This window comes from Thamnophis sirtalis, unplaced genomic scaffold, assembly GCF_051295495.1.
Source record: "Thamnophis sirtalis isolate CommonGarterSnake01/CBP01778 unplaced genomic scaffold, rThaSir2_p1.2 scaffold_5, whole genome shotgun sequence".
Classification (NCBI taxonomy): Eukaryota; Metazoa; Chordata; class Lepidosauria; order Squamata; family Natricidae; genus Thamnophis; species Thamnophis sirtalis.
This window is the reverse complement of record NW_028261385.1, coordinates 17,441,841-17,730,198: the sequence shown is the minus strand read 5'-3', so window position 1 is coordinate 17,730,198 and position 288,358 is coordinate 17,441,841. Positions and strand designations below refer to the sequence as shown.

The following is a 288,358-nucleotide window of genomic DNA, read 5'->3' as shown; positions in this document are numbered from 1 at the left end:
GCTCAGCGCGGCTTCGAGCAGCCAATTTTGAGCGGCAAACTCAAAACGCCCTCAGAACACAAAATGGCCATGCACGCCCCACCAACTCCGTACGACCCAGTCACCGAGCACTGGGACTCGTATATGCTGAGGTTCGACTGCTTCCTCAAAGCCAACGACCTCGTGGGCCTTTCTGAAGGCCGCAAGAAAAACATCTTCTTCGGTTATTGTGGACGGGAAGTGTTCGAAACAGCCAAAGATCTCTCTGAGCCAATGCCGCTACAATCGGTCGCTTGGTCAGTGCTCCAACAGACGCTAATGACACACTACACTCCCAAGCCATCTAAGCACGTCCGCTGGCACAAATTTAATATTTGTAATCAAAAGGAAGGCGAGTTGATCAACAAGTACGTTGCAGTGCTACGGAAGGCCTCAGTGTACTGCGAGTTCCAAGACCTAGATGAACTTATACTAGACCGCATCATATGCGGTGTGACGGACATTAATTTACAGAGGAGGTTACTTGCCAAATCTAACCTCACTCTACAAATTGCCTTGGGCAAAGCCAGGGCATCAGGATCGGCCATCAAATCTACAGAAACCCTGCAGCACCAAAGCACTCCACAAGACGCGTGAAAGAACATACGCATACATCGTGACGCTGCAGAGGCCGAGATCTCAGAAGGCGAAGAAGATGACAGCTGCCGCATGTTCAGTAGCTGTGTGCCAAGCTGGTGTGCAAATTTGAACCACATTTCCCGCCTTGCACTAGCTGTGGAGGAGACCATGCCAGATCATCTTGCCGTTTCCATGACACCATCTGCCAGCGCTGCAAGTGAAAGGGGCACATCGCCAAGGTTTACAGAAGCGAGCACCCCACAATGACCTGGCAGCCAAGAAGCTGACCTAACCACCAGCAGAGGCCCAACCAAGGGGCATCGCAGAAGCCACCACGACGCTCAGAGGGTGACACCAGAGTCATCTACCTTACCTCAATCGGCCAAGTCTGCACTAAGCTGCCAAAAAAGCTGAAGGTCGCAGTCCTCATCTAGGGCTCTCCATGCAAGATGGAGATTGACACGGGGTCATCACTGACCATCATTCTGTGGTCTACACTCAAGCGGGCTATCCCTAGCCTGAAGAAGCAGTATCTATGCGAACCTGACATCCGCCTTTACGATTACCAGGGGAACCGAGTCCCCATTCTGGGCCAGGGGACATTCCAGGTGCAATTAAAAAACTACAGCAGCCAGATCCCAGTGACAGTGGTCAGCAGTGACCTGCAGAGCCTCCTGGGGCTTGACTTGTTCAAAGCCCTGGGCCTAGAAGTGACCAGTATCAACGCCTTGAAAGACGAGAGTGCCAAAGCAATTTTTAAGGAGTTCGAGGGCATCTTTGGCACCAGTCTGGGTATGTGGGGAATCCAATCTCTTTTAATTTGGACCCCAACGTAGGCTAAAACCCAGGAAAGTACCTTTCGCTCTCCACCCCAAAATTGATCTGGAAATTGACAAGCTCTTAGGCCAGGGAATCCTAGAAACAGTTGATCATGCACGCTGGGAGACCCATATAGTGACACCTGTCAAATCTGACAGGTCTGTCCGCATCTGCGCGGACTACAAATGCACAATCAATAAAGCGTTACAACAAAGCGCTTACACTGTACTCCTTGTACAGCATTTATTACCTTCTTTAGGCCCCGGCAAAGTATTCGCTAAATTGGACATGGTGCAGGCATACCAAAAATTGCCTGTAGATGGTGCTATGGCGGAGGCTCAAACCATTGTGACACACAAGGGTCCATTCAAATGTCACCGCCTGCGATTTGGAGTTAGTATCGCCCCTGGACTGTTTCAAAGCGTCAAGGAATGGCTTTTGCAGGGATTCCAGGAGTTGTCCCCTATTTTGACGACATCTTGGTATTGGCTGCAAATGAGGTGCAACTTTTCAAACGTTTGCAAACTGTTTTGACCAGAATCTGAGACAAAGGCCTCCGTCTCAAAAAAAGAAAAATGCCAAATTAACGTGCCAAGGGTTGAATTCTTAGGGTACCTAATCGACGGCTCTGGGATTCACCTGACCACTAAAAAAATTCAAGCAATCCAGGATGCCCCTACACCTCACAATCAAACCGAGCTGCAGGCATTCCTTGGGCTTCTTAATTTCTATAGCATCTTTCTTAAACAGAAAGCCACCGTTGCTGAGCCCTTACATCGTCTCCTGGCAAAGAACACAAAGTGGTCCTGGGGCTGCTGCATTTGCTGTGGTAAAAAGATTTCTGTCAGCAGACACGTTGCTGGTGCAGTACAGTCAGACCCTGCCACTGGTGTTGACTTGTGATGCTTCCCCGTTTGGCATTGGAGCCGTCCTCAGCCACCACATGCCCAAAGGAACCGAGGCTCTCATAGCCTATTACTCAAGGACCTTGTCCACTGCCGAGCGGAACTACAGCCAGCTGGACCATGAGGCTTTGGCTGCAGTGGCCGCTGTAAAAAGGTTCCATGAGTACCTCTACAGCCGTGATTTCGAACTAATTACAGACCACAAACCGCTGCTGGGCTTGCTGGCTGGGGACCGATCTACTCCTGTGTCATTATCGCCGCAGATGACCAGATGGACTATTTTCCTGGCGGCATACACCTATTGTCTTGTCCACCGACCAGGCTCCACTTTGGGGCATGCCGATGCTTTAAGTTGCTGCCCGCTGTCAGAACCTCTTGCAGACCCTACCCCCGAGATGCCAGTCTTGCTTATTGACTGCTTAGAGACTGGTCCTTGGTTGTCTAGTGATGTTGCCTGCCACTCTGCAAAAAACTCCACCATCAAACAAATTTTGAACTGGGTGTGGAGAGGGTGTCCCAAGGGGCCCGTTTGGTCTGATTTCAAAATGTACTATTGTAAGAGAGATGAATTGCCAGTTGTTAATGGTTGTTTGCTGGGGGGGGGGGACATGCGGGTCATTGTTCCACCCAAACTGCGCATTGCAGTATTAGAGGCTTTACACGTAGGGCATCCTGGAATTGTCAGGATGAAGTCTTTGGCTAGGAGTTACGTGTGGTGGCCTAACATGGACAGGGAGATCGAAGAATGGGTGGCTACCTGCACACCGTGCCAGGAGTCCAGACCAGCTCCCCCTGAGGCGCCTGCTAAGGAGTGGGAGTGACCTCAAGCACCGTGGTCTAGGGTGCACATTGATTTTGCTGGCCCAGTTCATGGCCAGACTTTCCTCGTAGTTGTGGAGGCCTACTCAAAATGGCTAGGTCCTGATAACCTCCACTACGGCAGAAACAGTCATCAAGGTACTATGGAGACTTTTCTCCACACAGGGCCTGCCCGACGTCCTGGTCTCTGACAACGGGCCCCAATTCACGGCCATGCAATTCAAGACCCTCTTAGCAGCACAGGGATTCAGACATGCCCTGATCACACCATTCCATTCAACCTCCAATGGTCAGGCGGAGGGAATGGTGAGATCTGCAAAAGAGGCCCTATCTAGGATGGGCCTGGGAGATTGGCAAACATGGGTTGACCATTATCTGCTAATTCAACACATCACGCCAAGTGCCACTACAGGGAGAAGCCCCTCCGAGCTTCTCATGAGTCACCGGCTAAGGTCCCACTTAGACCGTCTACACCCCAATTATTCTGCCTTATCGCCCACATACTCCACAAGCAAGATTCGGACATTTAGCGTAGGGTATTCAGTTTATGCCCACAACTACGCCGGGGGAACTCTGTGGATTCCTGCCACAGTGATAGCCATCACCGGGCCTCGTTCTTATTTCGTAGAGCTTGAGGAAGGTTGGAATTGGAGAAGGCACATTGACCAACTTTGTGGCCGCCTCTCCAACTCCACTCTTAGGCAGCCACAGGTAACTCCTGCTCGAGTTAGCCAAAGCCCTACCCAAAAGGAGCACAAAGTCATTCCTTCCACAGCCAACTCAAACGCAAAGACACCGGGCTACTTAGCTACTTGAGTTGCAGGCCCGCAGCAAGCTCCGAGCAAACCGACTCTAGAAGCTCTAGCCGCAGCCTGTGAAAGGTTCCAGGAACTTCCACCAAGCGGAGCTGCAGAACCAACAGGTCCGTCTGACCTGTCCGAAGAATACCCTCTAACTGAACTGCGCAGGTCTGGCAGAGCTACCAAAAAGCCCGCCTACCTGCGTGACTATTTACCACTAGGATGATTCCATCTAAGAGGGGTGGGGTGTTAGATACTAGCTACAGTTATGATGGTTTCCACCAAGGTCCTCTGTTCCAGTGGGAACAGAGGTTTAATCTCATTGGTCAAAGGGTCTGACAGCTCCCTATGAAAGGGCTGCTGTCAGACTCAACCTTTGCTGGATTGTACATACTTGTTCTGTTATGATAAAGAGCTCTTGTTGCCTTTAGCCTGAGTGTGCCTTTCCATTACCCGATCTAACAATATGTATATCCATTACAATGTCAGAGCAGTTTTATTAAGGCAAATGTTGGAAATAGGCTGTTGTAACCTGCAAAAACATCTGTTTGAAACTACTGTATTTTAGGCACCTTAATAGCAGTGTCTGCAGAATATGATTAAAAGTGTCAGTATGGCAACCATACAGTTGTTTTTTTTATGTGCATGGCATCACCACAATAATCAGCATTTTCATATTTTTTGCTTTTATTTTGCATTCTTAATATATACAATTAATGTCTTTAAATTTTAAAAAAATATAAACCTAAACAAGAGAAACCCCCTTATTTAAAAAAGGAGAATAAAATTTCCTTATACATTATAGTTACAGCATATACAGATGAAAGTCGAAAAATTAGAATATCGTGCAAAAGTTCACTTATTTCAGTAATGCAACTTAAAAGGTTAAAATAATATATGAGATAAGACTCATTACATGCAAAGCAAAATAGTTCAAGCCATGATTTGTCATAATTGTGATGATTATGGCATACAGCTCATGAAAACCCCAAATCCACCATCTCAGAAAATTAGAATATTACATGCAATCAATAAAACAAGGATTGTACATAGAACAGTATCGGAACTCTGAAAAGTATAAGCATGCATATGTACTCAGTACTTGGTTTGGGCCCCTTTTGCAGCAATTACTGCCTCAATGCGGCGTGGCATGGAAGCTATCAGCCTATGGCACTGCTGAGGTGTTATGGAAGACCAGGATGCTTCAATAGCGGCCTTCAGCTCTTCTGTATTGTTCGGTCTCACGTCTCTCATCTTTCTCTTGGCAATGCCCCATAGATTCTCTATGGGTTTCAGGTCAGGCAAGTTTGATGGTCAATCAAGCACAGTAATCTAACAGTCATTGAACCAGGTTTTGGTCCTTTTGGCACTGTGGGCAGCTGGAAAATGAAGTCAGCATCCCTATAAATATCATCTGCAGAAGCAAGCATGAAGTGCTCCAAAATCTCCTGGTAGACGGTTGCGTTGACCCTGGTCTTAATGAAGCACAGTGGTCCAAAGCATCCTAACCTTTTTTTTTAACCATGCCCTGTGTACACCTTGCATCAAGTATAATGGTTTACTTGTTTAATAGGATTCGTCCATGTATAGATGGTGATTTTAATAATAATCTCGCAGAATATAATTATTTTACAAGTATAAATGTATAGACTGTATTGTGAAAGATTTAAGTCAGGACAAATCCCTGCATTTATCTTAACAAGATTTGGTTTGCCCTTACCTGCTTTCTAGGGCTGAGAGAGAAAGACTGGCCTAAGATCACACAGATGCAGAGTTGGGTTCCTACCAGTTTGCACCTATTCGGTAGAACCGGTTCATCAAATCTACCGAACGGGTTAGAAGAGGTTCCACCAGTGGACCCGGAAAGCAGGCCACACGTACAGAAGAGGTTTCAAAAATTTTTGAAACCCACCACTGGTCCTTGGATATGATTATTCTACACTATCATGCTCATATTTATAAAACTCAGTGCCTCTGTGAAAGGTAAGGATGACTACTGCGTTTGTGGTGCAATCAGAACATTGCGTGTGTTGAAGTTGTTTTAACGCAAACCAAAGGTGCCTTTTAAAAAACAAGTTTACATCATATTCTTATGCATGCCAGTGCTGTGTGTGAGGTAATTTAAGGTGGTTCTGACAAGTGTCGTCGGCATCTTCATATCCGGTCATATGGGTGGCAAGCCACTCCCATCCGGTCACATGGATGGCAAGCCACTCCCACAAAGGAGGCCACACCTACAGAGTAGGTTCAAACAATTTTTGAAACCCACCACTGCACAGATGGTTTTGTGCCCCAAGGCAGGATTAGAATCCACAATTTCCTGGTTTCTAGCCAATGCCTTAACTGCTAGACTAAATTGGCTTTCATACTGTATGTTATCATTTATTTATTGTTTGTTTGTTTCACCCATCTCAACGCCATGACTCATTGTTTCAATACAGTATAAAAAGTACAGCATTAACAGAGAACAAGAGCTGTCTCGGATCAGATTTCTCAGCTCAATTTAATATAATCTCCCACATTCTATTGATCCAAATTATAACAGCACGTTGTTAATTTTTTACCAATGACCTGAATCTGATAATCAAATAACTGTTAGTGCATGAAACAATCATGAGACTTCCTTGGAAGATAAGCACTATAGAAATAGAAACAAAATGGGCTACAATAGTAATACTACAATATAGTAAAGGAGCAATATTGGTGGATTTAGGGCTAAATTGTACATTTTCGTATTTTTTGTTTCATTTGAGATTTTTGTTTCAGTCCACAAATCACAGTTTTTAAGTGAGACCAGAAAAGAGGCATTTTTGCATGTTATTTGCTTCAGGAAAAAATCCGAAAAGTTAAATACTGCTTACAAATAATCCTTTAAAAGTTTTCTTTAAAAGTAGTCTTTGAATTACAACTACAACCGGGACAGAACCTCCGTTGCTAAAGCATGGTGGCCATTTGATTTGTGCCCAATTTTGCAACTTTTTGGGCTGCAATTTATTAAGCAAATCACCATGTTTAAGTGAATCCAGTGGCTGTTAAAGTGTATTCAGCTTTCTCTATTGACTTTGCATGTTGGAAGTCAGCGGGAGAGATCACAGATGGTGATCATGTGACCCCAGGATCCTGAAACTATGGTAAACAGATGCCAGTTGCCAAGCACGTGAATTTTGGTCATATGACCATGGGGATGCTTTGATATTCATAAATGCAAGGAATAGACTTTGAACGGTTACAAAACAAATAATCTTTTTTTTTGAGAATTTTTTTTATTGTTTTAGTTAAACAAAAACACACAAAAAAAGAATCATCTTTCGTTACATCTTGTAGAAAGCGTATCAATTGGTTACAAATATATTCCGTGCGTTTCTTCCACAATCCTTACATATACTTCATTCAAATCGAATTGTACATTTTAAGTCAAGAAAGAAAAATTATGTATTTTACTATCCCTGTACCACAATTCTCATTTGGTTAAACATGTTTTTATCTAAAATCATTTATCTTTAAAGACACAACCACCCACTGGCATTCATTTGCAGTTTCAATAGATCTCCAATAACATTGCACCTTTATGACATATTCTAAAACAAATTCAGTTAAGATAGATATCTAAGCATTCCGCCCCCCCATAACACACCTGTATGTATCATTAAATATTATCCATTAACATTTCCTTGTTATTATTGTCGTTGACTAAGTTATTTACTGTTTATCTCACCTCTCCTCTCCACAGGCCCACACAATATTTATACCTTTATAGCCATATTTAAACAATGATTTATTAATAAGATTTATTTATAGGACTTTTACAAAACAAATAATCTTAAATTAAGGACTACTTGTAATGCAGAGAATTACTTCAAGTCTGTGAGTCCAGATTCACTTGTACTTTATTAAAAGATATTTCTCTAAAGAAATACTCATTTCATATTTTGATCAGTTTTAATTTTTCTTTCATATGGCTAAATACCCTCTTTTGATCTGTTTAGACACTAAACAAGGCCTTAAATCCAAAATATCCACATCACACGCAGTGAGGCAATGTAATAATATAGTTTACTTTCAATATTCTCAAAAAAGGAAGTTGGGCTTACTATATTTCTTGCTTAATGTTGTGGTTAGATTGTGAGCTTTTCAAAGTCCCCTAATTTACATAAATCCAGTCTATTCCTAGACTCATATTTCTCTGTACAAATGTGTTTATCTGTTTCTTCTTCTTTATATTTCCTAGCAGGGGACTATAATACACCTGGATTTTTTTCGTTCTTCAAGAAACTACATTGCTAGGATGAAGTGAATATCACATTTTTTTATTGATCAATCCTGGGGTAGAGTGCATGTATATTACAGGCGAAGAGGACAATATTCAGAGGTCTGCTTTGCTTTCTAGTAGAATCAGAGGCAAAGTGGAAACATATATATTGACAGAACATGTTAGAATTAAGGATTAGAGTTAGTTCAGACCGTGGAAAGAAATAAACCTGTCCATATCATATTTTTTTCAATTTACAGCCTTAAATATGTTCCATCTTGTTTCTCACTGTACAGTTTAAAAGCCAAAATATATATGAATGTTCATGCACATTTTTCAAAGATACATATTGTTTAGGGATATAAGTGCATTTTTGGCAGCAGTTGTTTTTAACATAGTGTTCTGAACCTGTTTTTTCTCTATATGTATGCTTTTGTGAGGGATGTGGTGGCTCAGTGGCTAAGATGCTGAGCTTGTCAATCAGAAAGGTCAGTAGTTGGAATCCCTAGCACCACATAATGGAGTGAGCTCCCGTTACTTGCCCCAGCTTCTGCCAACCTAGCAGTTCAAAACCATGTAAAAATGCAAGTAGAAAAATAGGAGCCACCTTTGATGGGAAGGTAACAGCGCATGACCACAGAGACATCTTCAGACAGCGCTGGCTCTTTGGTTTTGAAACAGATAAGCACCACTCCCTGGAGTTGGGAATAACTGGCGCATATGTGCGAGTGGACCTTTTACCTTTAGGCATTTTTATATATGCATTTTTTCTAAATTTTAAGGAGTACGAATGGCAAGGGATAACTGCATTCTTTTTTACATACTGATTCCAGAAATGCAAATATAGTAAAAGCCTGATAGAATCCTGCCCACTCCATTCAACAGAAAATTCAAAGAATAACTTAGTTTTCTGTATCAGAGCTGGCACACTATTACAAATCTCATGGTAGTTTGGGAACTACCCCAGGACTGTAGAAAGACAATTGCAGAACTCACGTTCATCCAAAGCAATATTTTTTCAAACTTGATTACTTTAAGATATCTTGACTTCAACTTCCAGAACTCTTCAGCCAGCATGAGGAATTCCGGGAACATTTTAAAGTGGCCACATTTGGAAAAAGCTGCTCAAAAGATTTCAGACTGTTTCAGAAAATCTCAACAAACCTAATGGATTTCCAACATATTGTAAATGCTAATTGATGACATGCTTGCAATCTGTCTCACAAATATAAAGCTTATTCCGCTTAAGAGAATGACAGTCCCAAAAGTTGCTACCAAATTCTTCCTGGTGTTGGACTACCATACACTAACACATCTCTACAGACTTCCATTGACCCTACTGACATCATGTAAAATTTTGGTGGTCCAAAGTAGGACATTTGTTTAAACTACCTGGTGCCATTTAAGTGACAGTAGATGCTCTACCATTTATACTACCAATATTGAAGATCCAGACCCAAGGGCGGGTGGGAAAAAAAGTATCTACATTTTGAAATGTGAACATAATTTCTCTGATACAGGTTGTCCTCGGGGTTATGACTAAAACAGCCTTTTTCAGGATGGTTTTTAAAAGAACACAGTGATTATCAAGCAAGCTCATTAGTTGCTGTGGGATGTAAACATTGCTTTCTGGCAAAACTATTGTAAATCACATCTGATCACAATATGCTAAAAACTGCCATAAATGTGGGCCAGTTGCCAATTGCTCAAAATGCAGTTACATGACTGCAGGACGGGTGGGCTTCAAATATTTTAGCAACGGGTTCTCTGCCCGATTTCTGGGTGGGTGTGGGCATGGCCTAGTCGGCCTCCTGCGCCATGCCAGGGGGACCGTTTTCTCTCTCCCCAGGATCCAGAGGCTTTTTTCGAGCCTCTGGGAGGACGAAAATGGCCTCCCTGGGGCTCCAGGCCTGTTTCTGTTTCGGGAGGTTCGGTTTTTGCCCTGCCTGAGCATCCACAGCAATGGTGGGTTCCGGATCCCATTCCAACCAGTACGGTTGGAACGGGCCCGGCGGCATCCACATGGACGTGTGCAATGCGTGCGCACATGCGCAGCATGCATATGTGCAGCACGCACATGCCTCTTAGCACCTCCACGAGCCTCCGTGATACTCCAGCTGCTCAGTAGAGCATTGCGCAGTTGCTGTACGGCCGTGCGTGGAAGTACCGAAGACTTAAAAAACCGGTAAGGAGCTCAGGTGGTGGGTGGGCCTTCCGGAGCATTGTACCGGAACGGTATCCGGTGCTCTGGGCAGGCTCCGGTACACCCGTACCGGGGCGTACCACCTGCAACCCACCACTGATCCATGTGGACCCTCTACTTACTTGGTATCTCAAACGGGCCGCGTGGGGACTCCTGGGTGGGGAGAGGTGGGGCAGGGTGGGCAGGACCAGCCAAGGGTGGGATTTTCAGATTCTCTGAACTGGGCAAATTCTTAGCTAGAGGTTCTCCCGAACCCGTGCAAACCCGCAGCAGCCTTTCACTGCTGCAGGAGAACAATGACATTGGAACTTCAACACCAGCTTGCAATTAGCTTTGGGGGACAGGGGGTTCATTGTAACTTCAAACAATCGCTAAGGAACCGGTTGTATATCTTAACATCTCTGACCAACCACCTTTCATAAATATGCCCAATTCTCATTTTTTTTAAAAAAAAATAAATCAAAGGAAATAATGGCTCCTTAAAATGGAACGCACTCCTTATTGCTAGCTTTTGTGGAGAGCCATTCACTTCATTAAATTCATGGCATCTGCCTAGACCTGGGGGCAGAGGATTATGTATGCAGGACTCTCTCACATGCTGGTGAGAGAAAAGAAAGAAAATGATGAAAAAGGAGCCCATATCGCCTTGAGTGGCCATTAATATTAACATGTGCAGCAACACTGATTCTTGCAATGAATGGCTGACACATACAGGATAATAAGAAACACCATTCTCTGGTTATAGTCTTTAGAGAGACGGATGGATTCTTGTTCAACTCTTTTGCAATGTTTGTGTAATTCCTTTTCTCCAAGCAGGCCACCTTAAAATCAGTGGCAGAGAGTCTAAGGGAATTGAAATATCCCCTGGTTCGTTTGGTTTCATTTATTTATTTATCAAATGTATTTGCCAAACCATCTCATTATTCAGGCCAAGTGTGACTGTTTCCACTGCTCAAAGGAAATAAGAATTCTAAATTTTGCATGGCCCATGCCAATGGTGGGTTGCTAACTGGTTTACTACTGGTCCGCTCGCGCGCATGCGCAGAAGCATCCGGGCGGTTGGGCAGAGTCTCCTGCCGCCACCACTACCGGTTCAGCTAAACTGTGCCAACCCAGGAGCAACCCACCTCTGACCCACGCCCATTCAATTTCCCATAGCCCTCTAGAAGAGGATCAGATGGCATTTTCTGAAGAAAAATGAAATACTTCTGACTCTGTGGTCACAAATGCAGAAAAATTAACAGTCTCTCACACATGATGGCACCAGAATGATTGGCTGGTAGCTGCTTTAGCATCTCATTTATCACTGGTTTATTTTCTTGCAAAGTTTACATGCATAAATTCCCTTTTAGATGTTCTACTCAGGATAATGGATGGCTTTACAGTGCACTAACTATCAGCCTGGAGTTCACCTACATGATCCTGCTGATAACCACACGTGTGATTCATGAAAAGTCTCCAAGTTTCTTGGAAGGTGAATTAGATACCTTGTAATTAAAGTCTGTTAATTATTCATGCTTCTCCCAGTTAGAAATTAAAATAAAAACTTCAGTGGAGAATTTTCAATAATCAAACAGACGCACCAGTTATTACAGAGAATGTGAGTTAGACAAGAGTGAAAGCATAGAGTTTGCCTAGAAACAGCCAATGCTACACCTATAGCATCTTCTCTGCAAGGTGGATAAACAATTACCCCCTTCTCTCCACCTCTAGATGTATATAAGAGAGATTTGTAAATATCTTTACTTAATAAAGCAGATTGGCAGTTGTGAGCAGACGCTGAGTTAGTGCTATTCTGCTATTCAGTCTTATTAATAAAATAGGAGGGTATATAGGTTTTTAGTTGTGTGTCATTGGGACTATATCATGACGTGCATTGGTTTTATTGATTTGGTGAAATTTTCATTGACTTGGGGTTTGAGACTGATTTGTTAATCTTTGATTACAACCGAGCATTACTGGGGATGGGGTGCATCATATGTCAACCCTGAAGCCATTTTGGAGCGTCTTTAGGGCTGCCAGGATCGGTTGAGAATGGGAGGGGGGAGTAGAGATAGCTGGGGACTTGTAGCCAAAATAAAAGTTCTTCCTCCTGGGAAGTCGGCCTCCTGCACCATGGCCGGGGGGGAGGGGGGGATGACAGATGTTTTTGCCCCTCCCAGGCTCCGGAGGCTCTCTGAAGGCCAGAAACAGGCCCAGTGTTGTGGCCCAACAGCGGCCAGCTGAGCTGCTGGTGGAATCTGACAGCGATGAACATTATGGGACTGCCCTGGAGGCTGAGGAAGACTCTGGGGGTTGTTCGGAGTCAGATCAGGGACTAGAGAGGCCTGTTGGTCACCAGGCGATGTCTGAGTCAGGGAGCAGTGAGGAAGAACAGAGGGAGGCTGTCCCTGATGTACGTATGCGAGGAGGAGGGAGCAGCTTTGGAAAAAGGGTCACAGAAGAAAATAGGAACAGGTGGCTATTGATTGGCCCCTCCTGGAGAGCTTATAGGTGGGGCGACAGGAGGGGAATTTTGCAGGAAACAACAATTTACTGATCCATCTGTAGAGAAAAATTGGGAGAATTTCCTGAGTTCAACCCTTGTTTCATAGAGATAGCTTTCTGGGCTCCCAGCCAAGGGGTTGCTTATCTCCCTCCTTAGTTGTGGCAGACAGCCAAGTCTGCATCTGTATATATTGTAGAGGCTTGGGACAGAACACTCATTTCCAGCCTTCCCGAACTTCTGGTAGACCCATTTTTCACCCTCCTCGAGCCTCCATGCGCACCCTGCATTTGCCTACATCTAAAACAGGCCATGTAAGGACTCCTGAGAGAGGCAGGGTGGGGTGGGTGGGGCCAGCCAGGAGTGGGATTTGGGGGTTCTCTGAACTGCACAGAATCTTAGCTAGAGGGTCTCCAGCAGTGGTGGGTTTCAAAAATTGTTCGAACCTACTCTGTGGGTGTGGCCTCCTTTGTGGGAGTGGCTTGCTGCTCATGTGACCGGATATGAAGATGCCGACGACACTTGTCAGAACCACCTTAAATTACCTCACACACAGCACTGGCATGCATAAGAATATGATGTAAACTTGTTTTTTAAAAGGCATTTTTGGTTTGCGTTAAAGCAACTTCAACACACGCAATGTTCTGATTGCACCACAAACGCAGTAGTCATCCTTACCTTTCACAGAGGCACTGAGTTTTATGAATATGAGCTTGATAGTGTAGAATAATCCTATCCAAGGACCAGTGGTGGGTTTCAAAAAATTTTGGAACCTCTTCTGTAGGTGTGGCCTGCTTTCTGGGTCCATTGGTGGAACCTCTTCTAACCGGTTCAGTAGATTTGATGAACCGGTTCTACCAAATAGGTGCAAACTGGTAGGAACCCACCTCTGGTCTCCAGAACCCCTGCGAACCCCTAGCAGCCCACCCCTGGGAGTAACACAGCTGACACATAGTAATCTGCTTTGCTGTGCAAATCAGCTGAGAGGATATAGGTAAGTAAATTGCAGGGGTGGGTCCACTTGATCCTTGGAATGAACTGGCTTGCTCATAGCTGATCGTCGGAGCTACCTGTTTGTCCGAACCGACTCGAACCGGCTGAATCCCACCCCTGCTCAGAGCCATATTGTTTCAGGCTCCGACATTTAAATGGAGACTTACTCCACTGACAACACAAAGCGCAAGCAAATAGAAGGTTGTGCATAGTGGACTGGAGGAGGAGGGAAAACGGGAGCCGTAAACCCTGAACCTCTGCACGGCCAGAGATCCTGTAATCCCAAGAGGACAGTGGTGTTTTCTTTGTGAATTATGACATTCTCTTATGCCTGAAGAAGAAATGGTGGTGATTCATGCATCTTGATATTATGGCAAAGCGGTGAAAAGGGAATTCCTTCTTAGTCACAGCTGTGGCTCAGTTAGGACCTGAAGCACCAGCTACATAACAATTAAAAAAATCTGCAGTTGTTATTCCATTCACTAAGATGCCTAATCCACTCTTTCTTTTCTTTGTCCCAACGAAACAATCCATTGTATATCTTCAAGCTGTGGTGATTCCTCCCATGTTGCTGTATTGAGACCATTCTTTTGTCCAAGGAAAATTCACAGCTCCCATTGCACTATCCAATTCACTGCAAGGATATTATATATTTCAGCAGGCACTTCACCCCATAGGGCTGTAGGAAGAAGGTAGGGAGCGGCGTTATTACTTATCTAGTTATTTAAATTTGTTGCATCCACCCACTCGGTTAGACTGAGAGGCTCACAAAACACAAAGAAACCAATAGGTGATTGAAAACGATGCTTCACTGTGAAACAATAGCAACACACCAAGCAATGCAGTAATTGAGAAATGGGTGTGTTGCAATTGATTTGCTAATAGTTAGAGCACAAGTAAAAAATTCAGCCTCTGATTCATTGGTGAGCCAGGTCCATTCTCCTCATGGAGAATGCTTTAAACATGGTTAATTAAATAAATCAAACCTGGCTGGGTTTAGACCATCCAAATCAAGCAAACCATGATAATTTGGTAGAACACAAGAGCCTTGTTTAAAATATTAATGATGTATTGAGGTTTAGAAGGGCAAAACCCAGACAGTTTCAGCCTTCAAAGTCTAGTTCTACAAGGACATTCACTGTTTGGGTTTGTGAGTGTCAAAAGATGTTGTCTGCGATTGCACAATTGAAGTTCTGTCTCTTTTAGATTGTAGGAAGTTATAACCCAGCCCTCTCGCAACAAAATGAAATATCCTAGGAAATATTGAAAAGGCAGAATATTTCTCTGGATGTGAAAAGGAAAAAACATGTCTTAAAAGACAGAATAGCTGCCTGCAGCTTCCTGCCCATCCCCCTTTGTCAATGAACTATTAAAGCCTGAGCTAGTCCACTTTACATAATAAAGACTTCTCCCCTTCAGCTCCATGGAAATGGGATTAAGGCATGATAATATTGGCCCTTTACCCAACTCACCACATGGTATCTGAGAACTCAACCAAACCTGGATTCAAAACGCAGCCTAGAGAGTTGCCCCTGCATGGGCCCATGGGAGTCTGACAACCAATCAGAATACAAACTCAAGATCAAATGCCAAAAAGGGCATAAAACCAGGGACTCAGCTTCTCTTCTTCCCTTTTCCCTTCTCTTCTCCACCAACATTGAAGCATGTGATCACCTTTTCTGTTCAGGACTCAAGCCATGTGGTCCTGTCCACCATTAAAACCATCTTTCCAAGCAGCCTCCATGTCTCCAGTGTCTTTTTTCCCCACTTGGAGCCGAACCCAGAAGGACATTTCTTCCAACAATATGTAGAAAAGACTTTGATTGCAGGTATGCAGTCATCTTGCCTTTTTGTATCTCCTGGTGCCCATTGCTTGTATTTATTTGACTTATATAAAGGAGACTTATTTAGAATTAGGTGATACCTATATTGCTTCTGACTTGATTCCTATCGTATTTTGCTGAGGTCTAGGTGACTATTGGCCCACCCAATCTTTCCTTGAATGATCTAGTTTACGTTATGCTAAATTGTGGTTTCCCGGCTTGGCTAAACCACAGGTTGGGATTTACAAGCTGCAATTAGCTACGTTCACTTCAGCGGCTAGCCCAAATCAAACCAACTACAGGCTGTAGGAAGTTAGCACCCAACCCCTCTCTTAGAAAAGAATGAAATATCCTAGGAAATATTGAAAAGGCAAATTATATTTCCTTGGATAAAAAACGGAGAAACATGTTTTTAGGCAGGAAGCAGACTCACTCTTAATAGCCCCAACTTTGTCAATGGGTCATTAAAAAAAGCCTGAGCCAGTCTATTCTACATAACAAAGATCCTTCCCCATTCAGCTCCAAGGTGATGGGATTAAGGCATGACAGTATTAGCCCTTTACCCATCTCACCACAGAGCACCTGGGAAGAAGCAATGCTCAACCAAACTTGGACTCAAAACACAGCCTACAGAAATGCCCCTGCATGGTCACATGGGAGTCTGACAACCAATCAGAATACATTTCTTACACAGGAACAGGAAACAGAGAGGTGGGGCTGAACAGAGTGTATAACAAACTCAGGAACTCTCAGCAAGCCCCTTATTTCTCTTTGTCTTCTCCACCCAACATCTGGAAGCATTTGTTCAGGAGCTCAAACCATGGGATTCTGTCCACCATTAAACCATCTTTCCAAGCAGCCTCCATGTTTCCAGTGTCTTTTTCCCCACTTGGAACTGAACCCAGAAGGACATTTTTTTCCAATAAGGCTAAACACTACGGGAAAACCAGTTTGATATGCAAAGTTATGAACACGTTGGGGATTGTTTTATTTTGCTGAAGAACCTGTTATTAAAGGGGAAGGTGTTTAACCCTTTACTAAGCAATTAAATTTGGAAGGTCAGTGGTAATGCGTTCAACAGCTTCACTAAATTCATTAATTCATGAAAGAAGTTATATGTCATCGTTCACTAGCAATGACCCACTGCATTCAGTGCTTGATAAACAAAACAATGAAAAGACTCAGGTGCGACATCAGAACTTGAAGTAAGGATAAAGTAATATCAATTAGAGCATTTTTTCCCTTTCAAGATAGCCATTGCAGATCTCAAGGTAGCTAGTTTTTTCAGAATAACAAAATTACAACAGCATTACAGACCAAGGAGAGATTCAACCTAAAAATAAGGAACTTTCTGACAGTGAGAACAATCAACCAATGGAACAGCTTTCCCTTGGAAGTTGTGAGAGCTTCATCACTTGAGAATTTCAAGAAGAGATTGGACTGCCATTTGTCAGAAATGGTGTAGGGTCTCCTGCTTGAGCTGGGATGACCTATAAGGTCCCTTCCAACTCTGTTAATCTGTTAATCTGATTGGGTCTAGTCCTCTAAGGAGATACATCTGGTGGGACCCAACTTGCCTTCAGAAGTAGTCGGAGTTTCATCACTGGAGTCTTTCAAGAAGAGACTGGACTGCCATCTATTAGAAATGGTGTAGGGTCTCCTTACAGAGGGGTTGGACTAGATGACCTGCAAGATCATCTTCCAACTCCGTTACTCTATCTCTATCAAGAGGTTGTTGAACAGGTCAACATTTTCAGATTCTCTCAAGAAATCTCAACAAACACAATAGATATTGAATATGTTCCAACTGTTCATTGATAAATTGTTGACAACCTACAACACCATCCTGTTTTTGTGCTTCACTGATTGTCTCATCCCATTTGAAATCCTGCATCTGCCTTGTCCCAGATGCTTTTTTTCAAGAGGCAACTGGACTTTCTGGTTTTTCTTTGAAGACATTTTGCTTCTCATCCAAGAAGCTTCTTACATGAGAAGAAGCTTCTGGGATGAGAAGTGAAATGCCTTCAAAGAAAAACCAGAAAGTCCAGTTGCCTCTTGAAAAAAGCATCTTTGTCTGAGACTCTCCACAGACACCTGCATCACTCTAGCCCAATGTTTCTCAATCTTGCAATTTTAAGGTATGTGGACTTCGACTCCTAGAATTCCCTAGCCAGAACAGATTGGGGAATCCTGGGAGTTGAAGTCCACATATTTTAAAATTGCTGAAGTTCAGATACACCAGGCTAGCCTTTGATGTAGAGAGGTGCAGCTCATGAAAGCTGGTGTCAGTTCATACAATTTCTTAGAAAAGGTGTTACCAAACTCTTTCTGACTTTAGGCTTCCGTTAACTACCGGTAATATGGGTCTCTTCCGATAAGAGTAAGCAGTTAGGAAGTACAGTTGCCCTAAAGTGGTTAGGAAGGTCTAATAATCAGGAATGACTAGTTCAGCCCAGTAAGCATTTCATTCTGTGATAAGCAAGCTGATGCCATCCAGATATTTTTTTGAACTACAACTCTCGTCATTTCCCATGATGGTTGCCTTAATAGGATTTTTTTTTAAAAAAAAAATGTGGAGCAGATTAGCTTGTCTGTCCTTGAGTTCATTAATAGCTGGTTTAATTATAGCTTTTAAAAAATGCTTGTAAGATCATAGTTTCTGCAGCGTGCCTCACCATCCTTTTTGCAGGGACTCCGTCTGTTAAAACAATACATTCACAGTGCAGTACTGAGGTCTTCTGTAATTGTTTGGCTTTCTAATGGAGGAAATATATGGATATTACAAAGGAGCAATTGTGACTTGTTGCAACATGTTTCTCTAACCATGTCTTCAGGTGCAGACACCAAGCTAATCTGCACACATCAAGAAAACTCACAAGTCAGCTTTCTCCTGTTTCATTTTACACGTTGTGAGATAGAAGTGACAATATTTTTTCCACCCACGTACTTAATCAAGGGCTTAATTGAAGGCATGGGGGCAGATGAAGAGGCTCAGGAACATAAGAAAATGTCATGGGAGAGAGTTCTTATCATCTTGAAGGAATAGAGATTGCACAATTCAATGTGGAAATTCTGGTTTTTGCTCCATGTTTAATGTGGAAGTTGACATATCTTTATTTTTCTGGCATACATACTTGGATTTTGATAGGCTCTTTATTTCTTAAGATAATTTAAGGCAATTTAAGGAAAAGAAGTAAGGGTAAAAGAGAGGAAGTAAGGGAGGAGTAGTAAGAGTAGGAGAGAGGTTAAGAAGGAGGAGAAGAAGTGAGGAGGAGTGGGGGAGAGGGAGGGGAAGAATAAAAGAGGAAGGAGAGGAGGAAAGAAGGTAGAGAAGGGAGGTTGGGAAGAAAGAAGAAGTAAGATTGTTGCAAAATAAGATGGATGTATGGGGTGGAAAGAAAGCGACCCCGGACTTCCTGGGAGGAGCTTACTGGTGGGGGCAGCAAAAAATCAGCTGCCTCCGAATTCCTGGCTACGTACCTGTTTAGAGGATCTTCCATCTGACGTCTTATCAGGTTTTCTTATCCTTCAGGCAAGAGGGAAAGAAGAAACTGTTTTGCTGGCAAATGCTCTTCGATTTTTGCAGCTTTTGTGCTTGCAAGGAAAGGGGGGCTAGCCCAAGGCAGAACGGCTGTCCGTGCTGGGAACTTCAAACTGCCTTGTGCAGGACAAAGTAGGTCTCTCCCACTCTGCTCTAAGTTTTGTTTGATTTAATCTTATCACGAGCTGAATCCGTTTACTGCGAGGACAATAATTGCTTATCAACATTTTAGCTTCTTTTCTTTTTCTCCTCCGAAAAATTATTTACTCAGAGGCTTTTAAAATGGCGCCGAGCAGGCTGGTTTCTCCGGTAATAACAAACACTTTTTGCTAATTCTCACAAGACTTCAAAAGAATTCAAAACAAAAGAGATTGCTTATCAGATGTTTTGGTTTCACAATAGAAGAATTTTACTCCTTCATTAACCTTGCTTATTTGGAAGTTAAATGGTGATGAATCTGTTGAACGGTCTTGTTACAATGTTTACTCACTGAAAGTTTTGCCAAGCCTTAAACTTCAAAATAAAAGCCTCTTTACTTAAAGCTGCATATTTAGGCAATAGAGTTTTATTAACTGCAGGCAGACAAATTTTGAAATGGCCTCAAAACCAAATATTAACTTGAAGTCGTCACCCTCTATTTCCAGGGGCACATCCTCAGTGCCTGGCACAAAGCTGCAGCCTCCGCTTCCTACGCCCCCTGCTGGGGATGTGTTAACGAAAGAATTTTTTCTGAGTAATCTAAGCGAGGCTCTTAATGCACAGACAATTAAAATGGAAGATAAATTTAGAGATAATAGAGAGGAGAGAAAAGAGGAAATAAAAGAAATGAAAGAAGAAATTAAAAGTGAAATAAAAGGACTTAAACAGGAGTTGTATGAGAAATTTGAGGCTAAGGTTGATAAAATTAGAGACGACATGCTGAGTCTTGTAACTGTATTAACAGAACATATTTCTGGAGTGGAAGATACTCTAGAGGTTCTTAATGATGCCAATGCTAACTTGACATTGAAAACAGAGGTGGTGGAACAAAAAGTGGAAAATGCTGAAAAAGAAATTATTATGATACAGTACCGACAAATGGAGTTCGCATTAAGAGTAAGGGGACTGCGTGAGGAGAAACAGGAGAACCTGAAACAGATCCTATCGGAAGCCTTTGACCGCCTGATGGGAAGACCAGGGACCAACCAAGGCTGGCAAATTGACAAAGCTTACCGCGTTAACTCCTGGCTGGCAAAGCAGAAGCAGCTTCCTCGAGACATTGTTATATATTTTACTACAAGAGAGTTCAGAAATATGGTACTGCAAGCGTCTTATAACACTAAGCTTCAAATTGGCGGTCAAGACCTGGCTGTTTTGAAAGAGATACCACCTCAAATGTTAAGAGCCAGGAGAGACTACGCTTTTTTGGTCGAAGAACTCAGAAATCGTCAGATACAGTATAGATGGGATGCACCATTCGGCATCATATTTACATTTGATAAGCAAAGGTACCGCCTCAACTCTGTATGGAAAGCCCGAGATTTTTATTATAATATATTGAAGGCCGGACACCCTGCATCATCTGGACCTAGAGAAAGACCACAAGAAGGACAGGATAGACAGCAAACTACACAACCACCAGACAAGATGGAGCATCTCTCTTCTCTAGAAGTGCAGGGTGCTATGGAACCAAGACCTAGCCGCATGACTACTAGACGTACGGAGAAACAAGCTAAAAAGCAACAGCATCAACAATCATCGGCCATCGATCAAGGAACTACAACAACAAATCTGGAAGCAGTGGGAGGAGCTAGACCTAAGGTTAAACAGGCCGTGCAGGAAGCTCTAAAAATGCTTCAACCAACCAAAGATGACAACTAAGATTTTAACATGGAATGTCAACGGACTGAATTCTCCACAGAAGAGGAAGAAAATATTTCATTATCTCAAACAGTTTAAGAACGATGTAATTTGTTTGCAAGAAACTCATATCAAGTCAACTGATCAAAAATATTTGATCAACTCAAAACTTGGTCAACATTTTGCAGCTTCTGCTATGGAAAAGAAGAATGGTATAGTTGTATACTTAAGAAAAGATATGAAAGCTGAATTAATAGAAGCAGATCCCTTCGGAAGATATATTGCTTTAGACTTAATCTTAGAAGGGAAAAAGACATTACTTTTGGGAATTTATGCTCCCAATCAACAGCAAGATAGATTCTATAGAAATCTTCATGCTAAATTAGTACAGTGGGACTATAGTTCCTGTATACTATTGGGTGACTGGAATGGAGTGATAGACACTAAGAGAGATAAGAAGATTTCCCGCCTAAATACCAAGATGCGAGCAAAGTTACCCAAATCTTTCTTTGACATTATGGATGATTTTGAATTGAGAGATATTTGGCGAGAAAGAAATGCAGAGGAATATGACTTCACTTTCTTCTCGGACAGGCATCAATCCCTTTCAAGGATTGATTTTATTCTAACCACTAATGATTTGCTTTCTAGGGTCAAGAAAACAAAGATTGCAGCTAGGGTCCTTTCGGACCATAACCCAGTTTGGATGGAGTTGGGAAGGGTAGTGCAGGCAAGAAGGTCTTGGAGACTGAATGAAAATTTATTTAGATATGAAAACTATATTAATGATTGTAAAAAATTACTATCTGAATATTTTGTTTTGAATATGAATAAGGGTACATCTATGGAATTTGTATGGGATGCAAGCAAAGCGTATATGAGAGGAGTTTTGATGAATATAAATAAAACACATAGAAATAAGCAAGGGTTAAAACGAACAGAACTGGAAGAGGAAATTAAGAGAAAAGAGCTGGAGTTAACAAGGAAACCAGACGATACAAAGGTTAAGGAAGCTATTAACATATTAAAATCTCAATTTGACATGTTGATCTCTGACCAGGTAGCTACTAATTTATTATATGCAAAACACAATACTTTTTGTAATGCAAACAAACCTGGCAGATGGTTAGCTTATCAGATTAGGAAAAAAAGGAAAACTCGAAATATATCTAAACTGATTTACAGAGGGAAGGAGGTGTTCCAACAGGAAGAGATTCAAAAGGCTTTCTGGGAATTTTTTACAGAACTGTATAAAGGGGATAAAATTAATGGTTTAGACATAGACAAATATTTAGACAAAGAGAAAATACCTTCAGTTAGAGAAGAACACAGGCAAAAATTGAATCAACCAATAACCTCGGGGGAAATCCTGCAGGTAATTAAGCAATTAGAGTCAGGGAAAGCACCAGGTACAGATGGCTTGACAGCGGTTTACTATAAAAACTTACAGTTAGAAATGGTAGAACCTCTTAGAGAATTATTTAATATGATTCAAACGGAAGGTAAAGTCCCTCCATCTTGGAAGACAGCGTTTATATCTTTGATACCCAAAGAAGATCAAGATACTACTCAACCCAAAAATTATAGACCTATTTCATTACTGAATGTAGATTATAAAATTTTTACTAAAATATTAGCAAATAGGTTAATGTTGGTCATTCAACAATTGATACATACGGACCAAACAGGTTTTATACAAGGGAGACAGATGAAAAGTAATGTCAGATTAATTATTAATGCATTAGAATATTTGGGAAAGAACAACCAGATCCCTGCTGCGTTTATATTTTTGGATGCTGAGAAGGCCTTTGATCGAGTTAACTGGCAATTTCTGCTGAAGATATTGCAAAAAATGCAGATAGGAGATAATTTTTTACAGTCAATTAAAGCAATATACCAACAGCAAACAGCACAAATCATAGTCAATGGAAGTTTAACAGACTCTTCAAATTGGAAAAGGTACAAGACAGGGCTGTCCTTTGTCCCCATTATTGTTTATTATAATTTTGGAAGTATTGTTGAATAAAATACGGGGCTTGGATGGTTTAAAAGGGATCAAGATTAGGCAGCAAGAATATAGAGTCCGCGCTTTTGCGGATGATTTGGTCATAATATTGGAACAACCGCAGGAATCCAGTATGGTTTTAATGAATACGATTAATCAATATGGTCAAGTGTCTGGCTTTAAAATAAACTTAGGAAAAACCAAAATATTAGCTATAAATATGAATATTAAACAAAAGGAAGAATTAGGAGTGATGCTAGGATGTGAGGTAGTTAAAAAAGTTAAATATCTTGGAGTTAACATTTTAACTTCAAATGGGAAATTATATAAGCATAATTATGAACCACTTTGGCATAGCATACAGACAGAGATGAAAAAATGGGAGAAATTGCACTTATCTTTGCTGGGCAGGATAGCGGCAGTGAAAATGAACATTTTACCAAAATTTTTATTTCTTTTCCAAATGTTACCTATACTTAAAAAAGATGCGAACCTTTTAGAATGGCAGAAGGGTATCAACAAATTTGTGTGGGCAGGAAAGAAGCCGAGGGTAAAGATGAAAATAATGCAAGATGTACGTGAGAGAGGAGGATTGAAACTACCTAATTTAAAACTATATTATGATGCAGTGGCATTATCTGTAATTAGTGATTGGATTCATTTAACCAATGATAGAATATTGAACATTGAGGGACACGATCTGGTATTTGGTTGGCATGCTTACCTGTTATTCAACAAAAAATTGGATAAGAACTTTAAAAGTCATATTTTAAGAAATGCTTTATTGCGGGTTTGGAAGAAATACCAATATAAATTAAATGACAAGATACCCATGTGGGCAATTCCTAGACATGCAATTGAAAATATGAATACAGCACAAAAACAGGACAGAATTACTTACAGACAGCTTCTTACCTCGGAAAGGGGGGTATTACAATTAAAATCTTTAGAGGTATTAAAAGAGGAGAAGGTAGTTAAAACATGGTTCCAGTATGGGCAATTACAGGCTAGGTGGAAAATAGATCAAAAAATTGGCTTTATTCAAGTTGAGGATAATCTGTTTAAACAAATAAGAGATCAAAGCTTAATGCATATAAAGAGGATATATAATGTATTAATACAGATGGATTCGGAAACAGAATTAGTTAAAGATTGTATGATAAAATGGGCTCAAAATATTGAGGAACCAATAATGTTGGATACATGGGAAAGAATTTGGGTAAGAAATGTGAAATTTACACAAGCTCAAAATCTGAGAGAAAATTTTTACAAGATGTTCTATAGATGGCATTTAGATCCTAAAAAGTTGGCTTCTATGTATCCGAATGTACAGCCTAAATGTTGGAGGTGTGGTTCTCTCGATGCTACATATTATCATATATGGTGGACCTGCCAAAAGGTTAAGGCATTTTGGATAAAAATATGGTGGGTCATGCAAAATGTTTTTAAAAGAAGGATAAAGTTTATTCCTCAGTTATTTTTACTAGGTATATGTACTGACTTTACAGTGGTAGAGACCAATTTGATTCTGCACCTGATAACTGCAGCAAGACTGTTGGTGGCGCAATATTGGAAGAAGGAAGACTTGCCTACAATCCAAGAATGGACATTGAAAGTAACAAACTTACTGAGGTGGCGCAGTGGTTAAAGAGCAGCACTGCAGGCTACTGCTAGATCAGCAGGTCAGCGGTTCAAATCTCACCGGCTCAGGGTTGACTCAGCCTTCCATCCTTCCGAGGTGGGTAAAATGAGGACCCAGATTGTTGGGGGCAATATGCTGACTCTCTGTAAACCGCTTAGAGAGGCCTGATAGGCCTATGAAGCGGTATATAAGTCTACTGCTATTGCTATTGCTATTGCTAAACTTAGCTGAAATGGCTAAAATATCGGCATATCTCAAAGATCATTCAAATGAGAGATATAAACGAGACTGGAAAAAATGGATTGACTATATACAAAATAAATACGGGACTAAGAAATTCCAGTTAGCCTATGCTTAAGATCAGAAATGATTTAAACTGTTAAAAGTCAGTTCAGTAAGAAGAAGCTAAGGTCAATCTAGAATGTCATTAATTTCTTTATTTCTTTTTTCTCAATAGATTTTAGACTGTGTTAGTTAAAAATCCATACCGTGTACGGGTTCTGGGAAGTCGGGGGGGGGGGGGGAAGGAGGAGGGGGGGTGGGGGGGTGGAGGGAGGGAGGGGTACACACAACAAAAAAAATTGTACTTCAATGTCTTAATGATTGACAAATGATGACATATTTGTGTGTTTTTTTTTAAAGAAAAATAAAAAAGAAATTGTACTATAAAAAAAAAAAAAAAGAAAGAAAGAGACCCCGATTATGCTTTTTATATGTTTAAACAGATTGTGATAAATGCTAGAAGATAACAGATAAATATTAAGAATACTCATATTTGTGAATGTATATGGAAAGGAAAAAATAAAACTTTTTACAAAAAAAAGAGAGAGAGTTTAAAGCAGTGATGGGTTCCTACCAGTTCGCTGAGTGAAAGAAACTTACTGGGAAAGCAAGGAAATCAGTTGAGGAACAGCAATTCAGTCTGCTGCCCCTCATCAGTTGGGCTTCAAAAGCTGAAATAAAGGTAGGTATAACCCAGTGGTGGGTTTCAAATCTTTTTAGAAACTCTTCTGTAGGTGTGGCCTGCTTTGTGGGCCATGAGACTGGGTGGGAGTGACTTGCCAGCCATGTGACCGGGTGGGCATGGCCAACTTGTAAAATGTGCTGAAACTCTCTTGTTTAGCAACCAAAATGTTGGCTCAGAAACTCTGGCATTTGAAGCATGCAAGTCTTAAAGCTGTCAAGTTACAGACCCTTGCACCCCTAACCCTTTAGAGAAAAAAACCCAGGGGTGTTCAAACTTGACAGCTTTAAGACTTGTGGACTTCAACTCCCAGAATTCCTCCTCTCGCTCTTCATCTTGATGATGTGTGGACAGACGGGAGGAGGGAGCTGGAACCGGTTCTAAATGGTAAATTTGTGGAACCTCTTCTATAGAAGAGGTTAGAACTGGCAAGAACCCACCCCTGGTTTAACCCAAGGGTGGGCGGGTAGCCCACTTTCAAAACAACCGGTTCACTCTCTGCTTGACAGCAGAGCTACCGGTTGGGGAGAATTGGTGCAAACCAGTAGAAACCCACCACTGATTTATGGTAAAATAAATGTGGCTTCGCAATTTCGGGCCAGGAAATTCTGAGAGTTGAAATTGCTAAGGTTGATAAACATAGGTCTAATGTTTCAATCATGGTTTGCTGAACAAGCTATAACTTAGTTCCGTACAATACTAAACTATTGTGGGTTAAAATGTGTGAACCAAGCCCATTTTAGTTTTAAAATTGGTTTATGGGTTAGCATGTTGTGTGAACTCAGCCAATGATAGTTTATTCAACCAGCATGTTAAATAAATGATGGCTTAACAGGAAGTGTATAAATCTACTACCCTATGAGTTGTTTCTTGAGCCCCCTCTTTAAAAATGGCAGAGAACATTTGTGCCTGCTGGGCCCTTTGAAAGCATTAACTTTAAATAATAAGAGCCACGTCCTTTAGATTCAGACAACAAAGGAATCTGTGATTATGAAATTAGTAAAAGCTGTGAATAAACCAGACAAACCAGGTAAGAGCTACAAATAGCAGTGATTAACCAGAACAATAGCAACAACCTGAGGCAGGGATATGACTACAACAAATCATCTAAATATTTGCAATATTGTCACCGAACAGCATAATAGGCTGTGAAATCGGATTGCTGAAATAGATAATATTCTTACCAAAAATGTGAGGAAATCTGGCCTGCAGTCAAAAACATGATCATTTGCTATGGAGAGCAATATATTTTTAAGGGCACAGACCCCACTTGTGAGCAATGAGAGGGAGACATTATTTACCTAAAGATTTGGCTAGAAATAGATCACTGGAAGCTTCCAATGGTGCCTTCTAAACCTCTACAAATTACCCTAAATAATACAAGCTCGGAATAATTTGCATTATTAACTCCCCAAACAAATTGGTAGCAAGAAAGCATATTAGAAAACAACCCTAAAGTTATTTATATAACTTTATTACTTATTAAGTAATAAAGGCAGATAAAATTCTAATAAGTAACTCAAGGCAGCAAATATACCTAATACAGTGGTGGGTTTCAAAAATTGTTGGAACCTACTCTGTGGGTGTGGCCTCCTTTGTGGGAGTGGCTTGCCACCCATGTGACTGGATGGGAGTGGCTTGCTGCCCATGTGACTGGATGGGAGTGGCTTGCCGCCCATGTGACCAGATATGAAATTATGAACTAGTACTTAGGTTGGTCCAAGTAGCTATTCAGAAGTTAGTGGTTAGAAGCAATCATAAAGCAAGATATGGAATTAAAACCAGAAATATTTTGTTGGCTATTTGAAAGGGAGTATAATATATATTTAATTTTACACATGTTAGCAGCTGCTGGAATTGTGTTTGCACAACAGTGGAAAAACAGAGATATGTAAATGAATAAATATTACAATGTGCAGGAATAAATAAATTGACAATTAAAATCAAGAAGGCTTTGAATACTTTTTCACGTGGGATTGGTTTTAGCAATTGCCAACTAACGGAAACAGAAATTAGAAATCCAAAAGTATGAAAGAAAACACCAATTATGTAAGGAAAGGTCCCTAAAATGTATAAGGAAATATTACTAGATCATTATTAATACGTAGATAACTGCGGGACATTACACACCCACCAGTGGTGGTTTCAAAATTTTTTGGAACCTCTTCTGTAGGTGTGGCCTGCTTTCCGGGTCCACTGGTGGAACCTCTTCTAACTGGTTTGGTAGATTTGACGAACCGGTTCTACTGAATAGGTGTGAACTGGTAGGAACCCACCTCTGACCTAATATTCCCCTCCTTTTTCTCACCACAACCCTGTGAAGTGGGTTGGGTTGTGAGAGAGTGACTAGCCCAGAGTCACCCAGCTGGCTTTCATGCCTAAGGTAGAGTGTTGAACTCATGGTCTCCTGCTTTCTAGCCTGGTGCTTAACGATTAGATTAAACTGGCTCTCAGTATACATATAATATATATCTAGTACAGGACTGTATAGGTTGGGAAATGTGGAAGAGGCCATCCTGCAGTGGATTGACCGTAGCTATGATGTTGATGACATATCTAGTACAGTTGGTCAGAAGTTAAGACTTACAACTTCCAGGATTTCCTACTTTGGTAAAAAAAAATTATTCAGGCTAAGGAGATATGAAGTCCAAATATCTGGAGGGGCCCCCATAATGCTGATTTCTGCCATGGAAATTCCGGTGGATGGTGAAGTCAGCTCTCTTCCTGTTTTTCATAAACAGATTTAACTCAACTCTAATAAGAGAATGATATTAGCCCTTCCTGCCTATATCCTTTGTGTCCAAATTAGCATCTGTGGGCTTCAACAAGCCCACTGGCATACTTCTTTGCATGTGCCAAACTTCTTCTCTCACTTGATGTTTTTTTTAAAAAAATATTTTTAAAAATTAATGGAAGCTTGCATTGCAAAGAAAACAATCCGCCTCAAGCATAAACTGTACTACCAACAATTCCTCTAGGATTCTGCAAGCATTCTTGGAAAATAAAATCCTAGTTAGCTGCATTTGTCTACTAGACGAAATGTGTCATCTATCCGTCCTTAAAAATAATAATAATTACCTGTCTTAGCGACTTCAGGAATGTGCCTTGAGGCGATAGATGCGTTGTTATTGGACACATTCAATATTTATTTTTTGGTGTGTCCAAAATAGGCTCTTAAAAAGGTCCCTGTTCCTTCTACAAGCTCACTTGAAATATTTCACAACTTTTTTTACCCTTTATCAGACCTTGTTTGTCACATTGCTAATAACAATAGCAATAGCAATAGCAATAGCAGTTAGACTTATATACCGCTTCATAGGGCTTTCGGCCCTCTCTAAGCGGTTTTACAGAGTCAGCATATCGCCCCCACAGTCTGGGTCCTCATTTCACCTACCTCGGAAGGATGGAAGGCTGAGTCAACCTTGAGCCGGTGAGATTAGAACCGCTGAACTGCAGATAACAGTCAGCTAAAAGAAGGCCTCATCTTATGACCGTAGTTGTGCCTGCTTTGCTGGGAGTAGTGATGGCAGGAGGCTCCGCCCACCCACCACGGATGCTTCTGCGCATGTGCAGAAGTATTGCGTGCATGCACGAGCGTGCGCACAAGCACGAGCGAACAGGTAGTAACCCGGCTAGCAACCCACCACTGGTGTGCGCACAATTTTGCTGCCGGCATTACTGCTGATTCTGGCGACCCAGGCCAGCAAACCACTAGTGGTTCAGCCGAACCAGTCCGAATTGGTAGGAACCCACATCTGTTCTGGAGGCAAGTTGTTCCACTGATTAGTTGTTCTAACTGTCAGGAAATTTCTCCGTAGTTCTAGGCTGCTTCTCTCCTTGATTAGCTATGCTGGCTGGGCAATTCTGGGAATTGAAGTCCACACATTTTAAAGCTGCCAAGGTTGAGTAACCTTGACTTAGTAGATCATATAAAAGACAGCCTGGGCAAACAAATGATCAATGAGCTTAAAATATAGACTCTTTGGACTAATAAATTACTTAATAAGGAAATTCAGTATTTTCAATTCTCTGAAAAAAAAGGAAAGGTGGAGACAGCAGTGAAGCCAGAAAGCATGTAATACTAATTACCCAGAAAATGCACCAGGATAGCATGTTGCCTAATTTAGATACTGATCTAAGGCAAATGGAAGGAGGAAGTGCCCAGCTTAGGGAAAACATAGGGGAAGCTATAATTCAACTGTAGTTGAATGATGTCACTCCCAAAAATGTCTAAGCAAAGGTCAACAACTTGAGTTAAGCACGAGACTAGGAGATTGTCTTGCAGATTTGAGCTCAAGCCATCACATTTTTAGTTTGAACTCTCATAATCAAGAGGGGAAAATGTGCTGTTTTAAGGACTGCCAAGAGACTCCAAGATGTCTAGAAGGAGTGGACCTTTGTAAGAGGCTTGTACACCAAAGCTTTCTTTTTAGAGGTGCATTTTCATATATTGAACAGTATCTCCTTGGATATGAAAGGTAGTGTTTCTCAACCCCAACAACATTAAGAAGTCTGGACTTCAACTCCCAGAATTCCCCAGCCAGCATCCTTTTTTTCCTTTTCATGATTGAAAGCTTTTCATGTGGATCTGGTCAGCTACTATGCAACCCAGAATCTGAGATTGGTCTGTTTTTATGTTCCTTATGTAGGAAGTTAACCCCCACCCCCCTCCTAAAAAATGAAACATTCTAGGAAATATTAAAAGGGCAGAATATTATTCTTCCCTGGATGAGAAATAGAGAAACATGTGTTTTAGGAAGGAAGCAGACTGACTCTTAATAGCCCCCACCATCCTCAATAGCCCACAGAAGATGTCCCCACTTAAGAGATAAAGAGATAGCTAGGTCTATTCATAGGTGCTTGAGTGCTCTCACTCAAGATCCAACAAAGATAAGATTAGCCTTCTACCCATCTAGCAACAGAAGTCACCACATGGCACCTGGGAAGATTACATCATCCAGCAAGGGTCAACCAAGCCTGGGACTCAGGACAACCTACAGAGTTGCCCCTGCATGGCCCCATGGGAATCTGACAACCAATCAGAATACAAGCTCAAATTCAAAAGCCCAGAGAGGGCATAAAACCAGGGCACTCTCAGCATCTCTGCTCTTTCCCCCCAGGACCTCAAACCATGTGGGCCTGTCCACCATCAATAAACCTTCTTTCCAAGCAACTTCCGTGAATCCAGTGTCTTTTTCCTCAGTTGCAACTGAACCCAGATCTTCCAATAATTAGGAAAGGGAATTGTAAGGCTTGCTAGTAGACTTAGCTTTAAATACAAGTAGTCCTTGACTTACAACAACTAAGGCCAGAATTTCTGCTGCTAAGCAAGGTGGTTGTTAAGTAAGTTGTGCACTTTTTTTGCCATCGTTGAGTGAATGACAGTCATTAAGCAAACCCAGCTTCCCCCTTTGACTTTGTTTGTTGGAAGACAGCTGGAAGTCACAGTCATGAACACGGGACTCCTGGACACTAGAAAATAAGGGTGTGGGCCAGTCATAATTCAGTTTTTTCATTGCTGTTGAAACTTTGAATAATCACTAAATGGCTGTAAGCCAAAGACTGTGTCTATTCAGCCAAATTCTGACACAGCCTTGCCTTAGAAAGAGATTGCTATTTTTCCTGATGACCTAAACCTTCTTCCCTGTTCTTGTTGCTGATGTCAAGAGCAAATACTTGTTTTATACAATTTGTATAAAACTTGTATTTGTACAATTTGTACAGAATTGTACATGTGGGGAAAGGCCCAGCATGAAATAAAAACAAAGGCAGATGATCGGAGAGCAATGGGCACAGGCTTTTTGTCTACTCCAGGCAGGGTCTGCAACCTTAAACACTCAAAGAGCCACAAAGGTCCTAACCAGAAGCCCCCGATTCAACTCTGGAGCCGACTGGAAGTCCGGTTCTCCCACCATAGAGTCTCCTCCTAGCGCAGTATCCTTTTTTGTCCACCTGTCCTAACTGAAAACCCTATCAATTGTGGAGCCGACCGGTGACAGGGAACCGCAGCAGGGGGATGGAAGAGCCACATGCTACTCTGGAGCTGCAGGTTGCCGACCCCCTGGTCAACTCCAACCACATAGAACAGGGCTCTCTAAACTTAGCAACTTTAAGACTTGTGGGCTTCAACTCCCAGAATTCCCCAGACAGTTGGGTTGAGGAATTCTGGGAGTTGAAGTCCACAAGTCTAAAAGTTGCCACATTCTGAGACCCCTGATCTAGAGCTTTCTCAGACAGGTTGATTCCCATTTGCAGCTGATGCTATTCAAGAGAAAAGCACAAGAGATATTTTCAGAGTTGTGAGCTCACATTTCCAAGCTTCCTGTGCTAAATGGGCAGACTTTCCAGTAGTATAGAATAGAATTCTTTATTGGCCAAGTGTGATTGGACACACAAGGAATTTGTCTTTGGTGCATATGCTCTCAGCGTAAAAAAAGACAAGATATATTTGTCACGAATCATAAGGTACAACACCTAATGATAGTCATAGGGTACAAATAAGCAATCAAATCATACTACAAGGAACATAGTTACACTCATACAGTCATAAGTGGGAGAAGATGGGTGATAGGAATGATGAAAAGATTAATAGCAATGCAGACTTAGTAAATAGTTTGACAGTGTTGAGGGAATTATTTGTTTAACAGTTTGGCGGCGTTCGGGGAAAAACTGTCCTTGTGTCTAGTTGTTCTGGTGTGCTGTGTTCTAAAGCGTTGTTTTGAGGATAGGAGTTGAAACAATTTATGACCAAGATGTGAGGAGCCTGTAAATATTTTCACAGTCCTCTTTTTGACTCATGCAGTATAAAGGTAAAGGTAAATGTTCCCTTCGCACATATGTGCTAGTTGTTCCCGACTCCAGGGGGTGGTGCTCATCTCCGTTTCAAAGCCGAAGAGCCAACGCTGTCCAAAGATGTCTCCGTCGTCATGTGGCCGGCATGACTAAACGCAGAAGGGGCACAGAAAGCTGTTACCTTCCTACCAAAGGTGGTCCCTATTTTTCTACTTGCATTTTTACATGCTTTCGAACTGCTAGGTTGGCAGAATCTGCGACAACTAAGGGGAGCTCACTCCGTTACGCGGTGCTAGGGAATCGAACTGCTGAACTGCCGACCTTCCGATCGACAAGCTCAGCGTCTTAGCCACTGAGCATCCCTTTTCGTGCAGTATACAGGTCCTTGATGGAAGGCGGGCTGGTAGCAATTGTTTTTCTTTCTGCAGTTCTAATAATCCATTGAAATATGTGTCTGTCTTATTGGGTTGCAGAACCAAACTGGACAGTTATAGAGGTGCAGATGTCAGACTCAATAATTCCCCTTTAGAACTGTATCAGCAGCTCCTTGGGCAGTTTGAGTTTTCCTTCTACTAATCCACCTGTTGTCTGCCCCATCTGAATTTTGCAGGTGGCGGCAGGAGGAAAGGTGAATGTGTTCATCACCTGTGCATAATGAAGCTTCTTTCCTTGACTCACAAACCCGGCATTCACAAATAGAAGCAGCGAAAAAAAAATGTCATGCAGAGAACTGAAGAAGACAAAATTCTTTTTATTAAAAACATGGGTGGAAGAAACTATTCATAGTGAAGTGAAAATTACGCAACTATTGCTGGAGGGCCAAAACGCAGCTTGTGTTTCAATGGGGACATACTTCTTTAACCTTTTCTTTTAATTAAGCCTTCCCTGGGCTCTTATCGCACCACACTCAGCTTTGGAGTTTGCAGTCTTTGGAATTAAGAGGTGTTAAGTGGCTTTATTCTTGATAGCCTTCCGAGCATCCGCTGACGTCAGCACGTTCTCCCTTATTTACTTTGGTTCAGGGATCCTTTCATGCCCTGTGGACAACTTTCACTCATGGGAGACTGGCCTCAACATACACAGGTAGTCCTCGACTTATGACCGCCATTGGCATCAGAACTTCTGTCACCAAGTTATAAGTGAGGTGCACCTGATTTTATGGCCATTTTTGTTACAGTTGTTAAGCAAGTCATTTTAATTGTTAAGCAAATCATGCAGCTGTTAAATGAATCCGGCTTCCCTCAATGACTTTTCTTCTCAGAAGCCCTTTGGGAAGGTCACCTATACATACATACATACATACATACATACATACTAAGGAACTAAGGAAATGAATACAAATAAACAGGGACAGTAGGACAGGGATGGTAGGCATGCTGGTATGCTTCTGTACGCCTCTTTTACAGACCTGTTAGGAATGGGGTAAGATCCACGGTAGACAATTTGTGGTTGAAGCGGTGTTTGAGGTTGTAACAATGGAGTCAGGTAGAGCATTCCAGGCATTCACCACTCTGTTGCTGAAGTCGTATTTTCTGCAGTCGAGTTTGGAGCGGTTTACCTTGAGTTTCTATCGATTGTTTGCCTGTGTATTATTGAGGTTGAAGCTGAAGTAGTCATTGACAGGTAGGATGTTGTAGCAGACAATTTTGTGCACTATGCTTAGATCAGACCTCAGATGGCACAGTTCCAGATTGTCCAAACCCAAAATTTCAAGCCTGGTGGCATAAGGTATTTAATTGTGAGCAGAGGAGTGGCGGACTCTTTTCGTGACTCGCTCAATCTTATTAATGTCTGATATACAGTGTGGATTCCAGGCAGATGAACTGTATTCGAGAATTGGTCTGGCAAAGGTTTGTATTCCCTAGTTTGTAGTACAATGTTACCGGATACAAAAAATTCACAATACTGTGAAATCTTTGGAAAGGTAGATTTATGTACAAGATATGATATACAGCTAAAAGTTTCCTTACATCTCCTCTGGACTTGCGTCTGCACCTTCCCAAAGGGAGATTGAGAAACTGTGGTTTGAGAAACTGTGGTTTGTCTGGAAAGACCAGAACCAAATTCACAGTCCACCAAGAACCCCTCACAAGCTGAGGTCTCAATGAAACTTGAGGTCTCTTCCAAACATGAAACTAATCTGTGATTCTGAATCTGACTGAAAGGGGGGAAAAGGATTAAATGAATTAACTTTACTTAGTTCAGTTGAACTCAGTATATTGACATCAAATGGAGTCACTGTCCTTGTGCCTGCCACCCATTATTTTTCAAAGTTGCAACTCATTTGGCCCCACAAAATTGAATATTCCTACTTTCAATTTTCTACTATGCATCAATTTCTTGATTTTGGAGAGCATGTCCTCATCCTGATGCCCTCCAGATGTGAACTAGTTTATGTATTTACTTATTCATTGGTCCTTGTTACTTATTAATTACTCCTTAATTATCTAGCATCTGTTTCCCTAGACATATGGTAATGATTTCTTTCATTAATTTTGGGGACATAATATTTATAAAATAGTTACAATGGGAGGAAATCACCAAGAAATGCCCCATCTCCAATGAAAAAAAGGAGCCAATTAAGGAAAATTTAAGAATGCTGCAAAATATTTGGACAATTGGTACCACAGTAGAAGTTGGAAAAAAGAGAAAGCCACATTTCACAAGGTAGCGTCAGAAGTTAACTAGGGACAAACATGGCTAGTATTTTAAGGGAATACCACCAGGAAAAAACCAGTTTAGCCTAGTGTTAAGGAACCAAACTAGAAAGCCAGGTGACTGAGTTCTACTCCTGCCTTAAGCATGAAAGCTAACTGGATCAATGGTGGGATTCAATTTTTTTTACTACAATTTTTTTTTCCTGTGGGCATCACTTTCGGGGTGTGGCATGGCTTAGTGGGTATGGCTTGGTGGGCGTGGCAGGGGAAGGATACTGTAAAATCTCCATTCTCATCCCACTCCAGGGGAAGGTTACTGCAAAATTCCCATTTCCTCCCAACCAGCTGGACTCGGGAGGCAGAGAACACATGGGGTGGGGCCAATCAGAGGTGGTATTTACCGGTTCTCCGAATTATTCAAAATTTCTGCTACCAGTTCTCCAGAACTGGTCAGAACCTGCTGAATATCACCTCTGAACTGGATGACTTTGGGCCAGTCACCCTCTCTTAACCCTACTCGTCCTACAAGGATGTTGTTGTGGGGAAAATAGGCAGAGGAAGAATATTAGAACATAGAATCGTAGGGCTTGAAGGATCCTCGGCAGTCTTCTAGTCCAACCCCCTGCTCAAAGCTGGAGACTTTATGCCATCCTGGTCAAATGGTTGTCCAATCTATTTTTGAAAACCTCCAGTGATGGGATACAACAATTCCAGGAGGCGAGTTATTCCATTGATGAATTGTACTCACAATTCTTCTAGGTTAGACTTCTCTTTAACAAGTATCCATCCTTTACTTCTTGTCCTGCCCTCTGGTGCTTTGAAGAACATATCAATCCCTTCTTCCTTCAAATAATGAAAGACAGTTACGTCCTCCCAATCCTTCTCTCCAAGCCCTCATTTCAACCCTGAGCTACAAACATTTCCTTTATTGGTGTGAGAGTTGTGCCAGTGAGCTGAATTTCTGGTGACTATATGAACACAGATGATCCTTCTTGACTTCTTATAGCATTGTCTTACTTCCAAAGACATTCAAATAGCAAGTAATGTCTTTGATCTCATCTGTCACTTGATATATCTTCTTTTCTTAACATCATGGTTTTCAGTCCATTGCCTATTCACATCTAAGTCCAAAATATATGAATTTCTGCTTCCATACTGATGATGATCCTAACCCTAACCCATCATCTCAAGGGGGTGGCCACTCTTTAATTTTCTTCTACTCCATGAAATTACTGTCTTGGTAACCATCTCCGAATCCAGAATTCAAAGGAATTTTTCATTTTTCTCATACCATCTTTCAGAGTCCATCTTCCATAGCTGCACTGATATACACAATTGCTTCATTTATTCCGATCCTTGTCATATTGAAATGTGCTTCATTTGTCTTAATTTGTTGTTGCATTCCTTCCTACGTAGCTTTGGTTTAAAAAATTGTTTCCTAAAAGCGCAACAGAAACATTGAGTTCCTTCTGAGTGATTATGATGGAGGCTCTTCTTCAAATTCATCCGTTTCTACTACAGACACTTTGCAACAACTAGATCCCAGATTTTTTTCTTCCTATGATTTGTCGTCTTCTTCTTCTTTTCGCTCATCCATTCTTTAGATGCTAAACCAAGCATTCCTATGAATGGAATGATCCCTCTGGTTTTTCACAATCTGCCAGGGATTATTCAAGCAGCATGAGATTAATAGTTCTCAATGTCTGGAAAATTTTGTCCACTCTGGAATGTTAGAGCATTCAGCTAATAAGGGGAAAATTAGTGACAGCATCTGATTGAAATACTGGTGGTGAAATTGGAATTTTGCAATAGCTAGTTAGCTGGAAGTTCAGTATAGCTTGAGTCACTATGACTTGAGACAGTAATATTTCCAAGTTGGATCCCAATACTACAAAAGCTTCCAATACTACAAAATACAATGCGATTTATTAGTGCTTCTCCCTGGAATTTCCTATTGCTTGGAAACAGTAGGAAATTCTGTAACAATGCCATAGTGTTGTGGCTCACCAGCTGATTTGGACAGTGAGGAGGTTGTGGAGGAACATGGGCCAGTCCTGGAGTCTGGGGAAGGCTCTGATGAGGGCTCTGCATTGGAGGCAGAGAGGGTACCAGAGCCTTATGCTAGTTATTAACTGCCTTCAGAGTCAGACATCAGTGAGGCAGATGAACAGCTGAAGCGTGTTACAAGTGTGAGCATGCAACAGAGTTGTCAGACAAAGGGAACAGCTAAAGAACAGGGTCGACTTGGGAGTAAGGCCACTGGTGGACAATGAATGGCCCCTCCCAGAGGAAATAAAAGAGGAGCGAAGGGGAAGTGGAGTTTGCAGGAGACAATTAGTTCGCCCACTTGGTTTGTGACTCTCTGAGATTCCTTGCCAAGTTGTGCAGATATGGGTCTGGCAGCTCTCCAAGCCAGATAAGGTCTGTGACTGTAAATCTTCCATCGAAAGACTGCTGGATGTGAATGAGCAGAATTCATAGTAAATTAATAAAATGAGTTTTTGTCAGGACAAGGAGTTTGTTTCATGCTCTTGGGAAGCCTAGATCAGAACACATAGGGCATTGCCAATTTATAAAGCCCATATGAAAATAGAATGCTACATTCCTTTCAGTAGGCTGTTGTTTATCACAATGTTTTGTTAAGCTTTCCTGTGATTACAAGGTTTGTCCATACAGTGTCTTAATTTTTTTAAAAACCTCTTGCAACTTACATTTTTCTGATAAAACAATGTCATCTATCCTGCAATGGCCAAGCCTGAGCGGAGCAAATATGGTGCCAGTTGTCGAAATAATAACACCAGCAAGATCACTGCAATCTCAATATTAAAGGAAAGATCTTGAAACGGCAACTACAAAACATACGTTTAAAAGTTTCTAGAACAGTGCGCCACAGGAGGAAAAAAAAATATTTGCAGCTTGGAACTGAGGGCCATTTATCTTGCCTGGATTTGGCCTGTCCAATGCAATCTTGAAGAGGAAAAAATACTGAGGCTTCCTAGCCCATTGACGGCTGCAAGCTCAGCAAGGATTCCTATCAGGCACTGTCACTACCCTTGTCTAGTCGTGAGTTGAAAAATGTCAGGCAAATTTCTGGCTTTTTGTAAGACGTTAATATATATATATTTATTCTGCAGAGCCTTTGAGGGCTGGTGATCTTGGTCTGCCTTAGTGAGATTGTCAATGGTTTTAGTAATAAGACCAGAGATGGTGTTCAGCCAGTTCTGACAGGTTCTGGAGAATTTTGAGTAGTTTGAAGAACCTGCAAATATTTTGAGTAGTTTGGAGAACTGGCAAATAGGTTGGCCCTGCCCCGCAGCCTCCCAGCTGATCTTCCTTTGTTACCCTGAACAGGAGAACGGAGCTGGAAAGTAGGTTAGTGGGGTGGGGAGGGAATGGGGATTTTGTAGTATCCTTCCCTTGCCATGCCCATAAAGCCACACCACACCCATGAACTGGTAGTAAACCGGTAATAAACCGGTAGTAAAAAAATTTGAATCCCACCACTGAGTTTGAGTCCTTTGGGGAATTGGGTGTCTTATCGAAGTGGGTGGAATGGGGGAGGAGGAATAAGATCCCAGGGGAGGAAGAAGCAGCAAAATGGTCTCCTCGGTGTACAGATAGTACTTGTCTTATAACCATTCATTTGATGTTCGTCCATCGTGTTCGAAGAGGACCTTGACATCTAACAGGTTGTGGACTGTCCACGATGTGTCTGCAGGTGGCTGATAAGGCCTATACGGGCACGAAATGCTCTGCCACATGTCGGGCAGACATGTGTGGGCATCATTGTTGCAGCATTTGCAGCTCTGGCTTTGCTCGCTTCACTTGTACCGTGGTTGTTCTTCTGTCCTCAGATGTCTGGCAGATGTCTTGGTGGATCAGCATGCACCATGTTGATCAATCTTGTGCCAGGGTTTCCCAGGAGGTGGTGTCAATTTCCAGATACTTGAAGGAGGCTTTCAACGTGTCTTTGTATCGCTTCCTTTGTCCTTGTGTGATCGCTTCCCTTGAGACAGCTCCTCGTAGAGGAGCTGTTTGGGGATGTGATGGTCTGGCATCCTTGCAACATGGCCTGCCCAGCGTGTCTGGGCTTTCATCAGCAGGGTGTGAAGTGATGGTAGGCCTGCTCTAGAGAGGACTTCTGTGTCTATCACCTTGTCCGGCCACCGGATCCTCAGAATTCTACAGAGAATTACAGGTCATGTGGAAATTGTTCAATTGCCTAGCTTGCCTCCTGTATACAGTCCAAATCTCAGTGGCATACATCAGGGTATAGTTAGCACTACTACTCGGTAGACTTTGGGCTTTGTAGCAGGGCTTATTCATTTAGTGATCATCTGAAGTTATAACAGCACTGAAAAATGTGACTTATGACAGTTTTCATGACTATCACATTGATGGTCTTTTCAGTAGCAGCTCCGACCCTTTGGAACTATCTCCCCGTGGAGATTCGTACCCTCACCACCCTCCAGACCTTCCGCACAGCCCTCAAGACCTGGCTATCCCGTCAGGCCTGGGGTTAAAGATTATATTCCATCCCCGCCCGAATGCTGAATGAATGTTGCTTTACTCTTTTAATTATGTATTGTCCTATATGTCTTTGTATGTTTCCCCTTCCTATATAAGTTGTAAGCCGCCCTGAGTCCCCTCAGGGAAAAGGGCGGCCTATAAATAAACTTAACCTAACCTAACCTAACCTAACCTAACCTAACCTAACCTAACCTAACCTAACCATCACAGCATTCCTAGGGCCATATGATCAAAATTTAGATGCTTGGCAATTGGTATGTCTTTACCCTATTTCCCCAAAAATAAGACCTCCCCAGATAATAAGCCCAATTGGGCTTTTGAGTGCATGCACTAAAATAAGCCCTCCCCACAAAATAAGCCCTCCCTGAAAGTATTGCAACACAGCAGCAGCCATGAGGTGACCACGCTCGCCGCCTCCTACACCTCAAAAATAATAAGACCTCCCCCAAAATAAGGCCAAGTGCTTATTTCAGGGATCAAAAGAAAATAAGACCCTGTCTTATTTTGGGGAAAACATGGTATAACTGTTGCACTGTTCCAGGCGAGATAAATGCCCCTCAATTGATGACCATTTGTTATGCTCCCAGCCAGTTTTCAACAAGCAAAGTCAATGGGAAATCCAGATTCACTAAAGGACTGCATGATTGACTTAACAACTGTAATAACTGTGCCAAAGAAGATTTTAAAATTGGGAAAGTCACTTAACTATTTGTATTTGTATTTATTTGTCTTGTATGCCGCCCACTCCCGAAGGACTCCGGGCGGCTCACAATAGACAAGGGAAGGGGGAAAACTAGACAAAGACAACACTTTAAAAACAAAAACTGCAACATTCACAATTTCCGTGGAGCTGGATGTTTCACAGGCCCCACAGCCTGCTGGAGCAGCCAGGACTTGGTGGCTTTGCGGAAGGCCGGGAGGGTAGTAAGGGTCCGGATCTCGACAGGGAGATCATTCCAGAGGGCTGGAGCTGCAACAGAGAAGGCTCTCCCACGGGGGGTCGCCAGCTGACATTGGCTGGCAGATGGAATCCGGAGGAGACCTAATCTGTGAGATCTTGCTTACCAACAGAAACTTTACACTCAGTTGTAGTCATATGTTGACTACTACCTGAATTGCAGGTTTGTATCTATCAGATGGAGACATCCCATCTAGTTTTGGCTCCGGATTGGCCTTGAGCAAAATGGACCCATAAAAAGCAACAAATATAGAAATCTACAATAATGCAGTTCTCTTAAGTTTGGCCACTTGTGGACTTCAAGTCCCAGAATTCCTCAGCTGGCATGAGGAATCCATACATGTTAATGTTGCCAAGATTAAGAAACATTGATCTAACACAGGGGTGGACAACTATGGCAACTTTATTAGCTGTGACCTTCAACTCCCAGAATTGGCTGGCTCAGGAATTGTGGGAGCTGAAGTCCACTGATCACAAAGTTGTCATAGTTGCCCACCCCTGATCTAATGCAAGGGATAATTTCCCCTATTCAAGAGAAAATGTAATTTTAAAGCCCAGGCTAACAGTTGAGTTAACAAGGTTCAGAAATATCTTCTCCCTTAAGTGCTGATGAAAAATAATCAGGAAGAGGGATGAGAAATTAAGTGGAAGAGGAGGGGAATTTTTTTTTGATCAACCTATGGCCCTGAATAGCAATAAGATCTCTTTGCCCAGAGAACATCCAGCAGTTGGTAGTTTTATGATATTCCCAGATATACAAGCTCCTCCATAATTTGGGAATTTTATTCTGTTGGATTCTCACCTGATGTATACAGTATTTGTGTAATATTTGTGGTATAAATCTGTCACTGCATGATTGACGGTTCTTTTTATTGCTGGGTGTGTGTGTGATTTTAAGCAGAACAGTTTTTCCAGACAGTCTGAGAATATGGAAGATCCCCCCCCGCCCTATCTTTGATGTGTACAACTATATTTACAGGAATTATGGAAAAATAAAATTATTTACAACAGGGTGTCCAAATTTCCCAGTAGAAAGACTCTTTCCTCCTCTTGTCTCTCAAAGGACTCTAACTTTCTCTGCCTCTCTCTCAAAGCTACTGTACTTGCTACCACCCACCCATCCTTTGCTAGTGCTTAACTATCAACTCCCTCCTTTTCTCCTCCTTCCTCCCCTTCAGCTTTTCAAAAAAAGAGAAAGATAAGAATGGAACTGACTGGTTTAATTTGATGGTTGTGTGATGAATCTCACTCTGGGTTTTCTGTTCCACCCTTCCCCAAGGTCCTTCAGGCATCCCCCTGCAAGCTCCCATTGTCCTCATCTGTCTTGAGTTTGGGGTGAAGCCAACCCACTCCTCCCTTCCTAATGCTGGCTGGGGGATTCTGGGAATTAAAGTCCACACATCTTAAACTTGCTGAAGTTAAGAAACACTGCACTAAGAAAAATAATCTTTCTGGTATAATGCTACTTTGGTGGATTAAAACAGAGTGGGCAGAAGAACTGAAGTCTACCCATTGCGAAGAGGAAAGATCAAGTTAGCAATAGCAATAGCAGTGGACTTATATACCGCTTCATAGGCCTTTCATGCCTCTCTAAGCGGTTTACAGAGAGTCAGCATATTGCCCCCAACAATCTGGGTCCTCATTTTACCTACCTCGGAAGGATGGAAGGCTGAGTCAACCCTGAGCCGGTGAGATTAGAACCGCTGACCTGCTGATCTAGCAGTAGCCTGCAGTGCTGCATTTAACCACTGCGCCACCTTGGCGCAGTGGTTAAAGTTAGTGTGGCTTCAGCCTGGTCTACCCAATGCGAAGAGGAAACATGCAAGCAGTTTGGGAGTGTCATCAAGCTGTCCATGCCCACCCACCAGTGGTGGGTTTCAAAAAAATTTGGAACCTACTCTGTGGGTGTGGCCTCCTTTGTGGGAGTGGCTTGCCGGCCATGTGACCTGGTGGGAGTGGCTGGCCGGCCATGTGTTTTCTTTCTTTCTTTCTTTCTTTCTTTCTTTCTTTCTTTCTTTCTTTCTTTCTTTCTTTCTTTCTTTCTTTCTCTCTCTCTCTCTCTCTCTCTCTCTCCTTCCTTTTGTCTCTCTGTCCCTTTTTTCTTTTTTTCTTTCATCTCTCTCTCACTTTCTTTTTTCTTTTTTTATTTATTCATTTCTTCCTTTTTTTCTCTTTCTCTCTCTCTCTGTGTCAATCTGTCTGTCTGTCTTTCTGTGTGGGGGGGGCAGTGGGGGGTTTCAAAAATTTGTGGAACCTCTTCTGTAGGTGTGGCCTGCTTTCCAGGTCCACTGGTAGAACCTCTTCTAACCGGTTCGGTAGATTTGATGAACCGGTTCTACCGAATAGGTGCGAACTGGTAGGAACCCACCTCTGCCACCCACCCAAGGTAAACCACAGCCCTGATGTGGCCCTCAATGAAATTGAGTTTGACTTCCCTGCTATAAACTCTATTCCTACAACAAGCATAAGTTGGAGTTGACAGCTTGAACGGCTTTCTCCAAAATTGTCCCCTGCTGATCATTAATTGTTCTTATGCTACTTCCCCCCCCCCTCTCTTTTCTGTTATTTCAGGGCACACAATTGCTCTTAAGAAAATCCACCCACCTTGTAGCGCATAGCTATTCACCAGAAGCGAATCTTACTCAGCCTCTTTCTTTCGACTGGATTTAGAAAGTTGCTGCTATTCAATTCTTGCAGTACAAAACCTTAAAAGGATGTGAGTAGAATTCTTAATACAAACATCCCTGAAACTCCTGCGTTAAAAGCGGATGTTGGTTTTTAATGATCACCATTCTGATTTGATCCATAATCTACCCATCTTCTTCTGAGGGTGATTTATCTTGAAGATGCCATACACTGTAAACAGATTGAGAGATCGTGGTAGAACAATGGATACGAAGAACATGCATCTTTGAATTGATGGAAAATTGACTAACAAAATGGGCTGTGGGATAAACCAGGAAGTCCTCTGAGGTATTGCTTCCCTTTCTGAACTATATTTAGATAAATAATGATCGGATAAAATGACCAACCATTTCCTTCTGAACTAATAACAATACAAATTTTCTGATTATATCTGAGTATGTATTATTGGATGTGGATGCTTGCCTAAATGATCAAATCTCCATGTTATTCAGTTTACCAGTACTTTGAAGTAAAGATTAATATCCACTAGACTGTATATGCACAGAGTTTTACAGGAGAAAAAATTAAGATTGCATTTCTATCTTGAACAAAGCCTGGAGATAGATGAATGAATGAATGGATAAATAAATAGACAAGATATGACAAACACAAGGTTTGTCAAAGTATTTTACAGTAGTTTAGTTATTGTCTCAAATCTGAACTTCCATTGAGCATTTATAAATTGTTGGGCATAAATTTATGCTCAAATGAAGGAGCAGTGCCTGGTTGCCTTGGCTGATCTGCAAAAGTTAAGCAGAGTGTAATATTTCCAGGGAATCCCAGATTTTTAAGCTTAATTGAAAAGTCCTCCTAATGTCCCAGAAGATGTCAATGACAAACCTACCCCTAGATTACTCCTAATTCAGATGGTCCTCAATTTACGACAATTACGCCCAACATTCATGTTGCTAAGTGACACATGTCATGTCATGCCTGTGCTGCTGCGCACAGGAGGAGGCTGCATGGCACATTGTGCCATTGGGTGTGCGAGCAGTGGCACTGGCGTGACAAGCCATGCAGCCTGCATGCCACAAGCAACAGCACCGGCACAATGTGCCACATGGCATCCAGCTGCAAAAGGCCAGAAGTGACCTCAGAAGAAGTCAGGCTGCAGCGCCTGGGTGTGTCAGGATGTGGGAGGTGTGGCTGTGGATGTTGTAAGGTAAGTGGGTGCGAGGCGAGTGGGGCAGCTCCACTCCCCACCCTAGCTTGATTTTTATGCATGCACATCATCCCATCTTGTAGAAGCAGACGGTGGGACAGAGTGGGCAGAGTCTTAACTAGGGCTCATTTTGGGGGCAGGGTTTATTGTTCTGACCCCACTATGTACGATGAAGCATGCCAACACAAGATTACTGCTAGACAATTTATTCACAGTAAATTAACACACCAACAAGACTTTGGCAGCAATGCAGACTTTCAAGATAAGAAATACACACAAGAGCTTCTCCAGTGTTAGTATATTAGTTGAATCCTGCAAACAGCCTCCTCCCAAAGTCTCTCCTTATATACTCTCTTGGGAGGGGCCTAATCACAACCACCTGGGTCCAATTATCTCCTTTGCCTCCTTAATTGCTGCCGGCGTTTATTGGCGCACTTCTGCCGGGCGTCCGGGACCAATTTCCTCTGAACCTCATCACTGCTCAAAGGCCTGATGTCTTCACCACTGTTCCACCACTGACATCATAGACACACTCCCTTTGGCTTTCACTGCTGCTCCATGCCTCAGGCACCTCCTGGTGACCAACTAGCCTCTCTGGTCCCTGCTCAGAGTCTGAACCCTGTCCAGGGTTCTCCACATCTTCCAGAGCCGACTCATAGGGCCCCTCACTATTGGAGACTGTTTGCAGCTCCAACAGCTCCTGCTGGGCCACAACAGTTTATAATAGATGCACAAATAAAAATCAAGCTGGGGCTTATTTTTGGGATGGGGCTTATTTTCAGGGAAACACGGTACTTATTTCATAGGCTTAGTAGGAATTGGGGTTCTCATATCTAGGCTGCAAAATACAGAACACCATCCAATGGCAGAAAACAAATAGAGGGAACACCATTCGCTACCATCTTCTGGTGATCCATGACACCTGCTGTAGTGATCAAGGCACTGGATTAGAACTGGGAGACTGGGACAGGAGTGGGTTGCTCCCGGTTCAGCCCAGATCAGGCGAACCGGTAGTAGTGGCATTCGGATGCTCCGCCCACCCGTCTGGACGCTTCTGAGCATGCACAGAAGCGTCGTGCGTGTGTGTGTGAGCACACCCAAACTGGTAGTAAAACAATTGGAAACCCACCACTGGACTGTGAGCGTCTTGCCTTAGGCTTGAAACCAGCTGGGTTTCGGTCAGCAATTCTCTCTTATCCCTAGAAGGAGGCACTTCTGAAATCGTGCCAAGAAAGCTGCATAGATCAGTCCAGACTGTTGCCAGGAGTGATCATTTACTCAAAGGCACCGGAAAAACAACAACAACAATCCATCACTTGGTTTTCAGCTCATATACGATAGTCCTAATAGTTGCTGTCTTCTGTTTAAGTGTTGTCCTCTTTATTTTTGTGCCAGTAAACCTGGGCTGCGCCTCGTGGGTCTTCGCTGAGAGTAGAAGCAAATATACTTGACTATTGTCACTTGTGAAATGAAGACTATATCCAGAACCAATCAATGAGAAATAATACAAGATGACCAGAACAGTTTTTGGGTGATTTACTTTGAGACAAGTTGGTCATATGACACTGTGCCATTTTCTATTTAAACTTCATTTGAATATGCTGCCATTGGTTTTTACCATCTGTAAACCAAAAACGTAAAAACAAAAACTAGGGACGCGGTGGCTCAATGGCTAAGACGCTGAGCTTGTTGAACAGGAAGGTTGGCAGTTTGGTGGTTCGAATCCCTAGTGCTGCGTAATAAGATAAGCTGATTGAAGAAGCAAATGGAGGGTTTCGAGTTTACATAAGAAATGAAATGACTAATAACTTGTGAAGAGAAGTCTATATAAGACTTACCAAGAAATTAATCAGAATGCTAATGCTATAAATGGCAAGAGACATAAGACTGCACTATTACTGGAAAGACACAGGTTGATGTAATGAAAGCTGATAATAAAAATTAAGTAAAATTTAGTTAAATTTAGAGTATTATGTATAAAATGAAGTGATAATGGTTATAGTTAAATAAATGATTTATAATGATAATAATGCATATATGTATTGGTTTGTTAAGAGGAAATTCTATATAAATTGCAAATGGAGACTATGAAAGGAAGTTTAGAAATTAAACATAATCAATTTTTTTTATTTGGAACATGTTATAAAGATGCAATTTTATTGTAGGATGTTGGGAGGAGTTAATGGAATGCCATTATGTGGTTTTGCTCTAAATTGGAATATTTCATATAAAAGGGTATAAAAACAATTACAGTCAAATGAAGGCTGAGGTATGATGAAAGCAATGTTGAATGTTGATTTTGAATGTTGATTTTATTTATATGCTGCCCTTTTCCCCCGAAGGGGACTCAGGGTGGCTCACAACTCAATCAGGGAAGGGGGATACAAACAAGAATTTAAAACGACATAAAAACAATGCATGATTAAAACACAACAGTCATACCATTCGAGACGGGGGCAACAGTTCTTTAGCCCCAGGCCTGTCGGAACAGCCAGGTTTTAAGGGCTTTTCGGAAGGCCTGGAGGGTGGTGAGGGTTCGAATCTCCACGGGGAGTTCGTTCCAGAGGGTCGGAGCAGCCACAGAGAAGGCTCTCCTCCGAGTAGTCGCCGGTCGACACTGGCCGGCGGATGGAATTCGGAGGAGGCCTAATCTGTGGGATCTAATCGGTCTAGTGGAGGTAATTGCATACTTGATTTTAAAAATATGTGATTCGATATGAATTATAGGTGATGACTGTGGAAGGGACGCATGGAAGTTTTTGTAACCAACCGTCACACTTTCTACAATTTGTAATGGAAGATGGTTTTTTGTTTTTGTTTTTGTCTGTTTGTGTTCATTTAAATAATTTTAAAAAAAATTCTTCAAAAAAATGCAAGTAGAAAAAATAGGAACCACTTGTGGTGGGAAGGTAACAGCATTCCGTGCGCCTTCGCCGTTTTGTCATGCCGGCCAGTAATGGTATTCTATTCTCTTCTCTGCTGGTTCTGTAGTGGGAGCGTGCGCACCCATGTACTAGCTTCGCACACACGCAGCATGTCTGGGCATTCACAGAACCTCCTGAGCATGCACAGACATGCCTTGATGATGTCTGGGTGGGTAGGCGGAGCCTTGCTCTGCCACCACTACTGGTTTGGCTGAATCGTTGTGAACTGGCAGCATACCACCTCTCATTCTGGCCACAGGACCATGGAGACGTCTACGGACAGCGCTAGCTCTTCGGCTTTGAAATGGAGATGAGTACTGCCCCCTAGAGTCAGGAACAACTAGCACATATGTGCAAGGGGAACATTTACCTTAAGCCAAAAACTAGGCTTAAAAAATGACCATGGGCTGGATTTTCCAAACCAACTAAGCCAAAATAAAGTGAGCATTCTTCTTGGAATATAATTTATGGACCCCTCTAAATCTCGGTTGAAGCTTCTCTGGACCTCTCTGAAAGACAGACTGTATGTGACTGTATAAATAAAAAGGAAGACTTCATCCTTTTCTCTGTTTAGGCTTCTCTTTATCTGTTAGCAGCAGCATCTTAAACAAGCATTTCCTGGCATTCTCTAGAGGACTCAATGTAGAAAAGGAAGTTGAATCGCACAGAATGGAACATTTGCTCCTCAACCTGTAACATTCTTTTCAGACAAAAATAGCTAAAGGCAGAGAGGCAATTTATTTATTTAATTAAGCTATTTCATATGGCCACCCATCTCACGCGAAGCGATTCTGGGCAGTACACAACCGTTAAATTGTTCGCTGCCCAGTGATGAGTGTGTACGCTGTTTATGAGTCTGACATGTTCAATCAGCCTGTAAATGAACCACCTAGCCCGTGATAAAAAGAATGTTAATGTCCCTTTAATGATTGCAGATGAGATCTGAGAGCAATTTGCATCCAGGAGAAGCAATTTCCAAAGGCCCTCTGCAGAATCTATGCTTCTCAATAGAATTGCAATTCGCAGCTTTGCAGAAGGAGGCGAGAAAGAAGCAGAGAGCTTTGAAATAACAAGAAAGAGATGGACGACAATAGAATGAATTCCATATCAGATAAATTGACTATATTATGTGCAATTATATAAAGTTTAATTGGTGTCAACAGAAACAACTGAAGGGAAGGGAAGGGGGTCTTCCAATTACTGACAGGGGGAGATCATGTTTTGGTATTGCTAAATTGCAAACCAGTTCACAAATTGTATTTCACACGATAGTTCTCCACTTTAAAAAAAGAAGACTTAAAACTGGGAAAGTTAAATAGCAGTTGTTAATAATGGGAACTAAAAGTGAACGTGGGTATTGTAATAGATCCCTGAATTTTGTAACAAGAAGATGCTGGTTAGAGACTAAACAATGAGGAAGAAAAAAAATGTTGGGCTGTGAATGACTGTTGGGGGGAGGAGGGGGGGAGGGTTTGTATGTTTAAAGCTGTATTTGTATGTCTTATTAAAAATGTATAACCAATAAAGACTATTTAAAAAAAAGTCATGACATCTAAAACTGTAAAAGCTGCACTAAAACCTGTACCTGCATGAAAACAATGCACAGGAATGTTTATTACTCTAAAACATGTCTATGTTACTCTAAAACATGTCTATTGGGTTAACCCAGCAGGTGCCTATGTTTTTTGAAAAAGCAGGCATAAAAATACAAATGTTGTACAAGACTGCCTTTGAACTACAAAAATGGAGAAAAAAAGAATTTGAGAAGAAAACTCAAATTGACTAGTGTGAAATATTTTAAAAAATGAAAAGAAATCTAAACTGACAGATTGTGAGCATTGGGGAAAATGGACAGACTGCAAAAAATATAAAAATTGACATTGACAGATTCAGCAATTCTGTTGCTCTGTAGTTTTCTGCGAAGCTTCAAAAAGGACCTTTTCGTTTGATGAAAATTCACATGAAGCATCCCTTCGAACTGGTTTGGCAAGACAACAAATCTTTCTAAGACTTTTTTTTTCTGACAGGTCTAACAATAGGAGAGGCCTCTGGCTATGCTCTGCACATGCACAGAAGCCTTTTCTGATTCTCTCAGTTAGCTCTCTGAAGCACTGGAGAAAGCTGTATTTTGGTCCTTCAAGTGTGGGATGATAAGCACAAGGCTTGTTCATAATCTAGGATTCAGCCTATCCTGTTTCCCTGAAAATAAGACCTCCCCAGCAGAGGTGGGTTGCTAATTTTTTTTACTACTGGTTCAGGTGCAATTGCGCATGTGCAACGCTTCTGCGCATGCACAGAAGCTTTTGTGCATGTGCAAAAGCGTCTAGGTGGGTAGGTGGAGCCTCCCACCACTGCTACTACCGGTTCGCCCAATCTGGGCCAAACTGGCAGCAACCTACCTCTGCTCCCCAGATAATAAGCCCAATCGGGCTTTTGAGCGCATGCGCTAAAGTATAAGCTCTCCTCTGAAAATAAGCCCTCCCCAAAAATATTGCAATACAGCGGCAGCCATGAGGTGACCATGCTTGTTGCCTCCTACACCTCAATAATAATTAAAATCTCCCCAAAAATAAGACCAAGTGTTTATTTCGGGAGTCAAAAGAAAATAAGACAGGGTCTTATTTTCAGGGAAACATGGTAGATCACTGTCTCCCAACTTTAGCAAATTGAAGGTGAGTAGACTTCAACCCCCAGAATTCTCAGCAATGGGTATGCTGGCTGCAGTGACGTGCGGTCAGCTTTAGGGCTGGTGAGGCACTTTTTAGACTTGTGGACTTCAACTCCCAGAATTCCACAGCCAGGCATGCTCAATTCCGATTTAAAGCAACAGCATTTGTCCCCCTTGCAAAATAAGTTTTCCCATTTTTTTTCTGAGCCGAGATGGCACAGTGGTTAGGGTGAAGTACTGCAGGCCACTTCAGCTGACTGCTATCTGCAGTTCAGCGGTTCTAATCTCACCGGCTCAAGGTTGACTCAGCCTTCCATCCTTCCGAGGTGGGTGAAATGAGGACCCAGACTGTGGGGGCGATATGCTGACTCTGTAAACTGCTTAGAGAGGGCTGAAAGCCCTATGAAGCGGTATATAAGTCGAACTGCTATTGCTATTGCTATTGCTATTCTTCTCCCTCCCCTCCTTCCTCCCTCTCTCCCTCCCTCCCCCTCTCTCAAACAGACACACGCACACAGAGAAATTGGATCCCTCACTCACTCTCAAACAAACACAAACACAGAAGTTGGATTGGATATATTTTCCAAAGGCTTGAAAGCAGCTCCTCTGCCATACCCTCCCCCTTCCCCTGCTGCCTTCCGATCAAACTGTTTGAATTCCTCCCCCCTCCCCACAGACGCACCTTTTCCAGCTGTTTCAGAGATGATTTCAATTCTGCTTCTGCCTGCCTTGCCCTCCCCTCATGAAAGGCCAGAGCTCTGAGTCAGACTGAGCTAGTTGCTCCCAGAGAACTCTAAAAAGCCTCTAAAAATGCCCTCTACAGGAGGCGAGAGAACCACGTGCCTCCTTTGCATATGAAATTTTTTGCTTGTTAACCCTTGCTTAACTCTTAAAAGGCAAAAAATTCCTTATGCACAGGAGGCCCCTATTTCTCTGGCCTCCTGCTATGGTTAACACAAAGCACTGTTCCAAGTCACTGTGAATCTGGTAGCAACTACCTTGGCTTTAATTATTTTTTAAAAATTCTTTAAAATTCTTTCCTTTTCCTCATGACTGGTGAGGCCACGCCTCCCCTGCCTCTAGTGACTGCACGTCCCTGGCTGGTTGTGGAATTCTGGGAACTGGAGTCCATATAATTGGAAATTGCCAAGGTTAGGAAACCCTGGGCGTAGAGACTCTGGTCAGAAAACATATCATTGAAGGTTGAGATCTAGTTAGTTAGTTGACTAGCTTATCACCCTAGAACTTGATTTGGGTGAAGAGAATAGGTGAGTGGGTTACATGAAGCTGATTGTATGGGAAAGTAGACGAAATATTTTCTCCATTTTAAGATTTAAAGGATTGGGACATGTTTGGAAAGCTGTAGATTTTATCAGTAGGATCTCACTGGTTTCATCATCCTGGGGAAATCAAGTATCATGAGTCACAAGTTCAACTATGCATCACATGAAGAAAGGGGCAGGACTAGCATCATAACTCTGCATGACTATTTCATCAATCGGTCCCTCCGATTGCCTTTACTCTTACTGATTCTTTGATGAATTGTATAGGAATTGTTTTAACATCTTCTTATGCTTAACAGGATAGTAAACACAAATACCCATGTGGGACATAAATAAGATAGCAAAATAGCCTAAAGAATGGAAACGTTTCTCCGAGCAAGTGTCCTTTGACTGAGAAAACACAAGGAAGAAAAGCCTTTGAAGAAAATGAGGAAAGAATCAAAGCTGTAAATAGGCTTGACCTAAACAGTGCTACCCATTTGTCCTGCACTAATAGTTCAGTCGTTCTTGGAATGCCAATGATTTTGTAGCCAAAATGGCACCATCCATCTAGAACAGTGTTTCTCAACCTTGGCAACTTGAAGATGTCCGGACTTCAACTCCCAGAATTCCCCAGCCAGCGAATGCTGGCTGGGGAATTCTGGGAGTTGAAGTCCGGACATCTTCAAGTTGCCAAGGTTGAGAAACACTGATCTATAAGAAGATGCATTCTTCAGGCTTGGAAGAACTCCAGGTTTCCAGAAGGACAAAAAAAAATATCCCACCTCCATGGCCCCTGGGAAAAGCAAAATAAAGACGCCCTAAAGACTTGATATGCATGATAAGCACATGTGGCTCTGTTAAGCATGGTTTCTGAAGTCCCCTCCCCCAATTTTTCATAGCTGCTGACCAGGAGGTAGAAAGGAAGTGGCTTAGTAGGAAAGAATATCTGTAGCCCAGGTTGAACTGTGGGTCCTTCGGTGCCCTCTGAGCTTGGTTGTTTTCTTGCAGATGTTTTATTACCTAACTAGATACCCTGTTTCCCCAAAAATAAGACCTCCCCAGATAATAAGCCCAATCGGGGTTTTGCGCTAAAATAAGCCCTCCCCAAAACTATTGCAACACAGCAACAGCCATGAGGTGACTATGCTCGCTGCCTCCTACACCTCAAAAATAATAAGACCTCCCCAAAAATAAGGTCAAGTGCTTATTTCGGGGGTCAAAAAAAATAACACCCTGTCTTATTTTGGGGGAAACACAGTAATATCATCAGTGATAGAAAGGAGTGGAGTTTGCTCCAGTGGTGGGATTCCAAATCTTTTCCTACTGGTTCTATGGGAGAGAGCTATGTGCGTGCATACGCACTTTGCGTGCATGCAGCATTCAAAGAGCGCTCTCGGTGTCAGCACTGATGAGCTGAGGTGTGGTAATGCACTCTACTGCATGAATCAGCTGATTGATAAAACAAGGGAATATTGGACAGGGAACGAGGGGGGCAGGAGGGCGGGGCTAACCAGAGGGGGCATTTGCCAGTTCTCCAAACTACTCAAAATTTCCCACTATTGGTTCTCCACAATGGTCCGAACTGGCTGAATACCACCTCTGGTTTGCTCTCTGCTTATATACAAGTGATTTGCCTGTCAGTATTGATGGGAGGGGTCTTGGTGGTTCCGTTTACTATTGGATTGTTTGTCTGAGCTATTGTTTACTACTTGAGGTTTAGAATGGAGGCACCACCAACATTCCCATCCACTACTGCATTTGTCGTAAGGATGAATGGGGATATTATCACCAAATGCAGCAGTCCTTAATTTGACTGGCTCATTTTCCAATTCAATCTTTCTTTCCCAGGCTTCTTTCTCCATACCACATTATATTCAGTGTTCTGAGTCTTATTGTGATGATGGACAGACTGTCAGGCAGGGTGCTAAGGCTCTATTAATTTACTTCCAACACCCCACTGGGGTGAAAAGAATAAAGATGGAAAGCTACAGAGGAGAAAAACATACATGGCATCTATTTCTTTGGAAGACATAAGTTGGCTGGAGGTCTGAATGTTTTGTTGCAAGTCCAAATAATACACTGAATGAGTGAATGAAGGCACAGAAAAGGGGAAAAAAAGGACTGCAGTGAGTGACTGTAAGTAGGGGAAGAAAACTGCAGTGTGGGTGGAGGTGAAAATTGATACCAGATTAGAGGCAGAAAAATCAGGAGTGCCCCTCCAATGGCTACTGAATCATAAGACGTTTATGACTGTCAAACACTGTCCGTTTATACTTTTAAAATGTATCGGAATCACTTGCTTTCTAGAAGGATAATTTCTAGCCCAAGCCATGTTATAAAAATATTCGTGAATTCAGGAGTGGGTGATGAATCATCTCGCGGATATGTCGATGTATGAGAATAGTTGTTCAAATAAAAAGAGTTTGCTGACATTTTAAGTGTGAGCTAATAATAATAAAGGAACGACAGCTCACAGAAGCCCAAGTGAGAAGGAGCCCTAAAAGGATTTGCAATAATACCTTAGAAAAAGAAGGGTGAAAGACTGTGATCCGACTGATGCCCTAATTAAATCATGAGCCTCAAGCCAAGCTTCAAACAAAAAAAGTTATTTATTAGGAGCTTCATGTCGGCACGAACCAAGTGAAGCCAACTCTGACCTCACTTAATTCATGCCATGGCTCTGACCCTATTTCCCCCTACCCCCATGGTGTGTCATCAGTTACTTTCCCCAACGCAGCAATTTCGCGATTGTAGAAGTCACTCCTTCCGGGCACTGCGGGTCCCCCTGGAGATGACCTCGATGTTGCCACTGGAATGTGCTTTGACTGAAATGAAAATTCCTTGATGCAGCTGCAAGGCTCAGTTTTCCCATCCCCCTGCCTATGGCAACTTGAGAGCAGGTCAGGAATGCTTCACGAGTTGACACCCCAATTGTAAATCGAAATTGGTGTGACAATGCATTATCAGCAAGTTTGCTATGAGAAACAATTCCCAAGTCTAGTCTAATCAGGTGCCCACCCTGATGCATTAAAATCACAACTCCATAGCCATCCCCAATGAATTTTGGGAGTTACTGTACAACCTAGACGAGGGATGGCAAACCTTTTAGGCTCCAAGTGCCTAAAGTGTGTGCACGCCCAAACTGCAAGGCATGGGTGTATGTACGCATACCTTGTGCATGTGCATGCATCCTTAATATCATGTGCCTATGCCCCACCCAAACTGCAAGGCATGGGCCCATGTACACATGTGCCCTGCGCATGCATGGCAGGGACCCAAAGACCAGGTGGCTAGTGGGAAAGAGTGCATGCATGCGCAGCAGACCCAAAACAGAGCTGGAGTGACAGCATGCATGCCCACAGAGAGAGCTCTGCATGCCACCTCTGGCACGCGTGCTATAGGTTCGTCACCACTGACCTAGACACCTCTGGCTGATACCACTTTGGGAAGGATGTACAAATATTTATTTATGTATTCATTTTGAAGTCCAAACACTTACAATTCTGGGTAGCTTACAAAATGCATCAATAAAACATGATAACATTCAGAAATCATTTCAAATTCAATTATCAAATTTATATACCACCCATCTTAGGATCTAAGTGACTTTTAATAGTTTACAAATTTAAAAAGCCCATAAAACCATTCAAAAATAAACAAAGTTGAATAAATAAAGTTAAAACCACCATCATTTAAAAATCAGATCACCATACAAAAGTCTGGAGATAGAGCCAGCTCCTTGAAATAGGACAACTGGTTCATATTTATGACGGTTGCAATGTTCTGGGTCATGTGATCATATTTTGCAAGCAAAGTCAATGGGGAAAGCCAGATTCATTTAACGACCATGTTACTAATTTAACAGCTGCAGTGATTCACTTAACAAATGTGGCAAGAAAAGTCATAAAATGGGGTAAAACTCACCTAACAAAATTTCTCACTTAGCAACATAAATTATGGGCTCCATTGGGGTTGTAAGTCAAGAACTACCTGTAATTAAATTGAATTGTTAAATTGTCCCGAAGTTAGTTGGCTGCAGCAAGTTGGCTGTGGTCAGTTGTCCCATTCTGAGCTGGAATGGGTCAAGAAGTCCCTGTTGTATCCAACCTTCTGACTGAACAGGGTGCAAATTATGTTTGATGACATTTATAAACTCCAAAATATATGCGTAAGCTCAAAAACAGAAAATAAAAACATTTCTTGGAGGAGAAAAAAACAGCTATATTGGTATTTTACAAATATGTGGAGATACCAAAAAGGTCCTCTTTGGAGGAACTAAGTACATGGGCAGGACTATGCAGAAGAAGGCGGCTCTTCGTTTATCCAAGTTATTTTTGATTTCTCACATAAAACCAGAACTGCCCACAGATATCAGCAGGCGTCTAATTTAAGCGCATAGGCACACAGAACTGGAGAGAACCTTTTAGGCTCTTTAGCTCAGAGTAGGAATCCAAATTAAAGTTTTCTGGATGAAGGGTTGTCCAGTCTCTGTTAAAACACATTCAGTGAAGGGAATCATGACCTTCCTTGGTAATTGGTTCCATCATTGATTTGCTCTGACAGTTAGGACGTTTGACTTAATCATAGAGCTTCAACAGTGCAAGAGATGGAACAGATCTACAGAACTCCACAAATAATCATATTAGTGATGAATTGAGATAAAGTTACATTCCTCTGTCTCTGTCTCTGTCTCTGTCTGTCTCTGTCTCTCTCTCTGTCTCTCTCTCTCTCTCATTCTCTCCTTCAGTTTGTAAGAAGTTAGCACCCACCCTGCCCTCTGCTAGGAAAATGAAATATTTTAGGAAATATTAAAAAGGCAGAATATTATATTTCCCTGGATGAGAAAAGGAGAAATATATTTTTAAAGACAAAGAGCAGCTCCCTGCACCTTTCTAAACCACCCCGCTCACCTTTGTCAATGGGCCATTAAGGCCTGGGCCAGTCTATTCTACATAACAAAGGTGGGATTAACCCTCCACCCATCTCACCATATGGCACCTGGGAAGATTACATCAGTCAGCAAGGCAAACAAGCTTGGGTCTCAGGACAGCCTACCAAGTTATCTAAGGCACACACACCCTGCCCCTGGGCGTCTGACAACCAATCAGAATACATTTCTTATACAGGGACAGGAACAGGAAGTGGGGCCCAGAAGAGGGAATAAAACTCAGGGACTCTCAGCATCTCGGCCCTTTTTCTTCTTCATTCAACATTTTGAAGCATGTGATCCAGTAGTGGGTTCTGGATCCCGTCGTAACCGGTATACTGCGACAGGGCCAGGTATGCTTGTCAGGCACATGGGCTGCGCACGCATGCACATACCACCACCCAGCGAAACTCAGCTGCTTGGCGGAGGTCATACAGGCACGCACGCTGTGCGTACATGCGCAATTGGCCCGTTTTCATCAAAAAGCTGTAAGGAACGCAGGTTGGTGGGTGGGCCAAACGGGCCACCATTCTGGTACGGTGTCCGCTGCTCCCAGCTACCACCAGTACACCCATTACAGGCCGTGCCTCCCAGAACCCACCACTGATGTGATCCCCTTTTCATCTAGGAACTCCAAGGCATGTGTTCCTGTCCACTATTAAAACCATCTTTCCAAGCAGCCTCCATGTTTCCAGTGTCTTTTCCCCCACTTGGAACTGAACTCAGAAGGACATTTCTTCCAACAGGTTTTATAAAATAAAATTAAAAAACAAACAAACCAGAAACTCCTCCAAATTGACATTCTTTGCAAAGAAAAAAAACCCTTTCAGGAGAGAAATACTTTTGTTTAAAAAGCATAGGTTTTATTGAAGAGGATACTGAAGAGGATTGTAGATCATTTTAAGACGGAAATAACAAATGTCATTACTTCACATTAGGCGTATCACTTCACATTGTGGTGAAAAACCTTCAATTTTAATAGACTTTTCTAAAGGAGTTCTCTAAAAGGCACATTATCAGCCTTTCATCACGTTCTTCATGAAAGTATGAAAAAAAGTGTCTGAAATGAAAAGTAAATAGTTCTGGGGAATTTGGAGGTGCTTATGGTAGAACTTGTTGGGTCTTTAATTCATAACAGAGAAATTAAGAAGTCCATGGTCCTCAGAACAAACATTAAATACTGTATTGTGATAATTTCCATCTAGGAAACTAGGATAGGCCAAAGTCAAAAGATTCATCTGGAGCAGTGGTAGGATTCAATTTTTTTTTTACTACTGGTTCTAGGGGCATGACTTGGTGGGCGTGGCATGGTTTGGTGGGCATGTGGCAGAGGAAACAATATTGTAAAATCTCCATTCCCACCCCACTCCAGGGGAAGGTTACTGCAAAATCCCCATTCCCTCCTGATCAGCTGGGACTCGGGAGACAGAGAATAGATGGGCGGGGCCAGTCAGAGTTACCGGTTTTCCGTACTACTCAAAATTCCTGCTACCAGAACTGGTCAGAACCTGCTGAACACCACCTCTGGTGGCAAATGATTTTCAAAGGCTTTTGGAATGTCTAAATACCCATTATTGGACAAGAAACAGCTTCATAGGTCAAAGCATGCAAAATCTCCATGTATGATATAATGGGAGTTGTAATCCAACTATCTGTAGAGCAGGGGTGGGTTCCTGCCAGTTCTAACCTCTTCTATAGAAGAGGTTCCACGAATCTACAGTGCCGTTTAGAACCGGTTCCAGCTCCCTTCCCCTGCCTGTCTGCACATCATCAAGATGAAGAGCGAGAGGAGGAATTCTGGGAGTTGAAGTCCACAAGTCTTAAAGCTCTCAAGTTTGAACACCCCTGGGGTTTTTTTCCTAAAGGGTTAGGGATGCAAGGGTCTTGTAACTTGACAGCTTTAAGACTTGCGTGCTTCAAATGCCAGAGTTTCTGAGCCAACATTTTGGTTGCTAAGCAAGAGCGTTGTTAAGTGAGTTTCACCACATTTTACAAGTTGGCCATGCCCACCCAGTCACATGACTGCTAAGCCACTCCCACAAAGTAGGCCACACCTACAGAAGAGGTTCTAAAAAAGTTTGAAACCCACCACTGCTGTACAGTTTAAATACATTATAACAACAATAGACTACAGCAAAAGTCAAGCTAGAACATACATCTAAGGGAAAAAGGATGCTCTCAAACTGACTACTGTTTATAGCAATTTCCCCCAATGTGTGGTCAATGGCTTAGTAGTAGTAGTTGTAAATACATCAGTCCTTATAAAATATACAAATATTTGCTCTCTTTCCAGGTAAGAGAAGCAGGTAAAAGAAGCCCTAACCTTAACTTTTTTCTTTATTAAACGGTAGAAGCCAACTCGCCATTTTGCACAGAGATAAAGTAACAAAAATAGTCTGAAACAAAGATATTGACGAGAAGAATGCTAACACTGCTCTTCAAAGCTTGGGAAACCCTTGTTTATGAAAATATGGAATTACAGATCACCATTGATTTAAAGCCACAATTGGGACCAGTATTTCAATACTAAGCAATGCAGTTGTTGAGTGAGTTCTTAGGTTACAACTGCTGATTTTATGATCTTTTTTTGCCATGGTTCTTAAGTAAGTCACGGGGTTGTTAAATGAATACAGCTTCCCCCATTGACTTTGCTTGTTGGAAGTTGGCCACAAGGTTGATCACATGACCCTGGAATGTTGTAACCATCATAAATCCATGCTGGTGCTAAGTGCCCAAATTGCAATTAAGTGATCATAGGGATAAGTGATGGACATGAGTGCAAGGTCTGGTCATAGGTAATATTTTCAACACTTTCATAACTTCAAATGCTCACTAAATGATTGGTTGTAAATCAAGGACTACCCATACAGATGTGGAAAGAGCTGTGAAGTCCAACTTTCAAATTAGCACAGGAATACAACCAGTAGTGCGATTCAGCCAGTTCACACCACTTTGGAAGAACCTCTTGTTAGCTTTCTGAGCAGTTTGGTGAACTGATTGTTGGAAGAAATCATTAGGGCAGAGAACTGGTGGTTAAATTTGAATTCCACCACTGAATCCAACCAGAGAATTCAAGAGTTGATTTCTAAAGCTCATGGAAAGCCATCCCAGTGGCTGATAAAGATCTAAAGCAGGGCTGGGGAACTATGGCTCCTTTATGACTTGTGGACTTCAACTCCCAGAATTCCTGAGCCAGAATTCTGGGAATTAAACCCCACAAGTCATAAATCCCCACCCCTGGTCTAGAGAACACTGACTCGGGAATTATGGGAGTCGAAGTCCACACATCTTAAAGCTGTCAAGGTTGAAAAACACTGGTTTAGAGCAATGTGCAGGTTTTAGTAGTGGGGTGGAAGTACTTAGAAGAAACAGAATTCTTTGGAGAAGCCATTTCTGTTGAAACTCAGTGCTTTATATTGCTTGATGTCTCCCTATGACAGTCTGAGCAATTAGACTTTTTAACATTTTCACCAGGGGTGGGTTGCTGCTTGCGTTACTGCCGGTTTGCTGCATGTGTGCATGCAGTTGCCTGTTCTGCATGCGCAGAACATTAAAAAAGGACAAAAAAAACATACCGGCAATGGCAGTGACGACTGGGGAATTGATTCCAAGCAAGCCTGGGCCGCTGCTGGTTCTGCGACCCAGGCAGTGGTGGGATTTGAATAATTTAAGAACCGGTTCTCTGCCCTCATGATTTCCTCCAACAACCAGTTCACCAAACTGCTCAGAAACTTAACAACCGGTTCTCCCAAAGGGGTGCAAATTGGCTAAATCCCACCACTGGACCCAGGCCAACATACCACTACTGGTTCGCCTTAACCAGTACGAACCGGTAGCAACCCACTTCTGGTTTTCACCATAGTTAGCAGCACTTAGCATTACACTCCTACAATCCTGTTTTCCCCCACCCTGTGTTTAGAATATTTTCAACTTGCATACCATGACTAGACAAGGTTTTTCAATCTGGAGGATGAGCCCTTTTTTTCCCCTAAAGCTTCTTTTCCCAAACTTCAAAATGTAAGGGTGGAGCAGATCCAGTGATATCATCAGAGGGTGTGGAATCACCCTATTTTTTTTAGTTTTGAAATCTTTTTTTAAAAAAAAGATTAGTGCATTAAATAGGTCAGAGACTTAACATACTTATTTTATGGCTTTTTTTTTTTTTAGAAAATCTTCAAAAATCTGGATTTTGGCATCAGGATATGGTGAGAGAGAGAGGGTCTTACATTAAAGAGCTGAGTGGTGTGTGCAATTAAGCAATATAGAGTGTCCTCCTCTAAATGCAGAATTGAAATCTATTCACTGTGACTCATCCATTTTTTTTTCTCATAATCATGGGCATGTCCAACTCAAGTGTTATCTTTCCAACTTGACCTTGGGGCACGTACAAGTAAATGCACGTATAGAGGTGAACCGTGCACATATTACTATTTAGTAGTCACTGGGCAGGTCTAAACTCTTCTGAAACAAGGCAGTTAGAGAGGCCATTCATGTGATGGGCAGAGCTGTGAGTTTAAGAAAGGGAACGTGATTCACTGCTGTGGTATCTCTTACACTTGGAGTGGAACCTGCTGAAGTCATGCATCAGCTGATCTGACTAATCCTTCATTTCTTATATTGTTAGGTCATGGGGCCATTCCAGGCTGGATTATGCATAATTTGGATCTTTCTTGGAAATTTAAAGAAACATCACTTTAAAAAAAAACCCCACTGCAGTTAAGGGCTTCTGTTCGGGCTTTTAGGATGCTCCATTTGACTAGCAGCCCAGTTTTTCATTCTTAGTCATGCAAAAGTCAGCTGGAATTCTGCCCACACTCTTTCCTCCAAATCACGGGTGCCAAACTCACCGCATCACTTTGCCGCCACATGTTTTTTCAAGATGTTTTCCCCCTTTTTTCTAAATTGCCTCCAGGTTGATTCGATGGCTCTAGAATTTTGAAAAAAGAGAGAAAAACTTTCTTCTGTCCATTTCTTCAGGCCATTTGATCATGTCCCCTTTCTCCCAAAACCCCTTTTCCAGGCTATACAGATATAATTATTTTAGTATTTTCTTGTAGGGAAAACATATGAGTCCTCTGATATAAGCCTTACAGCTTAGTTTAAAATACTTTCAAAATATCTCACGGCTCAATGCAAGAAGTGCAACTTTTAACAATTGTTTATTGTAGCAATAGCAATAGTTAGACTTATATACCGCTTCATAGGGCTTTCAGCCCTCTCTAAGCGGTTTACAGAGTCAGCATATTGCCCCCAACAACAATCCGGGTCCTCATTTTACCCACCTCGGAAGGATGGAAGGCTGAGTCAACCCTGAGCCGGTGAGATGTGAACAGCCGAACTGCAGAACTGAGGTCAGCTGAAGTAGCCTACAGTGCTGCATTTAACCACTGCGCCACCTTGGCTCTTATTGTGATATTATATTGACCTTATCATGTGAACCAGGCTATTCACTACAGTATATTTTTTAATATTTACTTTCCCCTGTCTCTCCCTTTCTAGATCAGAAAAACACAGGATGATAATGGCTATAAATTATAGAAACGTATCAGGAAAACACCAGGATGTTGAAAGCTATGTTATGGTTTAGATATTGGCCAAAGCCAGGCTGACTATCTAAAAAAGCCCTTACTTGAAAATATTTTCTATTTGCTTTTACTCAGGCTATTATTTTGGTTCCCTTGAAGATTTCTGAGTCACTATTTTTGGGGGGTTGACTTTTGGAGTTATTATTGCTTTTGTTGGAGTCCCAAACCATTAGTGTAATTTATGGATTTGATTTTATTGCGTATATGTATATAAACAGACCTGCTGCTCTAAACTGCTTTGGGTTTCTTTTGTTTTAACTCAAGCAAATCATGTTTCTAAAATATAGCTAGATAAACAGAGCTGTGTGAAATGGACTTTTGGTGGAGTCAATGAGTTACAATCTTCCTTCTTTCTCACACCCACCCAGCATTTTAGGGATATGCGGTTATGGGCTGGAGGGAGAGGTTTTGCTTTTAAGATATCAGGTCTCGTATTTCCAAAACACAAGGCTCTAAGCAGAATAGGGGTGGTTGGCTGGAGAATTCTGGGAGCTGAAGTCCACAAGTCTTAAAGTTGCCAACATTGGACACTCCTGGCAAGAGAAAAGAGTTCAAATCCTCTCTAGATTGTATTTCAAACCTAGGTGACCTCAAAGATTCTTGGGATGATAACTTGGGGCTGAGGATGATGGATATGCAGTTGCAATAAATGTATGCATAAATCTCACCTCTGAGTCATAGGTTCCACATGGGTGACCCCCTTCTCTGCCATGTGATCTCGCCCTGCTGAGTCAAGGTTTTGGATTATGTGCTTGCGTCACTTTGAACAATGGTGTCTATTGTATCCTTCCCACCCAGTGGTGTGGGAACTACATGGAAAAATCAATACAGCCGAGTCTGGTCACGTCTATGGAGATTCTCAGTCATCCAGGTCACGGTTGTCTCAAAGATGCTTTTTCCAAAAGGCAACTGGACTTTGTTTTTCCTTGAAGATGTTTTGCTTCTCATCCAAGAAGCTTCTTCAGTTCTGACTCAGAATTCTCAGTTCTGACTCAGAATTGAAGAAGCTTCTTGGATGAGAAGCAAGACATCTTCAAGGAAAAACAAAGTCCAGTTGCCTTTTGGAAAAAACGTCTTTGGGACGAGTCTGGTGATGGATGTTTATGATTTACCTGACATGATTACCTGTGCATGTAGGCAAATCAGGGGTGGGTTTCAACCGGTTCGCGGCGGTCCCCGCGAACTGGTTGGTCGGCGAACCCGGAAGTAAGTAACTTCCGGGAAAGGTGAAGGGCCCACCCACCTGCCCGCGCTCCTTACCGGTCTTTGAAGGCTTCTGCGCTTCCATGCAGGCACATGGCACATATAGCGCCTGCGCGAGTCTCTGCAAGCAGCTGGAGCATTGCGCAGGCACTAAGACGCATGCGTGAACTGCGCGCGTGCACGAGGACGCCGCCGGCCCCATTCCAACCGAACCGGTTGGAACGGGATTAACAACCCACCCCTGAGGCAAATGCTAATGAACTCTGCACTGTTCTATTTTCCCCAGAGCTTTTAAAGAGTATAGGCCAGGGCTGGCAAATCTTTTCGGCACTTGAGTGCCGAAATGGAAGTGCGCGCCCGTGCATGCCGAAAACCAGAAAAGCAGCTGCCCGGTGCCCATGCGCACGCTGGGAAAATCATCTTCTGGTTTTTGATGCATGCAAACGCACTGCCCATCTGGTCTTCGTGCACACATGCATGCCAGAAACCAGAAGACCAGGTAGCCAGTGTGCATGCGCGCCCCGGAAAATGGAAGATCATCTTCCTGACACTCACATGCACACTGGGAGTCTGCTCTTCCAGTTTCCGGCGCTCTCATGCATGTGAAGACCAAATGGTCAGCTCGCTGGAACCTGGAAGAGTAACAGGCAATGGCTCGCATGCCTGGATGCCATAAGTTCACCATCACGGTTATAGGCAGTGAAAATAATTGCTTCAGGTCTCATACCCGAAGTCCCCTCAATCCAAATATCATTTAGTATTTTAAATGATCCAATGACCAATCTTTTTCACTCGCAGGAAGCAAAATGAACCAATATTTCAGCTTTCCCCAGATAGCACCAGTTGCTGAGCTGCTGAGTTCAGTGGATAAAAAAGCAATTTACAAATGGATTCTAATCGATGTAAGATGCCGGGAACAAAAAGTGGGGAAGAAGTAGCAATATTTAAAGATCTTTCTGAGGCTTAATAAGGCCCTGCCTGGTCAAGATGTCAATGCTAATTTCTTGCTAATTACATAGAACATAAATTAAGGTAATGCATCTGAAAAGTGAATTAATGATTTGCACCATTTAAGTTTCAGTCGCATTATAAATCAAATTTGTTGTTCATTGTTCCAGAAACTTGTTACTCCATCTCAGGCTTATTTTTAGGGCATTTATGGAGTTGTCCATTTTTTTTCTGTTTTTTATGAGGATTTTTTTTTCTGGACAGTCATGTTCCTTCTAAATATACATTGAAAACCATATATATATATTTAAAAATATTGTAAGCTATTCAGAAGGGGAGCGCTTGAAATCCAAGTAATAATAATTAGAAAATTAAGGCTGCATCTGGGTATCACACTAAGTTTGAAGTGTTTTTGTCTGGTTTATATTTTGTATGAACTGTGGTTTATGGCAGGGGCGTCAAACTCGATTTCATTGAGGGCCGCATCAGGGTTGTGTTTGACTATGGGGGCTGGAGTGGATGATGTTGGGGTGGGCATGGCCAGCTTGATGTCACTTGTGTCGGGGGCACCTGTGGTGGCCCGAGGGCTCTGCTAGAGAAAACGGGCTTCCGAGCTCCATTTTCGGTTACAACAGCCTTCTGCAACTCTCTGCCAGTAAAAACGGCTGTGTGTGGACCTCTCGAGCTCCGTTTTCCCTGGCAAAGACACCATGGGCCAGTCCTTCACTGTTTCCAGGGTGGCCCTGTGGGTGAGATCTAAGCACCCCGCAGGCCGGATCTGTCCCCCCCCCCCCCCCCGCCCGGGCCTTCAGTTTGACATCCCTGGTTTATGGTGTTACGTAAGTGCAAACTGGTTCATTTACTAAGCCACCATGGTTAAAAACTCCAAGAAAGTTTGCACATTCTGACTTAACAGAATGTGGAAACCAGGGGTAGGTTCTAGCAGCCACTAATGCCAGTTGTCTCATGGGCGCCCCGCATGCATGCGCAGTACAAAAAAATTGTTCTGCGCATGTGCAGAACCCCCAAACAATATGGCAGCACCTATGGCACCCCCTCCCCTGAGAACCGGTTCGGGGGCATGGCAGGCCTGGGTTGCTGCCGGTTCCATTGACCCAGGCCACCAAACCACTATTGGTTTGGCTGAACCAGTAGGAACCCACCACTGATGCAAACTTAATCTTGGCTTACAAATCACCCTGAATTATAAAAATTATAGGAATTGCCTGGAAGCTGAAAGGCGCCACATTAGACAATGTTGTCCTAAAATCTCATAGTCTTCAGTAGGGCTGCCAGATCTGGATTGCAAAAAGCAAGCAGCATTAGATGGCAGCGAACATGTTTTCTGTGCCTCCTTGCTGCTATCTATTGATTTTTCAAATGCAGATGCTGGACCTATGACCATAACTGGGACAAGAATGTGGTTGTTAAATGAATTATGCCTGATTTTATGACCCTTTTTTGCCACAGTTGTTAAGAAAATCACTGCAGTCATTAAATGAATCAGGTGGCCATTCGGCAAACCCAGCTTTCCTCCATTCTCTCCCCTTTGCTTGTCAGAAACCAGCTCAGTAGTTCTCCAATGGACTTCATAGGAAGATATAACTATTCATAAATATATAAAGGTAAAGGTTCCTGTCAGCCTCTGCTTTGCTGCTGCTTTGGCTGCCATTGAAACGGGGAGGGGGGGCATGGTATTTGGGAGGGGACTAACTATTGTGCTGGAGGAAGATTCTGGAGTTTGAACTGTCCACCTTACTGCGCATGCGGAGGAGGGTTCCCGCCAAGGCCAACGGCACCAGCATTCCATCCTGGTGATGCCTTTCGAAGTTATCTCACACCTGACACTTGGGAGAATTATGATTGGACATGGGACGCCAAGGGGAGGGGAATGAATTATACAATATATTATTCGCTTTCGTGCCTAAATAATCAGACTTCGCTTTGCTACGCTTCTGTTCATTTATAATTAATAAAAGTACACTTGATTTCTATCAATGGAGTCTTGTGGTTTTCTTTCCTGATTATCCAATGAAGAAGTGCTGACAATTAAGCGAAGTCTCACAATACACCCCACCAGGAGTTTCAACCTACCGTGGGGGGTGTACTTACAAGGGAAAAAAAAAGAATGTCATTGCATGCGAGCGATGAAGAGGAGACTGAAGGGGCAACTGCAGAACCATCTTTAACTGAAAGGCTGGCTGGCCTAAGAGTTGAAGAGCCTACTGTTCGCCCTCGATGGACTTTGGGTATTGGGCAAAAAGAGGAATCTGAAAAATTGGATGCAGGAGTCACCAGAAGGATACTGAAAAAGAAACCAGCTGAATGGGAGGAAGTTGGGGTCGAGAATTACAGATTGTCCCAGGCAAAACGGCTCCTTGAGAAAGCTATGTCCGAGCGGAAGACCCGTGGGAGAGCGATGGAAAGAGAGCAAATGGAGGAATTTGAACAAAGGTACTCCATGCATAGATTAAGGGAGGGTGAAGAGGCCGAGGGAGGTTGGGAGCAAGGAAACCCAGAACCAGCCTCTCCCCCCCAGCCAGGGCTGCTGCCAGAGTAGGGGGGGGCAGCAGACGCCGAATGGCAAAAGTCCCTCCCTTAACAGTAAAATATAATGGTGACCCCAATAGGTTGGGGTTATTCGTCATTCAAATTTGGAATTATATGGAAATTTATGGTCCGGATTTAGAAACGGATGAGATGAAAGTGAGGATGGTTTTACTTTCATTGGAAGAAAAAGCGGCCGATTGGATGGTGAGCTTACACCAATGCAATTCCCCTCTCCTGAGGAATTTTAATGACTTTATGGCTGCACTGAAGTGGAGGTTTGATGACCCGCTGATTGAGAAACGCGGGAAGGTAAAATTTATGGCCCTAAAGCAGGGAAATAGACCAGTGGCTGAATATGTTCAGGATTTTCAACAGCTGTCAGCTTATATGAGAGGATGGCCAGAAGAGGCTCTCTTGCATCAGTTTGCCTTGGGATTGAAGGAGTACAGTTACCAGCAATGCGTTAACAGACACCTTCCCAGACGAGTTGTTGCTTGGTACGAAAATGCAGCAGATGTTGAGTTAGATTTGACTAGACTTCAACGCACAAAAGAGAGAGAAGCGCAGAGGTTGCCCCCCCCCCAGCTCAAAAAGCCCCGGTTTGTGTCAGGAGTGAAGGGAGGGGAAGCTTTGCCGGCAAGACCAAGCCTTTCACGTGCTTCCGTTGTGGGAAGGAAGGCCATTGTGCCGTGAATTGCCACGTTAAACTGGCCCAGACCGCTCCACCCCCTACCAAGAGGGAGGGGAGGGCAGGCAAGGCCCCGGGGAAGAAGAGAGAGGCTGTGTGCGCTGCTGAGAATGTTCCCCAGCGTTTCCAGCCAGAGGAGGAGGAAGGGGATGTGACCACCAGTTCCCCTATGCGTCCATGTTAATCCTTTCCAGCTCTAGAGGGCAGTGCTCATCTCCGTTTCAAAACCAAAAAGCCAGTGCTGTCCGAAGACGTCTCTGTGGCTGCCATGACTAAATGCCAAAGGCGCACAGAACGCTGTTACCTTCCCACCAAAGGTGGTTCCTATTGTAACAATATAATAACTAAACTAAGGTTTGTAAGCCTGCATTTGCAACCCACACCTGTTAACCCTAGACTTTAAAGAACCATGGGTAAGTGTTGTGGCCCAGCAGGAACCGTTGGAGCTGCCACCAGACTCTGACAGCGAGGGGCCCTATGAGTCGGCTTTGGAGGATGTGGAGGACCCTGGACAGGGTTCCGACTCTGAGCAGGGCGCAGAGAGGCTGGTTGGCCACCAGAAGGCGCCTGAGCCTTGGACCAGTAGGGAGGAAACAAGGGAGTGTGAGCCTGAGGTCAGCAGTGAGTTGTTCCTGGATGCCCGGCACCGAAGAGCTAATAGGCGTCAGGAACAGTTGCGCAAGAACAGGAAGTAATTGCACTCAGCTGGTGGTCATTAGGCTCATCAGACTATAAAAGGACTGCTTGAGCACACACCCCTCTTGCAGAAGTCAACGCAGGAACTAATGTCGGAGAACATTATTGTGAGCTGGCAGGCTGGATTGCTGCCAAGTCTTATCTGTGCTGGATTGCTGCACAAGCTTGTCTGTGCTGGTTTGCTGCCAAGAACCTGTCTGTCTGTTAATTAAATGCCGTAACTTATCTTTGGCTCAGAGTGTGTGTTGGTGTGGGACGAGGGGGGTCAGAACAGTAGGTTACCATGAAAGAGTTTCCCAAAGGATGCTGGGATGATTACAACATGTCCACTAGCAAACCCCTAATATTTTATTACATATTAAACCCTTCACTTTAAAGAATCTAAGAAGTGAGTTCTTCTCCTCTTTGGTGAGTAAGTTCATTATGCAATCAGTGGGAAGCAGAATGCATTACTGTTACAAAGTCTTTTAACTGCTTCATGGCCTCGTTATACCTGCTTAACAAATTGAACCTGATATACTTCCCCTAAACTTCAGATAAGGTGAGCATTTAAGTTGCATTTTGAAATCAAATGGGGGGAAAAAAGGGGGGATGTTGGATTTGCTTAACGGCCTGCAATTTCTGTTTTAATGTTTTGCATATACTTTATTTAAATTTTTAAATCATTTTTGATAATTTGTGAAAGTGCTTTTTCTCAAAATGCAATTGGACTTTCTGTTTTTTCTTTGAAGACATTTCACTTCTTATCCAAGAAGTTTCTTCAGCTCTGACTAAATGGAAGGATTTAGGATTAAATCCTTCCATTCCCCACCATCCAGTCAGAGCTGAGAAGCTTTTTGAATAAGAAGTGAAACGTCTTAAAAAAAACAAACCAGAAAATTCAGTTGCCTCTTGAAAAAAAGCACCTTTGGGACAACCATGACCTGGATGACTGAGAATCTCCATAAACATAACTTGTGAAAGTGTCCTATGGGTGGGGACCCATTCAGACATTATTGGAGGAGAGCAGGGGTGGGTTCCTGCCAGTTCTAACCTCTTCTATAGAAGAGGTTCCACAAATCTACAGTATCGTTTAGAACCAGTTCCAGCTCCCTCCCCCTCACCATCCGCACATCATCAAGATGAAGAGCGAGAGGATGAATTCTGGGAGTTGAAGTCCACAAGTCTTAAAGCTGTCATGTTTGAACATCCCTGGGGGTTAGAGATGCAAGGGTCTTGTAACTTGACAGTTTTAAGACTTGCGTGTTTCAAATGCCAGAGTTTCTGAGCCAACATTTTGGTTGCTAAGCAAGAACGTTGTTAAGTGAGTTTCACCACATTTTACAAGTTGGCCCCACCCACCCAGTCATATGGCCGGCAAGCCACTCCCACCTGGTCACATGGCCGGCAAACCACTACCACACAGTCACATGGCTGGCAAGCCACTCCCACCCAGTAACATGGCCAGCAAGCCACTCCCACAAAGCAGGCCACACCTACAGAAGAGGTTCTAAAAAAATTTGAAACCCATCACTGGAGGAGAGGTACCATTTCAGCCCAAGGATGGATTGTTCATATGAAGATGTACAAAATCATGAGAATAAGTGAAGACTATTTCCTCTCTAATAACCATCTACCATATAAACTGTATGATTTACATAACTGTAAATCATACAGTATGATTTATAACTGTAGTTGTAAGAATTTCCATTGCTAAGCAAGACAAGTGATTTATGCCCGACTTTATGACTTGTTTTGCCAGGGTTGTGAAGCAAACACTTAACCATTTTTAAGTGAATCACATCATTGTTAAGCTAATCCAGCTTCCCCATCAACCTGCTTGTTGGAAACCAGCTGGGAAGATTGCAAATGGTGATCACATGACCCTGGGACACAGCAGCTATGGTAAATATGTATCTGTTGCCAATTGTTCAAATATTGACTGTGGAGATGCTGTGACAATTGTGAATAGGAGCACCATTCATAAGTCATTTTTTTCTAGTCAATTGTAACTATGAATGGTTACTAAATGAATGGTAGCTTGTTGAAGACTACTTGTATCTTCCTCTTTCTGACTAGTAATTTAACTTCTAGAAGCCATGATAGTCAGGAAAAAAAAACGTACATCTCATGCAGCATTTCTCCAATTTACATCTGGGCCTTGTCCTTCAACTCTCCATCCTTTTAATACTTTTCAGCAGTCTATCCCTACATGTGGATCTCCAAGCCAGATTTCTGCAGAGAAGAAAAAGAGGATTTATTTCTGGACCTGCCTCTCAGTTGACAATATATTCCTGCCAATTTAGCTGAATTGTCCTTTGAATAGTTAATGGCTTAATGACACTGAAGATGGTCTCTGCTCCAGCGGTTCAAGTCCTAGCACTGTGTGGCAGGTTGAGCTCCCATCATTCCCCTGAGCTTCTGCTCACTAAACAGTTTGAAAGCATGTTCTATGCAAGTAGATAAATAGGTAATATTTTAGTGGGGAGATGAGTTAGTACTCTGTGCAGGCAGTCAAATTCCTGTCAGCTCTGAACCTTCCTGATGGCGATGCTCTTTTGCAAGGCAGTTCCAGGGAGGCAGGGAGCCTTCGATGAGACTGCAAGAAAAACCACTCGTCTTACTCTGGTGTGAAGCTAGCTTGCCTTCTTGTGTGGCACCATGGAAAGTGTGCAATTATGTACCTGACAGTAGTAGTTTGGTTGCTTGTTTACCAGCTGACAGAGCAGGTAAACAAGCAACGAAACTACCTGGCTAATGTAACAATGCCATATGCTAACAATAATAGTTAGGAGGAGCCAAGGCAAACATGCAATCTGGATTGATTAAATCTCTGTTTCAAGTCAATTAATATTAAACATTGTTAATTTACTTTTCTCTCCACTTTTTAGTAATGTAGTTAGTAATGTTTTTCTTTTTTCCATTATGCCAAATTACAATTCAATAGCAACTTCTGGAATTCTTAGGAGCCACACCCAAAATTTTATTTATCAATCACACTTCTTTCCTGCTGTACTCAAAACAACACTTGTTGGCTTACAGGATTTTAGGAGGCTCACAAGGTTTTGTTGAAATAAGGTAAAGATAAAGGTTTCCCTCACACATACGTGCTAGTCATTCCCGATTTTAGGGGTCGGTGGTCATCTCTGTTTCAAAGCCGAAGAGCCAGCAGTGTCTGAAGACATCTCTGGGGTGATGTGGTTGGCATAACTAAATGCCTAAGGAGCATGGAGCACTGTTACCTTCCAACCAAAGGTGATTCCTATTTTTCTACTTGCATTTTCACATGCTTTCGAACTGCTAGGTTGGCAGAAGCTGGGACAAGTAACAGGAGCTCACTCCATTATGCGGTGCTAGGGATTCAAATCGCTGAACTGCCGACCTTCTGATCAACAAGCTCAGCATCTTAGTTTGGAGCTCAATGCATACTCCAAAACTCCCTGGTTAGTTTTGCTGAATGAGGTTAGGACCTTGGCTTACAAATCTTATCACAACAGAATTACTTCTGCTGGCTGTAGATAATATTTTCTGTGTTTGATTGAATGGACTCTCGTCCATGCTCTTCCCTTAATTCAGACAATAACAGAAGAAAAGTGAAGATGCAACAAGTGATCTCTGGAAGATTTTCAATCAATTTCAAGGATTCTGCACTCCCAATAATCACACGGCTTAATATTGATGATAAACCTCCTCTTCTGCAAAAGTGGATGGCTGTCAGGCAATTTGCTTTCTCTGCAAACTGGCACACAGACCTTCAAATGAAACTGAAGTAACTTGTCTGTAATTTCAAGACGTTAGCAGACTCTCTGCTGAAATATTGGTGATATTGCCCCAAAGCTGACAGTGTTTTTGGGAAAGGAGGGTGGGTTTTGATTTGATATTGCCTGGCTTGAAGGAAAAGTAGTAGATTTTTACACCCCCTCCAACCAGCCCTCTCCCCAATTTCTGGGCATAAGCATATGGCCACAATATGCTCTATGTAATCATTTTGTAGTTTAGCTCTATTTAAAGCTAGACAATTTGTGCTCCATTGGGACATCCTTTCAGAGATATTTCCTGAAATATATCTGGCAGGGAGGGAGCATAAAAAGCCTCCCTCCTTTCCCAGCAGGCAGTGGCTGTCCCTGGGTGGAAGAGGGAGGGAGGGAGGGATGCGAGAATGTCTGGGAAAGAGTCACAAAACATTGAAAATGAAGATCCTGTGACCACAGCAGCAGCTAGTAACACTGAAGCAACCACAACTTCCCCAAATGTAATTACTTTGGGAGATATGGGCCCCCAATTTTGGACACATTCTGTAAGTTAGCTCATTTGGGATAAGGTTCCCCCGCACATGCATGCTAGTCGTTTCTGGATCTAGTGGCAGTGCTGTTTCTAAGCCGAGGAGCTAGCGCTGTCTGAAGACATCTCCAGGGTCATATGAGAGGCATGACTAAATGCCGAAGGCGCACGGAATGCTGTTACCTTCCCACCAAAGATGGTTCCTATTTTTCTACTTCCATTTTTGTCATGCTTTAGAACTGCTAGGTTGGCAGAAGTTGGGACAAGTAACAGGAGTCCACTCTGTTACATGGCACTGGGGATTCAAACCGCCCAACTGCCGACCTTTCTAATCGACCAGCTCGGCATCTTAGCCGCTCAGCCACCCTTTTTTTCATTTGGGATACCTGGGTTCAAAAATTGTTGCCCTAAGAGGTAATGACAATGAGAGTTTGAGTAATATATAGATAAATGTTGATCCTATTTGCCCAAAAAACTACCGTATTCTTCAGAGTATAAGACACACCTTTTTCTCCTCAAAAAACAGGCTGAAAATATGGGTGCGTCTCATACACTGAATACAGCATCCTCCAGAAAGCCTGCCCCTTCACCAAAATGGCCCTCCATAGCCTTTAGAAGGCTTTCAGAGTGAGCCTGTGGGCTGGGGAGGGCAGAAAAGAGTGAAAAATGGACCGTTTGTTTGCTCGTTTTTGCCCCCCCCCCAGGAGCTCTCTACAAGCCTCCTAAAGGCTATTCATGCCCTTTAAAAAAAAGGAGCCATTTTTGGGAGGTCTGCAGAATGCAAAAACTTTTTTATTTTAATTTGCCTCTTCAAAATCTTGGTACATCTTATTCTCTGGTGCGTCTTATACTCTGAAAAATACGGTACTTCAGAAATCTCTTCCTATGGAAACATATTCACCCTTAAGATTTCAGAGTTCTTTTTGTTGCAAACTAATATAGGAGAGCTATCACATCTGGCTGAGGAATTCTGGGAGTTAAAGTCCAGATGTCTTAAAGTTGCCAAGGGTGAGAAATATGATCTAGATGGCAGCAAGGCAATATTGAAATTTCTGCCATTTAGCTGCCTTTCAATGGTTACATGGAATTTTGCTACTCTAGACCTCCTCTCCAGATTAATCAATATAGGGAAGGAGACTGAATTTATCCATCTACTGTTTTGGAGCAACAAGAAGAGTGGTGGGCATTTCATTATGGCATACATACATGCAGACATGCAATTTAGGTTTTCTGCATGTGATGACTAGTGGTTGGCTGTACAAACTCCCTTTGTAAATCGATGTGTGTCAAGCACAAGAAACCAGGAACCACAATAAAAATCAAAAGTACTATGTATTTATTTTATGCTACCTAGACATAAGAATCTTATCTACTAATGATCAAGGAAAATTGGTGCTAGATAAGAGCCAATGGAATTCACAGGGGGATGGATTTAGGTCTCTGGTGGAGCATAGCGACTCCAATCTACTAAGAATAGAATGGAATGGATTGGATTGGATCGGATGCGAATGGAATTCATATATATATATATATGTGTGTGTGTGTGTGTGTGTGTGTGTGTGTGTGTATGTATATGTATATGTATATATGTGTGTGTGTGTGTGTATATATATATATATATATATATATATATATATATATATATATATATATATATATATATAGTAGATAGATAGATGATAGATAGATAGATAGATAGATAGATAGATAGATAGATAGATAGATAGATAGATAGATATAGACAGACAGACAGACAGACAGACAGACAGAGAGATAGATAGATAGATAGATATAGACAGACAGACAGACAGACAGACAGACAGACAGACAGACAGACAGATAGATAGATAGATAGATAGATAGATGTAGGTAGGTAGGTAGAGGTAGAGAGAGATAAACATAGACATAGACAACATAGACATAGATAGAAATAGATAGAAATATAGATATATAGATATAGATATAGATATAGAGATATAGATATAGATATAGATATAGATATAGATATAGATATAGATAGATGATATAGATATAGATATAGATATAGATATAGATATAGATATAGATATAGATATAGATATAGATATAGATATAGATATAGATATAGATATAGATATAGATATAGATAGATATAGATATAGATATAGATATAGATATAGATATAGATATAGATATAGATATAGATATAGATATATAGAGATAGAGATATAGAGAGATAGAGATATAGAGAAATAGAGAAATAGAGATATAGAACATTTAAAACCGCGCAGCCCTGCAAAGTTGTAGTGACTATACAATCACATTATATACAGATAATCTCATCCAATAACTGGGAATGGAACAGAATTCTTTATTGGCCAAGTGTGATTGGACATACAAGGAAATTGTCCTTGGTGCATAAGCTCTCAGTGTACATAAAAGATATAAGTGATAAATCATGATTGGACCCCACCCTTGGGCTCAGCCTAGTCACCTACATGTTTCACATTATAGGGCAAGCTATGAGAATTGACACAACTGCAATGCATCGTTACTCACCTCTAGCAAGTTATGATTAGCATCTTTGAAGGCTAACCTGTTGTCAGCAGAACCTGGAAGCCATCCTTAATATGAAATGGCGTTCAATCAATTAAAGGGAGAGATACTTTTGGTTCATGAACAGCAAAGCCTGCAAATCAGGAAGACCCCTCCCCTCCCAACATATACCCATCCTTCCCTGGCTAGATTCAACCCTGGTATCCTAGAGCTGAAAAGGACCTTGGAGGTTTTCTTTTCTAACCCCCTACTCAAGCCAGCGTGCTTATACTGCATCAGATAAATGGTTGTATAATCTTTTCTTGACAACCACTATTGATGAAGCACCACAGCTCCAGACGTCAAGCTGTTCCCTTGCTTAATAATTCTTACAGTCATGAAAGAACTATTAAATTCCTGCCTTAACTTGTAATATGATTTGCTTGATAAGTTGGTCTGCAAAATATGGTGCATCATTTAATGTACCATACGAGCCTAACCAGTAATGATTTAGTCATATATCATAGCTGAGCCACCATTTACTGTGATGGGAGAAGTACACATAGTGTGCTAAGCTAAAACACAATTCACCCATTCAGTTTATCACTTAGTGTGCTGTGTGAACTGAGACAAATTTAGTAAAGTGCAGTTCTGCTGACCATAATGAGTGCAATCAAGCATAGCTCATGTTTTATTCAACAAATCATCATTGAAATAATCCATAATGTGATGCAAAAACCAAGCCAGAGAGGAGCAAATCAGAAGAGGCAGCTATTGCTGTGATGGTGCAGAAGGTTGACCAAACAATTATCTGTTCCTCAATTTTTTTAATTGAAAAACAACAGCAATTTCCACATGTTCAGAGGTTGTGTCTTTATAACCTCGTTGCATTGGGGGGGGGGGAATTCCAACATCAACACAGCAGAGGGCAGCACTTAGTTAAATTTGGCCAATCCTGAAACTGCTAAACCAGGAAAAGTCTGATATCTACTTGGGTGAGATCCACCAAGGAACCCCAGGGCTGTAAGCTAGATTGGAAAGGTGGCCCAGTGGTTAGGGTGCTGGGCTTGTCAACCAAGAGGTGGGCAGTTCAAGACCTAAGTACTGCATGATGGGGTGTGCTTATGTTCTTGTCTCAGCTCCTGCAAACCTAGCAGCTTGAAAAAAATGCAAATGTGAGTAGATAAATAGGAACCATTTCAGTAGGAAAGTAACAGTAGAAAGTAACTTTGAACTCTGGTCCTGGAGAAGATTCTTTGGATTGCAAGGCAATCAAACCGGTCAGTCCTAGAGGAGATCAACCCTGACTTCTTTTTAGAAGGACAGATCCTGAAGATGGAACTCAAATACTCTGGCCACCTAATGAGGAGGAAGGACTCACTGGAGAAGAGCCTCATGCTAGGAACAATTGAGGGCAAAAGAAGAAGGGGACGACAGAGAATGAGAGGGCTGGATGGAGTCACCGAAGCAGTAGGCGTGAACTTAAATGGACTCCAGAGGATGGTAGAGGACAGGAAGGCCTGGAGAAACGTTGTCCATGGGGTTGCGATGGCTCAGACACGACTTTGCAACTAACAACTGGAATCTGAGGTTACCTGCTTTCTATTCTAGATGGTACTTCATTCTGGGCAATGTTTCATTGTGACCTTAAATGGACTATGGAGGATAGTAGAGGACAGAAAGGCCTGGAGGAACATTGTCCATGAGGTCACGATGGACATGACTTCAAAACTAACGACGACAGCATTCTGTACATCTTGGCATATAGTCATGCTGGCCACATGACCACAGAAATATCTTCAGAGAACACTGGCTCCCTTGGCTAACAGACAGAGATGACCACTGCCCCATAGAGTTGGTTATGATTGGACAGGGGAAACCTTTACCTCTGTTTTTTTAATCTTAAAAGACAATAGGAAACTAGTTCCTAACTGACCAAGAAAAAAACATGTTCACGTGTTGGCCAAGAACTCAATTTAGTGAAATCTTTTATCTTTACTCATCACCTTAAACTAAGGCTAAAAATTAATACTGGTTAGAATCACATTGGCCAGCACAGAGAAATGATATACTGTATATCTCTCCATGAGTCAAAGGCAGATGAACAAGGATGCTCATCAAGGTGGCGCAGTGGTTAAATGCAGCACTGCAGGCTACTGCTAGATCAGCAGGTCAGCGGTTCAAATCCCACCGGCTCAGGGTTGACTCAGCCTTCCATCCTTCCGAGGTGGGTAAAATGAGGACCCAGATTGTTGGGGGCAATATGCTGACTCTCTGTAAACCGCTTAGAGAGGCCTGAAAGGCCTATGAAGCGGTATATAAGTCTACTGCTATTGCTAAAAACAGTGCTGACCATTTTTAATGGTAAAAAAATATATATCTTAAGCTCAGCTCATTTTCTCCTGCAAATCCCTGCAGTTTGCTCTTTTTAAAAACTAATTATATCAATTTTCTCCAAATGTCGAATAGGAACACAACAAAAAAAGACATGAAATGTATAAATGCCATTCATCCAGTTCAGATCTGACTAAGAGATTATCTGTGCGTCTAGAAGACTAAGACAATTAGGGAAAATAGAATGAAAAAGAAAAAAAAATACAAAAAGTACTGAAGCTTTATTTTTTGTATTATGAAAGAGAGAGACAATGACATCTTTATCAAAGTCATAGACTTCAGTTTTTAAGCAACAAACTGAGCCACATGGATGTACTTTCCTAACTCCAAGGCTGTACTTTCTGAACTTTCCTTTTGATTGATCAAGAGCCAATTGAAAAAACTGGGAACTGGTAAATTTCATTAAGCCAAACTTCAGAGTCTGTCATGCAGACATCGTTCCAAGAATATATCATCACTGTTCATCATATCACCAGTTTTGCTACAGCCCCAGAACAATACATCCAAAGCTCTTCATATGAAAATGAATGACGGATTTGGGGGATATAATTTAACAGGGCCTTAACGTCTTTAAACTTGAACTTCCTCCCAAGAAGCTAATTCAATTTTATTACATCTCCAAATGTCTTTCAAACATCTGTTGGGAAGTCCAATATACACGAATAATTCTTTGCTGTTGCAGTTGAATTAACCAGGAAACAAATTTATCATTTCTTAAATCTCCAAGCCATTGCCTTTGTCATATAAGATGTTCGTGTTCCTTATTCCAAACAGCGTGTATGTATGTATGTATGTATGTATGTATGTATGTATGTATGTATGTATTATGTATGTATGTATTCCAGTTTTTGTAAGGGTTTTGAATTTTTTGTTGGTTTAATTATTGTTAATTTAACCTCTGTGAAAAAATTCTCCAATATATTCAAAGTTAGTGAGATTTCAAAAGTTGGTCCCTGAAAGTTTTGTTACCAGCAATAACATTTCTTGCCAATGGTCCTCAAATTTCTCCCTCCCTCCCCGCTCTCTTCCCCTCCCTTCCTCCCTTCCTCTCTCTCTCTCTCCCTCCTTTCCTCCCTCCATGCCAGGGAGATTAAGGTTGGAGCATTAATAATTCTGAGAAATTCACTTGGGTCTTTTCTGGATTATGTGTGTGAAAAGTGTTTGAACTGAGAGGTTTCTTAGAACTATTTTCTTTGAGCCCACGGAAGTCTCCTCTTTGTGCTAACAGCAGAAAGAGAAGCCATCTATGTTTTTCTACATTTCAGATCATTTTACCACCAAGGAAAACTGCAACAGTCCCGCAATGCACATATTACTAAATGCACTTAATCACCTTCATGATTAATTCTGTGGCATCAAATCAGTGACCACCTATACAGATTTTCTCCATGATAATCTATCCACAATCTGGCCCTTCGGGTCTTCCCATGGGGCCCCCATCACTACTCTAACAGAGCTTTCTATCTTGCACCATTATCATGGATGCTTACACATATAAAATGTGTTTACCATAGGCAACAACATAGTTACAATTATGCCAATGTTACCAATGTAATAAAAATTCTTTATTAGTAAAATATTAGATACTTTATATCCATAACATAAAAATAAGTCCTACTTTATTGAGTAAAGTTGTGTGAAGTCAGTTCTCTTATTAATATTAAAAATTATCTACTTTTCACCAATATTATCAAGCATTTTAAGTTTCCTAGAGAATTCCATTCTGATTATTTATAAAAAATGCTAGCAACCAAATGATTTCCCCAATTTTCTTTAGGGAGTCATTGTAGTTCGATTTCCATCTTTCCTGTTGGGTCAAGTGTTGGGCAAAAGTTTGCACGTCTGAAAGAGAATTATGCTGTAACCATGCGTTAACAAATTTCATTTGGACAACAGAGAAAGGGCAGGCAACATGAAAAGTGGACACAATTGGTCAACTGTTGCTAAGTAGGTTAAGAGGCCCTATTGGTTAGATTCCCCCCCCCCCCACATTTTATCTTTTAGATCACTTGCATTACATGGTCTAGGTATCCCTCCATTTATAAATGGTAGAGGTCTGTATGCTAACTCTGCAACCAGTGGTCCTCAGGATATAACTACTAATTGTAAAATTACCATTACCAATAACAATCGGAAATTACTGATACTGAAGAATATTAGAATCCAGCATCTGGACAAAAGTAGGTTACCCAGCCCTGATATACAATTTCTATTTTCAGATGTGGAATTGAACAATGATTCTTTCTCTGGCTCTTGCTAGACTGTAGAAAAAAACAGATTGCCTCAAGTAAGAGTAGAAGAAGGGTCATGTTTGACTTTCTGGGTGGAAAAAGGACCATAATATAGATGGGATCTCATCACACACACAGAGCTCTAAGGTGTAAATGGAAGGTATTTTCATTGTTATTGTTTGACGCCTCAGCAGGTGGCAGTGCCTTACCAACTTTGACTGTCTTGGGATGCTAAGGAGGATCAACCTTGTTAGTTCTTGAACCTGCACTTCATCTCCACAGCTGTTCGAAAATAAAGAAGAATAGGAGCAATAGTAGACTGCTTTCATAACACAAAAGTCATAACTTGTCAAAGAAAAGGTATGAATGTAGTTACCAAGATCTCAACTCATTTTTACATTAATGCCTTATTCAAGAACCTTCACTGCAGTTTTTCTCTGTTTCCCTGGCTGGAACAATACTGTATATTCAACAGTCACGGGCAGAGATGGTTCTTAGAATCACAAATAGAGAAGTCATGGTTTGCACTGGACTCTGGAATCTATCTAATCTGTGACCCTGGAAAAGTCTTTGTGGAATTGGTGACCCTGGAAAAGTGTGTATAGTCGAGTCTATGGTTTTCCCAGTTGCAATGTATGGCTTTGAAAGTTGGGCCATAAGAAAAGCTGAGCGCCAAAGAATGGAAGCCTTTGAAATATGGTGCTAGAGAAGACTCCTGTGAGTCCCTTGGATTGCAAGGTGATCAAACCTGTCAGTGCTAGAGGAGATCAACCCTGACTGCTCTGGAAGCCTCCTAAAGGCTCTTCACGGCCATTTTAGTGAGGGGGCGGGGTTTGGGGAGGCAAAATAGGCTGTATTCAGTTTATAAGATGCACCTGGATTTTCACAAACCTATCCAGTATTTATCCAAAATAATTCTGTTGTCATAAACTGAGTACCGGCAATTCTCAACTGACATTTGTTTAATGACTGTTCCAAGTTACAACAGCACTGAAAAAGTGAATTGTGATCATTTTTCACACTTACAACCATTGCAACATGCCCCATGATCAGGTGATCAAAATTGGGAAGCTTAGCAATGTCTTCTGACGGTTGCATGTGATCATCTTTTGCAATCTTCTGACAAGCAAAGACAATGGGGAAGCTCGATTCATTTAACTATTATGTTACTAATTAACAACTGTGTTGATTTAAGAACTGTGGCAAGGAAGTTAGTAAAATGTGGCAAATTTCACTTAACAACTGTCTTACTTAGCAACAGAAATTTTGGGCTCAATTGTGGTCGCAAGTCAAGGACTATCTGTATACAAGCCCAATTTTCTGTTTTGCATCATGTTTATAATATGAATTATGCTGGGTGTTGTGCAATCGAGGTTACACAACTTTCTGGATGAAATTTGGCTCTCAAGGAGCCAGCACACCGCTTTTAAATCTGCAGTGGAAAACTCAAGCATGAGATCCAAATGTTTAAAAGCCAGAAGTTTTATTTAATATTGTATGGGATGGAGGTACTGTAATTGAGGCAGAGGGCAGAGATTGGCTAGAGTTCAGCATACTGGGGCCCAGAAGGGAGATGGGGATAAGCAACACGAAGGGAAAGCACTCACAAAGAGGAATTGCCATTCTGGATTGCATTAAAGGGACGCAAGAGAGACAATAGTTGGAAGGCCTTGGATACGCTCAACTTGGCTTTCAGATAAGTGGGAATTTCCAAGTGTGAGTTGTTGCCCTATCAGGACATTAAACAGAATGGAAATAATACATATAAAAGATTTAGGCGCCAGGAAAGGGGCTGTGTCAGTGGGCAGCAAACTGATGTTGGTTTTGTTCCTTTTTAAGGAAATGAAACAATGTCCTTTGGTTCATTCCAACACAGGGATTCCATCCATAAGTACAACGGTGGATGCAAATGTTAAGAGAATGATTGTCAAAAGTTTCATGGTGAATCATTCTACAGAAGAGAAAAGGAAATATCATTTATAGTAATTAAGGTGGCAGGCACTCCCTTACTACTTCCGAGGACAATTTTGTTTAATTTACCTCTCTTTATCCCCAACAGTGGTGTTGGAAGAAATGTCCTTCTGGGTTCGGCTCCAAGTGGGGAAAAAGACACTGGAGACATGGAGGCTGCTTGGAAAGATGGTTTTAATGGTGGACAGGACCACATGGCTTGAGCCCTGAACAGAAAAGGTGATCACATGCTTCAATGTTGGTGGAGAAGAAGAGAAGGAAGGAAGAGAAGCTGAGTCCCTGGTTTTATGCCCTCTCTGGCCTTTGATCTTGAGCTTGTATTCTGATTGGTTGTCATACTCCCATGGGCCCATGCAGGGGCAACTCTCTAGGCTGCGTTTTGAATCCAGGTTTGCTTGAGTTCTCAGATGCCATGTGGTGAGTTGGGAAAAGGGCCAATATTATCATGCTTTAATCCCATCACTCTGGAGCTGAAGGGGAGAAGTCTTTATTATGTAAAGTGGACTACCTCAGGCTTTAATGGCTCATTGACAAAGAGGGGTGGGCAGGAAGCTGCAGGAAGCTATTCTGTCTTTTAAAACATGTTTCTTCCTTTTCACATCCAGAGAAATATTCTGCCTTTTCAATATTTCCTAGGATATTTCATTTTTTTCTGGGAGAGGGCTGGGTGATAACTTCCTACAGTGGAAATTCACAAGCAGAGACATCAGAATACTGTTACACATTAACTGTTGTATAGTACGTAAAGGTATGCTAATTGGCCTCCCCACCCAATTTCTTTTAAAAAGCCATTAAATCTAACTTCTCTCACTGCATCTTATAATAGCAAAAATCCAATCTTTGGTTTTTGTTGTTGCTGATTTTGTGGTCAAAAGTCTTGGACTCCTGCAAGTCCCTGCAGTTTTCTAGACAACTTTTTCAGAAGTAGTTTCCCATTGCCATTCCTAGGGCTGAGAAAGTGGCTTGTGCTTAAGGCGTGGCTAGAAGACACAAGTTGTGTCCTGGGTTTGTGCTTTAACCACTGCCAAACTGACTGTTTGTTAGGCATTGGTTAATGAGTACTTTATTTTCCACCTTCCTAAATTAGGATGGCAGAGGTGCCAAAATAACTTAAATAGCCTAGGCTACTATAGAATTCATCTGAAGAATGGTAAATAGATTACCTTACCTCTTATAAAAGAAGAGACAGGCATTGCAATCTCTGGAACTGAAAATACATTACCCACTTAGCTTTCGTTAGCCTCTGCTAACATCGTCAGAGTGTAAATACTACCATTGAAGAGACATTTGCCTTTATACATCATTGATAAATTTGGCCATTGATGAGGACGATGTTAGCAGAGGCTAAGTGAATAATATATTTTCAGTTCTGGAGATTGCAATGTCTGTCTCTTCTTTTATACACCTGGAACTCGTATAGATACACCTGGAACTCGTATTTTTAGGCTAACCTCTTTTATAAGAATGGCCTCTGACTTATTCTCCAGCTCAATAACTATCTGCATTCGCCCTCTTACGGATTGCAGATGGAATTTTGACTTTAGACTCATATTCTACTTTGGAATCTCCAAAGGTAAAAGGGGAAGGAATTTAAACCCCAAGAAAAAACATGGAACAAGCTTTGTTTGGGTTTAATAAGTGGCACAGAATAGCTCTCTTCCAATACTTGTCTTATAGATGATCAATACCTGTTTGTTCTAGTTGCAGAATTAGGACACAAAATAATGGATTTAAGTAATGGAAAAGAAGATTTGACTGAAAAAATACTTCCCAATAGTAAGTCAAGTGTGGAGGGGGGGGGGCTGTCATTCAATGAATGCATTCAAGCTGAGGATGAACACAACCTCTGGTATTCAACTTCAGTTTGGATTTCTGCATTAAATAAGAAGTTAGAGTCAAAGGCCATATCCAATTCTACAAGTCAGAAAGAAATTGCAGCAGCTGATTAAATTAACCTGCCAAACGCAAAAGAGTTTTTAGCCTGGGTAGGAATCTTTCTGTGGTCTCTTCTGCCCTCTATGGGTTATCTTTAAAAAAACAACCCCTTTTTATATTGTATTAAGAAGTTTGAAGTTGCCTGAAAATGTATTAGTGACTATTTTAAGAGAAATAATTTTATATCCTTATGACTGTTGCCACATCTGCATTGTCACATGATTAAAATTAAGCCTGTACGTACAATGGTTGCAGCACCCTGGGGTCATCTGGTCACCATTTGTAAAATTGGGCTCAACTCACTTAACAGCCACCTTGCTAAGCCATGGAACACTGGTTCCAATTATCATTGTACATTGAGGGCTACCTGTAGGACGCTTTAGGCCACTGGTGTCAAAGTCAATCATGTCATGTGATGTATTGTTACTTTTTTGCTAGGGTGGGCGTGGCCTGTGCATGATGCATCCGGCCCACAGGCTGTCAGTTTGGCCCCCCTGCTTGGCTATACCCTCTCTTATCTGATAGGTAGCATCTTTTCTTCCCCTCTCTATCTCCTAAAGCATTCCCATATGCCAGTGATGGCTCACCTTTTTGTCACCATGTGCGCGATAGCGCATGCGCACATGCCCATACCCATAATGCAATGGGCTTGTGACACCCCCTATGTGCCCCACTCCTGGGCATTTATGCATGAGCCCCCGTGCTTCCCCTCCCCCCCACGCATGCAGGTGTGAACCCCTGTGCTTTATTTTGGACCTAGCAGAGCTCCCTGATGCCTCCTGGGACCAAAATTGCACTGCACCACCCCCATGCTTCCACCATTCCTCACACATGCACGCATGACCCTCCTGCCACCCCGTGTATGTGCACACATCTCCTGCTTGTGCCCCTCCCTCCCGCGCATGCGCAGCAGAGACCCAAAAATCAGCTGGCCAGCGGGAGGCGTGCATGCACGATGGAGCTGAGCTGGAGTGATGGATCACGTGCCTGCAGAGAGGGCTCCATGTGCCACCTGTGGTCTGCATGCCATAGGTTTGCCATTAGGGCCATTTACCATTATATCTACCCTGGTGTCTCCCTTGGAAAGGGCTACTGCAGAAGATGAGGAAAATGAACCAGGTTAAAAAGTTCAAAGGGGAGATGAATTTCTTTCTTTATTAAATTGCACCCAGCACTTCAGGATCTCAAGCCAGCTTACAGAGGCGTCCATCCTCCTTTAAGGTAAATCATTCAATTCTTCCCAAACTTTCATAGTCTTTCTTCCATTCCTTATCCACCTTGGAATTTTCAATTGCTATTTATTTACTCCACCAACTGATCACTGAGTAGGAGAATCAGTCTTCATTTCTGCATGACTGGCGTGGTTTGGTCTTCTTACAGATACTCCGGAGTTGAGAACAGATTTGCTTTTTCACTCAAGAAGCATTCTGAGAATCCAGCATAAGAAAAGGTTGGCCTTTTTTCTTTTTATAGCTGCATGAATTGCATTTTCAAAATGACCAAGACACTGTTACAATTGGGGAGGGGGGGATACTCTGCAAATAAACAGACATCAAATTGGAAGGCTGGGCCATTTCTTCCAGACATGGAAAAAATGTATTTATTCTTTTAGAAAACGTGTGCGCTCAGGCTGGATATGTTCTACCAGAATTCCTGCCTATTTATATTTGAATAACTTTGAAGAGAAGCAGAGATGTTATAATCTCTTATTTAAAGAAGAGCAAGCACTGAAGATTTATGGAACATTTGTCAACCCACATTCTTTGTGCATAAAATAGACAAGAGGCTGGCACAGAAACAAGGCTGAAGATACCTTAAAGATTATTCAATCTGACCCTACTGATGCACAAAATTTACTGCCATAGCACCTCTTGACCTGTGTCATCCAATCCTCCTGAGGATCTGTCTAAACACAGATCTAAACAAATAGCAGTGAATTACACAGCCAATGTTGGGGATGCATGGAATTCTTTCTTGCAAAGCATTTGACTCTAACCCTTTATGGTTACCTGTTGTGGCCCAGCAGGAGCCGTTGGAGCTGCTGACAGACTCTGACAGCGAAGGGCCCTATGAGTCCGCTCTGGAAGATGTGGAGGACCCTGGACAGAGTTCAGACTCTGAGCAGGGATCAGAGAGGCTGGTTGGCTACCAGGAGGTGCCTGAGGCGTGGAGCAGTGGTGAAAGCCAAAGGGAGTTGGTCCTGGATGCCAGGCAAAGGCGGGCAGATAAACGCAGAGAGCAACTACACAGATACAGAAGATAATTGGACCCAGGTGGTTGTAATTAGGCTCCTCCCAAGAGAGTATATAAGGAGACACTTTGGGAGGAGGCTGTTTGCAGGATTCAACAAATATACCAACGCTGGAGAAGCTCTCGTGTGTATTTCTTATCTTGGAAGTCTGGATTGCTGCCAAAGTCTTAATTTACTGTTAATAAATTGTCTAGCAGTAATCTTGTCTTGGAGTGCTTCGGCGTACGGAGGGGGTGGGGTCAGAACAGTTACCTATGAACATTAAACCATATTTTAAAATGCAGTTCTACACAGATCTTTCTGGAGAGACAGTTCCACTGAACTTTATTATTTCTAAGTTAGGGTTAGGTTAGAACTGCACTCTTAAGAACTAAACTCCAACCAAAGTTAATTACTTTTAACTTCAGTTGTTCCACTGAGAGAACTAAATAACTGCCTATATTTTTAAATGGTCTGAGTTACTCTTATCAGTCCTAATATATGGGTGTACCAATAAAGCAGAATATTTGTAGCTCAGGCTTGGAATGAGAGGTCCTCGGTATTCTCTGAACTTGGCTGTTTTCTTGCAGATATTTCTTTACCCAAACTAGTTGCACTGATGATGTTACCTAGTTTGGGTAATGAAACGTCCGCAAGAAAAACAACCAAGGCCACAAGGACCCTTCACCATTTAGGCGTATTGGATCAGATCTGTATATTTAATTTTGATTTACTTGATTTACTTTTACAAATAATTCAAGGTGGCACACATATGCAACACAACTTATTCTATTATCCCCACAACAACAGCCCTGTGAAGTTTAAGTTTAAGTTTTATTTTATTTATATGCCACCCTATTCCCAAAAAGGGACTTAGAGCGGCGAACAACTTAAACGGGCAAGGGAAACATACAAGTACAAAATAGACATTTAAAATGACCAACAACCACACCTGTCAAGAGGGGAAGGGAACTCATCAACCCCAGGCCTGCCGAGTGAGAGAGAGTGACTGACCAAGAGTCACCCAGCTGCTTTCATCACTAAGTCAGGACTTGAACTCACAGTCTCCCTCTTTCTAGTCCAGGGGTCAGCAACCTGCGTCTCTGGAGCTGCATGTGGCTTTTTCATCCCTCTGCTGTAACTTCCTGTCATGGGTCGGCTCCACAATTGATAGGGCTTTCGGTTAGGACAGGTAGAGAAAAAAGGATGCCATGCTAGGAGGAGACTCTATGATGGGGCAACCGGACTTCTGGTTGGCAGAGGAAAAAGGATACCACGCTAGGAGGAGACTCTATGGTGGGGGAACTGGACTTCCAGTCAGCTCCAGAATTGAACGGGGGGCTTCTGGTTAAGACCTTTGTGGCTCTTTGAGTGTTCAAAGTTGCTGACCCCTGAACTAGTCTGATGCCTTAACTACTAGAGTCTAGACCAGTGATGGCAAACCTTTTCGGCATCGAGTGCCCAAACTGGAACACGTGTGTGCACCAGAGCTCCAGAAACCCGAAGACCAGCTGGCCAGTGTACATGTGCGTGCAAGCCAACTGACCTTTGGATTTCCGGCATACATGAAGACCAGCTGACACACCAGAAACCAGAAGAGCAGCTGGCAATGGCCGGCGTGCCCACAGGTCTAGACCAAACTGGCTGTTGAACACTTTTTGCTAAGGTTATAACAAAGTTGGTATAAGCATGGAAGTCAGTTCTCACGCAGCCAAAGTACACTTTTTAAAATACTACATCAGGCTGGTACCCAAGAAAGGAACAGATGTCCAGTTTCTTCTGCTGAAATGAGATCCCCCTTCTAGTTCTTTAGAAAGCCAATCTGGTACAACTAAAAATAAGGAGAGCATGAGTTCTGATTTTACCTTAGGCATAAAAGCAGGCAAAGTGACATGGCAACCTGCTTAATGACAGCATGAATCTTATGATTGTAACTCAGGGCTTAAGCCGGGGACTGCCTGTATATATTAGGATGAGGGAATAAATGGGGAACTCATCAAATCTGCAGATGACACCAAGCTGGCAGGAATAGCCAACACTCCAGAAGATAGGCTAAAGATACAGAAGGATCTTGAAAACTTGAACATTGGGCATATCTAATAAAATGAAATTCAATGGTGAAAAGAGTAAGGTTCTATATTTAGGCAAGAAAAACGAAATGCACAGGTACAGTATAGGTGGTACCTTGCTCAACAGTAGTAACTGTGAAAGGGATCTTGGAGTCCTAGTGGACAACCATTTAAATATGAGCCAGCAGTGTGCAGCAGCTGCCAAAAAAGCGAACACAGTTCTAGGCTGCATAAACAGAGGGATAGAATCAAGATCACGTGAAGTGTTAATGTCACTTTATAATGCCTTGGTAAGGCCACATTTGGAATACTGCATTCAGTTTTGGTCACCACGATGTAGAAAAGATGTGGAGACTCTAGAAAGAGTGCAGAGAAGAGCAACAAAGATGATTAGAGGACTGGAGACTAAAACATATGAAGAACGGTTGCAGGAACTGAGCGTGTCTAGTTTAATGAAAAGAAGGACTAGGGGAGACATGATAGCAGTGTTCCAATATCTCAGGGGTTGCCACAAAGAAGAGGGAGTCAAGCTATTTTCCAAGGCACCTGAGGGTAGAACAAGAAGCAATGGGTGGAAACTAATCAAGGAGAGAAGCAACTTAGAACTGAGGAGAAATTTCCTGACAATTAATCAGTGGAACAGCTTGCCTCCAGAAGTTGTGAATGCCCCAACACTGGAAGTCTTTAAGAAGATGTTGTCTGAAATGGTATAGGTTTCCTGCCTAGGCAGGGGGTTGGACTAGAAGTCCTCCAAGGTCCCTTCCAACTCTGCTATTGTATTATTGTATTATTGTATATTAGGTTTTAGGCCTCACACAAGTACAGCATCATCCTGCTATTGGCCTTTTTCAGGCTTTATATGAGCTTGAAAAAAAAAAGCTGCTGCTTTAAGGAGCCAATTCATAATATAATATGTTCATAATATAACCCTTAAAGCAGCCAGCCTTTTTTTTTTTACAGAAGCCTAAAAAAGACCAGCTTCTTTAAAATGCACCAAAGACTTATTGTATCCCCACAGGAACTGTCTCAAGTACTTCTGAGTCATTTCCAAAGCATGTTCAGACTTAATTTAAATACATTAACCTGTGATATGCCTGCAAACAAACTAAGAAACTTCTACTGAACTGCCTTTTCTTGGTTTAGCCCAGGGGTGTCAAACTCAAGGCCTGGGGGCCACATTAGGCCCGCAGGGTGCTTAGATCTGACCAGTAAGACCGCCCTGAAAACAGTGAAGGACCAACCCATGGTGCCTCTTCCAGCAACAATGGAACTAGCAAGGGCTGCATGTGGGCCTCCCGAGCTGTTTTTGCTGACAGAGAGTTGCAGGGGGCCATCACAGCTGAAAACGGAGCTCATGAGGCTTGCATGCAGCCCTCCCAAGCTCCATTTTCACTGGCAGAGGATTGCGGGAGGCCATTGCAGTCAGAAACGGAGCTCGGGAGCCCCCAGCTGGCCACACACCCTCTGCCCCCCTTTCCCCCGAGGTCAAACACAACCCTGATGCGTATCCCAATGAAATCGAGTTTGACACCCCTGGTTTAGCCAAACTAATTTGGAACAAAGTATCAGGAAATGTTGAGCTGAAGTTGCTTTTCAATTCCAGCTGGCCATCAAGCTAACAGTCACATTTTCTTGGTTGTTACAGAAGTGGAAACTTAATGCAATGCTCTCCAATTGAATTGCAAAAGATGAAAAGGGAAGGGACTATGTGTGCTGAACAAGTAGTTGTGCTCACCATAAAGAGAATGGTCAAGCCTTCAGGATAGAAACTGGGAGATCATTCTATTCCTGCCTTAGGCATGAAGTCAGCGGGGTGATCCTGAGCCAATCACACTCTTCTCAGCCAGGGGGAGGAGGCAATAGAAAAACACTTTCGAAATCTTGCCCAGAAAACTGCAGTGACTTGTTCAGTCAGTTAACACTGACTCAAAGGCAAATCAAATAATAATCATGGTTTGTTATATTATGATTAACCATTGCCCAAAGCTATCAAGGTCTTAACACTAATGAAAGGAGTTTGAGTACAATAGGGGGAAGCTATTTAATTGAATGCTAATTTAATTAGCAATAGCAATAGTACTTAGGCTTATATACCGCTTCATAGTGCTTTTACAACCCTTTCTAAGATGTTTACAGAGTCAGCATATTGCCCTCAACAATCTGAATCCCCATTTTACCAACCTCTGAAGGATAGAATGCTGAGTCAACCTTGAGCCGGTGAGGATCGAACTCCTGGCAGTGGGCAGAGTTAGCTTGCAATACTGCATTCTAACCACTGTGCTATCATGGCTCCTTATATTATTGGACAATATTACATTCCACAGATGGGTTCTGGCAGTCACTACTGCCAGTTTGCTTGTGGCCACGCTGCGTGTGCGCATGTACAATGCAATAAAAATTGCTCTGGGCATGCGCAGAAGCAAAAAAACAAGATGGCGACACCTATGGCACTGCCCAGAGAACCACTTCGGAGGCATGGCAGGCCTGGGTTGCTGCCAGTTCCAGTGACCCAGGCTGCCAAACCATTACTAGTTCGGTCAAACCGGTCCAAATTGATAGGAATCCTATCCTATCCTATCCTTAAACATATGAAACAATAGCTTGTGTTCAGCAATATGGTTAACTTGGGTATTGATTGTGCACACTGATATAAATTAACAGAAAAATTGAGTTTATCCTATATGTTGAAATACAAAGAAATCATTCTTAGCTCAGAAAGCTAGAAGACACTGAGTCAACCCTGAGTTGGTAAGAATTGAACTGCTGGCAGTTGGCAGAATTAGCCTGCAATACTGCATTCTAACCACTGCACCACCATGCCTCCTCACTAATTGTCAGTGATTGCACCAAATATTTGATTTGGATAGTAAAGCTTTTTTTCTAGATTTATTGTATACCACTGTTATCAAGAAGGATGGTGATGGTACCAAAATGAATGAGATGATGGATTCAAAACTATGATGGAAACTCCAACACTTTTGTACACATTGGCAACCTACAAAAGGAACAGGATTTGCGTTGCTATATTCTTGCCTGCTTTGTTTCAAGCTACATTTACATGTGAGAAGACATTGCATTAATAATTTGAAGAATCCTGCACACTATTCTGGATCTAATATTTCATTAATGTTAACTATGGGAATAAACAATGACTAGCGAGCTTCACAGAGCATGCAAAACCAGAACCAAATAAATTATATTATGTCATAATATTTGAAACTAGCCTGTATTTTTTTAAAAAATCAAGCTTCCACTTCATGATTTAGCAGTAGGATGAAGGTATAAATTATGCCATAGTGTTAACCAGATGCTACAGAAAACGTTCACTGAGATGAAACAGACTAATACAGGAGTGTCAAACTGGCAGCCTGTGGCCCGGATGGCACAGGCCACGCCCATCCCAGCTCCACCAATCGGAAAAAACACTGTGAAACGTCATGTGACAGCAACATGCCACAGTGAGTTTGACACCCATGAAGTATTAGAACTGGGAGGATTTTTAAAAACTAAAATATGTGATACCAAAAAGAATTTATAACCTTATTTAGGCAAGTATTACTAGGGCTAAAAATTTCCATTAATGGATCTAGCAAGAATTCAGCCTGATCTTTGGATAGATGAGAATGAGATTTCTGTGGAGTAATTTAGGAGATCCTGACAAATATAAACATCTGACATCCATAAAACTGAAGATTTTCTTTCTGATAGTGCATGGATTTTTTTAAAAAAGGCATTTATAATTTTGCTCCTAGTTACGAACCTTGTTGCAAACAATATAAAAAAGATCAGAATGCCATTCCGATTCTGAAACCAAGTTTTCTAAAGACTTGGGGGTTTCACTTGATTCCTTCCTGTCCAGTGAAATGATTTATTTTTCTATTCTCTCAGAAGGTGCATTCTTAACAATATACAACATACAGAAGGAATCTGTGGCTATTAAGCTTTGAAACTTCATCACCGCAACTGTTTGGCCATAGTTTAATGGAATCTCAAAGCCAGCATCAAGCCGATTGTTCACATTGCCATCTTCTTGGTATCACATATTTTAGTTCTTAAAATCCTTGTCCAGTTCTACAAGTCTGTTTCATCTCAATGAAATGAGAGTTTTCTGTAGCATCTGCTTAACATTGTGGCATAATTTTTCCCTTGTAAAATTGCACAATGCAAAGGATGGAGGATATGACAGCTAAAACCCCAGGCGTGAGGTTGAAGAATTAAAACATGGTAGAGCTGGATTGGAAGAGAGACAAGTTTCATCTGTCATATATGTTTGAGCAATAGCTGCAGAACTCATAAAAAAACACCAGGTGAGAAGGAAAAGTTACACCAGGAAGTGATGTTCTCCTAAAAGCGTTTACAAGATTATTATGAGGAAATAGAGTAAACATTTCAAACAATTTCACATTGGAAGACCTAAAGTGATTTTCAAAACATGGTGAAGTTCATTTGAAACACTACAATGTCAGCTATCTAAGTATAGAATAGAAATCAGCAGTAAATGCTCTCTAGGTTTTGAAAGATTCTGGCTAACTTTCTAATGGACTCATTACCAAATCCATTTAAGCTTCCCAACTTGCACAAGACTTCTTTGAAAAATACTTGCTGGGACAGGATTAGATCATCCTGGGTGCCTTTGCTGCCAGTTGCTGACCTGAGGGATAATCTCTTAGCATTTGAGCAGCCAAAACAGGTTCTATGTGAGGAAACTTCGTAGATAGTACCACTACTATGATATTCCTTTTCTTTTTATGTTGTTACTCTTTACCCTTTAAAGACATTTTCTATCTTTTTCTCTGACAATGCATGCATTGTTTTTTATTTGTCATTATTTTAAAGCAATAAAATAAGAATAATAACATGGATAATTCACTATCAGTTGGAGCCAAGTCTCGCAGTCTTTCTCCACTGCTCAGTTAATCTGCTATCCACCTGGTCCTTGAGCAACCTAAAACTTACACAAGGGAAACATTTGTTGTTTCCACTGCCAGTTCCTTTCCTTTCCTTTCCTTATGGTGTTCCTTACCACTAGAACAAAATGGCGGTGTCCTTATTTTGGAGCATCAAGATTATGCTGTAAGAGACGCAGCCAGAGAAGAAAAGTAGTGAGGGTAAGAAGAGGCAGACCAGCCCACAGTTGAAGGACATGAAAAAAAACATTGCCTTGATTGCTTGCCCAGAAGCCCAGCTGGGAATTCTACAATTTTCAAGACAATTTCAAGTCCCATGTAATTGCCAACCTCCAAACAAGAACCAGAAAGAAATTTCAGAGTGGCACCTTTAATACTAGTAATGACAATCATTTTATAATCTTGATATAGTCAAAGGCTAAAAACATTTCCATGCGGAAACATATTTTTAGGAATTGTCTAATTAAGTAATTATGTAATCATCCAATCAGCCTTAGGCCCACTTCTATATCTTCAGATGCTACGTCATTCTTTAAACAAGGGCTTGGTAATCAAGATTATAGCAATAGCACTTAGGCCAGGGATCAGCAACCTGCAGCTCTGGAGGTACATGTGGCTCTTTCATCAATCTGCTGTGGCTCCCTGTCACCAGACAACTCCAAAATTGATAGAGAGGACAAGTAGAGGGAAAAGGACATCGCACTAGGAGGAGACTCTATGGTGGAACTGGACTTCCGGGCAGCTTCAGAATTGAATGGGGGGGGGGGCTTCCGGTTAAGACCATTGTGGCTCTTTGAATGTTTAAGGTTGCTGACCCCTGACTTAAACTTATATGTCTCACTCCATCGTGCTTTTATAGCACTCTCTGAGCAGTTTATGGTATCAGCATATTGCACCCAACAATCTGAATCTTCATTTTATTGACCTCAGAAGGATGGAAGTCTGAGTCAAACTTGAGCCACTGTCAAGATTGAACTCCAGGCTGTGGACATTGTTATCCTGGAATATTGCATTCTAATACATTTCACGGCTATACATATTGTTGCAACAACTTCCAAGTTAGCATGTCTTTGAATGAACCATTATGGCTATGATGCTGTAAAACTCCAAAGAGCCATTACAATACAGCAAAGAAATACAGAATATTCTATTTTTTTTGCAGTACTAGTTTCTATGTTGATGGAGGACCACAAGGGTCTGATAGGTCATAATGAAGGCCACAATCCTCTAAAACAGGTTTCCCTAAACTTGGCAACTTTAAAACACGTGCACTTCTCCCAGAATTCCCCAGACAGCATTACTAAGGATTTCTGGGAGTTGAAGTCCATGTGTCTTAATGTTGCTAAGGTTGGGAAACCCTGTTCTGAAACCAATATGTTGCACTATTGGATCTAAACCAGGGGTGGGTTCCAGCAGCTGCTAAAAAGAGCTGAGGTGGCGCAGTGGTTAGGGTGCAGTACTGCAGGCCACTTCAGCTGACTGTTATCTGCAGTTCAGCGGTTCTAATCTCACCGGCTCAAGGTTGACTCAGTCGTCCATCCTTCCAAGGTGGGTGAAATGAGGACCCAGACTGTGGGGGCGATATGCTGACTCTGTAAACCACTTAGAGAGGGCTGAAAGCCCTATGAAGCGGTATATAAGTCTAACTGCTATTGCTACTGCCAGTTCACTATGTGGCATGTGCAGTACTAAAAAAAAATGCTTCTGTGCATGAGCAGAAGCAAAAAAGAAGAGAGCGGCGCCTATGGCGCCACCAAGAGAACCAGGGCATGGCAGGCTGAGTTACTACTTACTCAGCCTAACCGGGCCGAACCGGTAGGAACCCACCTCTGATCTAAACCTAGAAATACCTGTGCAATCTTGAATATAGGCTATCTCCTATAATTATAACTGGAATACAAAAAGTATTGTTTCGATAGATGGCTGAAATATTTCAAACAGGTTTTCTAAAAATCCATGCAAAAGGTCACTTTCTTGCATGGATTGCAGCATTCAAACAGGTAAAACTATTACTAGGTGATCAGTGTATCAAAACCCGTTACTGTTTTGTCTACATACATAATAATAGTTCCCAGGAGATTTGGCAAGATTCGAAAGTTTTGGTTTTTTTAAACATTAATATTACTTAATCTGAGAAATTTTGGAAATATAGGGGGGCTTTTTAAATCAAAATCTCTTTTTCTGCAAAGTGAAAATGTTCATTTTAAGCACATCATGGAGAATAGTGTTTTATATATGTGGAAATATTTATCTATGTGCAGCACACCCTGAATTGTGCAAGGCAGCCATCAATGTTCCTTCACCTTATATCCCCTATAAAAACAAAACTAAAACTGCCACGACTTTCTGTCTGCTAGCTGCCTTTGATGAAAAGGTTTGTGCCTCACATCTGGCTAGGTCAACGTTAGAATGAATACCAGGTCCCACCTTTTGTCCTGACAACAGATGTATAAACATTTCTCAGATGAATGGGAGGTGAGGGAAAGACTATAATTCTTCAAAACACTTCAGGGAGTATTTGTAGCCATGCTTCTGAACTTGATTTATATTGCTTTTGTTTTGTTTTTCTATGTCTGCAACGCATACCATTGCTGACTCACATTTTAAATTCACCTCAAGAATTTTAAAAAAAAGCCTCGATAGTTTGGATGCAATGTACGATTCGTTCCAAGTTAGCTTGGTGAAACTGCCAAAAGTTTAACATATATATGTTACAATTACAATATCAAATTATGTTAACTAAGGGGCTGCCAGAAAGAAGAGGGGATCATCAACCTATTCTCCAGAGCACCTGAAGGTAGGACAAGAAACAATGGATGGAAACTAATCAAGGAAAAAAGCAACCTATAACTACGGAGAAATTAGTTCCTAATTAGTTCCTAGAACAATTAATCAGTGGAAGGATTTGCTTCCAGCAGTTATGGGTACTCCATCACTGGAGGTTTTTAAGAAAAGACTGGATAACCATTTGTTTAAAATGGTATAGGACCAAGATGGCAAACCTATGGCACGCATGCCACAGGTGGCATGTGGAGCCATTTGTCAGGGCACATGAGCGTTGATGTGTATGCTGGCCAGCTGACTTCAGCCTTTTTTTGAGGACATTTTTCACCCTCCCCAGGCTCCAGAGGCTTTATAGGACCCTTTGGAGGGTGAAAACAGCCTCCCCGCACCCCCGGAGCCCTCCGGAGGCTTCAAGAGCTTCCCTGAAGCTTCCGGAGCGCAAAAACCAGGCCCTATGGGCAAATCAGAAGTTCAGGAATGGAATTTTTCATCCTCCCGAGCCTTCATGGAAGTCTCCGGAAGGCCCCTGAAGGCTCCGGAGGGATAAAACCGGCCCTATGGACAAACCAGTTTGCTTGTAGGACTGGCTTTAGCCCTCCGGAGCCTTCAGGGGCCTTCCGGAGGCTTCGCTGAAGGCTCTGGAGGGCAAAAAATGACTCTACAAGCAAACCGAAACTTCTGGTTTATCCGTAGGGCTGTTTTTTGTCCTCCGGAGCCTTCAGGGAAGCCTCTGGACAGCTCCTGAAAGCTCCGGAGGGCTAAAACCGGCCCTATGGACAAACCAGACGTGACTTCCGGTTTGCCCACAGGGTTGGTTTTTTGCACTCCGGAGGCTTCAGCGCTCCCCCCACTTTTGGCACACGAGCCAAAAAAGGTTTGCCATCACTGATATAGGATTTTCTGCCTGAGTAGAGGGTTGGACTAGAAGATCTCCAAGGTCTCTTCCAACTCCGTTATTCTGTGATATTCCAGGTCCACTATAAACAATACTGGTACTCCTCAACTTACAACCATTTGTTTAGCCACTATTCACCTTGCAACAAAAAGTGTAACCTATGACTGGTCCTAAGTTGCAGCATCCCCAAGGTCATGTGTTCAAAATTCAGGCACTTGGCAACTGGCATGAATTTACAATGGTTATAGCATCCCAGGGTCATGTGATCATCACTCGTAACTTTCCCGACTGGCTTCTGACACGGTCAAGGGGCGGAAGCTGGATTGGCTTAATGACCAAATCATTCATTTAATAACTGTAGTGATTCACTTAATAATAGTAAAACAGATCATATAATTGGCCACAAATCACTTAACTGCCTTGCTTAACAATGGAAATTTTTGTCCAAATTGTGGTCATAAGCCAAGGACTACTTGTTATCCACTATCAGGCTCATTCATGCCTTGGGTTTTCTCCTCTCCCACCATCTCTATTCAGAACTAGAAGAAAGTGAAGTGATAGTACCCAGATCTACGGCAATGAAGACTTTTCAAGCAGAGAGAGAAGATCAATGTGGAATTAGGATCAAGCAATGACATTATTATCATGAATCATTTTGTATAGATAACACAATAAATGATTGTTTGGAAAAACCACTGACCTGAATTTATTCTGCCTGAGTAGCTTAACTTCTTCACATTGTACTAAGGCAAACTGTATCGTGGTTTGTCCACTTTTGACCTGTAGGATGTGAAAAGTGGCTACAACTTACTCCCTGAAGTTGTTGTTGTCAGTTATGAAGTCTTGTCCGACCCATTGCAACCCCATGGACAAGGTTCCTCCAGGCCTTCCTGTCCTCTACCATCCTCTGGAGTCCATTTAAGCTCATGCCGACTGCTTTGATAACTCCATCCAACCACCTCATTCTCTATCGTCTTTTGCCCTCAATCACTCCCAGCATGAGGCTCTTCTCCAGTGAGTCCTTCCTTCTCATTAGGTGGCCAAAGTACTTGAATTTCCTCTTCAACCCTAATCTCCTCTAGGACTGACCGGTTGGATCGCCTTGCAGTCCAAGGGACTCGCAGGAGTCTTCTCCAGCACCAGAGTTCAAAGGCCTCAATTCTTTGGCACTCAACCTTTCTTATAGTCCAACTTTCACAGCCATTCATTGCAACTGGGAAAACCATAGCCTTGACTCTACACACTTTTGTTGGCAGGGTGATGTCTCTGCTTTTTAGTATGCTTTCTAGACAATTCACTCCCTGAAGTGCTTCACCCTAAAGCTTCCATTAAGCAGAAGTTTCTACAGTCTGTTGGTTTCGTTGAAGATATTTTGCACAAGGAAACTATTTGGTAAACTGCTCTTTAAAAGCAGAGGGGCTGCCTGCATTGTTTCTGGAAGCAGCTTGTATGATTGCTTCCCTTAAGAGATGAAAGAGAAGCAATCTTCTAAAGTTTTCTAAAGCCCCAAATGATCTTGCCAGGTTACTTGAGTACATGGTTTAGGACTTGTAGCTTTGATTTATTCGTCAAGCCACGATAAGCAACTCCCACACTTTGTGGCAGTATTTTCTGAACCACAAAGACTAGGCTTGTAGATAACAGCAGCAGCAGCCATTCAAATTAGCCCATTAGTTCATCCTTAGACAGGGTTCACCCTTAGAAGACAGAGTGGAGAAAGTAGATAAAATCAGTTCATCAGTTTTCACAAATGGATCCCAAATCAGAAAAAAGGAACAGAGAGGAGGAAAAAGCAGCACAATGGCTTATATTCTTCTAGGCATCCCAGTTAATACTTTGCCACATTTTTCAAAAAGTTTCGGTCTTTTCATTTCTCACCTTCCCCATTAAAAGGTAAAGGTTCCCCCTTGCACAAATGTACTAGTCGTTCCCCTCTAGGGGACCGTGCTCCTCTCTGTTTCCAAACCAAAGAGCCAGCCAGCGCTGTCCGAAGATGTCCTCGTGGTCATGTGGCCGGCATGACTGTTACCTTCCCACCCATGGAGATTCGTACCCTCACCACCCTCCAGACCTTCCGCACAGCCCTCAAGACCTGGCTATCCCGTCAGGCCTGGGGGTAAAGATTATAATCCATCCCCGCCCGAATGTTGAATGAATGTTGCTTTACTCTTTTAATTATGTATTGTCCTATATGTCACTGTATGTTTCCCCTTCCTATATAAATTGTAAGCCGCCCTGAGTCCCCTCAGGGAAAAGGGCGGCCTATAAATAAACTTAACCTAACCTAACCTAACCTAACCAAAGATGGTCCCTATTTTTCTACTTGCATTTTACATGCTTTCTAACTGCTGAGAGCTCGCTCCGTTAGGGCGCTAGGAATTCGAACTGGCAAACTGCCAACCTTTCTGACTGACGAGTTCAGCATCTTAGCCACTGAGTCCCTTCCCCATTAGGATCCCGTTAAGTCGCTACTGGCGCGTGAAGAGCGCGCGGGAGAAAGAATAGGACACACCTGAGATTCTCCTCAGCGGCCCCAAATTAATAGGTTTCCTCTCCTCCCTCCTCCATCCCCAATCCCCCCCCCACCGCGCAAGCGCGCTCCTGAGAGTCCCCCGGCTCGCCAGGTGCGGGCGCGTGCCAGTGGCGCTTTTTCGCACCTGTTCCCTTGCGGCCCACCCCCCTCCCTCCTTCCTTCCTCACGGCGCGCGCGCCTGCCTCCCACGGCCGCTCTCCTCTCAGAGGCCAGAGCTGCTCTCTCGGGGCGAGGCGCGGCGAGACGAGGCGAGGCAAGGGGGCGGCGCACCCCGCTACCTGAGCGAGTCACGTGGGCGGTTCCTGGCAAGGGGTGGGCTTTTGCTTGTCACAGGTGCCGGGGAGGGACGTCGAGGGAGGGGTGTGCGCGCGTGTATGTGTGCTTGTGTGTTTCCTTCCTTCCTTCCTTCCTTCTCCCGGGGTGTCCAAAACCTGGACCTGTCTCCGCGCTCGCTTCGCCTCTACCCGCCTCCCGGGTTTCTCCTGCGGCGGCGAAGGCGAACCTCTTGCGCGAGGAAACGAAAGAACGAGGAGGAGGAGGAGGAGGAGGAGAGGAAAGTTGGGAAACTTGTTCGTCAACTCCGCCGGCTGTGCAGCCGCTGGTGGCCGGGGAGAGAGAGCGAGGGAGCGCGCATGAAATAAAGAGCATGAAAGCCAACTGAGCGACGGTCGCAGAGGGGGGTTCGGCTTGGAGGCGCCGGGGGTGGTAAGCGAAGGGACGCGGGCTGAGGGGTTGGGGCGGGAGGAAGGGTGCAGCGGATCGGGCGGGGAGGGAAGCCCTTGGAAGGCTTTGTTCTCCCCTGACAGTCCGCTAAACGCGCCGCTGCCCTGCGGTCGCGCTCCGTTTCTCCAGATGGACCTGTCGCCAGAGTAGACTACAAATCCCACCTTCCCCGCTGCCCTCAGTGTGATTGGCGTTATTAGGGAAGCGTCTGGCACCAAGTTACCGAGGGGGGCTTGGCAGCCAAAGGGGAATCAGAGACTGACTTGAGGGGGTTGCTGAATGTCCCCCCCCCTTCCTGCTTCCTTCTACCCGGATCTTTGGTACGGATAATGTTTTTGTCCCGTTTTGGGGTAGTTGGCTTGGATTTGTGCAGGCAAAATTGTGCCCCTTGTGCTGGCCATTGCAACAGGTGATAAAGAACTTGTCGTTTGGCCATGAACTAGTAGCTTTGTGGTAAGTGCAGATAAGTGTGCGTGTGTGAAAGGAATAAACCACATTATATTCTGGCTCTGATTTGCTCTCCTTCCCTTTAATATATAATCTAGTGATCAACTTGTTTTCTCGAAGTTTTGCCATTTGCAAATGTCAGATAGATAGATAGGTAGATAGCTAGGCAGATAGATAGATAGATAGATAGATAGATAGATAGATAGATAGATAGATAGATAGATAGATAGATAGATAGATAGATAGATAGATAGATAGAAATAGATAGATAGGTACCTCAAATAGACAGATAGCTAGACAGGCACACAGACACAGACACATACAGACACACACAATTTATAATTTCTCAGATGGATCTTTTCCGTCTTCAGGCTTGAGGATACCTCTGGCTGCTGTTTTCTTATTCCTGTCATTAGGTGGATTGACAGCTCACAGGCAGATGGGCTTCTAATGGTGAAAAGTGTCTTATGTTTCTGAATAAGATCCTTGTTGGTATTGGCTTAAAGGAGGCTTGTTAAAGATGGGGCAGAAACTGTTATTGCAGTTAGGAAATTATTTGCCTTTTTAAAAACAAAAGGCAGAAAAAGAAAAAAAGGTTGTCAAATAGTTGAAAGTGTAATGCGTAAATAATTTTGGGATAGAGCAGTGACGTCACCAACCTTTCAGACTTTGGGGATCACTAAATTGATAACTTTAAATTCCACGAATATGAATTTTTAAAAAAGATAAATAGTATTTAGTGCAATATAAAAAATGCAAATAATTTTTCTGTAGACCACCAAAATTTTCTCGCAGACCATCAGTGGTCCACGGACCAATGGTTGGTAACTACTGGGATAGAGTATCTTGGAAGGATTTTGACTTGGCACACCATCTTTGCTTGAATGTGTGGCAGTAAAACAATCTATATAACATAGTCCTCCACTTATGGCCACAATTGGGCCATCTGTTAAGTGAGTTTTATGACCTTTCTTGCCACAGTTTTTAAATGAATCACTGCAGTTGATAAGTTAGAAACCCAATTATTAAGTGAATTTGGCTTCATCATTGACTTAGCTTATGAGAAAGTTGCAAATGGTGATCTCCTAACCTTGGGACACTGCAATGCTCATAAATCTGAACCCATTGCCAAGCATCTGAACTTTGATCATATGACCATGGGGATGCTGCAAAGGTCATAACTGTGATAAACAGCCATAAGTCACATTTTTCAGTGTAATTTTGAATGATCAGTAAATGAACTGTTCTAAGTCAAGGACTACCTGTACTGAAGTATCCTGTGCTTCTCCAATACTTGACGAAATCAGAAATGAGCAAGAATGTTGTCCCTACTTTCTAATCCAGCAGTTGAACAAGGATCCGTGTTTCTTGAACTCCTCAAATATTGTAATTTTCATATCCTTTGTTTTTAGTGAGCAAAACTTTATTTTTATTATTTCAACTTATATGGCCACTCATCTTAAATTCATTACATTGGGAAGTTAACACAGTTATAAACAGCATAAAAACCCATAGGACAATAAAAACTATGTCACGCATATAATCCACCACCGCCAACGTAAAAAGCAGAACCAGCTTCAAGAAATCAACACACTCCTTCCATTCATCTAGATCTCCAGGCCCAGTTGGAAAACCTAAGTCTTTAAAGGCCTTGCAAACAATCCAGACTCTGGGAATTTGGGAGATTTGTTTCAGAGGTGGATTGCTCCTGGTTGAGCCCGGATCGGGTGAAGCAGTAGTGGCAATGGTGGGAGTCTCCGACCACCCACCCAGACGCATGTGTGAGAGTGCCTGAGCGCCCGAGCGAACCAGTAGTAAAGAAAATAGAAACCCACCACTGATTTGTTTATTCAGCATATGGCATATCAAAGAAATATCATGCATGGACTAGCAATATATATGGTACTAACATTTCACCTAGTGTAAAACCCAATAATATATAGACGCTAAAAAGATGAGGGTGAAGGTTCATTCTCTGAGTTTGTGGGTTGGTTTCCGAACATTACATTACCAGGTTGGGTAACAACTTCAGTGGAATTTAGAGGATGTCGCTGTTGTTGTTTATAAGGGTTTCAGGTGTGGGTATATCAAGTGAAATTCTTGTGATGGGTCAACTGTGAGTCATCAGTGAGGGTCTTGTGATGTGGATACATTAGGTCAGGTTCATTGGGAGATGGGCTGTGGGCTTGAATGGGTTGGTTGAGAGTCGGTCTGTCTCTGATTGGCTGTGTGGTTGATTTGGATTCTGAAGGTTCGTAGGCTGGTTGTAGGTCAATGTTTTGATGGAATTGCTTATGGAGTGTTAAAAAGATGTATGTTCAAATACCATTATCTAGGACTCTAGGCCATCTTTCCACTGAAGCACAGCAACTAGTTGGTATAATTAGTTTATGATTCACTGGGCTGTGGGGACCCAGTCAGATGAATATAATTTTAGGATTTAGCTAACAGTGGATTAGCATATTGGGCGATTTACATGTTGCTTTTCATTTTGGGGAGAAACCCCCTGCAGTCTATATGGAAAGAGTCAGTTCTTTCCAACAACTATCTGACTCTCTGCCTACCCAAATCTTCATTGTGACTGAACAAGTTACTCGTATGAGTAACAAAACAACTCAGTTTTAATAAACTTTGGTCCAGTTTCCATGATTCAAACCTTTTAAGATATTGAAATGCAGTATTATTGATATTTTTTTAAAAAATCAGATGAAGATATATGCCTTCAGCCGGTTACATTGTGATCTACAGTTTGACGTGGGACCCCCCAGTTACACTGAGGGTGGAATACTATGCCCCACTTATACAGAGTCCTGGCAGACGCCGTGTGAGGTGCGAATCCTATTTGGGATTGTCTGTTGCTGACATGGTAGTTTAAAGCCTAGCACCTTTTTGTGGTTTCATTTATAGGTCTTCCTATGTTTGGGCGTTCAGTGAACAATTTGGCTTTCTGTTGGGAATCAATCTTAAAATTGTGCAGAGGTTGTGCAAGTGATTTTGGAGATATTCCAAAGAGATTTATTATTATTCAGTTGAATTAAGAGCACCAATACATTTTTGCCCATTGCTTTTGAGTTTTTCACACTTAGGTTGAATCCATATGACACTGTATGGTTGCATGGTTTGAGGTTCATTCATTATACTATTTGAAACTAATTGGTTAGTTTATGGCTCAGTAGGCTGTGGGGACCCAGTTAGGTGAATATAATAATAGGGTATAGCTAACAACAGTAAGTTAGCATATTTGGCAAACAAATCTTTGCTTTTAATAGTTTGTATTAAAATAGTTTGCGTATATAATATGAAATACATCAAAAGAAAAAATATAGCAAATGTTGAACAGAAAAAAAGGCACCAAGAAAAAAGAAGATAAGAAAAAGAAAAGATGAAAAAATATATAAACAATTGGCTTTTGAGCTTTCTCTTGAATTGTATCCTCACATACAATTCCAAAAAGAAATTGTTGGTTGTTAGTATGAAAAGTTTGAATTGTATACTTCTTCAAGATTTTATATTATTTTATATTATTATTTTATATTATTATTTTATATTATTATTTTATATTATTATTTTATATTATTATTTTATATTATTATTTTATATTATTATTTTATATTATTATTTTATATTATTATTTTATATTATTATTTTATATTATTATTTTATATTATTATTTTATATTATTATTTTATATTATTATTTTATATTATTATTTTATATTATTATTTTATATTATTATTTTATATTATTATATTTTACACATTTTACACATTTTACACATTTTACACATTTTACACATTTTACACATTTTACACATTTTACACATTTTACACATTTTACACATTTTACACATTTTACACATTTTACACATTTTACACATTTTACACATTTTACACATCTCGTTTTGAAGCAATTTCAAAGTTAAGACATAGAACAAAATTAAGGAGGATATGTTAAGATGGGAGAAATTAAAATTGTAATTGTTGTGGAAAATTTATGTGATAAAATGGTGCTTTTGTTTCAGATAATAACTGTTTTTTACAATTGAATCATTCAAGCAAGGGAAACACAATCTTAATAATATATACGGTACCTCTTAAAAATTTCAAGGATGCACAAAGCTCTGTTCTTGGGGCTCAATGAAAAATATCCTCTCATCTCTCCCCCCCCCCAGTCCTTTGTTTAATGAATTAATCCACAGTGGTTTTTTTAATTACTGGTTTTATTAGCTGAACCTTTTATGTTTTGATTGTGTTCAGTTAAAAATTTTGTGAGTAGAAGTCATGAAAGAATAGCATTAGAAACTTTCTAAGTAGCATATTGTTAAAAGTCATTTTTACCTTACTGCTGCATTCTAAAAAGTAAATTCTACATTCAAAACAATAGCTACAATATTATTCAAATTCAGTTGTTTTCCCCCTATTTTCAGATCGCATAGAGTTGGCCTCCTCCGTATTCCATCCGCCAGTCAGTGCCGACTGGCGACTACTCGGAGGAGAGCCTTCTCTGTTGCGGCTCCGACACTATGGAACAATCTCCCCGTGGAGATTCGTACCCTCACCACCGTCCAGGCCTTCCGCACAGCCCTCAAGAACTGGCTAGCCCGTCAGGCCTGGGGATAAGTCTACTTTCGCCCCTCCCGAATGCTGAGTGAATGTTGAGTTTTACTGTTTAATTTACTTTTGTTCACATTTCTTTTTGTATTGTCCTACACTCCCTTTCCTTTTTGATTGTAAGCCGCCCTGAGTCCCCTCAGGGAAAAGGGCGGCCTATAAATGTCCAATAAATAACAAAAAATAATAATAACAAAATAACAGTAGTCATGCACATTTGCACAATCAGTAGACCTGAGTGACCTTTCATTCCCTCCCACGGTGGCAATTTCCTGGGGAAAACAAAAACATTCATAAGGTAGAAGGGACCTCAGAGGTCTTCTAGTCCAAATCCCTGCTCAAGTCATCATGGGCCTTATATCATCCCACTCAAATGGATGTGCAGTCTGTTTTTGAAAACCTCCAGTGACCCATAACTCCAGGCAGCAAGCTCTTTGATTAATTGCTCTCATATCAGAAATTTTCTCCTTACTTCTAAGTTAGATTTCTCTTTAATTAGCTTCCACCATTATTCTCCTGTCCTCAAATGCTGTGCAGAATATGTCAGTCCTTTGTGACAGCCCCTCAAGCATTGGAAGATAGTTATCATGTCCCCCTAATCCAGAGGTCTTCAAACTTGGCAACTTTAAGACTTATGGACTTCAACTCCCAGAATTATGGAGAATTCTGGGAGTTGAAGTCTACAAGTCTTAAAAGTTGCTAGACTTTAACACATGCCTAGCTCCTTCAACCATTCATCATAAGATTTAGCCTCTATATCAAGAGTGTCAATCTCAAGGCCAGAAGGGCAGATTCGGCCCACAGGGCGCTTAGATTTGGCCTTTGGGGCCATCCTGGAAACAGCGAAGGGCTGGCCTGCAGTGCCTCTGCCAGCAAAACAGAGCTTGGGAGGCCGCGTTTTCGCTGGCAGACGGTTGCAGGCGGCCGTCACATCCAAAAACGGAGCTCAGGAGGCCATTTTCTCTGGCAGAGGGCTCGGGCCACTACAGGCACCCCCAACACGAGTGACGTCAAGCTGGCTACATCCATCCTGGCCATACCCACTCCGGCCCGCTGATGCAGCCCTTAATGAAATCGAGTTTGACATCCCTGCTCTAGATCCTTTGCTGGCTGGTTAAATTTTGCAAGGTGAGGAAGAATGGGTGGAGTTGCTGAAACCTCAGGCAGGATCGCTTGACACTTCAAATTTTTGCTGCAGGGCTGTTCTTGAGTGCGGAGGTGTGTATTCTACCTTTGCATTCACCCACGTTATACAATTATTTGTGAATAAGCACAATTAAGAAGAATGATTGCCTTCATTCTAAGACATAATATGATTTGTTCCATTTGCATACATTTAGCTACTTTGTGTGGCTTTGTATTGTAGGAACACAGCCAAAGATGCCTTATTCAGTAAACAATGATTTTTTTCATGGATGAATAATGGGAATTTAAGCTTTTTATTACAGGACTAAAATAGGTGTTCAGGAAGATTGGTTTAGAAATCCTTTCCTGGTCTATGTTGCTTAGCCCAAGAGATATCTGTTGGTGATTCACACCAGAGCAGGAATTTCAGCAAGTTCCAACTAGACTCGGAAAGTGAGGTTGGTCTGGATATACCACTGTTTCGTCCAGAATTCAGTATGACCTTCTTCAAATATGTACACTATTTACCCAGAGATTCAGATTTTTCCATGTTAGATATGGCAAGTAAATATAATTTTTTTAGAAGTAAGAGAAGGTTGTTTTCCATTAAACAACAATTAGACGTTATCTGGGTTGGTGAAATTGTGACTTTCAGCCCTGTCTCTCACAGTGTTGCTGTTGGCACCTTGGTGTTAAAACAAAGAAAATTTAATTTTTTTTTCTTTAGGAAAAATTACATAGTAAACATGTTGGGACTGGCACAGTTCATGTTTTGTTTCCATAAGTAAGCATAGCTTGTAGCAGTGTTTTTTTTTAAAGCACCCAGGCTAATTGACTTTAATTAAAGGCTACATTGGATAACAAATTAGATCAAAGTTTAACCACATCATGTCAATTTTTAGCATGTTACAGTTGAATTGAATTGAGGAACATTTTCTAAAAGCATTGGATGCTTAGAACCAGGCTGATTTCTTAGCAGCGATATAGAAACGGTCTGTCATTACCTTTAAGGGTCCCTCCCTTATCTTGAGATTTCCTAGTACTCTCCTATCCTAATACCCTGTTTCCCTGAAAATTAGACCTACCGGGATAATAAGCCCAATTGGGCTTTTGAGCGCATGCGCTAAAATAAGCCCTCCCCCCAAAATAAGCCCTCCTCGAAAATATTGCAACACAACAGTAGCCATGAGGTGACCATGCTCACCGCCTTCTGTACCTCAAAAATAATAAGATGTCCCCAAAAATAAGACCAAGTGCTCATTTTGGGGGTGAAAAGAAAATAAGACAGGGTCAGAGAAACATGGTATACTAACTAGCTCTGACTCTACTTAATGTTTTTCAAAATTAATCAGATTCTTCTCCATCTTTGGATAATATTTCTGCTAGAAAATTTACAGTAGTCATAACATCAAAGAGTATGAACAATTTACTGTCTCTGAATAGTCTGTACTGTGTTTCCAGCCTATTCTACATTAATTCCCTTGTGCTTATGGTCTCAGAACAAGCAGTAAGTTTTGCCTGTGTAACTAAAGGACATTGATATGAGTTTGTCCCTTGGCTCATTGTCCTGGTTTAAAAAACATCAATTTATCGCACAATTACTTATTTTGTGGCAATGGAAACAAAATAGAAGAAACTACAGTAGTGGAAGGATGACATGAATGTTTCTTCCACATTTAAGCACTTTATGTATATTCAGTCAGTAAAAGTGAAATCACAAATATGTACACCTGTAAGTATTTCAAATTAACACAGGACTTGTAATAAGCATGCAAAGGATTAAATTGGAAATTGGATCACCTAAGAAAACTGCAATAGACAAGAATTGTGTCCAACTACATTCAGTTTACCTTGAATGTAGAATTTGAGGTGTGTTTGAGCAGAAATCTGAGAGGTTTTGCCAACAATGGAAGTCAGATCTAGAATTCTTTACATGACTCATGATAATAAAGTAGATTTTCTACCAGACAGGGAATTTTGTTTTTGCAAAATAAACTGTTGTAAACTGTATGTAGGAGAAATAATCTGTTTACTAGGGGTGAAATAAATCAAGCGATGCTCTTTGAGTAGACCAATTTCAGCTTATAAAGTAATGTAAATATATTGAATCAAAACTGTGTCTTGGAAAAAGATAAATCACCAGTTTGTGTTTTGATCTAATCAACTTGTTTATAACATGAAAATAGGTTTCTAGTCTTTAATGGATTTTATATACAGTGTAGTTTTGAGGGGTAAGCTTGTACAGTATATATGTGTGTATGTGTAACTACAGCCTTAGTAGACCAGGAAGTAATGCCAATTGCATAAGTTTTCTTTTACACAGTGTAAAAGGAACACGATGGAACAAATAGTTCCTTGAAAGTTCAAATGGATAGGGTAAATGACATCATTTGGGGCATTGAACACAACTGAACCATTTCTACATGGAAGGAAATAATTACAGATAATCCTCAACTTACAACCATTCATTAGCAAACGTTATAACAGCGTTGAAAAAAGTGACTTAAGACCAATCCTCACACTTATGACTGCCGCAGAGTCCCTGTGGTCAAATGATCTTGATTCAGGTATCTGGCAATTGACATGTGTTAGCAATGGTTTCAGCATCCTGGGATCATGTGATCACCATTTGTGCTGGCCTCCAACAAGCAAAATCAAAATCAAAAATCAAAATCAAAGATCTCAAATCACGTTCCTCTGATCTCTGTCTTAATTACCATGGGGAAAAAGGTAATAATATTGGGAGCGGTCACGTGATGCCTCCTTTAGTGACTGCACTGATTAACAACAAATTTTCTGGTCCCAGTTGTGGTTGTAAGCCAAGGACTATTTCCATTTGCAAAACTCTTCAATTAGGTAGGTTAAGAGGAATCGCAACCCGGGAAAATGGCTTATTTTGCTACAGTATGGATTCTTACCATAAGACCAGGACTTTAAATGGCTTTACTCTAAAGCAGTGTTTCTCAACCTTGGCAACTTGAAGATGTCTGGACTTCAACTCCCAGAATTCCCCAGCCAGCATCCGCGTTGAAGTCCAGACATCTTCAAGTTGCCAAGGTTGAGAAACACTGCTCTAAAGAGTATGTTTTAATTAAGAGTATTTAAGGGCAACAATCCCTTGTTTTAAAAAAGTGCTAACTGTTAAAGACAGTTTTAAAAACTATTAACTTTTCCACTATATTTTGCTGCTCTCCGGTGTGAAATCAACAGCAACTGTAATTTTGCCCCACTGTAAAGGTGGAGAGTGAATGGCTTTCGCAGAAGTCAACTTTTACCGTTCCTTATTACATTACTTTGTGATCGGGGTCTAGAAATAACTAAGCAGATGTCTCTGAAGATTTAAGAATGGAATGAAACTGATGGTTTACTTATGTTTTTCATTTTTTTTCATCCTCAGTGACTGATTCAAACTTTGCGCTAAATGAATGGATTGATGAATCACACTAAGCCAAAAACAAATAAACTAACTTTGCATTACATGTAAATTAAGGTAGTTGGTTTAACAGTCTAAGATAATGGTTTGCTCATTAAGGTCTATTGAAACAAATCACCATCATGAACGTTCTGAGGCACAAACAAACAAGGAAACCGCTTAGCTTTAAGTGTAGTAAACTTGGAATCTAATATTCAGGGACTTTAACATATTTAAGCTCATATTTAGTGAGTCCTGGCTGCTCCAGCAAGTCCTGGCTGCTCCAGCAGGCCGGGGGGCTTGTGAAATATCCAGCCCCACGGTAATTGTGAATGTTGTGTATTTTAAAGTGTTGTTTTGTCTATTTATCCCCTTCCCTTGTTTATTGTAAGCCGCCCGGAATCCTTCGGGAGTGGGCGGCATACAAGACCAACTAAACTAAACTAAACTAAACTAAACTAAACTAAACTAAACTAAACTAAACTAAACTAAACTAAACTAAACTAAACTAAACTAAACTAACTGCATTTTAGTGAAATTTCTACACCCTAAAGAATTGGCCTTTTTCGTTTACTTCCTAGTGTTGGGATTGCATAATGATCTCTAGAAACAAGCCCCAACTCGGGTTAGTATTTGGAAGATCAGCCAAGCTCACCCCACTGTGATATGGCATGTTGTAGAGCAGTTACACTATGTTCACACATCACCATAACATAATGCATGTGAGCTCTTAGTTAAAACTATGAATGCAGTATTTTTAGACCAAATTAACCCATGATTAGAACCTTGTAGCAAATTTCAGATGGCCTGATAGTGAGAGGTAAAATTATGGTAGGTAGTTATGGTAGTTAGATGAGGGAAAAGGAGACAAATTAATTAAACTTCATATGGGATACATTGTAAAAAAGAAAGAAGAAATCCCTGGATTTGCAGTAGCAAATTTTCCACATGAAAACAGTAATTACTAATTAGTCATAGTTTATGCAATTCCTAAACAATGAATGAGGCCACGTTCATGGACCTGTAACGCCAGTCATTGGGGGAAAATGACACTTCTCATGTGCCGAAACATATGACATAAAAATATAGAAGCAAGGTAAGTGAGGAATGACTGATTCATGATTTGTTTTACTCTGATGTCTTAAGAGCAAGATTATAATGGGAAGTAGATCCGGTAGAGTGAATGTGTACAATTGGCCATCATTTTATATACAACATTTCAACCAAGTAGAGTCTATCCAATAAATCAGATAGAGAATCAAAACCCGTTTCATCATTTTTACCATATTAAGGAGCAGGGGTGAAATTCAGCAGGTTCTGACAGGTTCTGGAGAACTGGTAGCAGAAATTTTGAGTAGTTCGGAGAATCGGCAAATACCACCTCTGGCTGGCCCAAGAGTGGGGTGGGAATGGAGATTTTATAATATCCTTCCCCCTGGAGTGGGGAGGGAATGGAGACTTTACAGTATCCTTCCCGTGCCATGCCCACCAAGCCACGCCCACAGAACTGGTAGTAAAAAAAAAATGAATTTCACCACTGTTATGGAGACTTCTGAAGTTGTGATTGTGAGACTTTCAATTTCAAAGCGACTGTTTTCCAAGGCTTTATATTTCAGGGTCTTTGGAAAATGTAGGAGTTTTATTTATCTTTAGTTATTCATATGTCTATGGGATATTCTAGTAAAGAAAGTATATATAGTAAATAAAGTGCACACTCACACACACGCGCGCACGCACACACACAATCTCTAATGTTAGCAGTCTTTCCAATTCTCTGCACAGAGGCTTGTCATCTCTGTCATAAAATGTATTACTTTGGAGTTGATTTGCTTTCTAGATTCCAATGAACTTCGTATGCACTGAAAGAAAATCTTACAACATTCACTCAAGCAGACCAATATTATCATCCTCTCAAATGGAAAAATAACGGATGACATTTAAATGGGATTCTTGACAATCTCATCTCAGCATTTTTAAGCATACTTTACTTAGCTCTTCATTACTCTGCCTATTGTGGAGATTATGTTGCTTCTTGTTCTTTGGGTTCTGAGAGTGATAACTATAACTGATCATAGAGATCCGAAAATCTAAATGAATCTAGTAGCACCATTTCCAACTAACAAATTGTATTAAATGACATTAGCTTTTGTGAGCTGATTTAGATGCATTGAGTGACATGTGTGCTATGGCTCATGAAAGTTCTTGCCTTTTTATAAAATATATCATTTATAAAAAGTACTATTGAACTCCTTTGGATTTTTGGCTACTTTAAACTAACTTGGTTCTCCTCCTACAACAAATTCGTAGAAATCCAGTAACTTTTAGAAGATTTAGTGGCCTGTCGGCACATTTCCTTTCCAATTGCTGCTAATTTTCATTTCTTAAATTGTTTGGTTCGCTGTTGTCACCTGGGCTGCCTTCTACCATCACTAGTATTTGTACCAATGGCCTAATGGTGAAAATACTTGCCTCCCGCTTGGGAGGTTGAGAGTTCAATCCTAGATAATTCCAAAGGCCATCCAGCTAGTAAACACTCAGCTGTATCCAGTTGCCCCGGGTCTATCCCGAATTAAGGGATTACAGGGTCATAAAAAGGGAATTTTTATTTTGGTCCAAAGCTTGTATTGCGTGGTGGATACTTAAATCAGCTCAGTCTCTTGTTCTTGCTAGCTCAGCTGAATGATACAAACCCACCCCCCACCCCACCCCCGCTAAAGACTAGTTTGTCCATAAGATGACACTAAGGAATACCTGGTGTGATGGGAGAAGCTAAGAAAGGAAAGATTAAGTTTAAAATGGGCTGGATTTGATTAGGGGCTTCAAAGAACTAAAATCTAGAATTTTTTCTCCAAGAAATTCCGATGGAGAAGCAGATGGCAAAGAACTTGTCAGTTGTTCCATTCTAGATTCCCCCTTCCTGGATCTCCTGGTCATGTGAGCCAAAGGGACCTGCTATTAAGGGGTTGGAAAGAATTCCAGAAGCTACTGTCTGCATACTTTCCCTACCTTGTTTAATCTGGGATTTCTGGTGCCGCCTGAATTGTTTGTGAGGCCGCAATAGATATGAGTTTGAAAGCCATATTACTAGGGCTGCCTGTGTATTTAACTTAAAAATCTCCTGCAGCCATCTTCAGTTTATCTTTTGGAATGACTTCTAAGTTAAATCCTTTTATAGTGGGTTTTAAAAAGCAGCAAAATAATTCTGAAAAAAGCACGGATGAAAGGGAATAACATATGCACAATCATGCTTTGTTCTGTAGTTCAGGCTTGTGTAGAGACTATCTTTTAAAAAACCTCAAACCCTGAAATCTATGAGAGTTGAGATGCATTAATTGAATTTTGCTTCTAAATGTTTGTTCCAGTGCCATTGGTAAGCATTATGCCATCAACCAATTAATATGTTCCTTAATTCAAATTTATTGCATTAAGCAAGTTTCTGCATTCTGCAGTGTAATCTCATATTTTTGGATGCTAAAAATTAGGAGAGAGCATCTGGCATCACAAGAATCCATGCATAAAGACTGAAAATTCAGTCTCGAGATTTCTCAAGGTTTATTATTTTGATTTATTTAGGTGCACTGGGAATATAATGTAGATACATCATTAAGTTTCCATTTATTTTACTACTGGTTTGCTCATACGCTCATGCATTCCGGGCTGGTGGGCAGAGCCTCCCAGTGCTGCCACTACCAGTTCGCCCGATCCGGGGCGAACCGGCAGAAACCCACTTCTGCGCCATAAGCACTTTGGTGCTTTGATAGTTTATTGCCAAATCTTGTAGGTTAGCCATAATTTGCCCAACTGCAGTTTGCCGAATCGAAACATTTGATTGACTAAGCCAAATTCAAATAAATAATTCTGATGTGATGATGAACTTAGCACATGATTCTACCATCACATCCAGGCACACTCTCTAACTGAAATTTTTACTTGCGTATTGTATGTACTACTGTTGAGTAATACTCTTAGCTAACTTGTTAAAAGTCTTTTTTGTTTATTTTACTTTTGTGTATAAAGCAGATTCTTGCTATATTATATAATGCAATAAATCATCTTACAAGGACACTCTCTTCACACATGGGCACACATATTCTCCAAAATAGATGGCTTTTGTGAAGACATGTAAAGTTCAAAATGTTATGTGTTTCACTACATTTAGACTGAAAAACTTTTAAATGTTACTTGTGCATGCTTGCACACCTGTTTTCATTGTCCTTTATCTACCAACACCATAGCATTTTTAGACTATATCTGATGTCACATTAAAATGAGATAAGATATATTGATATACAGTGGTGGTATTCGGGTGAATTGGTAATGGGGATCTGGCTGTATGTCATCCTATTTAGCCACGTTTTCTAAGCTGAGCACATGCATGCAAGCCACACATGTGAGCAAAGAGCATGGTTGGAAGGCAGCGCGCATGTGCAGAAGGCACAAACGCTCAGAGTTTCGGTGCACAGCAAACCGGTGGTAAAATTATGTGAAACCCACCTGTGTTGATATATTGTTATCAGCTCAGTCCTGTTCATACCATCCAAGATATGTTGCTAGGTGACCCTTGTTGGTAAATGATTTATTGGCTTTCAGTTCCCTAATAATATTCTGTTCTTTTACAGTTTTTTTTAATAAATGTGATATGAGTTTAGTTTGGATCTGGTATTTATGAGACTGAATTATTTTTAATAGACCTTGGTCAGGAGTTTATCTATATTCATCGTGGAGCTTAGAAGACATTGTGTGGAACTATCACAAGTTAATCTTTATTCATACATTTTACTTATGTGAGTGACATCAAGTTAGCCACGCCTGCCCAGTCATATGACCACTTAGCCACACCCAGCCAGCCAGTCATTAGGCTGATCATATTAGTGGTCTGCAGGATTTAAAATTATGAATTTAGTGGTCCCTGAGGTCCAAAATGTTGGGGACTCCTGATTTACAGCATAGTGTATTTTTTATTCATCTCAAACCTTGACCTGGAAGTGACACTAGGTTTAGAAGTATTTTCTACTTGGCTATAAAAGATTTGCATGAGCTTTCTGAATATGAGCTTAAAGATATTAGTTCATTTTTTGGCCTTCTGCAGTGTTCACAAGTCAAAAATCTTAGACATCAATTTGTCAAACCAATTTGCCATGATTTACTCATGGAAAGTTTGTACCTGCCCAGATTTTTTTTTGAGGGGGGGGGAGGAAAAACATTGTGTACCGGAAGAGACTTTGTTGATTGCTGGTTTCATTTTGCTCTAGTGGGAAAAAAATCTCTTTACCATAAATTACTTTTAGGAACGTTCAGCTGAGTTAGGCATACTTAATCACCTGTATGAGAAATCTAAAGTATGGCCATTTCACATTGCATGTTGGTCTTGCTTAGCAGATTGTCAAAATTTGGATAAGGGCCAGATAGTAGTTAAGATGAAACACTTAGAAGAAGTAAACAAGGTTTGGGAAAGGTTTTTTTTTTTTACACTATGTATATGCGTGAGGATTTAAATACATGGTTTGCCTTGGCTTACTTAGCATAGCCATGATCCAGCATGTCATCTGAACCTAAGGAAGGAGTACGCTGCATGAAATGGATTAAAAATTGGTGGCTTTTCCCCCCGCAGTATAATTTCTGTGATTCTAATACTGTTTTTACCTTAGGCCTTTTCCAGCTTGGCGGCCCGAGGTGGGGCAGGGCAATCTGTGAGTGGCAGGCAAATGTGCGTACGAGTGCAAGCACCCTCCACTTGTGCAAGTGGAGCTTCACGTTCATGCATGCACTTGCCCACCGCTCGTGAGTGGCGTTTCACATATGCATGCTTGCCCATTTCTTCCCAGCCTGGTTTTGAACAGGCTTATGCCATAACAAAGCATGGAATGAGATGAACCAAATGGGATTTCATCCAATATAATTTTAAAGTATATTTCTCCTGTTTGCCAGAGTTTTATTTTAAAAAATAGCTCAATATTTTAGGAAACTACACACATGCACGCATGCAAGCACACATACACGTAAGTCCTCGACTTATGGCCACAACTGATCCCAACATTTCTGTTGCCAAGCAAGACATTTGTTAAGTGAATTTTGTCCCCTTTTTTACGCAGTTTCTTGGCGCTTTTGTTAAGTGAATCACTGCATTTGTTAAACGAGTGACACGGTTGTTAAGTGAATCTGGCTTCCCCATTGACTTCGCTTGTCTGATGGTTGCAAAAGGGAATCACATGACCCCAGGACACTGCAACTGTCATAAATGTGAGTCAGTTGCCAAGCATCTGAATTTTGATGCTGTAACGATTGTAAGTGTAAAAAAAAAAAATCATAAGACGCTTTTTTCAATGCCACTGTAACTTTAAATGTTCACTAAATGACCTGTTGTAAGTTGAGGACTACCTGCACCCCTTTCAGATTAACAGCAAAAAACTTTCCCAAACTTCGTTGCACCTCTCAAATGGCATGTTAAATTTATTATATAAAGATGTAGTCTTTTTTTCCTACTATATACGTATCTGCCTTGCTTTCCCTTCCCTCTTCATATTACATCTATCAGAGTGAAGTCCAAGCTGTATCTGTTTACTATCTTTTTAATTTTAAATGCTTCATAATAATGAGTAGGTTATAAAATCCCCCTCTTTTATTCTTTAAGAATTTACGAGGTTGGCAAATCTGGACCACAGCATGACTACATTCCGGTCATAAAGGAGATAGTTTCATTAACTGCGCCATCAAAAAATTTTATGTAGTTATTTTGATGCTATAAAGGATGGCTCAGTGACTAAGATGCTGAGCTTCTCAGTCATAAAGGTTAGCAGTTCGGTGGTTCGAATCCCTAGTGCTGTGTAACGGAGTGAGCTCCCGTTACTTGCCCCAGCTTCTGCCAACCTAGCAGTTCAAAAGCATGTAAAAATGCAAGTAGAAAAATAGGAACCACCTTTGGAAAGTAACATTGCTCCATGTGCCTTTGACATTTAGTTATGCCAGTCACATGACCATGGAGACATCTTCGGACAGCACTGGCTCCTCGGCTTAGAAACACAGATTAGCACACACACCCCCTAGAGTTGGGAACGACTAGCATGCATGTGCGGGGGAACTTTTACCTTTGATGCTATATTAAGTCCCCTCCCAGCAGGCACGATAGGTACTATTAGGACTGTTTCCCTTGGTGTTTAGTGACAAGGAAACTTATTATCATTAGGATTTAGGAAACTTCAGGTTTTATTTTAATTTTCCACCCTCCTTTACTTTTATATTCTAATAAGCTGGTCAGAACTCTGTTGGAGTGGCATTTAAGCTTGCATTAATAAAATAAATGCATAAACCCAGTGAATAATGCTGCTCCTTTGACTTACTGTGTGTTGCACAGTGTGAGCACAGCCCTAAAAACAAAACAGAATTCCAGTACTTCTGAAGTACTGGTGAAGGAGAGGAAAATTTGGTAGGTGAGACTTAAATTAAGTTTGAGAAAAGACATAGCTGGGAGTGCTGTTTCTCCAGCGGTCACAAGTCAAGAGCCCCGTTCTCATTTGCATGTCTTCACCTTGAAAGAGGGAAGGGCAAAAGTAGAAAGGAATGATACACATTTCATGGAAATTCCCATGTTGCAGTCTATTGTAATAAAGATCTGTAAATAATTATGACTGCTGAGGTCTTGAGGTTGCTTCTTTGAATGGTTTATTTTCAGTGTGTGTGTGTGTGTGTGTGTGTGTGTGTGTGTGTGTGTGCGCGTCTATATGTGTGTGTATGCATTCCTTCTGCCACTTTCTGCTCCTGAATTTCTGAACTTGCATCCTTGCTTCTTCTGAATGCAGTCTATGGGGAGTCATCCAGGTCATGGTTGGCCCTAAGGCTCTTTTTCAAAAGGAAACTGGGTTTTCTTTGTTTTTTTCCTTGAAGATGTTTCCCTTCTCATCCAAGAAGCTTCATCGGTTGTTCAGACAAGCAAAAACATCTTTTCAAAAGTCCAGTTGACGTTTGAAAAAAGCACCTTTGGGACATTCTGAATGTAGTGTTTTCAAAGGGCATGCTTTGATTTGAAGCATCTACTTCAGGGGTGGGCTTCAAAAATTTCAGGAATGGGTTTTCTGCCCGGTTGCTGGGTGGGCGTGGCCATGGTGGGTGTGGCTTACTCAGCCTCCTGCACCACAGCCGGGTGGGGTGGGGTGGCGTTTTCGCCTTCCCCAGACTCCGGACGCTTTCCTCAAGCCTTTGAGAGTGCAAAAACAGTTTCTCCCAGGATCCGGAGGCTCTCTGGGGCCCGTTTCTGTCCTCCCAGAACTTCTAAGAGGCCCATTTTCCTGCCTCCCTGAGCCTCTCTGCGGCCCTGCACTTACCTCGCATCCAAAATGGGCCACCTGGAGATTCCTGGGAGGGGTGGGGGTAGAATTTGGAGGTTCTCCAAACCGGCCATAATGTTATTTATTTTATAAATATATTTATTTATTATTAAATATTTATTATTATTAACCCCCCCTGTGAATCCAGGCGAACCCGTAGCAGCCCGCCCCTGATCTACTTCTTCCTCACTCCCACCCAGAAGTTCTGATGTATGGAAAAGTTTGCAACAATTTAATACATAGGGCATAAATGTACACTCAGTTCTAAGTTCTAAGGCCTTATATGTCAAATGATTTGGCTTTTACCCAAAAGCAAGCACATCTGTTTCCACGTGATACTTATGACAGTTCAAATTGCTCAGATTTCTTCTTTTTTAAAAAAATGTTCATTCTCTAGCAGTGAACAGCATTGACATTTTCTAGACACACTTTCCGTGACACATTTCAAACAATGAGCTATACTCTGCCTTTATTTAGCCTCCTCCCCCATGAATATCTGTACAGTGAGTCCTTTGAAGCGAAATATGATTGTTGAACATTATATAACAGAAGACGTATTTTGAGAAAAGTGTGCCATATAATTATAGGGACATACATGGAATGTATTCATTTGCATATGTGTGCATATGGCGAAGTGTTACACAGAAGGGAGGAATTTTGCACAAGAGTTGCTGCTGTTAGTACAGCAAGTTTTGCCTGCTGTTCTGTTCAACTGGTGGCTTTTATAGCTTGCCATAAAATTTTTGAATTCAACATAACCTTTTGTAATGTTTCTGCAATGACGTGTATACAATATTTGCATTGATTGTTGTATGTTTTTTATCCATTTCCTTGTCTTCTTGGGGCAAATCTCCCTCATCCCACTATTTTTCAGTGACTTAAATTCAGTGGAATCTGTTGCACCTTTTATATCTAAGAAATTTCATTAAAAGCCATACGTTTTCATGACCTACAGTTCACATTCTCAGATGCATGGACTGAATAAACTGATGTGGATTTGAATTGGGGATAAGGTGGAGAAAAGGGAAGCAGGTTAGATATGCAGATGTAAAAGAGATTACAAGTACTTTTATCAGTTAGCAATTGTAATGTGTTAAAAACCCATTGCTACAAATTAACAATTGTAATGTGTTAAATATCTGCTCTGTTTGTTGAGATCTTTTGATGTGTGTGAGCTCTTTCACGCTCTCATGCTGTTAAAGCTTCATTTTTACCAAAATGGCCCTTTTGAAATCTGCAGTACAGAGGCCAGGAAGATTGAAATGTTATAATACTAATTTGCTCCTGTTTTGAGGTCTGTTGTAAAATTAATTCTGAGTCCATTAATTCTTTGGTGCGAAGTTTGTCCCATATATCCTATGTAGAATCTACAAGGACATTGTTCGCAAATGATGGCATTTATCACATTGGAAGAACAATATGTGAAGGGACCTCAGATTTTCTCCTGGCTTTCTCATCTTTGCCTCATCCCGATTTAAATCCTACATTAGTTTAGTATTTCATAAACTTTCACGGATTTTTATGTGATGTTCAAAGTTACAGCGGCACTAAAAAAAGTGACTTATGACCGTTTTTCACACTTACGACCATTGCAACATCTCCTATGGTCACAAGATCAAAATCCAGAGTGCTTGGCAACTGAGTGATGATGGTTGCAGTGTCCCGAGGTCATGTGATCTCCTTTTGCAACCATCTGACCAGCAAAGTCATTGGGGAAGCCTTATTCACGTAACAGCCGTGTTACTAAGTTAACAACTGCAGTGATTCACTTAACAAATGTTCCAAGAAATTTCATAAAAGGGGGCAAAATTCACTTAACAAATGTCTCACTTGGCAGCAGAAATTTTGGGCTCAATTGTGGTCATAGGTCGAGGACTATCTGTACATGCGTATCTATCCGTGCATGTGTGTAGTTTCCTAAATATTTTTTAAAAATTTGGCAAACAGAAGGGGAAATATATTTTAAAATTATATTTTAATAATAACTGCAGTGATTTACTTAACAGTGGGAAGAAAGGTCGTAAAATGGGACAAAATTCACTTAACAAATGTTTCACTTAGCAACAGAAATTTGGGCTCAATTGCAGTCATATGTTGAGAACTACTTGTACTCAACATAGTCTTCTTTATGGTGTCCCAAGATTCTTTGTTGGTTCTGTTGAATTATGGGTCCCTAATGTACCAAGCTCACTCTTGCTCTGTATCTACCCTGTTAAAAGTAATTGAAGAATTCTAATAATGCAGAAGTCTATATGAAAATTTCAGCATTCCACTTGTAAGGAACATAAAAGGAGGAAGCACAATAGGGGGAAAAAAGTATTTCCCTATTAGAAATGTTGGAAAGCTGGCACTGGGTGTAAGGTTCAGTTTGCATGGCCTGCTATAAATTGCACAGCACCTTGAAATTTTTGAAACTGTTATGGTTGGGGTTTGGTTTTATTCTGTGTTGAAGTTCCTTATGCTGTATTTGCATATTATTTTTCTTATCTATTGGTATGAACTTAGAATTGGCGGTGACAAAATGAAAGGAGTAGATACTGTAATTTTGTTTCCTTGGGCTGAAGAATAAAAGACAAAAAGCATGTTGAAAAATAATAAAGAGATTAATCCTAGGATGAAAGAAAATGGCCAGTTTACACAAAATCATGAAAGAAAATTGGCAATACAGAAGCATTGGTTTTTCCAGCAGTTATCTTGTCACTATACTATACTATACTATAATATCAGTGGCAACTGTGACAGTTGAATTAACTAAAATGAGTACCAGAAAAAATAAGGAGGCTTTTACTGTTACAGATTTGCCGATGGTCTCCGAAAGTTCCATAGAATTGAGAAATGAATCAATACACAACAAAATAAAGACTTAACTATTCTCTTGAGTGATGATATAGATCAGGGGTATCAAACTCCTGGGGGCTGGATCCGGCCCATGGGGTGCTTAGATCTAGCCCACGGGATGCCCTGGAAACAGTGAAGGACTGGCCCATGTTGCCTCTGCCAGCGAAAACGGAGCTCGGGAGGGCCGTGCGCAGACCTCCTCATCTCCATTTTCGCTGGCAGAGGGTTGCAGGAGGCCATTGCAGCTGAAAATGGAGCTTGGGAGCTGTTTTTGCTGGCAGAGCACTCGGGCCACCAGAGGCGCCCCAACACGAGTGACATTGAGCTTGCCATGCACATCCTGGCGATGCCCACAGTGCCCCCCTGAGGTCAAACACAACCCTGATGTAGCCCTCAATGAAACATCCCTGATATGGATCTTTTAGTGGCAGATGATTTTGCTTCCTTGTGCAGTTGGCTGCCCACTGTGAGAACAACAGCTGGCCTAAATGAACCAGGAGGTCCAGTCCAGAAGGGAAGATTTTGTATTCACAGTAAATCTGTATAGTGATTCAGATTCAAAGAAGTTATTTTAAAAATATAGCACCTATAGAAAACTCTTAAAGAATCTATTATTCTTCTTGGGGTCATGCACCATTCTAGAAAAAAAATACTTTTTGTTTAACAAGATAATAAAGGCACGCTTGGGTGCCCTTTGCATCAGCCTTTTTTTTTTTATTTGAATCCAAATTGTTGTAAAGACAGACCGAAGGAAGAAGAAACTCAATATATTTTGCATGTGCTTGGAAACAGCAAAATAATTAAATAATGATTACATTTTTTTTAAAGACTGAGGGAAGCAGGGGAGGAAAATGGATAAATTGGATGGGTGGGATCAAAGAGATGGCTAGAATATCACTAAAAGATTTACAAGTTAATAGTAGAAACAGATCAATGTGCACCAGATCGATGTTCATGTAGTTATCCTAACTCCAACAATGGCATTTATGTGTTTTTTTCATTGTTTATAGTGAGGTTGCATTTATTTATTGCTCATTTATATAAAAGAAGTGAGCAGAATGAGTCCCACCATATTCATTCAGATATTCTCTGAAATGAAACTGGATATACAGTACTTGCTGTTGGATGTCTCACAATTTGGTTGCCGTTAACTTGGCTAAACGTCCATCTTGGAATGTTGTCTATGAATACATTTATTGCCCCTGTAGAGAAAGGTCTTAATTCTCAGCAACCAGTTACCTGAGATACTGGTGACATGGTCCATGTTTTAAAAACCATTATGTCAGGAGCTGTCTTAGAATCACAGAGACATTACTGTCTGTGATTTATAGGACACCGAACAGAATGAGTTGTTGTCACTTAACTTCTCCTACTCATGCCAGTACAAGAACAATAATAACATAAGATTTGTGTTTCGCTGACACATGAGTCCGAAAGCTTGTCCTTCTGACTGCTTTGGCACGTGGTGGGTATTAGAAAAAGACAAGTAGTGTGTGTAATTGGCAGCATTGTCTTAGTTGGTGGTTGGGCAGCTGCCCGGCCATACATTCTTCACGGAGGTAAAGCTTACTAGCTAAACTTTTATTACTTGGGCATCCGGTGCTGGAGATTTTATTTTCCTGGATTATGGCTTCAGCGACAGCATGAATTTCAGGCAAATGGAACAGGTAGGGGATTTGATGCTATTTCTCATCTATGGCATATTGTTACATAAATGCTTTGTTTTATGCTGCTACGTTTCAACTTCTCTCAAACATATTACAGTGGAAGGGCAGGTCCTAATTTATTTTAAATAAGTAAATATTAAATGAGTCTGGGGAAGAACATTTAGTATAGCATAGGAAAATAGGGGGATTAAACAGGTTTGAACTGGTTGCCTTCTCTTTTCTCTATCTGTGTCTTTTGTCAAGTTTTATATTCTGATTGAATAGAGTCAGTCTATAATCAACATTCCTTGTTGCCAAATGCAATCAAACGGTCGCAGGTTCCTATATGAGAGGCTAAATAAATAGCTATAAATTTAACTGACAGGATGTATGCTTGCCAAAGTTAAATTAGGTGTGTCTTGATTCCACGTAGAGTGAATATTATCAGGCATATACTTGGCAAAACCTCATATTGCTTTGTTAGTCAAGTTGCCTTGTTGAAGAGGTTGTCACTTTTAAATATTGTTGAGATGCTGCTGTGAGTGCCCATAGCAAAAAAATAGATGCTATAAAGCATACTCTCAAAACTGAAAATATTTAATCCACTTAACAGTAATAGAGAATAGTATGCTTCTTTAATGCCATCCTGTCACTCAACAGACTTCTTGGCCTCATCTTCTTGCTCTTCTGGCTAAATACTTTTTCAAGCAGTCAGCACCACTAAACTAAACTGAAAATGTGTTTATATGTCTCTTAAACAGTCACAGACTAGATTTTCAAGCTTTCTGCAGTCCTGGGCATGTGATCTTCTTCTGAAGGCACACTATGCTCCAATAGAAGAATCTAGAATGAGGAGTTTAGAAAACTTTAAAAACATATAAATCCAATAAACTAAAACCAACCAAACCAACCAACCAACCACTTTTCCCCTTCATTTTTGAGTATTGTATACGAACTGTTGTATGCTCATTGGGTTAACTCAATATCTCTGGGAAATTTTGTGGTAGATTCTTGGCTGAATTAAGAGAAAGGGTAATTATCTAGTTGCCTCCCGAAAGTATAGTTGTGTTATCTTAGGGTATTTCTGATGAGAATTCTGGTCGGACAAAGGATCACAATGAATCTCTTTTTGATCTGTTGATGTGTAGGTGGTGTGTTCTCACTGGGGTTTTTTTGTTGTTGTTTGGAGAAAAGCCAGTATAACAATAGCAGAAGTTATTCCTTCATTCTTGGGCAGTGTTTTCAACAATTAAGACAAGTAATCCAATGCACCCTGCTTCCCCACTTCTCTGCTTTCACCCTATTGGATGACATGGCAACTTGCAAAGAAATTGAAATGCAGCTTTGGGATTGCCAGGTGCACTCACGTATTGTAGCACACATGGAAAAATAGCAATAGCACTGACTTATATACCTCTTTACAGTGCTTTAAAGCCCTCTCTAAGCAGTTTATAGTCGGCCTATTGCCCTCAACAACCTGGGTCCTCATTTTACCCACCTCAGAAGGATGGAAACTTGTGTCAACCTTGAACCTGGTGGGATTCGAACTGCCAAATTGCAGGCAGCTGGCAGTCAGCAGAAGTAGCCTCCAGTACTGCACTCTAACCTCTGATCCACCATGGCTGTATGTTTTAAAATAGACCATAAAAACATGGAACATAGAATGTAAAACTCTGAATACCATAGTATTCCCAGTTTCTGAAATGAGCAGTCTAGCTCAAGTCAATGTTGTTTATACTTCACACTGAAATTACAAGGATTTATGAAGAGAAGAGTTCATTTTTGGAAGTTCTGAGCAGGTTTGAACCTTCTTCTCTGTTGCTGGTAAATAATTGGAGCTGTTACATTTATTTATCTGTAAGCTTTTAAAAATGAGATACCCTTTTCTCTTTGCTTCTGTATAAAAATATACAACAGAGTGTATGTTTGTGTGTATTTGTTTATATTTCTTGGTGTTGTGTAGAACTGCTCCATGTTGTATCAACAGAATGCAGGAATTGGTTTGCATGTGGGATAATGAAGATAAGAGGTTTATATGACATTTTAGAAGCTCGCTTGAACATAGCAGATAATAAACGTTAGGGTTTAAAGTCCTTTCCATTTTGCAGCACAATCAGTTATAAGAACTATCCTAATACCTCTCACAACTAAGAGATAAGGTAAAGATAAGAATCAAAGGGTATAAAAAGTCATGATACCATTCATGTTTTAAAAAAAACAACCAGTGAGAAATAGAGCAATCAATAGGCAAGATCTTCTCCAAAGTTCAAGACACGAGGTTCCGGTTTATCTAGCAAGATTGAGGGGTTAGGCAAGGACTGTTGTCAGAATTCAGATAGAGGTCAATTTATCCAGGGAGATAAAATGGCAGAGCTTGGTTTTTAAAGAACCCCATAGTCATAATGTTTTCAGTGCTTGAATGAACCCAGGCCAGGTATTTGAGTCTTAATATTTCCTGGATTTTGTTCAATCACAAGTAGTACATCCTTGATAATGGATGGATGGAGTTCTGAGTAGAGAAGAAGTAGATCAGTATTTCAGAATCTGAGATACAGGAGAGCAAATAGATCATATTTCTCAAGGGACCACTACTTCAGTCTGGAAATTATCTGGGGTCTGGTGCTCATCTCAAAAGCAGTACTGCTTCATTGTGATCTTGGTGGTTGGATCCTTGCTTCATAATCTGAGCCTAGGTTTGAGGTCAACTCCCTTAATGCAGCCAAGTCTTTTTTTTTCTAAATTCATAAAACTGGGCTGCTTTAAAGAGGGGCTATGCTCACTTTCCTAAATAATCGCATCTGTCTTCCCAATCATTTCTGAAGCATGCATAGTCTCGATCTCCATACAGTTTGCACAAATCTTCAGTTATATCTGTAGATTATATATTTTAAATAGAAATCTATCACACTGGGGAAGACTGACTAATTTGACTTCAACCTGTTTCAGGTGCTAAATCCTTGGAGGTGACTTCAGAGTTCTCCATATGGTGCTTTTATATATATAAAAAATCCTATTTGACATAGATTAAGTAGTCTTCCTTGATGGGGACTGGGCAGGCTTTTTGAAATTAGAGCACAATGACCAAATTTGTACGTGTTTAACCAGATCAGTTCAAATCAGATCAGATCAGAGAAGCTTAGTTGAAAACAGATCAGCCATTGATACATTAGACTGATTTTAACTTTGTGTATTTTTTTCTGCATGAGTGGGTTTAGTGACCTTGTGTATTGGGCTATCTCAGCCTGTTTAATTATTTTGGCATTTGGCCTATTGTGGGAAAATTAATTTATTCAGAAATCATATTAATCCAGGTTGGAATTTGCACTGATTTCTGGATACATTCAAAGAGTTGGATTAAATTTAACTACCAGAAGGGATCCAAAGGACTCAATTTGTTTCAGCTTTGGATGAAAAGGTGGCAATATTACAATGTTTTGGCGGAGGAATAACAATTCTATAGTTTAACTCCCCTCCCTCCGTCATTTTGTGTTTACCTGTTTTATGCATAAAATGACTTGTGGATTTCAAAGAGGCAATGGTAAACTTATTTATCAAATTTAGCTTTTCCCAATCTGATTATGATGTACTGAATGAACATCAATACATGTTATCCCCATGACTGTGTTAGTTCCATCCGAGGTTGAAAAAGATAGATTTAATGTAATACTTAGCTGGGCAAGACTTATCGTTTTGCAAAGTAATTACAGATCTTTTGTCCTGGGACTTAGCATACAATCAAAGCTAAATCAAAAAGTGTTGTTGTGATTGTGCCAAAAAAGTGCCAACACAGTTCTAGGCTACATAAACAGAGGGATAGAATCAAGATCACGTGAAGTGTTAATGTCACTTTATAATGCCTTGGTAAGGCTACACTTGGAATACTGCATTCAGTTTTGGTTGCCACGATGTAGAAAAGATGTGGAGACTCTAGAAAGAATGCAGAGAAGAGCAACAAAGATGATTAGGGGACTGGAGGCTAAAACATATGAAGAACGGTTGCAGGAACTGGGTATGTCTAGTTTAATGAAAAGAAGGACTTGGGGAGACATGATAGCAGTGCTCCAATATCTCAGGAGTTGCCACAAAGAAGAGGGAGTCGAACTATTCTCCAAGGCACCTGAGCGTAGAACAAGAAGCAATGGGTGGAAACTAATCAAGGAGAGAAGCAACTTAGAACTGAGGAGAAATTTCCTGACAGTTAGAAGAATTAATCAGTGGAACAGCTTGCCTCCAGAAGTTGTGAATGCCCCAACACTGAAAGTCTTTAACAAGATGTTGGATAACCATTTGTCTGAAACAGTATAGGGTTTCCTGCCTAGGCAGGGGGTTGGACTAGAAGATCTCCAAGGTCCCTTCCAACTCTGCTATTGTATTATTGCATTGTATATTTTTATTGATAAGGCTTTGCCAATGTATTAATCCATTACATTGAATTAATCAGGAATTCCTCCAATCTTTTTGGATGGGTGAACATGTTATTGGTTTCATAACCTCACAAATGACTGAATGTACTCAATTACAAAACAACTGTATATAAGAAAACAAATAATACCATCGTGTTTTCTAAGGCTATTTCTAAGCCCTTCGGAGCTTTGTTAGAAATAATGTTAAGCTGGAGGCTATTTTTTATTTTGCTACTTTTTCATATTTTTTATTTTCTCTTTAAAAAAAATCTAAAGAAACAGGTAGAGCAGGGATCTTGTTAGCTCCAAGCAACAAGTCAGAATATTGGTTTCTTCTCTGGTACAGGAACAACAAAAGTAACTTTTGAAAAAGAGTGGTCACATATAGGTGGTCCTTGACTTACAACCACAACTGAGCCCGAAATTTCTGTTGCTAAACAAGATCGTTGCGTTTAGCCTCATTTTACGACCTTTCTTGCCACAATTGTTAAGCAAATCAGTGCAATTATTAAGTTAGGAACACGGGTGTTGAGCGAATTTGGCTTCCCCGTTGACTTTGTCAGAGGGTCACAAAAGGTGATCATATGATTCTGGACACTGCATCCGTCATTATTGCATGCCAGTTGCCAAGCATCCAAATTTTGATCACATGACTGCACAGATGCTGCAATGACCATAAGTGTGAAAAATGATCATAAGTCACTTTTTTCCAGGGCTGTTGTAACTTTGAAAGGTCACTAAATGAATAGTTGTAAGCCAAGGACTGCCCGTAGTACATGGATTGGACAAGATGTACCAACTGTTGAGTGCATGCCAATGCATATATTTTCACATACATGCAGACCAGTGGTGGGTCCCGGATCCTGTTGCAACTGGTATGCTGCAACGGGGCCGGGCATCCACCATGTTCACACGCAGCGCACACATCCATATTTACCACCCGTGATGCTCCAGCTGCTTGGTGGAGCATTGCGCAGGTGCTGTGTGCTCCATGCGCTTGTGGGAAAGCCCGATCGGCTCAAATACAGGTAAGGAGGGCTGGCGGGCAGGTAGGTCTTCTGGAACACCGTACTGAATGATACCTGATGCTCCCAGCAGGCACCGGTACACCCATACTAGGGTGAACTGGTCATATCCCACCACTGATGCAGACCAAATTATCAATAGGAATCCAGTCTTTACCAAACCATTCACTGTCAGAGATTCACTTGTTTTATTTATTTGTTTGTTTGTTTGTTTGTTTGTTTGTTTATTTATTTGTCTTGTATGCCGCCCACTCCCGGAGGACTCCGGGCGGCTCACAAAAGACAAGGGACAGGGGGGAACGAGACAAAGACAACATATTAAAAACAAAACCAACATTCACAATTTCCATGGAGGTAGATGCTTCTCAGCTCCCCCCAGCCTGCTGGAACAGCCAGGACTTGGTGGCTTTGCGGAAGGCCGGGAGGGTAGTAAGGATCCGGATCTCAACAGGGAGCTCGTTCCAGAGGGCTGGAGCTGCAACAGAGAAGGCTCTCCCCCGGGGAGTCGCCAGCCGACATTGGCTGGCAGATGGAATCCAGAGGAGACCCAACCTGTGCGATCTAATTGGTCTAATTGGTTTCTTGCTATTATTACCGTGTTTCCCAGAAAATAAGACAGGGTCTTATATTCTTTTGACTCCCAAAATATGCGCTTGGCTTTATTTTCAGGGAGGTCTTATCATTTTTGAGGTGCAGGAGGCTCCTTAACCTCAGCCCACAGATGAGCTGATCCAGAGAAGGCCTGGAGTTCTGTCTCTGTTTCTGGCCTGCCACTCTTTTTGCGGCTGCCACTAAGAGAAGGAGTGTGGTAGTTGCGGTTTGCAGGAATGGCCTCCGTGAGGCAGTTCCACGTGGATGGCAGGTGCATGTGGGGTGTATGGGACACGTTTCCCCCTCCCCCAGGAAATGGCAGGAACCGGCTGCGAATGCATTTAAATATTTTAGGGAAGGGCTTATTTTCAGGGGAGGGCTTCTTTTAGTGCATGCACTCAAAAGCCTGATTGGTGGCGCAGTGGTTAAATGCAGCACTGCAGGCTACTGCTAGATCAGCAGGTCAGCGGTTCAAATCTCACCGGCTCAGGGTTGACTCAGCCTTCCATCCTTCCGAGGTGGGTAAAATGAGGACCCAGATTGTTGGGGGCAATATGCTGACTCTCTGTAAACCTCTTAGAGAGGCCTGAAAGGCCTATGAAGCGGTATATAAGTCTAACTGCTATTGCTATTGCTATTGCTATTACTTATTATCCCGGGAGGTCTTATTTCTGGGGGAACAGGGTAGTATTGTTATGCTAAATATTTCTCTAACTTGTTTTGGGGTAGAGCATTTTACTGGCTATATATGCAAAATTATTATACATATAGCTAACAATAATAAGATACTCTGATTTTTGCAGCTCTTCATTTCCAGTATTTTAATACTAATATTTAACAGCAACGTTTTGTACATGACAGTGCAATTTTCTATTTGTTTGTTTTTAAAAAAACAAGTTCAAAGCTAAAAATAAAAGATAAAAATGTCAGTCCTACTGTTCGGGGGCAGTCCAAGTTGGTTATGCTTTTTAGTATAAAACAAAAATGTTTTCCGTACCTCCACTAAACATTTTTTTTTGTTAATTTCCTTCGCTTGTTGGACAAGCCAGAGTAAATATTTACGCAGCCCCAGGCACACTGTGAAAGGCAGTGTGGTATGATGACCCAAGTATTATTAGTCCAGGGAAAACCAGATTCAAGATGAATCGTGGACAAACATCCCTTCAACTTGACCTGTCTTATAGGGTTACTGACAGAATCCGATCAGGAAGGGAAGGAATTTTGTGGATCTCATCAGTTAAAGAATTCTGAGTAGCAGGGTTTAGGAAAAGAGTACTCTCTGTTGTTACCCCTGCCCACTTCTCTCCACCCTGGAGGTGAGGTGGACACCCACTCTTTAAACCATCCTTAAAGGCATGCAAACATGGCTCTCCTCTGTAGCCTTGGTTGGGGTGCATAAAAATCTTTTTTTTTTAATATTCCTTGCCTCCTTTAAATTTTGTACACTGTTTTTAAGTTTTAATATTTTATCGTACCCTACCCAATGTCACTCTTTGAATGAGATGGGTGTTTCTTAAATAGGCAAAATATATAGATAAGAATAAAATTAAGGAAATACTATGGAGAGCATACTGAGCTTCTGGAGAAAAATTCAAATACCGTGTTTCTCTGAAAATAAGACAGGGTCTTATTATCTTTTGACCCCCAAAATAAGCGCTTGGCCTTATTTTCAGGGAGGTCTTATTATTTTTGAGGTGCAGGAGGCAGTGAATGTGGTCACCTCATGGCTGCTGTTGTGTTGCAATATTTTCAGGGAGGGCTTATTTTTGGGGAGGGCTTATTTTAGCACATGCGCTCAGAAGCCCGATTGGGCTTACTATCCAGAGAGATCTTATTTTCGGGGAAACAGGATATTAAACATTAATAGGTAAATAAAATAGGTCAATCCAATCCAGGACAGAATATAAGATAATAAATAATAGACATCATGGTATGCTTATATTAGGGACAATGGATTTTCTTTGCACTCTCTTAGTATGATATATCAGACCTTCAAGAGAAAAATCTATATGTTCACTAAGAGTTGACAATGATTTTATGCTACATAATTGATCAATCAATTGATCAATCAAACATTGGAATTAAGAATAACTTCCAATTCCATTTTCAATTCTTTCATATTAGTGTACAGTTTAGTTTTAAGGGTTTCTCTTTCCCTGAAGTACTGATGTTATGAAATAGTTGATAAGAAACAAAAGGATGTTAACTTTATGCCAGAGTGTCAGCAAGTCTATAAAGTACAAAGTCTAAAAACCAGAATATACTTTTCTGAAATTTCCTTAATAGCTTTGTGTGTCTCAGTATGACCTTTGCTCTTTTGTTTGAATTCTGTATTCAGATTTCCTTGTTTGCAATAAATACGTTCTATTACACCTAGTCTCATTATTTGCAAAACTTGAAATAATTATCAGTAAGGCATAGGAACTCAAAGGGATTTTCTTTTTGTGAACAGCTGAAGCATAAGCAAACTTAATGCAGCAAATTTATGCAGCTATTTGGATTTCTTGTTAGAAAAAAATGTGCTACTTATTAGTGACATATATCAGCCATATATATACAAGTTGCTATTTTTCCTAATTTTGTTGTGCAATCCTTTAATTAAAATATCCATGCCAAATGCCCACAGGTAAAAGTAATAGGACAGTGATATGATCCACAGCAGAAAATTAGAAAGTGGAGTGAAACGGTTGTCTATCACTAAATTGGTTAAATACGTAAGGTTGTAAGAACTCAAGCAATATTTAACAGACAATGCTAAAAAAATCAGATCACAATCTGAATGCAGAATCCAGTCTGGGTCGGTCACCCGGACCATGGATTCTGCAACATTATCCTGAGACATGTATATTTGCCTTCATTGGTCAATATCTGAATGATAAAAAAGCAGTAAAAATGTGTTTCACTTTGATGTCTTAAACTGTGTAGCTCCTAGATATTCACAGGTGTTAAAAGGGTGGGTAACAGCTACGTATTTATGTTTGAACTGTGGGAGGTGTGATTATGCAGTGCTGCTTTTCCTTCAGCAAACACTCTTTTGTGAAACTCTGAAGAAACTTTCGCTGCTTACCTTTTCACCTATTCCTCTGGTGTTTGATGTTCTAAACGGTTTAATCTCTACTATAGCTAGGCAGATTGAAGGGGGTGATCTGCAGGATATGGTGGAGGTGGGAATGAAGTATTCCCTTCCAACCAATTAATCCTGAAGAGGTTGCTTAGAGGAAGAGTCACTTGTAGGGAAAAAGTAGACAAAAGTGTTGTCTTCCGAAAGGCTATTAAGACCTGGCTATTCCGGCAGGCCCCGGGCTGTTGAACTCATGATTGAGTTCCAGCCCCGATTAGACTGGGTGTATGTTGTGGTCTTTTTTAATCTACGTTTCTGTGTTTTTAACTTTTTTTATTTTTTAAATGCATTGTTGTAAGCCGCCCAGAGTCCTTCGGGATTGGGCGGCCTATAAATTTATTAAACATCAACATTAAACATCAACTTCCTCTTTCACAAGGTTATAATTTCTTCTGTTGGAAGTAAATGCAGGGAGGTTCATGATAGATTAAAGGATGTTTCTCTGCAAAAGGATAATTTTGCATAATCAAACTGGGGAGTGGGCTACTGACTGCTGAGTTTAAGGGCATCATTTTTAAATTAAGTTTATAAAATAAGGCAAAGGTGCCCCTTGTACATACAGTATGTGCTAGTTGTTCCCGATTCTAGTTGTTCCCGACTCTAGTTGTTCCTGACTCTTTGAAATGGAGACTCTCATCTCCATTTCAAAGCCGAAGAGCCAGCACTGTCCGAAGATGTCTCCGTGGTCATGTGGCCGGCATGACTAAACTGTTTAGAATGGGAAGAAACATCATTGGGAATGATGGTGTACAGTTTGCTTTTCAGACACAGAAGGAATCCCCTTTTTTTTTTTTGCTACACCCCTTTAAAAAACAAAATAAAACTTCTTTTTTTAAAAGCTGCTTAACTTGTTCAGCGAGAAAACAAAATGCCTTTGATACAAAAACATCATGCCAATTAGACACATCTTATTCTTATACTGTAGGGTAACTTTCCGCATAATATTGAATGATTATAAAGATGAAGAAACCTTGATTCTGGATTATTACTATTCAGATTATGAGCCCCCTGCCTTGTGTTATCTAATATCATTGCTGGATACTACATATCTTGCAATAACTCCCTTAGATTTTGGTCTCTGCTAAACCTGCTGAGAGATACCAAGAATTTGAATCCAGAGTCACTGGCATACTATATGCAGGAGGCCCCCAATTTACAACCATTCATTTAGTGACCATTAGAAGTTACAATGGCACTGGAAAAAGTGACTCGAGACAGTTTTTCACTCTTATGATCATTGCAGCATCCTCGTGATTACTTGATCAAAATTGGAAGGCTTGGCAACTGTCATGTACTTATGATGGTTGTGGTCTCCTAGAATCATGTGATCAGCTTTCACGACCTTCTGACAAGCAAACTCAACAGGGAAGCCAGATTCACTTAACAAACTGTGTTGCTCACTTCATCACTGCAACAATTCACTTAACAACCATGGCAAGAAAGATCGCAAAATGAGGCAAAACTCATTTAACAATGGTCTTACTTAGCAATGGAAAATTTGCACTTAATTGTGGTTGTAAGTCAAGGGACTATCCGTACCCCACAAGCATTCCCCTGTTGAGGAAAGAAGGAAACAAGTTAACACAAACTTTTCTGGAGGCAATGTTTTTTTATATATAGTGTCTTAATTTGTTAAGTGAAACATTAGTGGGAGGAAAAAGAACACAATTCTTCTCATTCTAAAGGTATGCAGTTTTATCACAAGACATTTAAAAGGACTGCCGACTTGCATGTCGGATGCTTGTTCTTTTACAAAGGTGTCAAATTTTAATGGAAAAGGAGGATTTGGTTGTCTGTGGGTGTGTAAGACAGTTTGCAGAGTTGAATTAATTTTCTTTTCAGTATCTTTATGAGGAAGCCGTCAAGGTCAAAACTTTCTTTTCTTTGAGAACATCTAACACGCAGCATAAAGAATTGCAAAATAGTTGGTTCCCCCCCCCTTTTTTTTTTTACATAACCCTGTTAGGCATTAACTATGCCACTCCTTACAATCTAAGTCAACCAGTGTTTGCAGAAAATGTAGATACAGAAGTGCATCTATGGGTATTATTTGAGTTCAGATGGAAAGAAAGCTTCATAGGGTGGAGTTTATAAAATTGAGGCATGAATTAAAGTGCAGAAGAATAGAAAAAGAAGACCTGAATTATGATACATCTGTCTCTTTGAAGAATGGGACAAGGGTGTTTAATGCAAAATTGTTTTTGAACACATCTACTGTCTTGTCTTTTCTTTTGTGATACTTAGAATTAAAATAAATGTTTGCCAGCATTTCAGATAAAATTAAAAGTGCCAAGTATTATCCAGATATTCAACCAGCCTTTACCAACCTGGTGCTTTTTAGATATATTGTAGCTGTGTCTTGTAGAACTTACAGTAAGGATGTTGAGTTGGGAACTTTGACATATCTCTACTTGGTCCACCGGAATACGAAGGTAGAACGCTGAGGTTCCCAATTATGAAGGAAATTTGTCTGGTGGAACCTAGGAAAATGGCCCTCTCAAATACCAAATGGCAACCTGTGTGTGCCAGTACCCCATTACAGCCAGCCCACAGATATGAGCAATATTTCTATTTTAAACTATGGTAATTATTCCAAAAATATCTTTTTCTCTCTATGAGCAAATTCAGCTGATCAACAACAACAAAAATTAGCAAAAATCAGAACATAAATAAGTCTGATTACTCCTACAGTCTGAAATACTTGACTGTACATTGTAGACTGAAATTGAAAAACATCCTTGAGAAAGAAAATGGCAAAATCATTTCCATATTGTTGCCAATGGGGCCTATGAAGTTGGTAAGAGCTGAGCTCAAGATTTCAACTTTGTGGTGTTTCCTGGTTTTTATTTTTATACATACATACATACATACATACATACATACATACATACATACATACATACATACATACATACCGTATTTTTGGCGTATATAAGTTACACCTTTTTCCCCTCAAAAAAGAGGCTGAAAATCTGGGTGTGTCTTATACACTGAATACAGCATTTTTGGCTTCCTGAAACCCTGCCCTCTTCACCAAAATGGCCATGCAGAGCCTTTAGGAGGCTTCTAGAGTGCTCCTGGGGGCTGGGGAGGGCAGAAATGAGCGAAAAACAGGGCGTGTTTTGCTCAATTTTGCCCCCCCCCCAAGCCTTCAGGAGCACTCTGTAAGCCTCCTAAAGGCTATCCATGCCCTTTAAAAAAAAAAAAGGACCCGTTTTCATGAAAAACAGTCCGTTTTGGGGAGGTTTGCAGTACAAAAACTTTTTTTAAAAAATTGCCTCTTCAAAACCTTGGTGTGTCTTATATTCTGGTGCATCTTATACTCTGAAAAATATGTACATACATACATACATACATGCATAGATACCGTATATCATTCTGGACAAATGGCTGTCCAATATCTTCTTAAAAACCATCAGTGGCGGAGCACCTACAACATCTGGAGGAAAGTTGTTCCACTGATTAATTATTCTCACTGTCAAGAAATTTCTCCTTTTTTTAGGTTGGTTCTCCTCTTCATTAGTTTCCATCCATTGCTCCATGTCCTGCCTTCAGGTGCCTTGGAGAATAGTTCGACTCCCTCTTCTTTGTGGAAGCCCATTAGCCATTAGAAGACTGCTATCATGTCACCCCAGTCCTTCCTTTTGTTAAACTAGACATACCCAATTCTTGCACTCTTTTTCATATATTTTAGCCTCCCGTCCCCTAATCATCTTTGTTGCTCTTCTCTGCACTCTTTCTAGAGTCTCAACATCTCTTTTACATCGTGGCAACCAAAACTGGATGCGGTATTCCAAGTGTGGCCTTTCCAAGGCCTTATAAAGTGGCACTAACTCTTCACATGATCTTGATTCTATCCCTCTCTTACTACAGCCTGTACCTGAGCATGCAAAAAGCTCATTGGGTTAACAGGGGCGGTCACACTTGTGAGGGTTGTAAATTCAGCCCTGTGTTTGATGAGGGGTGAATCGTGGTTTTTCCTTGGAGTATACTTCATGGTTAAGTAAAATAAACCCAAGGTAGATTCTAAGCAAACACATTTTTATTGTAAAATAAGTAATAAACAAACTTACTGGCTAATAACTACATTCTGGTAAAGTTCCTAGCCTACTTCCTCGTGGCAGGCAAACAGAAAGAGAAAAAAGAAGGCAAAAGGGACATGTGTAGTAGGCTTACAAAGAAGATTCATCCTACCTTATGTCTTAGAATATAAGCACAGCTGGCAAAACAAAAGAACACCGTGATGACACTTACTCATCCAACTTATCATGATGTGAGAATCACATTGGAATAAAATTCTGCGTAGATCCTTTGAGTTCCGGGAGGGAGGGGAGTTCAAATACCAATATTAACTTTTATAATAGACATAATCAGGGGTCGGCTTCAAAAAGTTTAGCAAGGGGTTCTCTGCCTGGTTGCTGGGTGGCCATGGCCCTGGTGGGTGTGGGCTAGTAGGCTCCTACACCATGGCGTGGAGAGAACATTTTTGTCTCCCCTGGCTCTGGAGGCTTTGTTTGAGCCTACGGGAGGGCAAAAACGGCTTCCCCAGGCTCCAGAGGCCCTCTGGAGGCTGGAAATGGGCCCGTTTCCGCCCTTCCTGAATTTCCAGTAGGCCCATTTTTCGCCCTCCCTGAGCCTCTGTGCGCGTTCTCCACTTACCTGCATCCAAAACAGGCTGCGTGGGGACTCCAGGGAGGGGCGAGGTGGGCAGGGCCAGCCAGGAGTGGGATTTGGGCGTTTTCTGAACTGCACAGAATCTTAGCTAGAGGTTCTCCTGAACCCCTGCAAACCCCCAGCAGCTCACTCCTGGATATAATTATCATACGGAAACAAGAGCTCTGGCCTTGCAGACTTCTACCTTGCAGTATTTTGTGTACACACACACACATACAAACAGGCAGGTGCACACACACAAACACACAGGAATTATTTGCTTTCTTTTTCATTCTGTGTGCAAGTTTCTAAAGAGGTTCAGCTGGCCTTTTGTTTCTTTTTTTGTTTTGTTTTGATGATTGATGACTCCTCGTTCTCTCACAAACTCATGATGGCTGCCAGGTTCCAAAAACCAAGAAAGACATGTTGAGACACTCTAAGCAATTTCCTTTATTCTTTCTCACCTGTCAAACTAAAGCAGGCTGTTTGCACCATGAAAACGTAGTATCTTCTGGAAACTATTAGGGACAACTGTGCTGTCTCTTGTTATTCTGGAACGTGCTCCTGGGAATCCAGACCACATTCCATCACGGTGGCATATCGTGTGTAGTTTTTTTTCCTAAGTTTACAAGAACCACTTTGTGAACTAGCCAGTGCCTGAAGCACATTCATCCATTGACTTTCCATGGGGGGAAGTAAATTTGAATCTGGGCCTCCCCAGTCCTAGCCCTCTATAACATGCTGGTTTAATATTGCCTGCTTAAGTTAAAATACTTTGGTCTAATGATTAAAGTATTGTGTAAAGCAGTAGTTCTCAAACTTTTCTTCACCCCAAACTCCCTTTAAATATTTTACTGGCCACGGATCATGGCCCATGACCCCCAATACCTAACACGACATTTAAAATATAACATTTTTTATAAAGTTTTTAATTAGATAAACATTAAAAACATGGGACATAGTGCGACATTTCTGGCATAGACATTTCCATATAGTAATTAGATCTTATAACAATTACATAATATATCCATTACATAGGTGTAGGTAGTCAGTCAGATTACCTGTCTAGTGATCATGTCTTTTATATAATTACTAATCATACAAATACATATCCATTTTCTACATATCACACATTCTTAATACCGTATTTTTTAACTGTATTCTTAACTTGTCTTGTGTTTTTCTGTCCTGGCCTTTTCCCCCTCATTTCTCACCATTGTACTATTTGTCCCAGATTTCGTGATATTCCATCTCACCCTTGACTTTGAGCTCTAGAGTCAGTCTGTCCATCTCTGTGCATGTCAGTATCTTATTTCTTATTCTGCGGGAGTCTCTTTATTTTTCCATTTCTGTGCAAAAAACAGTCTTGCTGCCGTTAAAATATGCAGCATTAAATATAGTCCACCTTTGCCATGTTTTTCTTTTGTGATCCCTAGTAGAAATTATCCTGGCCTCAACTCCATCCTTTGATTTAGCATCTCTTCCAAATACTTTCGTATCTGGTGCCCAAAAGCCCTAGCTTTCGTGCACTCCCACCACATATGGTAGAAGGTCCCTAGTGCAGCATTACATTTCCAACATCGTGGTGATAAATTTTTGTTAATTTTAGCTAATCTTGTGGGTGGGATGTGTCACTTGTAGAACATCTTGTATAAGTTTTCTTTATATGAGATGGCTAAAGTTAACTTTCTGTTTCTTTCCCATAAGTCTTGCCAATTGTCCAAATCCATGCTGTAACCAAAGTTCCTACTCCATGCTAACATGGTTTCCTTTACCTGCTCTTCCGACATTGTATATAATCCAATACATATTGGATTTGCATTCCCCTCCGTGACAATATTGTGCCCCCCACACCCCAGGGGTCCATAGATCACAGGTTGAGAATCATTGGTGTAAAATGGTTACACAAAAGGAACCCCGTGCTCTGATTTGTTCTGAATGTTGAAGAAGATTCTTGGTTATGCATCTAAAGTTTCAATGATTCAAATGCCAAGCATTTGTCCTGAATGTTGATCAATATATCATGATCATATTTATCAATATAATGTTATTCAGGTGCTTCAAATTACAACTGCTATCAATTCCAGCCAACATAATCAGTCAGACTGATGGGAACTCTAGTCCCAAATAATTGTAGGGCCCATGTCTGAAGAAGGCATATTATAGAATAAGATTTAATTAAATAGAAAATAATAGAATAGAATAGAATAGAGTAGAATAGAATAGAATAGAATAGAATAGAATAGAATAGAATAAAATAGAATTCTTTATTGGCCAAGTGTGATTGGACACACAAGGAATTTTATCTTTGGTCCGTGTGCTCTCAGTGCACATGAAAAGACAATATACATTCATCAAGAATCATAAGGTACGATAAGCAAGTTTTACCAGTTTTTGTTATCCTAGACTAAATATGTGGACCTGGTCAGAGCTGACTTGGTCTTTGGGTGGCATGCCAAGAGGCCAAGACATGCCAAGTTTCAATCTTATTTAGCTCTAATTAATTGTCTATATTTTATAGGATGATTCAGACCATTGGACATAACATTAGTAGAGAGGGAGCAGAGAGGAAATGGTACAGCACAGCCACATTAATTGGATTTTTAAGATCCTTAAATTATTTATCTTGGGTTCTGCAACATCTTTTGTTATTCCCCACTTTTATTACTACAATTGATCATGTTTTATAAAGTGAGCATACATAATTAATATTTCAATCAATCAATTCAAGAGCATCCACACTTTTCTTTTTGCATATAGACATTTCCAAGGCTATCCTGTTAATTATTGATATGCAAATTGGTTTTGTCCCAGCATATCTGAGAGTCTGAACTTCTCTGTCTCTAATTATGATACATTTTGAGTCATTTGATGGAAGTTGACCTGTTGGTCAGTCCTGTCTCCCTAGTGGGATCCCTTGAGATCAGGGGTGGATTCCAGATCCCGTTGCAACTGGTATGGTGCAACAGGGCCGCACGTCCACCACATGCACGTGCGCAGCATGCACATGTGTACTTACTGCCCGCGGCAGCTCCGCAACACTCCAGCTGCTCGGCGGAGCTTTGCGCAGGCGCTGTATGCTCCGTACACGTGCATGAAAGCCCTGATCGGCTCAAATACAGGTAAGGAGTGCAGGTGGGCTCTCCGGAGCACCGTACTCCAACGGTACCTGGTGTTCCAAGCAGGCACCGGTACGCCCATACCGGGGCGTACTGGTTGTATCCCACCACTGCTTGAGATCCTCTTTGTAAGAAGGGAACCCACAGCCCAGGGGTGGGTTGCTGCCGGCGTTACTGCCAGTTTGGTGTGCAAAATTTTTTTGCTACCCACGTGTACACATTTGCACCTAAAAAAGGTCTGCGCATGCGCACAATGTTAGAAAAGGGAAAAAAATACATTTTTGAATACAACGAATACAATTAAAATTGTTCTGCACATGCAGAGAACCAAAAATCAAGATGGCGCCACCGGTTAGGGGATGTGGCAGGCTGAGTTACTACCTACTTGGCTGAACCAGTCCGAACTGGTAGGAACCCACCTCTGCTACAACCTGTTACAATTTCCCAGTGTCTAATTTCCTCTACGCCCAGAGCTATTTGCTAGCAACCATGTTCTCCATTGCCTAGCTAGAATAAGGCTAAATGTTAGAAAAACGGTGCCTGTCCTGAGAGAGGTCCCAGTTCTACAGTTTTGCCTCTTATCTGTAGGTTTTTTTAATTATGATTTTTGTTTATTTTCTATGCAGTGCACTAAAATTGTAGTGCTTCAATACTTAATTCCTTTATAAGACGTTTTCACAAGTGAATTTACTTTACTATCCCACTTAATTGATCCGTAGGATGATTCTCCATATAGAAATTGTTGATAGGTTTTGAAAGGGAAATGGCACCTAAAAAGCATGACTGGTTGGGGTTCAAGGTCAGATTTCCTTGTATTTTAGTTTAATTAAAATTAATGAAGTAACTCATACATTGACATGGAATTTGGCTGAGGAAGAAAAGCAATATATCTACCAAATAATAACATTTAAAATCATCATAACGATTGACTTATTGATTGATCGATTTGCTAGCTACAGAAGCTTTGCCCTGCAGAGGCCATGAATGATAAGGGAATACAATAGTATAGTATAGTATAGTATAGTATAGTATAGTATAGTATAGTATAGTATAGTATAGTATAGTATAGTATAGTATAGTATAGTATAGTATAGTATAGAATAGAATAGAATAGAATAGAATAGAATAACAGAGTTGGAAGGGACCTTGGAGGTCTTCTAGTCCAACCCCCTCTTTAGGCAGGAAATCCTACGCCACTTCAGACAAATGGTTATCCAACGTCTTCTTTAAAACTTCTAGCCTTGGAGCATTCACAAGTTCTGGAGGCAAGTTGTTCCACTGATTAATTGTTCTAACTGTCAGGGAGTTTCTCCTTAGTTCTAGGTTGCTTCCCTCCTTGATTAGTTTCCACCCATTGCTTCTTGTCCTGCTCGCAGGTGCTTTGGAGAATAGCTTGACTTCTTCTTCTTTTTGGCAGCCTCTGAGATAGGTTCTTTGTAAAGCATAGATTAAGTAAATGTGTTTTAGCTGGTCAAATTTGCTCTGATGAAAAAGTGGTAAGAAGGAATTGGCAGGTTGATACTGATCTCCTTTTATTTTTGGTTCTCAGCATCTTCTTGGCAGCATGAATTCAGAAAGAGACTCTGAAACGACCTTTGATGAAGACACTCAGCCCAATGATGAGGAGGTTCCCTATAGCGATGATGAGACAGAAGATGACTTGGAAACTCAACCTGATGTTGAGCCAGAACAAAACCGTTTTAACATAGAGGTGGAAGCAACTCGAGAGACACTTCGAAAAGGTGAGAATGCAAGAAATTATTACCTAAGGCTAGTGATTATTTTGAAGAATTATTTTTTTCTTTAGAGAAGAACAGAATAACAGAGTTGGAAGGGACCTTGGAGGTCTTCTAGTCCTACCCCTCCTATTTAGGTAGGAAACCCGCTACCATTTCAGACAAATGATTGTTCTATCTCTTCTTAAAAATGTCCAGTGTTGGAGCATTCACCACTTCTGGAGGCAATTGTTCCACTGATTAATGTTCTAACTGCTTCTCTCCTTGGTTAGTTTCCATCCATTGCTTCTTTTTCCTGCCTTCAGGACATTTGGAGAATAGCTTGTCTCCCACTTCTTTGTGGCAACCCCTTAGATATTGAAGCGTATAGGGTAATTATTTAAGTAGATCAATTAGTTGCCCAGTAACAAACTTAATAGGTGATCTAATTTAGATCTTGTTAGATTCCTGGGACCTTTAACTTTTCCATGCCTATTTTGATGAACAAATAAAAACTTCCATCGTCATAAATCAATAATTAATTCAGAACATTTGCAACAGAGAAGAAATAATCAAGGAGATTTTTATCCCATCAAAATTCAGTACATTAATTGAGATATATTTTGGGAACATTATTCATGAACAAGTAGTAACAAATACTTATGTGGATGAGGATTAAGGCGCAGAAAAACAATGGTTAGATTGTATCAGCTTTTCAATTGCATTTAGTAACTGCATAGCAAATAGATGTATCATTACAATAACTTTTCAGCAAGCTTTTCAGTAAAAAAAGACAAAACAAATGGATGACATACCTGTGGTTCTTTTTAGTAAGGTGTCCTTTCCCCTCCCTCCAGGTAAAATTAATTTTACCATTCAACAGTTATCCTGTTCTCCCACCTTTAGCATTTCTCTGTCAATATTACATATTTTGTACTGCAAATTTTACACATCAGTACTGCTAGTTTTGATTGATTAAAGCAAAATTGAACAGCATCTAGATATTTCTGAATGTATGCAAAGTCAAGGATATAATGCAAATTTTTTGCCTTTTGAGCTTTGCAAATGGTGCAGCTGCTTTGATATTTTTTTTTTTTAAAAAAAAGAGGGTGTGTGGTACACACTCCCACTTAATACGTATTGTGGGAAGAAATATCCACCTGGTTCAGTTCCAAGCTGGGAGAAAGGAAATGGAAGGCTGATTGGAAAGATGGTTTATTGATAGCAAAATGGAGTTGAGAATGGTTTTTTTAAAAAATACCTTCTCTTGGGCTTTGCACTTGAGTTTCCTGTTCCTGTGCAAGAACATGTATTCTATTGGTTGTTGTCAGATTCCTATGGGGTCATGTAGAGGTCATAGCTGGCTCTATAGGCAAAGGGGAAATGGAAATCCTAGGAGATTGTCTGAGCTAATCTGGTTTATTGTTTATCCAAGCTCCCAGGTGAAGTTTGGACTTTGGACTGCCCTGAGATGGTGCAATGAAGGGGCTTGTGTTCTGAAAGGATGTTAGGCAATTCCACTTGTGGCTTAATGGTTTCTTCTTCAAGATCCTTCTTTTGGATCTTGAGTGAGGGGGCTGCTTCTAATCCCACCATTCTGCCTTTGTCCAGACTTTGCTGCAGGGATTTTCAAAATATCCTGTCTTGAATGGATTTCTGCCTGCAGTATTTGCTTTGCCTATGAATAGAGCCATCTGGTTACTTGTCTTCCTCTTTCAATAAACTCTTTATCTCTTAAGTGCTGACATATGCTGTGGGCTTTTAAGGAAAGTGGGGGCTGCTTTCTGCCTCTAAAAAAACATGTTTCTCCAACTCTCCCTTTGGGGAAATATAATATTCTGCCTGTTTAATATTTCCCAAAATATTTCATTCTTCTAGGAGGGGTAGGCACTGACTTTCTATAATATATAGAAGGAAAACCCGTCCTCTACTTGCAAGTATTTACAAATTAAATATTTTGCTGTGTTTTCAGATTGCAGCTGGCAAGTTAAAGCAAATGACAGAGCTTTCTATGAGCAACCCCAATTTAAGAAAACAATATTCCTTTGTATTCAGAAAAGTAAATACGCGGTAAGTAAACATCTCTGTACGTAATAGTTTCCAATAGTTCTTAAGCCTCTCATCTAAGGAGAAAATCTTAATTGATTAATTGTTTTGTACAGTCATGGATTCATTAGTCCAGACTTTGCAAAAGGTACACTTTCCAGATGTATTTGAGTGCAGTTCTTACTGTAGTGTATTTAGCCAGCATGTTCTAAGGAGAACAAAGAGAGGAACTGGATGCCCTAATGTTCATTTTAATATAATACACATGCATTGCAGCTGGCATTTAACATAGTTGAAGAGCCTAGTGGTTGCTGCATTGGAGTTTTCATCAATCCTAAGAATGCTCTGGTTGTATTCATTCTCAAATAAGACTTCATCTAAAAATATATTTACCCTTTGCAGTTTTAATTAATTATTTTCTAAATGCCATTAACCCTTTTTTGTGCCAGAGAATTCAATTTGCATTTCAGTGGCCTTTTGGAAGCTACTCTTTCAAAAATGGTGGTTAGAGCTAAATTGGAGGTGATTTCCTTGTATTTTAGTTTAATTAAAATTAATGGAATAACTCATACGTTGACATGGAATTTAGCTGAGGAAGAAAAGCAATATACGTATCTACTGAATAATAAGATTTAACATCATGGTAAAAACAAGGTTCATTTATTTGAGAAAAAAACAATAGACTCCTATCTAAAAATAATTACTCAGGGATCTGGAAAAATATACAGGTTTTTGTTTTTTTTTAAGGTGGAGAAAGTTAAAATAGTCTTGATTAAGAAGAATTCTTCCAAGGTTTAATTTTCTGTTCCAAAGGCTTTAATTAAAAATGGAAAACAAGGTATTAAATGAATGTCAGACACAACTAATGTGATGTGGTCAAATAAAAGACCTTTTGAATCCCTATTGCCATGTAACGGAGTGAGCTCCCGTTACTTGTCCCAGCTTCTGCCAACCTAGCAGTTTGAAAAATGCAAGTAGAAAAATAGGAACCACCTTTGTTGGGAAGGTAACAGCGTTCTGTTCACCTTCGGCATTTAGTTATGCCAGCCACTCTGGACCATGGAGACATCTTCGGACAGCAATGGCTCTTTGGCTTTGAAATGGAGATGAGCACCGCCCCCTAGAGATGGGAACAACTAGGATATATTTGTGAGGGGAACATTTAACTTTACCTAATAAAAGACCCAAGGTTAAATTTAAGAAATTCAAGAACATTCAAGGACATTCTCAGGATTAAACAATCTGTTGCAGCCCCCTTTGGTCACACAATCAAAATTCATGTACTTGATAGCCTACTCACACTTATGATGGAAAAGATGCTCCAATTGTCCCCATCTGCCTATTACTTTGTTGTTTTGGTTGCTCTACACCAGGGGTGTCAAACTTGCAACATCACAGCGTCATAATGTGACATATTGGGACTCCCCCCCCTTTGCTAAACCGGGCGTGGGCGTGGCCAGCGTGTGACACATCCAGCCAGCAGGCTGTGAGTTTGACAGTCCTGCTCTACGCCAGGGGGGTCAAATCTTGTGGCTTGTCTCGGCCCACTGAGTGAGGAGCTGTATGTAAAACTTGAGAGACCGCCTGCTGCCAATTACCTCCCACAGACCCATTAGATCTCACAGGGTTGGCCTCCTCCGGGTGCCATCTACCAGCCAATGCCACCTGGCTATTACCCAGGGGAGGGCCTTCTCTGTGGCAGCTCCGGCCCTCTGGAATGAACTCCCCGCAGGGATTCGGACCCTCACCTCTCTCCAGGCCTTCCGAAAAGCCGTCAAAACCTGGCTTTGCCGGCAGGCCTGGGGGTGATGAGTTCCCTCCCCTCTCGACATGTATGGCTGTGTGACTGTTGTCTACTTTTATTATTTGTATTTTGTCTTTTATGTTCCCCTTTTTTTCCCCCTTGAATTGTTCACCGCCCTGAGTCCTCCCGGAGAAGGGCGGCATACAAATAATACAATACAATACAATACAATACAATACAATACAATACAATACAATACAATACAATACAATACAATACAATACAATACAATACAAAAAATATAATATTTGGTATGCCTGCTCTGCATAGTGATTGATCGATCATTCATTCATTCATTCATTCTTAACATTTATGAACCACCCATCTCCCTCAAAGAGGGACTCTGGACAGTGTACAATCAATCATTAAAATATAAAAATAGTATATAAAAATTAAAATGTTAGAATTAATATATTAGAATTAGAATTAAAATGTTTTAAGGAGGCAAGAATAATTAAACCTTGTTAAAAATTAATTGACAAAGGGAGGGTTCTCAGGGCACCAACCAATCCCACTGCTCACCGTACAAGGCTATAGGAGTTAAAAGGAGTTTAACTCCTTTTTGGAAGGCCAGGAGAGTGGGGGCCCACCACCTAAGAGCCGAGGTGGCGCACTGGTTAGAGTGCAGTACTGCAGCCACTTCAGCTGACTGTTAGCTGCAGTTCGGCTGTTCAAATCTCACCGGCTCAAGGTTGACTCAGCCTTCCATCCTTCCGAGGTGGGTAAAATGAGGACCCAGACTGTGGAGGCAATATGCTGACTCTGTAAACTGCCTAGAGAGGGCTGAAAGCCCTATGAAGCGGTATATAAATCTAACTGCTATTGCTAACTTCCTGAAAGAGAATATTCCATAGGCAATGGCAGAAAAGGCTCTCTTCCAAGACTCTGCCAGTTGGAGTTCTTTAATTGATGGGGGTCTTCAACATACAGCCCCTGCTTGACTGGATGAGTTAGACCAATGGGATGGGATGAAGCCAATTCCATATATGTTTAAGCTGTAAAATTTATAATCCTATTGGGTTAATCATGGTTTAGTTATGGAGCTACACCTTCACCCTAATTAATTATAGTTGCATACACTGTAGGTTTTGCATCATATATTCGTATTTTAAAACAATCCTTAAAGCATCAAACTCTTATATTCTAATTTTTCAAACAAAGCTGTTGATCACCAGCGTTGAGACTAGTTTGTTGGCTGAAACTGTTAGAGAATAACAATAATAATAGCAATGGAATTTAGACTTACTGTATATACTGCTTAACGGTGCTTTACAGCCCTCTCTAAGCAGGTTATAGAGTCAGCCTATTGCCCCCAACAATCTGGGTCCTCATTTTACCCACCTCGGAAAGCTGGAAGGCTGAATCAGTCTGAGTAAATTGAGCAACAGAGTTAGTGAAAATTCCTTTGTATACCTAAAAAAAACTCAACATTTCCAAAAATAATGATTGTAGAGAATATTTATGAAATCCATTTATGAGACAAGCTGGGAATGGGAGTTTCTTGGCTTCCTAAGGCAGCTTTTCAATACTTGGCCAAGTGGCGAATGCTTCTCTATTTCCCTTCAATGCTTTTTTAAATTGGGTTTTATTTTTTTTATGTGGAATAATATGTAGTGGCATAAGACTTTTTTTTTTTTGCAAAGCATTAAAATCCCAAAGGCTGTTTCAGAATAGTCTGGTTTGCATAGCAAATCACTTTGGTTAATAATGTTTTATTTAAAATACAAAAGGAATTTGTATGATTTCTATATTAATGCTTTAACTAAAGTGATTTTTTTTTTTGTCTTCAACAGGGGAATGCCATCAAAACCTACAAGTATAATCCAATTACCTTTTTGCCATTGAACTTGTATGAACAGTTTAAAAGAATTGCCAATTTCTATTTCCTTGTTCTACTTATTTTACAGGTATAATAAACGTTGACATTTATAATGGACTAACCCCCTCTATGGTCAAATTTAGAGCCCCAGATCAGTGGTGGGTTTTGGATCCCGTCGCAACCAGTACGCTGCACATGGGGCCGGGAATCCTCGTTGGGCACATGCACTGTGCACGCATGCGCACGCCACCACCCAGCTGCTCGGCAGAGGTGGTGCAGGCACCACATGCTGTGCACGCGTGCACAATTGGCCCATTTCCATCAAAAACCGGTAAGGAACGAGGGCAGGCAGGTGGACCAAATGAGCCACCGTTCCGGTATAGTGGCCGCTACTCCCAGCTATCACCGGTACGGCCATACTGGGCCATACCGCCCAGAACCCACTACTGCCGCAGATTGACTCAGTATACATCTATCAGCAATGTAAAATGGTTGACAATCTGCAACACTGGACTGTAGGCTCTTGATTTTATACACATACTTTGTGGTTTTAATCTCATGAGGGAAGTTCTTGACTAAAGAATGTGGGAAATGCTAATTTTCAGAAAACAAATTATGTATATGAGCAATCTGCTCATATGTATGTATGTATGTATGTATGTATGTATGTATGTATGTATGTATATACTTTACACAATCCAGTCTATGTTATATTGGTGTAGCAACATTGGAACCTGAGCTGATCCAAATTTCCTTGTTCAGCTTACTGTAATGTGGAGCCTATCGACAGAAATCTTAGCCTCAGAGGGCATGTGCAATAATGTAGCATTTTGGGGTCAATACCGAAAATCAGTACTTCCTTCTAGGGAACGGGGTTTTATTGCATCACCGCTGTTAACCTTTAACATCCTCCTTTTGGTAGAGTTCCTACCGCTCCTTGCTAGCTCTATCTAGTATTTACCATAGCTCGTATAAAAATGACTGTTGTAAGATTTTCAGATAGGGCAGACTAGAACAATACTGTGAAAATAAGATTATTTCTGACTCAAAACATAATGGATATGCTAAGTTTCGATGAAAGTATTTCTGTGCAGTACTTAAATTGGATCTATTTTGGATAATCATTCTTTTGTAATGCTTTTAAACTTACTAAATCTAAGAATTTTGAGTAAAGCGTCTGCTTCAGAGGCAGTATTCGCAACCTGATTTAGGACTCTGATTCATTACTGGTAGCCCTCGATTTATGACTACAATTGAGATCAAAATTTCCATTACTAAGCAAGGAGTTTTAAGTGAGTTGTGCCCAATTTTAAAGCCTTTTTTGCCAGGTTTTTAAGCAAATCACTGCAATTGTTAAGTGAATCACACAGTTGTTAAGCAAACCCAACTTTCCCCATTGATTTTGCTTGTCAAAAGCCATCTGGGAAAGTTGCAAATGGAAAACACATGATCCCAGGATTATGTAAACATCATAAATATACATATGTGGGTTGCCAAGTGCTCAAATTTTGATTATATGACTGTGGATTTATGACACTTGTAAGTGCAAGGACAGTCGTAATAGACTTTTTAGAGCACCATTGTAACTTCAAACATTCATTAAATGAGTGGTTGTAAGTTGAGCATTACCTATAATAGGAATAGCATAATCTGCCATCAGGAACCTCTCTAATATATAAGCCACCTGGGATATCTATGTGGTGTCTTACAAAAATAATTAATTGATGGGTTTGTTCTTTTCACTGCAGACAATTCCTCAGATAACGACTCTGTCTTGGTATACTACGTTGGTTCCGTTACTCCTCGTCTTGGGTATCACTGCAGTTAAAGATCTAGTGGACGATATTGTAAGAATTTTTCTCTTTTTGCTTTTCACTTTTTTTTAAAAAAACCTATTAAGTGTGATAGAAGATTTCCAAGAAGGCAACAGGCAAAGGAAAAACAGAACAGACTTCTGGGCTCCCTAAATTAAAGAAAGGAAAGGCATGACTTTGCTTCTCAAAAGAGCCAGTTTGGTTGTAGTGGTTAAACTGCTTGTCTTAGAAACCAGGAGACTGAGAGTTCTAGTCCCGCTTTAGAAATGCAAGCTGGCTAGGTGGCTTTGGGCCAGTCATTCTTCCACACCCCAACCCACTCAGAGAGTTTTTGTTGTCCGTGAGGAAAATAGGAGGAGCAAAGAGCATTAGATTTGTTCACTGTCTTGAGTTACTTATAAAGTAATAAAGGCAGGATAAAAATCTAACAAATACATAAATATCTTTTGCAATTATTATGCAGATGCCTTCCTGATAAGCAATTATTTACTTGCCTGAATTACTATTTTCTGCTTAAGGTCCTGAAATATTTGATACATTATCCCCATGCCCATCAAAAGTAGGAAGAGATCTTGTGGGAGAGATACTTTTAATATTATGATCGTTATTACAACTTCTTTATGTTAAATAATGAGAGTCTTTTTAATTTTGTTTAATTAATTTGCTCTTTTAGGCACGCCATCGGATGGACAGTGAAATTAACAATCGAACATGTGATGTAATCAAGGGCAAGAGGTACTACAATGAGATATCTATAATTTTCCAATTATATATAATTTTCTACCGTGACCTGTCAAATGCGCGCCCAACAAATGCGCGTTGACAAAACCGCGCCGACAAAACCGTGCCCGCCATCAACAAACAACATAGTGGGACGCGAAAATAACGTTATAAAGGGTTAGGGTTAGGGTTATAATGTTGTTTTCGCGTCCCATTATGTTGTTTGTTGATGGCGGGCGCGGTTTCATCAGCGTGGTTTTGTCGGCGCGCATTTGTCAGTGAACCATTTTCTACAGGTGCAATGGCTATTAACTTGGGGCGGGGGGGGGAGAGGCAGGAAAAATGAGGATGCCTTGGGCAGACACACTAACTTCCCACACTAACATTTCATTTCCGTCTATCATGCAAATATTTAATTCTCACATTCAGGCAAATTTCTGAACCCGATTTCTAAAATCTAAAGATTGCTTCACATTGGCTCCATTTAACCAACTGCACTGGTTTCCTACAAACACACAATTACTTTTAGCTTTCAATCTGGTTTGATTGAATTTGAATTGATTTGAATTGAAGCTCAGACTGGATCAGTCTTTCAAATCTGATCAGCTTAATTTGAATTGAACCGGTAATCTGATTGAATCCAGTTTGTGCAAGTCTAATGTTTATATAGTGGTGAATTGGTGTCAATCATTAGGTAATTTTCAGCTACGTGCATAACAAATAACTAAGTAAACGTTGTGAATGTTACATAGCTGAATGATTCTAACATCACATTTTGAAGTAATAAGATGAGGAGGAAAAAATGAAGATCCAATTTGGGTTGATCACTGGGACCAGAAGTTTACTCTTCCAAGTTTTCAGATTCGTGCTGGAGCCCGTCTTCAGGGAACTTCTCTCTACTGGAATATGTGCTTTGGGCTATTTCATTCTTTGTATTTATGTGATGCCTTCTTAATGGTTGATTGGTGTGTTGATGGCTGGTGATTGACTGTTGTTTCCTTATGCTGCCAAGCCCTCAGCTCCTAAGTTCTTGATAAATTGGTAGTCAGTCATTTCATTTCATTTATTGAATTTATAGGCCGCCCAATCCCGGGCAGCTTACAGTCATGAAGTCTGGGAAACAAACCAGAGGTGGTATTCAATCAGTTTGGACCGGTTCACCCAAACTAGTAGGGGAAATCACAGGTGGGTCTGCCCATCTGTCCCGGCTCTATGCTGTCCTATTTAGCCATGTTTTTGAGGCCGGCTGAATGTTTGGGAGGTGTGCGCGCATGCACGGAAAGCTGGACGCACATGCAGAAGAGGTGCACGCGGGGCGAATTGGTGGTAACAAAATGTGAAACCCACCGCTGAAACAGACCCCTTGTCAGTTAACAGAAGTGCTGATTTTACACCAGCTTATCAAGGAGGGACGAGGGCTTGTCAGCGCAAGGAAACAACAGTCAATCGCCAGCCATCAACACACCAATCAACCAATAGGAAGGCACCACATAAATATGGCTCACAGGATAGCCCAAAGCACATATTCCAGTAGAGAGAAGTTCCTGAAGATAGGCTCCAGCATGACTCTGGAAGAGTAAACCTCTGATTCTGATTCCTGACCCAGATTGGATCTTGCAACGTTACCCTGTGACACATCTATTTGCCTTCCTTCATAAGAAAAATCAAATTTACATATTTTAAACCAGTATCTATAATCCTGCAGATTTAGGGGTATGTAAGCCCAAATGTTTAAACTTTCTGTAATAAGAAGGACGTTAACATTTAGATGAGAAAGAGAATGTGAAATTTAGAAATAATAAACTAGATTTTTTTCTTTTCACACTTATATTGTGCAAAATGGCACAGTGATGCCTGCTGCTGAAAAATACTGTTGTCTTCTGAATCATAAATACAGTGTTCAGTATGCATGCGAAATATTTAAACGTTTTTTTAGGAAAGTTTGTATTACTGTTCTATATATTTTTGGAGCAAAATACTAGAGGCTTTACTTTAATAATTATTAAATTATATTTTCATTTCTGTGTATATAATGTACACATTTCTATGTGTAAATATCTTGCTACTTAGTTTTCAGAACACAAAATGGAAAGACATTGTAGTTGGCGATATCATCCGTTTGGGGAAAAATGCATTTGTTCCTGTAAGTACAAAAGCGCTGCATGTTTATATATTAACACTGAAAATTTAATGTCGTGATTATGTACATTTAATTTATTTTGTTTATTTAACTAGGCTGATATTTTGTTGTTGTCCAGTTCAGAGCCCAATAGCCTTTGTTATGTAGAAACAGCTGAATTAGATGGGTAAGTCTGTTTATTCTTACTTTCATTCTCCAAACATGCCCCAAATATTGATTGTGTGTTGTCTTAACAACAGATTTACATTCTTACAGAGGGAATTTTAGAGGACATATTTAAACATTAAAATATTATATTTTATATTTTATTCCACTTGCAGGAATAAAATGAAGAAAGTAAAGCTGGAGTATTGTTGTTAAAATATATTGTTTGTACCTTACAGTTTATTATTGGGAATATATACATAGATCTTGCTTTTAAGAACTACACAACTAATTCTGTTTGAAGGATACAAAATATAAGTGAAAGAAATATAGCATGACCAATCTGTTAAAATGTATAAATTGTGTGTTTGTGTGGGGGGGTTCCTTTAAATTACAATGAGGCTCTTGCTTATAACTTCTTATTTTAAAGAAAAAACCTATCACTCTTGTTGTTCAGTTTGTTTAGTTACCTGTTGCTCTCTAATCTGGTTCAACAGTATTTTAGTTCTCCTATATAATCACTGCACAAATAACACGAACAAGGTGATGCAAACAGCCATTTCCCATTGTGATACAATGACCAAAAAAAAAAAGGAAAATTGTATATGCTGGTTCTACATACAGTAGTTCCCATCTCATACAAAACCTATTTTCATCAAGTCTATCCAGAAAGTTTGATCTTTTAAAAAACTGATTTAGTTTTGTTTTCCTTAGCAAAATGATATGATTCCCCCCAAATGACCATGAACCACCATATTATATCTCTAAACATCCTATGCAACATCTCTACTTTGTTAACAAAATTCATTCTGTTAATTAGATTTAATGGAGAAGGAAGTAGAGCAGTTTTTAATCTATGTAATTACTTGGCCATGGATCTCATCTAGAAATTGGAATAGAATTCATTTTGAGATGTCATGCAGGGATGGTCTATAGATTTTGCCACTGTTGCTTTATTCATGTTTTAAATATAATAACCAGAAAAATAGGAAAAACAAAATGTAATCGAAAATAAATAACTGCAGAGTCTTAAGCAAACTTAAAAAAAAAGAAACTGAAATCCTTAATTTACTTTATTAAATTTCCACCATTGCAACTTATTTTTTTTTCTCTCTCTCTTTCTGCTAGGGAAACCAACTTAAAGTTCAAAATGTCACTGGAAGTAACAGACAGGTGCCTTCAGGAAGAAAGTGCACTTGCAGTATTTGATGGTTTGTTCAAGCATACTTTCCCTTTTTAATCTCTCAATTATCTTTAAAAATTTATCTTCCATCAAATCCAAAGACTTTTATCCAGTCTTTAAGACAACGAACTTTTTCACATGTATAAAAAAAAAACACACACACCACATTTTAACAATCTCAATGACCAAGAAACACCCATTAACATTAGGACCTGATGTTCCCTTTTACTTTTAGCAGAAGCCATTAAGTTTGAAACATTTTTCCGTCGCATGAAGCACATATTCTTTTCTGTGTAACTACTTAGCTTCTCCGTTCTGATTGTCTCAGTCCTTTGTGAACTTCCCTACAAATTGCTTTATGAGGTGAAATTCTGCAAGAGATGCTTCCATTGAAAGAAAAACTGAAGTGTGTTCCTATCGCACATCACAAAACGGAAAATATTAAATTTCTGTCAAATTCATTGAGTTGCATCTAATCGCGACCCATTGAATTTGGCAGAAATTTAACATTTTCCGTTGCAATTCACTAGAAATAGAGGTAGAAATAAGAATACGCATCTTTAAAAGGGCGATGTCTCAATTAAACATGTGTATTAATATTAGGATTAGTGACTTTATTAGAAGTCAGAATAGAGGTAGAAGTAAGAATTAGAGGGAATTTAAGCAGTTACAATATCTATATAAGTTGAACATGTTATAACTAGATGGAAAGATGAGAGATTGAAATATGGTATTACTATGCATGTTTAAGAAGATTATTGACATTAGAATGGAACATGGAAACTCTGAGTAACTAAAACAATCAAGTATGTTCATATTAGGATTATACAAGTTTGATTAATGTAACAATTGACTGTTGTTATTTGTATTAATATGAGTTATACACAGATGCCACACTGTTCATGTATTGATGTTGTTTTATGTTTAAAAATAAAAATCCAATAAAATATTAAAAAAATGTGTTGCATCTAACCACATAAGAATGCCATGGAACTCATTCCCTGCATTCTTCTCCCAATAACCTTCCAGCTCATCTATGTGGAGGAGAACGTTTAAAGGCTCCTCTAAATAGGACGGACATGAACTTAGAATGAGGGGCAATGGGCAATGGTTAGATTGCCCATTCATAGTTGGATTTACTATCTTCGAGAAGAACTCCCACTTTGTAGATGTCTCCATCTCATTTGGAGAGGGTGTCCCTCCCTCTTAATTCCCTATGCTACTGTTGTTTGTAGACACAGTTCCTGAAGCAGGGGTACTTTACACCTTTTATCCTATTGATCACTAGCTGTTAACCTGGCATTGCCTGGGTATTTGTTTATCCTAATCTGGTATTAGACATTCACAAATGTCCGGATCAAACGTAATTTCTAATGTTGGATTTTCCCTCTTACCAGAGGGAGCCCCATTGTGGAGTACTGTGAAGCGGTTACCATGGCAACTCCACTGTGCTGTACAGTAGAAGCCATTTTAAGGCAGTACAGTAGAAGCCATTTTAAGGCACTGCAGGTTGTATCTTAACAGAACACACACTCCTAGGGGTGTTAGTGGTGTCTTAGACCCACAGTATTTGTTTCCAGAGAGTAAGTCATCTGTGTACCAAGTTTGGTTGAAAATGCTTGAGGCGTTTCAGAGTTATGCTGGAACACACACACACAGAGAGAGCTATTTTATATACAGTATATAGATTAGGGGCATTAGAATAAAGATGACAAGGAAAGGTCCCCTGTTGGTTCCTCATTGCTCTGGCCTAAAAGATGCTTCCTTCCAGCTTGGCTCTTATATAAGAAAAATGCTTTAGTGTACTTCCTACTTTTTAATCCTTTTTACCTCTCCATGATAGAAAGCTTGGAGATGCAAACCTTTAGTAGCAGAAGGGAATTGCAGTAATAAACTTAATTGTCATTCTTAATTGTCATTCTGACCATGAATCTCTGTCTCCAAAGAGGTACCTAAGAACTTGGCTCTGTTCATACAAATAGGTCGTGCAAAATACATAATGTAACCAGATTCTTCAGATTTTGCATGCACAATCCACCCTTTTCCAGAGGAATTCTAAAGTTATAAGCAACATTTTCAAGAGGCTGTAAAATATGTCAAGAAAAGGAGTAGCAATAGCAATAGCACTTCGACTTATATACCGCTTCATAGTGCTTTGCAGCCTTCTGTAAGTGGTTTACAGAGTCAGCCTATTGCCCCCAGCAATCTGGCTCCTCATTTTACCATCCTCAGAAGGTTGGACGGCTGAGTCAACCTTGAGTCTGGTGAGATTTGAACTGCTGAACTGCAGCTAGCAGTCATCTGAAGTAGCCTGCAGTACTGCAGTCTAACCACTGCGCCACCTTGGCTCAGTAGCACCTATAATCCCATCCTATGTGGGAAGTACAGGCAGACTTCGATTAGTGACTGTCTTGTTTCGTGATGCAGTTTTGATGAAGTGATGAAAAAGTAACTTTGACCAATCCTCACATTTGTGGCCTTCTTGGAAAAGTTGAAATAAGATCATAAGTAGAGCCACAGTTTCACTCAGCAATAGCTTTGCATAATGACTAATTTGCCAGCCCCGACTGTGGTAGCTAAACAAGGATTACTTGCATTGCATGTCAACTACTGTTCACTTGCCAGATAGAGCAATTTGCCATGAAAATATTTAAGTACAATATTGTGATCCACAATCTTTTCTTTCCTCTTGCTGGTCTTTTTAATATCCCTCTAGGCCTGGTAGAGTGTGAAGAGCCCAACAATCGTCTAGATAAATTTACAGGCGCTTTGTTATGGAGAGGAAAGAGATATGCTTTGGACTCTGATAAAATTTTGTTACGTGGTTGTAAAATCCGGAACACGGAAGTATGTCATGGACTTGTCATATTTGCAGGTATCTATCCAATGAATGAAATATCACTTGCTGGCTTTTTGATGTAAAAAGAGACAGGGTTTCCCCCCCCCACCCCCCACAAATGTATATTCAGTTTTTGACACGTTAAGACTATGGTAAATAATACAACATAATAAATTGCCAAAATATTCTTATTATTCACCTATAAAAATAAATGTTTATTATTAATATGTGTCTGAAAATAATGACATTTACACTGTAGTTTTTATGTGATTTTAGGGGCCGACACGAAAATAATGAAGAACAGTGGGAAAACACGGTTTAAAAGGACCAAAATTGACTCTCTTATGAATTTTATGGTATACATGGTAAGATATTTCAGTTTACTTTTCCTCCTTGGTATTCAGTTAGAGTTAACAAAAGTTGTAGCACAAAATTGTTTACTAATCTGTTAAAGTCAAATATTTATCATGGTGTTGGGGAAGAAAGGTTCAAGCTTCCTTGCAACCAGTCCTGACAAATAGAATGCAGGATTCATATTTGTAAGGAAGCATCTTTAATGCATCAATACAGATAGTCCTCGACTTACAACCATAATTGGGCCTGGAATTATGGTTCTAAGTCCTGTCAGTCATTAAGCAAGTTGCCATATTATCCCACCTGATTTTATGACTTTTTTTAAGCAATAGTCATTACACAAATTCTGCAGTCAATTGTTCTGACCTGGGCTTCCCAAAAGAGTGAAGCAAACGCCTTGTCCCGACAAAACCCCCTTTTATTAATTTACTGTGAATTCTGCTCATTCACATCCAGCAAAGACTTTCAAGGGAGGATTTATAATCACAGACCTTATCTCACGTAGAGAGCTGCCAGGCCGATATCTGCAAAACCTGGCAAGGAGTCTCGGAAAGTGAAGAACTAATAAGGGAACTAATTGTCTCCTGCAAACATCTCTCCTTTTGCTCCTCTTTTATTTCCTCTGGGAGGGGCCATTCATCGCCCACCCGTGGCCTTACTCCCAAGTCGACCTCTGTTCTTTAGCTGTTCCCTTCGTCTGGCAACTCTGTGCATGCGCACACTGGGAACAGGCTCCAGATGTTTGTCTGCCTCACTGATGTCTGATTCTGAAGGCAGCTGATAACTGGCATATGGCTGTGGCCCCTTCTCTGCCTCCAACACAGAGCCCTCATCAGAGAGTTCCCCAGACTCCAGGACTGGCCCATGTTCCTCCCCAACCTCCTCACTGTCCGAATCTGCTGCCAGCTCTGCTGGCTGCTGGTGGGCCACAACAAGCCACACGAAAAAGTGCTGCTGAGTTTTGTCCAAACCAACCCCTTAGATTTTGAAGCCATGATGTTCTTCTCCTGCCTGGACCTTGTTTGCCTTCAATTTTTCCCTGGAGGATTCAGTGGTATGGCGTATTTTTCTGGGTATCGCATCACATGTCCAAAATATTCTAACTTTTGCTTTTTAATGGTTTTGATGATTTTCCTTTCCCGGGAAGCTTATCACCTCCTCATTTCTGATTTTGTCATCCCAGCTTATAACTAAGCCACCAGTAAATCTACATTTCAAATGCTTCTAGTCTCTTCAAGTGGCTTTCTGTCCAAGACCAACTCTGCACTCCGTAGAGCAGGATAGAAAAGATGTAACATCTGACAAGCCTGATTTTCAATCTTAGGCTTATGTTGTGACTGCAAAAGACCTTTAGAAACAGCCAGCTGCTCCTAAAAGAGGACAAACGGCTCTTGCTATTATGAAGTTCTTCTTAAAATCTGTTCAAGCCACTGATCCTTGTCTTGCCACCTGCAGCAACAGAAATTGGCTCTGCCCTTTGTGACAGCCTACCTTGCTTATTGAAAGATGATTACCAGATTATTATCACTTACCTTTAGACTTACCTCTTCAAGCTAAGCGTGACCAACTCTTTCGGTAGTTTCTCACAGAGTTTGGAAAGTGAGTCACCGGAAGCCACTGTGAAGATTATGGGGAAAAAAAATACATTAATTATTTATTTTGTGCATTGTGCTATGCAATTTCTGATCTTATTGATGGATTCATATCAATAGAGAATGTACAAGGTGGTGACATGTTTATTTTTGATATTAGTTCAGTCTTTGTGCTGCTGAGTGGCCCACATCATTACATGTGTGAAATCTCTTTTTAGGACAGAACATTCTAAACTCATTTGCAAGAGCAATGATCAGATCTGTTTTTCTCCCCTCTTCAAGCACCAGTGTGTGAACCTGAGATTCTTCATGATATCTAGGGCATAGAATATTATTTCATAAGCATGGTTTTGGTTGCATTTATATTTCAGATTTTTGTATTACTCATTCTGGAGTCTGCCGGACTGGCTATTGGACACACTTACTGGGAACAACAAATTGGGAATTCTTCTTGGTATCTCTATGATGGTGAAGATTATTCCCCTTCATACCGTGGCTTCCTTAACTTTTGGGGCTACATCATTGTGCTTAACACCATGGTTCCCATATCCCTCTATGTGAGGTAAGAAAGACATGAGGTTTCATTATGGTTTGAGTATAACCTTGAAGTTGTTCTAATAAGTCAGGGGTTCCAGTCATCATTTGAAGGCCAGTAAATATTTATGTTTGAACGGTATTCTATGACATTACTGGGCAATCATAAAATCCTTACTGTATTTTTCGGAGTATAAGACGCACTAGAGTATAAGACGCACCAAGGTTTTGAAGAGGCAACTTTTAAAAAAAGTGGGTAGGTAGATAGAGGGATAGAGAGGGAGAGAAAGAGAGAGAAATACAGTAGGTAGGTAGGGAGAGAGAGATAGTAGTTAGGTAGGTAGGTAGATAGATAAAGGGAGGCAGAGAGAGAGAGAGAGAAATAGATAGATGATAGATAGATAGATAGATAGATAGATAGATAGATGATAGATAGATAGATAGATAGATAGATAGATAGATAGATAGATAGATAGATAGATAGATAGATAGATGATAGATGGATGGATGGATGGATGGATGGATAGATAGATAGATAGATAGATAGATAGATAGAGAAATACAGTAGGAAGGTGGGGAGAGAGTGTGTGTAGGTAGATAGGTAGAGGGATAGAGAGAGAGAAATAGAGAGAGGGGGAGAAATATAGGGAGAGGGAGAGAGAGAGAGTAGATAGATTGGTAGGTAGAGGGATAGAGAGAGAGAAATACATTATATAGTGGGAGAGAGAGAGTAGGTAGGTAGATAGGTAGGTAGAGGGATAGAGAGAGAGAAAAATATATAGTAGGTAGGTAGTGGGAGAGAGAGAGTAGGTAGGTAGGTAGATGTTTCCAGGTGTATTTATATCTGTGCTTTAAAAAGGCATGAATAGCCTCGGGGGGGGGGGGGCTAGAGTGCTCCTGGGGGGAGGCACAAACGAGCAAAAAGCAGCTCGTTTTTTGCAAAAAACGGCCCCATTATTTGTCAAAAAAATTGCATGCATAGCTTTATGTAGGCTTATAGTGTGCTGCTGGGGGCTGGGGAGGCAAAAAACAGCCCAGGTTTTGCTCATTTCTGCCCTCCCAGCCCCCAGGAGCTGTCTGAAAGCCTCCATAAGGGTATGCACACCCATTTTGGAGAAGGGAGCGGGGTTTCAGGAGGCAAAAATGCTGTATTCAGTGTATAAGACACACCCAGATTTTTAGCCTCTTTTTTGAGGAAAAAAGTGTGTCTTATACTCCGAAAAATACAGTAATATCAGGGGTGGGCTGCTATGGGTTTGCCCGGGTTTGGGAGAACCCATAGCTAACATCACAGCTGGTTCGAAGAACCTCCAAATCTCACCCCTGGCTGGCTCTGCCCCTTCCACCCCTCCCCTCCCACCCTGCCCCTCCCCTCCCAAGAGTCTCCATGTGGCCTGTTTTGAATGCGAGGTAAGTGCAGGGCTCGGGGGAAGCAATTTTCACCCTCCCAGAGACTCGAGGAAAGCCTCCGCAGCCTGAGGAAAATGTCTGTCCCCTCCCCATCCTGGTGCATGAGGCAGACTATGCCACGCCCACCATGGCCATGCCCACCATGGCCACGCCCACCCAGCAACTGGGCAGAGAACCCATTGCTGAAATTTTTGAAGCCCACCCCTGCTTAATATTTATTAGAAAACAAACTGGTGAAATTGTTCTCCACCACATTTCTCATCATTGAGGATCTCCTCGGTCGTCTAGCTGACATCTATTTCTTCGGACAAGTGGCTAGACTTCAGACTATATAAAAATGCCTCTGGGCATTTGGACCTAAAAGTGTCCATGGAAATATGCTTGAGATATTTATTTGTTTAAAAGAATCTTTTTTTTCAAACAAAAAAATGTGAGGCATGGAGATTGCAAATTCCATCCCACAAAAATTCTTCGCAACTTGTTTCTCCCACAAAATTTGGAGGGGAGGAAACTGGTTGATGCAGACAAGTATTAAAACACTTTCCCAACCATATGACCTTTATCTCAAAGGAAGACAACTTTGAATTTAAGAACAATTAAGAACGGTTATAAGCACAAAGATGTCATTTCATTCTCCGCTTCAGTCCCCTTTTTTCCCCTGGAAGAGAGGAAAGGACAGAGTACATTAGCAATAGCAATAACACTTAGATTTATATACTGCTTCACAGTGCTTTACAGCCCTCTCTAAGCGGTTTACAGAGTCAGCCTATTGCCCCCAACAATCATTTTACTGACCTCGGAAGGATGAAAAACTGAGTCAACCTTGAGTCTGGTGAGATTTGATCTGCAAAACTGCTGGCAGCTGGTGATTAACCTGCAGTAATGCATTCTAACCACTGCACCACCATGGCTCATTGCAGTTGGTCCTGAATCTTAATACAATATTATAGAATTCAGATTTACTGGCTGGACAAGACTATCTCTGCATTGATACTTCAATCAATGGAGGTACCTCTTATCCTTTAAGCAGGCCTAAGGGATGGTCAACCATCTTGGCTGGGATTGTACCAGATGCTAAATTAAGGAAGATTTAACTTGGTGAATTTTATTTTCAAGAAACCTTTTTAATTAATTGAATGCAAAAAACCAAAGTGAAATATATATATATATATAAAATTATAAAGAAAAGAGGAAAAAGTAAAAAAAGAAAGAAACAAAGATATACAGGATATATATTCATAGGCAAACTTGTGTTAATTTTTTAAATCAAATCCAAATTGAGCATATTGTACAAATACAGTTAAAAGTTGCTGTCCTTATTCTCTTCTTTCTTTGCATATCCAAAATAGTTAAAGAGAAGCAGAAAAATGTATCCCTTCTCTGATTAGGATATGGTAATTGGCAGGTTTGTAATTAGCAATAGTACTTAGAATTATATACTGCTTTATAGTGCTTTACAGCCTTCCCTAAGCAGTTTACAGAGTCAGCTTATTGCCCCCAACAATCTGGATCCTACCCACCTTGGAAGGATGGGTCAACCTTGAGCCTGGTGAGAATCGAACGGCTGGCAGTTGGCAGAATTAGCCTGCAGTATTGCATTCTAACCACTGCGCCTCCACGGCTCACTAAATACTAATGTAAGAAATGGGTATTCTGATCTAAAAATTGCTTTGAATTTAGAATACATGACAGTATTTCTTAGCATTTATAGAATGATAAGAATTGGAAAGTTGATTGTTGGCACACATTCTTATTTACTCAGTGTGAGCCGAGGTGGCGCAGTGGTTAAATGCAACACTGCAGGCTACTTCAGCTGACTGCAGTTCTGCAGTTCGGCTGTTCAAATCTCACCGGCTCAAGGTTGACTCAGCCTTCCATCCTTCCGAGGTGGGTAAAATGAGGACCTGGATTGTTGGGGGCAATATGCCCGACTCTGTAAACCGCTTAGAGAGGGCTGAAAGCCCTATGAAGCGGTATATAAGTCTAACTGCTATTGCTATTGCTAGTGTGGGACTCCAGATGACAATGCATCTATAAAAACTTCACTTAATTTGATAGTTTTCTACAACCCCTTCAGAAATTGCTTGATTCATTGGTCATTCCTTAGTAATTCTGTAAAAATCCACAATTCTTATTAAATGTTTCTTGTGCACTGAAGATCTGAAAACTGGATAATCTTTGTGGTCTCTTGCTCATTAGTGTTGAAGTGATCCGTCTGGGCCAAAGTTATTTTATCAACTGGGACTTGCAGATGTATTATCCAGAGAAGGATACAGCTGCAAAAGCAAGGACTACCACTTTGAATGAACAACTGGGACAGATCCACTACATCTTCTCAGACAAGACAGGCACATTGACACAGAATATCATGACCTTCAAAAAATGTTGCATAAATGGACAAACCTACGGTAAATCTAGTTTTTATTATAAATGATTACCAGACGTTCATAGTACAGAGAAAAAAATACACCAAATAATTGATTGCTATGAAAATCATACTGAAAGTATGCTCTTCAAATTAAGAAGATCTGAGGATTAAGTGCTTTGCCACACGGAGAAGTCTCTCATTCTTCAATATTTTCATTAATGACTTAGTTGATGAGATGGAGGTGATGCTTATCAGATTTGTACATGATTAAAAAATTGAGGAGAACAGCTAATTTCCTGAAAGGTAAAAATTCCAAACTGGATTATCGATAAATTGGAGAAATAGGTTGAAAAATAGCTGCATGAAATTGGATAGACAAATGCAAAGTTCTTTACTTAGAAATCAAGCACACAGGTATGGGATATGAGATATCTAGTTAATTAATACTTGTGGGGGAAAATGTTGCTATAGTTGATTTCAAGTTAAGTGTGAGCCAAAAGTATGATTTGATTGCGAAAAAGGCAAATGTAGTTTTAGAATAAAATCCACAAAATTATAATTTCTAAATTATACATTTCCCTCTGCTTCGCTTCAGTCAAAACCCAGCTCAGTATAGACTGAGACTCTATACTGAGACTCTACTCTTCAAGCAGTATTCAGCAAATGAGAATGGTTTCTGAGAAGAACAAAAGAATTGTTCAGGGCTTAGAAAACAAGATCTACCCCCAAAATAAGACCTAACCAGAAAATAAACCCCAGCATGATTTTTCAGGATGCTCATAATATAAGCCCTACCCCAAAATAAGCCCCAGTTAAGATAGCCAGCCAGATGCATTTAGTACTATAAGGTAAAGGTTCCTCTCACACATATATGCTAGTTATTCCTGATTCTTAGGGGGTGGTGTTCATCTCCATTTCAAAGCTAAAGATCCAGTGCTGTCCAAAGATGTCTCCGTGGTCATGTGGCCGGTATGATTAGATGCCGAAGACGCACATGATGTTGTTACCTCCCCACCAAAGTGATCCCTATCTTTCTACTTGCATTTTTTATATGCTTTCGAAATGCTAGGTTGGCAGAAGCTGGGACAAGTAACAGGAACTCACTCCATTATGCGGCACTAGGGATTTGCCGAACTGCTGACCTTTCTGATCAACAAGCTTAGCCATTGAACCACTACAACCCACCGTTTAGTACTGTATTTTCTCCAAAATAAGACCTAACTGGAAAATAAGCCCTAGTGCATCTTTTGGAGCAAAAACTAATATAAGACCCAGTCTTATTTTCAGGGAAAAACGGTATGAAGAGAAATTGAAGGAGCTGTTTATGGTTAGCTGTGGTAAAAGAGTACAGTGGATAGATATAGCAGCACTGAAAGGATGTCACATAGAAGAGTTATCCCTTGTTCCAAAAAGCATAATATGGAATAGAAGGCAGATTCCAAATGAATGTTAGGGAAAAGGCAATGGGCTCCTGTTCATTGGATTGTTGAGTGTTCAAGTGGAAGCATCAGGGTGGGATACTTATATTTGGATTCCTACAGTAAGCAGAAAGGAAAATTCAAAGACTCTCCCACCCCCACCTCTATGATGCCATGAACTATTCCTTCACTGGTTGGTATAATTAACTTACAAGATTGACCTGCCACAAATATAAAATAGGCTTGATAAAACATTAGGCAAATGAATGTAATAATTTACATTATGGCAAGACCAGATGGTCACTGTGCAAACAAGAATTTCCCTTTCTCCTGGAAACCCTCAGCAAAAGATTAGGTTGATCTACCAGATATTTTTGGCTTTGTCCACATGGAAATGCAGCTGGAAGATGAAACTGCTGTTAATCGTGCCTCAGCTGTGCAAATTCCCATCAGGGTCAGTTTCTATGCATCTCTGACTTTCTATGGTATTCTTAGAAGCAGATGGTTGAAGGAGAGAGGTTCTTCTGATAAAACAAGACAGTGCTTGCACCAGAGTTGATATTTTCTTTTGCTTTTCAGGAGAGTGCAGGGACAAAACAGGGGAAGAGCACGATAATTTAGAAGTAAGTAATTTCAGTATGAAACAATTTATCTATTTTTTTAATTTTACTTTTATTTAGTTATTAAATTTATATGCTTCTCACTATCCAAAGTGACTCTCTGCAAATTTGGTAGAATTCCAGGAGAGAGTGTCTGTCTCCTGCATATGTCTCTTTACCCTGTTTCCCTGAAAATAAGACCTCCCCGGATAATAAGCCCGATTGGGCTTTTGAGCGCATGCACTAAAATAAGCCCTCCCCCAAAATATTGCAGCACAGGAGCAGGCATGAGGTGACCACGCTCATCGCCTCTTGCACCTCAAAAATAATAAGACCTCCCCCAAAATAAGACCAAGCGCGATGATTGGCATGTATTTGTGACCTTTTTGATCATCTGACAAGCAAAATCAATGGGGAAGCCAGATTTGCTTAGCAAATGTGTTATTCGCTTAAAAACTTCAGTGATTCACTTAACAACTATGGCAAGAAAGTTCGCAAAATGGAGCAGAGCTCGGATGCATGCCGTAAATGCTCTGTTAGGGAATTCGATCAAGGGATTAGCCATTATTTAAAATAATGCCTATAATTACTATGTTGTATTTTATTTTTTAGCAAGTTGATTTAAGCTGGAATATGCATGCAGATGGAAAACTTAATTTTTACGATCATTACCTGATTGAAAAAATTAAAACTGGGAAAGAAACTGAAATCCAGCAATTCTTCCTCCTTCTGGCAATTTGTCATACAGTGATGGTAGATGCTAGTGATGGTAAGTGCTACCTGGCATGATCTTATATACGCCCATCTCTCTTTCCCCCAAAATAAGACCTATCCTTTAAATAAGCCTTAGCATGTTTTTACACATGCATCTAATATAAGCCATACCCACAAATAAGCCCTGCTTAACAGCCTGTGTAGCTGCCTCTGGTTGCTCGTGGTGTCGCAGCCACAAGGTGAGGCAGGGGGTTGGAGCTTCCCCACATGCCTTGCACCAGCTTTCCTCAGGGCCCCCGCACCAGGCCATCCATGCCCTGACACCTGTCTCATGGTGGCAGCATCAACAGCTATGGGCAGCAGGAGCTCACATGGTCACTGGCCCACTTCTGCTCGTTTGCTTGCTGGTGCCGCGACCACGAAGCGAGGCAGGTGTTGGGGCATGGATGGCCTGGTTGCGGGGGCCCTGAGATAAGCCAAGGCGGAGCGCGTGGGGAAGCTTCACCCTCCCACCTTATGGCGGTGAGCCTCCTTCCGTGCTGCGAGCAAGCAGAAGTAGTGGGCCTCCCGTACATGGGAGGGGGATAAAAAATAAAACACCCCTGAAAATAAGCCCTAGTGCTTATTTTGGGCCCCAAAAGACAATAAGACGGTCATATTTTTGCAGAAACACAGTATTTAATGTGCACTGTACAATGCCAAAGAATCTTTTTCATTTATTCATTTTGAGCAGCCACCCACATCTTATTAGTGACTGTGTGCTTAATTTTCAAAGTCTCTTATATCTTTATTTTCCCAAAGGACACATTATTGTAAGGAACACCTGCCCTACTATTTCAGATATTACTATCACATGATCATTTGTTGGCCAATATTTGCAGTGGTGTGAAACCATTTTGCTGACATTGGTGCTCAAAGCCTTCTACTCCCTCTTATCTCATAATTCTCACCCTCCTAAACTCTAGTCCATATTAAACAAATTTATCTTGGTTATCACCTGAATCAGAAGCATGCTTGTTTGCATAAAATCCTTTATTTGCTTCTCAATCCTATGTGAGGTCTTTAATTAACTATGGTTTTGCAGTTCATTGCAAGAACGGAATGTTTCACCTAATCATTAATTAGGTTTGGAATAAATCAGATTATTGAAGCAACTTCAAGACTGGTTTAATGGTGACGATACAGGTGGGACTTACAACAGTCCATTTAGCGATCGTTCAAAGTTACAACGGCACTGAAAAAAGTTGACTTACGAACGTTTTTCACACTTCCAAGTTTTGCAGTATCCCCATGGTCACAGTTCATTTAGCGACCGTTCAAACTTAACAACAGCACTGAAAAAAAGTGGCTTTCACTTTTTTTTATCCTTTTCACTCTTACGACCGTTGCGGCATCCTCGTGGTCACGTGATCAAAATTTGGATGCTTGCCAACTGGTTCATATTTATGACCGTTGCAGTGTCCCAGGATCATGTAATCCCTTTTTGCGATCTTCTGACAAGGTCACAAGGTGAATCTGACAAGCCAGATTCACTTAACAGCTGCGTTACGACCTTAACAGTCGCAGTGATTCCTTCCAACAAATGTGGCGAGAAAGGTTTCAAAATGGGGCATAATCCCCTTAACAAATGTCTCACTTAGCAACATAAATTTTGTGTTGTGGTTGTAACTACCTGTGTCCTTTTTGCCACCATAGTTGTTCAAACCACATTCTGATGATAGGATATCCTGCCTGATAATCTGCTAAAATCTGGGGCTCAGAGGTGACTCTAGAACAGTGGTAGCGAATCTTTTCGGCACCAAGTGCCCAAACCGGAACATGCATATATGCATGTGCATATTTGCGCATGCATGCACCAGAGTGCCGGAAACCTTAAGACCAGCTGGCCGGTGCACATGCGCGCAGTGGCCAGATGCTCTTCTGGTTTCTGGTGTGTGCATGCAAGCTGCCCACTTGGCCTTCAGATTTCCGGTGCTCTGGCGCCCATGAAGCATGCCTGAAACCAGAAGAGCAGTTGGCGATGATGCCCGTGCCCACGGAGAGGACTCTGTGTGGCACTAGTTCGCCATCATAATTCTAGAAAGTCCTATATATCATTTCATGCCGTTTTGATCGCCACGATGTAGAAAAGATGTGGAGACTCTCAAAGAGTGCAGAGAAGAGCAACAAAGATTATTAGGGGACTGGAAGCTAAAACACATGAAGAACAGTTGAAGGAACTGAGTATATCTAGTCTGATGAAAAGAAGGACTACGGGAGACATGATAGCAGTGTTCCAAAATCTCAGGGGTTGCCACAAAGAAGGGGGAGTCAAACTATTCTCCAAAGCACCTGAGTGTAGAATGAGAAGCAATGGGTGGAAACTAATCTAGGAGAAAAGCAACTTAGATCTGAGGAGAAATTTTCTGACAGTTAGAACAATTAATCAGTGGAACAGCTTGTCTTCAGAAGTTGTGAATGCCCCAACACTGGAAGTCTTTAAGAAGATGTTGGATAGCCATTTGTCTGAAACAGTATAGGGTTTCCTGCCTAGGCAGGGGGTTGGACTAGAAGATCTCCAAGGTCCCTTCCAACTCTGCTATTGTATTGTATTGTATTGTATTGTATTGTATTGTATATTATTTTACCAATATGGAAAAGCCACATGTGCACAATGAGCCAATCCACATAAAGTTTGTGTAATACACTAATTAAGATACTGTTTTGGCCTGTGGAGAATCATGTACAAGTCCTAACTTGAGAGTTGTGACTCTCACTTAACTCATACTAGATTACAGAGGTTTTGCCACTTTGAGCTTCCAGGAACCAAGGTGGGTGATGATGAAAAAGTAAAAGAATGAATATATGCAATTAATTAATACTAGGAATGAGGTAAGTTTGTTAACTGCAGAATCAGTTTCCAAAGGATTTAAGGGTTTCTTATTCATTTTTTTTCCCATCAAGGTGAGCTCAACTATCATGCTGCTTCTCCAGACGAAGAGGCATTGGTAACTGCAGCCAGAAACTTGGGCTTTGCGTTCCTCTCACGGACGCAAAATACCATTACAATAAGTGAAATGGGAATTGTGAAAACATACGATGTGCTTGCCATTTTGGATTTCAACAGTGACAGAAAAAGGATGTCTGTTATCAGTAAGTCAACAGCTTTTTTCCAGTTCTAGAAAAAGGTAACCCCAGAGAGTTCTGTTTCAGGAAGAAAACGCCTCAGCTTGTCTGTCTAAAAAGGAAAATAATTAAAATAAATGATGTTCTGGTATAACTTCATACCAAACGGTCAGTGGTGGGTTTCAAAAATTGTTCGAACCTACTCTGTGGGTGTGGCGTCTTTTGTGGGCGTGGCTTGCCACCCATGTGACCGGATGGGAATGGCTTGCCGCCCATGTGACCGGATATGAAATTATGAATTAGCACTTAGGTCGGTCCAAGTAGCTATTCAGAAACTCTGGCATTGAAGCATGCAAGTCTTAAAGCTGTCAAATTACAAGATCCTTGCACCCCTAACCCTTTAGAAAAAAAAACTAGGGGTCTTCAAACCTGACAGCTTTAAGACTTGTGGACTTCAACTCCCAGAATTCCTCCTCTAGTCACGTTGACTCAGGAACTCTGGCATTGAAGCATGCAAGTCTTAAAGCTGTCGTCAAGTTACAAGATCCTTGCACCCCTAACCCTTTAGCAGTGGTGAGTTTCAAAAAATTTTGGAACCTCTTCTGTAGGTGTGGCCTGCTTTCCGGGTCCACTGGTGGAACCTCTTCTAACTGGTCCGGTAGATTTGACGAACCGGTTCTACCGAATAGGTGCAAACTGGTAGGAACCCACCTCTGCAAACGGTCATATTAGCTTTAAGCCTTACTTCTCCCATGCAGTCAAATTCCATGTTACCTAACTTTGGGATCATGAAGATGGTATCAGCTTAGCACGCAATGCCTTTTGCTCTTCATGTGCAAAGCAAAATAGATAGATAGTGTTTCCTAAGGGTAAATCACTATACCTATATAAAAAGGTAAAGGTTCCCTCTCGTACATAATGTGCTAGTCATTCCCAACTCTAGTGGGGTGGTGCTCATCTCCGTTTCAAAGCCGAAGAGCCAGCGCTGTCCGAAGACATCTCTGTGGTCTTGTGGCAGGCATGACTAAATGCCAAATGCCCATGGAAAAAATACCTCTCTTAACTGCCTTAATCAAATTGAGCTCTGTGAATCAGTTAAAGCAGAGGTGTCCAAACTTGGGAACGTTAAGACTTGTGGACTTCAACCCCCAGAATTCCCTAGCCAGCACGCCGGCTGGGGAATTCTGGGAATTGAAGTCCACAAGTCTTAAAGTTCCCAAGTTTGGACACCCCTGAGTTAAAGGGACTAAGAGCTATTTTTTAAAGAATTGGTGGTGACCCCAATTTCTGTATTTTCACTGTGGTCTTCTATTGTCTACATAGCAATAGCAATAGCAGTTAGACTTATATACCGCTTCATAGGGCTTTCAGCCCTCTCTAAGCGGTTTACAGAGTCAGCATATCGCCCCCACAGTCTGGGTCCTCATTTCACCCACCTCGGAAGGGTGAGTCAACCTTGAGCCGGTGAGATTTGAACCGCTGAACTGCAGATAACAGTCAGCTGAAGTGGCCTGCAGTACTGCACCCTAACCACTGCGCCAGGTAGTCTAGACAGGAAGCATGCCTAGTGAACCAATTTTACTTTATTATAAGGTTACATTAACAGAATCTTGCAAGTCTAAAATTAGATTTCACCCCATCACCTTTACAACCCAAGAACCTAGGGAGGTCTCTTCTTTTGCTATGCCCATACTCCTTTTGTGGGCTACGCTGCCTTTTATCCAACCATTCTCCTAACTGTGGCTCTTTCCCCTATTTTCTAAGGTCATTCCCACATACCGTTATGCGGCTTCCATATAATATCTTCTGGATACCTATAGAGAAATTAAAGGAAATGAATATAATTAACATTTTCTGCCCACAAATTGTTGGTGCCCTTTGCAGAGTTACTTTGCAAAGTAATTTTTTTGCTGATTGGTTCACCAATCTCTCCAAAGTTTTTGAAACGCACCATCTAATCAGTCACTTTCCAGAGTGAGAGGAATAGCATAAAAATTTAATGAATCTATCAATAAATCAGCTCTCCACTCCAGAATAACAATTGCCTCATCTCCAGCTGCAAACTATGCAAAAAGGAAATAAATTATCTTTTCTCCATTGGTCCTCTAATAAAAAAGGATCAACATGTACCTGATCAATATTATTCCAGCTCCCTTCACTTACAAGCTACTATGGAGAACAATTGCCATGATCTGAAAGAGTCAAAACAGCCCAGCTCAATCCAGCTTGCATTTTAAAGTGGACTCAGTGAGGTGGTGTACATTTGCACAATTTATGCAAAAATAAATCTGAGCATTATAAAGTGTTGTTGTTGGTCTCTGCAAAGCTGTCAAGCCACAATTCCCCTTAAAGGACCGGTAAACAGAATACCTGGAGCAGAATGAAGGAAAAATATCTGCCTATGGAAAAACAGCCTCTCAAACTCTGCAGGGCTTCATTATTTGGAAATTGAAAAGTCATTCTTCTTGCAGCTCAGCTAGAAAATAACTGGTTCACTTAATGATGATAATAAAGAAGTTCTGGAAATGATTCTGGAGTGTTGCAAAGATTACTGTGTGGCAATGCTTGAGTGGAAGACTTGCATGTATTTTCTGTAAAATATATCTGTTTTTTTAATAACTTAGCTTCAGTAAAGAAATGGTTCCTTTTTCAATTCTTTCTGTTTGCTTTTTTGTAGCAAGAGATCCCAATGGGACCATCAAACTTTATTGCAAAGGAGCTGATACAGTGATGTTTGAACGGCTGCGTCCAAGAAATCCTAACAAACAGGATACCGAAGATGCGTTGAATGTAAGTTGGAATATCTTACCAGGATAACTATTAAAACTAGCTATGAACTGAAAATTGTTTCAGTGTACAATAGCATTTTTCTGAGACAATATTAAAAGTCAGGCCCCTGAAGACAATGGATTTTTCTTCTACCAACATGAAATTGCAATGTTTTGATAAGTTTCTTGTTCTTACTTTTTTTTATTGTAGTTGTTGTTGTCGATTTTATACCATAGGTCCAGACTAAACATCATTAATATATTTTTTAATTTTTCATAGTTGTTTAGCCTGTACATGCCTCCATTGTTTTCCATTTAGAAAGTATCCAGTATTAATACAAATGAAAACGTCTGACTTTCTTACTTACCTCATGGCATGACTACTGTAATGCCTTCTATCTAGGAGCGCCCTTAACCTAGAAGCTTCATTTGGTCCACCAGGATGCAGTGGCACAAGCAGTAATAGATGTGCCTTGGTATGCCGTTCTAACAAACGGCATCACTATTTGGCAGCAGTGCCTCAGATAGAAAGTCCATACAGAGAATGGTAAAGACAGCCGAGAAGATTAAAGAAAAGCTCGCTTCCTGTTATTCAAGATACTGCTTATAAGCACTATGTGTTTAAAGCTCAAAGCATTGTTACAAACCCCACACACCCACTTTGTAGTCTGTTTCTGTTGCTTCCCTCTGGGGGGGGAGGTTTCAAAGTATTTCTAGCAGGACGACCAGATTCTGTAACAGCTTTGTTCCCTATGCTATCCGTCTGGTAAACTCTCAAGCTTTGTTTTTCTCTCCATGTACATGTATAGATCTGAACTAGACTGAGTTGTTCCTCTGTGTCATATAATATATGTGGATATATGGGTAAAGAGAGGGTCTTATTTTCTTTTGACCCCCAAAATAAGCACTTCGCCTTATTTTCGGGGAGGTCTTATTATTTGTAGGTACAGGAAGAGGCAAGTGTGGTCACCTCAGGGCTGCTGCTGTGTTGCAATGTTTTCGGGGAGAGCTTATTTTCAGGGGACGGCTTATTTTGGTGCATGCGCTCAAAAGCCCGATTGGCCTTATTATCCGGGGAAGTCTTATTTTTGGAGAAACAAGGAGTATGTGTGGGTGTGTGTAGGGGTGGTGTGTATGTGTATGTGTATATGTATGTGTATGTCTATGTGTATGTCTATGTGTATGTCTATCTTTTCTTCTGCGCATGTGTGAGGAACATGTCTGCCGAGTTCACCGCTTTCCCATCTGGGGAAACCCGAATCTGAAAGCTTCCTGGTTTCCCCCACCCAGTTGAAAGTTCAAGATCTTGCCCCCACACCCACAAGTCCATCACATGGTCCAATCTCCCACTGCCATGCTGGCAGCTTCCACCCATCCAGTTCCGGTCAGGTGCAAAGGTGCAGAGACAAAGGATGACCTTGGCTTTCTAGAAAGAATTTTGTTATGGCTACATATCATCTCACTCCTACACCCCCCCTCCCATTTTCCCACAATAGAAAATGCATAGTAGAATAATAGAAAGTGTGGCAGGCCAAAGATCCAAAAGAAAAGATGGCTGCAGGCCTGACAGAATGATTGCTAAGTGACCGGTCTTAAATCGAGGATTATCTGTCTATGCAGTTCTTCATTTTGATTATTGTTTGGTTTGCTTTGGTTTATTGGATTTATATGCCGCCCTTCTCCCAAGGACCTGACACAGTTCTTAAGAGTTGAACAGCGGATACAGTAAGTTTGATAAATAATAGTGATGATGATTAGGATGAGTGAAGATTCTTATATTTTATCCCCAAGGAGAATCTGTTCAGATCAGAAACAAATACATTCTTTCAACCACTGTTTTTCCCCTCTCTTTGACAGCTCTTTGCAAATGAATCCCTTCGGACATTGTGCCTTTGCTACAAGGAAATTACCCATTATGAATATGAATTATGGGAAAAGAAGTTCATGGCAGCTTCTCTGGCCTTAACAAATCGCGACGCGGCTCTTGACAAAGTGTATGAAGAAATTGAACAAAATCTAATTGTAAGTCTGATGGGGAACTGAGATAGGAGTTTTATTCTTTGACCTTCCATTTGATCTTGCAAGTGTTTCTTAGGAGGTCTATCCCTTTTATCACCTTGATTTTCCAGTCTGTACAATAGCTATAAAGGCACATATATTCTTTTTTTATTGTTTTATTATTATTTTGAAAGCATGTGAGTAAAGATAATATAAGTAAGAGATATAATAAAAGATGCATGAAAACAGGAAATAAGGTATGAATAATAAAACAGAGGTGTGTAAAACGATGGATCTGAGGCATTCATAAAAACTAATATATTCCAGCATATTACAGTATTAAGGATTATAACTGTCAGGCCCAACCCAAGAACAACATAGAACAATTCAGTCAAAGTTCAGTTCTTTATTTGCTCACAGCATATAGACAGAATCTTGCCAGGCAAAATCTTTGTTGCTTTTCCACAAGAGATTCTAGGGAGTGGCCATCCTAACTTTCTTCCTCTGCCTCCTATTCAACTCTGGGCTGGGATGACTATTTTCTCAACCCCTCCTTGAAATGTGCTTCTTCCTCCTTCCTGGGAAACTGCCACTTTACTTTAGTCCATCACACCACCACCTCCCCAGTGGTAGAATTCAGCAGGTTCTGATCAGTTCTGGAGAACCGGTAGCAGAAATTTTGAGTAGTTCAGAGAACTGATAAATACCACTTCTGACTGGCCCTGCCCCATCTATTCTCTACCTCCCGAGTCCTAGCTGATTGGGAGAGAATGGGGATTTTGCAGTAATCTTCCACTGGAGTGGGATGAGAATGGAGATTTTACATTATCCTTCCCCTGTCACACCCACCAAGCCCCTTTTTACAATCACTCCTGTACTGAAAACTTCTCTTCCCAAATACCATGCCTCCCCCTCCCCATTTCAATGGCAGCCGAAAGCAAGTAGTGAAGCAGAGGCTGACAGGTCATTTGATGATGCTAAGATAGCTGCTCTCTCTTTCTCTCAGGGTAACCTAACAAATAGGATGTTAATCAGATAGTGTTTGGTTGGGACATAAAAGAATAACGTAGTGTAGGAGGAAATAGGAATAGCACTTCGACTTATATACCGCTTCATAGTGCTTTGCAGCCCTCTGTAAGCGGTTTACAGAGTCAGCCTATCGCCCCCAGCAATCTGGCTCCTCATTTTACCATCCTCAGAAGGTTGGAAGGCTGAGTCAACCTTGAGCCTGGTGGTATTTGAAGTGCCGAATTGCAGCTAGCAGTCAGCTGAAGTAGCCTGCAGTACTGCACTCTAACCACTGCACCATCTTGGCTTAAAAATCCGTTCTGGTTCCAAGCCGGGAGAAGTGGGAAATAAAATGGAGGCTGGCTGTTTGGAAAGAAAGTTTCTGTTTATTTGGCTGTCAGAAACTTCAGAGACTAGATGGATCTTTATAGGGTTCTGATTGAGATGCTCCAGGAGGTTGTGCAATGTAGCGAGCCTTGTGTCTTTTGCTATTCTAATGATGGTGGGTTAATCCTATCATGTCCTAGACTCATGTCCTATCCTTAGAATTTGGGTGGAGAATGTAGATTTTAGGGGTCTTTGTTTTTCTACTTGTAATCCCTTCTGGGGCAGCTGGGCTGAAGTCATTTTGTTTATAAAGAGTTCAGGCATCTGTTGGAGGCTGGTTTACTATGCAGGAAGACTGGGACTGCTTTCTGCCTTTAATGGGGGAAATGTTCCCCCATTTCTCCTTTGAGTACATGTTCTATCCTGTCTCTTTTAATATTAAGAATAAAGAATATTTTAATCTGGGAAAAGGGGACTTCCTAGGATGGTGTAATAGTGAATATTATTTGGGTCCTGGATTAGGAGGCCTGATGGTACAGTGGTTAGAATGCAGTATTGCCCACAAACTCTGCCCACAGCCTGGAGTTCAATCAAGACAGGGTTCATCCTCCCATCCTTACGATATCAGTAAAATGAGGACACAGATTGCTGGGGCAATGTGCAAATAATGTTTGTACACTGTAAATTGCCCAGAGAGTCCTGTAAAACACTATGGGGAGGTATAACAGCCTAAATATTATTGCTATTGCTAAATTCCCATTCAGCTAGAGAACTCATTAGGGCCAATTACCTTCCTCCCAATCCATCCTATTTCTGGAGATAAAATTAGAGATACCGCCATGTAAAACCACTTGGGCATCAAAAGATACAGTGGGATATAAGTAATAACTAAATATTACCTAGGTACACCAATATCCATGGTCACATCTTTCCAACTTGTAGCTTTTCTCATGGAATGTCAGGATAGCCACTTTTAATATTTTTATAGTTTGTGTGAGTGATAAACCATTAATAGCTAAAATGTACCTACTGTATCCATCTATATAAATAAAAATGTAAATGTTCGTTTGTTCAAAATCTTAAATCTCTGTTCTTCACCGATTGCTTTGAAATTTTGACACAACATTGCATTCGAATACATGCATGTTTTTAGATACCTATATTATATAGATGTCACACCTGTGACAGGTGAAAACATGCTTTTTTGAAAACCAGCGCCATCTGTTGGACATAAAAGCAACACATCCTATACTAAATATTTCACGATTCCATTTCAATGTTTCCGATTGCATTGTTATATTGAATTTTCATAGATTTCAATTTATTTTCATTTTGATTTAATTATTTCGTGTGACATTGCATTGGAATTGAGCTGTGTCATTTACCATAGTGTTCATTTCGTGAGTATAGTATATTCAAAACAGTTCGGTCTCTCTCCAGCTTCGTCCCGACGGTCCCTTTATATGTGTTGCTGGGCTGCGGCCGCACCCCTTCCCCTTTCCACCTCTCCTCCGACGAGGTTCGGCCATTTTCACCAAGGGGAGCCAAAACCCTTCGGCCTCCCCCTGCCCTCTCTTCCCTCCCCTCCCACCGGGCCTTTTCTGTCTGCGGCGGGGCGGCGCCTGCGCCATCCCTCAGCTGCCTTCCCCTGCCCTTAAGCTGGTCTCCCCCCACCTAGCCCAGCTGAGCTCTAGAGGAGGCGAAGGCAGAGTGTCTCTTCAGCCCGGCCGGCCACGCATGCTCTCCACCCCCCTCACAGCGAGCCAGCTACGGCTCCCAAGGCGGCTCTGATGGGGCAGCGGTGTCAGCCTGAGGCGCAGCGAGGCTGGGGCAGCTGCTGGGTGCCCCATGAGGCGGTGTCTACAGAGACGTTGGCGTCTCTGGATGGGGCCACGGCCGGAGGGGGTTGGTTCGCACCACGTCGCCAGGGGCAGCTCCTTCCTCCTCCTCCTCCTCTTCCTGCTCCTCAGGGGATGCCGGCTGCCTCCTGTCACTGCTCAATAACTTCCACGAGGCCGAAAGCCCCAGTGCCATCTCCCCCCCAACCAGTCTCGCCCGGCCTAGCAGCCCCAAGGCCTGACCAATGGCAGCGCCCTCCCACTGCCCCACTACGCCCATGGGGGACACCCCCAGCCTCCCTCCCATGCTCGGGTCCCCCCGCCCATGTCCAGAGGGGCCCCATCCAGCCCATCCAGCTGCCTGTCATGGGGAGCTTGGAGGGCGCCAGGCTGGGGCCTGCGGAGCGTCATTCGTGGCAGCTCTTGCAGGGGCCACCATGGCTCACTTTCATGCAGGAGCCGCCTCTGCCGGGGGAGCCATTGTCGGTGCAGCGAATGGCAGGGCCCACCAGGTGGGCAAGACCCTCACAAACCTTACCACTGCTGTCAATGGCATGACCCTGCCCGGAGGGAACCACCCTGGAATGTTTCTTTCTTTGCATGATTTTGGTAAATGTGCCCAGTCCAACGTCTTTACAGCAATTGAAAATTGTTTCTCACATGGACAATTATATGTTGCGTTTTCTAGATCCGGCAAACCAGACAATCTCTATATCTGCACTGACAATGGAACAATAAAAAATATTGTATACCCACAAGCATTGTGAAATTAAACATATTAGAAACTTGCGCTTTCTCTTTTCTTTCTTTTCCATTTAACCAGACTGGGTCACAGCAACGCTAGTATTAAATAAACCTCATCTTTTCTTAATCTCCAGCTTTTAGGTGCCACGGCAATAGAAGACAAGTTACAAGATGGAGTGCCAGAAACCATCTCCAAATTGGCAAAAGCAGATATTAAGATCTGGGTTTTGACAGGTGACAAAAAAGGTAATTTATATAATCAGTTGCTGTTTATTTTCCCCAAGGTAAACTACCTATGGGCAGCAAATAATCCTAAAGTTTCTTTTTTTTAAATTGATGACTGAACATATTCACCTGCAATGCATGGGGGGGAAATGAGAAGATAAACTTGGCATTCTCCTCTTACAGAAACTGCTGAAAATATTGGTTTTTCCTGTGAACTCTTAACAGATGAAACTAATATCCACTATGGAGAAGACATCAGGTAAATTCTCTTTAATGCAAGAGATTACATTAAGAGTGGTCTGAATGATTTGATTCTAATAAGTGCTTTGGAGACCCCAGGACACAAACATAGAACCCCGGTGCATTTGCTGCAAATGTGCAGCAGCTTTGAGAAGTGGCAGATGCATGCTGTATCTTTGTATCTCTAAATATGCTCCCAGAATTAAAAGCCAAAATGGCCAGAGGCAGTTTAGATGAGACAAATAGCTGGTTGAACATTCTCAAAGTTGAAGGAAGCAGTCTGGGGCGGGGGTCTCCAACCTTGGTAACTTTAAGACTTGTGGACTTCAACTCCTAGAGTTCCTCAGCCAGCTGAATTGAATTGAATTGAATTTATTGCATTTATATGCCGCCCTTTTCCCCGAAGGCGGCTCACAATCCAAGTCAGGGAAGGGGGTACAGATAAGGGATAAAAAAGACGAACAGAACAATACACAATTTAAAAGCACACAACAACCATACCATTCGAGGGGGGGGGCAAAAGCTCTTTAGCCCCAGGCTTGTCGGAACAGCCAGGTTTTAAGGGCTTTGCGGAAGGCCTGGAGGGTGGTGAGGGTTCGAATCTCCACGGGGAGCTCGTTCCAGAGGGTCGGAGCAGCCACAGAGAAGGCTCTCCTCCGGGTAGTCGCCAGTCGGCATTGGCCGGCGGATGGAATTCGGAGGAGGCCTAATCTGTGGGATCTAATTGGTCTATTGGAGGTAATTGGCAGCAGGCGGTCTCTCAAGTACCCAGGTCCAATACCATGAAGGGCTGGGCGAATGGTAGCATTTTTTACTACTGATTCAGATGAACCAGCCCGAACCAGTAGCATTTCACCCCTGGTGCAGTACCAGAATAATATATGAGGTTGTGCTATTCTGATTTGTGTACTACAAATGGATCTTGAATGTGGAATTTTGCATTTTAGTCTTTCTTTTCCTACTTTCCATGGCAAATATACTTTTCAAAGTTTTAAAGAAGAAGTTGCTCATTCACTGTGGGATGAGAAAGAGGGTAGGTAGACTTATCACCTCCCCTCCTGCTGTTTCTCTGAATCAACTGAGTTGTTCATTGTTGTTATGAACCACAAGATGGTGTGCCGTCTCTGGAAGTTCTTGTTTGGGTGGATAACATTTTATGATGAAATCCAGCGATTACACAATTAAGGAATTTACTCACCTTGTAACTATCAAAATAGAGTAGGAAAACGGCAGTGCCCTCTGAAATATGTTGCATGCCTTAAACTGCAAAAAGCCATTTGCTAAATCCTCATGGTTAAGGATTTTAAAAAAACATACTTAATTCTGTTTTCAGTCACCATGACTTGATGGGTTTTTTTACACGATGAATTTCTAAAATCCTTCCCCACCCTTACCTCTCTTCCCTTAGTGCTCTTTTGCAAACAAGATTGGAGAACCAGAGGAACCAAATCGGGACATATGACAAATCTTCCAGCAGAGCCAATGAACCCTTTTTCGAGGAAGGCAAAAACCAAGCATTAATTATCACTGGATCATGGTTGGTAAGTGCTGGATTCTCACATCTGGGTCTGAGAGAATTGTCCCCAACCATTAATAATGGAAAAAGAAAAGGGTTTTCAACTTGGCACCATCAAGATGTGTTGAGTGCTGACCGTTTTGAGAAACGAGGGATTTTAAGATCTGAAATTCCTTAGAACTAAGGAGAAATTTCCTGACAGTTTGAACAATTAATCAGTGGAACAACTTGCCTCCAGAAGTTGTGAATGCTCCAACACTGGAAGTTTTCATGATGTTTTAGTTATCTTTGGATTGTCATCTCTCATAATGCTCATAACTGGTCTGTAGCTGGGTTTATAGAACACTTCTTTGACTAGGAAAGTTTTAAAAGAAAGAATTAATGTGATTATTGGGCCAATATTATTTTGTTCCAAACACACGTTCTCTTGAACTCAGTTTTGCTTATTTTTAAAGGGCATTTTTTTTACTAATAATAGATATCTGTCCTTTTGCCATGGTTAATTTTTCTCATGCCTTTGCATCATGTGTACCTCTGAGATGGGCAGATAAGAAATACATTTCCATATCCATCCATCCATCCATCCACCATCCATCCATCCATCCATCCATCCATCCATCCATCCATCCATCTACCATCCATCCATCCATCCATCCATCCATCCATCCATCCATCCATCCATCCATCCATCCATCCATCCATCCATCTATCTATCTATCTATCTATCTATCTATCTAAACATTTATAGAGATGATTATTTTTTTTTACAGAATGAAATCCTCCTGGAGAAGAAAACGAAGAAAAAGAAGCTCCTGAAACTGAAATTTCCCAAAACAGCAGAAGAGAAGGAAAAGCATAAGGAGACAAAGCGAAGAATAGACTTGTACAAGGAGCAACAGCAGCGAAACTTTGTTGATTTAGCTTGCGAGTGCAATGCTGTGATTTGCTGCCGAGTTACCCCCAAACAGAAAGCTATGGTGGTCGACCTGGTAAAGAGATACAAGAAAGCCATAACCTTGGCTATTGGGGATGGTGCTAATGATGTGAATATGATCAAAAGTAAGTCAGGCTTAACATTTCTTCTTGTTGTTGTGGGTTTACTGCATATAGTTGGGTTCTGTTTTCTGAAGAAGATAGAAAGATTTCAATCAATATATCTTCACACTGAATCAAGGAACACAGTGCTGGAGGAAACTTTGGAGGTCTTCTAGTTCAACCCCCTGTCAAACCAGTAGACCTTATACCCGTGATGGCGAACCTATGGCATGCGTGCCACAGGTGACATGTGAAGCCATCTCTGCCAGCACGCGAGCTGTCAGCTCCAGCATGCATGAACGTGTTGGCCAGCTGATTTTTGGCCTTCCGGGGGGGAGGGGGGCAGGGGAGACTGTTTTTGCCCTCCCCGGGTTTCAGAAAAGTCACCAATTTCCCCCAGTGAGGGCGAAAAAGAGGCCCAACTGGCCTATCGGAAGTTAGTTTCTGAAAACCGTTCCCCGGATGAAATATCAACCTCAGCTTGGAGGTGAGCAGTGTGGCACATATGGGTAGGTGAGTGGGGGGTTGTGCACATGCGCATGTGGTTTGCATTATGGGTGCCGGAACGTGCATGCGCTATCACGCACACGCTCTCAGATTTTTGGCATACAGCAACAAAAAGGTTCACCATCACTGCCTTATACCATTCCAGTCCAATGGTTGCCAAGTCTATTTTTGAAAACCTCCCATGATGGAGCAAGCTGTTCCATTGATTAATTCTTCTCACTGTCAGAAAACATCTCCTTACTTATAGTTGGAACTCTTAATGACTCTTCTAGCGCATCACTGTCTATTTCAGTCTGCACCCAAGGCTGGGCAACTAACATTGCTGGGCACAGCTATTAAATCCTACTTTAGGGGTGGGCTGGTGGGAGTTCACAGGGGTTCGGGAGAACCTCTAGCTAAGATTCTGTGTAGTTCGGAGAACCCCCAAATCCCACTCCTGGCTGGCCCCACCCACCCTTCCAAACCCCTCCCCACCCCTCCCAGGAGTCCCCACACAACCCATTTTGGATACAGGTAAGTGCAGGGTGTGTGCAGAGGCTCAGGGAGGGCGAAAAACAGACCTACTGGAAGTTTGGGAAGGCGCGAAGCGGGTCCATTTCCAGCCTCCAGAGCCTGGGGAGGGCGAACCCCCCCCCCAGGGTGCACGAGGCTGACTAGGCCACGCCCACCATGGCAACCCAACAACGAGCAGAGAACCCCTTGCTAAAAATTTTAGCTTATTTTGCCTTATTCATTGAACCTTCTGGAGGCCCTCAATTATGCTCCTGTGCTGCACAAGATTATGCAACAAAGCCCAGGCAAACTTTTCAGTATTCTTTTGAGTTTTCACCTTTTGAGTTTTCACCTCTGACCTGACTGTCAAGGTCTAGTCAAGACTGAGAAAGACAGGAAAGACAGAAACAGATTACCCTTAAGCAAAGCCTCCGAGTATCAGGTGAGGAGGACTTGCACGTCAGATCTAACTCAATACCTTCCTGTAGGAATTTTACTGGCACTTTCAGTTTCTCAGGGCAGGAATTCAGCAGCTAACAGTTCCTTGTTCCGAGGCTGGGAAATACAACACAATCTGTGAAATTGTTGGGGGTAACACTATAATTAGCCCACTGTGGGTATAAGAACATTCTCAACTTTGTCTTGACAAAGGGCACATTTAACATGGCTTTTTCCATAACATTTCTTGAAACATTTATTTATTATTTATTTTTCAAAAATGAATTACCCAATAACTGCAATAAATGAGCTAGCTGAAGGGTTTGTATTTTTTTTTTACTTTTATTCTAGCTGCCCACATTGGTGTTGGGATAAGTGGTCAAGAAGGGATGCAAGCTGTCATGTCCAGTGACTACTCTTTCGGCCAGTTCAGATATCTCCAGAGGCTGTTGCTGGTTCACGGTCGATGGTCTTACATTAGAATGTGCAAATTCCTTCGGTATTTCTTCTACAAAAACTTTGCTTTTACCTTAGTGCACTTCTGGTACTCCTTCTTCAATGGCTATTCTGCTCAGGTAAAGGATCAAGAAGACTTGTGAAACCTTGCAGCAATCAATATTTACTATTTTTATGAATTTATATATTTCTGTTGATTTGTGCGATGAAAAAGGATTGGAATGCTTTAGGATAGGTATTCAAGAAGAGTTAGTCTTTGCTTAACAATCACTGGTTCGGCGACTATTCAAAGTTATGATAGGGCTGAACAAAGGGTACTTATGACTGGTCCTTGAAGGTCTAGTTGCCATAACATTCGACTTGGTAATTTAGCACTCTCATCCCTTCCTCCAGAGGTGATATTCAACTGGTTCGCCCAAACTAGTGGCAGAAATTTTGCCCAGTTTGGCGAACCGGTAGCGATGGCCGGTTGGTCACGCCCCCAAACCAGGGTTCCACCACAAAACCGCGATGCCCTTATCCGCGCCGACATAAGTGCGGAGGCAAATCCGCGGCGTCCGAAGCGCTAATAAAAAAACGACCCTACCGCCGCGACAACAGCGCGGTGACAGAAGGGCGTTCTACATGCTTCGTTCTTTGCCTCCAAAGGTAGCCCTCCTCCTCCAGCTGACAGCGGCAGCGGGCACGGGGCAAAGCGGGCTGCCCAGCAGCAGCAGCCCGCGGGAAGGGTCCAGCACAGCCGCGGGGGGCATCAGGAAGCGGAGGAGGACGCGGCAGCGGCGGCGGCTGAGGCTCTCCCGGGCCGGCGAAGCGGGCTTGCCCGGCGGAGGCAGGCTGCCCTCTTCTTCCTCAACAACATCTCCTTGGACGGGCGGCCTCCGCCGCCGGCGCCTCCCACGGAGGAAGAGGCAGGGCGGGCGGCAGCGGCGGCTGAGGCTCTCCCGGGGCCGGCGAAGCGGGCTTGCCCGGTGGCGGCGGCCGCCCATCCAAGGAGATGTTGTTGAGGAAGAAGAGGGCGGCCTGCCTCTGCCGGGCAAGCCCGCTTCGCCGGCCCCGGGAGAGCCTCAGCCGCTGCCGCTGCTGCGTCCTCCTCCGCCGCCAGCGTCGGCGGCCCTGCTCGGCCCCCCCGCCGCTGTCAGCTGGAGGAGGAGGGCTACCTTTGGAGGCAAAGAACGAAGCATGTAGAACGCCCTTCTGTCACCGCGCTGTTGTCCCCGCGGTGATGACGCGCGATGATGACGTCGCGACTTTAGTGACGCGATTTAATCTCCGCTATTTTGCGTAGCGCGGTTTTGTCGTGCCACGCAAACCAGTCCCCCTCTCAGCGGTTGCTCACCCCACCTGCCCGGTTGCCATTACTTTTCACCACCTCTTTGCATACCAGCTCTCAAAGATGCAGGTGGCTGGCCGCAGAACCATTGAATAAGCCGAGGTGGTGCAGTGGTTAAATGCAGCACTTCAGGCTACTTCAGCTGACTGCAGTTCTGCAGTTCGGCTGTTCAAATCTCACCGGCTCAAGGTTGACTCAGCCTTCCATCCTTCCGAGGTGGGTAAAATGAGGACCCGGATTGTTGTTGGGGGCAATATGCTGACTCTGTAAACCGCTTAGAGAGGGCTGAAAGCCCTATGAAGCGGTATATAAGTCTAACTGCTATTGCTATTGCTATGCACATGCACAAAGAAGATGGCAGCGATGGCAGCTACTTGGAGGACTTTTCAGCCACCCGTGGGCCATTTGGCAGCCAGTATGCAAAGAGGTGGCAGCTGGGAGGCTTCTTTGCCTGCCAGTTGCTTCCCAGCAGTAGCTGGGGGCCGCCGAAAACTTTGGTCAGCTTGCCTTCCGAACTGGACCAGCTGCTGCGGAAGGTAGGCAACCAAAGAGGCGGTGATGGGGGAGGAAGCAGGGAACCGGGAATGACTAGCAAAGGGAGGGCGGAGGTAGATAGGGAAAAATCCTATAAATTTTCCTACCTTTTCCTATGGATGTGCCTTTGTAGGGGGGGTGGAGATGTGACTGAGTGGATGTGGGCATGAGTGATGTCATTGGCCCACTCAGTCACATGCCCCCTACCTACCCACGCCCACCGAACCAGTAGTGAAAATTTTTGAATCCCACCACTGCCTTCCTTCTTATGGAACATTCCTCCCCCTGAAATTAGCTCCACCCGTTTTGATATTCCGGAAGTCCCTCAACATCTGGTTATGTCATCAGGCCTGGGGCTTCCAGAGAAGACATGCTTAGATGCCTCATTGTTGAGCTGGCCATTGTTATTTATTTAAGAAAATTTACCGACTCAGGTGACAACAATTAATCAGACAAGCCACTTGATTGGCTCCATCTCATTCTGGGTTCCCATCTTGTATATCCGTATTGGTAACATTTACTTTTCAATGTGGATTTTTTACATTGTTTTAAATTTGTTGTTTTATTCGATTGTTGCTTGTTGTCAAAGGTTTTTTTTTCCTGATATGGATTGATTTAGTTTTATTTAAATACAATTTAAGCAAATATTTTTAAAGGTGTAATATATTTTCTTTGTAATTACAGACAGCATACGAGGATTGGTTTATCACGCTATACAATGTATTATATTCCAGTCTGCCAGTTCTACTTGTTGGATTACTTGACCAGGTTCGTCCAAATAATCAACTAAAAACTTATCCTTAAAAGTTGACCATTGCTTCTGTGTGCGATGCAAATTTCTGACATTTTTGTTGACTAAATTCACAGAGTACAATAAGTCATGATATGGTTTATTTTAGTTTTGGTTTAGTGCATTACAGCCACTATGTCAGGATTATCCTTGCCGTTGCAAAACCACTTCCCTGAGTTTGGAACTATATTGCATTAATATTGGACAAATAGTGCCATCATGTGGCTACTTTCTTTATTATGGTAATGCCACACCCTTGAAGCTGTCATTTGCCTATGAAGTATCATTAGAATGCTTCGTGGGAAATCTAGCAATTGCGGATGCTAATTCAGTAAAAAGGGCAGAGTAAAACATAAGCTTATTGCTCAACAAATATACTATGGAAATTAACAGTTTTCTTGTATTGGTTCAGTTTGAGAGTACAGGAAGTCTTCATTTAGCGACTGACTTGCTTATTAGAATAATAGAGTTGGAAAGGACTTTGGAGGTCTTCTAGTTCAACCTCCTGCACAAGTAGAGGACCCTGTACCATTCTGGACCAATGGTTGTCCAATCTCTTCTTAAAAACCTCCAGTGATGGAGCACGCACAACTTCTGGAGACAAGTTGTTCCACTGATTAATTGTTCTTACTGCCAGTAAATGTCTCCTTAGTTCTAGGTTGCTTCTCTCCTTCATTAGTTTCCATCCATCGGTTTTTTGTGGCAGCTCCTCAGATATTGAAACGCTGCTATCATGTCACTCCCGGTCCTTCTTTTCACTAGATTAGACATACCTTTATGCGTTATGAGCTTTTGTGATGACTCAGAGTGTGAGTGGCCCCATCCCAAGCATTGAGCATGTCACTGCTCCTCTCTGAACACTTTTGTGTTGATTTGGACATCCAAAGGGAGAAGGCCTGTGCATGAACATTGCAAGGTGGAAGTTGAGTTCTCTATTTTTGTATATATATAAGATGGGTAGGTGAAAAGATTCAGGAAGTCTTATCAGGGAGTTAATGTGTAACTTCTCAAACAACAGAAAGGTGAATCTAGCTTCTTTTTAAATTTTCTGCAGATAATTTGCATTGCCAACACATTTTTGCCCACTGATGCATTAGTTAAAAGGGTGGCTATTTTTCTGTTTTCTGTTTGATGTGGCACATCTGCTGTGGGGATGCGTAACGTGATGAACGATTTTCAAGCCAAACCACAACTGGATTGTCATTTGTCTTACTTCTTTCAATGCAGGATGTGAGTGATAAACTGAGCATACGGTTTCCTAGGCTGTACATCTTGGGACAAAAAGACTTGCTTTTCAACTACAAGAAGTTCTTCTTAAGCCTGCTGCATGGCGTTATAACATCCCTGATCATTTTCTTCATACCCTACGGTGCTTACCTACAAACCATGGGACAGGACGGAGAAGCGCCTTCTGACTACCAGTCATTTGCAGTCACTGCCTCCTCTTCTCTTGTAATTGCAGTTAATTTTCAGGCAAGTCAATCAGCCTTCTTTGTTCCAAAGAGACAGTCCATGACTTATGATCATTAATTTAACAAGCATTCAAAGTTATGGCAGTGCTGAGAAAAAAAAGTGACTTATGAGCAGTTCTTGCACCTACAATCATCACAGCGTCCCCATGCTCACCCTCGCCATGATCAAAATTTCATGTACAGTAGAGCCAGTGGTGGGTTCATACCAGTTTGGACTGGTTCCGTTGAACTGATGTTCAGTTGTTTAGTGGCCTAGGTCGCTGGAACCGGCAGTGACCAAGGCATGCCACGCCCCGAATTGGTTTCCCGGGTGGTGCCATTGGCAGCGCCATCTTGTTTTTCAGTTCTGTGCATGCGCAGAAAAATTTAAATTGCACTGTGCATGTGCAGCACGCACCTGAGTAGAACCTCTGGTCACAACCATAATTTGTTCCATAACTTTGGTCACAACCTGATTTTCTCGTGACCCGAACTTAATTTCCCCATTGGATTGTACGTAAATATGATCAATCCGTTCCAGACCCCTACGAACTATATATAAATATTGTTTTTTAAAAGATTTTTAAGCACAAAAATAGTTCATTATGCCATATAACACTATGAATATCACTTCTCTTACAAAACTTCAAACCATCCTCTACTGGCCTTAAATTCATCACTTTCTCCACTTGAAGAAGGGTATTTCTGACACAAATTTTCATGTATCTTCCTAGATTTCTCGCATAGGATTGCCTCGCTATCACCTGCAAGTTGCTTTTCGTTCAACCATACTAACAACAGTCTTTCCAACTCTTCCAGCAATTGAGGCCTCTGCTTGGTTAGCATTGCCACTCCCCTTGCAACATTAGCTGCTTTAATAACCTTTCTCTGCTTCAAAATAGTCGAGATCGTAGACTTTGGTTTCTTTATATTCTGCAGCAAGATCGGTAACACGCGCACCACGCTCATAATTTTCAATAATTCCCTTCTTCACTTCGATTTCAATTTTCATTAAAACCTTCTACTCACCAACATTACCACCCTTAAATTAATTTAAGTAGGCCATGATTAATTGCAAAATTAATGCAGCGGCCACACATGGGTCGCTATTGCTTGTAAACAAACAACAGGAAATTTGGCGCGTACAAAAAAAAAATGACACATACAAGGAAATCGGCCATGGATGTGTTTGATCGCCACCCAATTATGTGTTCATGACCAGACTCAAAAATTTTGTGAATGTTTTGGTTGGAACCCAATCAGGCGGTATGCCCTGGTATGGGCGTAACAGAGCCAGCCCGTAGCACCAGATACCGTTCCGGTACGGTGCTCCGGAGGGCTCACCCGCCCGCCCGAGCTCCTTACCTGTGTTTTAAAGCTTCTGCGCTGCTGTGCATGTGCATAGCGCATACAGCGCCTGCGTGATGCTCCGCAGAGCAGCTGGAGCATCATGGAGTATCGCGGAGGTGGTACGGTTGGAACGGGATTTGAAACCCACCACTGAACCCGATTTGGTCATGGTCAGAAGCGTTCATGACTAGAGGTTCTATTGTGCTTGGCAACCAGCATGTATTTACAATAGTTGAAACCTCCCAGTGAGCTTCCAAGTAACAAAGTTAATGGGGGACAATGGATTCTTTTAACAACTGCATAATTCATTTAATGACCACAATGGTTTGCTTAACAGCTGCAGCAAATAAAAGTTTGTAAAATTGGGCATGGCTCACTTAATAACTGACACACTTAGCAACGGTAGTTCTGTTCCCAATTGTGGTCATAACTCAAGGGCTACCTGTCACTCCTTTAAAATGCCAGCTTGACATCCACGGTTCACATTTGGTGACTTTGTAATTCTTGCTAATGTCTTTACCAAGATAAGTCTTCCCATCCCGTCAAACCGGACAGGGTTTTGGGTTTTGTTTATTGCCAAGAAAGGAAAAAAGCTGGTTGGAGGAACTCACTATTGTGGAGAAATGAACTAGAGGCAGTGAACCCAGTAGGAAGGAAAATTTGAGGATCTGTGTTTCTTCCTCCACATGCCGAAATGGAAATTGGACAATAGGTGATTCCATATTAAACGTCCATTTCCTACCATTCAATCAGAGCTGAAGAAGCTTCTTGGATGAGAAGCTAAATGTCTTTAAAAAAAACAAAAAACAGACAGTCCAGTTGCCTCTTGAAAAAAGCATCTTTGGCACAACCATGATCTGGATGACTGAAAACCTCCATAGATTGTCCATATTGAACATAAGGAGAATTGATTCTGCTCCAGAGGCTCCAGGAATTTATATGACTCCTTCTTCCCAAATAAAATTAAAATGATTTAATTGGATTCAGACAAGCAATAAATATACCATTCTCTTCTAAACATTAAAAGCTAATGTACATATCAAAAAGTGCTATCATGCATCAGGACTTACACAAGCAAAATCTGAAACTAGCTTTGATAGCTTTCCAAATTTGCTACCATTTTTTAAAATCACGTCATCTCCTTTCCTTCTAAATTTCTCATTTTAATCATGTCATCCCAACTTCCTAGGGAGCTGACTGATCCACAGTTTCAAAAATGCTGTTGTCTCCCGTTCTTCCTTCCCAGCATCCATCTACTTGTTTATGGCTCTCATATTTCTGTCTTGTTTCCTTGTTTGCTTGTAGATGGGAATGGATACATCTTACTGGACATTTGTTAATGCCTTCTCAATATTTGGGAGCATTGCACTTTATTTTGGCATCATGTTTGATCTGCACAGTGCTGGGATCCACATCCTCTTTCCTTCCGTGTTTCAGTTTACAGGTGGGTACTGATTTTTTTCTTCCTTCCTTCCTATCTGCAAACAAGTTACCCGTAAAATGTCAAAATTGTGTATCCCAGCTGATCTTTTCCCTTAAAAAAAAAAGCTTAGTCCGTCAGGTTGGGGTTCCCACCCTGTCCTGCCCCTCCCACACCACCTCACTCTGCCCCTCCCACACCACCCCGCCCCTCCCAGGAGTCTGAATATGGCATGTTTTGGATGCAAGGTAAGTGCAGGGCCCATGCGGAGGCTCTAGGAAGGGGAAAACGGGCCTCACAGAACAATGGTGGGTTTCAAAAATTGTTCGAAGAGTACAAAAATTGTACTCTTTGGGTGTGGCCTCCTTTGTGGGAGTGGCTTCCTGCCCATGTGACCGGATGGGAGTGGCTTGCCGCCCATGTGACCGGATATGAAGATGCCGACGACACTTGTCAGAACCACCTTAAAATACCTCACACACAGCCCTGGCATGCATAAGAATATGATGTAAAGTTGTTTTTTAAAGGGCATCTTTGGTTTGTGTTAAAACACACGCAATGTTCTAATTGCACCACAAACGCAGTAGTCATCCTTACCTTTCACAGAGGCACTGAGTTTTATAAATATGAGCATGATAGTGTAGAATAATCATATCCAAGGACCAGTGGTGGGTTTCAAAAATGTTTGGAACCCCTTCTGTAGGTGTGGCCTGCTTTCCGGGTCCACTGGTGGAACCTCTTCTAACCGGTTCAGTAGATTTGACGAACCGGTTCTACCGAATAGGGGTGAATTGGTAGGAACCCACCTCTGTCTCGGAACTTCCGGAAGGCCAGAAACAGAAATTTTTGAAGCCCACCCCTGCCTGGGTTGCTTCTGTCATTGCACCCTAAAGTTTGCTTTGAGGTTTGGTTGGTTTGAAGGAACTCCACATGCATCAGCCCCCTAACTGTAACTCTCATGTCTCCTTCCCAGGTACCGCTTCAAATGCCCTCCGACAGCCATATATCTGGTTGACCATAATACTATCTGTCGCTCTCTGTTTGTTGCCCATCATTGCCCTCCGATTCTTGATGATGACCATTTGGCCGACAAAAAGCGAAAAGGTACATAGGAGGTTCTGGTTATTAATCCAAGTTGCCCACAAGTTGAAGAAGAGCTGGTTAGGGTGTTTTTTGTTTTGGTATAATCATGAATCATGAGTTGTGTGTGGTCTAATGTCCTCGACTTGCGACCGGCCTTGAGTCCTTGACTAACGACCAGCCACAAGTCCTCGACATATGACTGACAGCCCAGCAACCAAAGGCTCGTGCCTATTGGCTAAGATGCGCCTGGCTGGAAGCAGGCTTTTTACTGTGTTACCATTGGCTGCTCTGCTGGACAGCTCCATCTAAATAGCTGTCAAGCAGAGCAAGGTGCTGAACTGTTCTGTAGTTGCCTTGAGCGTTGTTCTGTTGAAATAAAAGCTGTTCCGTTTACCTCAGCAAGTCTGACGCCTCTTCCTTGGGCTCAGGCTTCAATATGTGGTGCAGTTGTCAGGGTTCCAAGTAACACCCCCAACGAAAGAAGATTCCGAGGCTTGAAGTTCCTCAAAGATCCATTTTATTAGAGATGTCATATTGGCACATCTGAAAAAAACCCGAATCTGAAAGTTTCCTGGTTTCCTCCACCCAAATGAAAGTTTAAGTCCATGCCCAGCACCCACATGCCCATCACATGGTCCAATCAGGCACCATCCTAACTGGAGATACTCTCCAGTCACACCTCTCAAGGTGCAGGGCAGAGTGGCCTTGACTCTCTGGAGAAAGGAATGTTATTTTGACTACATATCTCCCCAGCTCCATGCAATCCCCCCCTCCCAGTTTCCCACAACGCTAAATGTGGCAGGCCTGAAGACCCAAGGCCCAAGATGGCTTCCAGGCCTGAAAGCAGTGGCCTAGAGGTGGAGGTCTCGCCTCACAATCAGGAGGCCTTGAGTTCGATCCTAGGTAGCAGCAGGTATTTTCTCTCTGGGCACAATGAGTAAATATCAACTGCAAACTCTGTGTTGGCGACAGGAAGAACATCCAGCCAATAAACACTCAGGTCCATTCAGTTGCCCTGACTCAGTGGTGGGTTTCAAAAATTTTTAGAACCTCTTCTGTAGGTGTGGCCTGCTTTGTGGGAGTGGCTTGCTGGCCATGTGACTGGGTGGGAGTGGCTTGCCAGCCATGTGACTGGGTGGGCATGGCCAACTTGTAAAATGTGGTAAAACTCACTTAACAACGCTCTTGCTTAGCAACCAAAATGTTGGCTCAGAAATTCTGGCATTTGAAGCACGCAAATCTTAAAGCTGTCAGGTTAAAAGACCCTCGCACCCCTACCCTTTAGGGAAAAAAACCCCAGGGGTGTTCAAACTTGACAGCTTTAAGACTTGTGGACTTCAACTCCCAGAATTCCTCCTCTCGCTCTTCATCTTGATAATGTGCGGACGGGCGGGGGGAGGGAGCTGGAATCGGTTCTAAACAGCACTGTAGATTTGTGGAACCTCTTCTATAGAAGAGATTAGAACTGGCAGGAACCCACCCCAGTGCAAGAGATTACGGGGTTATTAAAAGACAAAAATAATTCATGACTTGTGATAGTCTTGAAGTGGGCCACCCATGTGACTACCCAATTTTGCAACCTTTTTTTTTTTGCAATGGACATCAAGCCAACCTATTAATCACTATGTCCCAGTTTTGTCAAAAACTAGAAATAAATGCTGGTTTGGGGCAAAACCAATGTAAAATGCATTCACATGGCTCGAAGGGCCATCAAGGAGAACTGGTTACTGAGCTCCCAAAATGTGGTCAGCAAGCATTGGAGGGAGTGGCCATCAGAACCTCAGAACTGGCTTATAGGTTCCTTTTTGGGGGTGGCTCCATTTTAACTTTGAATGGTCACTAAGCAATTAGTGATAAGTTGAGGTCTACCTGTACTTAGAATAATGGGAACAAGACTGAACTGTGCGACCCTCGGTTTGTCCATCTGTGTCTCCTCCACCAGTTCAGCCATGGATGGTGTTCTGACCTAGGCTTCCCATGAGCATGAGATAAACTCCTTATCCCGGCAAAAAACCCTTTTATTAATTTGCGGTGAAATTTGCTCATTCACAGCTGGCAAAGTCTTTCAAGGGAGGATTTACGGTCACAGACCTTATCTGGCTTGGAGAGCTGCCAGGCCGATATCTGCAGAACTTGGCAAGGAGTCTCAGAGAGTCACGATCTGGCCTTACTCCCAAGTTGACCCCTATTCTTTAGTTGTTCCTTTCGTCTACTAACTCTGCGCATGCGCATACTGGGAACAGGCTCCAGCTGTTCCTCTGCCTCACTGCTCTGTAGGTACCTGATCACTGCCAGACAGCTTCGGCCCCATCTCTGCCTCCTACACAGAGCCCTCGTCTGAGTCTTCCCCAGCTTCCCGGACTGGCCCATGCTCCTCCCTATCCTTCTCACTGTCTGACTCTGTTGCCAGCTCTGCTGGCCGCTGGTGGGCCACAACACTAGGAATGTGGGAACTTCCACCCCCAAGTTTGATTGAGCATTTGTTTTATTGTCTATACCTGAAAATTTATGGTGCCAACAATCAGTCACAGAAAGAGATCTTTAAAAATTAATAAATTCTTCTTTAAAAAAATTACTGTAAGTGCTCCAAAAATCCTAGGAGGCTTAGAAGTTAAATCTTATATAATAGATGCTACTAAGCCTTCTTCTGCCTCTTAATCTGTTCTACAATTGTCTCCTTTAAAGATTCGGAAGAATCGCCAAAAGTACAAGGCCGAAGAGGTGAAGTGGAAGCGAAGGCAGAGTGTTATCCGTCGCGGGGTAACTGGTCGTCGTTCTGCGTATGCTTTCTCCCATCAGCGAGGTTACGCTGACCTCATCGCTTCTGGGCGGATCATGCGGCGAAGGCGAGCCTCCCTAACAGCAGTTTTGGGCAGCAATTTGGCTGAAATTAGACGAGCTGAAGAAAACAGTTGATGACTTCCCCAATCCCACAGAAAGGAGAGGAATGATAGCACCAAAAGTTTATTTTTCTTACCAAGGACGAAGGATTCTTTTTCTTTTTTGAAAAAATGTGTGCAGGATTATGAAGGGAGTCTTAATTATTTTTCTTTTTCAATTGCTTTGTTTGGGACTAAAATTGGACAGGCCGAATGGCTGAGTATTTTTAATTCTCCGTCCTTGCATAAACATTGCTTTTATTTGGAACTGAAGGATATCCTTATGCCTTGGACTTCAAGACCAACAATTTTAAGGTGTTTTTAAACAGGTTTTTTTTTAAAAAAGAAAAACAATTCCCACAGAGGTTTTACGTCTCAGCACCAAAGATGAACCACTCCACGACAACATAATTCTGAGTGCCATTTCTTTCCATTAATTTATTCTACCATCATATCATTCTTCTTTGGCAGCCTAAGAATGATGTTTCTCCAACTAGCTGTGCATTTTTATATTGTAAGCACTTAGAGCATAATGCACTATCCAACGAAGTTGTACTGGTTGATCAGAGCTGCATGCTCTTAGTAATGTTCAGACATTTGGGGAGAGAAAGCTCAGCAGCGTTCAAGTTTGTAATTCAAGATGTCTTCACCAGAGGTTCCTTCAGGAAAACAATAGCGTGTTATATATTTTCAGGAAAACAATAACTTGTTATATATTTTCACTTTGGGCATTGTGGGGGTCTCCCCTCTCTAAACGTGTAGCAGCTTTGTAGCAGCAAGAGTTAATGTGCCTTTCCACCTTTACTCCAAATCTTACTGTGTTATTTGTATTGGTTTGAGAAATGGGACAGACAGAGGCAATCAGTGAAGGGTTTCCTCTTGGATATGTTGGTTGATTTCATCCTTGGCTTGTTCTTGGTCAAGGGAAATGGCCGTCTAGTCACTAAACAACTGGAGGTGATTTTTATATAGCACTAACTTTTATGTTGGAATGATTTGTATGAAGGAGGAATATCTGAGCAGCATCATGCTTGAAGATGACAATGCCAATTTCACCACGCTTATGTGACAAAAGAGATGTGTGAAGGTTTATCCCACACCAAAAATTGCTCCCATGCTATAGACCTGTGAGATCTATGAAAGAAAGAGCATAATGCACTATTCATCAAAAGTTATACTGGTTGATCAGGGCTGCATGCTTTTAATCATGTTCAGATATTTGGGCACAGAAAGTTCATGTTCGTAATCAAATGCGTCTTCACCAGAGGGAGTCATACATCTGGTTTATGGGAATGAGAAGCACCGTTTGAAGCACTAGCTGAAGCAAGAGAATAATTTGCATTTATGATGAATCTATAACATGATGTTTTTAATAGTAAAAAAAGAGGACAATGTTCTTTTTAAAGATGTATTCATCTACACATTTCAATGTGTTGGGACTTAAAAATGGTTTACATTTCAATACTCTCAGCGTTCACCAAATGACCCTGTTTCAATATTCACGACTATTCCTCACATTTGTGTAGGTGGCTGAATGGATCTCTAAGGAACATGGATTTGGTACATTCCTTCATTATTACTATTGAATGTTGAAACGTTTACAGCTTTTGGGTAAATTATAGCAGTCATTACTTTGATTCAAAAATTGATTTTTCTATTCAGAAATGAGGACGAGGTTAGTCTTTATCTTTCAGACTTCTAATCTAAGTGCAATATTTGCAACTTTTAATACATTGATTGTACACTTGTATCTCAATTATAAAATGTAAATATTTTATTTCTTAAAGCATTGTGTGTGTATATATATATAAGTAAAGTGCCTTTTAATGTTTTTATCTGGAGTGAAAAAAAGTATTTTCATTGCTTTGAATGTTTTATTAAAGTGTCCTCGGTATTGTTAAGTGTGCACACATGTAACATTTGCTGAATCTTAAAAAATTGGGGACGGTAAAAGAGGAATCATCCATATCCCCTGTTCTCTTGGTTCAACTGGAAGAGGAAGAAAATTCTCTTCCAGTTGAACCAGCAATCAAGAAAATTCTCATACGCGCAAATGGCTATCTAATCTCTTTTTTAAAACTTTCATGGTGGAGTACCCACAACTTCTGGAGGGAAGCCATTGCACTGATTAATTGTTCTCACTATTAGGGAAATTCTTCTTAATTCTAGGTTAGATCTATCTTTGATAATTGCCATCCCTTACTTGTCTTGCCTCGGGTGCTTTGGAGAATAAGCTGACCTCCTGAACAACTTGCCTCCAGAAGTTGTGAATGCTCCAACACTGGAAGTTTTTAAGATGTTGGATAACCATTTGTCTGAAATGGTATAGGGTTTCCTGTCTAGGCAGGGGGTTGGACGAGAAGATCTCCAAGGTCCCTTCCAACTCTTCTCTTCTCTTCTCTTCTCTTCTATTCTATTCTATTCCTCTGTGACAGCCTCTCAAAAATTGGAAAACTACTATCATGCCACCCTAGTCCTCCTATTTTTTAGACTAGTTCCTGCAACCGTTCACTGTATATTTTAGGTTATGATGTGGTATATTACAAAACTGAAGACTAAATTTTCTCCAATGAGGTTTATCACACATATTTGATAGCCAGAACAAAACAAAGTAAACGTATCATTCCTCCTGTTAGTAGCCAAATTAATTATTGCTATAAAACACGAGAATATCTAAATATCTCAGTGGAATGAAGGTAAAATAAGATATGTTCCATAGTTGTTGTTTTTTTTTTTGCTAAATCCACTGCTTGACAATTGGCAAAATGATGGGGTTTTATTCTTTATCCAAGACAAAAACACTCTTGCAATTGTAATAAGACATTATGGTAAAGTTAAAACAACATGCCATTTTTAAATTTAAGAAATGTAATTTTTTCCCCCAAATATCCCTCGATGTAACTTGTTGGCTTGATCAGTTCTTGTGACCATCTCAACAAATTGATGGCACCGCCTAATTTCCACACTGTGGGCACACTTAAAACTATGAAACATGTTGCCAATCTGCCCCCTTTAAAGAGCCAACAAGACCGGGTTCGTGGAGAATGTGGCTACTAGTAAGGATGGTTGTATCCCTTGGATTCTGGTTTGTACAATTAGCTGGGAAGCAAAACGAAGCAGTGGTGCAGCCCTCAAATCCGGGTTTGTGCGTGTCCCTTATGATGCTTGGTCTCTACTATATGATACATGTAGAAAACCCAATAGGGACTCTCCTGACCTGGTTCCCAGTTTGGGCTGCACTGATTCTCACGACCATGGGAAGGTTCTGCATCTCGGAGATACCACCCAGGCCTGTCCAGATTCCTTCAGTTTTCCATCTGTTTGGTTTAAACTCCTAAAAGCCGTGGTGGCTTAGAGGTTAGAATGCAGTATTGCAAGCTAATTCTGCTGACTGCCAGTAGTTCGATTCTCACTGGCTCCAGGTTAACTCAGCCTTCCATCCTTCCGAGGTGGATAAAATGAGGACCCTAATTGTTTGGGGGCAATATGCTGACTCTGTAAACCTCTGTTGGAAGAAATGTCCTTCTGGGTTCAACTCCAAGTGGGAAAAAAGACACTGGAGACATGGAGGCTGCTTGGAAAGATGGTTGAATGGTGGACAGGACCACATGGCTTCAGTCCTGAACAGAAAAAGTGATCACATGCTTCAATGTTGGGTAAAGAAGAGGAGAAGAGGGGGAAGGGCTGGAAGTTCCTGGCTTTATACGCTCTGTTCAGCCCCACCTCTCTGTTTCCTGTTCCTGTGTAAGAAATGTATTCTGATTGGTTGTTAGACTCCCGTGGGGCCAAGTTTGAGTTTCCAGATGCCATGTGGTGAGTTTCTGTGGAAGGCTAATATTATCATGCCTTAATCCCATCACCCTGGAGCTGAAGGGGAGAACTCTTTATTATGTAGAATAGACTGGCTTGGGCATTTTAATGGGCTATTAAGGAAAGTGGGGGCTATTAAGAGTGAGTCTGTTTCCTGCCTAAAAACATGTTTCTCCATTTCTGATCCAGGGAAATATAATATTCTGCCTTTTCAATATTTCCCAGGATATTTCAGTTTTCTAGCAGAGGGATGGGTTTTAAGTTCCTACACCTCTTAGGGCCTACACCTCTTAGGGCCGTAAAGCACAATGAAATGTATATAATAGCAATAGCAGTTAGACTTATATACCGCTTCATAGGGCTTTCAGCCCTCTCTAAGCGGTTTACAGAGTCAGCATATCGCCCCCACAGTCTGGGTCCTCATTTCACCCACCTCGGAAGGATGGAAGGCTGAGTCAACCTTGAGCCGGTGAGATTAGAACCGCTGAACTGCAGATAACAGTCAGCTGAAGTGGCCTGCAGTACTGCACCCTAACCACTCCGCCACCTCGGGTCATATAAGTCTAGGTGCTTTCGCTATTGCTGTCCCACAGGTGCTTTTTCAGGAGGCAACTGGACAAGAGTTTTTTCTTTTCTTTCAAAGATGTTTTGCTTCTCATCCAAGAAGCTTCTTCAGCTCTGACAGGATGGTGGGGAATGGAAGGATTTATATTCCTTGCAGAGAGCTGGTGATTTGCATCCTTTTAGAGGGTTGTTGAAGCACTTGGAGGTTTATCTGTGTGCCCGGGGTCACTTGAGTGGTGCTCCTGGTTCCTGTAGTCTCCAGTTTTTCCTCTGGAAATCCATTCCTACTCCCACACCATTCAAAGGGTGCTCATCCCAAATTGTATGGATAAAAGTCTATGGAGATTCTCAGTCATCCAGGTCATGGTTGTCCCAAAGGTGCTTTTTTCAGGAGGCAAATGGACCTTCTTGTTTTTTCTTTGTTTCTCATCCAAGAAGCTTGTTTAGCAGGATAGAGATAGAATTCTTTATTGGCCAAGTGAGAATAGGAATAGGAATGGAATGGAATGGAATAGAATAGAATTCTTTATTGGCCAAGTCTAATTGGACACACAAGGAATTTGTCTTTGGTGCATATGTTCTCAGTGTACATAAAAAGACAAGATACTTTCATCAAGAATCATAAGATAAAACACTTAGTGATAGTCACAGATTACTAATAAGCAATCAAATCATACTAGGAAACAAATAAAACAACATAAATTATAAAGATACAAGCAACATGGTTATAGTCGTAAGTGGGAAGAGATCGATACTAGGAAGGAAGAGAAGAAGAATAGTAATACAGTCTTAGTAAATAATTTGACATTGTTGTGGTAATGATTTGATTTATTTGGCTTGTATGCCGCCCTATTCCCGGAAGACTCAGGGCGGCTAACAATAAGAAAGGGGAGGGGGTACAAAAATAAAAAATAGAAAACAGCAATTTAAAATACAACAACAGTCGAACCTCGGATGGGGCTGGATAATTCAACAGCCCCAGGCCTGCTGGAACAGCCAGGTCTTAGTTGCTTTGCGGAAGGCCGGAAGGGTCCGGATCTCAATGGGGAGATCGTTCCAGAGGGTCGGAGCAGCCACAGAGAAGGCCCTCCCCCGGGGAGTCGCCAGCCGACATTGGCCGGCGGATGGAATTCGGAGGAGGCCCAGTCTGTGGGATCTGATAGGTCTTTGGGAGGTGACTGGCAGGAGGCGGTCTCTCAGGTACCCAGGTCCGATACCATGTAGGGCTTTAAAAGTAACGACTAGAACCTTGAAGCGTGTCCGGAGACCAATGGGCAGCCAGTGCAGCTCGCGGAGGATAGGTGTAACGTGGGTGTACCAAGGTGCACCCACAATCGCATGCGCGGCTGCATTCTGGTCAAGCTGAAGTCTTCGAACACTCTTTATTAGTAATGAAGAGTGTTGTTTAGCGCAGTGTTTTTCAACCTTTTTTGTGCAAAGGCACACTTTTTTCATGAAAAAAATCACGAGGCACACCACCATTAGAAAATGTTAAAAATTTTTAACTCTGTGCCTATATTGACTATATATAAAGTAATCCTCCCACGGCACACCTTACACTATGTCACGGCACACTAGTGTGCCGCGGCACAGTGGTTGAAAAGCAATGGTTTAGCGGATGGCATTTTGGAAAAAGCTGTCCTTGTGTCTAGTTATTTATTTTTTTATTTCGTGAAGTACGTATTAGATAACATATAAGTCTAAACATGATTTTGAATACATAAAATGGATACGAATAAATGTGGACATTAGGACAAGAACGATAGGCATCTTGGTGCACTTATGCACACCCCTTACAAACCTCTTAGGAATGGGGTGAAGTCAACAGTAGACAGTTTAAGGTTAAAGTTTGGGGGATATGGGGAAGAAACCACAGAGTCAGATAGTGCATTCCAGGCCTTGACCACTCCAGTTGTTCTGGTGTGCAGGATTTATATTCCTTGCAGACAGCTGGTCATTTGCATCCTTTTAGAGGGTCGTTGACTGAGAATCTCTACAGACTTATAGCTTACTGCTAGTCAACACCCCCCCACCCCCTCCTCCACGGGAGCAACCTGCAAGCAGGGGCCGCAGAAGGCGCAATCTCGGCGAAGGCAGCCGGCTCCTGGGCCCAGCCTCCCTTCTGACGACGCTTCCTTTTTCCCAATGAGCGCCGGGGGCTGGCTTTGCGGCAGGACTGTCTACGACAGCCTGATGCAATCGGCTTGCCACTCGCCGTCAGAACCGCAGAGCTGAGCCGGGAACGAGCTGCCGGGTCAGCCGCGCCCAGCTTTCAGAGAGGACCCTTTCCCACCCAAAGCCACCATGTCGGAGATCATCCTGGAGAAAACGGACAGGCTGAGCCTGGGTGAGTTTGCAAGGAGGCGGCCGAAGAGGAAGAGGCCTGGCCGCCCCCTCGATACTTTAGGGCACCCGGAACCGAGGCAGGAGCGAAAGGCAAGGCGGGGAGAACCGGGAAGCGAAAGGAAAAGCTGGCCCGGGGATCGGGGCAGCCTTCCCGCCCCCGGATTCTTTGGGAATACAAGTCCCAGCGTTCCCAGCCAGCCCGGGCCTCCAGCTTGCAAAAAGCCGCCGCAGCCTCGTGGCGTGTTGGAAAAGGACACCCCGGGACACGATCGCGCCCCACGGCCGCTTCTCTTCCACGCGTTTTCGCCGGGGATAAACGCGGAAGGAAGGAGCGGGAGGCCTCCGTGGCTGCCACCTTGGTCCGCCCTCTTGCTCCCCCCCCGCGCTGGATTTCTTAATGGGAGAAAAACGGGGCATTGCAAAGGGCGATTTCGAGGAGAAATGTGGGGTGGGGGCGCGACTGGGTTTGCCGTCTTTTCGCTTCTGGTTCCCCAATTCGGGAAGCAGCGCAAAACAGGCCATTCATTCATTCGTTCATTCATTTATTCATTAGCTTTGTATTCCGTCTTCGGTAGAATTTCATAGATTCCCTATCATGGACTGGTCAAACCCATTTGCTTCCCAAAGGAAAGAAAACCACTTTTAATTTCTTGATTGTGGGAAAGGAAACTGAATCTGGAACCCATCTTGGCTGAGATAGGCTGGTGCTTTAGCAATACCTTTCCTTATTACCTGGTTCCTTGTGTTGATGATGGGTCATTGCTTTGGTAGACAAAATGGAAGGATCTTAGAAGTCATTTAGTCCAAATCCCCTTCTGGGTGCAGGTCCTCTACAGCATTTCTGGCGGTGGCTGAAGACTTTCAGTGAAGGACAATTGGCTGATGCAATCCTTAGAAAGTTTCTCCTGGCTGTTTTCCCTACATTATTGGCCCTCCCTCTTCTTCCCCCCTTTATGTGACATTTGAAGACAACTCTCATATCTCTCTTCAGTTATCTCTTCTCTAGGCCAGATGATGATGATGAGGCTTCAGCACTGACAGCTGTCTGCAAGGAGTATAAATCCTTCCATTCCCCATTATTCAGTCAGAGCTGAAGAAGCTTCTCGGATGAGAAGTGAAACACCTTCAAAGAAAAAGCAAGAAAGTCCAGTTGCCTCCTGAAAAAAGCACTTTGGGGGACAACCTTGCGTGACTGAGAATCATCGCTACAGCTGTCCAGTCCTTGGCAATTCTATGGGACAGGTCTCTAGGCCAAATATACCCAGATCTATTGACTATTTCTCAAAGGGCTTGAACAAAAGTTACTACTCCTAGGGTTTGAGGGCTTTTACTGCACGCCATCTTGGTAATCCTTCTCAGATCTTGCTTCAGTTTGTCACTGTCCTTTTAAATGGTGGTGCCCCAAACTGGATAGTGTTTTTAAAGCACTTAAGAGGAATGTCCATGGAAGAAGATCAAGAGATCTTGATCTCATAGAACAGTGATGGTGAACCTTCACCATGCACTCATCTGGGCCATGACCAAGAAGGGTTCACCCACAAAACCGCGCTCGACTAAACCGCGTCGCTGACGTCATCAACAGGGCGACAACAGCGCGGAGACAGAAGCACGCTGTAAACCCTAAACTTAAAATTAACACCTAAACCTAACCCCCTAAACCTAATCCTAAACCTAACCCCCTAAACCTAATCCTAAACCTAACCCTAAACCTAACCCTGAACCTAACCCTAAACCTAACCTTAAACCTAACCCTTACCTTAAGTTGAATCGGCTTGCTTTCAAAGCGCTATTTAAAGCACCCTTCTTTCTCCGCGCTGGCTGTTGTCGCCCTGTTGATGACGTCAGCGATGCGGTTTAATCGGGTGCGGTTTTGACGGGTCACGACCAAGAAGAGCTGCCTAGGAGGCATGCACGCACCAGAAAATGTACTTCCAGGTTCCAGCATGCGCATGTGCATCGTCCAGCAAGTCTTCGGGTTACTGCCTTGCATGCACACACGCCAAATAGCTGGCCGGCACACATAACCATGCCGGAAAATGGAAGACCAACTCTTCCGGTTTCCGGCACTGCCCCCCACACAAAGGCCAGCTGATCATCGCATGCACGGCAGAAACCTGGAAGAGGAACAGGCAACACCGCGAGTGCCAGGCAACATGACTTCGCGTGCCACTTTGGGCATGCGTGCCATAGGTTTGCCATCACGGTCATCGAAGACATTCTGACTCTCCGCAAAGAAAAAGGTTTTATAGTGCAGGGAATTATATTCCGGTTGCAGTTAGGAAAAGCAAGATGAGCAATTTGACATTGGAATAAGCTGCCCGGTGAGTTTGTGAAGTCCACTTGGTAGGAAGGTTTTGAATAGTGGCTGGACAGCTCTCCCCAGAGATGTCTTAAAGTGGATTCCCGCACTTAGGAGATTTTGGACCTGATGGCCTTCATGGATCCTTTCATTTTCTGAAGGTAACAAAGCTTTGAATCCATTGGTGTCAGATAGGCAGATTATTTAAGCCAGAACCTTCTCCCCCGAAATGCTGCTGGATCTTACAATAACCATTGAAAAGGCCTGCTGATACTATAGTTGATAAAGTTGAATTCCTTGATCTGGAGAGGTTTAGTAGATTGCTTGTTGCTTTGGCACACCTGAAATCCGGAAGATCAAATGAAGTCGTTCAAGTCGTGCAGGGGCTCAGCAATGTTGTCAAGGTGTATATGTGTACGTGTGTGTACTTTGTGCTTAGCCAAGACTAATTTTGTTTCTATCCGCAGGAGAGGTTTATGTATCTGATCGAGAAGGATGTGACAGCACTGGTGATGGGACACAGGAGAAACCTTTCAAAACAGCTTTGCAGGTATCTTTTGAGTATTTCTGAAGCATCTAGGTCCATGATGGCGAACCTGTGGCACACGGGGCCATTTCTGAGGGCACATGAGGCGTTGCCCTGTCAGCTCTACCACAGGTGCCAGCTGATTTTCAGCCTCCGGAGGGCAAAAAACCACCCAATGCGCAAACCGGAAGTTCAGGAACGGACTTCTGGTTTGCACATTGGGCTGTTTTTCACCCTCCAGAGACTTCAGTGATGTGCCATATGTGTGTGTGTGTGTGTGTGTGTGTGTGCGTGTGCATGTACGGGTGGGCCATTGTGTTATGGGAATGGGTACACGGGTGTGTGACCCCCCACGCTCCCCGTGCTTTTGGCACACCTCGACCAAAAAGAGTAGCCATCACTGATTTAGGTAATTTTTTAGGTACCAATTATTCATCTTTTAATCCAGAATTTAGGATTTTTTTTTAAAGTTACTAAAATGAAATACATTATATCTATTAACCAGGAAAATGGTTAATACTTTAGAAATATGCGTCTTTAAAAATTGTCCATTAATTTATTGTCTTTTTTTTATTATTTCAAAGGCTTTTATGTCTACTGGAAAGGAGCCATTTCCTACTATCTATGTGGACTCACAAAAAGAAAACCAGGTTGGTTAATCAACTCATTATCATTTCCTGACGCACCAAAAAATACTGGTGTGCAGTTCAGAAATTAGTGAGGATAAATATATATATCACTAGTTTCCACAATTCACCAGATGTACTGTATTTTTCGGAGGATAAGACACACCTTTTCCCCTCAAAAAACAGGCTGAAAGTGTGAGTGCGTCTTATACAGTGAATACAGTGTTTTTTGCCCCCCTCCCCCCCCCTTTCACCAAAATTGTTGTGCATAGCTTTTAGGAGGTTTTCAGAGTGCTCCTGGGGGCTGGGGAGAGCAGAAATGAGCGAAAAACAGACCATTTTTTGCTCAATTTTGCCCCCCCCACCCCCCAGGAACACTTTACAAGCCTCCTAAAGGCTATGCGTGTCCTTTTTTTGAAAAACAATTGGTCCTGTTTTCATGAAAAACAGGCATTTTTGGGAGGTCTGTAGAGTGCAAAAACCTTTTTTTAAAAATTCACCTCTTCAAAATTTTGGTGCGTCTTATACGCTGGTACGTCTTATAACTCTGAAAAATACGGTAATTGTGATCTCACTGCAACCATGAAATTAAAAAAAAAACACCTCTTGCTCTTGGATGAAAAGCTATGGCAAACCTAGGCAGCATAGTAAAAAGCAGAGATATCATCCTGGGAGTCCCTTGGACTTCAAGATCAAATCAGTCGATCCTAAAGGAAGTCAATCCTGATTGTTTTTTGGAAAGACAGATACAACCACAATTGAACCCAAGATTGCTAGGTGAGAAATTTGTTAAGTGAGTTTTGTCCCATTTTACAACTTTTCCTGCCACAGTTAAGTGAATCACTACAGTGGTTAAATTTAGTAACACAGTTGATGAGTGAATCTGGCTTCTCCATTGACTTTGTTTGTCAGAAAGTCGCAAAGGGGATCACATGACCCTGGGACATTGCAACTGTCATAAATATGAAGCAGTTGCCAAGCATCTGAATCCCATGACCATGATGGTCCTAAGTTTTTTCAGTGACGTTGTAATTTTGAACAGTCACTAAGCGAACTGTTGTAAGTCGAGGACTACCGGTACTGAAGCTGAAGCTCAAATACTTTGGTCACCAAAGGAGAAGAGAGGACTCATTGGAAAAGACCCTGATGTTGAGAAAGACTGAAGTCAAAAGGAAAAATAAAGGGCAAAGGATGAGACAGTTACCATATTTTTCAGACTATAATATGCACTTTTTTGTCTCCAAAAAGGGGGTGAAAATGTCTGGGTCTTATAGACCAAATATTGCCAAAGTCCCACCCATACGCCAACCATTTTCTGGCCTACATATGCCCCATTCTTGGGCCTATTTTTGGCCTTTTTCAGCCTGTTTTCTAGGCTTTTTTCGGCCTGTTTTTGAGGTTTTTTCCAGCCCGTTTTCGAGGCTTTGTTTGGCCTGCTTTTGAGGCTTTTTGGCCCATTTTTGAGGCTTTTCTTGGCCCATTTTCAAGACTTTTTTGGCCTTTTTAAATGGGTTTTCTTTGCCCATTTTTGAGGCTTTTCTTTGCCCATTGTTTTTGAAAAAATGGGCCAAAAAAGCCCTCAAAAATGGGCCCCAAAGCCCTCAAAAATGGGCCAAAAAAGCCTAAAAAAGGGCCGAAAAACCCCTCAAAAATGGGTAGAAAAAAGTCTGGAAAAGGGCAGAAAAAAGCCCCCCCCCAAGGTCCGAAAATGGGGCGCACGGAGGACAAAACCCTTTTTTGTTGTTGTTTTCCTCTTCTAAATGTAGGTGCGTCTTATAGTCAGGTGCGTCTTATAATCTGAAAAATTCAGTAAATAGTGCTATCAGTGCAATGAAGATGAATTTCAGCTAACTCCAGTAGACAGTGAAGGATAGGGGAGCCCGGGGTGCTATGGACCATAAGGTCACAAAGAGTCAACACGACTTAGCAACGGAATAGCAACAGCAAAATTTCTGAAATTCACCAGATGTAATTGTGATCTCAGCTTAGATGGTTTTATAATTGGGATCTTAGATGAACTCATGAAAAAAACTATTTTGATTATTAAAACTGAGTCTTACTACATCATGTTGAAGTGTGGTATGTGGCTATTATTGTTTTCTTGGGATAGGCAGGGGGTAACATATTTTTTCCTCTCTCTCTTGCAGTCTTCATTTTCTTATCTCTTCCCAAAGTTTTCCCCTGTTCTATTGAGCGTGCAGCTCATTAGCATTTCATTTTTAAGAGGGTCTGGGTTTGCGATCCTTCGTACGCTTGTAAATAATTAGATGCCACCAATAACCAAACTTTGGAAGTTGCACTGTGTCTTATATGCAAATGAGGAATGCATTCCTGGAGTGCAATCCTGATCCATTTTGACTTGGCTCCAGTTCTGCAAAACCATAACCGGAAAAGTTTGGCCTCTTCCAAGTTTCAGCCAAAAGAAAATTGAGTTGTTTGAGGAGGGCAAGTCTTGTCCTCATTGTTAATTAACATTTATTTTAGGAGTTTGCCCATAGCCAGGAATTTGGAATGATGATGGTTGTCTTCACGATGATGACTAGTTTACCTTTGATACTTCTCGGTTCATTAGTGACTATACAAGCCAGTATTTCTCATCCTTGGCAATTTAAAAATATATGGACTTCAACTCCCAGAATTCTCCAGCCATCCATGTTCTTGGGAATTGAAGTTTGCATGCCTTCAAGGTGCCACGGTTGAGAAACATGAATAGAATAGAGAACAACACTTAGTGATTGTTATAGGATACTAAAAAAGCAATCAATAAAAATCATACTAGGAAACTAAATAAAACAAATCATTAGGGTACTAGCAACACAGTTATAGCATAAGTAGAAAAGGAAATAGGTAATAGGAAAGATGAGAAGAATAACAGTAGTACAGTTTTAGTAAATAGTTTAACAGTGTTGTGGGAATTAGTTGTTTAGCAGAGTGATTGCATTTGGGGAAAAACTGTCCTTGTGTCTAGTTGTTCTGGTGTGCAGTGCTCTATAGCGTCATTTTGAGGGTAGAAGTTGAAACAAATTATGTCCAGGATGTGAGGGGTCTGTAGATATTTTCACACCCCTCTTTTTGATCCGTGCAGTGTACAGGTCCTCAATGGAAGGCAGGTTGGTAGCAATTGTTTTTTCTGCAGTTCTAATTATCCATCGAAGTCTGTGTCTGTCTTGTTTGCAGAGCCAAACCAGACAGTTATAGAGGTGCAGATGACAGATTCAATGCCTCCAAGGAATTATTATAATTCCTTATTATAATATGCATCATTCCTTATAATTCATCTAAGGAATTCTGGTTTTAGCTGATACCAGCTTTTCTGATGCAACAGCCAAAAGAGATTCCTTGTCAAAGTTAGAAATGGGATGGTGGCTTAAGATTTGTCTTGTCCGGCTCAAAAATCATCCACGTAATTCTAATTTCTCTTTTAATTTACCTAGAGATGGGAAACTATCTCCAAGAGCCAACTCAAGAATGTGAAAAAGCTGTGGCAGAGAGAGCAGCAGAAGACTGAAGCCAGAGAAAAGAAAGAGGTAAGTTGGCAACTATCTTCTACAATGCTCAAGGATGAAAGTGTTCTAGATGTTCTTTTAATTTGTTCTTTGAAACAAAGAGAGAAGAGAGAGATATTTAAATAAATTTGTACCTTCCATGGCATCAAATAATGTGGGAGTGAACCATTGTAGATGAGTATCCAAATTCCCAGATTTCCATATCACCTTACACGACAGGAGTTCTTGCAAAGCATCAGCTGGGTTGAAGCATTGCCTTAAGCCAGGGGTCTCCAAAACTGGCAACTTTGTGGACTTTAACTCCCAGAATTCCCTAGTCAGCATGGCTGGCTGAGGAATTCTGGGAGATGAAGTCCACAAGTCTTAAAGTTGCCAAGTTTAGAAATCTCTGATCTTGGCAGTTGTTTTCACTGAATGTTGTGTGAACCTTATCAAGCCCAGATAAGCAAACCATGATCTAATATGAAAGGGGAACCCAGTCATCTCCTGATCCTTACATAAACCAGCATTCCAGACCAGTAGACCTGAATCCAAGTGGATTCCAGACCAGTGGATCTGAATAATATATAAGTCCTTCTGGAGTGTCATCACCATTCAGATTGTTAGCCCAGTTTATCTTCTTATCTTGAACCTTCTCATGTATCTTCAAAAGCTCTTGGCAGATACCTCAGAGTTCTTGAGTGTAACCATACAAAAAGAAGCAATTGTCAAGAATCACCATGGTGTAATAAATAGTTACAATTGGGCCATTCAGTGTCAGGTTTAAATAATCACTTATTCATTAAACTTGTAGGGAAATATTTGGCAAGTTGTCACAACTTGTTCGGGCATAAAATGAAGCAATAATGTGATTTGTTTTGGCTCACAGTAAGGTGCAAACCATCCATTATGGGTTGTAATAAATATGAGAACCAACTTCATATGGCTAAGTTACATTTCATGCTAAGCATTCTTAAGAAGTCCCCAAAGGGGGCGTGCATAAGCGCACCGGTGTGCCCACCGTCCCTGTCTTACTGTCCCCATTTATTTGTATTTTTCTTTTGTTCGTGTTTATGTTCATACCTATTCTTGTTATCTTGTATATGTTTGACAAATAAATAAGCTATACTTCCCACACTTGACACTGTCAGCTCCCAGAATTCTCTGGTGAGCGTGACTATCAGAGAATCCTGGGAATTGAAGTCCAGAATTTGAATGGTACACATAAGGCCTACTTTGTTTGAGTAAAGTTACATTGGCTTTGTTCTCCCATTAGCATAAGTTACATATTATAGATGCTATCCCCCCGGTTTTTTAGGTCAACTTTTTTTAATCAGATCCCCAAACCTAATCTATAGGCAGAAGATTTGTTGCGACGTGAGAAGAACTTGGAGGAAGCAAAGAAAATTATCATTAAGAAAGACCTCAGCCTCCCGGAGCCCAAATGTGTGAGTAACAAAAACAATGCACGTTGTGAACTTGCAACATGTTGGGTGAAATGATATGTGACATATGTGGAAATTGGCTTGATGCCAGAAGGGTAAGCAACATGGTATCTGCATGCCTCGGTCTGTCTTCATGTTCTTCCCTATCATGCCAGACTCTCATTTATACTTTAAATCTTCCTTCCTTCCCTCCCTCCCTCCCTCCCTCCCTCCCTCCCTCCCTCCCTCCCTCCCTCAAAACGAAGCTATAAGGCATTGCACACCAGAACAACTAGACACAAGGACAGCTTTTTCCCAAATGCCATCACTCTGCTAAACAACTCATCCCCACCACACTGTCAAATTATTTACTAAAACTGTATTACTATTCTTCTTCTCTTCCTTCCTAGTATCGATCTCTTCCCACTTATGATTATAACCATGTTGCTTGTATCTTTAAAATTTATATTGTTTTAATTTGTTTCCTAGTATGATTTGATTGCTTATTAATAACCTATGAATTTCAATAAGTGTATCTTATGATTCTTGATGAAAGTATTCTATTTTATTTTTCTTTATATACACTGAGAGCATATGCACCAAAGGCAAATTCCTTGTGTGTCCAATCACACTTGGCCAATAAAGAATTCTATTCTATTTTCTTTCTTTCTTTCTTTCTTTCTTTCTTTCTTTCTTTCTTTCTTTCTTTCTTTCTTTCTTTCTTTCTTTCTTTCTTTCTCCGCCTCTCTCTCTGTCTCTCTCTTCTTTTTTTTCTCTCTCTTCCTTTCTCTCTCCCTCTTCTTCCTGTGTTTACACCTCAAATTCCAGATCTATCCTGGCCCCAGGTTTTCCCCAGCAAATGTTGGCATTACAACTTCCACAATTCCCAGCCAGGTAGTGGGATGTTGGGAGAATTTTGCAAGAAACTGAATATAAAACAGCCTCTGATCTACTGGCACTCTCCAGATGATTGAGGTATTGAGATTGCATCAGATTTGTGGGAACTCTGTACTAGAGTATATTTCTAGCTCTATAACCCTTTGAAAAGATGAAAACCCAGCTATGTTAAAAAGTATCCTTAAGGAGAAAGTCAGTGGTGGGATTCAGCCAGTTTGCACCTATTCGGGAGAACCGGTTGGTAGCTTTCTAAGTAGTTCAGAGAACTGATTGTTGGAAGAAATCTCCTTTTGTTTTTTTCCACTTTACAGGGCTAATCCTGTAAGGAAGGCAGGAAGGAAACATTCTAGTATTGTTTCTAGCCTGATCTTTATTGCCCTGCTTACAGAAACTGCCTCTCCAGTTAACCCTTATTACATTGTAACAGCTAAGGTGAAGCGCCCATCAACCTGAGTGATGTTGAGTTGGCCACGCCCACCCAATCACATGACCACCAAGCCCCACTTACCCAGATGGTCATTAGGACAGAGAACCAGTTGCTAAATTATTTGAGTCCCACCACTGGAGAAAGTAAATAGCCTTTCAGATCAAAGTGCCCACCATAGGGAGGACATTTAAAAAGTCAATTGCAATTGAAACTTCATCCTTTTTAAATGCAGCCGCCATCTTGTGCCTCTCTCTTTTTTTTACTTTTCCCCACATGGATGTCCTTGTTGACAGATTCTGAGCTGGCATGCGGGCAATTACTCAGTACGGATTAAAATCTACATTGTGTGTATGCCTTGGAAATGACATGATCTAACTTAGATGGCATGGCTGGATGATCAGGAGGGATCTTGTGTACATTTATTCAGAATACTGTAATTGGAAGGCAGTATCAAATTCCTGTTTTGTGCAGTATTAGCTGCATCGCCCTGCCACAGAAGTTGCCAAACTGATCTTGTGGAAGATTTAAGAAAATCCATTTAGTAGCTTAGCCATTTTTTCCTCTGTAACTGGAGTAAAGTGTGTGTATGTGTTTGTTTGTGTATAGGGGATGGCAACAGTTTTTTTTATGAAGGCCAATGATAGAGCAGTGATAGCTAACCTTTTCTGGACTAAGTGCCGAAAGTGCACAAACCCCCAAAATACAATACAGCCCCCCCCCATGTGTGTGCCCCATGTGCAATCACCCTGCACGCACCCCAAACCCCCTGCACGTGCCTGCCCCCCCCCCTGCGCACATGCCCTCCCCCCAGCGCATGCAGGGCAGAAATCCGAAAACCAGCTGGAGGCACACATGCATAGGCAGTGGAGCTGAACTGGGGCGATGGTTCACATACCATCAGAGAAGGCGCTGCGTGCCGCCTCTGGCACATGTGCCATAGGTTCTCCTTCGCGGTGATAGAGTGATAAATAGATAAAATAATAGTTTGATGGTTTGGTAGTATCCAGCTTTTTTCCCCCTGATGATTCTCTGTAACCAAGTGGGAGGGATACGCACACGTATGCGCTCTACATGGGGCTGCCCTTGAAAAGTGTTCAGAGACTACAGTTGGTCCAGAATGCAGCCGCGCGAGCGATATCGGGTGTACCTAGGTACACCCATGTTACACCTATCCTCCGCGAGCTGCACTGGCTTCCTATTGATCTCCGAACGCCCTTCAAGGCGCTAGTTATTACTTTTAAAGCTCTACATGGCTTAGGACCTGGATATCTGAGAGACCGCCTCCTGCCACATACCTCCCAACGACCAATTAGATCTCACAGGTTGGGTGCCGTCGACCGGACAATGCCGGCTGGCGGCTCCTCGGGGGAGGGCCTTCTCTGTAGCTGCTCTGGCCCTGTGGAACGATCTACCCGTAGAGATCAGGACCCTTCCCACTCTCTCGGCCTTCCGAAAAGCCACTAAAACCTGGCTGTTCCGGCAGGCCTGGGGCTGTTGAACAAGGTCCAGCCCCACTTAAATGGAATGTGTGGTGTGCTGTTTTTTAAATTATATCTCAAGTTATTTTTTTTAATTCTTATTTTTTATCTTACTGTAAGCCGCCCAGAGTCCTACGGGATTGGGCGGCATACAAATTTATTGAATTGAATTGAATTGAATTGTGTATCAGAAGATGTTCCAGTTCAACATCTTCATCATCATCTTTTAACAACCCCATAATCCCTTGCGGGGCAGAGTTGGGGCAACTGAATGGAGATAGCAGAGTGTTGCAATGGCCAGATGCCTTTCTTGTTGCCAATGTGGAGTTTTGTTCAGCAGACATATTCTCGGTGCGCCCAGAGAGAGAAATATCTGCCTCTATCTGGGATTGAACTCACAGCCTCCTGATTGTGAGGCGAGAGCTCCACCTCTAGGCCACCGCACCCACCACTCCAGAAGATGTTCCAGTTTTACTGTAGAAATTCCTGATGCCTATCAGATGCGCAGGAAAGCCCATATCTCTATTAATGATAAAGAAGACAGTTGAGGGTCATGTTCACATCCCCCTAACTATTGTGCACCTTTCTGAACTTTTTGTCACTTTGATTTTTCTCTGTGATTTCATGGAGGCCTAAACCCCAAATGGATTTCCATACCAATGGGATTTTTGCACACATGTCGCTAATGGCTGTTATTGTGCCTGCCTGTGTAGTTAGCCTGTGTAATGAATGAGAAAAATCGGCCGATTCTTGTTTAGGGCAAGTAGCAGTTGAAGCATCAGCGTGCTAAGCTTTGAACAGGAGTTGTTGAATAACCTCTGGCTGGGAAAACACTAGGAGCACCAGATCCTGAATGGATTTTAAGAAGATTCTGCTTTCTTCTGAATCAGCAGGTTGTCTCTTTAACTGTTAAATTACCTGTCTTTTTACAGGTGAAGATTCGTACCCTGGAAGCCTACAGAGGAGAGAGAGTAAAGGTGTTTGGTTGGGTCCATCGGTTGCGTAGGCAGGGTGAGTACCATATAGCCCAGTGGAAGGGTTCTTCCAGAACATGGGTGTCAAACTGGTGCCTGTGTGCAGGCCACACCCACCCCAGCTCCACGAATGGGAAAAATGCTGCGTGACAGCAACATGATGCAGCAAGTTTGACACCCATGTTCCAGAAGAGGTTTTGATGCTTGCAAGCATCACAGTCTCTCAACTAGGAAAGTGATGTTGGCTTGCCCCGTTAGCTTTCCTATGGGCTGCAGATGTGATGGAATATAAATTGGAGATACTAAAGGTAAAGGGTCCCCTCGTACATATGTGCTAGTCACTCCCAACTCTAGGGGGCAGTGCTCATCTCCGTTTCAAAGCCGAAGAGCCAGCGCTGTCCAAAGACATCTCCGTGGTCATGTGGCCGGCGTGACTAAATACCGAAGGCGCACGGAACGCTGTTATTTTCCCACCAAAGATGGTTCCTATTTTTCTACTTGCATTTTTTTTTACGTGCTTTCAAACTGCTAGGTTGGCAGAATTTAATTTAATTTAATTTATTAGATTTATAGGCCGCCCAATCCCGGAGGACTCCAGGCGGCTGAGACAAGTAACGGGAGCTCATTCTGTTGCACAGCGCTAGGGATTCGAACCGCCAAACTGCCGAGCTTTCTCATCAACAAGCTCAGCATATTAGCCACTGAGCCACCGCATCCCCATAAATTGGAGATAGTTATTAAATAGTCTACTCAGCCACATGGCAAGAAATACAACTTTTCTCAGAAAAACTAAACCTATCAGTACAATCATAAACATCTATCATGAAGTCCTCATTTACGGGTCATTTGTTCAGCAACCATTTGAAGTTATGATGGCACTGAAACCGGGGACTTTGACGTTCCGTCCGTTGTAGTGTCCCCACAATCATATAATTGTGATTAGGGCAAGTGGCAATCGGCACACGTTTATGACGGATGCAGCACCCCATGTTCACATGATCACCGCTTGTGACCTTCACAGCTGGCTTCCAACAAGCAGAGTGTCAGCGTTCCAAGTATCATGTAGAATTAAATCAGAGTCCAAGGCAAAACGATCCTTAAAGTTCCAATTCAATTCCTTTTTAAAAAATGGCAATGTGTTTGCCACCCATTAAAGCTTTTTACCCCCTACACTAGTTCTTAGGATGCCAGCAGATTTTCTTTCAGTTTCTACCAAAAGTATTTATCTACTTCTGAAGGCTTTCAGTAGAACAAGTTTTGAAATGATGGGTGGGAAGGGAAAGAGTTTTTCACTAACGCAGAAATTAAACGATTATACCATTTATATTCTTTCTCTTGTTATATGTAGGGAAAAACCTGATGTTTATTGTCTTAAGAGATGGCACAGGCTTCCTTCAGTGCGTCTTGTCGGATGAACTGGTAAGTTCTCTTTTCAGCCCCTTTTTGAAGTGCGGCAAAATGTTCATACTTCTGTTAATTTTATTCTAGCAGTCCTAAAATCAATTGAAAGTCAAACACATGGTGAAAGAAAGGTGGAAAAGTTTTCTGAAGGCGGAGTTGTCTTCTCAGGTCCCTGCTAAAAGAGCTGTGAAAAACCTCCAGGGTTATAGGGAGGATATCACGAAACAGCATGGTTGAAGTGACATTTTATTCGCCATTGTAGGGCATAGCCCAGAGATCAGATCTAAGCTATTTGGCTTACAATCCTTATGCCACAAAGGCCAACCAGATGTTCATCATGCAGCCCAGTGGTGGGTTTCAAATTTTTTTAGAACCTCTTCTGTGGGTGTGGCCTGCTTTGTGGGAGTGGCTTGCTGGCCATGTGACTGGGTAGGAGTAGCTTGCCAGCCATGTGACCGAGTGGGAGTGGCTTGGCAGTCATGTGACTAGGTGGGCGTGGCCAAATTGTAAAATGTGGTGAAACTCATTTAACAACGCTCTTGCTTAGCAACCAAAATGTTGGCTCAGAAACTCTGGCATTTGAAGCATGCAAGTCTTAAAGCTGTCAAGTTACAAGACCCTTGCACCCCTAACCCTTTAGGGGAAAAAAAACCCAGGGGTGTTCAAACTTGACAGCTTTAAGACTTGTGGACTTCAACTCCCAGAATACGTCCTCTCGCTCTTCATCTTGCTGATGTGCGGATGGGTGGGGGGAGGGAGCTGGAACCGGTTTTAAACGGCACTGTAGATTTGTGGAACCTCTTCTATAGAAGAGGTTAAAACTGGCAGGAACCCAACCCTGATGCAGCCAGATGTTTTTCATCATATAATCTTGCATTATCATCATGCAACCTTGCTGTCTTTTATTAGTGAAACCTGACCCAACTTTTTATCTTCTCACAGCTTGTATTTTCTCCCAGAAGGTAGATTCCGCAATGTCCCAGTTTTTTCTGCTAATGCTTTCAGCTTTAGTGTTTCTTCTCCTACATCAAATTACTTTGCATTCCAGTTTTCTGGGCAACATTTCATCCTTTTCTCAAGAGCTCTGTGTATAGACCCAGAACCCTTCCAAATTTTGTCCCAAAATTATACTTTTCAGTGTGACAGAACAGAAAAGATCCTAAACACGTGAGGAGCAATCACATTGCAATATTTTTAATATGATTGCTCCTTATATGATTAGAATCTTTTCTTTTCATTTTTATTTTGGTTTCATATTCTTTAGGCTTCAACCTACCATAAAAATATTCATCCATTCTGTATACATTTGTGTTCCTATATGAAGTTCTGTTTACTATTCCCTTCATTCCTAATTAGTGAACAGTGTGGCTGGCAAATATTGTTACAGTGTGATGTGACTGAATCCATGAAAATGACTAAGAAAAAATTAGATGGGGGAAACATAAAAACACAAATTGCTTATAGAATGAATAAAAATAACAGACTAGAAGTTTACCGTTGTTAGGTTTTTTTCTTTCAGTGTATATCTTAACAATGTAATGACTATATAATTTGATTAATGTGATAATCAAAAATGTTAATGTGAATGGGATTAACATGAATGATATCTAGATAATTTTGTTCCTACTTTTATTGTGAATTGGATTAAAATGGAAAAATGGATAAGAATTGAAGCACTAAAGAGGAGCTGTATAATATAATGAGGATTATATAAACTTAATACATGTGAGAGAGTTTATTAACAATGTTAACGTAAACTGGTGGTACCTTGCTCAATAGGTACTGTGAGAGGGATCTTGGAGTCCTAGTGGACAATCTTTTAAATATGAGCCAGCAGTGTTCAGCAGCTGCCAAAAAAGCCAACACAGTTCTAGGTTGCATCAACATAGGGATAGAATCAAGATCACGTGACGTGTTCATACCACTTTACAGGGCGGGGCATAACCTTTTCCTAGGGGGTCACAGCAACACTTGTAATAACAACACAAATAATTCATACACCATTCGAAAGCCCATCAAAAACTGAGTTTATTGACACGATTTAATAGTCAGTATGACCACCATTAGCCCTTCGAACAGCATTCAAACGAGGTGCCTCTCGAAAGGCAATGCATTTTATTCTGTCAATGATCCTTTGTTCTTCCGAATCGAATTTTCCAGCCATTCTTAAAGCAAATTTAACATTTAATAGCTCATTCAATTCAGTTTTTTATGGGCTTTAAAATGAGGTGTCGCGGAAGTTGTAAACTGCTGTCGATCTTGCTGTGACCCCCTAGGAAAAGATTAGCCCTTCGAACAGCATTCAAACGAGGTGCCTCTCGAAAGGCAATGCATTTTATTCTGTCAATGATCCTTTGTTCTTCCGAATCGAATTTTCCAGCCATTCTTAAAGCAAATTTAACATTTAATAGCTCATTCAATTCAGTTTTTTATGGGCTTTAAAATGAGGTGTCGCGGAAGTTGTAAACTGCTGTCGATCTTGCTGTGACCCCCTAGGAAAAGGTTATGCCCCGCCCTGTATAATGCCTTGGTAAGGCCACACTTGGAATACTGCATTCAGTTTTGGTCGCCACGATGTAGAAAAGATGTGGAGACTCTAGAAAAAGTGCAGAGAAGAGCACGAAAGATGATTAGGGGACTGGAGACTAAAACATGAAAAACGGTTGCAGGAACTGGGTATGTCTAGTTTAATGAACCTTAGACCTTAGGCCAGGGGTGTCAAACTCAATTTCATTGAGGGCCACATCAGGACTGTGGTTGATCTTGGGGGGGCCAGGTGTGAATGGCCGACTGGGTGGGTGTGACCAGATTGACTCCACTCACTGTGTGTGGCTGACTGGGTAGGTGTGGCTAGATTGAAGCCACTCTGCATTGGGTAGATCGGACTAAAGCAACACCAGTGGACCGGCCTAAGCAACGCGGGGTGGCCCCTTACGTTTTCCAGGATGGCCCTGTGGGCCAAATCCAACCACTGTTCTGACCTAGGCTTCCCCAAAAAGCACAAGGCAGAGTTCTGGTCCCAAGAAAACCCCTTTTATTAAATGAATGTGAATTCCTCACATTCAGCAAGGCCTGGCAAACAGTCTTTCAAAGGAATATTTATGACTACAGACCTTATCTATCTTGGAAAGCTGCCATGTAAATATTTTCCAAATGAGGCACTGTGCAAAGAAAGACTGGGCACAGAGTCTCTGAGATTCACGGACAGATCTTCATACCATTGAAACGAATCTAACGACCAAACGAATGAATTGTTTCCTGCAAAACCCCACTCCTGTTTCACTCCTCTTTTATTTCCTACGAGAGGGGCCAATCACCTTCCACCTGTGACTTTACTACCAAGTCTACCCTGATTTCTGAGTTGTTCTTTTCTTCTGGCAGCTCTGCGCATGCGCACACTGGGAACAGGCTCTAGCTGTTCCTCTATCTCACTGCTGTCTAGCTCCATAGGCACCCAATCACTGTCAGATGGCCTCGGCCCCATCTCTGCCTCCAATGCAGAGTCCTCGTCCGAGCCTTCCCCAGCCTCCAGGACCAGCCCGCGCTCCTCCCCAACCTCCTCACAGTCCAACTCTGCTGGTAGCTCTGCTGGCCACTGGCGGGCCACAACAAACACATGCTCGGCCTTGTGTTTGACACTCCTGCCTTAGGCCAGTCACTTTCTATCAGCCTTAGGAAGAAACAATGTCAAACAACTTCTGAAAACGTTGCCAAGAAAACTGAGAGGACTTGTCTTAGCAATTGCCAGGAGTCAAGACTGACTTGAAGGCACAAAGCTATTATTTTTTAAATCTCTGGTGACAGAGACTCAGTGGTGGATTCCGGGAGGTACGGCCCGGTCGGGCCATATTGGTGGTTACAGGGAGCAGCGGCCACCATACCGGTACGATAGCTCTTTTGCGCCCCCCCCCCTGTCTGCCGGCGTTCCTTACCTGTTTTTTAAGCAAATGGGCCAATTGAGCAGCTGGGTGTCGCAGGGCGGTGGCATGCGCATCGTGTGTGCCCGCCTAGGACGCTTGGCCCCATGTACAGTGTACTGGTTGCGAGTCGATTTGGAACCCACCACTGCAGAGACTAAATGTTCTTTTATTTCTCCCTATAGTGTCAATGTTACAATGGTGTAGTCCTTTCAACTGAGAGCAGTGTTGCTGTATACGGCACCCTCAGTCTGGTTCCTGATGGCAAGCAGGTAAGTGCATGTTATTTTTACATTTTTAAGGACTTTTATGTTTGCTCGCCATGCTTCTTTACTTCTTTATTCTGTATTCAATCAGTGAACAATAGAAATGTGCAGACTAGTGCGTAAGGTCAGAAATTGAGGATTTTAGACTTTCTGGCAGGTTGGCCTTTTGAGTGGAATTTTTTTAATGCCCAGGAAATATTCACTTTTGGAATTTTCTCTCGCTGACGGAATGACTTGCCGTATTTTTCGCAGTGTAAGACGCACCAAAAAATAGGGTGAACATTTGGGTGCATCTTACACACTGTGCGTCCCGAAACCCCACCCCCTTTGAAAAAATGGCTGTGCATAGCCTTTAGGAGGCTTCCAGAGTGCTCCTGGGGGCCAGGGAGGGCAAAAATGAGCGAAAAACGGACCGTTTTTAGCTCGTTCCCCCCCCAGCCCACAGGAGCACTCTATAAGCCTCCTAAAGGCTATGCATGCCCTTTTTTGGGGGGGGGGAAAGGGGGGGCATTTTCACAGAAAAGGGGCACACTTTTGCTTGTTTTTGCCCCCAGCCCCCAGGAGCACTCTACAAGCCTGCTAAAGGCTATTCGTGCCCTCTTTTTTTTTGATAAAAAAGGGCTGTTTTTGAGAGGTCTGCAGGATGCAAAAACTTTTTTAAAAATTGCCTCTTCAAAATCTTGGTGCGTCTTATACTCCAAAAAATATGGTAAGTCAAAATAAACCAAGCCGTGTTACAGCTTAACTCAAACCCTGATCTAGTGGGAAGGGGCTGTTTTAACTTTGAGTAAAAGTCAGTTTTAACTTATTAATGGTCTGGCTCATGTGACTGGCTCTCATTTATATTTTCTTGACAAAGAGTTTATTCAGCTTTCATTGGGCTGGTTTGATTTTCTGTTTACAGTTTTTCCCTTTAAAGTTACATTGATTGTACATGTAAAAACTTTAACTGTCTGTGAAATCCGCTGAAGGGAGAGATCAGTGACCGTCTCCTTTGGTTCAATGAAAAACAGGTAGTCCTTGACTTGTGACCACAACTGAGCCCAAAATTTGTGTTGCTAAGTGAAACATTTGTTAATTGAGTTTTGCCCATTTTACGACTCATTGCAATTGTTAAGTTAATAACATGGTTGCTAAGTGAACCTGGCTTCTGCATTGACTTTGCTTGTCAGAAGGTTGCAAAAGGGGATCCCATGACCCAGGGACACTGCAACCATCATAAATATGAGTCAGCTGCCAAGCATCTGAATTTTGATCATGTGACCATGGGGATACTGCAACTGTCATAAGTGTGCAAAAGATCACAAGTCTTCAGTGCTGTTGTAACTTTGAATGGTCACTGAATGAACTGTTTTATGTGGAGGACTACTGTAATTTTCAGAGTATAAGACGCATCTAGCTTTTGGGGAGGAAAACAAGAGAAAAAAAATCTGCCTCTCAGCAATTTGCCTCCTTGCAGCAAATAGCAAACAGTACAGAAGATATACACTGTGGTGTTACATTTCAGACTATACTTGCACAGATGCCGTTAAAATTGATGTGGCTTTCTGGAAGTATACCTTATTCTCTGCTATTTAAAAGAAGATACAGTAGCACTGGGCCTCTTCAGATCAAGTATTTATTTTTAAAAAGCTTCTTCATTTTGTTAAGTTGTCTAGAACAATAATAAATCAGTCTTTAAAAAATAAGTCTAATAATTTGAACATCCTATAAGCATTTATAGTTGTTGACTTGCCTCCTTGCAGCAAACAGCAAACAGCCAGTTACAGTTTCAGCACAGCCTGAGTTGCACAAGAAAATAAAAATCTGCCTCTGCCTCCCAGCAATTTGCCTCCTTGCAACAAACAGCAAACAGTACAGACAATATAGACTGTTTTGTAGTGTTACATTTCAGACTATACTTGCACAGATGCTGTTGAAATTGATGTGGCTTTCTGGAAGTATATGTTATTCTCTGCTTTTTAAAAGAAGATACAATAGCACTGGGCCTCTTCAGATCAAGCTTTTAATTTAAAAAAGCTTCTTCATTTTGTTAAGTTGTCTAGAACAATAATAAAGCAGTCTTTAAAAAATAAGTCCAATAATTTGAACATTCTATAGGCATGTATAGTTATTGACTTACCTCCTTGCGGCAAACAGCCAGTTTTCAGTTTAGCCTGATTAGAAGGGGGAAAAAATCTGCCTCCCAGCAATTTGCCTCCTTGCAGCAAACAGCAAGTTTCACTTTCCATTTCAATTTAAGCAGGGGCTCCTGATCATCAGCTTTCAGGCTGTAGGGATTGCCATAGCCTATTACTGCCTGCATAAGCCCCATTTTCTCTGTTTGCTGCAAGGAGGTAAATTGCTGGGGGGCAGAGGCCAAAGGGTGGAGGCCGGTGGGTGGGCGGAGCTACATTTGGTGTATAAGACACTCCCAAATTTTCACCCTCTTTTGGCGAGGGGAAAGGTGCGTCTTATACTCCGTAAAATACAGTACCTTTAATTGATACCACGCCTTTCTAATAGCAGTGAGTTTCAGATAGCAATAGCAATAGCAGTAGACTTATATACCGCTTCATAGGCCTTTCAGGCCTCTCTAAGCGGTTTACAGAGAGTCAGCATATTGCCCCCAACAATCTGGGTCCTCATTTTACCCACCTCGGAAGGATGGAAGGCTGAGTCAACCCTGAGCCGGTGAGATTTGAACCGCTGACCTGCTGATCTAGCAGTAGCCTGCAGTGCTGCATTTAACCACTGCGCCACCTTGGCTCTTAGATAGCGCTAAGTGAGGGCTATTGTGGTGGCGTCTTCTGTCTCTAAAAATCTGAAACTCCCACAGGCTCCAGGAGGTCACGAGCTGAGTTGTGACTACTGGGAACTCATTGGTCTGGCTCCAGCCGGAGGAGCCGATAACCTGGTCAATGAAGAGTCAGATGTGGATGTGCAGCTCAACAACCGGCACATGATGATCCGAGGGGAAACCTTGAGCAGAATCTTAAAGGTGCGCTCCACCGTCATCCAGTGCTTCCGAGACCACTTCTTTGACCGCGGATATTATGAGGTAAGTATCTGTTCATGGCAAACCCTCTGTAGTTAAATCAATGATTCCTTTATTAGGAGCGCCAGGAGCCCCAGCCAAAAGTTTCTCTCTCACCGCAGGCTAACAAGTCTGTCCGGCAGGGAGATGAATAGTTGTCTGTTCTGACCCCCCTCGTCCCACACCAACACACACTCCGAGCCAAAGATAAGTTACGGAATTTAATTAACAGACAGACAGGTCCTTGGCAGCAATCCGGCACAGATAAGCCGTGGCAGCAATCCAGCCTTCCAAGCTCACAATAATGTTCTCCGACATTAGTTCCTGCATTGACTTCTGCAAAAGGGCGTGTGCACAAGCAGTCTTTTTATAGTCTGGAGAGGAGCCTAATTACCACCAGCTGAGTGCAATTACCTCCTGTACTTGCGCAACTGTTCCTGACGCCTATTAGCTCTTCGGTGCCGGGCATCCAGGAACAACTCACTGCTGATGTCAGGAGCACACTCCCTTGTCTCCTCCCCACTGGTCCAAGGCTCAGGTGCCTCCTGGTGGCCAACCAGCCTCTCTGCGCCCTGCTCGGAGTCGGAACCCTGTCCAGGGTCCTCCACATCCTCCAGAGCCGATTCATAGGGCCCCTCGCTGTTGGAGTCTGGTGGCAGCTCCAACGGCTCCTGCTGGGCCACAACAGTTGTCTTATCACATCTATTCATCTCTGCCCCCTGCCTTTTATCCCCAGAGCTATGGTGGGGCTTCGCTAGCAGCAGTGGCTCTTCCTTCCCAAGGACCAGCCCATAGATTTCCACTGCTCTCCTCTTCTCTGCCTTCTGTGCATCCATGCGCCAGGCACTGGACCCAGCTGTTCCTCCTCTTCCTCCTCAGCCATATCCAGACCTGGGAGCTGTTGACTCTCCATCTGAGGGCTGACGGATGGCGCAGGCTCCGCCTGTGTCTCTCTCTTCCAGCTTCATTCCCTCTTCTTCCTTGTAGCTCTCAGGTTGCTTTGATGCTGACCCTGACTCCCACGCTGCCTCCTCCTCCTCCTCTGATTCGGCTGCTGGAGAGGCCGATGGCCCACAACAGTATGCCTCTTGCTTTGTGGCTCTTAAGCCCCAAATCCTTGCTGTCTCATATTATTCCGTGTAGTACAAGAAGCTTTTGCAAATTGATGAGAGCATGTTGCCAAAATACTCTAGAGCAGAGTTCCCCAACCTTTCCAGGTTGGGGGCCCGGAGGTGAGGGAGGGGATGCGCTCGTTGCTCGCCCTAGTGGGGCCAAGAGCACCCTGGGTAGGGCTGAGAGTGCCAATTATGCACACACATCTGATACCTTAAGCAGTTGTGATGGTTGCCCGAGTGGGGCCGAGAGCATCCACAACGCATGCGTGAGTGGGTCTGAAAGTGCTCGTGACACTCGCGAGCGGGTCAAGAGTGCCTGCAATGCTCACACAAGCTATGATGTAGCTATGATGCTCATGCGAATGGGGATGTGCACATACATGTGTATCTACCAGCCAACTCCTCACATGGCCCGCAGCTTGGGGACCCCTGCTGTCGTATTTCTCTCCTTCTTCCCTGCTGCCCTCCCCCTTTAAGAAAGTGTTCTCGCTATTTATCAGTCATCCAGGTCACGGTTGTCCCAAAGATGCTTTTTCAGGGGGCAACTGGACTTTTAGCTGTACAATTTGGGATGAGCACCCTTTGAATGGTGTGGGAGTAGGAACGGATTTCCAGAGGGGGGGAAATGCAGCTGAGGAAGCTTCTTGGGTGAGATGTGAAAGGTCTTCAAAAGAAAAAAAACACACAGAAAGTCCAGTTGCCTCCTGAAAAAGCACCTTTGGGGACAAGCTTGACCTGGATGACTGATAATCTCTAGACTTTTAGCTACACAATTTGGGATGAGCACCCTTTGAATGGTGTGGGAGTAGGAATGGATTTATAGAGGAAAAATTGGAGACTACAGGAACCAAGAGCATCACTCAAGTGACCCTGAGGACACAGATTAACCTCCAAGTACTTCAACGACCCTCTAAAAGGATGCAAATACAGGATATAGTCAAATAAAGGAGGGATAATGATGACAACCTATATACATATATATGAGTATAATATAAGGAAACTAGATGAAAATTGCTAGCAGTGATCTGGAAAGGAGGATTAGAAAAGTTTGTTACTAAATATTATGGATGTTTAGCTAGAATAGGACATAAGGATTCAGTGCTATTGGAGGACTTTAGAAATATTAAATGAAATGCCAGTATGTGGTTATGTATTATATCTTGGTATATTTTTATGATGAAGGCCATTTAAAGAATTATAGTCAAATAAAAATGGAGGTATAAGGGTAACATGTATAAATATCTGAGTTAAAATACTATGGCAGAAGATATAAGATTGTTTTCTTATTGGAAAGATACAGGTTGATAGATGGAAGAATATAACTTAAAACTAGTTAAACTTAGTGAAATTTAGTAATAATAGATATAATTAAATAAATAATTGATAATGATAATAATGTATACAATGTGTAGTGTTATGATAAGTAATAATTGGATATGAATATTGAATGGTACCCATGAAAGGAAGATTAGAAATCATTTTGGATTATATACAAAAGTTAATAAAAAATAATTAAGTTAGATACAATTAAGTTTTGATTATTAGGGGGAAAATGTTATGATACAGGATATAGTCAAATAAAGGAGTGATACTGATGGCAACATATGTGTGTGTGTGTGTGTGTGTGTGTGTGTGTGTGTGTGTGTGTAGATGTAGATGATGTATATGTACGTATGAGTATAATATAAGAAAACTAGATGAAAATTGCCAACAGTGATTTGGAAAGGAGGATTAGAAAAGTCTGTTATTAAATATCATGGATATTTGGCTAGAATAGGACATAAGGATTCAGTGCTATTGGAGGACTTTAGAAATATTAAATGAAATGCCAGTATGTGGTTATGTATTAAATTTGGGTAAATTTTATGATGTAAGGACATTTAAATAATTAGTCAAATAAAAATGGAGGTGTAAGGGTAACATGTATAAATATTTGAGTTAAAATACTTGAGTTAATATGAATTATGTTTGATGACTGTGGAAGAGATGCACAAAAACCTTTTATAACCAACTGATATAGTATGTAAAGAAGGAAGATTTTATGTGTTTTGTTTGTTTTGAAAAAAAATAATAAAAAAAATAAAAGGATGCAAACAACCAGCTGTCTGCAAGGAATATCAATCCTTCCATTCCCCACCATCCTATCAGAGCTGAAGAAGCTTCTTCCATGAGAAGTGAAACGTCTTTAAAAGAAAAGAAAAAAACCCCCAAGAAAGTCCAGTTGCCTCCTGAAGAAGCACCTGTGGGACGTTTCTGGCTATTTGGTTTTCTATTGGTAAAGTCCCCAACAGGTGTAGTTTTCCTATCTCAGCGTCCTGTCCAATGTCTTCTTTTCTCTTTAGATCACCCCACCAACCCTGGTTCAAACGCAGGTAGAAGGAGGATCAACCCTCTTCAAAATGGATTATTTTGGCGAGGAAGCGTATCTGACACAGTCGTCCCAGCTATATTTGGAGACCTGCATCCCAGCCTTGGGGGACACTTTCTGCATTGCCCAGTCCTACCGAGCAGAGCAGTCAAGGACACGCAGGCACCTCTCTGAGTAAGAGCCTATTTCACTTTTTTCTCGACCTTAGCAACTTTTAAAATGTGCGGACTTCAACTCACGGACTGTTTTGGAGTGGACAGTTTTCCATCTGAGTGAGTGCAAAACGTGCAGAAAAAGCAACCAAGATGATTAGGGGACTGGAGGCTAAAGCATACGATGAACGGTTTCTTTCCAGAGGGACTGTCCCCACTAGTGTTGACTGACAATTTCCCTTCCCCCTGGAAACAAGCAATTGATCACAAGCTGGGCTCTTATGGGCTTTCACCATTATTAATGTCCCTAGACTTTGAGCAAGCAAAGCAAGTAGTAATCAATAGAATGAGGGATATGGAGTTCCAAGAAGAACTAAATAGGTTGCCTCTCCACAGTAGGGACAGAATCAAACAGGGTGTGTGGGAATCAGCAAGATATCTAAATGACCTGATCTCTCCAAAACAAAGAATAGCTTTCTTCAGAGCCAGATTTAACATTCTTCCTTCAGCACTCCTCCAGGGCAGGTATAAGAGAACACCTATAGCAGAACGGGTTTGTATATGTGGTAAAGGAGAAGTGGAAGATAATTCACATGTTCAATTACACGGTGAGCTATACAGAGCTTGTAGGTCTGCACATATTCTCCCCTTAGAGAGATTGCCAGGGAAGGCAGACAATTTTTATCTAGGCTTTCTCCTCCAGGACACTAACCCGGTTACCACGTATGCAGTGGCAAAGTTCTGTGCTGCTGCAATGTCCATAAGAAAAAAATTGGCTACAGAAGTATAGTACCATCTTGTACCAATTATCTGGACATACCTCTAACAATCTTTGGACCATTATGTTATTATCCACTTTTAATGTAAATACTGTCCGGGACCAGGAGACAAACTTTTCCCACATTGGTCCCTGCTCTGTAGAACATCCTCCTTTCGGAGAGCAGAGTGGGCCCAATCCTGTTAGCTTTTCATAAGACCTTAAAAACCTGACTGTGTCTTAAGCTTGGGGGACTGAAAATGTCAAGGGCTCCATTCCCTGGCCATACTACTAATGGCCAAGCATCTTGCTCCTGTGTATATTTAATTTGGATTTTTAAAAACATTTATATTGTTTTTACTATTGTTTTAAAATGCTTTTATTATTTTTAATTGTGGTATGTTTTTTAAATTGCAAGCTGCCCAGAGTCATTGACTGAAATGGGTGGTGGTAGGTAGGTGGGTGTGTGGGTGGGTGGGTGGATGGATAGATGATAGATAGATAGATAGATAGATGATAGATAGATAGATAGATAGATAGATAGATAGATAGATAGATAGATAGATAGATAGATAAAGACAGGCTGGCAGGTGGACAGGCATAGAGGAATGGATGTGTAGGAAGGTGAGTGGCTGGGTAGATGGATAGAAATAGATAGACACAGAGATGAGATGGGTGGGTGGGTGGATGGATGGGTGGATGGAAATCTATCCTCCCTCCCATCCTTTCATTCTGCCACTCTTCTAAAAATGGTTAACTGATGTGTGCAGACACATAATCCAGTCCAAATCTAAGTGGAGTAATGGTTTCTCCGAATGTGTTTGTAAAGGTGCATTCAGTGGTCAGGGATATACCTGGAGGGGATGTTCCCAGCCTTCTTCTCATGGTCACTGGTTTCTTCTTCCAGATATACGCACATTGAAGCAGAATGCCCTTTCATGAGCTATGAAGACCTGCTGAACCGTCTGGAGGATCTTGTCTGTGATGTGGTGGATAGGGTCCTCAAATCCCAAGTGTCTGATTTAGTGTATGCCCTCAATCCGGTAAGTGGGTGAAACAAAAAATGCAAATTTTCCTGTTCCAGATCCAAACCTCTCTGTAAAAAAACAAACAAAAAAAACCCCAGCTTGCCTTCGGAATTTGTTGGAGCTTCATCACTGGAGGCTTTCAAGAAGGGACTGAACTGCCATTTGTCAGAAATGGTATAGGGCAGTGATGGGAAACCTTTTTTTGGCTCGCGTGCCAAAAGCTGGGGGAGCGCAGGGGGGTCGTGTACGGGAGTGCCACACCCATAATGCTATGTGCATGACCCCAGCATGATGCACACGCAACCAGTGTTTCCTCTTCCCTCCCCCTGTTTTTGGTGTGCTTTTTTTCGCTCTTCCCAGGCTCCAGAGGCTTTCTAGGAGCCTGGGGAGGATGAAAACAGCCTCCCCCCGTGCCCTTCGGGAAGCCTCAGTCAGAACAAGAAGGTGCAATTAGTCCTCGACTTATGACCACAACTGAATCCCAAATTTATGTTGCTATGCACTTAACTTTTGTTAAGTGAATTTGGCCCCGCTTTATGACTTTTCTTGCCACGGTTGTTAGGTGAATTACTGCAGTTGCTAACTTAGGAGCATGCTGGTTAAGTGAATCTGGCTTCCCCAGATTGATGTTGCTTATCAGAAGGTCGCAAAAGGGGATCATGTGGCCCTGTGGGCCCTCACTGCAACCGTCATAAATATGAATCAGTTGCCAAGCATCTGAATTTTGATCACATGATCTTGGGGATGCTGCAACGGTCACAAGTGTGAAAAACAATCTTAAGTCACTTTTTTCAGAGCTGTTTGTAACTTCAAATGAACTGTTGCAGGTCGAGGACTACCTGTAACAAAATTAAACCACCCAACTGGTGTAGTTGTTAAAGTCTTGCCATCTTTACCGTTGCATCTCCCACCTGTAATTGCAGAACTTTGAGCCTCCCAAGCGCCCCTTCAAACGGATGAACTACACAGAGGCCCTGATTTGGCTCAAGGAGCATGAGGTGAAAAAGGATGATGACACCTACTACGAGTTTGGAGAGGTAAGCTTCTGGTTTTGTTTTTGAGCAACTGTGCTTTTCCTAGTAGTAGTAGTAGTGGTAGTAGTAGTAGTGTACTTTTCCTTGTAGTAGTAGTAGAGGAGGAGGAGGAGGAAGAAGAAAAGAGGAGGAAAAGGTAGAAGGTAGCAGTAGTAGAAGAAAAAGGAGGAAGAAGTAGTAGTAGTAGAAGAGGAAGAAGAGGAGAAGGTAGAAGGTAGCAGTAGTAGAAGAAAAAGGAGGAAGAAATAGTAGTAGCAGTAGTAGTAGTAGAAGAGGAGGAGGAGGAAGAGGAAGAAGAAAAGAGGAGGAGGAGAAGGTAGAAGGTAGCAATAGTAGAAGAAAAAGGAGGAAGTAGTAGTAGTGGTGGTGATAGTAGTAGTAGAAGAAGAAGAAGAGGAGGAAGAAGAAGAAGAGGAGGAGAAGGTAGAAGGTAGTAGTAGTAGAAGAAAAAGGAGGAAGAAAGAAAAAGTAGTAGAAGAAGAGGAGGAAGAAGAAAAAGAAGAAGAGGAGGGAGGAGGTGGTAGAAGGTAGTAGTAGTAGAAGAAAAGGAGGAAGAACGAAGTAGTACTGGTAGTACCACCCTGTTTCCCTGAAAATGAGACCTCCCCAGATAATAAGCCCAATCGGGCTTTTGAATGCATGCCCTAAAATACCTCCTCCCTGAAAATATTGCAACACAGCAGCAGCATCGGCAGGTTACAATTTATTTTATTACCGTTTCGCTCGTGTGCATGCACAGAAGGCGGAGGGTAGCTGGAGCCTCCCGCCGCCGCCACTACTGGTTCGCTCAATCGGCAGAAACCCACCCCTGAGCAGCAGCCCTGATGTGACTACGCTCACCTCCTCCTGCACCTCAAAAATAATAAAACCTCCCCCAAAATAAGGCTGAACGCTTATTTCAGGGGTCAAAAGAAAATAAGACCCTGTCTTATTTTCTGAAAAACACAGAAGTAGTAGCAGTAGTAGTAGTAATATTAGTAAATCCTCTGGCCCAACTGGGCAGCAGCATTTAGCTAATCTTGGATGGTTTGGGTTAGCTTGGATGGGAAACCACCAGATGATCCCAGGATAGACTGGAAAGCAGTAAAAAAAATTCCGCTTCTGTAAAACCACATGAAGTGTTAGTACCGCTTTATAAAGTCTTAGTAAGGCCACACCTGGAATACTGCAACCAATTTTGGTCACCATGTTACAAAAAAAAGATGTTGAGACTCTGGAAAAAGTGCAGAGAAGAGCAACTAAGATGATTAAAGGCCTGGGGAGAAAAACATATGAATATAGCAATAGCAGTAGACTTATATACCGCTTCATAGGCCTTTCAGGCCTCTCTAAGCGGTTTACAGAGAGTCAGCATATTGCCCCCAACAATCTGGGTCCTCATTTTACCCACCTCGGAAGGATGGAAGGCTGAGTCAACCCTGAGCCGGTGAGATTTGAACCGCTGACCTGCTGATCTAGCAGTAGCCTGCAGTGCTGCATTTAACCACTGCGCCACCTTGGCTCAGAACGGTTGCAGGAATTTGGTATGGCTAGTTTGGTCCAAGTTTGGTCCAGCTCTTTGAAGGATTTGCTCAGATTGTCTACATGGACAAGCAACACTTCCTCTGTGACGGCTGTTTTGGTCAGCCTAAGCTTTGATCTGACCATTGGCTGATTCCCCAAATTTAGCTGCTAAAATGCCAGTAAACTAACTAAGGCTTTAGACTACTGTATTTTTCAGAGTATAAGACACACCTTTTTCCCTCAAAAAAGAGGCTGAAAATCTGGGTGCATCTTATACACTGAATACAGCATTTTTGGCCTCCCGAAGCCCCGCCCCTTCACCAAAATGGCCGTTCAGAGCCTGTAGAAGGCTTTCAGAGACCTAATGGGGGCTGGGGAGGGCAGAAATGAGTGAAAAACGGGCCATGTTTTGCTCAATCCCTCCCCAGCCCCCAGGGGTATTCTATAAGCCTCCTAAAGGCTATGCATGCAATTCTTGTGACAAAAAAGGGCCCGTTTTCACAAAAAATGGGTCGTTTGGGGGGGGCACCCCCCAGGAGCACTTGCAAGCCCCCTAGAGGCTATTCATGCCTTTTTTTGTAATTAAAAAAATGTGCTCGTTTTTGCAAAAAATGGGCCGTTTTGGGGAGGTTTGCAGAGTGCAAAAACCTTTTTTTTTAATTTGCCTCTTCAAAAACCTTGGTGCCTCTAATACTCCGGCGCGTCTAATACTCCGAAAAATACGGTAATTAAAAAAAAATGTGACTGCAGAGATAGAAGGTAGCTTAATCAGTAGAAGTGGAAGCCGTTCTAGGCAGGAAGAGAAATTAATCGCTGCTTTTGTTTAACCACAGGATATCCCAGAAGCTCCAGAGAGACAGATGACCGATGCTATTAATGAACCAATCTTGCTGTGTCGATTTCCTGCTGAGATTAAATCCTTCTACATGCAGCGCTGCCCCGAGGACGCCCGTCTTACGGAATCTGTCAGTTTGTGTTCCCTCCGTGTATCGCATGCAAGATACGGTGGGGTGGGGATGGGCTTACTCATCTTCCTAATGTGGAGTCTAAATTCCCCCACCTGATTAGCAGGGTCTTGAAACCTATTCAAAAACAGGATTTTTAGAAAGCAACACTTGATTCCTGAATATTTGCACGGTATTGCTGCTCTCAACAAAACACTGAATACTGAGGCAGGATTAATGGTACGATGCTGCGCTGTCATTTTGCACTTCTTCCTCTTGGAAACGTTTTGCTTCTCATCCGAGACGCTTCTTTAGTTCTTGGATGAGAAGCAAAATGTTTTCAAGGACAAAAAAAAAACCCTAAGAAAGTCCTGTTGCCTTTTGAAAAGTATCGTTTGGGACAATCATGATCTGGATGATTGAGAATCTCCATAGATCCTCCTGGGCTGTGTAACTTCAGATTGTAGGTACTGTATTTATTTGACTTCCTATGCTTTAAAGAATTAAGAGCCAAGGTGGCGCAGTGGTTAAATGCAGCACTGCAGGCTACTTCAGCTGACTGTTATCTGCAGTTCGGCGGTTCAAATCTCACCGGCTCAAGGTTGACTCAGCCTTCCATCCTTCCAAGGTGGGTGAAATGAGGACCCAGACTGTGGGGGCGATATGCTGACTCTGTAAACCGCTTAGAGAGGGCTGAAAGCCCTATGAAGCGGTATATAAGTCTAACTGCTATTGCTATTGCTATTAGTACATTCGGAAAAGAAAGACTATATACCAAATACCAAAACTGAACATTCCCTGCCAAGCATACATACAGGTGAAAGATTTAAATCAGGATTTCAAAATCAATAATCTATTAACCATCTTACGGCTTCCTAAGAATCATCCTCATATGAGCATCCGGTCCAATCTGAGCAAGCAGGAGGATGGTGTCTTGTAGCTCTTCGTCACATTCCTTCTTTTCCTCCTCAGTTGGCATCACTGGGGCATCTTCATGCTCATCGTCCAAAAATCGATAAAATAAATATTTGTCCTGGAAGTACTGCTCCTGGTCCACTAAAAGCAGCAATAGGATATAAAAGATTGATGGTAGAAGGCTTTATTATCTTCAACACCATTAAATGATACAGATCTGCAGTTCTCAGCAGGCAAGGCAGGGCTCTTTATGGAAGTCCAGCCAGTTGCCAGAAGACTCCTGGACTTCTCATAGATCTCTGCCAACAATGGCTTGCCTGCGCCAGAAGAGAATGTCAGTGCTGGTGATTCAATACATTAACAGACAACATGCTCATTACTTTGTGTTGGATGTCAGTCATGAAATATCTATGACTCTGTCTCGTATCTGACTCTACCACATCTCTACTATGTCAAATTCAATTTCATTGAGTTCTGCATCGGGGTTGTGTTTGATCTCCGGGGCCAGCTCGACGTCACTCGTGTCGAGGGCATCTGTGGTGGTCCCAGCACTCTGCCAGCGAAAAGGGAGCTAGGGAAGCCCCGTGTGGCCCTCCCGAGCTCCGTTTTCACTGGCAGAAGCACTGCGGGCCAATCCTTCGCTGTTTCCAAGGTGGTCCCGTGGCACCAAATCTAAGTACCCTGCGGGCTACATCCAGCCCTTGAGTTTGACACCCCTTGCTATATACGTTCAAAATTGGTGTCTCATGATACCCAAAATAGTATGCTGTTGAACAGGAGTGTCAAACAGGCACTCACACGCATGCCACACCCACCCTACTCCACGAAGGAAAGAAATCAGTGGTATGCTACCAGTTTGCACCGGTTCGGGCGAACTGGTAGTGGCGGCGGCGTGAGGCTCCGCCCACCCACCCAGACATCATCAAGGACTTTCTGCGCATGCACAAAAGGTTCTGCACATGCCCAGATGTGCCATGCATGAGTGAAGTGAGCATGCGGGCGCATGCACTCCCTCTACTGAACCGGTAGTGAAAATAGAATATACCATTACTGAAAGAAATGTTAATACATCACGTGACATTGTGATGCAGCGAGTTTGACAGCCATGCTGTAGAAACTTAGCTAGCCCTGTGTAAAACGTTACGGTAGATGGATCCCAAGCCAGTGGCTGGCTGATTAAACCATGATGTGATAGGTCTAGTGTGCTGTCTATGTCCATGCCGAAAGGTAAATTGTGGTTGAGGAGGAATGTTCTACACCAGTGGTTCCCAAACTTGGCAACTTTAAGACTTGTGGACTTCAACTCCCAGAATTCTCCAGCCAGCAGAGCTGGCTGGAGAATTCTGGGAGTTGAAGTCCACAAGTCTTAAAGTTGCCAAGTTTGGGAACCACTGTTCTACACATATGTGTAACCACAATTTGTAGCGCAAAGAGTAAAAAGAACATCCCAGCATTGAAATGCATCTTTCCTCAATTGGAAAGATTGATTCTAAGGGATTAAATTTTACTCCCCAGGACTCCTTTCAGACTGAAAAAAATTCTGGCAGGCAGTTTTGGATGTTCTTTCTGGTTGGCTGTTTTAGAGGTCATTGACCACAAGGTGTCACTCAGAACCCACAGCTCATAGGAGATCTCTGTTTATAAAATTTGACTAGATGTTCTTATGGAGAGTCACCTACAGTCCCATCTGGTTATTTGACAGAGGGGAGGGGAAGAGGATAAATTTCCCTGAACCCTTGCGTTGCTCATCTCTAATCCTTGGGCCGTGCATGTTACAACCAGCACCTTCTGTTTGACTTCCCATCTTTGCTGAGTGACCTACAATAAGGTTCTTAGAATTGTTGTGGACTAGGAGTTGCAGTTCTAAGAGACCTTTTCTAAGCCAAGTTAAGTCATATGCAACTTCTGACTCGAGCTTTTTTTTGTCTTGGTTTTCTAGGTTGATGTGTTGATGCCTAATGTTGGTGAAATTGTGGGAGGCTCCATGCGTATTTGGGACAGTGAGGAGCTACTAGAAGGTTACAAGAGAGAAGGAATTGATCCCACCCCTTATTATTGGTATACAGACCAGGTATGTATTAGGTGTTATGAGTTGGTGGCCTACCATGTGGCAGCAACACAGTATTCTTGGAAGGCAAAGCAAAGACCAGATCAAATCCAGCAGACTTTGGGGGACCAATTAATGTAGAAATATGCTAAAAACAGGCCCCAGAAAGCTTTTGGAAGAGTTTTAGGAAAGCTTCCCAAATTGGTCACATAATTATCAATCTGAAAAAAAGATGCCAATCATTAAATACATGGGGATAAATCCTATCGATAATCGTTAATTCAATAAAATGAACATTCAGAAGGTTCTAAGCATGTTTTGCAGGGTAAATCCAATAGGTAAAGGTTTCCCTCGCACATATGTGCTAGTCGTTCTCGACTCTAGGGGGCGGTGCTCATCTCCGTTTCAAAGCCAAAGAACCAGCACTGTCCAAAGATGTCTCCATTGTCATGTGGCCGGCATGACTAAATGCTGAAGGCGCATGGAACGCTGTTACCTTCCCACCAAAGGTGGTCCCTATTTTTCTACCTGCATTTTTACATGCTTTCGAACTGCTAGGTTGGCAGAAACCGGCTTAAAAATGGAGGACGGATGGCTTTGTAAACAAACTCCATGCAAATCACATTGACTTACCATGACATGTAAATTTAGTCACGGTTCTGGATTTGGAGTTGCAAGGTGGTTCGTTCCTTAGGCATTTATTGACGCCTGTCTCATTTCTGGTTTTGCAGCGTAAATATGGCACCTGTCCTCATGGTGGTTACGGATTAGGCCTGGAGCGATTCCTCACCTGGATTCTGAACAGACACCATATCCGAGATGTTTGCCTATACCCTCGCTTCGTTCAGCGATGCAAACCTTAATCCAACATTTCTTGATGGACAAAGTCTATCCAACCTTAAGCAGTTTCCTCCTCATGGTTTTACGTCTCCGTCCCACACATACGTACAGATGTTGTTTTTTTCCAAATGAAATTAATTGCTTTGAACTGGAATTTAAATTCCAGTCTACTGATTCCATAAATGTCTTTCCCTTTGATTGTCTCAATCTGGTTTCACTTTCATGTATTCTTTTAACATATTTGAAATCATTGATTGCCAGTGGAAATTAGCTGTGGGCTGTACTTCAAGGTCATGTGATCTGTAACAGCACTTCGTAGCCCTGGGCTCTCAGAAAAGTATAAAGAAAAAATGCAAGGCGTTGCATAATTTTTAGTACGAGCTGGATTCAGGATTGGGTTTTGGATTTGGAGGAAATAAATATTAGGAAGCAGACTTTGCTGATGCCAATACGAATAGCAAACGTAAGTTGTGGGCAAATAAAACGGTTTTTAAATATAAATAAAATCCTGTGGAAGAACGACAATTCTAGCCTACTACCTTGGGATCTTAAAAATAGTCCATTGAGCTATCTTAGTAGCATTCAGTACTTTCCTAAATAAAGGATGACTACTATCATGGCTGGTGAGAAGAGTTTCTGTATTTTACGGCTAATAATTTGCTTGCTTTTCAGGATCTGTGCGTATGAGTTAAGTTAAATGGTTGGTTTAGAAAAATACTTGACATCTTTATTCCTTCCAAAGAAGCTGGGAGCTGGCATTGAAGAAAGCTGAATGTATTGCTATTACTCTTGATATTTCCTAGTCTGCAAGTACTTGGGTTGAATCGTGCTTTGCTTTCCTATAAATGTTTTTACTGACATAGGACAGTTGAAATGTAAACTGCCTTTGAGCCACCAAAACAATTAAGGGAAAAATGTAGAAGGGACATAGGAGATTCTGGATTCCCAGCTCTGGCAGGATTCTTTGATGTATGTTTTATCTCAACTTTACATGTTTCTGTTAACCACTGTTTCAAGAGCTGCAATCAATAAACTCAGAGCGTTGGAGGAGGGGAAAGTGTGCCACATTACTGTTCCATTTGTCTTCCTTTTGCCAGTTCTTAAAATGTCTATTTGTCGAATTTATTTGCCGCCCATCTCGCAGTTCAGGCGACTTTGAGCAGCTTACTACCCTGTTTCCCTGAAAATCAGCCCTCTCCGGATAATAACCTCAATCGGGCTTTGGAGCGCATGCGTGAAAATAAGCCCTTCCCCAAAAATAAGCCCTCCCTGAAAATATTGCAACACAGCAGCAGCCATGAGGTGACCTCGCTTGTTGCCTCCTGTACCTCAAAAATAATAAGACCTCCCTGAAAATAAGGCCAAGCGCTTATTTCAGGGGTCAAAAGAAAATAAGACCCTGTCTTGTTTTCGCGGGAACACGGATCATCAAGATAAATAAGCATTCACAATTATGAATGTAAAAACGGATTAAAATGGCAAAAATTAAACAAGCTTAACAAACAGAGGCTTGGAAGGGGTACCTTCACTGTTACTACCGTGTTTCCCCGAAAATAAAACAGGGTCCTATTTTCTTTTGACCCCTGAAATAAGCGCTTGGCCTTATTTTTGGGGAGGTCTTATTATTTTTGAGGTGCAAGGGGCAGCAAGCATGGTCACCTCATGGCTGCTGCTGTGTTGCAATAGTTTCAGGGAGGGTTTATTTTCAGGGGAGGGCTTATTTTAGTGCATGCGCTCAAAAGCCCGATTAAGCTTATTATCCCCGGAGGACTTGTTTTCAGGAAAACAGGGTACCAGTCACCTCCAGCCAACATAGCCAGGTTTTAAGGCCTTTCCTTTAAGGCTAAAAGAGGGGGATACCTTACTTTCTGTGGCAAGTTGTTCCAAAGGGTAAGAGCTACTAATGAGTTTTTTTTGGGGGGGGGAGGAGAGATCATCATGCTGCTTGGGGAATTCTGGGAGTTGAAGTCCACACATCTTAAAGTTTATAAAGCTAAGAAACACTAGTCCTCCCCCCGCCTTGCCTGCCACCCCTCTTCCAGTGCTCTACCCCAATTAAGCTTTGCCTTCTTTCAAGGCTTGTTTTCAAATAAACCATCCAACATTTTATTGTTCTTTTCTAAGATTCAAGGCTTACTCGGCGCTTAGAGGCATTCTTGAAACGAAAGATGAGCTGGAAGAAAGGGATAGAAATGTAGGCTGCTGAAACGGGCCAAGAGCCATTCCTATGGGTCACAAAGTAAAACACCTGCTGAGGGAGGTGTATTGGTAAAATTGCTTCCTGCTCTCTTCTGAGCTTCCTAACCAGGTGTTCAGAATAACTGCAAGCTAAGACAAGCGTTTTTGACCTGTGGAGCAGGCTGGTATTTGGCAACCTGCCAGTTTTCCATTTATCTTTGGAGCATTTTGAAATTGATTGGAAACCTGCACTACATTAAGAGATTCCCTAAGCCACATTTTACCAACCCAAAATATATTGAATGATTATATGCCATTAAGTCAGTATCAACTCTTCTGGACAGTATAGATCAGTTATGGCTAACCTTTTCCCCATCGCGTGCCAAAAGGGGGGGAGTGCAGGGGGGTCATGCGCTGGCGTGCCCACACCCATAATTCTATAGGCACGACCCCATGCACGCATGACTTCTCTCCCCGCCCCCCGCTTTTGGCATGCGATAGACCTGTTTTTTGCCCTCCGCAGGCTCCAGAGGTTTTCTAGGAGCCTGGGGAGGCCGAAAAACGGCCTGAGAAAACTGGAAGTCACTTCCAAGTTTCCTGTAGGGCCATTTTCTCCCTCCGGAGGCTTCAGGGAAACCTCCTGAAGCCTCTGGAGTGAGAAAAATGGCCCTACAGGAAAACCAGAAGTCTGTTCCTGAACCTCTGGGTTGCCGTAGGGCTATTTTTCGCCCTCTGGAGCGCAAACCAGAAGTCTGTTACTGAACTTTTGCGTTGGATTGTTTTTCGCGCTTCAGAGGCTTCAGGAAAGCCTCCAGAGGGCGAAAAAGACTGAAGTCAGCTGGCTAGTGCACACATATGCGCTGGAGCTGATGGGGCAGTGCCTCGCATGCCTTAACATACGGCTCCATGTGCCGCCTGTGGCGCACCATCACAGGTATAGATGGGTTTTTATTAAGCTTTTATGCTACTTCAATCATATGAAACATATGCAGTAGCTTCTTTCTGCCTTATAAAGTCATCTAGTCTTACCCACCAGCAACGGTGTAAAGCCAGTGGGGAAGAAAAAGTATGACTGGCCCAAAGTCGCTCACAAAAGTTTCCATAAGTGAGAAAGGAATCTAAATCTCTGACCCCAAGGTAGCCCAACATTTTTACCATTGCAGCATGCTGTATCTGCAAAATCTCTGGGGCAGCTTAACATACTAAGCTCAATGAAACCCTTGTGGCTTAGTTCCGTGATGGCGAACCTATGGAACGCATGCCCAAAGTGGCACATGAAGCTATGTTGCCTGGCACACATGGCATTGACCGTTCCTCTTCTGGGTTTCTGACACTGCAACAACCATAAATACAATTTGCCAAGCTTCTGAATTTTGATCCCTTCCCATGGGGATGCTGCAACCGTCGTAAGTGTGAAAACTGGTCAGGTTACTTTTTTCAGTGCAGTTGTAACTGAACCGTCACTAAACGAACTGTTGTAAGTCAAGGACTACCTGTACAATTTTTTTTTCCTGAAATACATTGGAACTTGGCAGTTCCATTTCTAATACAGTGCATTTTACAATATTTGTTCATGAATAAAATGTATGATCTGTTTATATACATCAGGGGCAGGGGTGGGTTCCTGCCAGTTCTAACCTCTTCTATAGAAGAGGTTCCACAAATCTACAGTAATGTTTAGAACCGGTTCCAGCTCCTTCCCCCCACCCATCTGCACATCATCAAGATGATGAGCGAGAGGAGGAATTCTGGGAGTTGAAGTCCACAAGTCTTAAAGCTGTCAAGTTCGAACACCCCTGGGTTATTTTTTTTCCTAAAGGGTTAGGGGTGCAAGGGTCTTGTAACTTGACAGCTTTAAGACTTGCGCGCTTCAAATTCCAAAGTTTCTGAGCCAACATTTTGGTTGCTAAGCAAGAGCATTGTTAAGTGAGTTTCACCACATTTTACAAGTTGGCCACGCCCACCCAGTCACATGACTGCCAAGCCACTCCCACCTGGTCACATGGCTGGCAATCCACTCCCACCCGGTCACATGGCTGGCAAGCCACACCCACAAAGCAGGCCATACCTACAGAAGAGGTTCTAAACATTTTTAAAACCCACCACTGATCAGAGGTGTCAAGCTCGAGGCCTGCGGGCTGAATCTGGCCTGTGGGGTGCTTAGATCATGCCCTCGGGGCCACCTTGGAAACAGCAAAGGACCGGCCCACAATGCCTCTGCCAGCAAAAATGGAGCACCATTTTTGGCTGCAAAGGAAGGAAGGAAGGAAGGAAGGAAGGAAGGAAGGAAGGAAGGAAGGAAGGAAGGAAGGAAGGAAGGAAGGAAGGAGTCAGGCCTGGAAACCATCTTTTGCATTGGGCCTTCACATCTGCGACCTTTAATGCTATGGGAAATTGGTAGGGTGGGATTATATGGAGTATGGGAGATATATAGTCAAAATAACATTCCTTTCTCAGAGAGTCAAGGACATCTTTCCCTCCATCTGGCGTGGTGTGATTGGGAGGCATCTCCAGTTGGGACAATGCCTGATTGGACCATGTGATGGGCATGTGGGTGCTGGGCAGGGATTTGGACTTTTGTCTGGACATTTTCAGATTTGGGTTTTCCCAGATGTGTCAATATAACATCTCTAATAAAATGGAACTTTGAGGAACCTCAAACCTCGGAGTCTTCTTTTGTTGGGGTGCCACATGAAACCCTGACAGAAGGAAGGAAGGAAGGAAGGAAGGAAGGAAGGAAGGAAGGAAGGAAGGAAGGAAGGAAGGCAGATTGTAATGAGAGTGAGGGAAGTCCTGTATTAGCACTTGGTCACCACAGGTGCCCCAACACGAGTGATGTTAAGCTGGCCATGCCCACCCTGGCCTCCTGAGGTCAATCACAACTCTGATGCGGCCCTCAATGAAATCGAGTTTGACACCCCTGCCATACATAGTCCCTCAGGTGTTTCTTGGAATAAAAGTAGAACTGCGTCTTTTATGTCTGCAGCATCCAATACAAAAATCTAACCTTAAGAAGGATGACTTAAGGGTTTCTGATTGATCTGGCATTTATTCAATTTATACGCCACCCATCTCACTAGCCAAAGTAACAAAAATATCCCCTCGCTATCACAACAATTGTTCCCACAAACCTTGACAATAAGAAGGTTATTCCTTTGTACTCAGGGAGCTAATAAACTCACTAAATATTGGGTGATCTTTGGATAATAGCAATAGCAATAGCAGTTAGACTTATATACCGCTTCATAGGGCTTTCAGCCCTCTCTAAGCGGTTTACTGAGTCAGCATATTGCCCCCACAACAATCCGGGTCCTCATTTTACCCACCTCGGAAGGATGGAAAGCTGAGTCAACCCTGAGCCGGTGAGATTTGAACAGCCAAACTGCAGAACTGCAGTCAGCTGAAGTAGCCTGCAGTGCTGCATTTAACCACAAAGCCTTTTGCAACAAAGTCTTGCCCACTTTCTGCATTTTTTATCTTATATTTCCATTGCAACAGAACTGTCAAGGCAGCTACTGATAGAGCGAGGAGGACATAAACCTCACAGCAAAGTCTATTTTTCCTATCTCCACATTAAAAAGCAAAAGGCAATTCATCCTATGAAGAGTTCAGGCGAAAATAAAAACACTAATGTCTCTGCTTTGGGATCTTTATTTGGAGGATTATGCTACAGTTTTCAACAATCATTGGCTGCAAAAATGCACTTTCGGGGTTGTATCTGACTAGGGCCACCAGTTGCCCACACCAAATTCATGCTTCGAAGTTGGAGAAGCACAAACATTGCTGACCAACTGGGATTCTACCTAGCAAATCTGCATCTGTCTATGATTTAGACTAACTTTACTTTCACTTTGAAGGTACACTAATCAGCATACATTAAAATGAAATTTTGTTGCATGCAGCTCTCAAAGGGTCTCCACCTCTAATATAAGCTACATAAACATGACAAGATAAAACAATCAATCTAACTTCTGAACCGACTGCTCCAAGCAGATTCCCTTAAGCTCCACTTGTAATGTCTATGGAGATTCTCAGTCATCTTGTTGGAAGACATGTCCATCTGGGTTCAGTTCCAAGTGGGAAGAAAGACACTGAAAACATGGGGACTGCTTGGAAAGATGGTTTTTAATGGACAGAACCACATGATTGGAGACCCTGAGCAAAAAGGGAAGAGATGCTGAGAATGCCTGGGTTTTATGCCCTCTTGAGAGACCGCCTGCTGCCAATTACCTCCCACAGACCCATTAGATCTCACAGGGTTGGCCTCCTCCGGGTTCCATCTAACAGCCAATGCCATCTGGCTACTACCCGGGGGAGGGCCTTCTCTGTGGCAGCTCCGGCCCTCTGGAATGAACTCCCCGCAGGGATTCAGACCCTCATCTCTCTCCAGGCCTTCCGAAAAGCCGTCAAAACCTGGCTTTGCCGGCAGGCCTGGGGGTGATGAGTTCCCTCCCCTCTCGACATGTATGGTTGTGTGACTGTTGCTTATTTTATTATCTGTAATTCGTTTTTATGTTCCCCTTTTTCCCCCTTTTGAATTGTTCACCGCCCTGAGTCCTCTCGGAGAAGGGCGGCATATAAATAATAAAATTCCATTCCATTCTCTGAGCTTTTGAATTTGAGCTTGTATCCTGATCGGTTGTCAGACTCCCATGGGGCCATGCAGGGGTAACACTGTAAGTTGTCTGTATCCCAGGCTTGGTTGACTCTTGCTGGGTGATGATGTAATGAAAGGGCTTTGGGATTCTTATTATGGCTCTGCCTGAAGGCGATAGATCTTTGTTATGTAGAATAGACTGGCCCAGGCCTTAATTGACAAAGGGGTGTGTGTGTGTTGAATTTCTGCCTCTCTTTTAGGGGAAATATTCTGACCTTTTAACATTTCCTAAAATATCTCATTTTCCTAGGGGAGGAGTGGGTGCTAACCCTCCTACAATCCAGGTCACGGTTGTCCCAAAGGTGCATTTTTCAAGACGCAACTGGACTTTCTGGTTTTTCAGAGCTGAAGAAGCTTCTTGGATGAGAAGCGAACCGTCTTCAGAAAATCCAGTTGGTTCTTGACGAAAAAAGCACCTTTGGGACTCCACTTGTAATGATTACTGGACCATGAAACTTTTGCAATTAGAGCTGTCAAACTGAAAAGATCTATACCGCCTCTACTTGGAAGGATCTTTTGAGACTTCTGTATTCCTTTGTCACTCCCAAAATGCCCCCCTAGATTTTTACTGGGTGTTTTTCGTCTACCTAATTCAGCGATGAATTTCCTAGTGGTCTCATCCTCCTACTAAAGTACTTTGCCCTCATCCCCCGCCCGCGCTTGTTGAGAGGGTCAGATACGCGATAACCCGTAGCTCCCCTCAGCTAGTTCCATGAGAACCCGAAGCGCTGAGTCACGCGGAGACCGCTCATTGATTCACCGCTTTGCCTCCTAACTCCGCCCTTTTTTTGTCTTCCGACAACCACCGAGGGAGAGGAGGGGAGGGGCTGCCTTGTCTCCCTGAAGGCTCCGCCCCCTCCGCTGGTTTGCCGAGGGGAACTAACTTGCCTGGCAGAGCCTAAGAGACTTGGGAGAAGGGATGCAACAGAGCAATCCGGTTCCCTTTGGAAAGACGCTTTTGCCTTGCGGCTGCCGTACAAGAGAGGAATCTATTGAGTTTACATAAATATGGCTGCTGCCTTCCGAGCTGCGAGTCGAGTCTTGCATCCATGTAAGTATGTCAATTGCCTTGTTTTGTTTTAAATTTATTTAAAGGGGTGGGGGACAAGGATCCTTGCAGGATCCAGAGTTTAAGATTGGGAAGGCGGAATGCAAGGTGCATTTTCCCCCTGCCCCGTTGAATGCCGGAGCACTCGCCTCTTGCAGGGGCTATGGGGTGGGGGGGCTTGGGCATAGCTTTGGGGGGACGATCTACTGTAAGGGGAAAGGCTGTGGGGTCTGACTGTTTGCACCCAGCCGGGCCACTATTACCTAAGCTGCTGGGGCCAGAGGCAGCGACCACGCTGGCTTTTCACGGCATCAAAAAGCGCCCGAGTTCTGGAGGGTCCTTTGGGTTTCTCCCGCGTTGCATCCAGCCAGAAATCGTGCCGATGTGCTCGGGTTTGGCACGCCGTGAAAGCTGCTCTTGAAAGCCACGCAGGAAGGCTCGAGGCGAGAGGGTAACCTCGCCATGCAAAGAGGCTGAACAAGGTCCCAATGCCCCCGCTCCCGGATTTTGTTACCATACTTGGCCGCAGGTTGCATAAAGCAGACTTGGCAACTTCATGGACTTCAACTCCCAGAGTTCCTCAGCCCAACATGGCTGGTTGAGGAATTCTGGGAGTTGAAGTCCACAAGTCTTAAAGTTGCCAAGTTTGGAAAACACCCACCCACCACCCACCCCCGCATAAAGGAAAGTGAGCCCCTGGCGTGGGATAGCTATGGTACTATAACCTCAAAAAGAGAGGGATCCTGCAGAATTTGGGTGCTGCAAGTAGCCCTAGAGATGTCAGCCCTTCGAGATCACCCAGGACAAGAAACTCCAACCACAAGCATTATTGTAAGGTGTGGTTACAGGATCCCTTCTGAGACATTGATCCTCCCCCATTGCTTCTGGGGAATGAGATTTCTCTTATCTGACCGCAGATCCTCCTACTGACATTTATTAGAGACCATTACAATATGTTCTTGTTAGTTGTAAAGTCGTGTCCAACCCATCGCAACCCCATGGGCCTTCCTGTCCTCTACCATCCTCTGGAGTCCATTTAATCTCACATTTACTGCTTCGGTGACTCCATCCAGCCACCTCATTCTCTGTCGTCCCCTTCTTCTTTTGCCCTCAATCTTTCCCAGCATGAGGCTCTTCTCCAGTGAGTCCTTCCTTCTCATTAGGTGGCCAAAGTATTTGAGGTTCCTCTTCAGGATCTGGCCTTCTAAAGAGCAGTCAGGGTTGATCTCCTCTAGGACTGACCGGTTTGATCACCTTGCACTCCAAGGGACTCGCAGGAGTTTTCTCCAGCACCAGAGTTCAAAGGCCTCAATTCTTTGGCCCTCAGCCTTCCTTATGGTTCAACTTTCACAGCCATACATTGCAACTGGGAAAACCATAGCCTTGACTAGACACACTTGTGTTGGCAGGGTGATGTCTCTGCTTTTTAGTATGCTGTGCAGATTTGCCATTACAATATAATGGAAGGTAATTCCAGGATTCTCTCTGGTAGTCACAATAAAGACATGCATTTGAACTGATTCTATCTCTCAGAGCAAGGATGGGCAACTATGGCCCTTTATGACCCCTGGACTTCAACTCCCAGAGTTCCGAGTCTGAGTCCACAGTTCCTAAAAAGGCCATTGTTGGGCATCCCTGCTTCAGAGTCATATGGGTATTAATGCTGCTCTATAGCAATGTTTCTCAACTTTGAAAATGTTAAGATGTGTGCTCTTCAACTCCAGCTGGGGAATTCTGGGAGTTGAAGTCCATGTGTCTTAACATTCAAAGGCTGAGAAACACTGGCCTCATCAGGATTTTGTAATACTTGCCACTTAGGATAGAAGAGGGCAAAACATTATCCAGCTCTAAAGGATTAGGCTGGAGGAGGATAAGGGGATTCAAATATTTTGTAAGATTCCAAATATTTCTATTGATAACCATTCTAGATCCTCAGGTTAGGGAACAGATTTGAGTTTGTAGTTCTACATTCCTCAACTTTTGATTGATATCTATAGCAATAGCAATAGCAGTTAGACTTATATACCGCTTCATAGGGCTTTCTAAGCGGTTTACAGAGTCAGCATATTGCCCCCAACAACAATCCGGGTCCTCATTTTACCCACCTCGGAAGGATGGAAGGCTGAGTCAACCCTGAGCCGGTGAGATTTGAACAGCCGAACTGCAGAACTGCAGTCAGCTGAAGTAGCCTGCAGTGCTGCATTTATCCACTGTGCCACCTCGGCTCTAGTTGATAGCTAGCTAAATGATGTCTGTCTATCTGCCAAAATAAATGGTGCCTTAGATGTGCTAATGCTGTTTAATTTATTTTCTACTATTAAAGCTATAAGGCATAATCAACCAAAGCAGTCCTCTCACACGAGATGTCCATTTGTGCACCACTTTGTGATGTAGCTCATTGTTTAGTGTGCCAAATTAACCACTTTTTTTGGCCCTCCCAGGAGGATCACAACCTCATCACTTGATTCCAGGACAATATCTTCAAAAGTTGTCATCAAATGGTATAAAGTTAATGTGGGAACAAATGATTCTATTTTAAGGAGAAACATATTAATTAGATGCATTGGTTTCATTGTCAATTCAATAAAACCAAACTCAGATATGGTTTTCTATCGGCTTCTTTTCCCTGGCTCCATCTGCATCTCTTCAAAGGCAGGGGCTCAGGAAAAATTGTACTGTACACAATGCAGTCAGTAATTGTGATCTAACTTGTGGCTCTGGGGTATGCTTTAAATCAGGGGTCCCCAACCTTGGCAACTTTAAGACTTATAGACTTCAACTCCCAGAATTCCTCAGCCCGCCATGCTGCAGGTTGGATACCGTGCTGGCTGGCTGGGGGGGTTCCACCACAAAACTGCGTTCGATTAAAGCGCGCTCGACGAAACCGCGTAGCTGATGTCATCACAGCGCAACGAAAAAAGCACGCTGTGAACGCTAAAACTAAAATTAACCCCTAAACCTAAACCTAACCCCCCTAAACCTAACCCTTAACCTAACCCTAAACCCAACCCTAACCCTTAACCTAACCCTAAACCTAACCCTAACCCTTAACTTAACCTTAAACCTAACCCTAACCCTTAACCTAACCCTAAACCTAACCCTTACCTTAACTTGAATCGGCTTGCTTTCAAAGCGCTATTTAAAGCGCCCTTTTTTCTCCGCGGTTGCTGTTGTTGCCCTGCTGATGATGTCAGCGACGCGGTTTAATCGGGCGCGCTTTAGTGGAGCGCGGTTTTGTCGTGCCATGGGCTGGGAAATTCTGGGGGTTGAAGTCTGTAAGTCCTAACGTTGTGAAGGCGGGAGATCATTGCTTTAGATGACCAAAATATTTTCAAAACATGGAAGTAAAATTATAGGAAGTAAATTGCTTTGTTTGGTCTCTTGTCTTCCCTTTAGTTGCAAAAAGGAATAGCTGGAATCAGACAAGAGTCCAGTTGCATTGGAGATGGCAGTCAACAGCTGCTGTACAAAAAGCAAAGCCACAGATTCAGCCTGAAAAGAGGTAAGGCAGACGACCAATGGAACTGAACGGATAAGCATATAGTATTTTTCACCTGGCATTTAAGGGGTGCTAAAGCAGCCACAGTTAACTGAGAATGAGCAAACTGGTAAAGGAGGAAGACAATCTCCTTTTGGTAATCTAGTCATTAATGTATTGGTATTGGTTTGTCTCAAAGCTGCAGTTCCTGTAGCTGGAGTTCCCCATGCAGAGAAAACTTGCTGCAAAACTTTTAATAATATGCTTTCTATTCCAATAGAAGACAATATTTGTACATCACGGCAGTGTGTGAGTCCAGTGATGGCAAACCTTTTTGGCACCGAGTGCCCAAACCAGAACATGTTTGCATGCGCGTGCGAAGGAAATCTGAAGACCAGCTGGCCAGTGTGCGAATGCCTGTTTTGTGACTGGTTTTGGCTGTTTTTCGGGCTGTTTTCAGACTGTTTTTCGGGCAGTTTTCAGATTGTTTTATGGGCCATTTTCAGGACGTTTTTGATTTTTCCGCTGGAGCACCTAAAACGGCCTGAAAATGGGCCTGAAAATGGGCCAGAAAATGCCCCCCAAAATAGCCTGGTTTTTTTGGGGGGGGGGGTTGGCTGTTTTCCGGCAGCTGGCACAGATGTGCATGCTGGAAACCAGAAGAGCAGCTGTCAACGGCACTTATGCCCATAGAGAGGCTCTTTGTGCCACCTCTGGCACCCGTCCCATAGGTTCGCCATCCCGGGTGTAGTCCATGGTATTCCCTGAGCCTGGTTGTTTATTTGCATATATTTCATTATCTAACTAGGTAACATTATCAGTGAGAGTAGGGTTTGCTGGCTCTTTATATGCAATAGTTTGCCCTGCTAGTTTTAGTGGGGGGTATAGTTTCTACCCTCACCTGTTCTGATGACGATGTTCCCTAGTTAGGTAATGAAACCAGCTCGGAGAGATTAAGTACTCTATGTACTTTTTATTCTAATCTCTTGCTAAGTGTGTATTTGAGAATAGGTCCCGGTGAATTTAGAAGAATTAAATTCTGAGTGTAAGATTATTTTATCCTGTTATTTGCTTTGAGATTTAATGCAGAAGAATATCTTGGGGGAGGGGGTTTTCTTGGGGATTTGACGCATGTCCAGGATAACTCTATAGTCACTTCCTTTTTGCTTAGGAAGAAAAATCTTGAAGACTTGCCTATTTTGTGCCAAAAGAGAACAGTGCAATTGCAAGAAATTTATTTTAACAGAGGTCACTTAAAAGAATTCACTTTTTGTTGTTTTTAGAATTATTCCCTGGAATCAGCTTTTCATGGTGTTTTTAAGCTATGAGGCACAAATACTGTAAGGTTGGTGGTCAAAGGATTGATATTTTCCCAGGACTGGTAGTATAAGGAGGATTTCTGTTTCTTAAAAAGTATCTGTTTTCAGAGTGAAAATCTTAAGGGAAAAGCAGGACTTGGCTCTTTCAGATTGTTCATTGCTGCACATCCAGAACTATTTTGTTGTCTTTATGCCACAAATGGGATTAAAATATTTGTTTCCTTTTTTCATACTTTTTAAAAAGCTGCAGACATTGTTAAGGGGAGATAGTCCTCAACTTACAACTCTTTACATGGCACCCCCCAAAAAAAAGACTTACAACCAGTCCTCACACTTAAAACCATTGCCGCATCCCCTCAGTCATGTGATCAAAATTCAGGCACTTGGCAACCTAAACATATTTACAACAGTTGTAGGATTCTGGGGGTAGGGTTGGGGGTCATGTGATCACAATTTGCAGCCTTCCCAACCAGCTTCTGACAAGCAAAGTCAATAGGGGAAGGTGGATTTGCTTAACAACCATGGCAAAAGTTGTACCAACATGGTGTGACTCGCTTAACAACCTTCTTGCTTAGCAATAGAAATTTTGGCCCCAATTGTGGTTGTAAGTTGAGAACAACCTGTGTAGTAGTTACTATCCGTTTTGTGCGTTGATTAAATAGAGACCTGCATATGTGTGTAAGAACACACTTCAGTTTTTTCCTCAGCCAGTAGAGTCCATGTTATAGACTTACCTGGGAAGGGCAGGTGAAATGGACAGATATAGGAGGTGCCAGATTTTATCCTTTCAAACTCTGATCAACTGGGTCTTTTGCTTGAGCCGGCGGTTGAACTAGATGACCTGTAAGGTCCTTTCCAGCCCTCTGATTCTATGTTGTATGTTCTCATTCAGCCATAATGCTTTGCCCCCACCAGTATATCCGAATTATCCTGTGATACCAGTGGTGGGTTTCTACCAGTTCGGCTAAACCGGTAGTGGTTTGGCGACCTGGGTCGCTGGAACCGGCAGCGACCCAGGCCTGCCACACCCCCAAACTGGTTCTCTGGGTGGTGCCATAGGCGGCGCCATCTTGTTTTTTGCTTCTGCGCATGCGCAGAACACTTTATTGTACTAGGCATGTGGGCGCAGCGCACCGGTGAGCGAACCAGCAGTAGTGCCTGCCAGAATCCACCCCTGTGCGATACCTAGGGAAAAAAGTAAAGACAAAAACAGTCTTGATTACCTACAAAAGGTGTACCCAGTGAGGTGGCATCATCTACTTTGACTCATTGACCAAAAAAAAAGAGTTGTGGTCAGTTTTTATTATTTATTTATCTTAGATTATTTAATGTTTTCACTTGGAATGCTTGATGTTTTAATACCTTTAACATTCTAATCCAGTGTTTCTCAACCGTGGTGACCTTAAGTCCTTTGGACTTCAACTCCCAGAATTCCTCAGCCAGGATTTAAAGTAGCCAAGGTTGAGAAACACTGTTCTAATCATTTTGTATTGTTATTTTATGATGATGTAAGCTGCCCAGAGTTGCTTGATAATGAGATGATGGCATCTAAATTTAATAAACAAACAAACAAGTAAATAAGACCTTTAGGGGAAAAGTCCTGCAAGAAGGCCATTAGAAACCCACTTCAAAATTTTGCCCCAAAATTATAGGAATGGGACTCTACAGTAACGTTGATCAACTCAATGACTTTACGACATGGCCATGGAATTTGGGACTTGTAGTCCATTCCACATGTCTTAATGTGTGTGAGGTTGAGAAATACGGCTCTCCAGTTACCAAAAGTAAATTCCGACTTTTAGTTTATAAATTATAATTTTATAATGAATTATAAATTATAATTTTGCAATATGTAATTATACATTATAATTTTAAATTTATAAAGGGTGTATGAAAGGCATTTTATTCTCTTTTTCTCTCTCTCTCCACAGGAAACCTAAAACAGGGATCTTAATGTTAAATATGGGAGGCCCAGAGACCTTAGAAGATGTCCATGAATTCCTACAAAGACTTTTTCTTGATAGAGATCTAATGACACTTCCTGTGCAAAAGTAAGAAAATCCTCCAGCTACTGGTTATCCAGGGAAGTATTGTCACAAGAAATAATTATTATAATATGCAAATGGACTTGTGTTTAAAGTGATTCTTCATAGAACTCTGCTGTAGTATAGGAGCACTATATTAGCACTCTAAGTGTATCAGTGTGTTTAGCATTAAATTTTATTTTTATCCCATCATGGGGAAAGAAGGTAAAATATGTGGTTATTAACCGCATCTATTTTATGTATTTCAGTAAATTAGGACCTTTTATTGCAAAGCGGCGTACTCCAAAAATCCAAGAACAGTATAGGCGGATCGGGGGTGGATCACCTATCAAGAAATGGACGGAGACCCAGGGGGAAGGCATGGTGAAGTTGCTGAATGAAATGTCTCCTGACTCTGGTATTTCAGGTTTTTATTTTTATTTTGTTCTGGTGGAAGCTGCTGCTGTGGGAAATCATGTTCAGAAATCTGAATAGCAGTTGGATACCCTCCCTGACGGGTTTCCAGTGAAGTGTAATAATGCAGAGTTGCTTTTAAAATTAAATTAGGTTGGAGTTGAATTGGAAGGTTTAGTCCCTAGCCTTGAAATTATTTATTGATTTATTTACAGTTAAATTGGATTTGGGAGATCTCTTATCTTCTCATAGGGGAGCTCTTACTAGAAGAGCAAGTCACTTTTCTCACATTTTCTTCATGTAACCCGGGCAATCTTGTTAGAGCCACACAATCAAACTCAAGTGTGGCTTCATTATTGCTCCAGTGAAGGTTATTTTATTGTCCCTCTGTCTCTCTGTCTGTCTGCCTGCCTCTATCTCTACCCATCTATCCATTAGTCTGCCTGCCTGCCTATCTGTCTATTAACCATCTATTTATTATCTGTCTGTCCATCCGCCTGCCTGCCTCTCTCTTTATTATCTATCTTACCTAACCTAACCTAACCTAACCTAACCTAACCTAACCTAACCTAACCTTACCTTACCTTACCTTACCTTACCCTATCTATCTATCTATCTACTATCTATCTATCTATCTATCTATCTATCTATCTATCTATCTATCCATCCATCCATCCATCCATCCATCCATCCATCCATCCATCCATCCATCCATCCAATCTATATCTAATCCATCTATCCATCCACCTGCCTACCTATCTGTCTATTATCCTTCTATTAACTCTCTCTCTCATCTATATCTATCTATCTATCTATCCATCCATCTACTCTATATCTAATCCATCTATCCATCCTCCTGCCTACCTATCCGTCTATTATCCTTATATTAACTCTCTCTCTCATCTATTTATATCTATCTATCTATCTATCTATCTATCTATCTATCTATCTATCATCTATCTATCTATCTATCTCTATCTATCTATCTATCTATCTATCTATCTATCTATCTATCTATCTATCTATCTATCTATCTATCTATCTATCTATCTACCTACCTACCTACCTACCTACCTACCTACCTACCTAATTATCTAACTATCTATCCATCCATCCATCCATCCTTGCTTCCTTCCTTCTTTCTACCTGTCTGCATACCTGTTTATCTGTTTCTTATCCTTCCATTGTCGGTCTGCCTGTCTGTCTCCTGAAGCAATTTACATATAGCAACCAAAAAAAGAGAGGGGAATTTTCAGGGTATTTAAATAGGTATGCCTGCATTTCCTCTTAAAATATAGAGTTTCTAGCATTTTCTTAAGATCATCTAAACTAGTTGGTTAAATGTGTACCATGATTACAAGTCCCCTGAGTCTCTGAGTGCTTTTGTCATTTTAATGAAAGCATCACACTTGTATCACAAACTCCTTGATACGTGCCGCAAATAAGTAAGGTTTACTGCTTTCATTGTTTTGTGCCCTGCAAAGACATGGCTGACAAATTCCTAATTTAGTTTTCCAGTAGCAACAGTTGCTTGCTTAAACACTGTTAAAGTGTGACTTCCTTTGCTCAACTTAGATTTAGTGTAAAATGGTTTGCAATGTGTTAGTGAATAGCACCCTTTCCCTTCCCTGCTCAATATCTTTCATAAGGGATCTGTACTAATCATTGTATGTACTTAGAGTTATGCGATCCCTCAGAATAATTCAACCAATATGTGGACAGAGAAATAAAATGTTTAAATTTTTCCAGAAGGAAGAACATCTTCCAGCTATTTGTAAAGAGGTCCATTAGAACTTTTTCTTCTTTCCTCTCATCTGTACCAATGAGAATTCTGTTGGTGATCTAGTGATTACTTCACATACCCCAGGATACTCCAAGTGTAGGTGCAGTGAGAAGAACTATGTAAGATCTGGCAGAAGGGATGTGCATATTGGCACAACTGGGAAAACCCGAATCTGAAAGTTTCCAGGTTTCCCCCACCCAAACGAAGGTTCGAGTCCCTACCCAGCACCCACATGTCCAATCGTGCAACATCCAAAACTGGAGATGCCTCCCAGTCACCTCATCGCAGCTGCAGGGCAAGATGACCTTGACTTTCTGAGAAAGAATGTTGTTATGGCCACACTCCATATAATCCCCCCTCTCCCATTTTCCCACAGTAGAAATTGTGGCAGGCCTGAAGGTAAAAGATGGCTTCCAGGTCTGACAGTGTGATTAAGAAAAATATCTGAAGTATTTCCCTCAGAATGTTTTATGGGGGGGAAAAACAGGTTTAAGACATCTCTTCTTAAAATGTGAGGTGGGTTCTCATTAGGAATGTTGATGTCTGCATATGCCTCTGTGTGATTAACAAGGTTCCCATTTGGCTGTGACTTAACACACACACAAACTTATACACACCCTTTATAGTTAAACAAAGAAAGCGCCATTGGCTACACCCAACAGCTAATCAGTTCCTCCCTTGAATATGGACTAGTTGATAAGAAGGCACAGCTCCAACTCACTCTGTACAAGTAGCCTATACAAGAACCTGGTTTTGGAGATGACGAGCAGGTGCTGATTCAGACATGAAGACTGTGTGTGTGTGTGTGTGTCCTTCCGAAAAGCTATCAAAACCTATCAACCTATCAAAACCTGGCTATTCCGGCAGGCCTGGGGCTGTTGACCTCTTGACTGAGGTCCAGCCCCGCTTAGATTGGGTGCATGTTGTGTTTCTTTTAATTCTGCTGTGTTTTACTTGCTTTTAATCTTTCTTAATATTTTCATTTCTGTAAGCCGCCCGGAGTCCTCTGGGATTGGGCGGCCTATAAATTTAATAAATAGAAATAGAATGTGTGTTGTAATCCACCTGGTTAATGCTGTTGGATGAGTAGAATTGGTTCTATCTTCCGAAGACTGGAGAAAGTTTCACCTGCAAAGTCCCTCTATCAAATGGTCCCATCGCCTCCCACAAGCTGAAATAGATTTCATAGGTTAGTAAAGTGTTCGGCTAAGATCATCACTTGGACAGCTATAAGCATCCAGACGAATGGGGTCACGGGGCAGCCGTGCGTCACTTTTTTTGGTGCCGTTGTAACTTTGAACGTCGGAATGGTGTAAGATGAAGAGTATGCGGGAGTACTTGAATATTCTTCTTTCAGCCCTCTCAATGCCTGGGCAAGGAGTCAGGGAGCCAGAGATGTTCTTAGATGGCTTCATTGTGGTTGATGATTTTTTAAAACTCTCTCTGGGTTTGGATATTTTTAATAGTGGCTCCCCCCCACTTTTTTTTTTATAAAGACTTTTTATATTTTCATAATGAACATTTTTACATATTTGTGGTGCTTGTTGCTTGTTATACACTGCCCAAAGTAAATTTTTCTTGTTAGTTGCAACAATGTTCCTCCAGGCCTTCCTGTCCTCTACCATCCTCTGGAGTACATTTAAGCTCACACCGACTGCTTCTGTGACTCCATCTAGCCACCTCATTCTCTGCTGTCCCCTTCTTCTTTTGCCCTCAATCTTTCCCAGCATGAGGCTCTTCTCCAGGGAGTCCTTTCTTCTCATTAGGTGGTCAAAGTATTTGAGTTTCCTCTTCAGGATCTGACCTTCTAAAGAGCTGTCAGGGCTGATCTCCTCTAGGACTGGTTTGATTGCCTTGCAGTCCAAGGGACTCATAGAAGTCTTCTCCAGCACCATAGTTCAAAGAGTAAACGGCCTCCTGCCGATTACCTCCCATAGACCGATTAGATCTCACAGGTTAGGTCTCCTCCGGATTCCATCCGCCAGCCAATGTCGGCTGGCGACCCCCCGGGGGAGAGCCTTCTCTGTTGCAGCTCCAGCCCTCTGAAATGATCTCCCTGTCGAGATCCGGACCCTTATGACCCCCCCGGCTTTCCACAAAGCCGCTAAGTTCTGGCTGCTCCAGCAGGCCGGGGGGCCTGTGAAACATCCAGCCCCGCGGAAATTGTGAATGTTGCGGTTTTGTTTTTAAAGTGTTGTCTTTGTCTAGTTTTCCCCCTTCCCTTGTCTATTGTGAGCCGCCCGGAGTCCTTCGGGAGTGGGCGGCATACAAGACAAATAAATACAAATACAAAATACAATACAAAGGCCTCCATTCTTTGGCACTCATCCTTTCTTATGGTACAACTTTCACAGCCATACATTGCAACTGGGAAAACCATAACCTCGACTATACACACTTTTGTTGGCAGGGTGATGTCTCTGCATTTTAGTATGCAGTCTAGATTTGCCTTCCTTCCCAGGAGTAAGTGACTTTTAATTTCTTGGCGCAGTCCCCATCTGCAGTGATCTTAGAGCCCAGGAAAATAAAATCAGTCACCACCTCCATTTATTCCCCATCTATTTGCCAGGAATTAAGAGGGACAGATGCCATGATCTTAGTTTTCATATCATCCTTAAACAACCAACCTCAGAGACCATCAAGGACTCTCCATTCTTCAGCAGGCAAGCCAGACACTTTTTCATCAAATTTAGGCAGTTAAAGGGTTGGGACTTCAGAGCAGCAAGTTAATGGTTTAGGAAGTATTATCGGTGCTTGTCAGACCTTCTCACTCCTTCTTACTTCACAGTGTGGTTTCCCAACTGAAAGCCGCCCTGACTTTATCTGTTTGAACGTCTCTTGCATCTTAACGCGGACTCTGATTATGTGACGGAATTTTCCCTCTCTAAATTCTGCACCCTGGCAAGCATGCTAATGTCTACAGGAGGACTTTTCAAGACAGCGAGGAGAAGCACGGCTTCCTGCTCGTTGCAGTGAATTCTTTTCTTTTTAAAGCAACGTTTTATAATTGCTAGAAGCTTTTGCAATATTGCCTGTTTCCCCTGGGTAAAATGCACGCACAGCTCTTCCAGAAAGGAAGGAATTAATTCCACCCTTTTTCCATTGTGGAAAAGGAAAAGGTCGGAATGGAATATTTAAAGTTTTACCAAGGATTTTAAAAGAGTAAATATTCACTCGAGTCGAACTTGTAACTGCTCTTTTAAATTACAGAGACATATCCTTTATACTTTTCTTGGAAACCTTTTGAAGGTGGCTTGCGTTGACTTAATCTATAATTTTTATTTTTTTTAAAAAAATCCCAGTTTAGCTCATGACCTAGGAAAGTGATGGCTAACCTTGTCGTCGTTGCATGCCCAGAGCATGCGCGTGACAACACGCCCGCCCGCATAATGCAATGCACGTGTGACCCCCCCCGCATGTGCATGCTACTCCCGCACATGAGCGTGTGTCTCCCACATACACCCCAATCCCCAGGCATGCACAGCAGAAAATCAGCTGGCCGGCGGGAGGTGCGCATGCGTGCGTGGTGGAGTTGAGCTAAGGGGACAACCCACATGCCTGCAGAGGGCTCTGCATGCCATAGGTTCTCCATCACGAAGCTATGATTTCTTGGTGATTTCCCATCCAGTCCCAGGTAAAATTTGAATGAATGAATGAGTTTAATTTAGTGGTTAAGGCATCAGGCTATAAACTGGGAGGCCGTGAGTTCTAGTCCTTTCTTAGAGACAAAGCCAGCTGTGAGTGACCTTATGCTGGTCACTCACTCTTGGGAAGCAGACAATGGCAAACCGCTTCTGGGGGGAGAAAACCCTTATCAACAAAACTAAAGGTTATTAGTCCAGGCAGTCACCTGATTGTCAGGATTGACTCCTATCAGCTTCTAGCAGTTAAAGCCCATTGATTTCCATAGGAGAGCTGAGCGCTGAAAGGTTTAATTCTGATTAGGCTGTTTCCAGTGTCCATTCCTTATCTCTTCCTCCTGTAGAAAATGGGCTGCACACTTTCTCTTCTAGAATTAGAGTTTTTTATCACTTCCAGTAATTGACTTCTAGAGCAATGTTTCTCAACCTTGACAACGATCAGAATTTTGGGACTTCAACTCCCAGAATTCTCCAGCCAACATGTTGGCTGGGAAATTCTGGGACTTGTAGTCCACGTGTCTTAAAGTTGCTGGAGGTTGAGGAGCACTCTAAATAGGGGTTATGAGACTGTCCATTTTCTTACAGCTTGGAAACATTTAAGCTCTGTTCTTTTTTTAAGGGCGTAGCTCGTTTTATGCTGCTCTAGAGAATGATGCATCTGTTTCTCCAGGTTTCCATTTCCAGGAATGGCCAGCCAGATACCCTTAGAAAAGCCGTAAATCAGATACTAGGAAATACCTTCTGCCTATTATGTATTTTCCATCATGCAGCACAGAAGGGCACTGCAACAGGAGTATCATGTATAGCAAGGGGGTCAAACTCAAGGGCCTGTGGGCTGCATCCGGTCCACAGGGTGTTAGATCTGGCCTGCCGGGCCACCCTGGAAACAGTGAAGGACAGGCCCGCGTGTGGCCCTCCCAGGCTCCGTTTTCAGCCGCAACGACCTCCAGCAACCCTCTGCCAGTGGAAACGGAGCGGCCCGGCCCGGGCTCCATTTTCGCTGGCAGAGGGCTGTCCTTCGGCTCGTCACAAGAGTCCATCACGACAGAAACCCAATATTTTTACTGTTGCCTTTGTTATATTTGTGTTTTTTTATTTGTGCTTTATTTATCAGCACAAATAAAAACACACACACACACACACACACACACATATATATATATATCTATCTACATATCTACATATATATACATAGATACATACATACATACATACATATACATACACACACATACATATATATATATATATATATATATATATATATATATATATATATATATATATATATATATATATATACACACACATACATACACACACATACATATACATATATATACATATATGTATATATGTGAGTGTTTGTTTGTGTGTGTATAAAAATCCCAGTAAGGGTATGGCTAGCTGATGAGAGCTAAATAGCTTGAAATACATCTATACTAGTCTCCCTTTATTTATTTATCAGCACAAATTAAAAACACACACACACACACACACACACACACACACACACACACACACACACACACACATATATAAAATCACAACCCCCGGTATGCCCAAATATGGGAGGAGGCTCACTACTTCCATTCTCTGTCCATCGGCTAATCATAAGAGACCATCCAGACAGAAACCCAATATTTTTATATATATTGTTGTATTTGTGCTGATAAATAAATAAAGGGAGATCAGCACAAATACAACAAAATGTAACAAAAGGCAACAGTAAACATATTGGGTTTCTGCCTGGATGGTCTCTTGTGACGAGCCGAAGGACAGAGAATGGAAGTAGTGATCTTCCTCCCATATTTGGGCATACCGGGGGTTGTAAAAATCTTGTGGTTGTGTGTGTGTGTGTGTGTGTGTGTGTGTGTGTTGCATTTGTGCTGATAAATAAATAAAGGAAGACTAATCTCCATTCCCTTCCCATTCTGGGGCCAGCCAGAGGTGACATTTGCCTGTTCTCCAAACTACTCAGAATTTCCGCTACCAGTTCCCCAGAACCTGCTGGATTTCACCCCTGCAGTAGCTGCATTTGCAAAATGAGCTAAATCTGTTCAGTTTTAATTCAGGTGGGGGTTTTGTCTATACTGTGGCTTTGATATATTACAGTAATCCAGCCCATTGGTTAGTTGATAACTCAATGCATTGTTTAAACCCAGAAAATACCTTAATTTAATAATCAGATTAAATGCGATGTGCAAATAATAGGCTTTTCTTTTTCTTCTCGGTCCTTTTCTAATCCCCTTTTGAGATTTCTCCAGTACTTTCTAGTGTAATCCTCTGGAGCAATGTTTCTGAATCTTGGCAACTTTAAAGCCTGAAGACTCCAACCCCTAGAATTTGCTAAGCACCATGCTGATAGCAGTAGCACTTAGACTTATATACTGCTTTACAGCCTTCTCTAAGCAGTTTACAGAGTCAGCCTATTGGCCCCAACAATCTGGGTCCTCAATTTACCCACCTCGGGAGGATGGAAAGCTGAGTCAACCTTGAGCCTGGTGAGATTCGATCTGCCAAATTGCAGTCAGCAGTCAGTCAGAAGAAGTAGCCTGTAGTACTTCTGGCCGGCACTATGCCGGTTCGCTTGTGTGCGTACATGCATGCGCAATGCAATTAAAATTGTTCAGCGCATGCACAAAAACAAAATGGCGGTGCCAACAGCACTGACTGGGGAACTAGTTGGGGAGTGTGGCAGGCCTGGGTCGCTGCCGGTTTTAGCGATCCAGGCCACCAAACCACTACCGATTTGACCAAACTGGTCCAAAACCAGTAGGAACCCACCACTGTTTTAACCACTGCGCCAACTCTGCTCATTCCTTTTGATTGGGAGCTGAAATCCACCCATTTTTAGAGTGGCTGAGAAACACTGCTGCAGAAGGAATGAAACCAAGTCTATTTTCGTGCAGAAGAGAAAGCTCGGACTGTCCTTTAGCCCATAAATTACCTTAAACCAGATCAAACAGCTTTATCAACCTCCATATTGACAGCAGGACTTGAGAAAGCTTTCTAGCAAATCCTTCAAGTTGTTAATGCTGGATCCATTTTCTGCCAGCTCTACCTGACAGGAAGAAAGAAGAAAAATCTGTTTTGAAAAGGGCTGGCGCTAAAGCAGTTTCGTGTCAACGGTGCTCCCCTCCCCCCCCCCAAAAAAGCAACTGGACTATTTCTTTCTTGAGAAAGAAGATGTTTCACTTCTTGGCTTAGAAGCTCCATCAGTTGTGATGGGGGTGGTGCGGGGTGGGAAGGATGGGTACAGATCATTGGGACTGGATGGTATGGGGATGGAAATATAGATTCTGAGAGGACGATGGCTTTGGGTGTGTGTAAGAATTGTATTTCTTTGCAGCCATCAGGTCATTGGGACTAGCACTAGCACTTACCGTATTTTTCGGAGTATAAGACGTACCAGAGTATAAGACGCAACAAGGTTTTGAAGAGGAAATTAAAAAAAAAAGTTTTTGCACTCTGCAAAAACGCCCCCCCCTTTTTTTCCCCCAAAAAAGGGCATGGATAGACTTTAGGAAGCTTATAGAGTTCTCCGGGGGGAGGGAAAAAATGAGCAAAAAACAGACCGTTATTTGCAAAAATGGGCCCATTTTTTGTCCAAAAAAAAAAAAAAGGCACAGGTAGCCTTTAGGAAGCTTATAGAGTGCTGCTGGGGACTGGGGGAGCAAAAAATGGGCCGTTTTTTGCTCATTTCTGCCCTCCCCAGCTCCCAGGAGCTCTCTGAAAGCCTTCTAAAAGCTATGCACAGCCATTTTGTTGAAAGGGTGTGTGTGTTTCGTGAGGCAAAAAATGCTGTATTCAGTGTATAAGATGCGCCCAGATTTTCAGCCTCTTTTTTGAGGGAAAAGGGTGCGTCTTATACTCCAAAAAATACGGTATATACTGCTTCACAGTGCTTTTACAGCCCTCTCTAAGCTGTTTACAGAATCATTCTCTCTGCCCCAACAATCTGGGTCCTCATTTTACCCACCTCGAAAGAATGGAAGCAGTGGTGGGATTCAACATTGTACGCTACCGGTTCTGTGGGCGTGGCCTGATGGGCGTGGCAAGGGAAGTCTACTGTAAAATCTCCATTCCCTCCGCCTTCCAGGGGAAGATTACTGCCAAATCCCCATTTGTCCCTCAGGCCTTGAGTTTGACATCCCTTCTCTAGATATTCTCCCTCAAAAAGGTCATGGTTATCCCAAAGAGGCTTTCTCAAAAGGCAACTGGACTTACTTGATACTTTATTGAATTGAATTGAATTGAATTTTATTATTTGTATGCCGCCCTTCTCCGGGAAGGACTCAGGGCGGCGAACAATTCAAAAGGGGAAAAAAGGGGAACATAAAACAAAATACAGATAATTAAAATAAGCAAGAGTCACGCAACCATACAAGTCGAGAGGGGAGGGAACTCATCAACCCCAGGCCTGCCCGCAAAGCCAGGTTTTGACGGCTTTTCGGAAGGCCTGGAGAGAGGTGAGGGTCCGAATCTCTGCGGGGAGTTCATTCCAGAGGGCCGGAGCTGCCACAGAGAAGGCCCTCCCCCGGGTAGTAGCCAGATGGCATTGGCTAGTAGATGGAACCCGGAGGAGGCCAATCCTGTGTGATCTAATGGGTCTGTGGGAGGTAATTGGCAGCAGGCGGTCTCCTTGAAAACATTTTGCTTCTCAACCAAGAAGCTCCTTCAGTTCTGAAGTCCACACAGGTGCCAAGATTGAGAAACACTGTTATAGATTGAGGAAAATTGCCTTAATGGATATACCTCCAAGAAAAAAAAAACTTTAACTGGTAGAGAGCCACTCATTCTCCTTTGCTTCCAGCTCCACACAAGTATTATATCGGCTTTCGCTATGTCCATCCACTGACGGAAGAAGCGATCGAAGAGATGGAAAGAGATGGCATTGAACGAGCCATTGCTTTCACGCAGTATCCACAGTATAGTTGCTCCACCACAGGTGAGTTCGCTTGCAGGATAAGGTAATTCGTTAAGTTAGCAATAGCAATAGCAGTTAGACTTATATACCGCTTCATAGGGCTTTCAGCCCTCTCTAAGCGGTTTACAGAGTCAGCATATTGCCCCCACAGTCTGGGTCCTCATTTCACCCACCTCGGAAGGATGGAAGGCTGAGTCAACCTTGAGCCAGTGAGATTAGAACCGTTGAGCCGCAGATAACAGTCAGCTGAAGTGGCCTGCAGTACTGCACCATAACCACTGCGCCACCTCGGCTCATAGTTCCAAAAAAGGGGTGGGTCAAAAGCCAGAGATGGGCAACTTAAGACACCTAGGTCAAAGAAGACATCATTATGTTGCCAGGCATAGGGCAGAAATGGATTCAGCTTGCTTGTCTACTTTAGGGATGATAGATTAGGGTAGTGTTCTCAAACTGGGCAACTTTAAGACAGGTGGACTTCAACTGGCTGGGGAATTCTGGGAGTTGAAGTCCACCTGTCTTAAAGTTGCCAAGTTTAAGAAACATTGTAAATAGTGCTCATGAAACAAATCAGCATTTTGGATTTTCTTACACCTTGGAATTAGTTTCACTCTTTTTCTTTAGAGTGTGTAGCCCATTTTAGGGCTTACACTTTAGTTCTTATCTCTGTCCCACCTCAAAACATCATTTTAGCGGATTGTTGTCTGGGGTTCGGGTTTGGTAATGGCTCCAGCATAATTAGAAGAGGACTTAGGGAAAGAGATTTGAAGAAAAAGACTTATAAGAAGGGCAAGAGATGATCTGCTCTTGGGTTAGGCTTATCCAAGTTTATTATTTTGCATCCTTCAGGAAGCAGGGTTTTTTTAATAAATATTTTTATTGTATATTTTTCTTTATAATACATCACATTTCCAGTTTGGAGTGGCAGTACTCTGCCTGTATCTAGTCCTTTTTGAGTCTACATAGTTTTATACACCAATATTCTCTTAATCAGACATTTACAATCTCTTCTAAATGCATAATGTTATACCACATAGTTAGAGACATTATTTTCATAATTGTACCATAACATTCTATATATTTTCTCTCTCCTTTCCCCTCTCTCCTTTCTTCTCCTTCCTCCCTTTTCTTCTTCTCCTCTCCCCTCTTCTCTCTCCTCTTCTCTCTCCTCTTCTCCACTTCCCTCTCTCCTACTCCCCTCATCCATTTCCTTCTCTCCTTTCCGCTCTCTCTTTCCCTCTTCTTCCTTCTCTTCCTTCGACTTTTCTCTCCTCTTATCCACTCCTCTGCCCTGCTCCTCTCTACTCCTCTTCCCTCTCTCCCTTCATCTCTCCACTTCCTTTTCCTTTCATCTTTCTTCAGGAAGCAGTTTAAATGCAATATATCGCTACTATCACCAAAAAGGAGAAAAACCAAAGATGAAGTGGAGCACGATTGACAGGTGGCCAACGCATCCTCTCCTCATTCAGGTATAGAGAAAGAGACTTTCAGATTTCTTAAAGCAGTGTTTCTCAACCTTGGCAACTTGAAGATGTCCGGACTTCAACTCCCAGAATTCCCCAGCCAGCGAATGCTGGCTGGGGAATTCTGGGAGTTGAAGTCCGGACATCTTCAAGTTGCCAAGGTTGAGAAACACTGTCTTAAAGAGTGTTGTCATGCCTTCCTCAATTTCCTCTCCTCCCACAGATCCTCAGAAGAGGTTTCTATGCTGGTAGGCTTGTCTAGATGCCCTTCATTTTATCTGAGCCCTTACGGTTAGTTCTCGACTTACGATTGTCAGGGTTCCAAGTAAAACTCCCAACGAAAGAAGACTCCGAGGCTTGAAGTTCCTCAAAGTTCCATTTTATTAGAGATGTCATATAGGCACATCTGGGGAAAATCCAAATCTGAAAGTTTCCAGGTTTTCCCCACCCAAACAAATAAAGATCCCAAAGCAGAAACATTGGTGTTTTTATTTTCGCCTGAACTCTTCATAGGATGAATTACCTTTTGTTTTTTTTTAATGTGGAGATAGAAAAAAATATGCTTTGCTGTGAGGTTTATGTCCTCCTCGCCCTATCAGTAGCTGCCTTGACAGTTCCGTTGCAATGGAAATATGAGATAGAAAATGCAGAAAGTGGGCAAGACTTTGTTGCAAAAGGCTTATCCAAAGATCACCCAATATTTAGTGAGTTTATTAGCTCCCTGAGTACAAAGGAATAACCTTCTTATTGTCAAGGTTTGTGGGAACAATTGTTGTGATAGAGAGAGGATATTTTTGTTACTTTGTCTAGTGAGATGGGTGGCGTATAAATTGAATAAATGCCAGATCAGCGAGAAACTCTTAAGTCATCCTTCTTAAGGTTAGATTTTTGTATTGGATGCTGCAGTCATAAAACAGGCAGACCTACCTTTACTCCAGGAAGCACTTGAGGGACTATATACAGCAGGGGTGTCAAACTCGATTTCAGAGTTGTGCTTTGTCTCAATCAGGGGGAACGTGGCCAGTTTAATATCACTCATGTTGGGGGCACCTTGGTGGCCAAATGCTAATGCAGGTCTTCCCTCACTCTCATTACAATCTGCCTTCCTTCCTTCCTTCCTTCCTTCCTTCCTTCCTTCCTTCCTTCCTTCCTTCCTTCCTTCCTTCCTTCCTTCTGTCAGGGTCCCAAGTAACACCCTCAACAAAAGAAGACTCCGAGGTTTGAGGTTCCTCAAAGTTCCATTTTATTAGCGATGTTATATTGACATATCTGGGAAAACCCAAATCTGAAAGTTTCCAGGTTTCCCCCACCCAAATGAAAGTTTAAGTCCCTGCCCAGCACCCACATTTCCATCACATGGCCCAATCAGGCACACTGTCCCAACTGGAGATGCCTCCCAGTCATGTCACGCAAGGTGCAGGGAAAGATGTCCTTGACTCTCTGAGAAAGGAATGTTATTTTGACTATATCTATTCCACTCCATATTATCCCCCCCTTCCATTTTCCCACTGCAATAAATGTGGCAGGCCTGAAGGCCCAACTCAAAGGATGGCTTCCAGGCCTGACAACGAATACAATTGGGGCTGGAATTTGAGCCGTATGTCATTGCGGTCAAGGCACCAACAGGACCAGACCTGATTTTTAGAGAGTTTTTATGGTAGTCATGAATGTGTGAACCATGTGATTGTTAAGTGACATTGCCACAGGACATTGCAAGTAGCCATAAATATGGGCCAGTTGCTAAGCACCTGAAATGCAGTAACATGTTGGGACTTTGGAACCAGGGGTGGTATTCTGCCGATTTGCCCCGGTTCAGGCGAACCGGTAGTGGCAGTGGCGGGAGGCTCCGCCCACCCACTCAGACATCATCACAGACCCTTGCGCATGTGCAGAAGCGCCACATGTGAGTGAAATGAGCACACACGCTCCCTGTTCTGAATCAGTAGCACATTTCATGCCTGTTTGGAACATACTTATTACTGTACTTATTGTAATTTCAAACATTTGCTAATCGAAGACTCCCTGTATTTAATGCCCTTAAATTCTTAATTTTCTTATTTTTGCTTTTCAGTGTTTTGCAGACCACATAAAGAAAGAACTAGACTTATTTCCACCGGATAAGAGAAAAGAGGCGGTGATCCTTTTCTCTGCTCATTCTCTACCAATGTCAGTGAGTAACAGCAGTCCGTTTTTTGACCCTGTTAAATCTTTGCTTTAAAACTGAAAGTATTTTCTGTCGGTCTAATAGAAATCCACCTTGTACTTGATCCATTCATCAATTTCCCTGTTCAGGATAACAGAATATAAGCAGCTATACTGTTCTCTTATTTTTGTGTTAAGATGGAGCACTGAAACGGGGTGAAATAGAAGTGTATGTGTACACACAGACACAAACACACACAGACACACAGACACACCATTGTTAGAACCTCATGAGATACTGGGATCTTTTATGGTTTCAGCAACCTTAGGTAAAGGTAACATATGTGATAGTTGTTCCTGACTCTAGGGGGCGGTGCTCATCTCCATTTCTAAGCCGAAGAGCCAGTGCTGTCTAATGACATCTCCATAGTCATGTGGCTGGCATGACTAAATGGCAAAGGTACACAGAACGCTGTTACCTTCCCACCAAGGTGGTCCCTATTTTTCTACTTGCATTTTTACATGCTTTTGAACTGCTAGGTTGGCAGAAGCTGGGACAAGTAACGGGCTCACTGCATTACGCGGCGCTAGGGATTCGAACCACCGAACTGCCAACCTTTCTGATCATCAAGCTCAGCAACCCAGCCACTAAGCTACCATGTCCCACCCTCAGCAACCTTAGTTCTATGTTTTTGCATTGTTGTGTGTAGAGATTTCTCATGATCTCATGTCAAAACGATGGAAACCTTGCAAGATTTCAACAATAAAACAAAAGTTTACAGTCTGGTGAACATTACCTAAAAGCATATGAAACATGCCTCTAGGTTCCCTGTTCTTGACGGCAGGCCAGAAACATACCTGCAGAAATAGGAATAAACAGAAGGATCTGACCAAAAATCTTGTTGATAGTCTCCCATGTCTCCTTGAAAGCTTTCCTACCTCTTGTTTTCCTGATTATAATTTAAAACCTGAACTCTGCAGTTCTTTCCCCCCACCTCCCATCATATGCTTCATTATGGGTTAGAAATATTTTTTTTATTATTTTAATGTTTTTATGTTGTTCACCCGCCTTTAATCGCTTTGAAATGAGTTCGTCCCAAAAGTTCTTTTTCCAAAAAGCAATTGGCATTTCTTGGTTGTTTTTCTTGAAAACATTTTGAAGGAAAATATTTTTTCAAGGAAAAAAAAAACATTCCAAAAGGAAAGCCCAGTTGCCTTTTGGAAAAAGCACATTTGGGACAAACCATGAGTTGAATGCGTGAGAATCTCCATAGACATTTGAAACAAGATGGGGAATGAATGAATGAATGAATGAATGAATGAATGAATGAATGAATGAATGAATGAATGAATGAATTTCATTATGGTAGCAGACTCAGACAGCCCACTATTTATAGTAAATATTGCCAAGCATAGTTTTACCCAAGTCACCAATGATGAAAAAAGGCAGCTTTTATAGCAGGTGCCTTCTCTATAGGTCACTTGAGCCAAAAAGTCAGGGATTGACAAGGGATTGAGTGCATTTTTTTCACCCAGTATTACACAGAGGTAACCTGGTTGAGATGTGACACTCTTCTTCAAATTGACAGTTCTTGGGAAACCGAGAAAGAACAGAGCAGGAATCAGCAGAGAAGGAGAACAGCCTGTGTCTTAAAGTTATACATATACATAACATGCATGTTTCTTAGGATGATTGCCAGGACTGAGGATAATGTAATGAATTTCCAGATAATAATAATAATTCTTTTTTGGGAAATAACCTGCAAACAATTAAAGCAGGAAACTTCCTGTGCTTAAAATTTAGCACAAGTGATACGCATTTGCAGGCATGTGGTTAGGCTGTTCATATCCTTTTTATAAAAAAATAGGCTTCAGGCTTGAATCCCCGTTCTTTGTTAAAGTAAATTTTGGTAACTTAAAAGAGGAAACATGAACTCCAGATGTTAATTCTTTTTTTTTTTTCTGGAAGTAATTGGCGAACGGTTTTCACAGCGTAACAAAACTAAAGCAGAACTGATAATGTTCCGTTTATTGAAAGAAATATGGCATTAAAACTTGAAACGGTCTCCTGGCGCCTCAGGTTTTGCGATTTGTGGAAACCTGGCGCCATCTAGCGGTCTTTGGCAATAACAGAAACAAGTAGTAAATCCAAAATAGGTTTGAAAACAATGCTGCTGCTGGAGAATAGCATACTCCAGTTAAGGCAATCCTGCATCTTAAAAATGAAAAGTTAAGAATGAACTTAGAAAGTTAATTAGAAAGTTCTGACTTTAAAAAAAATAGCACTTAAAAAGAGTGAAAAAAGAGGGTTTTTTTCTTTATTACGGTCAAAGAAATTGAAAGAATGCAATGAATCTTGTTAATAAAAATGATGACAGTTCAGAAAGATTTTTAGGTTCAACTAGAAATACATGTTATTTCCAAAGCAAGGAAGATAAAGCAGGAATTGTGAAATTGATTATTTTTTTCAAAGAGGAAAATATATTCTCATTTGGATATCACTTCTGGATGCTGTGCTTGTGATAGAAAAAGAATGAAACTTTGGTTTTGTTGATCAGAAAGATTTGTCATAATAGAAATAGCTAGTTATATGTTAATGTATAAAAGCAAAAAGTTCAGGTGGAAATGGTTTTATCTTGTACTGTGCTAAGAAGAGTCAGAAGTCAATGCCTTTTTCCTTTCCTTTCTCCTTTCCCTTCCTTTCCTTTCTTCTTTCCTTTCCTTTCCTTTCTCCTTTCTCCTTTTCTTTCCCTTCCTTTCCTTTCTTCTTTCCTTTCTCCTTTCCTTTTCCCCTTCCCTTCTCTTCCTTTCCTTTCCTTTCCATTCCTTTCCTTTCTCCTTTCCTTTCCCTTCTTTTCCTTTCCCTTTTCCCCTTGTATCTCACACACCCCTTTCCTCACTCCTCTTCCTTCCCTTAATTTCCTATTTTATTTTTCTTTGTATTTTATATAATAAAACATTTTTTTAAAAACATGTTTTTTTTTAAAAAAAAGATATGAAAATGAACCTTTTACACATGTGAAAATCATAAAGATTAAGGGACTTTGGGGGCTCACGACTAGAAAATAATTTAAAGTCTTTGCTTTAAGCAAATAAGTGCTTTTCTCCTTTCAGAAAAATTGCTTGTCTTCGTTCTTGTTTCCGTGCTATAGGTAGTGAATCGCGGTGACCCATATCCACAGGAAGTGGGAGCTACCGTTCAAAAAGTGATGGAGAAACTTGGTCATTGCAATCCATATAGGCTTGTGTGGCAGTCCAAGGTATGTCATCCCAGGGAATTCTGATAAAATGCTTCTCCATCATTGAATTTGTTTGGGACTCATTCAGTCTGAGTCTGGCTCAATTTGGCTTCACCTGCCAATTGTTATAAAGTATGTTTTGGTGTTATACATCAGTCAAATATGATAGCATCTGTTTCAGCTGTTGGGCACAGAAGAAGTTAAGCATGGTGATGACTGGTTAAGTACCTTTTTCCTCTCAAAAAAGAGGGTGAAAATCTAGGTGCGTCTTATACACTGAATATAACACTTTTGGCCTCCCGAAATCCTGCCCCCTTAGCAAAAAATGGATGTGCAGAGGGTTTCGGAAGCCTGCAAAGTGCTCCTGGGGGATGGCGAGGGAAAAATGAGCGAAAAATGGACTGTTTTTTTTCTCATTTTTGCCCCCCTCAGCCACCATGAGCACTCTACAAGCCTCCTAAAAGCTATGCATACCCTTTTTGGCAAAAAAACAGCCCTGTTTTTGTGAAAAACTAGCCGTTTTTGCTCATCCCCCCCCAGCCCCCAGGAGCACTCTAAGAGCCTCCCAAAGCTCTGCATCCCCCCCCCCCATTTTTTTGTGCAAAAAACGAGGTGTGCGGAGGGTTTGGGAGGCTTGCAGAGTCCAAAAACCTTTTTTTTAAAAAAATTACCTCTTCAAAATCATGATGTGTCTTATACTCCAGTGCGTCTTATAGTCTGAAAAATATGGTAAGTACTTGTATAAGAAGTTACCGAGAAAATACTAGGCTTGTAGGCTAGACTAGGAAATTAAAAAAATATCATAGAAGAATGAAAGGACACCAAGGTGGGGCGTGGCCTGTTGTGGTCCGTGAGGTCAGACACAACTCTGAATCACCACCACAAAAATAGTAAATTGTCCTTTCTAAAAAACCCTTCTCTCTTTTTGTTTTTTTAGGTCGGCCCGATGGCTTGGTTGGGTCCTCAGACAGATGACACTATTAAGGGACTTTGCCAGAGGGGAAAGAAGAACATTTTGTTAGTTCCAATTGCATTCACCAGCGATCACATTGAAACACTCTATGAGCTTGACATTGAATATGCGCAGGTCTTAGCCAATGAGGTAACGCCATTATTTTTCTCACCACTGTTTACCTGTAGCGCCTTAACGGGAGACAAGTGTTCCCTAAAGGTTTAGGATTATTACAAGTTGGGTTTTCCCTCACCCTTCAACGGTTGCAATATTACACAAAGATGCATGTTTGACTCCGTGTGTTACAACCCATATTTGAAGTCCCAGCAGATTCGGACAGTGAGGAGGTTGGGGAGGAACATGGGCCAGTCCTGGAGTCTGGGGAAGGCTCGGATGAGGGCTCTGTGTCGGAGGCAGAGAGGGGGCCAGAGCCATATGCCAGTTGTCAGCTGCCTTCAGAGTCAGACATCAGTGAGGCAGACGAACAACTGGAGCCTGTTCCCAGTGTGCGCATGCACAGAGTTGCAGACGAAGGGAACAGCTAAAGAACAGGGGATGACGTAGGAGTAAGGCCACAGATGGACGATGATTGGCCCCTCCCAGAGGAAATAAAAGAGGAGCAAAGGGGGAGTGGAGTTTGCAGGAGACAATTAGTTCGCTTAATGGGCTTGTGACTCTCCGAGACTCCTTGCCAAGGTTTGCAGATATTGGCCTGGCAGCTCTCCAAGTCAGATAAGGTCTGTGTCTGTAAATCCTCCCTTGAAAGACTTTGTTGGACGTGAATGAGCAGAATTCACAGTAAATTAATAAAAGGGGTTTTTGTCAGGGCCAGATGTTTGCTTCCTGCTGTTGGGAAGCCTCGGTCGGAACATTGTGATTTCTAAAGGTGTTGGAGCTACAACTCCCAGGATTCCAAGCCAGACTTGCCAATGTCCATCTACTGTTGGAAGGATAGGATAATCCATGGGGGCAGATGGGGATGTTGAGGAGATGTTGCATGTGCAGACACAGATGGCTGCCAGAATGGGAACAGACAGTCAGAAAACAACTACTTCCTGAAAGGCAAAAGAAAGTGACACGCTCCTACACCTTCCTTTTTGGCCCACTTAGCTGTGTTTCTTTACCTTGACAATTTTAAGATGCGTGGACTTTCATTCCCAGGGTGCTTCTTGTCCAAGTAGACAGGTGATCTATAGCCCATCACCGTGTACATTGTCTCAGAATTTTAGATCACTATCATTATTTTAAAAATTATAAAAAATGGATGGAGCACAGAATCTGGCTGGTGCCAAAGGCAGCGTCTGCAGGCATTGTACATCCTACTCCCATGCTATTGATTGGGTATTAGCATTAGTAGCGTTACATTACATACTACTGCTGTTACTTAAATTTCTATTCCATCTTGCCTTAAGAGTCCAAAGTCACATACATAGTACATCCTCTTTAGTTCCCCCCCCTCCCCAGAATAGCAATTCAGGGCTAAAAGCACCACTGAACTCAAGTCCCTGAATAAGCTTCCATGACTAAGTATGAGCTTGATTCCAGGTTTCCTTAATCCTTGTAAAAACCTGAAGTATTTAATCATATTGACAAAAATATTTGATGTATTCATGTGTTAAAAGAAATATTGTTTTTTGTTGGAGTGTGGTGAGTTGGATAGGATAAAGCAGTGTTTCTCTACCTTGACAACTTTAAGATATGTGGACTTCAATTCCCAGAATTCCCCAGCCAGTATATTAATTGGGGAATTCTGGGAATTGAAGTTCATGTATGGTAAAGTTGCTAAGGTTGAGAAACATTGGGATAAGCAGTTGATGTTAGTCTCTGGCCTAGAGTTGGACTGTTGGACTGTGAAGAGGGACGGGGGTAGGACTGTGAAGAGAGATTTTATTTTATTATTTTATTATTTTATTATTTTATTATTTTATTTTATTATTTTATTATTTTATTTTATTATTTTATTATTTTATTTTATTATTTTATTTTATTATTTTATTTTATTATTTTATTTTATTATTTTATTTTATTATTTTATTTTATTATTTTATTTTATTATTTTATTTTATTATTTTATTTTATTATTTTATTTTATTATTTTATTTTATTATTTTATTTTATTATTTTATTTTATTATTTTATTTTATTATTTTATTTTATTATTTTACGATATTTTATTATTTTACGATATTTTATTATTTTACGATATTTTATTATTTTACAATATTTTATTATTTTACGATATTTTATTATTTTATTATATTTTATTATTATATTATTTATTTTGTTATTTATTTTATTATATTTTATTATTTTATTTTATTATTTTATTTTATTATTTTATTTTATTATTTTATTTTATTATTTTATTTTATTATTTTATTTTATTATTTTATTTTATTATTTTATTTTATTATTTTATTTTATTATTCTATTATATTATATTTTATTATATTTTATTGTTTTATAATATTTTATTGTTTTATTATATTTTATTATATTTTATTATATTATATTATTTTATTATATTATATTTTAGTATATTTTATTATTTTATTTTATTATTTATTTTATTTTGTTTATTATTTTATTATTTGTTTTCAATATCTATAGCCACCCATAGCAAATGACTCTGGGCCAGAGGTGGTATTCAGCCAGTTCTGACAAGCTCTAGAGAACCTCTAGCGGAAATTTTGAGAGTTGGGAGGGAATGGGGATTTTGCAGTATCCTTCCCCTGCCACGCCCACAAAGCCACGCCCACAGAACCGGTAGTAAAACATTTGAATCCCACCACAGCTCTGGGCAGCTATAGAAATAGAATAAATAAATAAGTGACAACAAAATATGGGGAAACTGCTCTTTTTGTGCCTGTGAAAATGAACTGTATTTAGCTCCAATTCCATTCCTATTGCTTTAGCCAAAGACAAATAGGATACTGTGTCTCAACCGTTTTCCTTCTCTTATTCTTCAGTGTGGGGTTGAAAATATCAGAAGAGCAGAATCCTTGAATGGAAATCCATTGTTTGCCAAGGTACCGCTTCCCTATTTCCCTGAGAAAATTTTAATTGTATTTATTTTTTACATTTCTGAATTGCCCATCTGCCTCAGAGAGGGAGAAATGTGGGTTTCTCCAGAGAAGACACCATGGGTAGACTCCTGTTTCTCTAACAAGAATTTTGCTGGACACGTGTAACATTTTGGGAGGGCTGAGGATCACCAAATGGGTGGGGTCACTTTATCCATAGAAGCAGGTTTTTGCGATGGAGGAATTCTGGCAGCCTTGCAATGCTTCTTCTAAGGCAGGGATTCCCAACCTTTTCTATACCCCACACCCCTAGAACGCTTCTGATATATTCTTGCGCATATCTATCTATCTATCTATCTATCTATCTATCTATCTATCTATCTATCTATCTATCTATCTATCATCTACCTACCTACCTACCTACCTACCTACCTACCTACCTACCTACCTACCTACCTACTTACCTATCTATCAATCATCTATAAACCAAATACCACTCACTCATCACGAAATCTCCAGAACCGTAAAGCCTATAAACTTGAAATTTGGCACATATTTTTCTCTTGGTTTCTAGGTGCTCGCTAAGAAAGGATTTTTTGAAATGACCATCAGATCATTAGTATTTCTTATACAGTAATTAACACACTCTGATGCTAAGGAGTTCTACTCCCCCTCCCCATCTAAAAAGAACTCTGTTCCAACTGCCAGTTGCCTCACATTCCATTAACTCAGTTCAAACTGGCAGACATTCCACTCCTTCACTCAGCAGCAGTCTGGGGCTCCTTATGCTATTAAATGTCGGTACCTCATCAAAATGTCTACGCCTTCCACCTGCGGAACTGCTTTGGGACTCAAGGTGGTGGGAGCAATTATGTGCTTCAATCACTGACCACCACTGAGCCAACAGATTGTGAATCAAATTTCTCCTTCATAGCCTGATCACATAGTTTCATTGCAAAACAATGTTATCCAGCACGGTTATCCAGCTAGTACACCATAATTTTGAAACGTCTAAACCCAGGTTTTCTCACCCCTTGGAATACCATCTCACACCCCCAGGGGATGCGAGCGCCCCCGGTTGGAAATACCTGTTCTAAAGTGTGATATGCCTTTTAAAGGGTTTTCGTGGTAGTAGGAAGTCTTCCATCAGTTCTCTGATTAGCGGGCTCTGGTGGCTGCAGATATGGGGCCTAGGGATATCTAAACTTTCCAGAGTTGCTCCATTTTTTTCTTCCACTTATTAAGGCTACTGTTCACTCACATTTACATTTCCTACTTTGGGACTGGTTGCATTTTTTGTCTTTATGAAATCCTATCTTGCATATGCTCAGTCAGAATCAAATCCAATTTGGGGCTCTCCAGATATAGTGGAAATGTAATTAGAATTCCTAATCCCAGAACATCTGGAGGATGTTCACTTAGAGCTTGTTCTGGCTCACGATTTGCTACTTCATCGAGTTCTTAAATGTAGAAATTTTGAAAACAAGGGTATAAATAAATGATTGTACTATTGTCTTGAAAAACAACAGAAAACATCTGAATTGGCAAATTCTTGCAGATTTTTTTTTTTTGAAAAAAATAATAATTAGCTGGTCTTTGGTATTCTTCCTCCCTCCCCATTTCAAGCACAGTAGTCTTTGACTTACAACAATTCATTTAGTGACCAAAGTTGCAACGGCACTTAAAAAAAGTGACTTGAAGCCATTTTTCACATTTACGACCATTGCAGCATCCGCATGCTCACATGACTCATATTTATGACAGTTGGCGTGTCCTGAGGTCATGTGTGATCACTTTTTGTGACTTTGTGACAAGCAAAGTCAGTGGGAAAGCCAGATTCGCTTAACAACACTGTCACTAACTTAACTTGCAATGATTCACTTAACAACTGTGGCAAGCAAGATTGTAAGTGAGCAAAACTCACTTAACAATCGTCTCACTTAGCACCAAAAGTTTTGGGCTCAACTGCGGTCGTAAATCAAGAACTACTTGTATGTATGTATTGTTGTGGCTTGCCAGTAGGCAGCGCAGCTGGCAGCAGATTTGGACAGCGAGGGAGTTGGGGAGGAGCATGGGTCAATCCTGGAGTTTGGGGAAGGCTCTGATGAGGGCCCTGTGTCGGAGGCAGAGAGGGGGCCAGAGCCGTATGCCAGTTATCAGCTGCCTTCAGAGTCAGACATCAATGAGGCAGACAAACAGCTGGAGCTTGTTCCCAGTGTGCGCATGCGCAAAGTTGCCAGACGAAGGGAACAGCTAAAGAACAGGGAGTAGGGGACTTGGGAGTAAGGCCACAGGTGGACGATGAAGGGCTCCTCCCAGACAAAATAAAAGAGGAGCAAAGGGGGAGTGGAGTTTGCAGGAGACAATTAGTTCGCTTAACGGGTTTGTGACTCTCTGAGACTCTTTGCCAAGGTTTGCAGATATCAGCCTGGCAGCTCTCCAAGCCAGATAAGGTCTGTGACTGTAAATCCTCCTTTGAAAGACTTTGCTGGATGTGAATGAGCAGAATTCACAGTAAATTAATAAAAGGGTTTTTTGTCAGGACAAGGAGTTTGCTTCCTGCTCTCGGGAAGCCTCGGTCAGAACATATGTAGATATATGTATATTAATCACACTAACCATCATCATCATGCTTAAAGTATTATTTGCTTATAAAATAGCTTGCTAGCGGATTAAAAAGTTATTGTGATCAGTAAATGTATTTTTACATTTTAAAATTAAACTTAAATGTATTTTTTTGTATTTTTCAGGCTCTGGCAGATTTGGTCTGCTCACACCTCAAGTCGAACGAACTATGCTCCAAGCAGTTAACACTGAGTTGCCCCCTTTGTGTGAATCCCACGTGCCGAAAGACCAAATCCTTTTTCACTAGTCAGACACTGTGAAAATGTACACCGGCAGTCGGATCGTTGGCAGGAGTAGACAATACAGATTCTGTGAAACGCGCCCATTTATTCTGCCTTCTTTTGCCCCTCTCGGGTCTGGGTTTTGCTCTCCAAGTGGGATTCGCACAGGGGTGGAAGTGATGCCGCTGAAATCTTTTCCCACCGCTTTGGTTTTCTCTTGAGGAATTTGGCATTGGAAGGGACACCACATATTAAGGGCTTCGTCCTCTTGAGTTGCTGGAAATCCACATTTTATCAAATTAAACAGAGTGCACGAGGTTCTTCGTGTTTGATCGCCTGTGAAGGAGAGCAGAATTTTGGTTGCTTGGACAGATTCTCCAGTCTTGCTCTGCCAGAGCGATGCTGAGGAAAATCTGTTCACTTTGCAGGAATCAACCCTTCCTCAAAAATGGTGAAGCTTGGTTTTAAAAGAACTGCGTCCAAGGTTTTGAGCCAAGGATGCAGGTTGAGTGTCTTTGCAGAAAGTCTTTCGTAAAACATATATAATGTCATAAAAATATCTCAGTTAAACCTTCCTGGTAAAATTCTGCCATTTTGGTGGGTGGTTTTTGTTTTAGGCAAACATAAATCTGGCATTAGAGCTTTGTGACTAATAACAGCCTGATGATAAAACTAGTTTAGTTTTCCAATAATTTCAGCTGACATATAGGGTATAGATAAATAATTTGGTTTTTTTTTAAAAAAAATAGTAGGTATATATTTTTTTAATATGATATTTCATTTTGTATGCAGTCACCCTTTCCTATTTCCACCATGCAGAACTGAAGCAGTGTCCCAATTGTGTTTGCGAAGTTGTGTTTCCTAAGTCATTGCGATATTAGTCTTTTGCCATGAAAATAGCAGGAGTTCTTGAAATAGCTCAGTGTTTCTCAAACTGAACAACACTTAGAGGGTGGACTTCCAACTCCCAGAATTCCCCAGCCAGCATACATCCATCTTAGGTTCGAGAAGCATTGCATTAGCTTAAAGACTAACAAACTATGGTTAACTGTCAACGGTATGAGCAGCACACGATCACACTACTTAAAGCGGCATTGAAAAGTTTGTGAACCCGTTTGGCTTCTCAATATTTCTGCATAAATATGTTCTAAAATGGAATCTGTTCTTCACACAGGTCCTAAATCTAAATCCAAGTCCTAAATCCAGGAGCCTTTGCAGGCAGTCAGTTTCGCGACAAACTATTTTTGTGTTGAATTTCTATTTACCGACAAAGAAATAAAGGGAGACTAGTATTCAACACATACAAACAGTTTGTTGTGAAAGCAACTGCCTGCGAAGGCTCCTGGATTGGTGCTGAAAAGCAGAAGCAATATGCTCCGTCCCATAATTGGGTAGACCAGGTTGCGCTGATAGGCCAGTCTCACCAGAATAAACACTTAATCTCTCCCCTGGTATAGCCGACAAAGTGAGGAGAGCCTGTGGCTTAGAGGTTAATACATCTACCTAATATACAAATAGCCTGGGTTCGAATCCCATCAGGGCATGACTAGCTGATGAGAGCTAAGTGGCTTGAAATAGATCTATACAATCTCCCTTTATTTCTTTGTTGGTACATATAAATTCAACACTTGTTTATTTATTCATTGAGTAAAATGATCCCATGGTAATCATACACCAAAAAGGGTTTGCAAACTTTAAGCTCCACTGTATGTCAAAAATGGCCTTTTTTCTCCCCTTCAAAAGCAGGGTCCCTTCCTACATCCTCCAAAAGTGCCTAATATCTCATCTGCCTTCTAGCAGGAAAGCTGGCAGGGCTTTAAATAGTGTTGGGTATGTAAAATTGTTGGCTGGCAAGCCTTTGGTAGTGATTTTAGTCATAGAAGTCTGAAATTATCTAGCTGCTCTACAACACAAACTCTTTTGCTTGGAGGACTGAATAGGCTGAACTGGGAAACTGCTCTATCTTTGATTGGTTGGTGATGTTCTTTGGTAAGGCTTGTGGGGTGGCAATACACTTTAATCCAATCCAAACCAGGTCTGTTTGGGGGTTTAAGCTCTCCATACTAACCGCACAGCCCTCTGGATGTAGATACCTGCAAAGGGCAGTTAATCCTTCTCATGTCTTAGTCAATTATATCATGCGAATTCTGCCATTCTCGCAGGAAGTGTCCAAGGGTACCTCTTCACTTCATTAGAATGTAAATTCATGAAAGTTTACGTGATAACATTTGTTAGTGTTTAGGGCGTCATGGGATTAAAGTTATTTTTCTGAAAACTGTAAACTTATGTGCTTTGGTGTTTGTATGAAGCATCCCCCCCTCCGATTCCTTGGAGAAGGACATTGTAAAAGAAACTGACAGTAAAGACCATTTTCCAGCATATATATACATACATACATACATACATACATACATACATACATACATACATACATACATACATACATACATATATATATATATATACATACATACGTGTGTGTGTGTGTGTGTGTTGCACAAATGCAACACAAATGTAACAAGGCAACATTAAAAAAAATGGCTTTCTGCCTGGATGGCTCCCAGAGTGAGTCGATAGACAGAAAAGGGAACCAGTATGCTCCCTCCCATATTTGGGCATACCAGCGGTTGTGACAAAATACACACACACACACAGACACACACATATACATATACATACATACATATATATATGTATATATGGTAGTCATGTGACCATGGGGGGGCACTGACTGGGACTTCAAATATGGGTTGTAACTAACTCTGGGGAGGTCGTTGTAATTTCAAAAGCTCACTAAGCAACCAATTGTAAGTTGGGGACAACTTGCATGGTTTTGACTTCCCACTGTTTAATCCAGAATAGATTCCAGAACCTAGATAAAAACGTCATCCTTTCTTCAAAGTACCACAAAGTCTTCAAAGTGTTCCAAGAGGACATTCTAAGCTTCCTTAGTTTTTCTAAAAACATAACAAAATACATTCCTAATATCAGTTGTGCTTGGAACCAGGGGTGGGATTCAGTTGGTTAGTCGGCTAATTTTGCATCTGGTTCGCCGAACTGGTTGTTGCAAGGACCGGCTGGCCCCGCCCGCCCCTCTCCTCCCAGGAGTTTCCTCGCAGCCCATTCATCATTTCAGGTAAGTACAGGGCCCGCGCAGAGGCTCTGGGAGGGTGAAAAACGGGCCTACTGGAAGTTCTGGAAGTCCAGAAATGGGCCTGTTTCTGACCTCTGGAGCCCAGGGGGAGGCCGTTTCCCTCCCCCCGGAGGCTCGAGAAAAGTCTCCGGAGCCTCGGGAGGGTGAAAAATCTCCCCCCCCCCCCCGCCGTGAGAAGACAGTTCTACAAAGGCAGATTTCTCTTCTAAAAACCTATAGAAGTATTTTTCTCTTTTTTAGTAAATAAGAATGAGAGTTTATTCTTCAGAGCTGCTTCCAAGCTGGCAACCCACTGTAGGTTTCAGGGAGAAAAAAAATCCTAATGACTATCAAAATATTTTGAGTATTTTTTATCTGGGCAACAAAAGGGAAGAAAAAATTAGCTGGCATTAGTTTATTTAGCTGACCTGCCAAGGAACAACTCAGGGTGGCCTGTAATTAAAGCAACGAAAAAGCTAGAAAAAAGTAATCACTTTTACTAATAAAACATGAAATAAATTACCCTCGGAGCAATTCAGCAATTGAAACAGCCAGTCCAGATGGGTTCACAAATGCTCCTGAACCAGTTTCTGCCTGGGGGATGGGCGGGTGAGTGGATGGAAACCAGGTTTTCAAGGCCTGATGAAAGGCACACAGGAATCCGAATTTGAATATTTTAGTATCTCTGAACTATGATTTATTACTGTATATATGAACAATCGTGGTTCATCCGAGCGATACAATATTTTAAGGCATAATTTTTAGGTATAATTAACCCCAGTTATGTGATTCCTGTTAGCTTGGTATATTTGGGGTTTTGCTATTAGCCCAGACAGGTAACAATTTTCCAGCTTCCAGCGGACAAGGCAATGATGTAGAGAGAAGATTGCTGGTGGCTCTTTTGATTAGAAAGGAGCGTGTAATTAGTGTGCACACATTTCTCTTGCCACGGGGTTGTGGCTGGCATCTTTTCAGCAACCTCGATATAATAACTTCGCTCCATTTGTTATTTGAAAAAAAGACACAAGAGCCAAGAGTGACCACTATGTGAATTGCTTTTTCAAATATTTCCCTCTTTGAAATCCTCTGACTTGTAGGAAGAGAGTATGTGGGACTCAGCTGTCTTCCCAGTTACCTAAATACCATATTTTTCAGATTATAAGACGCACCTGATTATAAGATGCACCTAAATTTAGAAGAGGAAAACAACCACAAAGAAATGTTTTTGGCCTCTGCGCATCTTATTTTCAGCCCTTTTGGGGGAGCTATTTTTGGCCCCTTTCCAGCCTTTTTTCGGTCCATTTTTTAGGCTTTTCTGGACCATTTGGTTTGGGGGGGGGTTGGTCCTGTTTTGTGGGGTTTTTTCAGCCCATTTTTGAGGCTTTTAGAAAAAAGAAAGGTCGACAGTTCAGCGGTTCGAATCCCTAGCACCGCGTAACGGAGTGAGCTCCTGTTACTTTTTCCAGCTTCTGCCAACTTAGCAGTTCGAAAGCATGTAAAAATGCAAGTAGAAAAATAGGAACCACCTTTGGTGGGAAGGTAACAGAGTTCCGTGCGCCTGCAGCATTTAGTCACATGACCACGGAGACGTCTTCAGACAGTGTTGACTCTTTGGCTTTGAAACGGAGATGAACACCGCCCCCTAGAGTCGGAAATGACTTTAGCTTTATATTATGAAGCCACCCAAAGTACTCTAATCAGGCCTAGGTAGCCTTGCCAAACCTTACTGAAAATACACTTTCTAGGAGTGAAGTTATAACCCTCCAAATAATTCTCTACCACAGTACTTTGCTGAAGCCCACTTAAGCTAAGGAACTAGTCCTCATGAGGCAATGAGAGTTTGAGACTTTGCCCTTAAAATGTGAGTGCTTCAATGCAGCAGTGGCAGCTGTAGAGAAGAGAGAAATTTCAGCTGGTGGCTCCTGTTAAAATATCTTCTTTTGTACAGCTGCTGCTGGGTCTCTCTCCCCTTGGTTCCAACCACCTTATCAAACTTTCTGACGTCCCTTTGAAGCGGAAACCAGCATGGGGAAAAGTGATAAGAGATGAGCAAAGGAGATCTTCCCAAATTTCTGGCTTTTGTAAACCTGTCAAGAGGAAAAAAACTGGAAAAGGAAGCCTCAACCAGTTTCTTATCAAAAATCAGCTTCACCCCAAGGAAAAGCATTCAAAAAAGAACTTTAGAAAAAAAGATGGCAAGCAGAGGTGTGTGTGTGTGTGTGTGTGTGTGTGTGTGTGTGTGTGTGTGTTAGGAAGCAATTTGACCTTGCCTCCAACGAAAACCCACCCACAACTGTTAATTTATTTGGTTATCTATTAACAGTCTCTAGGCAGCTTAGTTTTTACGCTTAAAATTAAGTGCTTGATTGATTGTTTTCTGGAACAGTGATGGGATGCTGTCCTATACTTAAGCCAATCCATTAGCGAACTCTCATTACTGATCTGTGCTCTGTGTGTTTATGGAGCAAAGGCATTCTGGGGGATGAATTCAAATTCACTAAGCCCTTGGATGGCCTTTTACGTTTCATCAAGAACACACAGGTAATGTCGTCTGCTTGCTTGTCATCTTTAATTCTGGCACTGCCAAATTGATTACAGGTAGTCCTCAAGTTATGACCATAATTGAGCCAGCAACTGCGGTTCCACCACAAAATCACGTTCGACAAAAGCGCGCTCAACGAAACCGCGTAGCTGACGTCATCACAGCGCGACGAAAAAAGCACGCTGTGAACGCTAAAGCTAAAATTAACCCCTAAACCTAACCCCCCTAAACCTAATCCTAAACCTAACCCTTAACCTAACCCTAAACCTAACCCTTAACCTAACGCTAAACCTAACCCTAACCCTAAACCTAACCCTTAACCTAACCCTAAACGTAACCCTTACCTTAACTTGAATCGGCTTGCTTTCAAAGCGCTATTTAAAGCGCCCTTTTTTCTCCGCGGTCGCTGTTGTCGCCCTGCTGATGATGTCAGCGATGCGGTTTAATCAGGCGCGCTTTAGTGGAGAGCGATTTTGTCGTGCCACGGCAACTGCGGTTGTAAGCCATGACAGTCATAAAATGAGTCACCTGGATCTGATTTTATGACCTTTTTTGTGGTGATCCTTTACACAGCTTTGTTGTGTAACCCATTGTTCACTACAGAGTGTTCTTTGCTGGAAACTAGAAGTAAATGCTGGTTTGCAACAAATACATTGTAAATTGCAGTCGTATGAGTGCGGGTCACTACAAATGGCCATAAATGCAGGCCACTGGCCAAGCGCACAAAATGCAGTCATGTAACCACAGAAGTGGGAAGTGGGGGATTGGATGTTAAAACTTCAGAACCTAGTTGTAATTAGCTTTTGGGAGTGGGCTCTGTCATAACTCTGAATAGTCGTTAAGTGACTGGTCATAAATTGAAGACTACTTTTAATTAATTAGTTAGTTAGTTAGTTAGTTAGTTTGTTTATTTATTTATTTGATGTTTATTCTGCTTTCATTAGTTCATAAATAACTTATTATATATAACTTATAACTTATTATTAGGAACTCATTAGTTTATAAATAAATATATCTATTATTCTTTCCTACTTTTCCCACAATAACAACCCTATGAGGTAGGTTGGGCTGAGAGAGAGAGAGAGTAACTGGCCCAAAGTCACCCAGATGACTTTCATGCTTAAGGTGGAAAATAAACTCATAGTTTCCTGGTTTCTAAGCAATACCTTAACCACTCTAATCTCTCTCTGTCTCTCTCTGTCTGTCTGTCTCTCTCTCTCTCTCTTTCTCTCTGTCTCTGTCTCTCTCTCTGTGTGTGTGTGTGTGTGTCTCTCTCTCTCATGGCCCACCCAGTTTTCATTTTCATCCGCAATGGCCTCCTGCAGCCCTCTGCTAGTGGGAAGCTCTGTTTTTGCTGGCAGCGGGCTGCAGGAGGCTGTCACAGCCAAAAATCGAGCCTTGATGAGTGACATCGAGCTGGCCACACCCATCCTGGCCATGCCCATCCCAGCCAAGTCCCCCCCAGCCCCCTGAGGTCAAACACAACTCTGATACAACTCTCAATGAAATTGAGTTTGACACCCCTGCTCTAAGCCAAGGTTTCTCAACCTTGGCAAGATCCATAGGCTTCAACTCCCAGAATTCCCCAACCGCCATGCAGAAGCTTGGTTGCATCAACACTGTCTGATGCTTCCCTGGATTTATCTCTACCTACTCCTTAGAATCATGATCTAGAAGTCTTTTCAAGTTTTCCTTTGAATCCATTGATTTAATGGATTGGTCTCCTTTGAATCCATTGATCTTATTATTCAATGTCTATGGAGACTCTCAATCATCAAGGTTCAAAAGGCAACTGGAGTTGTTCTGAAGAAGCTTCTTGGACGAGAAGTTAAACGTTTTAAAGGAAAAAAACCAAGAAAGCCCCATTCCCTTATGAATAGCACTTTGGGACGATCCATTGGTATCTCCAAGTCCCTCGCCCACACAATAGCTAATGGGTTTTCTGTTGTTTTCTTTATTCCAAAACGTGGCACGGCAAAACCGCGGTCCACTAAAGCGCGCCCGATTAAAGCACGTCGCTGACGTCATCAGCAGCACGACAACAGCGACCGCGGAGAAAAAAGCAAGCCGATTCACGTTAAGGTAAGGGTTAGGTTTAGGGTTAGGGTTAGGTTAAGGGTTAGGGTTAGGGTTAGGGTGAGGTTAAGGGTTAGCGTTAGGTTTAGCGTTAGGTTAAGGGTTAGGGTTAGGGTTAGGTTTAGGGTTATGTTAAGGGTTAGGTTTAGGGTTAGGTTTTGGGGGGTTAGGTTTAGGTTTAGGGGTTAATTTTAGCTTTAGCGCTCACAGCGTGCTTTTTTCGTCGCACTGTGATGACGTCAGGTACGCGGTTTCGTCGAGCGCGCTTTAGTCGACCGCGGTTTTGTGGTGGAACCATTGCAAAAAGCATCTGAGGCACCATTTGGGGAGCACGTGGAGAATTAATTGCCCACCCAATTTCAATCCACATTGCTAAGAGAAATGTTTTTGGATTTATCCAAAGGGTTATGCAGAACTTATATCTCTTTGATGGCATCTACTGGTCATCCATTTCCTTGCAATCTCAATTCAGTAGATTTAGTCTCAACTCTAGATTATTGCTGGTAACATTAAACAATGTTCTAAAAGACAACAGCAAATAATAAACTGAAGTTTGCGGCTATTGACTGATATCTGTAAAAAATATACACGAAGAATTCTCAAGTGCTTTTGTAAGTAAGAAAATGCTTTTTGAGAAATTATGAAGTACAGCTTTGTCAAGTAAATTAATCTGTGAGCCCAATGGGGAATGAAGAATGGTATATAAAGAGATGGTAATCCTTTCTATTCTTGCCATTTTTTGGTATCAAAGTGTTTCGATGTACATTTGATTAATCCACTGAATTTTTAGTCCGAGAAAATGAAACAATAGTCTGATAAAGTACCCAATAGCACTGGAGGTAGCGTATTATATCCAGATTCAGAGAAGATGTTTAATGCATGAAGTGTACTTACTCATGTGGATCAAGAACAACTCACATAATTGGGACCTGCAACCAAATGCAAATTGGGAATTAATTTTAATGACCACGACATCTAGAAGTGCGTTTGGACAGGATGTGCATTTAGGTACAAATATAAGTCCCCTGGATGCACATATTATTTGATCCTTCTGATGTCTGATTAATTTGGGATCAGCATTTCTGAAATTCACCCAAAGAAAAAATGCTTTTGACGCATAGATTGTTTTCCTTTAATCCAGTTGTTAGCAAAATTACTTTATTGTTGTACTTTTAAAAACCATGATTTTAAAACGGGATTTTAAGTTGTTTCTATCTACATGTATACTGCACGTACACTGAATTTGTACAAAAAGCAGGATTTTACTCACAATGGGTTGGCCTAAGATACAAATTATTATACTAATTGCAGTATTTAAAGTGATTATTAATAGAATATTTTGTCTGTCGGTTTTGAGCCATTTTTTAAAAGTAGAGAATTATAGGCAAGTATCTAAAATATCAAAGCATCAATTAAAATAAAAGAAGAAAAGAAACAGCAGATATTACAGAAAATTGGTCTGGAATTGTTTTATGTGAGACTAGGAGCTGCAATAACAATGCTCCTCTGTGAATGTATCTTGTGATAAATTATTTCTCCTACTTGTTTTGCTGCCATAGTGTTTATTGTTACGTAGAGTAAGACATGTACCGTAGACTTGCAATCTTAGGCATGCCTATTTGGGAATGAGCCCCGTTGGGTGGATTTGATCCCAAACAAGAAATATTTGGGGTGAATAATTGTCGAAGTATCTCTCCCGGTTCATAAAGGCTGTGAGCCATAAGAAGCCAGAAGAAGCTGGCATTCGCTGCCAGTTCGAGATTCATGTCCCCTTTGAATTTTCAAGATGTCACAGAGCATTAGTTATTTCTGGGATGAAAGCATGAATTGCACACCTCTCTGCATGGCACCACAACAGAACATAATTCTTGCTTAGATTGTATAATGTCCCAGACAGATCGTGAAAGATTATTCCCTGGCTCAGAGGTCCTACACAAGCTTATCAGATAAATCAGTGTTCCTCAATGATGGCAGCTTGGTGATGTGTGGACTTCAACTCCCAGAATTCTGGGAGTTGAAATCCACACATCACCAAGCTGTCAAGATTGAGAAACATTGAGCTAAATAAATCTTGGGCCTCCTTGGATGCCTACTACCAATTCGATGCCTCTCCAAATTCAGCTCAATATTTGACAGGTTCCTGTCTTAGATCAACTTCCTCACCTTCTCTGATGGGAGAAATTGCCTTGCATTTCATTTGGGGCATTTCTCTTATTTTTTAAACCAGGGTTCAACAACCTTTTGGACCTCGGGGATCACTAAATTCATAATTTTAAATCCTCTGGACCACTAATATGATCTGCCTAATGACCCGCTGGGTGGGCGTGGCTAGGTGATCATGTGACTGGGTGGGCATGGCCAACTCGATGTCACTCACATCGAGGGGCGCCTTGCCAGCCTCTACTCACACCTTCCCTCCCAGCCATGCCTTCCCTTCTTAGGGCTCCAGCAGGAAGCAGTTGTTGGAGCTAAGCAGCCACCACGAGAAAAACTAGGCAAAACAGCTCAGTTCAAATTGGATCTTGCCGAGAAGGAGGCTCAGTAGAAGCACCTCACTGAGGACTACAAGCATAGGCTTTCCAAGCAGAGGGAAGACCTGTAGAAGTGTAAGGCCAGGTACTGTAGCCTGAAAGCTAAGCAGGCTGAGATGGTCAGCCAGTTCCAGGCCATGATGTAGTCCCATTGGAACAAGGTCTCTGGCTCTTTCCCTCCAGCCTTCACTCAAATCCCCGCACCAGGAGGCTGAAGCAGACCCCAAGTCAGAATTTCTGCCCCCCTCCGATCCACACAAAAAGACCCCGAAGGGAGAGACTCTGCAGCAACAGAAATGTTCATTGCACATATCCATCCTAGGGGCCGTAGTTTGAGGACCTCTGATTTAGTGCAATATTAAAAAATGCAAATAATTTTTCTGCGGACTACCAAAATTTTCTCATGGACCCCCAGTTGGTGACTGCTGTTTTAAACGTTAACAGGGAATATTTGGGACTCCAGAAATAATGCCGCAGCTACATGGGGCAGCCCTTGAAGAGTATTCGGAGAATTCAACTCGTCCAGAACGCAGCCACGCGAGTGATTGTGGGTGCACCTCGGTACACCCACATTACACCTATCCTCCGCGAGCTGCACTGGTTACCGATCAGTCTCCGGATACGCTTCAAGGTGCTAGTCGTAACTTATAAAGCCCTTCATGGTATTGGATCTGGGTACTTGAGAGACGGCCTCCTGCCAATTACCTCCCACAGACCCATTAGATCTCACAGGGTTGGCCTCCTCCGGGTGCCATCTACCAGCCAATGCCACCTGGCTATTACCCGGGGGAGGGCCTTCTCTGTGGCAGCTCCGGCCCTCTGGAATGAACTCCCCGCAGGGATTCGGACCCACACCTCTCTCCAGGCCTTCCGAAAAGCTGTCAAAACCTGGCTTTGCCGGCAGGCCTGGGGGTGATGAGTTCCCTCCCCTCTCGACATGTATGGTTGTGCGACTGTTGTCTACTTTTATTATTTGTATTTTGTCTTTTTATGTTCCCCTTTTTTTCCCCCTTGAATTGTTCGCCGCCCTGAGTCCTCCCGGAGAAGGGCGGCATACAAATAATAAAATACAATACAATACAAATACAATAATGAAAATGGTGGAAAGTCTGTTTGGACTTGAACAATAGTGATATTAACAGCAGTGGCATTAACAAGCTCTAGTCAATGTGCAGTTTCTATCCTCCATTGGACCTGCTGCAATCAACTATTACAATATCCTTGGGTTGGCCAGTCACAGATTTGAAACCCTTCTATTGTCGTACGTGGGATTCATTTGCATCTCCAGATTTGTTTCTGGGAGACACGGGCAACCTCCCCCTGTACCTCCTTCTTCCCCCAAATCCCCTTTCGGGCTCCCCAATACACAAGGCGAATTGAAATGCAGGAGTGAGCAGGGTGGAAAGCAGTGTCATTTAATTTGTGCGCTGTGCTCTGATTGAATGGCATTCTTTATTGTGAGCGGCCAGAGATGGATCATCTCTCAGGGTTTCACAGCCTTTTCTCTTCTGGGGTTCAGAGGTTACATCAAAAACTGCCTGCCTGCTGCCTGAGATGACCTATGAACTGCCGAGGCCAAGAGGTCGTGAGGCCAATGAAGAAGGCAAAGGCATCGAGGGTGTAATTCCCATTGTTCTCCAAGGAGGAGAGTTTAAGGCTGCATCACATGATATGCTCTAGGTGGAATAACAGGATAATGTACCCCTGAAGGATGGAGGTGGGGGGGGGAGGAAATGGCACCCACTAGAGCATGGCAATTAAGTGCTGGCTGCAGACCAAGGGCTCCCTCCTGTCCGTCATGTGTGTTTTTGAAAGCTCACCATTTTGAGCAAGGATGTTCATTATTGTCCAAAACCTTCTTTGCAGCTTCATGGTTGATTAGAAGACATCATAAATGCTCAGCCAGCTTTCACCCATAAAGGAGTGTGCCATGGGGAGAAGCAATTCTGGGTTTTGTCAGAATTGTCCAGAGAGACACAATTCATCTCAAGACTAAACCACAAGAGCTAATGTTTTAAATCTTAAAGGAGTGTAGTTTTTTTTTAAAAAAAAAGAGTTATCATATTGTGACACCTAAAGTAGGATTTGTACGTTTTTAAATTTCATGATCCTTCCTCGAAAATATGCCCAACATGTATAAACAAATATCTTATCCAAATGAGTTGCAAAATGATTGAGTCTGCTGTGCAGGCCTCCAAGAAGGACTTCCAAGCTATCTTTTGTGTTTTTTTCTGAGTCAAGGAGGAAATTTTTAATTTCCTGCAGATGCAAAGGCAACTGCGACTGGGGAAAAGAATTAGATCTACTCATAACAAGATCCCACTATATCTTTCTCCCTGCTTCCCCCACCCACCTACCTAATTTATTAATTGCTATTATTTGTTGTCAGATTTATACTATATCTCTCTTTTCTTTCCAGAGGTCAGAGCAGTATGACATAGAAAGCAAAACAACATGAATATTCTTCATGCACCATGTTCATTCAATTCCAGAGCAGGCATCTTTTTTTTTTTTTTTTTTGCCTATCGGACATTCAAACAAAATGTTGGACATTCAAACGAAAGGACTGCTATGATGAACATGAGCAGTGACAAAAATGCCTCAGAAGGCTCCCTTTTTATTTCTTTTTTGCTCTTAATTTCAAAAGATTTGACAGGTCTTTGTCAGGCACCATTTTGATTTTCTATAAATCTAAAAACCTGCTTGGGAATAAAGAGAGTGCAGAGGTTGGTGTTTCCCTTTATCAATGCTTCCCTTTGTCAATGGAGATACACACACACACACACACACATACACAAACACACAACTAAATGAATTTGAATGAACAAAATAAAAAATGAAAATGAAAAAACTAAAACGTGACAGGGTTGATAGTCAGTCTGTCATCTGTCTGTCCTGTCCTATCTATCTATCTATCTATCTATCTATCTATCTATCTATCTATCTATCTATCTATCTATCTATCTATCTATCTATCTATCTATCTATCTATCTTCTATCATCTATCTATCTCTATCTATCTATCTATCTATCTATCTATCTATCTATCTATCTATCTATCTATCTATCTACCTACCTACCTACCTATCTATCTATCTATCTATCTATCTATCTATCTATCTATCTATCTATCTATCTATCTATCTATTTATCTATCCCTCCCTCTATCTCTCTATCTCTCTATCTCTCTATAGCTCTATCATCTATCTGTCAGGTCTGCAGCCATCTTTTCTTTTGGATCTTTGGCCTGCCACACTTTCTATTATTCTACTATGCATTTTCTATTGTGGGAAAATGGGAGTGGGGATTGTAGGAGTTAGATGATATGTAGCCATAACAAAATTCTTTCTAGAAAGCCAAGGTCATCCTTTGTCTCTGCACCTTTGCACTAGACCGGAAGTGGATGGGTGAAACTGCCAGCATGGCAGTGGGAGATTGGACCATGTGGTGGACTTGTGGGTGTGGGGTCAAGATCTTGATCTTTCAACTGGGTAGGGAAAACCGGGAAGCTTTCAGATTCGGGTTTTCCCAGATGTGCCAACATGACTCTCTTAATAAATTGGAACTTTGAACAATACTTTGCCTTGGACTCTGATTTACTTTTGGATGCTATTTGGAACCCTGACACTATCACATTTATATGGCTGCCCATCTCATGGAAAGTCATTCTGGATAGCCATCCAATTAAACAGAAAATAAATAAAACAGTGCATAACTTTTGCACAGTTAACCTAGAGATAATTATGAAAAAGAACCCTATCAATTGCACTGTAACACTCATTCACCCTAATGAGAAGGTTGTGATCCCAGGGCCGACAGTTGATGGGCAGCTGAGTCTGAGTCTGTACCTCTCTCTTAGTACAATACTCTGTGCAAAAATCAACTGAACAGCTTGTTGGAAGAAATGTCCATCTGGGTTCAGTTCCAAGTGGGGAAAAAGACACTGGATTCATGGAAGTTGCTTGGGAAGAAGGTTTATTGATGAACAGGATCACATGCCTTGAACATATTGGGTGAAGAAAAAAGGGCAAAAAGGACAGAGATGCTGAGAGTGCCTGGGTTTTAAGCCCACTCTGGGCTTTTGAATTTGAGTTTGTTTTCTGATTGGTTGTCAGACTCCCATTGGGCCATGCAGGGATAACTTTGTAGGTTGTTTTTTGAATCCCAAGCTCGGTTGAGCCTTGCTGGGTGATGATGTAAAGAAGGGGCTTTGGGCAATTCCTCCTTCTGCCTCAAGGAGGTAGATCTTTGTTATGTAGAATAGATTGACCTGGGCCTTAATGATCCATTGTCAAAGTGGAGGATGACGTTGAGTTTCTGCCTCCTTTTTAGGAGAAATATATTAATATTTCCTAAAACATCTTATTTTCCTAGAAGGGTAACTGCTAACTTCCTATAAGTTCTTCCAATCAAAGACTGTCTTCTGTAAAATAAGACATATTCCAGTGGTGGGATTCAATTTTTTTTTCTACCAGTTCTGTGGGTGTGGCTTGGCAGGCTTGGTGATATGGCTTGTTGGTCGTGGCTTGTTGGGCATGGCTTGTTGGGCGTAGCAGGGGTAGGTTATTGCAAAATCCCCATTCCCTCCCGATCAGCTGGGACTCGGGAGGCAGAGAATAGATGGGGGCGGGGCCAGTCAGAGGTGGTATTTACCGGTTCTCCGAACTATTCAAAATTTCCACTACCTGTTCTCCAGAACTGGTCAGAACCTGCTGAATACCACCTCTGGTTCATCCTAGAATGGATTTTATGCAGACATTTCTTGATTTCACTTCAGAGGTGGGTTCCTACCAGTTCGCACCTATTCGGTAGAACCGGTTTGTCAAATCTACCGAACCGGTTAGAAGAGGTTCCACCAGTGGACCCGGAAAGCAGGCCACACCTACAGAAGAGGTTCCAAAATTTTTTGAAACCCACCACTGGTCCTTGGATATGATTATTCTACACTATCATGCTCATATTTATAAAACTCAGTGCTCTGTGAAAGGTAAGGATGACTACTGCGTTTGTGGTGCAATCAGAACATTGCGTGTGTTGAAGTTGTTTTAACGCAAACCAAAGATGTCTTTTAAAAAACCAAGTTTACATCATATTCTTATGCATGCTCTGTGCTGTGTGTGAGGTAATTTAAAGTGGTTCTGATAATGTCGTCGGCATCTTCATATCCGGTCACATGGGCGGCAAGCCACTCCCACAAAGGAGGCCACACCCACAGAGTAGGTTCGAACAATTTTTGAAACCCACCACTGTTTCACTTGGTCATCTACCTGCTCTACCAGCCCTCTCCCACCTGGTGACCTCAAGATACATTGGACTTCCTATTTTTCCCAGTCAGAATTAGGTGGATGGGAATGGAGGAAGTTGAAGTCCAAGGCATCTCAAGAACATCATCTTGTGGAAGATCATACATTATATACTTAACACAGTATAATGCAAGCTGTATATTCTAGGAACCTATCTTTCCAGTTTGTTCCCTCTGGGCTATTCCTTCTGCCCTCTCTCAATTTTCCTAGGTAACTGAGACGTTTGTGACGAGTGATGGCCCATTTCTCCTTTCTTTCCATCTGCCTCTCCCCCCCCCCCCACACATTTCCCCCTCTGATCAAATATTTTATGGGTCACGGCCCAGAAGACAGAAATTCTTAGGGATCCTCTTAAGAGTGATTTGTTTTTGTGATGGTGGAAGAAATGTCCATTTCGGTTCAGTTCCAAGTGGGGAGAAAGACCCTGGAAACAATGGTGGCTGTTTGGAAAGATGGCTTTAATGGCGGACAGGACTACATGGTTTGAGGTCCTGGGCAAAAAGAGCAGAGATGCTGAGAACGCCTGGGTTTTATGCCCACTCTGGGCTTTTGAATTTGAGCTTGTATTCTTATTGGTTGTCAGACTCCCATGGGGCCGTGCAGGGGCAACTCTGTAGGCTGTCCTGAGTCCCAAGCTGGGTTGACTCTTGCTGGGTGATGATGTAATGAAAGGGCTTTGGGCAATTCCTTACGATGGCTCTGCCTGAAGGAGGTAGATCTCCGTTATGTAAAATAGACTGGCCCAGGCATTAATGGTCCATTGTCAAAGGAAGTGGGGGAGATGAGTTTCTGCTTTGAAGTAAGGTGAACAGATTTTAAAATTGGTAAAGCGGGACACCATTGACCGGGGGGGGGGTGTGATCTTGATTAAAATTTTTGCCGCCCGGCGCTGCGGCTGAGGTGAAGCCGCCAAAGCTCCTGCTGGCACACCCACCCGTGGCAGCGCCGCCGCCGCCTCCCCCTCCACTCGGAGCACCTGAGCTGGTCTGGGCTGGTAAAGTGACGACTGGTCACTTTACTTTTAGGGGAAATAATATTTCCTAAAATATCTCATTTTCCTAAGAGAGGGGTGGGTGCTAACTTCCCACACTGATAACGGGTGAAATAAAGGCCAGAAGGAGGAGAAGGAAGGGGAGGCGAGAGAAGCAAAAGGAAGGGAGTAAAATACCATTCACTTGGCAAGCTTTTAAGGATGAGCGCTACCTTTAAAAATAATGAAATAAATCCTCAAGAAAATTGGCCACAAGCCCAGCATTAGCACTCACCTGATCTACCAGGAAGCGAAAGAAAGGCTGTTTGGAATAACAGGAGCAGATTGTATTCCTTCCTTTATGACTGCCTGATTTCTTTATACAGCATCAATGGGGATTCTCAGTCATCCAGGTCATGGTTGCCCCAAAAGTGCTTTTTTTTCAAAAGGTGACTGGTCCTGTTTTTTCCTTGCAGATGTTTCGCTTCTCATTCAAGAAGTTTCTTCAGTTCTTTCTTTACACATTGCTAAACAAATCACAGTCAAAGCCACAATAAATAAAACCAGCCAAACTCAGGCTTTTCAGGGGGAAAAAATAATGGAAAAGAAAGCCTTTCACCCCTGTTCTAGACTACCCTTCTGATAGTCTAGAACAAGGGTGTCAAACTCAATCCGGCCCAAGGGGTACTTAGATCTGACATGGTGTGGGCTTCAAAAATTGCAGCAATGAGTTCGCGGCCCTGTTGCTGGGTGGGCGTGACCATGGTGGGCATGCCCTAGACAGCCTCCTACACCATGGTGGGGAGGGGCACGTTTTTCTCCCTCCCCAGACTCCGAAGGCTTTCTCAAGCCTCTGGGAGGGCGAAAACTCTTTCCCTTGGGCTCTGGAGGCCCTCCGGAGGCTGTAAACAAGACTATTTCCGGACTTCAGTAACTTCCGGGATGCCCATTTTTTTGCCATTTTCAAGCCTCCGGGAGGGTGAAAACGGCTTCCCCTGGGCTCCGGAGGGCCTGCAGAGGCCAGAAACAGGCGGTTTCCGGACTTCAGGAACTTCCGAGAACCCTTTTTTTCTCCCTCACCAGG

At 41.9% G+C, this 288,358-nt stretch overlaps 3 protein-coding genes across 3 annotated transcripts; all 3 read left to right on the top strand.

The window, feature by feature from the left end:
• The first annotated feature begins 99,046 nt into the window (after nt 1-99,046).
• ATP8B1 (ATPase phospholipid transporting 8B1) lies at nt 99,047-193,255 on the top strand. Its single transcript, XM_087715354.1, has 28 exons — nt 99,047-99,350; nt 140,229-140,421; nt 142,367-142,464; nt 146,038-146,151; nt 147,812-147,910; nt 148,551-148,612; nt 150,668-150,740; nt 150,833-150,903; nt 152,010-152,092; nt 154,781-154,939; nt 155,180-155,268; nt 157,221-157,411; nt 160,993-161,201; nt 163,159-163,202; nt 163,791-163,947; nt 166,836-167,024; nt 169,675-169,787; nt 171,623-171,787; nt 175,815-175,926; nt 176,089-176,164; nt 177,554-177,686; nt 178,432-178,720; nt 180,485-180,708; nt 183,138-183,221; nt 184,471-184,716; nt 187,350-187,488; nt 188,438-188,568; nt 191,233-193,255. The coding sequence occupies exons 2-28, from the start codon at nt 140,244-140,246 to the stop codon at nt 191,461-191,463; spliced, it is 3,759 nt and encodes a 1,252-aa protein (XP_087571480.1). The 5' UTR covers nt 99,047-99,350; nt 140,229-140,243; the 3' UTR covers nt 191,464-193,255.
• A 4,711-nt stretch (nt 193,256-197,966) lies between these two features.
• NARS1 (asparaginyl-tRNA synthetase 1) lies at nt 197,967-232,652 on the top strand. The gene is made up of 15 exons (XM_087715352.1): nt 197,967-198,147; nt 200,913-200,995; nt 201,556-201,621; nt 205,032-205,124; nt 206,441-206,530; nt 210,241-210,319; nt 211,631-211,701; nt 215,786-215,872; nt 218,685-218,906; nt 222,340-222,539; nt 224,182-224,317; nt 225,226-225,339; nt 227,673-227,804; nt 230,638-230,769; nt 231,477-232,652. Exons 1-15 carry the CDS (start codon nt 198,105-198,107, stop codon nt 231,606-231,608), a joined length of 1,680 nt encoding a protein of 559 aa, XP_087571478.1. The 5' UTR covers nt 197,967-198,104; the 3' UTR covers nt 231,609-232,652.
• Nucleotides 232,653-239,294: 6,642 nt separating this feature from the next.
• On the top strand, nt 239,295-270,819 carry FECH (ferrochelatase). The gene is made up of 11 exons (XM_087715351.1): nt 239,295-239,471; nt 242,865-242,970; nt 246,197-246,316; nt 246,559-246,707; nt 256,944-257,078; nt 258,417-258,523; nt 260,589-260,687; nt 263,812-263,919; nt 264,836-265,000; nt 267,820-267,879; nt 270,624-270,819. The coding sequence occupies exons 1-11, from the start codon at nt 239,429-239,431 to the stop codon at nt 270,756-270,758; spliced, it is 1,227 nt and encodes a 408-aa protein (XP_087571477.1). The 5' UTR covers nt 239,295-239,428; the 3' UTR covers nt 270,759-270,819.
• The last annotated feature ends 17,539 nt before the right edge of the window (nt 270,820-288,358 follow it).

Excerpts from the sequence above, each read along its gene's own strand:
- ATP8B1 (XM_087715354.1), top strand. The coding sequence starts at position 140,244 with ATGAATTCAGAAAGAGACTCTGAAACGACCTTTGATGAAGACACTCAG. Across the intron at positions 148,613-150,667 it reads GATGTAATCAAGGGCAAGAG|TTTTCAGAACACAAAATGGA; the intron begins GTACTACAATGA and ends CTTGCTACTTAG. Across the intron at positions 152,093-154,780 it reads TGCACTTGCAGTATTTGATG|GCCTGGTAGAGTGTGAAGAG; the intron begins GTTTGTTCAAGC and ends ATATCCCTCTAG.
- NARS1 (XM_087715352.1), top strand. The coding sequence starts at position 198,105 with ATGTCGGAGATCATCCTGGAGAAAACGGACAGGCTGAGCCTGG. Across the intron at positions 200,996-201,555 it reads CTTTCAAAACAGCTTTGCAG|GCTTTTATGTCTACTGGAAA; the intron begins GTATCTTTTGAG and ends ATTATTTCAAAG. Across the intron at positions 230,770-231,476 it reads ATTATTGGTATACAGACCAG|CGTAAATATGGCACCTGTCC; the intron begins GTATGTATTAGG and ends CTGGTTTTGCAG.
- FECH (XM_087715351.1), top strand. The coding sequence starts at position 239,429 with ATGGCTGCTGCCTTCCGAGCTGCGAGTCGAGTCTTGCATCCAT. Across the intron at positions 246,317-246,558 it reads ATGACACTTCCTGTGCAAAA|TAAATTAGGACCTTTTATTG; the intron begins GTAAGAAAATCC and ends TATGTATTTCAG. Across the intron at positions 257,079-258,416 it reads GTATAGTTGCTCCACCACAG|GAAGCAGTTTAAATGCAATA; the intron begins GTGAGTTCGCTT and ends ATCTTTCTTCAG.